Below are 209524 nucleotides of genomic sequence, written 5' to 3'. Positions count from 1 at the left end.
ACTAGGGTGGGAAATGCAGCAGCTACTGGTAAATTTCTAAATAAAATTAGATCCTAAAAAAAATATATTAATTGAATATTTATTTACTGTGTGTGTGAGTGCAGCGTGTGTGTATGAGTGCAGCGTGTGTGTATGAGTGCAGCGTGTGTGTATGAGTGCAGCGTGTGTATGAGTGCAGCGTGTGTGTATGAGTGCAACGTATGTGTATGAGTGCAACGTATGTGTGTGTGTGTGTGTGTGTGTGTGTAGTGTGTGTATGAATGCAGTGTGCGTGTGTATGAATGCAGTGTGCGTGTGTATGAATGCAGTGTGCGTGTGTATGAATGCAGTGTGCGTGTGTATGAATGCAGTGTGCGTGTGTATGAATGCAGTGTGTGTGTGAGTGCTGTGTGTGTGTGTGTGTGTGTGTGTGTGTGTGTGTGTGTGTGTGTGTGTGAGTGCAGTGGGCGTGTGTGTGTGTGTATGAGTGCAGTGTGTGTGTATGAATGCAGTGTGTGTGTGTGTATGTATGCAGTGTGTGTGTGTGTGTTGCGGTGGTGGGGGGTGGGCAATTTTATTATTTTACTTATTATAATTTTTTATTATTATTTTTATATTTTTTTTCATTATTATTTCTTCTTATTTTTTATTTAATTATTATTATTTAATTTATTTTTTCGTCCCCCCCTCCCTGCTTGCTAGCTGGCCAGGGAGGGGGGCTCTTACTCCCTGGTGGTCCAGTGTCATTGGTGGTTCAATGGGGGGGGAGAGGGGGGCTGCAGAGATTGTTACTTACCTTTCCTGCAGCTCCTGTCAGCTCTCTCCTCCTCCGCGCCGTCCGGTCAGCTCTTCTGTGAGCTCACACTGTAAGTCTCGCAAGAGCCGCGGCTCTCGCGAGACTTGCACTGGGAGCTGACCGAGGTGCTGAACGGACGGCGCGGAGGAGGAGAGAGCTGACAGGAGCTGCAGGAGAGGTAAGTAACGCTCTCTGCAGCCCCCACAGCCCCAGTCTGTATTATGGCAATGCAAATTGCCATAATACAGACTATTGACTCGAGTATAAGCAGAGTTGGGGTTTTTCAGCACAAAAAATGTGCTGAAAAACTCGGCTTATACTCGAGTATATACGGTATATATATATTACTGCATTAGTGAACACAAATATGAGTCTTTTAAAGCAGTAAAACGTATAATGCTGATATCGGTGAATGGGCAATTTATTTGTTAAAAATGCCATAAAAACAAATATGAACGCTAACTTTGGCCAGTGTTTGTGACTAAGTGGCTACTAAAAAAGACTGTACATAACCCATTTTGAAAACCCTGGGTGGTCTTTTTTCAAATTGTATGCCATGATGGGGTTAAATTTTACTCCTAGGCTGCCAAACGCTCTGAGGCAACATAGGCCCAGCAAACCAATCTGGCAAATTTCACTGTGTAAAAATGAAAATGGGGAAAGCCCTATATATAACCCGATAGTTTTCCAAAACCCCATAAAACCTTTACATGGGGGTATTGTACTTGTGGGACATCGCTGAAAACAAATGTGTAATTTATTGCAGTAAAAGCTAACAGTATTATGACATTCACCGTTAAAATGTCATGGAGAACTTGGAAACTATGAAATAGGTAAATTATAGTTGAATAGACTTATTGCACAAATTCCAGTTTTTTTAGTTGCATAGCTAAAAAGAGACATGCATTCAGTCTCTCACATTTGATTTTTGCTGTTGATACAAAAGTAGAGAAAAACCCAGTCGGAAGCACTTCCAATTCAACAAACAAGGACAAATTTCCTTCTTGACCCCAGAATGGCAGTCAAATATCTCCTTGGGTCAAGAAGCTATTGTCCCACTAAGTAAAATGTTATATTCCTGTAAATTATATTTTTGCAAGTACTGTAATTTATCCAATTGCTGTTTAAACATCTGTATAGACTCTGATAAAACCACCTCTTAAGGCATAGTATTCCATAGAATTATTATTCTTACTGTAAAAAACCCTTCCCTTTGCCTTGGACTAAAATCTCCTTCCTTCCAGTCTAAATGCATGACCTCAAACTAGAGATTTAAATTTGTTAACCTTTCTTCATAACTCAAATACCCCATTCCTTTTATCAATTTTGCAGCCCACCTCTGCACTTTTTCTAGTGCCATAATATCCTTTTTTTTTTTTTTTTTTTTTTTTTTTTTTTTTAGAACTAGTGCACAAAATTGCACAGCATATTCATGTGTTGTCTTACCAGTGATTTATTAAGAGGCAAAATTTGGGTTTTTATCCTGAGAATTAATGCCCCTATTTATATATGGCAATACTTTACTGGCCTTAGCAACTGCCAATTTACATTGCATATTGTTGCCTAGTTTGTCTAATAATTCCCAAATCCTTCTCATTTCTTGTTATCCCTAATTCACTACCATTTAGGGTGTAAGTTGCTTGTGCATTTTTTACCCCAAAAGTGCATAACATTGCATTTTTTCACATTAAATTTCATCTGCCATTTGAGTTCCCAGTCCCCCAATATATCTAAATCCCTCTGCAGCAAAGCAATATCCTGCTCACATTGTATACTTTAACAGTTTTATGTCCTCTTCAAACACTGAAACATGGCTTTTAATGCCTATTCCAAGATCATTTATAAATGTTAAATGGAATCGGTCCCAGAACAGAACCCTGAGGGACACCATTTACCACTTTTAAAATTTTACATTTGATGACAACTCCCTGTGCTGTATATTTAAGCCATTGTTCTATCCAAGAACAAGAATATTAATCTAGACCAATTTGTTATAGTTTGAACACTAACCTACTATGAAAACCGTATCAAATGCCATTGGAAAAATCCAAGTAGGTCACATCCACTGCAACACCCTGATCTATACTTCTACTTATTTCTTCGTAGAATGCAATTAGGGTATTTTGATATGAACTATGTTTCATAAAACCATGCTGATTATTGCTAAGAACATTGCTCCTGCCAATGAATTCCTGAATATTCTCTTAATAAGAAGTTCAGCTCACAGATCTATAACTTCCAGGCAAAGATTTTGAACCCTTTTTGAATATAGGAACCATATCTGCCTTCCTCCAGTCCTCCAGTACAATTCCTGAAACAAACTTGTACAATTTTCTCTGTCCTTAAGGGCTTAATATTTATTAGGCATCAGAGTAAAATAAATAAGTAAATCAATCACTGCAAGTGCCAAAGGAACAACAACTATGATGTAGCTGAAAATCTATGGAAAATTCTATAAACTCGGATGTAAGATCACAGTCCTAAAATACAAAGTCCAGCTAATAGTATCTAAATTCAAATATAACTAAGCAAACTTCTAAAGAAGGCAGTCTGAGATAGTGGTACTGCCTTCTTTAGACGTTTGCTTAGTTATATGTGAATTTAGATACTAGAAGCTGTAGATTGAAAGGAATATTTCCAAAATGAATTTGGGAAACTGTCCTGTAAATATAAATCCAAAATATGGATAGCTCTGGTATTGGAAACAATATACAATCTCAGATGAACAACACATGACATTACACTGTGTCATGATTTATTTAACAAAAATGAAGCCAAAATGGAGAAGCTGTGTGGAAAAACCAAGTACACCCTTACTGCTTTCATCAGACAGGTGCTTCTTCTCAAATGCCCTTGATTAATCAGCAAGTGTGAACACCTCAATAATTGTCGAAGCTTTAGCAGTTTGCTGCTCTGGAGCATTCATGTGTGTGTGAGAACACAATGTCAAGGTGGAAAGACAATAGCAATTATCCTAGCAATTGTTGCTGCCCTTAAAATGGGGCAGGGTTTTAACCCCTTAAGGACCAAACTTCTGGAATAAAAGGGAATCATGACATGTCACACATGTCATGTGTCCTTACGGGGTTAAGGATCAGACTGTTTTGGCCATGTTGTACGTGAAGGACCAGAGCTGTTTTAACACTTTTGTGGTGTTTGTGTTTAGCTGTAATTTTCCTCTCTTATTTACTGTTCCCATACAAATATATATTGGGTTTTTTTTCAGGACAAAAAAGGGGCTTTCTTTACATACCATTATTTCTATCATGTCATTTTTTTTTTTTTTAAATGTGGTTAAAAATTTGAAAAAAGTTTTGACTTTTACTTGAAAAATCTTTTACTCATCTACAAAAGCTAATGAAAAAAAACTGCTAAATAGATGCAAAATGTTGTCCTGAGTTTAAAAACCCCCTCGTGCTTTTTTTTTTTTTTTTTTTTTTTTGCAAGTTATAGGACTATAAGTACAAGTAGGATATTGCTGTTTCAAAATATACATTTTTAAAATTTATCAATAGTGACATTGTAACAACCCAGGGTATTCATCTAAGGATATTTTGACACTTACTATGCAGCCATTCTACCACCAATCTTTGCCAAACTTCGCATAGGTAAATTATTTTTTATCACATACATTGCAATTTAGGTATAAATTCACAGATCCTGTTATGTGTTGCTGCCAAAAAAAAAAAAAAAAACACCCATATGTGTTCAGCAACATCTCGTGACTAAAGTGATACCACCCATGCATAGGCTTGCCGAGTTGTTAGGGGGATAAAAGGCCACATTTGGCAGGAACACAGATCCATTTTTCAACTTGGAATTTTGACATGTAGTCAACCTGCGCCCTTGTTCTATTTGAGAATTTTTTTAAGCCAGCCAATGTATTTTACCCCCATCAAACCATATATTTTTAAAAAGGAAATAACCCAGGGTATTTCAAATGGTGGTATTTTAACACTCTTTATGCACTGAATATACCACCAGCCTTTGTCAAACTTTTGAGTAGTAATTTTCTTTGTCTTTTTTCACCCATATTATACTTGAGGCATGAATTAACCCCTTCAATACTACACGTTCTGATCAAAACAAAATAAACAAAAACTGGAATTTGCACTATATGTCTGTTCAACCTTAATTCACCTCTTTCATATTAAGTGCACCCACACTTATTACATATCATTTTGTTCAGAAGAAACAGGGCTTTAATTTCTCATGAACTATTCATACATGAAACATAACTTATTCTAAATAAATAAAAAAATAAAAAAATTGTAATTTCCGCCTGACATTTTAGCTGTAAATGTCATAATACTGTTCGCTTTTAATGCAATAAAATGCACATATTTGTATTCAGCAAAGTCTCATGAGTACAACAGTACTCCCCATTAACAGATTTTACGGTGTTTTGAAAAGTTACAGGGTCAAATATAGCACATTCCATTTTTCATTTTTTTCACATTAAAATTTGACAGATTAGTAATGTTACCATTGAGACAGTGTGGTAGCCCAGGAATGAGAATTACCCCCATGATGGAATACCATTTGCAAAAGTACACAACTCAAGGTATTGCAGGTCGGGTATGTCCAGTCATTTTTTTAGTAGCCACTTAGTCACAAACATCAAAGGCAACATTACCAAACTGGCAAATTTCAATGTTAAGAAGTGGTTCGGGGCGTGGTCTGACCGTCGATGAGACTAGACGTGTGTCTCTAGAGCTCCGTCCTACAGGCGCCTTAAGCATACAAAAGCGGCCTTTTTCTGCCTCATACGAGCCCTCCAGGGACTCCTTACGATGGAGAAGAGACTCCCTAAAAAACAGCCCAAGAGGAACACGGAGTCTGGAGGATCGGTTCTTGATCTCCTTACGGCTCAGCGGCATGGTCGGGCCGGGAGTCAAGATGGTGACGGGGGATCCCCACACACATCACCTGGTGCCGAAAAAGGTGCTCCTGCCGCTGATCAAGATGCAGTGCTCCTAAAACTTGCAGAAGTTAAGGCTTACCTAGTTGGGGAAATTGCAAAATCTACAGCTGTGTTACAAGCCGACATTAGCGCCTTGGGGGAGCGCACTGCCAAACTCGAGGACCGCATGGAAACTACCACACAGGCTCACGAGGTAGTCGACAGGGTGAACCGCATGACGACCCATGTTGTGGACACAGACCTCGCCTTGGAGGACCTAGCTAACCGGTCCCGGAGGAACAACATCCGCCTGAGGGTTTTACCTGAAGGGCCCGAAGAAGACCTGAAAGGGCTCCTGCTTTCCATTTTCAGGCCTCTCCTTCCGCACATCCCGGAGGAGCAATGGCACATGGAAAGAGCTCTTAGGGCGATGCGAACGCAACGTGCCGACACTAACACCCCGAGGGATGTAATAATCAACTTCCTCCATTTCAGCACAAAGGAGGCTTTGATGAAGAGGGGTCGGGAAGGACCGATCCGGCATGATGGAGCCATGATCTCCCTTTATCAAGATTTGGCCCCTTCAACACTGCAGCGGAGGAGGGACTGGCGGCCCATAACCAGAGCGCTGAGAGGAGCAGGCATCAAATACGCATGGGGCTTCCCCTTCAAGCTTCTGGTGTTCCGAGAAGGGAGAGCGCATGTCCTAACACCAGGTGGCGATCCAAAGCGTCTATTTCAGGGATCCAGCCGCCCCCGGACCTCCCGACAGCGGCGATGTATCCAGGGGACCTTCCACACCTGCGAGCTGAGTGGCGGGAAGTTGGATCGAGAAGTCGCCGCTAATACACAAGTGGTATCGTATGCTAACTATCCCTCAGGGGCCTAGTTTTTTGTGTGGGACATCAGGTTTTTTGTTTGGGTGGGGGGCATGGGTTAGGGGATCCATGTGCACAAGCTGCATGAAATATATACCCCTAACACTGCCATCCCCTTCAAATTGGTCGGGGATTTATGAGGCTCACCGGATAACTCTTGCCTCTCATATATGGGCGGGGGAAGGGGGGCGGAGGGGGACTGTTGCCTGGTTCAACGGTACTCCATTCCCTCTTTTTTTGTTTTTGGTTTCTTCCCCTTTTTGTTCACCCCCTTTTTTCTCGCCCAGCCTCTGAAGGCTTTTTTGGTGACAGCCCACGATCCGAGGAGAAATAGTTTTGTCTGGGGTTGTCCAGGTCTTGTGGTTGATCTCCATATCTAGACTGCCCTGATTACGATTTGTCGTCATTGGAGCCTCTGCAGATGCAGGGATAGCTCCTACCCCCCAGGTGATGACAACGAAGATGGTTGCGGGACATTGATGCTTCGGGACTTAATTAGAGAATGTATATGTAGATGTCCCAATGATGTTCCCAGGGTAAGGGCTCAATGGCACCCGGAGGGAGCTACTATGTTCCCCAACCCTCCCCAAAGTTGGAAATTACTATTGAGCAAGCGTTGGCCCAGCTAGTCTTTGACTTATGGGTCCTCCCCTTTCCTCCGAGGAGTTTCTCTAACAGTTTTGCAAGCCTTTTAATAGGAAAATATTTATATAAGTATATTTAAAAAAAAAAAAAAGGAAAAATTCAAAAAATAGAAACAGTTTTAATTGGGATCACATGGGATTTGGTAATTAGTTCATCGTAAATTATATTTTGTGCGATGTACTAAACCAATGTGTAGCTTCCAACAAGACACGACTAACGTGGCTTCACGGGGGACGGAATAGGGGTATACAGATACGGGACCTGAATATTACATTTTCTAGAATTCTACCCCAACTCGGTTAAACTATGGTCCGACCTATACCCCACGTTGTTTATGACCCATTTGACCTCTTTGTTTTCTTGAACGGGATAGGGGACACCGGCGGGGGGGTCACTACTACTTCTGAGGGTGGCGGGAGGGGGTCTGTTGCGTAGTGGTACCCCTCCCCCTGATACCGATGTGCCCTGCTGGGTGCGGTGCCGGGGGGAGGTCCAAGCCGTTACCATGGTAGAGTGCTTATTTGGCAATAATGTGGCTTTGGTGGGGAGGGGCTTGCGTGTTCGACCATTGGTGAGGGGGCGGGGGGAGTCTCGGGTCTCGGTCTCATGGTTTGCTTGTCCCTTTCCCAGATTGATTGATTAACTGGGGTGGCTGAAGGGTCTGACCGGGCTAACGAGCGGGGCCCTGAAGTGATACGAGCATAACATGGTTGTAACAAAGGGTTGTCTTTGCACTTTATTCTTATAAGTTATGTTATTTACAAGGGGGGGTTCCTAAGGTTGGGATTTCGTGTGTGTGATTCTGGATATGTGTACAGCCTTGAGTTCGAAACCGCCAAGTATAGCTAAGGAGGGACCAAACTTTGTGTTTTAAATGCCGTCATGATACATAATAATGTCATGTAAAAACAAGGGGTAGACTGTCGCTCTTAAAAACACTGTGAACAGATGGGAAGGGGACCTAGGTTAAATGAATATGTAAGTTAATTTCACCATTGTTTATTCCCTTTTATTTATCTTGATGAGGTTGGAAGGAGCTAGGGCGCAAGGAGGCATGAAGACTTAGAGTAGCATAGACTGGCGGACATAAGCGGTACGCTAGCGGTACAGAGGACCAAGGGAATACAGAACAGGGCCAAAGCCCGACTTGCAGGATGACCAGAGAGGGACAAGGGTACTTACCCTTCGGAGGACGATATAGGTCATTTACGACGGCTAACAACGAGATTTCGCCTTGGTCACATGTATAGACCCCCACCGACTTATCTAGACAAGTTGACGGCAAGGCCCCGACCCGGGAATTCCCGTGAATACTAGAAGTGAACAGGAGGAGGGATGGAGTTCCTATTGGTTCACAGAAACACCAATACAATAGGGGGCGAACCAGAGGCCAATTTATCCAATGAGAGGCGCCTAGGTTGTAGGAGCTCATAGACCCATTGTTCCTCCCAACGTTGATCGTGGCAGGGATGTGGGAACATGTTCCCCACATAACTCTGGCAACTGGTAAGAGCAGAGTAGTTCTACATCGGACTGTGTCCAGATGCTGTTCACCTTTTTTCTATCCTTTTCTTCTTTCCTCCTTCTTTTTGTCTTTTATCCTATTCTGGGGGACGGCGGGGGCTGGGGGATGGTGGAAGCCCAAGCCTGGGGACTTGAAAGGGTGCGACACGGATACGAAAATAGGTCTAGTATATATGGCGGGTGTGAACGCATCACGAGATGGAGATTAAGATCACCTCCTTGAACGTTAAGGGTCTTAACGCACCAAAGAAGCGCCGACTAATGTTTAAAGAACTGAAAAGGATGATATAGATTTTGTCCAGGAGACCCATTTGCCAAAACAAGCCCAGTTTCGGCTTAGAGACCACCTTTGCCGGCTCTTTTGAAGCCAGATCCCATCGCAAACGTAATGGGGTGGCGATACTTATTAGACGCAGCTGCCCAGAGGGGCGCTTTGTCCTCCTTTCGGGTACTCTGCACTCGAATATCGTACATCTGATAAACATTTACGCGCCAAATCAGCGAAAAACTATCGGCACTACCCCACGGTATGGTGTACATGGGGGGCGATTTTAACGCTGCCCCATGCCCGGCCGTTGACAGGAGCTCACGTGATGGAATACCTAGATCCCAGGGCAGGGGTTGTCAGGATAGACTCCTTAAAGACTTCATAGAAAAAACGGGGTTGATGGACATATGGCGGGCTCATCATCCGGGTGATAAAGAATACTCGTTTTACTCAGCTCCCCATGGGACATACTCGAGGATTGACCTTTTTTTGGCTAAAGCGTCAAGTACGTCTCGAATTGTGGGGTCGATGGTGGGCAATATATCGTGGTCGGATCATGTGGATGTGTCTATTACATTGGGCAACCTATGTGCAGCATCACCTTGGACGTGGAAACTAAACGCGTCCTTGTTACGGGACAAGGAGATACGAGAACAGATTCGGAAAGGGATCAATAATTATTTTGAGTTGAACACAACCCCAGAAGTTCTTGTGAGCACACTATGGGCGGCTCATAAAGTGGTCACGAGAGGGAATTTGATCAAACTCGCTACCAGGAGGAAGAAAATGAAACACCAGAAATTGGAGACCTTATTGGGACAATTGAGAACTCTCGAACAGAAACACCAAACAGTGCCGGATGAGAGAATATACAGGCAATTAGAAGCAGTGCGGAGAGACATCCATACACTTTTGCTGGATGACACGGCCAGATCTGTGGTTTTGTCAAAACGAACATACTATGAAAAGGCTAACAAGATGGACACTCTCCTTGCTAGGACACTCCGGCCCAGGCAGGAACGGACTCACATTACAGCCATTAGACATCCTGACGGTACGACGAAATCGACACCCACCGAGATAGCTAAGATATTCGAAGATTTCTATAAAAGATTATACAACCACACGCCGGGCAGAAGTCCCCATGGGGACCATGACGAGGCTCATATATTGCAATATTTGGACAATCTGGGGATGAATAAACTGAGCGGAGAAGCAGTGGGCGTTTTGGAGGCGGAAATTACTGAGGACGAAGTGGACAAAGCTATCTCGAGTTTGAAAGGTAACAGAGTGCCGGGACCGGATGGATTTGACGGCACATGTTACAAAACCTTTCGGGAGGAGCTTGCTCCTCATTTGGTGCGCCTTTTCGAACACCTCAGACAGGGAGGAAACTTGGACCCTGATATGTCTCTGGCTACCATCGTATTGCTGCCCAAACCAGGAAAGGATCCACTTCTTCCTGAAAATTACAGGCCCATTTCACTAATTAATCACGATCTGAAGATTTTGGCAAAGATACAAGCGGACAGACTTAACCCATTGTTGAACTCGCTCATCCATGCAGATCCAAGTAGGTTTTACCCCGGGTAGGCAATTGTTTGAAAATACCAGGAGGAATATTGATTTGATTTGGAAGCAAGTCATTGATTTGATTTAATTGCAAGCTATTTGTCGGCATCCGAACATTGGAGGAGTTAGGGTGGGTGATACAGAATTCACGGTATCGGCCTATGCGGATGATGTCCTCCTGACCGTTACGAACCCGATGGAATCGATGTCGGCACTACAGGAGGTAATAATGGAATATGGTGCTTTATCGGGATATAAAGCGAACATCCAGAAATCTAGCGCTCTTCCGGGCTGCCTCTCGGAGGCAGATACTGCTCAGATAAAGGAGACCTATCAAATCCGGATGGAAACAGACTCCATAAAGTACCTAGGGATTCATCTGACGGCTGACCTTGGGCGCCTATACCTTGAGAACTACACCCCGATGATTAGAGCCCTGATGGGAGACTTAAACAAGTGGACAATTCTGTGAAGATGAACATACTTCCACGTATACTATTCTTGTTTCAAGCGTTACCCATCTGTGTCACGAAGACTCAATTGATTCCTCTGCAACGATCGATGGGGGACTTTATTTGGCAAAATAAGAGGCATAGAATCTCCAGACGAGTACTATATAGACGTAGGGACAGGGGAGGGTTAGGCCTCCCGAACCTATATTTCTATTATCTCGCGGCTCAATTGACGCAGGTGGCCATGTGGCACTCCCTGCCGGAAGAGAGACGGTGGGTGGATATTGAGTCTATGATGGTGGGGGTTGATGTACCCCAGTTCACGATGTGGGTTCCCAAGGAACATAGACCTGCTATACGGATTACATGTCCTGCCATACTCAATTCACTCAGAATTTGGGACGTTTGTAACACCAAATATTGGCTAGCAGCATCACCCTCTCCTATGACTCCAATTCTTAGAAACAGAGAATTTCTCCCTGGCATGGCACCTAGAGAATTTAGTAATATAGAAAAGACCGGACTCCAACGGCTCTATCAACTATATCGGAATGGAGCGGTCATTCAATTTGCAGACATCCAACAAGGCTCCCACTTAACTCCTGCGGATTTTTTCCGATATATCCAGATCCGCGACTTTGCTAGAAGACCTCGCATTAAATCAGCAGCCTTGGGAAAAATGTCCTTTTATGAAAGGCTCTGTATGGATGGAGCAGCCCCTAAAGGTATGATCACGCTTTTATACGCTTATCTTAGTACAGAAAATGGAGAATATGTAAGTCTGACTTATACTGATCAATGTGAAACGGATCTCGGGGAAGTCTTAGAGGGAGTTGAGTGGCAGGAGATATGGGAGGCAAATGCCTCTGTTTCAATCTGTGTCACTCTTCAGGAGAAAGCATGGAAAACCATGCTTCGGTGGTATACCACGCCAGTTAAATTATATTGAATGCACAAATTGACCACTGACGACTGTTGGCGGGGCTGTGGATCCCGAGGCACATATATCCACATGTGGTGGGACTGCCCGAAGATAAGTAGCTTCTGGAGGTCCGTGGAGGGTCTTTTGAGACAGACATTCAACAGGCCTCTGGACATGGACCCATGGATATACCTGTTAAATAGATCTCTAGACGGATGGACTAGGAGAGAACAGTAATTAGTGCATAATTTAACATTGAGCGCACGACGTGCTATAGCGACGGCATGGCTCTCGCCAGAGGGCCCAGAATTCTTTGGGGTAATATCTAGGATTAGAGAATGCAGAATCATGGACGACTTGACTGCAAGAGTGAGAGGGACAACTGCGACATTTCAAAAACTTTGGGAACCATGGGACAACAGTTTAGTGGGCTCAAACAGGGAATGACAGGGCCTTTCATTGGGGTATATGTCCATATTTAGAGGGGATCCCTCCAGGGAGACATAGCTCCCACATCAATGTGGCGGGGTTTCCACGTCATCACTCTCTCCCCCCCCTCCGCTTTCCTTCCTATCCTTCTCTTCCTATTCCTCTCCATATCCTCTCTGCTCTCCTTTTTCCCCTTTGTTTCTTCTAATCTCTTCCTCATCTCTAGATTTTCTCGCTTTTTTGGTCTCACTTTAATTTGTGTTCTTTTTAATAGCCCTTCCCAGGGCTTCGCCTCGGAAAGTGTTTTTTCTTTTTATTTTTCATTTTCTCCTGACATGATTATACGGTTGGAGGAACAAGGTAGCTCAAACGCAAGTTTAATTCTTGAATAGATTGGGCTACTAGTATCTCCTAAATGTCTGTCCTTCACGATAAAATCCCTCAATGGACAGCAAGTACTGTTGGTATTATAATGTATAGGCATGTATTGTATTTTGTTGACATGTGTCATGTTTTTTGAAAATTGTATTTCCGCCTGAACCCTTGGCTCGCCCACGGGGAATGTACACTTGCTATGTTCTATTGAGTGAAAAATAAAGAATATTAAAAAATATAAAGAAGTGGTTCGCCAGGAAGGTAAGTATTCCAGAGGCTCCAGGGCGTCAAGCCGTTACGGCGTTCTATGCCGCTGCAACGGCGTTAAAGTCCATTAGAATGGGGGCGGCATAGAACGCCATAACGGTGTTAAGGGGTTAACAGATCCTGTTATGTGTCACTGCCAAACACCCCAATATGTGTTCAGCAACATCTCCTGAGTATGGTGATACCACCCAAGCATAGGCCTTTTGGGTTGTTAGGGGGCTAAAAGGCCACATTTGGCAGGCGCGCATATCCGTTAGTAGACAAAAGTAGACAACCCTGGGTATTTTAACACTTTTCATGCACTGAATTCTACCACCAGCCTTTGTCAAACATTGTACTTTATTCATTTATTAACAGATCCTGTTATGTATCACTTCCAAACACCCCAATATGTGTTCAGCAACATCTCCTGAGTACAGTGATACCACCCATGCATAGGTTTGCTGGGTTGTTTGGGGGCTAAAAGGCCACGATAGAGACTTATGCATGTCAGTTTTTCAACTTGATATATAGGTTTGCTTGGCCTATCTACAGTTTGGTGTATTTTTTCATCCCCAGTTAGTGTTGCCACCATGGAAGTATATATTATTATCAAGTAGACATTCCAGGACATTGTATATGGGGTGTTTTAACATCCTTCCCACAACCATTGTGCTAAAAAAAAAATCAGAGAACGTGCATGGTGATAATTTTTGAATTCTGCTTTTCGATTTTAGCCAGCAGGTTATGTTACTGCCAGAAAACACCTTTTTCTGCAAAGTCCTGTGAGTACACCTATGCCCCCCGTGCATTGGTTTCCCACGATTTTACAGTAACAAATTTTGAACTTGCCCATTTTGGCTGAATATAGTTTGCTTGGTATGCTAGGCACATGTTGAGTGTGGTGCATTTTTCCATCCCCCAAGTTGAATTTATGGTTTGAAAGTATATTTTGTATAAAGTGCACATCAAAGGTTTTGACTTATTTTCCCCAACCATTTTGCCCAAAAAATTGAGAGAAAGTGTTTGGTGGTAATTTTTTTATTCTGTTTTTTTTTTATAAACACACGTTGCTTTTAGATTTCTGCCAGAAAACGTTTTAACTTTTTGAACCAAATGTGCAGGTATCAAATACAACTTTAACAGCAATCTCGAAACCAACTCCTGCAAAAAGAATCTAACTGGAGATTTGGGGGAAGGAATATGACTAACTAAAATGTTCTGCTTGCAAAAGAAACAAAAAAAATAATAATTCAGGAACAAGTATTACAAAAAGGTATGTTCTGTGTGGTAGAGCTTAAAACATGTTCCTATACACCGTCCAGGTTTTGAAGGGCAATCGGCACAGTGAAAGGTGGTGTCTGTCCAGGCTTAAAATAAGACATGACTGCATCAGCTGATCAGCCAAATCTACACCCCCATGTGCCTGTTATAAGCCCTGATGCAAACAGGTTTGGTATGTACTCTACCTCGAACAGTGACATCTGACATGCTTTCATCATGGATGGTGGTTAGCATGTCCTTCCTGTCCTTAAATTTTATTGCAAGCACTTCAGCTTTGCGCAGAGCTTTACATTCACCTTTTTTTAATTTGACCTCTATGAGAAGTCTGGGGAAATATTTGGAATTTCTTCTCACAGTGCCGCAGGCCAGTGTCTGAGGCCAGTGTCTGCAAACCATAAAGCGTTTTAAATGAACGGACACTGCTATAAAAATTGTCCACATAAAGGTAGTATCCTTTTATTGAACAAGGGCATCAGTAGGTCCCAAACAATTTTCCCACTTGTCCCCAGAAAGTCAGGACAGCCAGGAGGGTCCAGTTGACCATCTTTCCCCTCATATACACGAAAGGCAAACGTATAACCACTTTCACTCTCGCACAGTTTGTACAATTTTACACCATACTTAGCGCGCTTTGAGGGGATGTAATCCTAATATCCTTTTGTATTTCATTAAGGATTCATCAATGGATACATTTTGTTGGGCAGTAAAAACTTGATGGTCTACCAATGGGCGTATTTTATGAAGCCTATCATATTGGGGGTGATCTCTGGGATGACAGAGGGTGTTGTCATTAAAATGCAAGTATCTCAGCATCAACTCATATCTTGTTAACAGATTGGGTTGGTGCTCCAGTAAGAGTGAATTGATGGCTTCTTTGTTATCCCCATGAGCATTGTAAAAGCCCAGAATTTTTAAAGTTCAGGGACATCTGTGGGATGCCAAGCATGCTCCCTGACTACATAGCTACCTGGATTGGTATAAAAAAATTGCGTAGCATATAAATTAGTCTGGGAAGCAATCTCCTCCCAGATGGTATCCCCTAAAAATAGCTCCATGTATTGCATTGGGGAGAAGTCATCCACATTGACATTAATGCCTGCATTGGCACTGAAAGGGGGTTTGGGGGAGGGGGGGTTGTTTTAGCGAACTGTGGAGGTGCCCAGTCCTGCTCCACATTCGGCATAGCAGGGAAATCACAGCTTCTTTTTGCAGCCGGCTCACACACAGATGACGTGTCACTAGACGTGTCGGAAAACTGACCAGTGTCGAAATCAGACGCAGTTTCAGTGGCGTCAGTCTGACGCCAAGAAGGCATATGCCTTCTCCAAGCTGTACATGCGCTGCATGTTTCACCAACACACTACCTGACACAAAACTAACAAATTACTAAAACACTTTTTTTTTTTTTATCGACTAAAACAGACTAAAATGTTATTTAGTGGCAATCCCTAAACTAACTCATGCAGAAAGAATCTAATGGAGATTTGGGGGAAGGAAACTGACTAAAATGTGACGCTTATTAAAAAAAAAAAAAACTAAAACACAGCTTTTTGACAAAAAAAAAAAAAACACCTTAAGGGCAAAAAATAAAATAAAAAATATAGACAGTACAAATGCACTGCTGTAAGAGGACTTGACATGGAAGGGGTTAAAAGGGATTTTATTTTTTTACTTTTTCACAAGTTCTGGAACTTCTAGCAACACTTTAACACACTGGCTACAAACTATCACGCACTGATTAGTCTCTCTCCCACACAAAAAGCTACAGAGGAGAGAGGGGCAGATTTACTGTCAAAGTGAGTGTTTGTAACACCCACTTTGACAACAGCCAATTGTGAGCGATTGTGGGTCGCTCACACAGCGTAATTGGCTGTTACTATATGCCTGGCACATAGTAACAGTGGGATTTTGGCGTAAGCGATCTGTTTGCTCCCGTCACCCGTTTTCCGTGATAATGGTTCAAGTCCATCACCGGTCCTCAAGGGGATGTTACCGATGACCGGTCCTGAACAGTCTTCGGTCTTAAAGGGTTAAGCCCATTTCCAAAAAACTTAAAGCCCATCATTTTACAGTTAGAAAGATTATTCAAAAGTGGTTCCTGGTTCATTCAAGATAGTTTCCAATCTTCCCACCCGGAAGTAGACATCCCTACAAATTCACTTCCAGGTTAGACCGTACAATGCTCGGAGAAATTGCAATAAATCCAATTCTCAGACTCTACAGGCCTCTCAGAATGTTATGTTATGTTCATGACAGTACAATTAGAAAACTGAACAAGTATGGTTTGTTTGGATGGCTTGCCTGGGGAAGCCACAAGACTTCTGGGACTATGTAATTTGGATAAACAAGACTAAAGTGGAGATGTTTTAACAATAACGCATAAATACTTTCTTCAAACTGTAAGCACAGTGATGGGTGGTGATCTGGGCATTATTTGCAGCCACAGGAGATGACCATGAACTCCTCTATATACCAAAGAATGCTTGAGTCATATCTGAGACCATGTGTCAGGCAGCTCAAGTTTGGCCGAATTTGAGTAACGCAAAATGACAATGATCCTAAGTACACAGCAAATCTACAAAAGAATGGCTGGCAGAGAAAATAATTAAGGGCTTGCAATGGCCCAGTCAAAGTCCAGACCTCAACCTGATTGAATTGCTGTAACAGGACCTTGTGTATAAACAAATGCCAGCAAATCTCAATGAATTGAGATTCAGACCTCTGTTCCTGTACGTCCAGTGGTCTGATCTCAATCATGTGTCTGTTAGTCCACCCATTGTACAGCGCCATGGAATTTGTTGGCGCTATATAAATAATAAAATAATAATAATAATAATAATTGAAGAAACATTGTAAAGAAGAGTGGGCAAAAATTCCTCTACAATGATTTGACTGATGGACTAATATCATACAGAAAATTATAACTTCAAGTTATTGCTGATAATGGTGGTTCTACAAGCTATTGAATCATAAGGTGCACTTAGTTTTTCACCCATTCTCCATTTTGACTTTATTTTTGTTAAATCATGACACAATGTAATGTCATATGCAGTTTTTCATCATCTGAATTGTATTTACCTAATTTTAAGACCTGCTAAGGAGCCAATGAGCATTATTTTGTTTTTATGTGTGGGGGTAACAATTTCTGTTGAAATCTGCACTTTTTGTAAAATAAAATAGAGACACTCTTTACACCTAAATCTCTTTAGCAAGCTAAATATATTATGGACTAAATATTGAAACTGTTGAGTTTCACTGCTCACTGTGACAAAACCTCTGAGGGTTATTCAATAAACGGACTGTTGTGTTGAATTACAATGGGATCACAGTTTTTTCCCTGTTCGCCATTTAGTCGACAAATTAAATAACTAATAACATACTTGACCACAAGATGGCAGCAGATTCCTGTATCCTGAGAATGTTCAAGTATATTATTGAAAGTTCTACATTTCTCCTAGAAAAAACAGTCCATGAACACAAAACGTTTAGCACTTCAGAAAGGTGTCTTACTCGCAAGATGTTCAAACTGAATCATTTATGTACTAGGGAGAGATTAGGAAAGCTAAATTGTTCAATTTTCTTACCTGACTTGCTACTCTGAGGATTAAATATGATGAACGTTTCTTTTGAACATTATTTGAAATGCAGTTATTAATCCAAATTCACATATTTCTAATTCAGTTGCAGAATCCATTAACTTTCTATCAAAACAAAACACTATCTTATGTATCAAGGAAAAATGGGTTTATAGAGGGGGCGGGGCCTGGCTGCCAAACTAAATGGCTGCATGCATAGTGAGCTCTGATCGAGAATCTGAGAAATCTCTACAATATTGACTCTTACTAGCCAAAAAACAGCAATCTATGTGCTGGATACAGCCTACAAGCAACCCTGCTATAATCCAAAACTTAGCCGACACATGCCAAGCAGTGGAACAAGCTGAAACAGTACGGGATCCCGTTCCACCCCTCCACCCCCTGCCGGCGGGGGTTATCCCGGCCCGATCACCCCAGCTACACTCACCGGTCACTGGTGGTCCCGTCGCCTGGCACGGGCTGCGACAGGAGGCTTGTCCCCACAGCCGACCTAAGATGGCAGGCACCGGGCCACCCACCATGCCACAAGGCCTGGCAGACTCAAATCTAACTAAGCTGGACAAAATCTTGGAAGAATTCTGGCGGAGACTTGAGGAAAGGCAGCAGAGGGCAAACATGCCGCACCACTCACCTCCTGCACCTCAAAGGTTCTTGCTGATCTATCTGAAGCAGAATGGTACCACACCCAGGCCACACCCAGGCGACGAAAGAGGAAACAAACCTGGCGGTCGACTCCTGGGGTTAAGCCTGCCCGCAGAGCCCCCCTGCTGAGACCCTCTTCCGATAGAAGACTTCAACACCCCCGCCAGGTTGCGTGCGGCCCAAGACTCCACTGCGAAGTGGCCCATTGAAGAGGCATCGGCTGACTCTCTAACCCTCCGTGACTGGTGCTCCCTGACTGTTGCCGGACCAAATACAACTGCCGACCACCCTTGCCACTCTTATGGACTCACTTCAGACCCGCAGCCAAGAGAGAGAGGCTGTGCCCGGCGGGGGGACATACTGTGCCTCACAACTGGGAACCAGGCTGACGTTTGCCTCTATTTTATTATTTGATTGTTATTATTCAGGTTGATGCCCAGTTAAAGTTAGCTCTGTCTCCTATGCCCCCACGGCCATCTACCAGTTTACTGCAGCCTTAACAAGATGCCAGTTTCCGTGGTTAACCCGATAAGCTAATCTATGACTCTCTACCCACAGACAGATAGAACCTATCACTTACACTGTCTAACAACCTGCTGCACTTATCACGCCTAAGTTTCTCCAATACTTTAGAAACGTTACCTATACATATTAAAAATATAAATAATGCAACTATCCTGACTGTTACATCATTGCTAGTAAAAACCAGTATAGCTACATAGGTGATGGTGTATTAAGCATTCTGTTATCGTTTGCATACTTATGAACAATCTTGACTCTCCTAATACCTTACCGCTAGCCCGACCATTCATTCCTTGCATAAAGTTTTTCTTGTTATAATTTACTATTACTAATAATGTTCAGGGCCCCTATATAAATCTATGGTATAAGCATGACCACTATATATACAAAAAATTGCATTTTTCTTGTATGCCATGACATTGGACACTTGTTTTGACTATGTTGGTTTATTTTGCTGTCGTGGCATCGCAGACCAGATTGTAATTCACTGAAGAATTTAAAAAAAAAAGGAAATAAAAAAATAAAATGGGTTTACAGAGTGCCAAAACGGATCAAATGATTTTAATATATGGATCTGTTTGAATGTGTGCATGAGTTGGTTAACATTGTAATATTTGTCTCTTCGTAAGCAACTTTTTGCACTACTAAGTGAAGAACAAAATGTATTACTTAACAGTAAACATAGAACGGGTTACATGCATCCTATGCATCAGGTATTACTTTTGTACTATATCATCTTTTGTGTTCTATTTCTTTTAGAGATTGACTGCAGATTTGTGTTTGGATCTTTGTGTAAAAAATATCTGGTGTGTGAGATCTGTTGGACTAGTTTGAAAGAAGGAACCAGTATCTAACGCACTTTAATTCCATAAGTTCACTCCCAAAAACCCTCATTCTCATTGCATGAGATCAGAGCTCATCACTCTGTCACTCATTGCATGATATCCCATAATTACAGTTGTGCAAGACTATTGTTTCTCTCTCTTGCGGTCATATGCAGTGTTCTTCAACTGGTTGTCAATCTGTCTCCTATTTGTTTTTAAAACATTTGTTTTTTTAATAGTTTGGTAATGGACGTGGTGAAGGCCAGTCACCAACACTGTTTGTGGTATATTTCTGTGTCACGCGCTTGCTTACAGCATATTTACCCTAGCAGTTGAAGATACAAGCATTAGAGCAGTGAGTCCTTTACCATGTGAGGGATTTGTTATGCGCGCAAAGGAAGGAGTAATGACGAGATACACACACAGACCTTTTATTGCAGTGCCATCCTATACCACTGATGGGTATAATAAGGGAAGATAGAAGAATTGGAATGAGAGGGACCTAAAGATTAAGGTGGAATAGAAATAAAGTTAGTGATTGAAATAAGTGGGAATGTTTTGGGGAACGGGGCAGAGAAGGATTTGCTTGATGATTTGGACTTTTGGAAGGAGGAAGAAATTGAGATGGCACAGTGATCAGTGGGAGAAATTGAGGTTGTATTATGGCTAGTCGGTCTGGCTTAGGGAAGAATTGAGTCTGGAGTGTGAACTGGGTGGAAATATTAGGGCAGTTGGAAGAAATACACTAGATGGGAAATATTACGAAAGAACTCAATAGTTAGTGCTAAAAAAGTATCATATGAATGGTACTAATGCAATGACTCTCCGGTGTGTTGTGATGGCAAACTCCATTCCCCCCACTCTAAGGATGTTGGATTGTCTAGGGAGAAAGCAGCTGAGCTTTTCACGTAGATTGAAGAAGCTGTGGTTTTATTTATATCATCACTCATCTTTTATCTATCCAGTAAGCAAGACAATGTCAGAAATGTGGTCAGTCAACAGTCTTTGTACATCTTATGTGTAACCCTTCAGAGGCATTGAACTTTTTAATAACCTTCTGCAATGTAAGCGGTGTGTACTGCTTGCCAGAGACTCCTACAGCTTCTAGACTGACCTCTTAGGATGTTTTTGTGCAGTTCTTTCAACAAAGAGATAAGGCTGCAATTCTGGCATGATTGGGATTTAATGGAGCACTATAGCATTAGGAATACAAACCTGTATTCCTAACTCTATATTATTTTCATCTAGATTTAGGACCCCTTGCGTGCTGCAGTTGGCCATCATTCCTCCGGCAACATGGCAACGCTTCTAACAGTCCAATCCGATACTCCACGTAGAGGAGCATTGGCAACTAGAAGCATTAGAGCGGCATCACTGCGCTCCTATTGGAGACTAGCTGTGAGAAGCAAGACTGACTCTGTTCTCACAGTGGAAGTACCTCTAGTGGCTGTAGAATAGACAGTCACTAAAAGGGGGAATATAACCCTTTAGCATTGCCGTATCTGCTAAACGATATGCTTTCCATTGCAGGGTTAAAACAAAGGACATCTGCACCCTGACCACTGCACTTAACATAATGTGGCCCTTTAAACCACATTTTGATTTTGAAACGTACAGTCTTTTTCGTATTGTTTTTCTGACCTATGAGCATCTCTAGAGCAATAATGTAAAATTGTTCTTGGGGACAACTGTTCATGTGGCACAATGGACAAAGTTGGTTTGTTTCTAAAATGTCCATATTTCTTACACACTTTCAGGTCTATTCTCTAAAGTAAGAACTTTTTGGGAATTCAAAGTGAATTTTGAATGTAATGCCAGAATAGCCAAACTGGAAGAATTCTCCAAGTTAGCTTCCAGTTCACCTAATTTGTCCTTAAATTTGGAATCCATTTTGAATTACAGACAAATCTTACTGAATTATCTTGTTTGTGTTTATCCTTTTCCAGTACCAACACCTGAGCAGCCTTGTCTAAAATCTCAAATGGGTTTTGAAAAAAATACTGTTTGTGAGGCAAGCTGAAGAACCTCAAAAAAATGACACTCATGGTGCTATCTGAGGGAACTCCTCAGCTTTTAGTTGCACCAATATGTTCCCTTTTTGCCTGATGTACCTGCTGATCATTGTAGGTACTACTGACATTTTCAGAGGACGTATAACTTTTTTTTTCTTTATCTCCCTATAACTGCTTGCTGTCATCGCTCTTTAATTCCCACGTAAATAACATCCTATGACTGGCTTCTTCATTTTGCTTGTAATCATTCTAAAAATATTATGTTTTGTGTTAAATGTCTATATGATCTCTGATACATTGTATAATAAAAGATAAACTGAAAAATTAAATGCTAATTCTGTACTTTTTACTTTATTGAAGAAAACCTCCTCTTCAACTAAAATATGGCTGACATATTCAGTCAATCTTTCCTTCTATAGCAGTGGTCTAAGTCTTGTCACTGTCGCCACTAAAGCATATCTTTTAAATCCTTAATTGATGTATTTACCTTGAGAACTGATTTGTCTGAAAGATCTTTAAATCCCATAAACCAATATACGAAAAAGTGCAGAAGAGCATGTGTCCATTTTGGTTTCCTTTTTATACAAAAGAAATTGAAAAAGAACCATTTGACAAAGTAAACCGTAACCACTAGTGACTTCTATTCACATATATGACCTCATTTAAATATTTTTATTGACAATGATTAAGTCATATGCATACACGTTCATACGTGCACATATAAAAATAAAAATAGTGCATGGAATTATAGGAAATATGTATGTTTTGTGAGTGTATATATTAAAAACAACCCTTTCTAATAACCCTATGTTTTTAGGGAATCTATCTGAGTGTGTAAGGTTTGAAGGCAAATGCCAGAATGCATTCTTGCATGTGAAGAATTTATGCATTACCAGAAACAACATTCTTACAAATATAGCATCTGTGCATTTTCAAGAGTTTATGATGTCATACTTACCGTTCATGTCAAAATAATCTTTTCAAAAAACACCAGTTATTTATAGTTTTGTAGTGACTCATTTTTTATACAACATCCTATTTCCACCATTCTCACATTTCTGTATCAGATGAAATGAAAATGTTTTTATTGCATCTGTACATGATTTTTTTTTTCCCCCATTTGGAAAACAAAATACAGTTTTGTTTGTTTTTTTACAAGCTAGACACACCATTTTTGTTTAGATTTTTTTTTTATTATATACATTTGCTGTATTTCTTGCATTTCAGATAAGCTGTTTCCACATCAGCAGATTGTGGAGTTTAGCCTTGTGTGAGATGTAGGCAGATGTAAAATAAAGGCATCTGCTCAATATTAAATATAAGCATAAAATAGAAGTTATAAGCATCCTACTGCACGGTAAGTGCAAGCATTTTAAGGACTGCAATTTTTGGGACATAAATATCCTCATTTAGGATTAAGAAATGAAAAACATAACAGATAACCTGTGTGGCACTAAAATATTATAATGCGACTGATATGTTGATTAGTGTAATGTGTTTTTCTCCGCTAGATAGCTAAATTAATCTGTTCCTATCTTAGTGTTTGTTGCGCACTTAATTTTCTAACAAAGAACTTTGGTACACACCATGTAATTTGAAAATTCGAATTTTAAGCTGTACAAATGTGAAAATCTCTATCTCAAACCCAACGTGATGAAATGCCTGGACAGCGGATTGTTGAGATTATCTTGTGTACAATTCATCTTTGTAAGGCAGGAAACCATATCTTTGGACTGTATTTATCAGATAAAGCACACAGTATGTCTTAACACTATACGCAAAGAGCCTTCATGTTTAATGTATCAGGAACACATGGGCAGCTTTTCCTGGAGAAGTTTCTGAATTACCTATTGTCCAATGTCCCCAGCAAGAACCTAAATGTAATTCACTGATTAACAAGGTACCGTGAAGGTGATTACTGATAAAGGAATGCATGTCTGATTTTCTCTACTGATCTTTCAACAATATGAGTGTGTCAGGGAAAAAATCCTTATGTATTGTGGCATCCAGCAAAGCATGCTGCCTTGCCAAGTGTCAGGGTTTAAAATGTGTTTTATACTGTCTCTGCTGTCTTTTGATTACATCACCTGAAAAACTTTCATGAGTGAAACTTCCAACTGCACAGACAGTTCTTGCCAGAGCTATCTTCAACCTCTGTAGACAAAAAGCAGTAATAATCGTATAGAAATGAATCAGAGGCGGCTCTAGACTTTATGAGGCCTTAGGCGAAACGCAAACATGAGGCCCCACTAACAAAAAAGTGTCACATATACACATTGATGCACTGTCTACCTGTGTATGTGCCTGAGAGTGTGTCTGACAGAGAGTATGCTTGTGTGTGCGAATGTATGTCTCTGTGAGCATGTTTGCGTTTTTGTCTGAGACCCTATGTGTATGGGGTAGCTGATGGTGAGAGGGAGCGGGGGGTGTGATGGTGAGAGGGAGCGGGGGGTGTGATGGTGAGAGGGAGCGGGGGGTGTGATGGTGAGAGGGAGCGGGGGGTGTGATGGTGAGAGGGAGCGGGGGGTGTGATGGTGAAAGGGAGCAGGGGTTGATGGTAATGTGAGAGGGAGCGGGGTTGATGGTAATGTGAGAGGGAGCGGGGGGTGATGGTAATGTGAGAGGGAGCGGGGGGTGATGGTAATGTGAGAGGGAGCGGGGGGTGATGGTAATGTGAGAGGGAGCGGGGGTGATGGTAATGTGAGAGGGAGCGGGGGGTGATGGTAATGTGAGAGGGAGCGGGGGGTGATGGTAATTTGAGAGTGAGAGGGGGTAATGTGAGAGTGAGAGGGGGTAATGTGAGAGTGAGAGGGGGTAACGTGAGAGTGAGAGTGAGAGGGGGTAACGTGAGAGTGAGAGGGGGTAACGTGAGAGTGAGAGGGGGTAACGTGAGAGTGAGAGGGGGGTAACGTGAGAGTGAGAGGGGGGTAACGTGAGAGTGAGAGGGGGTAACGTGAGAGTGAGAGGGGGTAACGTGAGAGTGAGAGGGGGTAACGTGAGAGTGAGAGGGGGTAACGTGAGAGTGAGAGGGGGGTAACGTGAGAGTGAGAGGGGGGTAACGTGAGAGTGAGAGGGGGGTAACGTGAGAGTGAGAGGGGGGTAACGTGAGAGTGAGAGGGGGGTAACGTGAGAGTGAGAGGGGGGTAACGTGAGAGTGAGAGGGGGGTAACGTGAGTGAGAGGGGGGTAACGTGAGAGTGAGAGGGGGGTAACGTGAGAGTGAGAGGGGGGTAACGTGAGAGTGAGAAGGGGGTAATGTGAGAAGGAGGGGGTGATGGTGAGTGGGGGGAGGCTGAGGGTGGTGACGGAGGGTTATGCTGAGGGTGGTGATGCTGAGGGTGGTGGGGGGTAATGCTGAGGGTGGTGAGGGGCGATGCTGAGGGTGGTGAGGGGTGATGGTGAGTGGGGGGAGGCTGAGGGTGGTGACGGAGGGTTATGCTGAGGGTGGTGATGCTGAGGGTGGTGGGGGGTAATGCTGAGGGTGGTGAGGGGCGATGCTGAGGGTGGTGAGGGGTGATGCTGAGGGTGGTGATGCTGAGGGTGGTGGGGGGTGATGCTGAGGTGGGTGGTGAAGCTGAGGGTGGTGAGGGGTAATGCTGAGGGTGGTGGGAGGTGAGGCTGAGGGTGGTGGGGGGTAATGGTGAGGGTGGTGGGGGTGAGGCTGAGGGGGGTGATGCTGAGGGGGGTGGTGGGTGGTGAAGCTGAGGGTGGTGAGGGGTGATGCTGAGGGTGGTGGGGGGTTATGGGGGATGGTGAGGCTGAGGGTGGTGGGGGGTGAGGCTGAGGATGAAGGGGTAATGGTGAGGGTGGGGAGGGGTGATGGTGGTGGGGGTGAAGCTGAGGGTGGTGGGGGGTGATGGTGACTGTGGTGGTGGGTGTAGCTGAGGGTGGTGGGGGTGATGGTGGGGAGGGGTGATGGTGAGGGTGGTGAGGGGTGATGGTGGTGGGGGGTGAAGCTGAGGGTGGTGGGGGGTGAGGCTGAGGGTGGTGGGGAGGGGTGGTGGTGAGGGGTGATGGTGGTGGGGGGTGAAGCTGAGGGTGGTGGGGGGTGAGGCTGAGGGTGGTGGGGGTGATGGTGGTGGTGAGGCTGAGGGTGGTGGGGGTGATGGTTGTGGGGGGTGAAGCTGAGGGTGGTGGGGGTCGATGGTGGTGGTGAGGGTGAGGCTGAGGGTGGTGGGGGGTGGTGGTGGGGGTGATGGTGGTGGTGAGGCTGAGGGTGGTGGGGGTGATGGTTGTGGGGGGTGAAGCTGAGGGTGGTGGGGGGTGATGGTGGTGGTGAGGGTGAGGCTGAGGGTGGTGGGGGGTGATGGTGGTAGTGGGGGTGAGGGTGGTGGTAGTGGGGGTGAGGGTGGTGGGGGGTGAAGCTGAGGGTGGTGGGGGGTGATGGTGGTGGGGGGTGAGGCTGAGGGTGGTGGGGGTGATGGTGGTGAGGCTGAGGGTGGTGGGGGTGATGGTTGTGGGGGGTGAAGCTGAGGGTGGTGGGGGGTGATGGTGGTGGTGAGGGTGAGGCTGAGGGTGGTGGGGGGTGATGGTGGTAGTGGGGGTGAGGGTGGTGGGGGTGATGGTGGGTGAGGCTGTGGGTGGTGGGGGGTGATGGTGGTGGTGAGGGTGAGGCTGAGGGTGGTGGGGGGTGATGGTGGTAGTGGGGGTGAGGGTGGTGGGGGTGATGGTGGGTGAGGCTGAGGGTGGTGAAGCTGGGGGTGAGCCTGAGGGTGGGGGGTGATGGGGAGGGAGAGCCTACCTTTCCCTGGTGGTCCAGTGGGCTCCCTGGTGGTCCGGTGGCCACTGCTCACGGTCTGCAGCTCCTCAGAGCTGCAGACCGTGTAATCTCGTGAGATTTCAGAGCGTTGCCGGGGTAACCCGCGGCAACGCTCTGATTGGCCAATTCTCGCGAGTCACATGGTCTGCAGCTCTGCACACTGCGGAGCTGCAGACCAGTGTCTGCGATGGTGGCCGGGCAGCCAGGAGGGGCCTCGCACCCGGCGGCATACCGGGCAAGCCGCCGGGCCCCCTCCTGGTGTCAGGTCCTCGGTCAGTGACCGAGGACCTGACACACTCTGCCAACAGGCGGTTTAGGCGGCCGCGAGGCCCCCGCCAGCGCGAGGCCTTAGGCGGCCGCCTAAACCGCCTAATTAGAGAGCCGCCTCTGAAATGAATCCACTGACCTGAGTGCTTTATTGTCAAATCAGCCTATTAGCATTATTTTTAAGGTTTGTGCCCCCTCTTATAATATGAATGATTCCACTTACTACTTCACTCTCACCTTTCAACACTGCTGCTTTCCCACACCATCACGATTCTCCAGTTTGTCTTTTTCTTTTTATATACATCACCTCTTTTAGATTGTAAGCTCATTTGAGTAGGCTCCTCAATAAGCTTGTTTCCCCTTAAATATGTAATGGTTGTTTTACTCCCCACATTCAAATTAAAAGCGCAGTAGAATTTGTTGGTTCTATATGAATTCCAATAATAATAAGCAGAAGCTTAGTCTGCCTACTTGTCATGAATTGCAATGGTTTATCCCCCTGAGCTTTATGTTGGAACCCCAGTCCCTGGGTGTGCTAGAACTTCATTTCTATTATTACAGAACGTCCATTTAGTTATGGTACGAACATATTTCCAATTACAATCTCTAAGCTGCAAGAATGCATTGTGTAAAAAAAAAAAAAAATGTTCATTTGTTCACGTTATCAAATGTATGTTTGTAGATCCTGTTTTCTTTTCCCACAGGAAGTTGGAAACAAACTTAAATACTTTTATGTATTGTAGAAACATCTGCATATAATTTGTTACAGCTAGACTATGGAGAAGTGCATTATAGAGGTTCCTCAGCTTTAATAATAGCACAATACATTCATGGCCCAAAGAGGTAAAATACAGATCATCACAGCTTTTTACTCCACCTGCAAAAGCTAAAACGTGTTGAGATGGCAAGAGGTAATGTAGGTAAGTACCAAAATATGTATTTAGTACACCATAATTGAGTTAAAACGTCAGTCTTACAAGATAACAAACTCAGTGGTTCTCCATTTCCATTGGAGTTTCTATTGTCAAATTATTCCATATACAATATTCTTGATTACGGTCTATCTGCACATTATTCTATGTCTTCTAAGTCTATTTCTGACATTCAGGGCTGCAATCAGGGGGTACAGCCAATGTGGCAGTACATGGCCCCAGGCACCCATATGCCTCTGCAGGCCGCGGCTGCCTTTATAGTGAAGAAGGGGGTCCAGCAATTGTGATCTACAGCTTTGAACTGCTCCTCTCTTCAACTCTTGCAAACCCTCACCCGTCAAAGCGTTGTGTGTTACCATGGGGGAAATAAATGAATAAAACCGTTTTTGCACACAGCATCCATTACACACACACAGTCTAGATACCGCATTCACTTTATACTGCATCTGTGTGGGAGGGAAGCGCCCCCCCCCCCCACTTCCCCAGGCCCAGACCTTTGCTGATTAAGGGGCCCCAAAATTCCCAAAGGCAGTCCTGCCGACATTTAAAAAAAAAAGTCAGCCTTGTCCCCAAAGCCATTTCAGTATTGATGTAGTAGTAAAGCTTTTGTACACATCTCATAGATGTTCATCCTCACTGATAAACATGATGATGCTCACATAGACACAGTTGTAATTTCTGGTTTGCTTTCATCAATAAAACACTTAATGTACAAACAAAAAAAATATAAAAAAAAATCTATCTAAAATGTAATTTTAGACACCCTTCCATTTGCTTGCTATGTTTTTCACACAGGTCACACACATCCTAAGGCCAACCCTTATCTACTAAACTTCATGTGGGTCATGACGATGAGTCATATTAACCATCTGCATGCATGCAAATTTAAATGAACCGTCCATTTCCGCGAAGTTCATCTGCAGTGATTTGCAAAAATTGCTGTAGCTATTTAAAATACTCCTTTTCTTTCAGAAGGCAGTTCTATGCTATTCTGTGCAATGGCTACTAAGATACTGAAGACCTGATTGATGGTCTTTATGAAACTAGGAGATGCATGGTAGAAAAATCTTTGCTGCTTTGGCATTGAATTGTGATGCCAATGTATCATAAAACATTCAGCTCCAGTGTGCTGACCTGTTGCTATGATAGGGGGAGTGTTAGTATCCTGAAAATATAGATGACGCCTGGCAAAAGGCTTTTAAAAGACAAAAATGGCTTGAATTTGATATGTGATATATACACTCTCATTTATTATAAAAAATAATTATGTGTATAGAATTAGTGCAGCTTAAATTGATACACAAAGCTGTATTCCTGGCACTATAACCCCTCTGTTCCCCCTGGTGAATAAAGGGTTAAGGGCAGCACAAAACCAGGATACACCACTGCTAAGTGCAATAGGGACACTGGTAATGTTGCAGCACTAAGTGCATTAGGGACACTGCACCCATTTTGATGAGCATAAGTCTCATTTTTGGACATTGTAGCAGTTAGGCGGTGCAAACTACCCCACAAATGCATACCTTTTGCAAAAGTAAACACCACTGGTTATGTATATGATGTGGTTTGAGTTTTATTGTACAGCCATTTCTGCACTGATTTCTTTCCGTTTAGTGGTTTATTTTGTAAACTTTGTGTGCTATTGTAAAGAGAAAAACAATCATTAAATTGTGCTCAGTTATATCTGCTGAATACAGTATGACCCCCTTTGCATACCCTTGTGCATAGCTAAGTGTTGGTCACCCTCTGTAGCTGGTTGGTGACTGTGCTAGCTGGGGCAATCCCTGGAAATGTCATTTCTAACAGGAAGTTTAGCCACCATAATTTAAAGGGCTGTATGCGGCCCAAATTTTCTGTGCTGCATACAGCACACCTGGCACTCTATGTCCCAGCTGCCATATGGGAGCCCCAGTTATTTTTTGATCCTGTGTCTTCCTGGTGCGACGCTGCTCACACCAAGTTGCAGCAATTGGGATTTAGATCCCTATTTAAAGGGCTGTAAAAATAATCCGGTAAAAATGCTCACATACACAATTGTATACCAGCAATTAGCAAGCAGCTGCCAAAATATCCAAGGATGAATTTCACTGATCTTGATTTAAATAATAGCAGCAGTTCTATACATATATCTAACCTTTGTCATTGATGGCTTACCTCTCTTTTTACTCTGAGCACATTTGATTCTACTTCAAGGATTATATATGGTAGCTAAAATTATTATATTGGTGGATCAAGCCCTTTACTTTTTATAATTGAAGGTACAGCATGGATTAATCTTATTGTAACTTATTTCAGATACCTGTAGGTAGGTAGCATGACACTAAAGAGGTGAAACCATGCTAATGAAAGCCATACTCTCCACTGACTACACTTTAACAGCTAAACTTCAGTTTGAGAATTCTAATACAACTTTAAAGTGGAGAACAACATTCATGTTTGTCGAGCACAACTATATAAAAGTGGTGACAATTTGTGACTGGCATCCCCAATGTCAAGATGAGAATTATCCATAGGTTCTGTTATGTCATGCTAGAAGTAAATATAGCACAGCAAACAAAATATCACATTAAATTTACATGGCCAAAATATGTACAGAAATATGTATATGTGTGTGTGTATATATATATGTATATACACACACACTACATCAGATGTAGCCAATGTTTTTGTTTTGTTATGTTTTTATTCAACACAGTTTAATTTTAGGGACTGGAATTACAATAGGATTTATATGGAATGCAGTTGTACACAAGCAATCCAAGTCTCATGGGCCACTGGTGATGTTAACCCTTTCCTTTCCCTTCTGGTGGGTAATTTGACTGTGGTGAAGAAACTTCACAAACTGGACATTTGGGCAATAAACTCCATGGTGCCAGTAACTGATGTCTTGGACCACTAGAGTGCTTTTGGCAGAACAGTACACTCATGGTGTAAGGTGGGAGGCTTAGTCATTAATAAATTACACCGTCATAGGAGTACTTAGCACATTGTATTAGGTAATTAGGGTGTGCACAAAATAAACTTAAAGGAGCACTATAGGGTCAGGAACACAAACATGTATTCCTGACCCTGTAGTGTTAAAATCACTATCTAGCCCCCTTTGCCTCCCTAAAGATAGTAAAATCTTACTTGTGTTTAAGTTGGAAGCTGCTGCCTCTGCCTGTGAACTTTCTCGGACATCATCAGAAGTGGTGGCCTGATCCAATCACAATGCTTCCCTGTAGGATTGGCTGAGACTGACAAGGAGGCAGATCAGGGGCAGAGCAAGCACAATTCAAATACAGCCCTGTCCAATCAGCATCTCTTCATAGAGATGCATTGATTCAATGAATCTCTATAAGGAAAGTTAATTGTCTGCATGCAGAGGGAGGAGGTACTGAATGTTTGGATGCATTTTAGATAGCCATGACCCAGGAAGGATCTCTAGCAGCCATATGTGGAGTGGCCAGTAAAGTTATCACTAGGCTGTAATGTAAACACTGCGTTTTCTATGAAAAGACAGTGTTTACAGCAAAAATCCTGAAGGTAATCATTCTACTCACCAGAACAAATTCAATAAGCTGTAGTTGTTCTGGTGACTATAGTGTCCCTTTAATATAAATGTTCATTTTTTCTTTTATGGTAATTAGGTATTCATAGAGAGAGACAAAAACACAAGCCAATCCAAACGCGTAAAAAAATCTACATTGAGACCTATATGTGGACCAGAGAAGGCAATTTGGCGCTTTGTTAGGGTATACCTGGGCACACCTGACACACTTTCTACGTGCATGTAAAGAGAGCAAAGTTAATTCTGTGCAGCACAAACACCCACATTTCCCCTGTCGAGGTAGGTCTTATAATTAGATATAAGGTAAGTAACCCTTTCAATTGAGTTTGCAGTTGTTAGAAAATGAACATAACCTTTCTCAATAAAACCATATATCACGTGTTTCAAAAGAATAAACGTTAACCCTAGCATAACTAAACCATACTAATACAACAATTCTGATATAGTGATCATGTGACAGCATAGTATATTCTGACAGTACCGCCTATTCTGTATCCCCTGTTAATATGTTCATTCTGAGGTTACAAAGGTGATAAAACCCACTTACGGAATTTAAAGGGTTATTTTAGTGAGTGCTGCTGGGAATCTGTGGCTTTTTTTACAAATGATGTTTCTTGCAACAAAATAACGTTTATTGCATATACAAGGAAGCACGTGACAGGGTGTATTTGGCTGCAGGGCTTTGGAGTGTATCGAGTTCATTTGATGTTCGTGCAAGCTCAGTATTATTGATGTCTATCACAATACAGCAGCAGCGTACCCCAATCCCTCTGCATTAAGTGTGCTTAGATGGCCAATGCTCCTGTGTGATACACTGATCGCTGACACAAGGCAGAATGGGGATATTTCCAGTTCACCTGTACAGGAAGAGGCTGTTCATTGACAGATTCTACACGTGTATCTGCCCTGTTTTCACACTGTGGAAGAGAACAACATATAATTATTTGGGTGAAGCAATGCTGATCGAGAAGAAACTTCCTAATTCCTAGTTACAGGCTTGTTCAAGCAGCACTCTCTGGTACAAGTGTGAAATCCATTCACTAGAAAGAGACAATCTTGGGAAGAAGTTCTCCCCAGTATCGGTTACACGCATTGTAACGAATATAGAATCCTGGAATCCCAGTTGCACATAAAGCCACGTTCTATGGAGCGGTGACAGAAGCAGGGGGAGCGGAGAGACATTCTTAGGATGATGGTGACTGATCTCGGCTGCAGTCTAATCCTACAGAATCTATTTATGTCAGTTCCGGATCTAAACTTAGATTCAGGCAACAGAACAGAGACTGAAGACACTTCACTTTCAGAGAGAGACCAGCACGAATTTTACATAAGGAAAACACTGCCATCCTCATCTATATACATTGGAGGTGAATTCAAAGGGTAAGGGTCGTGTGGAGGACCTTCAGCCACCTACAGGTAGAGCGAGGACGTCTACCTACTAATAGGAAAAGCAAAGACACATGAACCCAAGAGGGGAGAGTTGAAATTACATACAAAGGGTAACCCTGCCACATGAGAGATCTGTCCACTTATCAAGAGGGAAATAATGTTCAGCTCCATAGGAAAAAAACCCACCCACACTGGTAAGTTCCACAGAAAAGACCTCCACCCACACTAGAGTTTCCATCCACCCACATAGAGCCAAAGAAAAGACCCTCCACCCACCGAGATCCAGAGAAAAGACCATCCACCCACATAGAGCCAAAGAAAAGACCCTCCACCCACGACAAAAAATACCTTATATCCTCCCTGGATCTTAACTCTGTCTAGACCGAGGCATCTTGATGTTGAAAGAGATATACAGTAACTTACAAGAATAGATAAAAAATTTTCTTTGTGGTTGCAGGACAGTACTAGCCCAGATGAACTTCAGCAGGAAATAAGAAGCTACTTCACCTTGCCTCCTAGTGTGGATTTTCCAGAGAACGTGTCAGATGTCCTCTCCTAAGCCCTCCTTAGGGTTCTTCAGGAACTACTGACCTGATTCAGTATAATGGAAACCTTTCTAAAGCCTTCTGTCAGCATCTTATGAGTGAAGACAAGGAAGGACCAGTTCACTACATTCACCATCCAAGCACTCACAGGTGGGTGGTTCACTGAAGCCCCTCCTTCGTCCTCTGGGAGTAGTTAGGAGTGCACCTGACTGGTCCCATAGACGAGAAGCCCCCCTGGTCATTGTGAAGCTTGTAAGATATTCTAATGGCTCTGGTCTCCCCTGATGCAGTTATTTAATCGGACCCTCATTCAGACAGACATGAATCTTGGATTCTTCTTCATTCCTCGTCATCTCCTCTGGATCCTCTTAGGTAGGTTTATTCTCCCATTTACACTTGCTTAGGTGCCTTGGGGTTATAATGCTTGCCTTTCCATATACTAAATGTCATTTTCACTTTAAAATTTAGAATTAACCTGTTTAACTCAAATGACTGAAGAATTGAGTAATCCATGAAAAGCCTGTCTTTTAATATGTATTGCTAGTTAGTCCACTAAAGTATCACAGCATGCTATAATACTCCTATAGACAAACAGATATAAATAGGATATATCTGCCTGACTAATCAAGCTATAAAGTCACACAGCTTTGCACACTTTAGTTCCACTTGAGTTAATTAGTAGATCTATTTGTATTAATAGGATGTGCTACATACTTAATATGTCCAGCCAAGGGAGGCATAGTGAACACTTTTTAACATCTGGGTTTTTGAATGTCTTTATAATCAGTGAAATATTCTGTGTGATTACTCTTCAAATATGTTTTCTCAAAGTAATTCTTAAAGTCATGTAAAAGTGGCCTTTTACATGTTTTATTTTTATTGTTACAAAGTAGCATAGAGCGTAAGAAATAACAGTCCACTATATATTAAAACATTAAAAAGTAAATGAGGTATAAAGTAAATGGAAACAAGTGTCTAATAGAATAGTGATAAAGGACTTTGGAAAACATAAAAAAATAAAGATTGCTACAGGGACTATCTGGATTTTGTAAATTGATTATCACCTAAAGGTATACACGTGGCCAATTATAATGCTTCTAAATGATTGACCTAAGGTTTTACATTGTTTCTGTACATCAGCCACATCTTTTGTTCTACCTCTACAACAGATGGTTGTGGGTGAAAATATATGGAAGTTGATCTGAGATACCTTTCTTGTAACCTATTTTTAAATTCTATAGTATGACTTTGATGAGTTTTCCTTTGTTTTCAAGGAGCCCCAAAGATATACTGTAATCTATTGTCACTAATGCTTTATAGTATTCACAAACCTGGGTAATGCGTTGCACTCAATGCTATCACATTTTATGAACTACTTTATGATATACAAAGGGTTTACGTTAAAGAGGTTATGGGGCTTTTACTTGGATTTATTACTAGATGTTAAACTATGTTTCAGTGTTCCTAACAAAGTATTTATATAACGGTGGTTAGGAACCAGAGTTACAGGGTGTTTTTAAACTGTGAGGACATGTTCTCAATTATCACTTTTTATCTATGTTCAGAGGTGAGATCTGAATTTAACTTGGAACGGTTAAGCTACCTGTAAATCTCAGCTCCCTCATTATGTACAGAAAGAGACTAGAGAACATTTAAACAGAGACTTATAAAGTGGATATACTTTTATTCCTTGAATTACAGCATGACTGCATGATGCAGAACAGTGATTTACCTCTAAAGTGCCCCAAAACATCTGCAACAGAAACAGCACACCTTGATGGAGCCCTCAAGTTCACTGGCCAGATGGCTTAGCCTCCAAAACTTTAGAAACAATTTGATCACCTAGGGAAGGGGTATGCAACCTTTGGCACTCCAGATGCTGTGGACTACATCTCCCATAATGCTCATATTTCCACTATGTTCGCAAAGCATCACGGTAAAAGTAGTCCACAACATCTGCGGGGCCAAAGGTTGCCAACCCAGGGGTTGAAACTATGTGTCTTCTTTTTGTATTTCGATAATTGTTTCCAAAGCAAAGTATTATGTAGAAACTCTAATGAATGCCACTTGACTTTATTCACTTAACCAGAAATTAAGGAAAATTTAAAAAGGGAATTGCAAATTATAGCCCAAAATATTCACAAAAGGAAAAATTACTGTTGTTTTTTTTTTTTTTTTAAATCCACAATGCTTGTTTTTGTTTAAACTGTGCAATTCCCTTGTTTGTTCTACCTAATTCATTGTTTAGTAGATAAACCCCTGTTTTAAACCTGAGCGAAAATGAAGAGGTTAATAATCCAAAATGTAATGCTGGATTAAAACATCATACACCTTGTATAGAAAGTGTCACAGTCCTAAAGATCATTTAGTTAACAAAAAATGTAAATGTAAAAATATTAATTGTGCAAAGTGGTTGTTGTTTTTTTTTTTTTAGGAATTAACTATGTTATGTGTTGTAGAAAAACAATTGTCTCTTCTAACATCACAAATAATATGCATTATATAGACATTTGTAACTAATAGTTATTTCTAAATCTCTTCTTTTCCCGTTTGAAATCTTCACGTCTTTTTGATCTAATTGCTAATTATCTCTCAGAATCTTTCTATGCTGTGAATGCACTGTCCCTTCACTAGCCGTGCTTGGGTGAAAAGTCCTTTTCATGCCCATTTTCCGATCCTGAAAGTGGTAAATCTGCAACAAAAGATGAAATACTCTAGAAATTTAAAGAAAGTCCTAACGTTCACAGGCATTTTGCATGAGCCTTGTCTCAAGTCTTTGAGCTGATGTTATGGAGCGTAACCATTTAATTACCAAGGGGACTAGCAATTTATTGTGATGCCCATTCCACTGACAAGAGAATGAACGCAATGGGAATTTTAAGTTTACTGTTAATTACACATTTCTTTCCTTCTCATATAGACACCATAGTATTGACGTTTAGTAGCAAATTAGCTGAAAAGGGCCATTGACAGAGGGTATGATCTAATACCCCACATCACATACTTCTTTTAATATCACTCTTTCCAGTATTCTCTAGAACACACAATATTATACTATTTCTTTGGTAATGGATTCTTTCCCGTTTTTTTTGGTGTTTTTTTTTTAAAATCACAGAATATATGATCACCATCCCAAGAAGTAAGGTCTCTACAAACTAAAATTGTAGTCACTGTTCCCAGCCTTGTTCATTTCAGAGCTCCCATACCTTTTTTTTTTTTTTCCCATTTTCTTTAGTTTTTTGCACATATATGGCCTGTTTCTGTACCTGTTCACCTTAATTCCTTTTTTTTTTTTTTTAAATCATTTACCATATTGAGATTTTCACTTATTCCCAGCTTTGTATCTTGAGGATCTCTTTCCTCCTCCTTTGAGTTCCCAATTTATTCTTTTTTTTTTTTTTTTTCTCTCTCATGTGCTGTGTGTCTCCTGTCACAGTGGATAATATAATATATATATATATATATATATATATATATATATATATATATCATATTATACACAGGGGCAGGTTGAAGAGCCTATAACAGTGGCCTACTAGTTTGTACACACAAACATGTAGACTTCTACATCACACAGAAGAATACAATTCAGTTTAAAAGGAACCAAGCAATAAAACATTTAGTAAAATAAGCTATTCAAATGTCAGAGCATCCATATTTTATTGTGCATCAGTGTGGGAAGACCACTTTACAGGTGTCACGGAGTCAATCTCATTCTACTGGTGCTACTGGTGAAATAAAGTAGACGCATTGCACAATGTGCAGTGACCTGGATACTTTAATTCTGGTGTAAGAATTCTGCCCAAAACATGGATCCCCATATTCTCTCTAGAGTGCTGTCTCTCTCTCTCTCTCAGTAACTGCAAACACCTTCATGTTGCTACAAACTGCCCGCTAGCTCTGTATTTTTTTTTGTTATATATTTTTTTAGTTTTTTTGGCCCCTAGTCATGCACTGTGATTATAAATGCATGCTCTATGTTTCCTAAATTTTGTTCCGACACACATCTGTTAGCTTTAAGATACATGAAGCTGGTTCGTGGGCTGAAATTATGGCATGCAATGTTCTCTAACTTCAGTGACAGGTCCGTTACTGCAAAGTAATGACAACCTTGATAGCTCTTGAAGCTGTATTTTCTTAATGGTATTACTATTTTTAGGGTGGGAGGGTATAAAGCCTTACTTGAAAAAATTAAAAGGGCTCTTTTGGCACAAATGAACACTACATCTTAAAGGGACATTCTATAACAACCTTTGCTTAATTAAGCAGTTTTGGTGTATAGATCATGTCCCTGCAGTCTCACTGCTTAGTTCTATGCAATTTAGGGATTTAATCACTTTGTTTAAACAGCCGTAGTCACAACTGCCTTCATGTGACTTTCATAGCCTTCCTAAACATCCTATGAAAAAGAGCCTAGATATTTTAGGTTCCTGTAGTGCACATTCTGTTTAATGTAGAATTTCTTATCTCCTGCTGTGTTAATAGCCTCCTAGATGCTACAGGAACCTCCTATGTCTAATTAAAGTTTAATTTCTAAAGAAAATTAATGTCTGATTCAAATCAAACTAATTTTTCCATGTCAGTCACTGTCAGGAGAGATGGGTTAGGACTGTATAAACAGAAACAAAATTGATCTAACTTCCAAATGGCAGAGAATTGAGCAGTGAAACTGCATGGGCATGATCTTTATACACCAAAACTGCTTAACCCCGTGCCGGTGGGCAGCATAGTACGTCCCTGACGTCCTTATTACTTACCCATCGGTCACATGGCGCAATAGGTGTCTCTGTGTCTGCCTGCAAAAAAATAATATATCCTTACCTTTTGTGTCACATTATCACACTCCCTCAAGCATGTAAGCTCATTGGGCAGGGCCCTCAATCCCTCTGTTCCTGTGTGTCCAACCCGTCTGGTTACAAATACTTGTCAGTTAGTCCACCCATTGTACAGCGCTACGGAACTTGTTGGCGCTTTATAAATAATATATATATATTATCTCATGTATATATTATGTCATACTAAGTGTATTTTATATTAATATATACGTATAATAAGATAAAAATACACTTAGAATTAAATTACACACTTGTGTGTGTGTGTGTGTGTATATGTATTAAGGCAATTTGCCTGGATTTGTGGGAGGGGCTGGTTTGCTACCTCTAGCCTACTTAAGGCACTCCCCTTACCTTGCTCATTACCATTCGAGGTCAGAGTTGAATGAGGATCCACTTCCGGGTTCTCTCAGACGCCATCTTGGTTTTCTTACCCACAAATTTTTCTGCAGCAAGCTGTGTCCAGGAATCCTCTTGCAGGCCTTTTCCGTCCGTCCAGCTTCTTACCCGGGTCTTCGTCGGAGATCGCGTCCCAGGGACTCCTAAACCGTAAGTCAGACCTACCTGTCACGCCAGGATCGGTTCCCATGGCGCACGGTACAGCACGGGTCCTCGCTTTACGGTTTTCTCTGCACATTCGCATTTCAAAGCCTTTTTCGCGGCTTCAATTCTTACAAATTGTTCGGCTAAATTATGCGTATTAGAGAAGCGATCAATTCGTACAAACTGTTTTTCCCTTGCTTCATTTAAACGATTGTCATTTCGGTTTGTGTTTTCTGGTCGGCATTTATTCATAGTATATTCTATGCACGATTGCTGTTCGCATTACAATGCATACGGTTAAGCTATTCATGCTAACTTCTGTTTCCCTTCATACTAAGATTCGGTTATTCTGCTATGTATTCACATAGATCTTTTTCGTGAGTTACATTTCATCATTTCATGTATTTACATTTGGTTAAAAAGTTGCTTGGTAAATAGACAGACCATTTTAATGCTATTTTTAAGGTATCACTTATTACATCAAGGGTATGAAACCAGCTAACATTTCTGTATAGACCATTGGACTCCCACGCTTACTGGAGTTTTATTTTTTTTTTTTTCAATTATCAATTTCATTACAATTAAATCAGCCTACGTTGCAGGCCTCATTTCTTTGTTGTTAACCATGACACATAAGGATTTAATTCCTTTTCATGCATACTCTGGTTGAATCACACGTACTGATCCAACCAATCATACGTTTCCTGCACAGTAATATACATATATATATAACTTACATTTTATGTTCCCCTTACACACCATTATTATATAACACATATGTTGTTGGTACATAGGCCACGGCCTCCCTCAGATATCTTATTAAAGCCATGCCAACATTTCTGAGTAACACATATCTATTGCATAGTATCAACATTTTATTTGCAATCATACTTAAGCAAACCTTAAAACATTGCTGCTACAGGCTATAAGTCTGTTTTCTTTCCAACAATCCACACTCATCATACTACTTTCTTTTACCCATTTCAGGCTGTCAAGCTTATAAATATTTGCTCCACACAGGTTTTTCCTGTGAATTTGTCATACTACCAGGTACGTACACCTGCTCATATGGTATATCTACCATACATTTCATTTCATCCCCCTAGGTTAGAGTGCTGGCAATAGGGTCACAGGCATCCCAATAGGTATTTACCCCTTCTTGGCAATCGCCATCAGTTAGTGGTCCCACAAAGCCAACACCCCGCCTCAAATGTTTCAAAGGCAAACACCCATCGGGCCACACGTTAGCTAGCCGCCTCGCATGTTGCATAGAGAGGGCCTCACCTGTCACTCCCTTCCCCTGTTTTCTGTCTTACAGTCACCGAGAGGCCTAAAACTCCTGCCACTACGACGAGTGGCCTCAATAACCCCTCGCGCCAACGCATAGATAGAGCCTCTCAAGCCGCTTGGCAATTAGCAGGGCCTCATCTGTCACCAAACAAGTATAATGTTTTCGCCATCCGGCCTAGCTAGCCTGCCAGTACAATTTGATGGTTTCCTATACTAATTAATTGTTTTGTTTATAGTATGTCTCAGGAAGGGGTAGAGGATTTCTCCCTGCCTAGCACCCCGGCTAGAGCTGTCACTCCCACACAAGGAGGAGAGCTAGCCAGTCCAGCATCGATCAGATCCTGGACGATCCCACGTATAACCACGGAATTGAGGAGACGACAAATCCCCTACCCCGCTACAGCAAGGAAAGCAGAACTTTTCAAACTGCTACGCACATCTACAAATAACATGCCAGTCCAACCCAGGAGATATACATGCCATGTTATCCTCACTCATGGCGTCCATGAGCAAGGTCAACTCCAGGCTGGAGAAACTTGAGTCGGTCACCATGTCCCTTACTCTAGCAGGGCCACCCGCTGCTGCTTCACAAGCACCAACTGACTTGCCATTAGTTGCTCCAGCCATCACCCTGGATGACCAGGAAGTTAGCCCGGCTCATATGATACCTGAGCATATAAAAAGGGATATCCTGGAAGGTAAAGACGTCAACCTGGCTTTGTGGGAGGGGCTGGTTTGCTACCTCTAGCCTACTTAAGGCACTCCCCTTACCTTGCTCATTACCATTCGAGGTCAGAATTGAATGACCCTCCCACCACTCCACATTTAAACATTTATTTCCTTTCTATTTCTTTTCCTGGGTAGGCACTCTTCTTTCTCAGGCCTACCTCATCGTCGGTTCCGACACCACAACCGACTTGCTCTTTTATTATCCTACATTTATCTATGGTATTTCACACTGTACTATCATAAGCACCTAACACAAATATATAATAACTATATATATTGTGTATATATTTTATAAAATATAAATACAAATAATTAAACATTTTTTAAAAAAAATATAGATATAGATATTAAAATACACTTAGAATGAAAAAAAAATATATATATATGTGTATATATATCCACATAATTATATAAATAACATGATAAATATAAATGTAGACTTCAAATATATATATATATATATATATATATATATATATATATATTTAAATTCTACGTGCATATTTATGTAATATTCTTACGTAATCAAGTAATTTTATTTATTACAATTTGAGGGACCAGCCTGACAACCCAGTCTGAAAGTCCAGAAATTTTTATTTGCTAGCACTATATTTAACCCTGTAACATTCCAAGACACCGTAAAACCTGTACATGAGGGGTACTGGTTTACTCGGGAGACTTCGCTGAATACAAATATTAGTAAAACGTATCACAATGTCTATATAAATAACATATATAAATAACATAATAATGATAATAATACCCACCATGTACAGGTATTATAGTGTTTTTAAAAGTGACATGGTCAAATATAAGTCTTACATTTCTGTTTTTTCACATTGAAATTTGCCAGATTGGTATGTTGCCTTTGAGAGCGTATGGTAGCCCAAGAATGAGCATTATCCCCATAATGGCATACCATTTGCAAAAGAAGACAACCCAAAGTATTGCAATTGGGGTATGTTCAGTGTTTTTTAGTAGCCACTTAGTTATGGTACATAGATGTTGTCCCTTTAACTATTTAATATAAAACATTGCCATTTTTTAAACATGGCAAAGTTTGCATTGCCGCTCTAGGCCATCCCTCACGATTTTAGCCGTTGCGAAGCAAGAGTATTCATTTACCACTCCCACGTTCTCTATGACATCATTAGACACTGATTGGCTTACAGTCATCTGGGAGGAGGGTCAGCCCCTAGTGATGTGACTTGACTCCCAGATGTACACGATTGGTGGGGATCCAAAAATGGGAGGGCTCAAATCCCATATAAAATGGAGTATACTCCGGACACGTATTTGCTCTTGATAAAGGAGTGTTATACCGCCGAAACGCACGTCGACTTCTGGTGGGATACCTTGGTGCTATTTGGCTTCTAGTACTTTTGTCTGGCCGATGCTGTCCTTAGCTTGAGGGTAGCTAGTTTCTTACCTTCAAGCTGCCTCAAAGCAGCAGTGCCTAGTATGTTATATTGAGTGCTATTTAGCTGATTGAGCTTAGACTGCCTCGTAGCAGCAAGGGACGTTTAAACTATGGAGGGAGCCTCCATTTAAATCTACATAGTAGCTTGCCTGGGGACTTTTGCAAGGTCCACTTGGGATATACTAAGTATCTGGCTGACCTACTTTGTGCTGCTTTAGTGCCAAGTTAGGATCGTTGCAGTTTGATGTAGGACGCACTACTTAGCATATCTGCCCCCCTCTCCTCGTTCTATATAGGATTATCTGGTTGTAGCCTGTGTATCCTTATATAAAATATATTCTCCATCTATCCAATTTGTACACGCTGTGATAATTCATGTAATTTTAATACTTTATATTTTGCCTAAGGGATAGTGCTATCTCTAGGTCCAGTATACGAATGCCCTGGAATTAGTGGAATTACACACCCTCTCTCCATTCCCCCACATTCTTTCACACATGTTCTACTTTCTTTTTTATTTTATAGTAATTTGAAGGTCACTGTTCATACTTGCCAATAAAGTTATAATTTTTTTCGTTAATCTTTACCTTGAATGATTTATACTTAAGGTAATTCCAGTGGGGTTGGATCCTACCAATTTAATTTAGGATCATCCCCTTTCAGCATAAGAATGGGGGCATCTAACATTTAAAATTAAATTTTATATTTTATTTTAAATGTGTTCTTTTAGAAATGTGGACCTTTATATTTTTGGAATATTGCAAAGTAAGGGAGCACATTTCAGTTCTTGTTGACTGTTTTGATATGATGAAAGACTTGTCTCTTAGAAGCTGATCTGATAAAGGGCTATTCACAGACATTATATATCTGGTTTTCTAATTTTATGACTAATACGGTGGAAAAAGGTATGTTTTCTGAGTTAATGTGGTTTGACTGATGAAATTATTCAGCTTCAGCATCAGAGGTAAATCTAGAAGGCTGAAAAATCCACTAGGTGCATGATCCATACCACTCAAGTACTTTACTTCAACCTGTGTACACGGGGACTACATGAATAGGTCAAAGTAAGATTTACTCATTAGCATAGAGAATGGCAATACATATTTGTGTGTACCAGATACAATCATGTATCCTTTTATTAGAAGATTAATGCATTTGCTATCTCAAAAGATTACATCCCCTAAATATTATTCATGAAATGTAATAGATCATTTTAAAATGTGTAATATAGATAGATTATTGTACATTTATGCACAATACATAAAAAGAATGGAAGAAAAACTGGGAAATGAATAAAAAAAAAAAAAAAAACTGCATTACTCCTCTAGCCAAAGAGAGAGAACCAACAAGAATAAAAATAGATTTCATATTGAATATGTCACTGAAGTGGAAATCAATCAATAAATTGATTATTTTGTGTATTTGCCCCTGGCCAAATGAAAGAAACAGTGTGTGCACGCTCCCTGAAGTAATTCACACCAGACACAAGTTTCAAGTTAATGAAAAACTTGAGGAATGTTTATTAGAAGGGGGTGGCATGCCCCTTATAAAGCAAAATTACATAATCGACATTGTCAGAGATAACATTGATTTATACATCAATAATTGGTTAGGGGTTAAGTGGTTGATTTATTGCTCGTCCTACCGGGTGTGATGTCACTGGCATCTTGCGGATCTCCCCCAGATTCCAGCGCCATCTTGTTAGTGAGGGTGTTATTCGATGACTACGGGAAATTCCCTGGCCCTAGCGGCCATTTTAAGTAAATCATATAAAACGATAAATGCTGATTGAGAAATAAAGTAAATAGACATTTTACTAGTTTAAAGAAATAAGAATAATATTTCATTTCCACAACAGTCACCATCTCATAGGTGCGTTAACTGGAAAAAATTACATTTTATAAAATACAACAAATTACAAAATGAAGGCAATTTAGAAATGTGCTTGGATGTACCTTTTTCATATAGAAAGTGAAAGGACAATGATTGGGGTATAGCATCCAATAAAAAGCTCAAATTATCAATTTGCCCACTGATGTAGATAAATTGAATACTGGCAACATGCACAGATTGCCTACTGATACAAAGAGCATCATGCCAGACTGCAGATCTGGTCACTTACCAAATTCTGAAAACTTTGAGACTTGAAATCTTGAAAAGCAGTCTATATAATATGTGTCCTTTACCTGCCAAAATAAAAGAAAATCCACAAGATATTTTGAAAATTTAAAGCAAGTCAATTAATGTATTTTTTTGTTAATTGTTTAGCGACACTAGTTTTGTACAGATATTTGGCTTGAAACCGCCTCGGCCACATAGTAAAAAACTATCTTGAAAGGGATAAAACTAGGCTAGGCCAGCAGGAGCATGTATTCACAGAAGGAGGTAACACATTTCACAACAACATACATGCTTTTATTAGAAGTAGCATTTAATGGTTCCAAAGAAGATGAATGTGTATTGAGCAGAGAGGACATGTGAGAATGTATTTGGCGATGAGTGGCAGTGCAATGTTATTTATTGCTTTGTAGGAACATAATTTTGAAAGTGATCTTCAAGTAGACAGTGAGCCAGGGACTGGCTGATTTGAGAACGAGGGGATAAATTATTCTAGTTGATACACTAGGATGGTATGAATGAGTTAGAACATTCAGTTACTAAATTAGTTATTTTGATCTTATCTAAAGATTCTAGAATTATATCTATATAATACACTAGTACTTTGGCAGCTCATGCAATGTAACTAAATCCCCATTATTTTTACCTAAGTCAAAATAATATAATATAGGTTTTTCGTTGATGAAAGGGAAGAACAGTAACCACTGGACAATGTGTTTCTGGTGAACCTTGAGGTGGCTGATTGAAAGCCACTGATTTAGCCATTTCAAATCCGTAAAATACATTTTAGTAGTAATAGGAGACTAAGACTAAGGCGATCTGCTCACAGCAGAACCAAGTATACAGTCCAACAAATGGAGAGCTGGTCTTTGGGAAGAGACAGTAAGGCACAAAATGTGTCAAGGTAGAGGTCGGCAGCAAAGGAGACAGAATTAGGTGGAGATAAAGAGGTTCCCTGTTCAAAGAATGAATTCAAATTTGATTTACTGTTCGAAGTTCATGCAAAAGTAAAGTGGAGGAAATCTAGCTGGTTGCAGGACCTTCCCCCAAATCTCCTACAGCTGCTTAGACAGTTCGTTTAACATTTATATTGCTGGCTATTTAGACTGCAGGCTTTTTTCCTGCAATGTTGCAAACGTATTCTGGTAGATCTTTGCACATATATTTTTTGTGCACTCGATGTACTCTTTGTTCTAATTATAGAGTTTATTTAATTTTGTATTTAGAGATCTTCAGTTTGCTACATTTAATGTATCTCCCCCCTTTTGGTCATAGTTATTTGCTACTATTTATGGCAATTCTGCCACACACATACTTATAGCATTTCTTCTGACCATATTACTATTATTTTTGGACTAGTCGATTCTATCCTATTAGATCCTAATTTTATTACTTGTTTGTTTAGTATCTGTGTGTTTCTCCCCCAAGAGGGATTAATAAAGAGTTTTTCGTTTTTTGCTGTCTGCGCTCCACTTTTATATTTATTATTGCAGAGTAGCTTTTTTCACATAAGGATACAAGGTCTTTTTGGGAGGCAGATTGTCTTTAATCTGCAACCCATTAGTCCTATATTTTCTTTGTCCTAGATATAACTTGCAAAGCACAGATAGCTTTGAAGGAAACATGTATGTATAGAATTGATATGTTTTCCATGTTAATGATAACTTTACCTTGTAAACTGTTATCTATTTAACTGTTGTAAACTGGGTTAAATCCACAATCACTTCCTGCCTGTAATGCAAAAGAATATAGTATTCTTTTGTTATTCAATGATCGCATGAGTTAAATAAAATTCGGATGTTGGAACTGCGAACCCTAGGTTGGATCATCTCATTGACCATCCTTAGGTATTCATTTAGAGCCTATTTTCTTAGATTCTCCTCTCAATGACTATGGTTTAATGGTTATATTCTTCTATGTTGAATAGGTGTAAAGAAGAGTAATTCTGTTGGTATCCCACCACTTTATTTTCCTTTTCCTTTTTTTTTTTTTTATATTTTATTAAAGAGGAGATGGTTTGGACCATTGACTGGCCAACACTGTTAAGAACCAGCATATTTGATAATTTCCCTATTGCGAATTCTTCTTTGATCTAAAGTGAATGAACAATAATCACTTTTAAATAGTAATAATTTTTTTTGCCAATCTTTATTTTTAGATTTTCTGATTGTAATTATTTAACAATGACATTTGCTTAAAAACATATTATATGATATATTATACAAGAGAAGTCTAGCATTGTTTGGAGAAGACAATAATCAATCATATGAGGTCAAAGGGGTTGCATGAACAAAGTTAGGTACATCATGTATTCTCCGTTTGGCTACAGTCAGGAAAAAGATTCCTCCCTATTGGGACAATAACCCATAATGGGTGAGTGAGAGGACTTCTGACCACAGTGGCCATGAATGATTATAGTTGTCTCCAGTGCACTTATTGCCTCTGCGCTTGTTTCCCAGTATGCTCTGTGACGGAGCTCATGTACTCCGACAGCATACCTCTGCCCAATCCACTTCGTAGCCGCTTGCAGGGACCCTGGAACGCTTCTGTCCCAGTCTCTGCTGCTTGACTCTGTTCCTTCTGGAGCTCTTCCACCTGACCAGACTGCAGCTCTCCTTCCAGGCAGGTATCGTCCCCTCTGCCTATTCCACTGCAGTTCTTCTTTCAGGCAGGTATCATCCCCTCTGCATATTGCACTGCAGTTCTGCCTACAGTGATTATAGTTATTGTCTTTACGAAGGCAATTGCGGCTCTCAGCCTAGCTCTTTTGACTTAAGTAAAAAAACGTTATTTTACTTGGGACTAGCCCAGTGCCCGACAAATCCTAGGCACCAGATCTCCATGGCGACTAGAAATTTAGCCCTGGTGTCTGGGATTTGTCAGCCTTTTACCTTAAGTAGCCGGCTAGGCAAGCATTGGAGCCGGCCGGCTGCCCAACCGCTCAGGGAGCATTGGAGCCGGCCGCCCTGGGAGGTATGGAGGCGGCCGGCTCAGGAAGCTGTGTAGTCGGCCACCCGCGGGAGCATGGAGGCGGCCAGCTCAGCAAGCTGTGTAGTCGGCCGCCCGCGGGATGAGGAAGACAATAACCGGCACAAAATATCTCTCCTGCCTGCAGAATTTGTAATATGCAAATCTACTTGAATATGCAAGTTAACTAGCTTTGCTGTTCAGGTAGTGCATATTGCTGTTGCTACCAACAGAGGGCGCTACACAGGTTCCATAGCCACATCCACCTAGTTGGTAGCAATCCTCAGCAGTACAGGAGAGCAGGCAAAACATTTAACCATCTATACACACATAAACACCCTGCACCTATAATAGGCACAGGGTGACTGAGACATAGGAGCCATTTAGGAACCATTGTAAAGTGTCTTTCTGCTTCCAGTGATGGTGACTACCGTCACAAGCTCCTTTCCCATCTTTCATCCTTCCTCTCTTTCCCCTTTTCCGTATTCCTTCTGTTCTTTTTTTTAAATTTTATTTATTTATTTTATTCGGTCTTTATATTTCCCTTTTTCTCTCTTTTGCACCATACTTAAGTAAGTTTTACATTAAAATCATTAAATAAACAGTTAGCGGTCACAAGGTAAGCAAAGTTATACTAACCAGCTATCATGGCCTAGGAACGATTAACCACTACATTTATCTATTCTGCAATCTGTGGCCACCAATCGCTGGATCGGCCATTATGATTATCGCTCGGGTGAGCGCAGGCACTGGAGTGAGATCCGAGGTGGAATTAGAGATAGAAGGGGGGGAGGAAGAAGAGAAGGGGAAAAAAAGCCTCAATGCACATGTTTTTGTTTCTCTTTTGAAGCTGGCTAGACTAGTAGCCATGCAGACTTGCTTGTTGATTACACCCATTCGTATGACTTCCCAAAGCATGTACCCCCACCTGACCACCCACACCAACCTTCAAAGAGGCCTCATGTTTGCCACGCCCCAGGAGACATAGCCCCCAATCCACAACACTTTCAGTACCTCCCCAGGAGAGTTAAGGTCTCCATTGCTCGATAAATAAATAGTAATAGTTTTAAATAGTATTCGGATTATCTGTATTTTGTATGATCAGATAAACCGCAAAGCCCAATTTAAGTGCTCACTTACTAGTAGGGCTCCTGGTCCAGACAGTCTTCCTTAGAGTTACTTAAGACCTTTGCTGCCTTGCCAAGGCTTTCAACTCTGTACTCTCTGGAGACTATCTCCTGAGAAATACCTTAGCGGCACATATCACAGTCCTACCAAAAAAGGTATGGATCACACTCTTTGTGCGAGCTACAGGCCCATCTCTCTCTTGAATGTGGACTTGATGCTCTTTGCCAAAGTGCTTGCTGAGAGTATAAAACTTCTACCACTAGGATCAATCTAGTCCACTAGGATCAAAGCTAAAGATAATACCATGCAGTTATTTAACATAGTGTATTTTGCTAGACTTCAAAAGAGACAGTTGCTGTTTTTCTCCAAAAATACTGAAAAGGCATTTGACTGGGTGGACTGGTTGTTTATCTTCTGCGTGGACTGACCCTTCATTTTAATGCTTGGCCAGCTGGCCCAGGGAGCATAGAGGCAGCCAGATGACCCAAGGAGCATGGAGGCGCCGGATGGCCCAGGGAGAATGTAGACAGGCGTGTAAAGAAAATAGTATTCTTCTTGCAGCTCTTGCTCTGCATAGTGTGCCCTGCAGTGATGCCGGGTGCTGGAATATGATGTCACTCCGGCCCTGGAATCACTAAACAGTAAGGAGGCTGGGTGGACTTTAATTTAAAAAAATAATAATTTGTGAGTGTATGCGAAAGTGTTTGTGTATATGCGAAAGGTGTTGACTCCTCTATTTTCCCACACTGTGCCTGTCTCGCCATGGCTGGCCCTGCCCCCATGGGTGAGATAGATCTGTCTTATCCCAATCAAAAGGAGCTCTGGGCCTGCCCTCTCTACAGGTTGCTTCACCTATTTCATATAATTGACTGACATGAGTCCCAGCCAACCAGCCATCCCTTAAAACTGAATAAGTTGGACCGACATTGCAAGGGAAGCAGCTCCTAGGGTGGCAATCCGGTATCTGATGGCCAGAGCCACTCCTTATATTTAGTTTCCTGTTTGTTTCCACACCTTTCTTTCAACACAGTCTAATCCTCTCACCCCAGCCCTGCACAACCCAGCCTTTCAAGGGGGCTTTCTTATGGTGCACCTTGGTGGAACACCTTCATCAAGGTATTTCTGAGCTATACAAGTTGCTCGTGGCAAATGATCCTCTTCCATCACCAAGGTATATGTGCTGCTGGGAGGATGCACTGGGGTGCGTTTTCAGCTAGGAACAGTGGACACATTTTTTTTTATTCTGAACCTTCAGAGCACCATGTCCATCAAAATACAGGAGATAAAATACCACTTGGGGTGATATAGGACCCACAAGTTTTTACACACTTCATGTTCAGAAATCAGCCTAGGGGGCGGAGCCTGACCGCATGGCTGACTAGACGTGGGGGACGAGAGCTCCTGCTAAGCGAGCAGAATAACGGGCATAATCGACGGCTATCTAGCCCCAAGACTCACCGGAGTGCATTACCCACGTCGGGGGTGCGCTTCTGAACCGAGAGGTACTTCTTTGGAGCCCGTCGGGGCAGGGGGAGCGAGACGCCAGGTGCGGCCTACTGGAGCTGGGGAGAGGCGGCCGCTCTCTCCGGCACCGGACCCCCCACCCCACCGAATTTGCAGATCTGCCATTCCCCCCCCCCCCCCCGACCGATGGGGGTTATCTCGGTCCCCCATTAATCAGGCGGAACAAGCGGGCAGACGGGCTGCGCAGCCTGCAAAGGTGCTGTAAGGCTAAGGCACATTCAAGATGGCCACTCCACAGCGACCAAAGGGACAGAGCAAAGGCACCCAAGCAACCACCCACCCCCTGGAAGCCCTCGACAGACTCTGTCTGGGCCTCTGCTCGGCACTGAGCGAGGATTTCCCTACAGTCGAGCAGCGCGAGTGGTGGCCTTGTGGGTTCGCCCTGCAACCCGCCGAGGCCATTATGTGCTTCCACTTCAGGCCTTTAAAGCGACCATCCGACCACGCAGACACCAAAATCCGCTATGGCGGGAAACCAAACCAGGCTACCTGGGCGCACACACCCGCTCCCACCAACATAGGAGCCGGGTCACCAAGCAACCCCTAACCTACAGTGACTCACCTCAGCAAAGATCCTGGGATCAGCGTGACACAGCTCTTCTCTCCAAGGCAGTAGCTGAGCACCATGCCGTTGCACTGCGGCATGCCCAGAGGGACACCAGTCAAGCAACGTGGCACCTGCTCGGATCATGCCCGACTGGGGACCGACACCCGTCAAGGAGCGCCGCGCAGGGGTATGGACTGGACTGCCCACCGAAGCACACCAGTGGTGTCGGGTGAAGTACAGCAGCTGCCTGCGTTCCAGCTGCCGGCCTGGACACAAAGCAGGGTTCCTGGCGTTCTCACAGAGCCGCAGCCAGCTGGGCGCCCAGAAACACAAACGTTGACTGTATTCCATGCTTTAAACTAAACGTGTATAGCCCTACCTTCACTGTGTTGCCTTTAGACGTTCCCATCTGATATAGCTACGGCGCCAGAGGTTTTCCTATGCTTTGTTACTACACCACAGTTCTATGATGTATACCTACCATCCACCTTATGTCACATTAACATAATCCTGTGTTTCTACTGCTTTAAAATTACAGGCCTTCAGCCTTTATGTTGTTCACCCAGCGACACTATGCTCTTAAACGTGACCAGCCTACGTTATGCAGTCATCTGACGTGTACTAGTATATATTTTGAGGTTTTCCTTAAGCGCGCATACCATGCCAATATCGATCTCTAACTAGCTTGTTAATACGTCTTGTCACTCACGAATGCTTCATGTGAAAAATAGCTTCTGCCTAAAGCATTTATGACTATCAAGCGACAACTGTTTAAGCGACCAATGCTTAAGCGACAACTGTTTAAGCGACAACTGTTTAAGCGACAACTGTTTAAGCGTCATATGTTTAAGCGACTAATGTATAGGCGACACATGCTTAAGCGACAAATGTTTATGCGACAAATGTTAAAACGACAACTGTTTGAGCGACAAATGTTAAAACGACAAATGTTCAAGCGACAACTGTTCAAGCGACAACTGTTTAAGCGACAACTGTTTAAGCGACAACTGTTTAAGCGACAACTGTTTAAGCGACAACTGTTTAAGCGACAACTGTTTAAGCGACAACTGTTTAAGCGACAACTGTTTAAGCGACAACTGTTTAAGCGACAACTGTTTAAGCGTCATATGTTTAAGCGACTAATGTTTAGGCGACACATGCTTAAGCGACAAATGTTTATGCGACAAATGTTTATGCGACAAATGTTAAAACGACAACTGTTTGAGCGACAAATGTTAAAACGACAAATGTTCAAGCGACAACTGTTTAAGCGACAACTGTTTAAGCGACAACTGTTTAAGCGACAACTGTTTAACCCCTTAAGGACACATGACATGTGTGACATGTCATGATTCCCTTGTATTCCAGAAGTTTGGTCCTTAAGGGGTTAAGCGACAACTGTTTAAGCGACAACTGTTTAAGCGACAACTGTTTAAGCGACAACTGTTTAAGCGACAACTGTTTAAGCGACAACTGTTTAAGCGACAACTGTTTAAGCGACAACTGTTTAAGCGACAACTGTTTAAGCGACAACTGTTTAAGCGACAACTGTTTAAGCGACAACTGTTTAAGCGACAACTGTTTAAGCGACAACTGTTTAAGCGACAACTGTTTTAGCGACAACTGTTAAAGCGACAAATGTTAAAGCGACAAATGTTAAAGCGACAAACTAAACGACTGGAACACTCACTATTATTGACTAGCCTGGACCCAGCCTGATTCTGCTAATATTATTTTCTGTTTTGCTTACATGTCGACGTTAATCCATAACATCTAAAAAAGAGGTACGAAGACTAAGGAAATGTTAGCTACCATTGTTATCGAGCCCTAAACTGTATTTTAAACGCACATTTCCCTCTCTCTATTCTGTATCCCAATTACCATACCTCAATAAAATACAGATTGAAAAAAAAAAAAAAGAAATCAGCCTAATTCTTGTTGGTGCTGTGGGACAGAGGGGCATATCTGCTACATATCTGGTGGGAGTGTTTGGAGATGAGTGCCGTACTACTGGAGGAGCATCCATTCTACCTTATGCCACCTACTAGAGAGTCCTCCCACTTTCCACCCCTGCAGAAAATATAGTACATTCTACTAAACTGCTCATCTATAAAAAAAAAAAAAAAAAAAAAAAACGCTCTGCTCAACCACCACCTCTGGAGGAGCACTTCCCCTTCGATGTTCTAAATATGGGTTTGCTAAGGTTGCGGAAATTAGAACCATGGAGAAGATGATAGCCTCCCTTTACCAGCGACAAGAGCGTTATCGCTGGATTTCCTGGATTGGGAACATATGGGGAATGGGAGGACATGTTCTGGGACTGGAGAGGGGGTGGGTAGCCCCCTTCTCGATCCCTCTTAGTCTTTGCCTTTTCTGTCTTTTCTCCCTGCTTTTCTTCTATTTTCCCTGCTCTCTTCCATGTAGGGAGTTTGACCTTGACCCTATCCGGTTTTCTTTTGTTCCTTATTTATAGTTTCCTACCGAAACAATTCAGTCTTTGGATTAAGTCCAAGGCTTTCTCTGCTCTGCCCGAGCCACATTATCTTGCATCTTGAGACTAAAGAATGATGTGCACCGCTTGTTTGTTGTTACCATGAGCAGTTTTTGTAAAGTCTCCATTTTATTTCTAGAATTCCTACCACTTGCTTACCACATTTATCTTTTCTTTGCCTGCCCTGCATGGGATAATTTCTCCTGATGTGTTTTTGAATTGATCAAAACATCTTAAAAAAAGATTGACAAACAAAAATGAACTGCAAAAGTCAGTTTATATGTATACATGGCGTATTAAAAATCAAATCACTGGTATCTGTTGGGGGAAAAATATTATATAGTGTGCGAATTTCCATTTCACATTTGGATTTTGTCTTTTTCCCACTGGTGAAAGCAGCAATTTAATTAAAATGTGCACACTATAAATTGCACATTTTACATTTGCATTATTCTTTTGGGATGATCACACAAAGCACTTTCAAATGCATTCACTGAATACCATGTGGAATTCAGTGACTTTGCATTTGAAAAATAAAAAGCCATTAACAAGGTGTTTTAAACCCCGCATTGAATCAATTCCTGTTGAAAGATGAATCCACATTGATGTGACACCTAGAATGTATCATTCAGGAGACATGGATCTGCTATGATTGTCCCGTTGATATAGTAGATTGTATTTAACATGCTTATTGTTAAGGACAATTGGTGCTTACCAGAAAAATGCTAAAGAGTTTAAATGTTCACTTATACATTTTTATGCACCCAGACAAGCAGAGAAATGGTAAAATTAATTGAAGGGTTCAGAAGGCACTCACACTTTTCCACTCACCACAGACAGGTCAGAATTATAGACCTTCATATTTCAAGATTCTTCGAAGTTACGGCTGGCTGACACAAAGCTACAGAAGACCTCATTTCCCGATGTCCCCTAAGCCTCCTAATCAGGCATTCTGAATTTTTACGTGAATTCTCATTATTTATCTTATTATTTATGCCTGTTTCCTAACACACTGGAGGGTGTTCATCCTGTTTACTTTTAGATTGATCTGGCACTCTGTGTTCACGCAGGAGTGAACACTGAGGACTTTAGAAAAATGTTGAATTGGCTTGTAAAAATTAGCAGATTTAAAGACTTCTTTATAGCTTGGCTAGCTGTCCTTAATGTGATGGCATTTATCTTCTAATTATCTTGGTTTTTTGTTTTTTTTTTGAGAATGTGGCAGAGATACTTAAAGTGTGAAATCTTTATGATATATTCATACTGACTATATTGAAATTTCACTGAAATTCCAACCCAGTCAAAAGATATACTGACTCAAATTAGGGTTACTTTATCTCAGTATATTTCCTACGCCTGTCACTTCTAGACACTGGGTAAAGCTGCTGCCATCTAGAATTGTCAATCTCCCAGATGTCATCAGTGACGGCTGCAGAGATATTGGCGGTATATATGGAGGATCCTGCGGTCTTGCAGAATCCTTCACAGACCTTAATGCTGTACTCTTGCGCATACTGAAGCGCCAGGAGCAGAATATGGAAGCGCCCACAAGGGACAGGTTCAGGCAGGGCCGGATTTAGATGAAAAGAGGCCCTAGGCTATTCCACTTATGAGGCCCTTTTACCTCCCATTTTTAAGTTTGTAAATCACATGAGAGACAATAAAATACATCATTACTGTGATATATATATATATATATATATCAATATGTTAAATGAAACATGTTGTGATTGGTACTAACCTTTATAAAAAAATGTGGCACGCATAATAAATTTAAGAAAAGTCGAGATGTGGAGAGGGGTGGTGATTGTGGGAGGGGGGGTGATTGTGAGAGGGAGGGGGGTGATGAGGAGAGGGGGTGTGACTAAAAAAATTACCTTAAATCCCTGGTGGTCTAGTGGGGGCTGCCTGGTGGTCTTGTGGGGTGGGGTCCGCAGAGCTGAAGACCATGGATCTCGCGAGACCCAATCAGAGCGTTGTCGTGGTAACCTGCGGCAACGCTCTGATTGGGCAGTGCACGCGAGATCCATGGTCTGCAGCTCTGCAGATTGCGGATGGTAAATGTACAGAATATCGGTATCGGTAAGTTATCTGCAATCGGTCTGAAAGTTCACACATTATCTGTATCGGTATCGGCTCTAAAAAATCTATATCGGTCGATCCCTAATTTAAACAATAAAGTTTCTTATTAAAAAAAAAAAACAACAACAAAAAACTCTCCAATATTTTGCAAGGATAGGGAACTGCAAACAAGTGAGGACAGGGAGTCTATTATAGTAAGAATACAGATTCATATTCCTAATGCTAGAGTTCCTATCCAGGGTAAAAAAAAAAGTCTTTTTTGTTTTTTTAAATTTACATAGACTGCCAGACACCCCCCAATACGTGTAAACTAAATAACTCCTGTAAAAACTTTATCCAATTCCGCTAATGGCTTAAAATTTCAGATTAATTTTAAATTGCCAGCAAGTCATACTTTAGTAAATAACCCTGCAAGTATTTTTTTTAACAAGCCTTTATTCAATTTACTATTATCCATTCTTATACTATGTTTATATTTTTTGTGCAAAAAGTGCTTAATATTTGTCCTGATAAACAATAATTATGATTATTAAACATCAAAAATACTTTGCACCAAGAAGGTGGGTTCTGCTAAGGTTTTTCCCAAATGTTAATTTTTTTTGCCGATTTTGTTTTCCTGTGATGAAATTGCTTTCAGATTAGGCAACAGGTCCATTCATCTTATCTAGTGAATGAAATTGCTTTCAACTGTGTCCCTACCTGTCTCATAAATCTTTACTACTCAATTGTTGAGGGAACATGCCCAGCTAACATTAAAAAATAATGGGAAACATGCCATGAGTCAGAGTGGTAACCATAGGGCCAGCTCCCGACGACAGACCCAACAGGCACACGAAGGTCTGCTCAAACAAGGGAAGGTCACTAAGGGTAAGATGGGCCATGTACAACAGGAATACCACACCACAAAGGGTTCAGGTACTGTTAGCCAAACAGACCAAGACAAATGTTGATGCAAGTTCCGTATGTTACAAACACATGCAACATCGGGAACCATGCGACAGAACTTCCTGTACGGGAACATTGTGATGCCATGTAAAACAAGTATTTTTTTGGTGTTAACCCCTCCCTTCTTCCTTTCTGTACTCCAGAAGTTACTTGAAAACAATATAGAACAAATTAAAAAAAAAAAAAAAAAATTATGGGAAAGATCAGTATTGGCTTCATGAGTGCTAACCGCAGATGCTACAAACCTTGAGGGTTCAAAGCAAGTGTTTAAAGGGACACTATAGTCACCAGATCATTTAAAGCTTAATGTAGTTATTTTGTTGTCTGTATAGTATGTTCCTGCAGGCTTTTTAATGTAAACTTCTCTTGGCGGTCACTCAGACGGCCACTAGAGGTGCTTCCTGTTTCTGTGCTGCACACAGTGGACGCTGAACGTTCTCCATAGAGATGCATTAAATTTAATGCATCTCAATAAGGAGATACTAATTGTCATGGTGTTTTGTCATGCATGCGCAATAACCTCCAGCTCGTGTTAGAGACAAGGTAAGTAAAATTATATTTTCAAAGGGAGCCAATCAGTGATTTTACCACTAGATTGTCAGCAATACATGTCTGTCTTCCTGACACTGTACTGTTTCTTTAAATGTCCACGTTGTTTTCCTTATTTATCATATAAAACCTTGGTATAAACAGGGGTCAACGTAAGCCTTGAAAGTCCTTTATTCTGAGGATCCTATTAATAGTAACTGGGATTTTAGGAATATGGAAAGGAATTTAAAGCTTAAATTTCATATTTCGCCTGGGGCCTATGGAGTGAAAAGCTCAATGTTCTTTTGTGCTTTGCCTGGATGTCTGGGACTCTGGCTAAATTCGCACAAATATTCTGTGCTGTAAGCATAGGCTGATTTTACTCTATATGTGGCTGATAGTAACCACAAGCGTAATAGAGTTGTTTCTGTTTATTATATTTCTTTGAGACATTAGATTTTTTTAAGACTTGTATTACTGGGTCCAGATCAGTCTCTCAATTTTCGATATTGAAATTGTGTCTCTCACATCCAGTGGGAACTTTCTTTGCCTCTATATATCGGTTTCTGACATCTGCCTCTGTTAACACTGACCTCTTTAGCACTTAGGAGAAATCGTCCCACTTGTTTTATGTTTGTTTTTTTTCCTCCATGTTTAAATGTTTTTCTTCAGATCCTACATAGACATCTTTGTAATGAAAGGAGGTCACTCTGCACTTGTTTTGAATTATATTGTCAGGCTTGCTTAGTACTTTAATTATGTTTTCTTAAGCATGTTGTTTAATCTGATGTCACCTAGCTATATTTAAAACAAATGTGGTTTATTTTGCTGATGTGCTATTGTGATGACACCACAATAAAACATAGATTGAAAGACAAGAAATATAAATAAATCCTATTCCACAAGCTAGACTAATGAGGGTTTTGAATTTCCTTCTTTTGAGAAATATCCTGTAATAGTTAAAGTGATTAGAAGAGAGCACAATACCTTAGGTGGATGTGAATCCACAATGCTCCGGGCAAAGTCCTACCTGTGTTGCTCAATTTAGTATGCGTGACACACTTGGAAGGTATGGTATTTATAAACTAATTGCATACCTCCCAACATGTCAAACAGCCAAACATGAACAAACACTGGCACATCTGTGAAAGACAAGGTTGCTTTTTAGGTAGAAACGCCTCTAATGTAAGCATTGGGCTGGTGTAACTAGGTAAATGGATTGAAAGATATACTGACATGAATACTGCTTCTTCCTCATTCAGCACAGATTTTGTGAGCTTTCAAGCTTCTATTAATGAGTGAGTTCCCTGGAATCTGTATGTTGTATTAAAGGGACACTGTAGGCATCCAGACGACTTCAGCTAATTGAAGTGGTCTCGGTGCACTGTACCTTTTGCACTTAGTGCTGCAATATAAAACATTGCAGTTCCATAGAAACTGCAATATTTACATTGCAGCTCTAAGTCTACCCTCAGTGGCTGTCTACCAGACAGCCACTAGAGGGTTTCCTGAATTGACGCTGTAGGTCCTCATGCAGAGCGTGCTTTCCTATGGGGAGATCTAATGCGCTTGCGGCATTTGCTGCACATGCACATTAGACCCCTCTTGTCGCGGGACGGTGGAGGGGCGAAGTGTCGACCCAGCGCCGAGGGACATCGGTGCTGGGAAAAGGTAAGTAAATAAAGGTTTTTTTCCTGTACAGCTGTATTCCTGTCACTACAGTATCCCTTTAGTTGGCTCTAGCAACACTTTATGACGTAGCATGTTTAGGTGATTGCAGCCTTTCTGATATATATATATATATATATATATATATATCAATATCAAAATAGGACCTGCCAGACATGGGTTACCTTGATGTTGTGGCAGGCTTATATAATGCATAATTTACTATAACTAAACCCCAACTAAATAAGTCAGGTGTTATTAAAGAAACGTACATTTTGTGAGCGTTGCAGGTGGTGTTAAGTGAGTGAGTGCCACGCTGGATTCTGTATGCTTTTTATATATGTATTTTATAATACAAATTTATATATATTTAGTGGGGGTTTAGTTATAGTAAATTATGCATTATATAAGCCTATATCCAAATAGTTCTGGATTTCTTAGAATAGTACTTATTTGAGACTACAGTCCTACCCGCCCGGGTTTGCTCCATGGTGTCATGCTTCTTGGGACACCAGAGAAATGTCCCCATTAAAGTGGCACTGTCACCTCTGGGGACTTTGCCGAATTCGCGAAAACCCCCAATGGTGACATTGCCACCAGGGCCCTGGAGGGAGGGGTGGAGGAAATGGTGAGATTTATTTACCTGAACTTGTCCCTTGCAGACGCAGCCACCTTGTCCAGTCGGGTCCAGTGCCAGGAGCCTATGTCACTGCTGATCTCTTGCGAGAACACGTGATCCTCCATAGACAAAGCCAATTAATTCCCTGATGAAATCACTGGTGATGGCTGTTGGGATTGGCACTTTAGCACCGCCCAGAGTCCAAGAAAGGGAGAGGGTGACAGTGACGCTTTAAGTGTTGCACAAATTGAACTCCCAGCTCTCTGTGCATGGGCAGCACTGAGTGGCAATTTATTCCTCCATTCTGCATTCATATGTACATATGTATTTCTATTACGCCAGTATGCTGAGAACGTGGATTTTATGCACTATAGTGAGTAAACCTCACTATAATAATCCAAGAATTGCAACCGTTATATTAATTCCACTTGGCATCTGAATTCTTCCTTGTTACAGGAGTCTGCCTAGTTTGAGGAAAAATGCATTGACAGCTGGTTTGTTAACACGAGCTGAAGAATAAATGTTCAAAACTATAGGTATTCAAATGCTAGGTTACTAGCTTAGCTGTAAACTACACATTCTGTGAACAATTTGTGTGTTTGACATTCAAAGTATGGTATTCCATAATAACTGAATCTCTAGTTATTGACTATATCAAGATCAGCTTAACTCCTTCAATACCGAGCACTTTGTGTTTTTTAAAAAAAAATAGTAGCATAACATGTTTTTGAAACAAGGGATGTCAACACATATAATGAAACGGCGTGTGTACAGACTGCCTTTCAGACAAAGAGTTTACCTAGCCAACTTGGTTTATACTGATCTGCAGGAATTGTCCTCACAGTAAATATGCAGGGGGATAAAGTAAAATACACCCACTATGGGGCCTGGATCCTGAAACATAGGGGACTTTGTGCTTGGTGACCAGAAGCAACCAAAATGGCGGCTCTGATTGGGAAGGACACACTGGATCACATGCACAGCAAAGGTGGACTGCTCCACACAACCTCGGATGATTAAGCTAAAATACACCAGTGACTAAGAACAACATTAAGGCTCTCCTACTTAACATCCACACACTGTTTCAAGCCAACCTCTCTATGACATAGAAGGAGCTGCATTCTTTTTTGGGTGATCTGACATTTATGGCACACTTGCAGGCATTAAACAAGTAACTAGAGGCGTCTGGCAGATAAATATGTCCCTCTGCAGGCTGGCATCATTCCTTGAATATTAATGAGGAAGAGTGAGGCTTTATGGACTAAACTGCTTTCTGCAAAGTAAATGAAAGTAAAAACATTTGTACTCTATTTTGGAAGTGAAATGGTTAAGAGCCAAATTCTCAGGGAAGTCGATGAATGGTAGAGCTGTGACCTCTTAGGCAATTAGAGAATATACTTGGAATTTATTTTATAAATAACCCATGCCTTTCTGGTTATGTAGAAGAAACAGAAGTGTCTTTTTTTTTTTTTAGTTATTATTTTTAGCAATTCTGTATTGCTACATTTTTTTTCTAATTCCATATTATCCTACTTCAAATTTTATCTGACATTATTAACATAGTGAAAATAGATATCTTCATCTGACAAATTGATCCCATTTTTCATGACAATATTTTACAACAGTTACAGTTTGCAGCTACTTGCTTTCTAATTACTTGAACTCGTTATTTAGGACCCTCAATCGTTTACTGATTTTCTCATTAGTATAGTAAGGTTTGAGTTATCTCCAGCTCCTCACAACAATCTGTCCACTTTATCAACACAATGCCAAACCTGAGAATTTTGGAAACAACAAATTGTTTGGATGATGAAATCACATGGCATTATCTTGTCCCCCCCCCCATGAAGATGTATTTAAGGTTAGTAGGTTAAGGTGTAGACCAAGGATGTGAAACTCAAAGGCTAACATGGGCCAAATAAACAAGGTTTAAGTTCATGTGGGAGGCAAACTGATTCCAACCCTGAAGTTTCAGGAAGCCGCAAGTGTCGTTATGACGTAATGACGCTCGCAGAGATATCGTGGTTACTAGGAAACCAGCTAAATCATGAGACCAAGCCAACGTAGTAACTAGGTGATAAATCAACAAATATGAAAAAGTGAAAATGTAATCATGATAAAAACACCAGGCAGGAATGATATATATATATATATATATATATATATATATATATATAAACTATGCAATTTCTGGCACTCTTCCCAAATAATAATACATACCAGGTGCTTCTCTGTGCAAAATACTATAAACAAAGCAAGAAATGAGAGCACTCCATAGATTTGGTAAATCAAATTACTGTATTCAAATAGCACGCAAAAAAAATGCTATTTGAATACAGTAATTTGATTTACCAAATCCATGGAGTGCTCTCATTTCTTGCTTTGTTTATATATATATATATATATATATATATATATATATATATATATGATATCTTATTTAATTAAAGCATATTTATTTATTAGGCCATTTCAATCTCCATTAAATACTCTAATGAAGTCTAATAGAACCTGGATGGGGTCTTATTTTACTGTTAGGCGGTAGAGTGGTGGTGGTGATAACCAGCCCCCCCTCGGCACATTCACAATCTGCTGCACCCCTCTATTCTAAACTTCAGCACCCCCCTCTACTAAACCCAAGCACCCCTGTACAAAACCCCAACCCCCCTGTACAAAACCCCAACCCCTCTGTACAAAACCCCAACCTCCCTGTACAAAACTCCATTCCCTGTTTAAAAAACAAAAAACTTTTTGGCATCCAGACTCATACTTTACACCCCTTGTGTATCTGGTGTCCTGCGTCTATACCCCCTCTGGCGCCGTCCGCAGCCTGTGACACAGACGAAACTCATTGAAGGCGAAGCCTGTAGACGTCACATCAGGAAGTGAAACCCGCCTTCATTCGCTCCTGGACGGCCTCTGCACCACCTCCGCCTGCTTCATTTCATCTTTGCCCGCCTCCAGGTGACCAGAGCAATGTAAATCTTGGCTGGGCCGCAAAGATATTAATTGTGGGCCGCATGCAGCCTGCGACTTTGACATCCATGGTGTAGACAGCTCTGTGTTGAGTGAATAGATCAGCAGTTAACAGGGTGCAACTATTGACCATTTAGTAGAGATTTAGGTGCCTTTGAAGGCACATATTCAGGGCTTACCTACTAGACATAGTTTCTCTCAGGTCATTTTGTACATTGTAAAGTGTTGCTCTTTTATAAATAAAGATTTTTGCAATAGATGCCCCTGAAGGCTCGGATCATATTTGATTTTATCTTACCGCTGCTTTCTTTATGCACTCCTTAAATATTCACTCCAGGCAACAGTTATACCCGTGTCCTTAGGGTATTTACCCTTCTACCAAGAAACTTGTTTATCTTTACTCCTTGTGGATATTACCTATTTATTAGACTTTTCTGCATCATAATTTACCAGGATCCTGTGACAATTTAGGCAATATCCCCCCTTCTCTTGTTTATTTTTCCATTCAGCTTTACACATGATATTCAGTGGCTCAATAATAATTGTTGCAACATAGCTGTACACTCTTCTACTTCGTTGCGCTTTCCCATTGAGGGGTTTTGGTTAATATCGCTACTATTTGTTGCTACATTATATCACTTATCTAATATGGAGGCAATGGTATTTCTATACAGATTTTTATATTGATTTACTTTGGTGTTAATCACCATCCAGACATTCATAACACTATAATATAATTTAGGAGCACATTTTGTATTATTCTCCCGTCCCTTTTTCCCTTGTTTTAGGTTCACCTAATATCTTTTAATTATATATAATTACACTAGCGCTATTATCTGGACCAGGGCTTCCCAAACTTTTATGTGTCAAGACCCAATTTTGAAAACCATGTCAATCCGCTTTAGAGGCATTCAATTGGCACATCATGGCAATCCGCTTTAGAGGTGTACAATTGGCACACCAGGGCAATCAGCTTTAGATGCATACAATGGGCAGACCAAGGCAATCCGTTTTAGAGGGAAAAATTGGCACATCATGGCAACCTTTGTTGCATAAAATTGGCACAGCATTGCAATCAGCTTTAGAGGCATACAATTGGCAGGCCATGGCAATCCATTTTAAAAGCATACAATTGGCACACCATGGCAAACAGTCTTAGATTCATAAACTTGGCACATCATGGCAACTTTAGGTGCATAAAATTGGCACACCATGGCAATCAGCTTTAGATGCATACAATTGGCACACCATGGCAATCAGCTTTAAATGCATAAACTTGGCAGATTATTGCAATTAGCTTCAGAGGCATACAATTGGCACACCATGGCAAACAGTCTTAGATGCATACAATTGGCACACCATGGCAAATAGTCTTAGATGAATAAAATTGGCACATGATAGCTTTAGAGGCATCCAATTGGCACATGATGGGAATCCGCTTTAGAGAGATACAATTGCCACACCAGGGCAATCCGTTTGAGATGCATAAAATTGGCATATCATGGCAGTTTTAGAGGCATAATTCTGGGGTAAACGTGTCGGGGGGCAGGGTGAGAAGGGGTTAACGTGTCGGGGGCAGGGTGAGAAGGGGTTAACGTGTCGTGGGCAGGGTGAGAAGGGGTTAACGTGTCGGGGGCAGGGTGAGAAGGGGATACCGAGGGGGGCAGTGTGAGAAGGGGTTACAGTGTAGGGAGGGGGCAAGGTGAGAAGGGGTTACAGTCTGGGAAGGGGGGCAAGGTGATAAGGGGTTACAGTGTGGGGGAGGGGAGGGAGAGACAGGGTTACAGTGTGAGGAGGGGGCTAGGGAGAGAAGGGGTTACAGTGTGGGGAGGGGGGGAGGAAGAGAAGGGGTTACAGTGTGGGGAGGAGGGCAGGGAGAGAAGTGACATTAAGAGGAATGGGGGGACATTAAGGGGAATGGGGGACAGTAAGAGACAGGTAAGGGAGAGTGAAGATGAACACTAAGGGACAGGGGAGGAAGGGGAGAGTAACACTAAGGGACAGGGGAGGGAGGGAAGAGGAACACTAAGGGACAGGGGAGGGAGGGGAGAGGAACACTAAGGGACAGGGGAGGGAGGGGAGAGGAACACTAAGGGACAGGGGAGGGAGGGGAGAGGAACACTAAGGGACAGGGGAGGAAGGGGAGAGGAACACTAAGGGAAAGGGGAGGGAGGGAGGGAAGGAGGGAAGAGGAACAGTAAGGGAAAGGGGAGGGAGGGAAGAGGAACACTAAGGGACAGGGGAGGAAGGAGAGAGGAACACTAAGGGACATGGAGGGGAGAGTGGTATGGCACACAGTGGGGCCTGATTAAGGAGAAAGACACACAGATGGGCCTAGGGTGAGAGAGTCCACACAGGGGCTGGGGATGAAAGCACCACACAGAAGAGACTGTGAGTGGAAATAAAAAGGGGTTGGGGGTGAAAGAGACACAGATGGGCTGCTGAGGCCCTGCTCTCAGCTATTAGAAGGAACAGCTTTTCTTAGCTCTGCCACTCCTGAGCGGACATTCTCAACATCTTTACTCATATTGTCAAATATATAAGGGCCAGATTTGCTCTTTATATTGGTTTTACTCGCTGTCTTGCCCTATTTATCAGTTTTACTTTGTATCCCCCTCTCTAGAACAATCTGTCTCTATATCACTCTGTAGTATAGTCTCACCCTGTCTCTATGTATGTTAACAGTGTTTGTCCTACTCGATAGGTAAATCTCTCTGTCCGGTTCTATGAGTCAGTCTCTGGCTTATGTTGTATAACTGGCTTGCTCTCTCATTTTATATTTAAGTTTCCTGCCATGTTACACTCAGTTTGTGTCTGACATTATAAATAATTCCTTATGCTAAGGCATGTGATTTCTCTGCCTTGTTAGGAGCTCCGAAAATCCTTTCACTTCAAGTATGTAAGCATTTCATGCAATGCATTGTTTCGTTATGTGAATGTCTATTCAGTCTATGCCTGGAGTGTCCTCGTGCCTTTTTACCTGTATTTGGAAAGTTTAAAAAAGATCTGTACCCAGTCGCAGGTCTGCTGTGTCTCCTCCAGTGCTGAGGCTAATGTGGAAGGGGCGGCAGTGATGGATTGGCAGTGTCTGATGAGTTGACAACATCAGCTTATGTCACAAGTAAAGATTTAAAATGTACATTTACTAGCAAAAGGTGGCCAGTGATCTTCTGAAAGCGTCAGCTGAACCCCTTTGCTGCTTGAACTAATGCTTCCATATTAGTCTGAGGACATGCAGAGAGGCAGCAGGCTGGCAATTGGGTAAAATGGCACTAGGGGATGCCTGACACCATAACCACTTCATTAAAATGAAGTAGTTGCAGTGCCCTAATCTTCCTAATCGCTTTACTTCTTGACATTAACAAAGCATAGCCAGACTAGCAAATCAGCATCCATGATAGTTGCAAAGGAATCATCATGTTCAGACTCATGACCCAAGTTAATTATTAAGTGTCCATAAGAATACATATTAATATTATATACATATGATTTCCTGAGTGTGTTTATATTCTGAAGACTGTATGCATTAGTCCCATGTTTCAAACTCATGAATTGGCCAACTACTGAAAATTACTTTGGTCCCTTACATTCTCTCGCTAGGATATCTATCTTAAACTGTGCAGAAAATTGGTATATCAATCCACATAATTGTTCTACTTTTGCACTTTTCATCCATATATTCTCTCAGTGCACTCCAATCTCAACCAATTTGTTAAACCTTCCTGGACTATTGGAACTGGGGTTAAAGGCTTTTAAAGGAATGTGAAAGTGACACCCCTTGTATCACGGGTGAAATAAAAATGGGTGTTCTCTGCCAAAAGGACGGCAACCATAAAACATTAGTCGTCAGGCAGAACATGCACCGTGCACTGCTGAAGTGTTCTCTGCTCGGTCCTTGTACTCTCAGCACAGATCCCTCGTGTCCCCAATGTATGGGATACCAATGAACCAACTCAGGACAGTAGCCTGACATTGAGATGTTCCTACCAGATATGTCATATGTCACAGCTGGGTTGCAAGCAATCTATCAACTCGCAGTAAAAACACTGGACTCTACACTAGTCAAATGTAAACATTATTCCTCACTAACCAATATGGCCCTGTTGGTAAAACAAACCAAAATCCAAGCATCTACAAAAAAAAAAAAAAAAAAAAACATTTGCAATAGCCATTATTTGTCCACCAGGGCCAGACTGGGGATACAAAGCAGCCCTGGAAAATAAATCTATGCCAGCTCCATAGGTCATTGTGCTATGGAATGTGTATAATTAAATATATATATATATATATATATATATATATATATTTTTTTTTTTTTTTTTTTTTATTTATAAATTACTCAATTATCTGGGGTGGCAAGACATAGCCATACATATTATTGGTATATTTATTTTTCTAATTTAAAATATTAATTCTTTCAGGGTAATTAAATTAAGCAGTAAGCATACTCACAGACAGACACAGACAATCTCACTGACACAAGCTCATTGATACACATTGTAATGTACACATTGTTCCTGCAAAACGGCAAAGTTGACACTTGCAGGGTTAAAACAACAGGGCACGGCAACCAGAACACTTAAAGGGGGACACTGTAGTCTAGGAGTACTGTTGCAGTATTTATGAAATAGGGATGGGGGGATGCAAATTTTTGTTTTCCTGGCACTATAGTTTCCCTTTAATAGAGATAAAGTGGTATGGTGCCTATAGTGTGAGGCACACTATAAAAAACCTCTCACCACCCCAAATCTCCTCTTACCTACCATTTTCATTCCGGAGATAATTAACAAATATATTGGCTAATTAGTTGTGAAAATCATGAGAGGCCTTTAAATACCTCCTCCACTACTAAGCCACTTGTTGGTCAGTTCATATGTTCTTCACTAAAACCCTCAATTTTTCTATTTTCACTTCACTCATTTCTCTTGTCAGATTTTGGCACACATCAGCCGAATTTCTCATCACCTCAATTCTTCTCTTACCTACCATTTTTGTGCATTGTTACACGTGTGTGTGTGTGTATATATTAAAGTAACATATATTAAAGTTAGCGTTTGACTTAACAGGATTTTTATATATATATATATATATATATATATATATATATGAATCCTGTTCAGTCAAACGCTAACTTAAATATATGTTACTTTAATAGACTAGTAAAGCAAAGTTCTTGTTAAATATTTATTATTGCACCTGGTCTTCAGGAAATAATTGGAAAATAATACCTAGTGAAGGTCATCTCTCTCTCATTCACCTTTTGTAGCACACTATAATTCAATAACAACTGTACCTGGGTTTATTGAGGTGAATAAAAGTGGGATTGGAATTTAAAAAAAAAGCTATCACCAAATTCAGTGACAGCACAAGGAAACAAAGGCAGTGTGGAGACTGATCACATATGCAAAAATAATAGATACGGTTCCAAATGCTCTTATCCCTTGAGCCCCGGTTGGTGGAATCTCTGCAAGATTACATAGTTACATAGTTACATAGTTAGATAGCTGAAAAGAGACTTGCGTCCATCAAGTTCAGCCTTCCTCACATCTGTTTTTTGCTCTTGATCCAAAAGAAAAGAAAAAAACCCAGTTTGAAGCACAATTTTGCAACAAGCTAGGACAAAAAATTCCTTCTTGACCCCAGAATGGCAGTCAGATTTATCCTTGAATCAAGCAGTTATTACCCTACATTGAAAGATTATATCCTTGAATATTCTGTCTTTGCAAGTATGCATCTAGTAGCTGTTTGAACATCTGTATGGACTCTGATAAAACCACTTCTTCAGGCAGAGAATTCCACATCCTGATTGTTCTTACAGTAAAAAAACCTTTCCTTTGCCTTAGACGAAATCTTCTTTCTTCCAGTCTAAACGCATGGCCTCGTGTCCTATGTAAAGTCCGGTTTGTGAATAGATTTCCACACAATGGTTTGTATTGGCCCCGAATATATTTGTATAATGTTATCATATCCCCTCTCAGGCGACGTTTTTCTAAACTAAATAGGTTTAAATTTGTTAACCTTTCTTCATAGCTGATATGTTCCATTCCTTTTATTAATTTTGTAGCCCGCCTCTGCACTTTTTCTAGTGCCATGATATCCTTCTTTAGAACAGGTGCTTAAAATTGCACAGCATATTCAATATGTGGTCTTACCAGTGATTTATAGAGAGGCAAAATGATATTCTCGTCCCGAGAATGAATGCCCTTTTTCATGCATGACAATACCTTACTGGCCTTGGCCACTGCTGATTGACATTGCACATTGTTGCATAGTTTGTTGTCTATAACAATTCCCAAGTCCTTTTCGTGTGTTGTTATCCCTAATTCGCTTCCATTAAGGGTATACGTTGCTTGTGTATTCTTTACGCCGAAGTGCATAACTTTGCATTTTTCAACATTAAATTTCATCTGCCGTTTGAGTGCCCAGTCCCCCAGTCTATCTAAATCCTTCTGCAGCAAAGTAATATCTTGCTCACATTGTATTATTTTACAAAGTTTTGTGTCATCTGCAAACACTGAAACATGACTTTCAATGCTGTCTTCAAGATCATTTATAAAAATGTTAAATAGAAGGGGTCCCAGAACAGACCCCTGAGGGACACCACTTGCCACCTCTGTCCAGCTTGAAAATTTACCATTAACGACAACTCTTTGTATTCTGTTTTTAAGCCAATGTTCTACCCAAGAACAAGCATTTTCATCGAGACCGATTTCCTTGAGTTTGAACACTAATCTTTTGTGTGGAACTGTATCAAATGCCTTGGCAAAATCCAAATAGATCACATCCACTGCAACACCCTGATCTATACTTCTACTTACTTCTTCGTAGAACGCAATCAAGTTAGTTTGACATGACCTGTGCTTCATAAAACCGTGCTGATTTTTGCTGATAACCATATTCTTCTCAAGGAATTCTTGAATATTATCCCTTAATAACCTTTCAAATATTTTACCAGCCACAGAAGTTAAGCTCACAGGTCTATAATTTCCAGGCAAGGATTTTGAACCCTTTTTGAATATAGGAACCACATCTGCCTTCCTCCAATCCTCCGGAACACTTCCTGAAAGAAAAGAATCTTGAAAGATTAAAAACAGAGGTTCACTTATTTCTACACTTAGTTCCTTAAGTACACGTGGATGGATACCGTCAGGCCCTGGAGCTTTGTTTATATTAACTTTCTTTAGTTGCTGCAGCACATTGTCTTGAGTTAACCAATTACAATTATTCTGCAAGTTTTTAGTAGCAATCATTTGCACATCTATTGCCATGGGTTCTTCTTTAATATATACGGAGGAGAAATAGTTATTTAGAATTCCTGCCTTTTCTTGGTCTTCATTAACCAACACCCCCGTTTCAGTTTTAAGTGTATTTATGTACTTAAAAAATGCTTTGGGGTTGGTTTTGCTCTCTTTAGCTATCATTTTTTCATTTTGAAGTTTAGCAAGTTTAATTGCCTTTTTGCACGCATTATTTGCTTTCTTATATCTTTTATAAGATGCATCTGATTTGTCTGATTTAAATGCTTTAAATGCCCTTTTCTTATTTTTAATCTCTTGTTTTACTTCTCTACTAAGCCACATTGGTTTTAATTTGTTTCTTTTATACTTATTTCCCAATGGTACATACTGAGAAATGTACCTTTCTAATATTTGTTGGAAGATGATCCATTTATCCTCAGTGTTCTTTTCACTAAAGAGTTTATGCCAGTCAATATATTGTAAAGCTTCCCTTATCTTATTGAAATTGGCCTTTTTAAAATTATATGTTTTAGTATACCCCATGTGCTTTTGTTTTTTTGAGTTTATTTCAAAGGACACTATATTGTGATCACTATTTCCCAAGTGCTCACCTACTTGAATGTTGGTCAAAAGATCAACGTTGTTTGTTAAAACCAGGTCCAGACAAGCGTCCATTCTAGTTGGTGCTTGTACAAGTTGTGACATGAAGTTGTCATTTAACAAGTTTAAAAACCTAATTCCCTTTGCTGAGCTACTAGCCCCTATGTCCCAATTTATGTCTGGGTAATTAAAATCTCCAATAATTAAAGTGTTACCAAGATTTGCAGCTTTCTCAATTTGCTCAAACAGCTGTTGTTCCTCGTCAATATTAACATTAGGTGGTTTATAACATATCCCAACCAATAGTTGGTTTCCCTTCTTTTCCCCCAAGCAGATATTTACCCATAAAGCTTCCACATTTTCCTCATCGCATTCAATTTGCTTAAGATTTGGCTTTAAATCATGGTTGACATACAAACATACCCCACCACCCTTCTTGTTTTTCCTATCCTTCCTAAATAATGTGTACCCATTTAAGTTAACTGCCCAGTCATGTGTCTCATCCCACCATGTTTCAGTTATGCCTATTATATCATATTGTTTAGTGTATGCTAATGCCTCTAGTTCCCCCATTTTGTTATTTAGGCTCCTTGCATTAGTAAGCATACATTTAATATCATGCGTCTCTTGTTTATTTTGTGAATTACCAACATTACATAGCTTCTCTGTTCTGAGCTTGCCCCTCCCCCCGTCTCCACCCTCCTTATACTGTTCTAAAGCCCATCTCCTTTCTGTCCTATCTCCATTTTGTAGATTGCTATGACCCTCCCCCCCTACTACTAGTTTAAAATCTCCTCCAACCTTCTAGCCATCCTATCCCCCAGCACTGCAGACCCCCTTCCGTTTAGGTGCAATCCATCCCTACTATATAGGTTGTACCCAATCGCAAAGTCGGCCCAGTGCTCTAAAAACCCAAAACCCTCCTTCCTGCACCAAGACACCAAGATAAGCATCTCCCTTGCTGACCCCTCCCACGTACTGTTAATTTTCCACTACTTTAAATGCTGATTAAATGGAATAAAGTGATTTCTTTACTTGCCTGATCGAGTTTGGATGCTTGTTCTTTGCTCGGGATCCAGCTCCATAACTGCTCTAGACATATCTGTGATGATAGATTCTACTCTTGTATTAGGGCAGCAAGGTAACAATGCCTGTAAATGGAAAAAGAGTGTGTGGTGATGTGGTTCTGGTGCTCTAGACGGGCACCAGATCCTTCTTTTTTAAAGCAGCTCTGTAGTGGGGCAAATCTATTTTTTTTATTTTCACTAGTATGTGTCCCCACAACTATGTTAGGGATCCTGGTAGCAACGTATGAGCGCTGCTTTCATGTGTCTTTTCTCGAAGTCCCACACATGCCTACTGTCTCTTTTCCACCATGCAACGCTCAGGGAAGGACAGAGGATGGTTCATGAGATAAGAAAGGATGGACAGGTGAGTATTGTGGGAAAAGGATACCTGATGAATCTTGATGAAGGAAGTGGAGCTTGCCTTAAAGAGATACTCTAGGCATTAAAATAACTTTAGCGTAACCCCTTAAGGACCACATGACAGTCTATGCCGGCTCTAACGCCTAGTGACTGCATAGAACATGATGCATTAAAGTACCAGACGGGGTTATATCCCTTCTGGTACCAAGGAACCCCAGGTAAGTTTCGATACCTGAGGGCCAGCTCTGTCAGCTGAAGCCACAGTTCGTGAGTGCTGCACATAGCTCTTCAAATACCATGGCTGAGCAATCTCGCTCAGCTGCATTATTCAATTACTGCCACCTGCCTGCTGCCTTAAAAAATCAGGGACCCCAAGATCTCTTTTGATTTAGTTTCACCAGGCTGACAAACGAGCAATGTGCATCACTCAAAGAGCACATAGCTCTTTAATTGGATTTAAATACAGCGGATGAGCGGGATTGTGCTCAGCTGCAGTCATGCTCCTTAGCCCAGTGATCAGTGCTGGGCTTTCCCTGCACCTTTTCTGTATGCTGGAGATGCAGCATGTGTGAGCACTTGCTCTCATCCTGCAATCACACGGTGCAGAGGTCTCACTGTGCCATATAACTGATGTCGGGGATTTTCGAAGTTCCCATGTAATGTTTATCCTTTGTTTTTTCCGCAATGCTAGTAAATATGGAGTTTGTTATTTGTGTCATTAACAACTGAGAAATTTGATAAGAGGGAGTCTTGTTTAACTATCATAGAAATCTTGGAGCTTCCGGCGTGTAGAAAACAAGGTCTTCGTTTGCATGTCCCCACACCTAGTAAATTGTAAAGTTTCTTCAACAAATTCCATTCTCTATGGCTGTCCCAGCATGGCTTGGCAGAAGTGATGTCAACAGGATGCACTATGGGAAGAATGCAGGTTGCAGTGTCATGCTCTGGGCAATGTTATTCTGGGAAACCTTGCATTCATGTGGATGTTACTTTGACACATACCTGTCTTATTGGAGATTCTTGGCTGATATCAAGAAATCTAATGGCTAGTGTAGGACTCACCTTTTGAGGCTTGCTTTGACATGGCAGGTGAGCTTATATTCAAATGGCCTTTGTAATAAAACTAAAGCACCTCAATTTTGTTCAAATGTACGTAGGGATTTGGGCCAGAGTGTAGGTAACTCTCTCTTTGTTTTCCCCTCCCTAGAGATTGTTGCAGACCATGTACACCCCTCCATGGCAATGGTGTTCCATAATGGCAGTGGTCTCTTTCAGCAGGTTAATGCACCCTGCCACATGACAAAGACTTCAAAGTGTTTCCTTCGTCTTCAAATTCCCTAAATCACAATACAATTAATGGAGGCCCCAGAAATTGTAGATTGTGGCTTTGATTACACGTTGATAAGAGGATCTTTTTGTGTAGGAGCAGGTGTTGGATTTACAGTGATAGATGATGTGGATATCAGTAGGCAGCACTGCATGTGGACGCTGAATGTTCCTCATAGAGATGCATTTGGCTTGCCCCACCCAACCTCCTTGCCGATTTTAGCCAATCCAATGTTTTCCCTATGGGAAAGCATTGGATTGGCTAAAACCCGTCAATTATGATGTCATTAAGGAGGTGGGACAGGGGCGGGGCCAGGTCCGACGGACTTGCGCGGCACTGGATATAAGGTGAGTTTTAATTCTTTTTAAGGGGGCTGAGTGGGGCAAGCCATCTAAATGGTGGGTTTAACACTACAGGGTCAGGAATACATGTTTGTGTTCCTGACCCTATAGTGTTCCTTTAACACTTAATAGAGGGACAATGCAAGAGGACTCCAGATACTTTAACCAATTCAAGGAGAAGAAATGGTTATAGTGCCTACAGGATCCCTTTAAATTGATAAAAGGTCCCTGAGGTAGATATGAGTCGATCAATAGTGATTGAAGAGTGCCTAATGCAATAATTATTAAATAAACATGATTGAAGCGTTGTAAGCCTATAAATCATAGTTATCATAGTCACATCAGCACTAATTGTGTTTATTTCCCAAAGTGTTTATGTGATGTACTATCATTTGTTCTAAACTGGGCGCAGTGGATTGAACTCCAAACATAAGGAAAAATGTCAGCCAACTTAATCATAAAACAAAGTAAGCAGATACTATAGGGAACATTTCTAGAAACTATAAATATATTTCCTCAGTAATTATCTTATGAGCACGTGCATGTGTGTGTGTGTCTCAGATTGCCAGATTAACTGTGTGTGAGAGAGACTTTTGGCTAGGGTGTGAATGGCTGTGCATGTGAGGCTTGGGTGTGTGATAACCTCACTACAAATACATTTAGAAATTGCTATATTCTAGCATCGGAGAGAGCTTCAAACAGCCTCCAAAACTTCTCTCTCAGCTCTGCCATGAATGCATTGTTTTAGCGCTGAGGAAAGAGGGTTCTGGCCTGGTTGAGGCTCATTCCCATACCATATCTCCTTCATAGTAGAAATGTCCATTGACATCTTTTAACACCTACAAAAAGAATGCTGTGCTGAGGATACATTTGCAAATGTATAAATTCATGAATGATTGTGTGAGTGTTTTTGTCTGTATGTATATATGTGTTGGTGAATTATGAGATATGTTGGGCTCTGGTGGGACATATGAATTGTGGGCTGTATCTCATGGCTAGATAGCAGATGACTGCGGATATTTGGTTGGTAACTTGGTTTTCACTGGAACTCTCTAAAATTGTGGTCATGTACCTCAGCCTGCCTCCTAGAACACACATGGTCATCTTAAAGCTGTACTGGCATTAACAATATTTGAAATTGTTATTAGATGAATATCATATATTATGGCGAAACCGACCTCGCCACGTGTCCTTGGAGGGGGCTGCTTGCCCGCCTCTTGCCTTTAGATTATGGCCCCTGTTCTTTTTCCCTGCAGAAAGGCTGGTTTGTGCCTTTCTGCGGACTGTTAAAGCCATGCTACCCCAGATAGCTATGCCATGGAGCCCAGCCGTATACTGAAAGACTGTATGAAAGACTTTGGCTCCATGGCGATTAAACTGTATGTATGTGATCTGAGCGCCATCCAGTAATAATGTGCGCTCAGATCTAAGCTATCTGGGGATAGGTAGAATGTCTGTATTTTATGTAATAAATGTAACCTTGTGTATTTTATTGTATTTTTATGTCTTTTATTGTCCTTTGTCTGCCATGTGGCTAATGGAGTTTTGCCTCTGTCCTTGGAGATAATTGGATTACTTCTCAATTATCTTCAGGATAGAAGACTCTGTGGAACTGGTTTTGGGCAGAAAAGCCATGCTTCATTTGGTCACAAAGGACTTTGATCTATCTTTTGAACCAATGGACCAATTTGGATGATTTTGACATATGTTTGTATTTGGAGTATGCTGCTTATGAAAATGTATGTTTTATGTTTGTGACATGTATATTTTAGAAGTTATAAATATTGTGTAAAAACTGTATTCCTCTGCCTGTGATAATGAGATTACCCATTGTGTTCAGTATTCCTATCACAGGCAGAGGGGAGGATTTTGTGTGGGAGTGTCTGTGTGTATTGTACGGATTGATTGGTTGTTCTGTAATACCCTGTGGGCTGTACTGTGGTTGTGGATTGGGAATAAAAGAGACTGTATGTGCCAGGACAGTCAGATTCTGCTTAACCCTCAAAACAAAGTGTCGTCTCGTTATTGGGGGAATTGGATTGTATGCTGACTGCCAGGAGTGTAACCCTTTCGTATGGTTTTCCTGTTCAGATATTTCCAGGGTTCATGTGTTTTCGGGTCGGGAGATTGGTGCTTACAGTAGCTGCTTGTCTATCTGGAAAGGGATTATCGCCTAAACGGTTTTTAACCTCTGGTGAGCAAAACGGTCCGTTACAATTGGTGGCAAGCGACAGGATCATTCCCACAGCCCAGAAGGACAGCTACAAGGTAACACCATTCCCTAGATTTACAAATTGAGGGCAACGTTAGTACCCGTACAGCGACCCTATCTACAAAAGGAACCAACTTCAGCAGAGCAAGCATGGGTCTGACTACACTCAGGAGGAGTTTGACAGAGAGGTTAATGAGGTGCTGTCTGTCTATGGACCCAACCCCCCCGGAGAGAGCCGTGCAGCTCGCCAGGAAACTAGAAGGAGAGTACCTGCAATTCCTAGCAGATTTGGCCAAAAAGGAGTTACAGGGAGTTGAAGGTGTCGTCCTTCCTCCCCAGCGGCAGTGTGTATCCCAGGGAGCTGAAGGTGCCGTCCTTCCTCCCCACCGGCAGTGTGTACACCAGGCAGCAGAAGGTGCCGTCCTTCCTCCCCAGCGGCAGTGTGAGTCCCAGGGAGCTGAAGGTGCCGTCCTTCCTCCCCAGCGGCAGTGTGAGTCCCAGGGAGCTGAAGGTGTCGTCCTTCCTCCCCAGCGGCAGTGTGTATCCCAGGGAGCTGAAGGTGCCGTCCTTCCTCCCCACCGGCAGTGTGTACACCAGGCAGCAGAAGGTGCCGTCCTTCCTCCCCAGCGGCAGTGTGAGTCCCAGGGAGCTGAAGGTGCCGTCCTTCCTCCCCAGCGGCAGTGTGAGTCCCAGGGAGCTGAAGGTGCCGTACTTCCTCCCCAGCGGCAGTGTGTACCCCAGGGAGCAGAAGGTGCCGTCCTTCCTCCCCAGCGGCAGTGTGTACCCCAGGGAGCAGAAGGTGCCGTCCTTCCTCCCCAGCGGCAGTGTGTATCCCAGGGAGCTGAAGGTGGCGTCCTTCCTCCCCAGCGGCAGTGTGTACCCCAGGGAGCAGAAGGTGCAGTCTTCCTCCCCAGCGGCAGTGTGAGTCCCAGGGAGCCCAAGGTGTCGTCCTTCCTCCCCAGCGGCAGTGTGTATCCCAGGGAGCTGAAGGTGTCGTCCTTCCTCCCCAGCGGCAGTGTGTATCCCAGGGAGCTGAAGGTGCCGTCCTTCCTCCCCAGCGACAGTATTTATCCCAGGGAGCTGAACGTGCCGTCCTTCCTCCCCAGCGGCAGTGTGTACCCCATGGAGCAGAAGGTGCCGTCCTTCCTCCCCAGCGGCAGTGTGAGTCCCAGGGAGCCGAAGGTGTCGTCCTTCCTCCCCAGCGGCAGTGTGTATCCCAGGGAGTCGTAGGTGCCGTCCTTCCTCCCAGCGGCAGAGTGTCCTGCAGGATAGAAGACTCTGCGGAATTGGTTTTGGGCAGAAAAGCCATGCTTCATTTGGTCACAAAGAACTTCGATCTATCTTTTGAACCAATGGACCAATTTGGATGATTTTGACATATGTTTGTATTTGGAGTATGCTGCTTATGAAAATTTATGTTTTATGTTTGTGACATGTATATTTTAGAAGTTATAAATATTGTGTAAAAACGGTATTCCTCTGCCTGTGATAATGCGATTACCCATTGTGTTCAGTAATCATATCACAGGCAGAGGGGAGGATTTTGTGTGGGAGTGTCTGTGTGTATTGTACGGATTGATTGGTTGTTCTGTAATACCCTGTGGGCTGTACTGGGCTGTACTGGTTGTGGATTGGGAATAAAAGAGACTGTATGTGCCAGGACAGTCAGATTCTGCGTAACCCTCAAAACGAAGTGTCGTCTCGTTATTGGGGGAATTGGATTGTATGCTGACTGCCAGGAGTGTAACCCTTTCGTATGGTTTTCCTGTTCAGATATTTCCAGGGTTCATGTGTTTTCGGGTCGGGAGATTGGTGCTTACAGTAACTGCTTGTCTATCTGAAAGGGGATTATCGCCTAAACGGTTTTTAACCTCTGGTGAGCAAAACGGTCTGTTACATATATATTGCTATGTATTCTGCTTTTTACCACATTTTAGATGGCTTTCTCTGTCAGATTTTGATGTTCTTTCATTTATATTTGTATAAACACATATTATATATGTATTATTTCACTAATGCTGTATACGTGACTCAGAGTTAACTCTGTAGAACCATGTAAAATATATGCCCTTGTTTCTTCTCAATTTTTCAGATAATTTTCTTACATTCTTACATATAGACAATTTTATATTGCCAGTTATCTCAATATAACATATTATATAACATATAATAAATGTAAACAACTACATATTTGAAGCACTGAATTCCCTATTATAGATATCTCAACTGCAGGCAGATATTAAAAGCTTTCTAAGTCCTGCGGATTCATTGCAAAAAAAACTTTTTGAAATGGGAAAGTAGGGAGCACAGCCTACCTTACCATGTTTATATATTAGTTGAGTGAGTTCTGATAGTTTCAAAGTTACAGCAGCGAGAACAGTCCTAGAACTCTAAGTTCTAAAGGTAAATGAATGAATTAGCTGACACATTTGTCATGTTTCTGTGGTCATAGACCTTCTCTTGGAAGTTTGAGCCACGTTTGTTTCATATAACAAAAAAAGCCTCTTGATAGAACATTATGGATTGGTTACTGTTTTGGTCTTTTTGGATGAGATTATTCTTCTCCCTGTTTGATCTTTGTGGGCAGTTAGTTTGTTCATGAGTTTGGGTTAGCTTGTTATACTTTTGAACAAAAATAAAACCATAACTCATTAATCTTGATATCTGGCTGTTTATTTAAAAAAAAAATAAAAAAAAAAAATTTACATTTTTGATGATAATGTTCTCAGAGTGTATAATGAATTGTACTGCACATTCAAATTCATATCTATTTTTTATCATCCAGTAATTTAAAAAAAAAAAAATTCAAAACAGAACCAAAAGAAAAGAACGACAAAAAAAATACCCCAAGAAAACAAGGTATATGCATTAACTTTAATGAAACACATAAATATAGTCAGTAAAATATTGTGGAAACACCTAGAGAACATACAACATTGGCTGCGTGGGTGTAAAAAGCCAACCTCATAGAATAACAGATGTGCCTCCTGGAACCGTAAATATCAAAAATATTGCTTGTAGTTTGATGCATTTTCCAATCAAAAAAAATTATGTGAATAAGATCTATCCATTTGGATGCTTTCAAAATTATTTGTGTAAGATTTAACCTAAATAGACTTTGTCTTGATTGCAATATTGCCTTGAAAAAATATACATGTGGGTAGTTAGAACTATTCTCAGAAAAACACAGAAAAAAAAACATGTATATGAAAAGTTTATAAGTCACCATACAATTCGATTAAAAACTAAAATATTTACAATATGGAAACTCATGGAAACAAGGAATCCTTCCATTTATTATAAAACATATATGAGCATTATATATTTATGTAGAAAGTGTTTTACCAGTTAAAAACTAATTTAGAATTGGTTTAAAAGAAGAAAGCTGGCCAGAAAGATGGAAATTCTTGTCAGGGCCAAGTCAATGAAAAACTGCAATGGGGACAAAGATGAATAATTCTGTACATTAGCAGAGTATTCACATTCCCAACAGAAGCAAACTGCTCCTATGGACCCAAAGTCTGCTTTTAAATGTCTCATGCAGATATTTGTTTCATGTCCTCAAAAGCAGCCACACAGCAAAGTTGTAGATATATATACATTATACACACATACAAACAGTAAAAGAGTTATATAATTTAGATTTAACATAATATACATGTATTATACTTACTGGGTTATTCAGAGTTAACTGCTCCCACATTTTTGTAAATATTTTAATATATCTGTTCATGTGACAACACTGATGAAATGACACTCTGCTACAATGTAAAGTAGTAAGTATACAGCCTGCATAACAGTGTACATTTGCAGTCTCCTCAAAATAACTAAACACACAGCTAATAATGTCTAAACCGTTCTCAACAAAAGTGAGTACACCCCTAAGTGGAAATGTCCAAATTGGGTCCAATTAGCCATTTCCCTCCCCGGTGTCATGTGACTCGTTACAAGTGTTACAAGGTCTCAGGTGTGAATGGGGAGCAGGTGTGTTAAATTTGGTGTTATCGCTCTCACACTCTCTCATACTGGTCAATGAAAGTTCAACATGGCACCTCATGGCAAAGACTCTCTGTGCTCTACTTATAGATGGCCTAGGCTATAAGAAGATTGCCAAGACCCTGAAACTGAGCTGCAGCACAGTGGGAAAGACCATACAGCGGTTTCACAGGAGAGGTTCAAACCAGAACAGGCCTCGCCATGGTTGACCAAAGAAGTTGAGTGCACAAGCTCAGCATCATATCCAGAGTTTGTTTTTGTGAAATAGATGTATGATTGCTGCCAGCATTGCTGCAGAGGTTGAAGGGGTGGGGGGGTCAGCCTGTCAGTGCTCAGACCATACGCCGCACACTGCATCAAATTGGTCTGCATGGCTGTCATCCCAGAAGGAAGCCTCTTCTAAAGATGATGCACAAGAAAGCCCGCAAACCGTTTGCGGAAGACAAGCAGACTAAGGACATGGATTACTGGAACCATGTCCTGTGATTCGAAGAAACCAAGATAAACTTATTTGGTTAAGATGGTGTCAATCGTATGGTAGCAACCAGGTGAGAAGTACAAAGACGAGTGTGTCTTGCCTACAGTCAAGCATGGTGGTGGGAGTGTCATGGTCTGGGCCTGCATGAGTGCTACTAGCACTGGGGAGCTACAGTTCATTGAGGGAACCATGAATGTAAACATGTATTGTGACATACTGAAGCAGAGAATGATCCACTCCCTTCAGACACTGGGCCACAGGGCAGTATTCCAACATGATAACGACCCCAAACACACCTCCAAGATGACTACTGCCTTGCTAAAGAAGCTGAAGGTAAAGGTGATGGACTGGCCAAGCGTTTCTCCAGACTGAAACCCTATTGAGCATATGTGGGGCATCCTCAAATGGAAGGTGGGGGAGCGCAAGGTCTCTAACATCCACCAACTCTGTGATATCGTCATGGAGGAGTGGAAGAGGACTCCAGTGGCAACCTGTGAAGCTCTGGTGAACTCCATGCCCATGAGGCTTAAGGCAGTGCTGGAAAATAATGGTGGCCAGACAAAATAGTGACAATTTTGGCCCAATTTGGACATTTCCACTTAGGGGTGTACTCACTTTTGTTGCCAACGATTTAGACATTAATGGCTGTGTGTTTTTATTTTGAGGGGACAGCAAATTTACACTGTTGTACAGGCTGTACACTTACTACTTTGCATTGTAGCAGAGTGTAATTTCTTCAGTGTTGTCTCATGAAAATATATAATTAAATATATTCACAAAAATGTGAGGGATATACTCACTTTTGTGAGATACTGTGTGTATATATAATATAGACATTTCAAGATGAGGTGTGCACATGGGGAATTTGTAGAAATGAAAATTGTATTATGTAATTAATCCATAAGGACTATACTATAAAAAAAAAAAATACGTTTTCTACAAATCCCCCGTGTGCAACTGATCTTGAAATATATTTCTGAGCCTGTAGTGCTGCATCGAGGTACATAAGTTTGGAGAACTGTGTACTTGACTTTTGGATTATTATGTATATAATTTTCCATAGTTTTAAGCAGGGCCGGTGCAAGGGTTTTTGCCGCTTAAGGCAAAAGAAAGATTTGCCCCCCTCCCTCCCACCCACCCACCCACCCACCCCCCAGATACATCACAATGCCCTACCCATATGATCTGCCATATGAACGAATGCCAGTGCTGCACACAGTGTGTGTTTACATTTAAAAGCCGCAAGAATAAACTATAGACACCAGAACCACTTTATTAAGCTGCAGTGGTTCTGGGGACTATAGTGTCCCTTTAATGTGAGGTCAATTAGAGATTGGTGTCACTAATAATATACTAGATTGCCTACTTACAATCAGATGAGGATGGTGATGGGCTCTGGCTGCAGTCTGGCTCCAGTGGTCTGGTGTAGAATAGGATCTCTGGAAGCTGTTTGTAACTGTGACACAAAATTCAATGTTCTGGAAGAACGAGAAGCAGCTCTGTTTTTGGGGCCCCTTACACAGCTCAAGGTCTGGGCCCCAGGGCCTGACGGTGAGTATGCCCATAAGGCCCACCCATAAGTCCACCTACATGTTCCACCCATGAGTTCGCTCACAGGGAGTGGAGTGTGTAGGGGATGTGTTATGTGTTACTGTAGAGGATCTAATGTGTGTGCGTATGGAATGTAGTGTATAGGGATACGAGTTTGTGTAGGTGATGCAGTGTTTGTGTGTAGTGGAAACAGTGTTTTTTTGTGTAAGGGATAGAAAGCAGTGTGTGTTTGTGTACAAGGGATGTATTGTGTGTTTCTTGCTGTGTGTAAGGGATGCTTTGTGTGAATCTGTGTTTGTATGCATAAGGGATGCAAAGTGTGTTTCTGTGTATGTAAGGGATGCATTGTGTTTCTGTGTGTGTGTGCAAAGGATGCATTGTCTTTATGTGTAAGGGTTGCATTATGTGTGTGTGTGTGCGTGTAATGGATGCATTGTGTGTTTCTCTGTGTGTAAGGGTAGCATGTTGTGTTTCTGTGTGTATAGGGATGCATTGTGTGTGTGTGTGCGTAGTGTGAAAGAGCTCCCTGTCATGTCCCCTGTCCTATAGAGCTCTCCCTTCCATCCCTTAGAGATCTCCCCTGCCCCTTAGTGGTCTCTCCTCTACCACCCACCTCCCTTAATGGTCTCCTTTTCTCCCCGACTTTCCATTAGTGGTCTCTCGTCTCCCCCATAGTGGTCTCTGCTCTCCTCTGCCCCCCCTTTCCCTTAGCGGTCTCTCCTTCCCCCCCTTCCCCTAGTGGTCTCTCCACCACCCCCTCCCTCCTTTAGTGGTCTCTCCCTCCCCCACATTCTCCTCTTCTTCTCCCCCCGTGTTCTCCACTTCTTCCCCCCCTCCCTGTGTTCTCCTCTTCTTCTCCCTCCTCCATGTAATCTTCTCCCCTCCCCACCTGTAATTTTCTCTTCTTCTCCCCCCTTCCCTCCCTGTAATCTTCTCTTCTCTTCCCTCCCAGTAATCTTCTCCACTCCCCCCTCCCTCCCTGTAATCTTCTTTTCTCTTCCCTCCCAGTAATCTTCTCCACTCCCCCCTCCCTCCCTGTAATCTTCTCTTCTTCTCCCCCCTCCCTCCAATCTTCTCCACTCCCCCTCCCTCCCTGTAATCTTCTCCCCCTCCCTCCCTGTAATCTTCTACCCCCTCCCTCCCTCCAATCTGCTCTCCCCCTCCCTCCAATCTGCTCTCCCCCTCCCTCCAATCTTCTATCCCCCCTCCCTCCCAGTAATCTTCTACCCCCCTCCCTCACTGTAATCTTCTCCCCCCCTCCAATCTTCTCTCCCCTTCCCTCCAATCTTCTCTCAACCCCTCCCTCCAATCTTGTCTCCCCCTCCCTCCAATCTTCTATCCCCCCTCCCTCCAATCTTCTACCCCCCTCCCTCCCTGTAATCTTATCTTCTTCTCCCCCTTCCTCTAATCGTCTCCACTCCCCCCTCCCTCCCTTTAATCTTCCCCCCTCCAACCTTCTCTCCCCCCACCCTCACTGTAATCTTCTCCCCCCCCTCCAACCTTATCTCCCCCCTCCCTGTAATCTTTTCCCCCCTCCCTCCAATCTTCTCTCCCCCCTCCCGCCAACCTTCTCTCCCCCTCCCTCCAATCTTCTCTCCCCCCTCCCCCCCACCTTCCCTCCCCTCCCTCCAATCTTCTCCCCCCCTCCCTCCAACCTTCTCTCCCCCTCCCTCCAACCTTCTCTCCCCCTCCCTCCAACCTTCTCTCCCCCTCCCTCCAATCTTCTCTCCCCCCCCTCCCTCCAATCTTCTCTCCCCCTTCCCTCCAATCTTCTCTCCCCCTTCCCTCCAATCTTCTCTCCCCCCTCCCTCCAATCTTCTCTCCCCCCTCCCTCCAATCGTCTCTCCCCCTCCCTCCAATCTTCTCCCCCACCTCCTCCAACCTTCTCTCCCCCTCCCTCCAATCTTCTGCCCCCCTCCATGTAATCTTCTCCTCACCTCCCCTTCCCTGTAGCGTGGCCGAGCTCCTCTCCGGTCCGCGACCCGGCCGGACTGACAGGAAGTGCACACTCAGTGTGCACTTCCTGTGAGTCCGGCCGGGTCGCGGACAGGAGAGGAGCTCGGCCACGCTATAGAGAAGGGGAGGTGAGGCAGTGCGGCAGCCGCCTGAGCGCTCTCTATAGAGCGCTCAGGCGGCTGCAGTATTTAAAGGGCCGGCAACCTAGTTCGCCTTATAGGAAGCGCCGGCCCTGGTTTTAAGTTGCCTTGGGAGCTATTGTGGGTGTATATAGTGGGTGTCACTATGCTGTGGAAAAAATATATATACTTGCAATATTACTTGCCAAAAAAAAAGTGATATACAACTTTAAATTGGACATTCTCCCCCTTTGTGGTCTCTGCTCTCCTCTGCCTCCCCTTTCCCTTAGCGGTCTCTCCTTCCCCCCCTTCCCCTAGTGGTCTCTCCACCACCCCCTCCCTCCTTTAGTGGTCTCTCCCTCCCCCACATTCTCCTCTTCTTCTCCCCCCGTGTTCTCCACTTCTTCCCCCCCTCCCTGTGTTCTCCTCTTCTTCTCCCTCCTCCATATAATCTTCTCCCCTCCCCACCTGTAATTTTCTCTTCTTCTCCCCCCTTCCCTCCCTGTAATCTTCTCTTCCCTCCCCTCCCAGTGATCTTCTCCACTCCCCCCTCCCTCCCTGTAATCTTCTTTTCTCTTCCCTCCCAGTAATCTTCTCCACTCCCCCCTCCCTCCCTGTAATCTTCTCTTCTTCTCCCCCCTCCCTCCAATCTTCTCCACTCCCCCCTCCCTCCCTGTAATCTTCTACCCCCTCCCTCACTTTAATCTTCTCCCCCCTCCCTCCAATCTGCTCTCCCCCTCCCTCCAATCTTCTATCCCCCCTCCCTCCCAGTAATCTTCTACCCCCCTCCCTCACTGTAATCTTCTCCCCCTCCAATCTTCTCTCCCCCTCCCTCCAATCTTCTCTCCCCCCTCCCTCCAATCTTGTCTCCCCCTCCCTCCAATCTTCTATCCCCCCTCCCTCCCTGTAATCTTATCTTCTTCTCCCCCTTCCTCTAATCGTCTCCACTCCCCCCTCCCTCCCTGTAATCTTCCCCCCTCCAACCTTCTCTCCCCCCACCCTCACTGTAATCTTCTCCCCCCCCTCCAACCTTATCTCCCCCCTCCCTGTAATCTTTTCCCCCCTCCCTCCAATCTTCTCTCCCCCCTCCCGCCAACCTTCTCTCCCCCTCCCTCCAATCTTCTCTCCCCCTCCCTCTAATATTCTCCCCCCATCCAACCTTCTCTCCCCCCCACCTTCCCTCCCCTCCCTCCAATCTTCTCCCCCCCTCCCTCCAACCTTCTCTCCCCCTCCCTCCAACCTTCTCTCCCCCTCCCTCCAATCTTCTCTCCCCCCCCTCCCTCCAATCTTCTCTCCCCCTTCCCTCCAATCTTCTCTCCCCCCTCCCTCCAATCTTCTCTCCCCCCTCCCTCCAATCGTCTCTCCCCCTCCCTCCAATCTTCTCCCCCACCTCCTCCAACCTTCTCTCCCCCTCCCTCCAATCTTCTGCCCCCCCCCCCCTCCATGTAATCTTCTCCTCACCTCCCCTTCCCTGTAGCGTGGCCGAGCTCCTCTCCGGTCCGCGTCCCGGCCGGACTGACAGGAAGTGCACACTCAGTGTGCACTTCCTGTGAGTCCGGCCGGGTCGCGGACAGGAGAGGAGCTCGGCCACGCTATAGGGAAGGGGAGGTGAGGCAGTGCGGCAGCCGCCTGAGCGCTCTCTATAGAGCGCTCAGGCGGCTGCAGTATTTAAAGGGCCGGCAACCTAGTTCGCCTTATAGGAAGTGCCGGCCCTGGTTTTAAGTTGCCTTGGGAGCTATTGTGGGTGTATATAGTGGGTGTCACTATGCTGTGGAAAAAATATATATACTTGCAATATTACTTGCAAAAAAAAAAAAAGTGATATACAACTTTAAATTGGACATTCTCAGCACTTCATCTCAGAAACATCATCCTGCCTTCTGTCTAACTGATCTCAATGATAATACAAGCAACATGAAGGGACCTAAGCGCCATATATAAATAGAAAATATGTATGCAAACCATACTGCTTGTCTGCATGAATAATAATTTGGACATTAGATCGGTTTCATAGTTAATTTGGATATGTGCTTGTGAAACAAGTGCTCATATACATAGAAAATAGTGAGATATGCCACAAACATTGTTACTCCCTTATCTCCTCATATTTCATCCACCATGTTTGTGGTGACAGATGAGTCACAACTGGTAACTGCAGCTGGCTCTACTGGTCTGTTGTAGTGTGTTTATGTATTCTAACATTAGGTTTTCATTGTATGATTAAAATGGTTTGTAAATCATTAGCAATAAAAATAAAGGTCTGTACTGTATTAACACGTTAATAATATATATGAACACCCCTTTATTCATATACCAACACTACACAAAAACGTACACCTGCATTTAAAAGCCAACACTACATACAAACACATCCCTGCATTCAAACGACTCGGAGAATCTTTCCAGTGAGGCTATTTTGGCTTTAAATTTTAAATTCATGTTGAATTCAACAAAATTATCTCTTTAGTAAAGAACCCTGATACTCTTTCTAAGGTAAAACGTGAGGCTTAAAGCTGCTGACAGTGCTGGTTTTTAGTATCTTTCTTTTTTTTGTATGCAATGCATGTTTGATTTGAGCAGAATGCACAGTATTTAATAAGGTTTTAAAAGGGATCCATTGTCTTTTTAAGCTAAAGCTAATCTTTGCTGGGGATTTGGCATGCTTATGTATGAAGAGCAGTCTTCGTGGTTGGTAACTTAATACTGGCAATATTAATTTTCATAGAAATGATTGCTATTGGACTTACTAGAAGCAGTTCCTAATATTGTACGTGTGTGCTCATGTATGATGTGTAATTTGTCGGATCTAATCAGTTCATGTATCTTCAGATACTTTATCCCCTCCACCCCCCACCCCCGCTTAGGCACATAGCCCTGTAGCTTTAGTATGCTTATAGCATGATACCAAGAGATGTACAATTATGTTTTATTCGTGATATTTTTGCATAACATGCCAATTAAATGCAAAGTTAGAAAAGAGATACATAGGTGAGCATTTAATATTACATTACAACTCATTACATTACATTTGTGATGATGCCTATTAGCTCCAAGTATAGATAGTATATATAGACAGTTTCAAGATTTTCCTTGTTTTCCTTGAATATGTTTTTAGATTGATAAAAGACCAATGTAAATCATTTAAACACTGCTTGGAGCGCATCCTAATTAACATATTTGTGATGAAGGGTCTGCTTAACCTCTTATTCCTTTGCATTATCAGTTAATAATTTTCTGGCTATTGTTCCTTGTTCAACACAAAGATCTGTGGAAGCGATAACATTTTGACATCTCAGTGGGTTTTCATGCTTGTGATTCTGTGCTGGACTTAATATGCAGATACTGTTTCAAATATCTTCTCTTGTCGATGTTCTCATTGCAGAGGTACACACCTCTGGTGGCTGCCTTCTTGAGAGCCACTAGAGGCGCTTCAGCTGCAATACCTGAATTGGACTCGTTTTTTCAACCAAATCCTTCTCATAGAGAGAATTTGATTTGACAAGCAAGCCGTTTTTGCCGCATAGACACGCGTCTCGTCCCTAATGCTATTCTATGAGAAGTATTGTATTGGTCTAGAACAGGGGTAGGCAACCTACGGCACTAGTGCCATGCACGGCACTCGAGGTGTCTTCGCACGGCACTCAAGGCTGCTAGAGCCAAACAGGCTCTGTCCTATCAGGAGTCCCAGTTAAACTTCAGATATCTGCTAATACGAAAAGGTGGTGAAGGACAATCCTCAATTTATGCATTGCAGCACATAGAGTAAGTGATCTCAGATCACTTCCTCCCAGCACTTGTGAATGGGAATCAACACTGTAGCTGAGCAGCCTGCAGCTGCTGTTGCAGCTCCTATACTTGAGCTATACCTGGCCGGCCTGGTCCCCACTGGAACCTAGGGAAGGCACCCACACTGCTAGATATACACAGAAATGCAGAATAACCCTCCCCTCATACAAATAATACGAACAGCCCACACACAAACATACACACAATCCCCACAAACGCAACACCACTAACAATCCACATACATGCACACAACCCCGCATGCAGCCTCTCACATGCAATACCCCAAACAGCCCCCACACACTACCAAACACACAATGTGACATATCCATCCACACACAATTCCACAAGCAGCCCTCATACACAGCCCACATTCATATGTATCATACACGATACCATAAACTACTAATGAACATATACAATATAATACAACGCTCACAAATACAACGCTACTAGGCAATTACAGTAAAAATAACACAAGCAGCATACACACCTCAATTTAAAAAAATAGGATCGGCACGCTACGGGACACCACAATCCTATATCGGCACAGTGCTGCTAAAAGGTTGCCTACCCCTGGTCTAGAACGTGGAAGAGGTTAGGAGGCTTGCTGGTGAGGAATATAAGTAGCGCTGTCTCAGTGCTGGAAACAAGGTGAGTAAACTATAATTAGGTTAACTTTGTAAACATCAAAGAAGGGTAGACAGAGGTCACAGCAATAGAAGGGAATTTATAGTCCCAAAAGATTATTTTTGTAACTATAAATTCCAGTTAAGTCCTCCTCACACGACCATGAAAAAAAGATCATTGGCACAAACAATAAAAGTGAATAGGTCCAAAATTGAAATCGGAAGTGGTAGACTAGATTAGGACCAGACTGGGAAAATGTTTTGGCTCAAGCATTTTTTTTTTTTTATGTGACCCACTGAGAAGGGGTCGTGGCCAGAGGATGTGTGTTTTGTCATCACTAGTGGCAAGCACGCCCCCTCTCAAAGTGAGCTTGTTGGGTCAATGTTCTTCCAGGGCAGACCATGTGCAGAGCTCTGCCAAAGAGCTCTAGCATGAGAAAAAAGCACTGTATTTGTTCTGCACAGTGCAAGCATTTTTATTAACATGCTTGCACTGTGTTAGCTTATAACTTGTCTCTGGTGTCTCCATAATTGGGATACCAGGAGACAAAAGGGCCAGGAAAGAGTACTGTGCATGTGTTTAGAGCCTGCTTGTGGAATTGTGTGTGTGTAGAGTGAGCTGATTATGGTGTGATTTGTAAATAGGTCTGTTTCCGTCATGTTGTGTTTGTGGGGTAATGTGTGGCTAGGGGCTGTAGAGAGTGAAAGAGTGTGCATAGACTTGTCAGTAAAAGCAAAAAATTCAAGAAACCACTGTGGTACTCCGCAGATGTGGCCAAAATAGTAAAAAACAAAAAGTTAGCATTTAGTAATTATAAGAAAACCCAGAGTGAGGAAGACAGAATGACCTATAAGATTAGGCAGAAAGAAGCTAAGCAAGTTATAAGAGCTTCCAAATCACACACAGAAGAGAAAATAGCACAGTCAGTAAAAAAGGGGGACAAAACGTTTTTTAGATACATAAATGAGAAAAGAAAAGTAAAACAAGGATTAGTTAGATTAAACACAAAAGAAGAGGGGGGCGGGGCCTGACAGCCAAGATGGCCGGACGTACTCTTTGTGAGCTCCTGCACCAGCGGGCTAAACAAACACTAATCCTGACCGAAATATTAATGCCAGCGGCACAGAGTACCCAGAGAGCGACGCAGAATCACACCGGGAACAGAATGATATCTGTCCCGCACCGAAAATCGGTGAAATCGTCTGAACCGGCCATGCGGCCTAATCCAGAGTGGAGCCTGAGGCCTGGGGGAGGCGGCCGATCTCCCGGCACGGGACCCACTCACAAACGTGCAACCAACACGGCCCAGCTACCCCCCCCTCTGGACCGGCGGGGGATATCCCGGTCCTCGCTGGGGACGATTACCCCCAATACTCGACTCAGTCAAGCGACAAAACCAGCAGGCAACCAGGCCTCTCTGGGCCTAAGTAAGATGGCGGTCCGAACAAGACCCACGACGCAACGCACCCTCACAAAGCCGCCTGAACATGTCCAGGAATTTTTCCATCGGCTTTGCACCAACATATGGACACTACACTGCATCAGGGGCCGGCCATTCCAATTAATGGTGAAGGGGCTGGCAGCATGGATCCGTCCCGCCACGCGGCGCCGCCTGTGCAGATACTCACACCGCGCCCCTAGAGCAGCTCCCAGAAGGAGATTGTGCCGGAGAGTGGGTCGGCGGGAGGCAAAGGCAAGCTCCACAAGTGCCATCACCCACCCTCACACACAACTGAGCGAAACCGCCAAACGAACCCGACCCACTTACCACTCAGCAGCACTACCAACCTCCGAACGTCGCAGCCTGCAAGCCACGACATGCCCGGAGCTGTCTACAGCCCGCAACCGCACCAACCGCCGGAAAACCAACGCCTCAACCCTCATCTCAACCTGGGGCAAACCGCATGGCGAGAAACGGAGGGGTCGCTGCCTGCTCACGAACTCCTGGGACAGCTACTCCCAACATCACCATTTGACTGTACTAAGATCCAAAAGCCCACAACATCCTGCCACACCTCAGGTCCCCATCACGGATGACCGGATTAAAGGCAATATGATAAGTCACTGCACGGACTACCTGCTCCAGCACACCAGTGGCGTAGGGTGAAGGTTTGCAGTAGCCTCTCTCCCTGCCACCACTCCGGTCAGCAGAGCAGATCTAAATAAGTACTTCCTTGCTTATTATTTTATAGTCAACGGGCTCCAAAATATAGATTAAACTGCATACATTAGTTTGCTTTTTCCGCTGTCTAGAGACGACAGGAACTGTCTGTATATAACTGCTGGATCAGGCTCACTACACCCCTACATTTTGCATATTCCGAATCACAAGCGTCTGCATTATCTTGTTTACTTAAAAATGCTACATATAGGCAATCTTGAGCACATACCCACATATATCCTAGCCTCTCTGTTTAAATTGCCCACATAATGTTCACTTGTTTTAGCGAGAAATGTCTGTACAGCGCTTTAGTTAAGAGTAAGAGTAACCTGTTTCTGTTAAATATGTTAAGCCTTCGCTTTGCTTTACTTTAGTCCAGATAACTGGAATGATAGCCATAGAATTTAACCTCTACTAAACTGCACAGCTACAAATTTAGACCAAACAGGTCTAAGGGACCCATTGATTGCCACTGTATGACAATCTTGTTTGCAGGGGCGGGCTGGGCCGGGGGGCAGGGAGGCAATTGCCCCCCAGGCCGCCCTAAATAATTAGAAAAATGGCCACTGCAGGGCCGGTCCTGGGCGCTAGGAGGAGGGGTTGCCGCGCGGAGCAGGCTGATAGCCTGTCACAGAGAGCCTAGCAGGTGGCCAGCTGGCCACTTAAGGTGCCCCAGTAGCAAGGCAGAGTAGGCACCTGCTTGTCCCAGATGGCAGGTGCCTACTCTGCAGCAATATACCGGCCGGTGTTCACGGAGTAAGGAGGCATACGGCGGCGAGGGAGCTCTGCTGCTGATCTTCCTGCTCCCTCGCGCGCCCTCTCTGGTGATGCCGGAAGCCGGAATATGACGTCATTCCAGCCCCGCATCACTAAACTGCGCGAGGGAGCAGAGAGGAGCAGGAATATCATGGAGGAAGTCACTGGACCCCGGGGAAAGGACCCAGAGGATTCCTAAAGGTAGGAGCAACAAGAAATAAAATAAAGTGTGTGTCTTAAAGTAAGTGTGTGTGTGTGTGTCTGGAAGTGTGTGTGTGTCTGGAAGTGTGTGTGTGTCTGGAAGTGTGTGTGTGTCTGGAAGTGTGTGTGTGTCCGGAAGTGTGTGTGTGTCCGGAAGTGTGTGTGTGTCTGGAAGTGTGTGTGTGTGTGTCTGGAAGTGTGTGTGTGTGTGTCTGGAAGTGTGTGTGTGTCTGGAAGTGTGTGTGTGTCTGGAAGTGTGTGTGTGTGTCTGGAAGTGTGTGTGTGTGTCTGGAAGTGTGTGTGTGTGTCTGGAAGTGTGTGTGTGTGTGTGTGTGTGTCAGGAAGTGTGTGTGTGTGTCTGGAAGTGTGTGTGTGTGTGTCTGGAAGTGTGTGTGTGTGTGTCTGGAAGTGTGTGTGTGTGTGTCTGGAAGTGTGTGTGTGTGTGTCTGGAAGTGTGTGTGTGTCTGGAAGTGTGTGTGTGTCTGGAAGTGTGTGTGTGTGTGTGTGTCTTGAAGTGTGTGTGTGTGTGTCAGGAAGTGTGTGTGTGTGTGTGTCAGGAAATGTGTGTGTCAGGAAGTGTGTGTGTCTGGAAGTGTGTGTGTGTGTGTGTCTGGAAGTGTGTGTGTCTGGAAGTGTGTGTGTCTGGAAGTGTGTGTGTGTCTGGAAGTGTGTGTGTGTCTGGAAGTGTGTGTGTGTGTGTGTGTGTGTGTCTGGAAGTGTGTGTGTGTGTCTGGAAGTGTGTGTGTGTGTGTCTGGAAGTGTGTGTGTGTGTGTCTGGAAGTGTGTGTGTGTGTGTGTGTGTGTGTGTCTGGAAGTGTGTGTGTGTGTGTGTGTGTCTGGAAGTGTGTGTGTGTGTGTGTGTGTGTCTGGAAGTGTGTGTGTGTGTGTGGAAGTGTGTGTGTGTGTCTGGAAGTGTGTGTGTGTGTGTGTCTGGAAGTGTGTGTGTGTCTGGAAGTGTGTGTGTGTGTCTGGAAGTGTGTGTGTGTGTGTGTCTGGAAGTGTGTGTGTGTGTCTGGAAGTGTGTGTGTGTCTGGAAGTGTGTGTGTCTGGAAGTGTGTGTGTCTGGAAGTGTGTGTGTGTGTGTGTGTCTGGAAGTGTGTGAGTGTGTGTGTGTGTGTGGAAGTGTGTGTGTGTGTCTGGAAGTGTGTGTGTGTGTGTGTGTGTGTGTGTGTCTGGAAGTGTGTGTGTGTCTGGAAGTGTGTGTGTGTGTCTGGAAGTGTGTGTGTGTGTCAGGAAGTGTGTGTGTGTGTCATGAAGTGTGTGTGTGTGTCAGGGAGTGTGTGTGTGTCTGGAAGTGTGTGTGTGTGTCTGGAAGTGTGTGTGTGTGTCTGGAAGTGTGTGTGTGTGTGTGTGTGTCAGGAAGTGTGTGTGTGTGTGTGTCTGGAAGTGTGTGTGTGTCTGGAAGTGTGTGTGTGTGTGTCTGGAAGTGTGTGTGTGTCTGGAAGTGTGTGTGTGTCTTGAAGTGTGTGTGTGTCTTGAAGTGTGTGTGTGTGTGTGTGTGTGTGTGTGTCTGGAAGTGTGTGTGTGTCTGGAAGTGTGTGTGTGTCTGGAAGTGTGTGTGTGTCTGGAAGTGTGTGTGTGTCTGGAAGCATTGAAAGTCATGTTTCAGTGTTTGCAGATGACACAAAACTTTGTAAAATAATACAATGTGAGCAAGATATTACTTTGCTGCAGAAGGATTTAGATAAACTGGAGGACTGGGCACTCAAATGGCAGATGAAATTTAATGTTGAAAAATGCAAAGTTATGCACTTCGGCGTAAAGAATACACAAGCAACGTATACCCTTAATGGAAGGGAATTAGGGATAACAACACACCAAAAGGACTTGGGAATTGTTATAGACAACAAACTATGCAACAATGTGCAATGTCAATCAGCAGTGGCCAAGGCCAATAAGGTATTGTCATGCATGAAAAAGGGCATTCATTCTCGGGACGAGAATATCATTTTGCCTCTCTATAAATCACTGGTAAGACCACATATTGAATATGCTGTGCAATTTTGGGCACCTGTTTTAAAGAAGGATATCATGGCACTAGAAAAAGTGCAGAGGCGGGCTACAAAATTAATAAAAGGAATGGAACATATCAGCTATGAAGAAAGGTTAACAAATTTAAACCTATTTAGTTTAAAAAAATGTCGCCTGAGAGGGGATATGATAACATTATACAAATATATTCGGGGCCAATACAAACCATTGTGTGGAAATCTATTCACAAACCGGACTTTACATAGGACACGAGGCCATGCGTTTAGACTGGAAGAAAGAAGATTTCGTCTAAGGCAAAGGAAACAATCAGGATGTGGAATTCTCTGCCTGAAGAAGTGGTTTTATCAGAGTCCATACAGATGTTCAAACAGCTACTAGATGCATACTTGCAAAGACAGAATATTCAAGGATATAATCTTTCAATGTAGGATAATAACTGCTTGATTCAAGGATAAATCTGACTGCCATTCTGGGGTCAAGAAGGAATTTTTTGTCCTAGCTTGTTGCAAAATTGTGCTTCAAACTGGGTTTTTTTTTTTTTGCCTTTTGGATCAACAGCAAAAAACAGGTGTGAGGAAGGCTGAACTTGATGGACGCAAGTCTCTTTTCAGCTATCTAACTATGTAACTATGTAACTATGTAACTATGTAACTATGTAACTGTGTGTGTGTGGAAGTGTGTGTGTGGAAGTGTGTGTGTGTTTGTCTGTGTGTGTGTGTGTGTGTGTGTGTGTGTGTGTCTGTGTGTGTGTGTGTGGAAGTGTGTGTGTGTGTGTGTCTGGAAGTGTGTGTGTGTGTGGAAGTGTGTGTGTGTTTGTTTGTCTGTGTGTGTGTGTGTGTGTGTGTGTGTGTGTGTGTCTGGAAGTGTGTGTGTGTGTGTGTGTCTGGAAGTGTGTGTGTGTGTCTGGAAGTGTGTGTGTGTCTGGAAGTGTGTGTGTGTCTGGAAGTGTGTGTGTGTGTCTGGAAGTGTGTGTGTGTGTCTGGAAGTGTGTGTGTGTGTGTCTGGAAGTGTGTGTGTGTGTGTCTGGAAGTGTGTGTGTGTGTGTCTGGAAGTGTGTGTGTGTGTGTGTGTCTGGAAGTGTGTGTGTGTGTGTGTGTCTGGAAGTGTGTGTGTGTGTGTGTGTGTGTCTGGAAGTGTGTATGTGTGTGTGTGTGTGTGTCTGGAAGTGTGTGTGTGTGTGTGTGTGTGTGTGTGTGTGTCTGGAAGTGTGTGTGTGTGTGTGTGTGTGTGTGTGTGTGTCTGGAAGTGTGTGTGTCTGGAAGTGTGTGTGTGTCTGGAAGTGTGTGTGTGTCTGGAAGTGTGTGTGTGTCTGGAAGTGTGTGTGTGTCTGGAAGTGTGTGTGTGTCTGGAAGTGTGTGTGTGTCTGGAAGTGTGTGTGTGTCTGGAAGTGTGTGTGTGTCAGGAAGTGTGTGTGTGTGTCTTGAAGTGTGTGTGTGTGTGTGTGTGTGTGTGTGTGTGGAAGTGTGTGTGTGTGGAAGTGTGTGTGTGTGCGTGTCTGGAAGTGCGTGTCTGGAAGTGTGTGTGTGGAAGTGTGTGTGTGTGCGTGTCTGGAAGTGTGTGTATGTCTGGAAGTGTGTGTGTGTGTGTGTCTGGAAGTGTGTGTGTGTGTGTCTGGAAGTGTGTGTGTGTGTGTGTCTGGAAGTGTGTGTGTGTGTGTGTGTCTGGAAGTGTGTGTGTGTGTGTGTGTGTCTGGAAGTGTGTGTGTGTGTGTGTGTGTGTGTGTGTCTGGAAGTGTGTGTGTGTGTGTGTGTCTGGAAGTGTGTGTGTGTCTGGAAGTGTGTGTGTGTCTGGAAGTGTGTGTGTGTCTGGAAGTGTGTGTGTGTCTGGAAGTGTGTGTGTGTCAGGAAGTGTGTGTGTGTGTCAGGAAGTGTGTGTGTGTGTCAGGAAGTGTGTGTGTGTCTGGAAGTGTGTGTGTGTGTCTGGAAGTGTGTGTGTGTGTCTGGAAGTGTGTGTGTGTGTGTGTGTGTCAGGAAGTGTGTGTGTGTGTGTGTGTGTGTGTGTCTGGAAGTGTGTGTGTGTCTGGAAGTGTGTGTGTGTGTGTGTCTGGAAGTGTGTGTGTGTCTGGAAGTGTGTGTGTGTCTTGAAGTGTGTGTGTGTCTTGAAGTGTGTGTGTCTGGAAGTGTGTGTGTGTCTGGAAGTGTGTGTGTGTCTGGAAGTGTGTGTGTGTCTGGAAGTGTGTGTGTGTCTGGAAGCATTGAAAGTCATGTTTCAGTGTTTGCAGATGACACAAAACTTTGTAAAATAATACAATGTGAGCAAGATATTACTTTGCTGCAGAAGGATTTAGATAAACTGGAGGACTGGGCACTCAAATGGCAGATGAAATTTAATGTTGAAAAATGCAAAGTTATGCACTTCGGCGTAAAGAATACACAAGCAACGTATACCCTTAATGGAAGGGAATTAGGGATAACAACACACCAAAAGGACTTGGGAATTGTTATAGACAACAAACTATGCAACAATGTGCAATGTCAATCAGCAGTGGCCAAGGCCAATAAGGTATTGTCATGCATGAAAAAGGGCATTCATTCTCGGGACGAGAATATCATTTTGCCTCTCTATAAATCACTGGTAAGACCACATATTGAATATGCTGTGCAATTTTGGGCACCTGTTTTAAAGAAGGATATCATGGCACTAGAAAAAGTGCAGAGGCGGGCTACAAAATTAATAAAAGGAATGGAACATATCAGCTATGAAGAAAGGTTAACAAATTTAAACCTATTTAGTTTAAAAAAATGTCGCCTGAGAGGGGATATGATAACATTATACAAATATATTCGGGGCCAATACAAACCATTGTGTGGAAATCTATTCACAAACCGGACTTTACATAGGACACGAGGCCATGCGTTTAGACTGGAAGAAAGAAGATTTCGTCTAAGGCAAAGGAAACAATCAGGATGTGGAATTCTCTGCCTGAAGAAGTGGTTTTATCAGAGTCCATACAGATGTTCAAACAGCTACTAGATGCATACTTGCAAAGACAGAATATTCAAGGATATAATCTTTCAATGTAGGGTAATAACTGCTTGATTCAAGGATAAATCTGACTGCCATTCTGGGGTCAAGAAGGAATTTTTTGTCCTAGCTTGTTGCAAAATTGTGCTTCAAACTGGGTTTTTTTTTTTTGCCTTTTGGATCAACAGCAAAAAACAGGTGTGAGGAAGGCTGAACTTGATGGACGCAAGTCTCTTTTCAGCTATCTAACTATCTAACTATGTAACTATGTAACTATGTAACTATGTAACTATGTAACTGTGTGTGTGTGGAAGTGTGTGTGTGGAAGTGTGTGTGTGTTTGTCTGTGTGTGTGTGTGTGTGTGTGTGTGTCTGTGTGTGTGTGTGTGGAAGTGTGTGTGTGTGTGTGTCTGGAAGTGTGTGTGTGTGTGGAAGTGTGTGTGTGTTTGTTTGTCTGTGTGTGTGTGTGTGTGTGTGTCTGGAAGTGTGTGTGTGTGTCTGGAAGTGTGTGTGTGTCTGGAAGTGTGTGTGTGTCTGGAAGTGTGTGTGTGTCTGGAAGTGTGTGTGTGTCTGGAAGTGTGTGTGTGTCTGGAAGTGTGTGTGTGTGTCTGGAAGTGTGTGTGTGTGTGTCTGGAAGTGTGTGTGTGTGTGTGTGTGTCTGGAAGTGTGTGTGTGTGTGTGTGTCTGGAAGTGTGTGTGTGTGTGTGTGTGTCTGGAAGTGTGTGTGTGTGTGTGTCTGGAAGTGTGTGTGTGTGTGTGTGTGTGTGTCTGGAAGTGTGTGTGTGTCTGGAAGTGTGTGTGTGTGTCTGGAAGTGTGTGTGTGTGTCTGGAAGTGTGTGTGTCTGGAAGTGTGTGTGTGTCTGGAAGTGTGTGTGTGTCTGGAAGTGTGTGTGTGTCTGGAAGTGTGTGTGTGTCTGGAAGTGTGTGTGTGTCTGGAAGTGTGTGTGTGTCTGGAAGTGTGTGTGTGTCTGGAAGTGTGTGTGTGTCTGGAAGTGTGTGTGTGTGTGTGTGTGTCTTGAAGTGTGTGTGTGTGTCTGGAAGTGTGTGTGTGTGTGTGTGTGTGTGGAAGTGTGTGTGTGTGGAAGTGTGTGTGTGTGCGTGTCTGGAAGTGTGTGTATGTCTGGAAGTGTGTGTGTGTGTGTGTGTGTGTGTCTGGAAGTGTGTGTGTGTCTGGAAGTGTGTGTGTGTCTGGAAGTGTGTGTGTGTCTGGAAGTGTGTGTGTGTCTGGAAGTGTGTGTGTGTCTGGAAGTGTGTGTGTGTGTCAGGAAGTGTGTGTGTGTGTGTGTGGAAGAGTGTGTGTGTCTGGAAGTGTGTGTGTCTGTCAGGGCCGTCTTTCCGCATGGGGCCCTACCGCGCTGCCCAGCATATCCGGCCAACAGGGGAGATCCTTTGATCTCCCCTGCCGGCCAACGGAGAGGTGGCCTTGTTTTCTGGCCTTGTGCCGGTGAGAGAGATCTCAATTCAATCGGGGAGAGAGGCAGCTGCCTAGGACCCAGGGCTGCAGGAGAGGCCGACTTGTAAAGCAGATCGTTCCTCCCGCAAGCAGGCTGTGTGGAGCGTTGCAGAGCATTACCATTGCAATGCTCCACACAGCATTCTGCGCGCAGGAGGACAGGAGACAGCCTGCAGCCAGACAAGCTGCAGGCTGTACAGAATTCACAACTGGACCACCAGGGCTGGCTGTGTCCCAGCCTCTTTCACCAAAGGTAAGAAGAAGGGTGGGGGGGACATATAGATTTTAGTTAACGTATAGTAGTATTAAAAAAACAAAAAACATTTGCTACCTGCACCCCTCAAACACACACACAGCACCCAACACACATATAGCACTACACACACACGCAGCACCCCACTCACATAGCACTCCACACACACACGCAGCACCCCACTCACATAGCACTCCACACACACACACAGAACCCCACACTCACATAGCATTCCACACACACACAGCACCCCACACACACCGCACCCGTACACACAAACACATACACTGCACCCCTCACTGCAGTGTGTGTGTATTCAGCAGTCTGTGTGTGTGTTCAGCCGTCTGTGTATGTATTCAGCCGTCTGTGTATGTATTCAGCCGTCTGTGTGTATGTTTGTGTATGTTTGTATTCAGCGGACTGTGTATGTATTCAGCACTCTCTAGGTGTACTCAGCAGTCTGTGTGTGTGTGTGTGTCTATTCGTCAGTCTGTATGCGTGTATTCATCAGTCGTCGAGTGTATGCATTCAGCAGTCGGTGTGACTGCATTCAGCAGTCCGTGTGTATGTATTGAATGTATGCATTGCATTTGTTGGAGGTACTTCTAAATATAATCTTCGTTATATCTATAATTTACATTTGTATTCCTGTAAGTTGTGTAGGCAGGGCCCCAGTGCACTGCTTTGCCCGGGGGGCCCATAATGTTGTTAAGATGGCACTGGTGTCTGTCAGTGTGTGTGTGTGTGTGTCAGCAAGTGTGTCTGTCAAGTAAATTTCTGTCAGTGAATGTGTGTGTGTGTCTGCCTGTCAGTGTGTGTGTGTGTGTATGTGTCTGCCTGTCAGTGTGTGTTTGTCAGGGTGTGTGTGTGTATGTTATTGAGAGTGAGTGCCAGTGTGTCTGTCAGCAGGGCCAGCCTTTGAGGTATGCAAGCTGTAGGGTCATGTAGGGCGCAATAACAACAGAGGCGCCCGGTGGCCAACACAGCTCACAAGTTTTGGACACCAGCATATTTAATTTAAACGATTCCCTGGTGGTCCATTGGTGCGGTCAGATCATATCCCTTGTGGTTCTGGTGCTCAGTTAGTGAGTCAGAGCACAGGCTCAGAGATTCTCAGCCTGCGCACTAACAACATTGAAAGTCGGAGCCACGAAGGAGTGGGTATGGCAAAGAGCTACTAATAAGCATAATATCAATATCCGTTATAAAACCAGGAAAAGGTGGCCATGGATGGTGAGCTGATTCAGGGGTGCAATGGGCCACTTGACTGGACTTGCCCCCCAGGCCTGAGGCTGCCAGCCCTCCCCTGCTTGTTTGACAGTCTTTATGCATAACTTTACATGACTTTACTTAGCTCTCCTTTGTCTCAAGCGTTGAACACTCCTCTAAGCTACTGACCATAAAGCTGACCTCTCATACTGATAAAAAAAATGTGCAAGTTTACCTGTGTACCCCAATGTTATAAATGTCATAAATGAAAAGTGTGTGGAATGCCGTCGGGGTACCACATATACATTGTTATACCTTCATGCACTACAAAAATAAAGAATTTAAAAACAAAAGAAGAAAGGTATGTAGATGAGGATAAAGGTCTAGCTGACTGCCTCAATGAATATTTTGTTCGGTATTTACAGATGAAAATGAAGGAGAGGGAACTCAGTTAAGAAAAAGGATAAATGAGTCATTTATTACACGTGAGTTTACAGAGGAAGAGGTTCTATTTCAACTGTCAAAAGTAAAGACAAATAAGTCAATGGGACCTGATGGAATACACCCAAAGCTATTAAAAGAGCTTAGTGGTGTACTAGCAAAACCATTAACAGATTTATTTAACCAATCATTGTTAACAGGCGTAGTCCCAGAAGATTGGAAGTTAGCGAATGTTGTGCCCATTCACAAGAAAGGTAATAGGGAGGAGTCAGGCAACTATAGGCCAGTAAGCCTTACTTCAGTAGTGGGGAAAGTGATGGAAACCATGTTAAAGGATAGGATTGTTGAACTTCTAAAAACACATGGATTTCAAGATCAGAGACAACATGGGTTTACTTCAGGGAGATCATGCCAAACTAATCTTATTGATTTTTTTTGATTGGGTAACTAAAATTATAGATCAGGGTGGTGCAGTAGACATTGCTTACCTAGATTTCAGTAAGGCTTTTGACACTGTTGCACATAGAAGGCTTATCAATAAACTGCAATCTTTGAGTTTGGATTCCAATATTGTTGAATGGGTAAGGCAGTGGCTGAGTGACAGGCAACAGAGGGTTGTAGTCAATGGAGTATATTCGAAGCTTGGGCTTGTCACCAGTGGGGTACCTCAGGGATCTGTACTTGGACCCATTCTCTTTAATATTTTTATTAGTGATATTGCAGAAGGTCTTGATGGTAAGGTGTGTCTTTTTGCGGATGATACTAAGATATGTAACAGGGTTGATGTTCCAGGAGGGATAAGCCAAATGGCAAATGATTTAGGTAAACTAGAAAAATGGTCAGAGTTGTGGCAACTGACATTTAATGTGGATAAGTGCAAGATAATGCATCTTGGACGTAAAAACCCATGGGCAGAGTACAGAATATTTGATAGAGTCCTAACCTCAACATCTGAGGAAAGGGATTTAGGGGTAATTATTTCTGATGACTTAAAGGTAGGCAGACAATGTAAAAGGAGGAGACTATATTTAAAAGAAGAAAAACTACCACAACAAGAGGACATAGTCTTAAATTAGAGGGACAAAGGTTTAAAAATAATATCAGGAAGTATTACTTTACTGAGAGGGTAGTGGATGCATGGAATAGCCTTCCATCAGAAGTGGTAGAGGTTAACACAGTAAAGGAGTTTAAGCATGCGTGGGATAGGCATAAGGCTATCCTAACTATAAGATAAGGCCAGGGACTAATGAAAGTATTTAGAAAACTGGGCAGACTAGATGGGCCGAATGGTTCTTATCTGCCGTCACATTCTATGTTTCTATGTAACAGAGCAGCAGGAAATGCTAGCAGAATGCTTGGTTGTATAGGGAGAGGTATTAGCAGTAGAAAAAGGGAAGTGCTCATGCCATTGTACAGAACACTGGTAAGACCTCGTTTGGAGTACTGTACACAGTACTGGAGATATTGATACCTTAGAGAGAGTTCAAAGAAGGGCTACTAAACTGGTTCATGGATTGCAGGATAAAACTTACCAGGAAAGGTTAAAGGATCTTAACATGTATAGCTTGGAGGAAAGACGAGACAGGGGGGATATGATAGAAACATTTAAATACATAAAGGGAATCAACACAGTAAAGGAGGAGATTATATTTAAAAGAAGAAAAACTACCACAACAAGAGGACATAGTCTTAAATTAGAGGGACAAAGGTTTAAAAATAATATCAGGAAGTATTACTTTACTGAGAGGGTAGTGGATGCATGGAATAGCCTTCCAGCTGAAGTGGTAGCGGTTAACACAGTAAAGGAGTTTAAGCATGCGTGGGGTAGGCATAAGGCTATCCTAACTATAAGATAAGGCCAGGGACTAATGAAAGTATTTAGAAAACTGGGCAGACTAGATGGGCCGAATGGTTCTTATCTGCCGTCACATTCTTTGTTTCTATGTATAGGGAGCATAGTGTGTATAGAGATTGTAGAGTGTGTGTGTTTAGGGAATGTGGTATGTGTTTGTTTTTACAAGGAATCTAGTGTGTGCATAGGGGATCCAGAGTTTGTTTGTCAGCAATGTAGTGTGTGTGAAAGAGATTTAGTGTGTGTTTGAAGGACCCAGAGTGTGAATAGGAGATCTAGTGTGTGTTTTGTGTATAGAGGATTCAGAGTGTATATAGGGATTTAGTGTGTGTCTGGAATGTAATGTGTGTATGAGGGGTGCTGTGTGTGAGGGGTGGTGTTTGTGGTGCTGTGTGTGAGGGGTGCAGTATGCGAGGGTGCGGTTTGTGTGTGAGGGGGCGCTGTGTGTAAGGTTTCTGTATATGTGTGTGAGAGGAGTGCTGAGTGTGGGGGTGCTGTGTGTGAAGGTGATGTGTGTAAATATGTTTGGAGGTATTGTGTGCGTAGGGGAGATAGATTAATGTAAATATATATTTTTTATTTTAATTTAAAAAGGGGATTTAGAGTGTATATAAGAATCTAGTGTGTGCGTAGATGATCCAGAGTTGTGTAAGGGATCTAGTGTGTATCTGGAATGTAATGTGTGTAGGGATGCAGTGTGTATGAGGGGTACAGTTTGTTGGGGTGGGGTGGGGTGGGGTGGGATGCAGTGTGTGTGTGTAACGGGGGGGTGTGGGGGTGGTGTGGGTTGCAGTGTGTGTGTGTGTGTTTTAGGGGGTTGCTGTGTGTGTGAGGGTGCTGTGTTTTCATGTGGGGGCTGTGTGTGAGGGGTGCAGTGTGTGTGTGTGAGAGGGGTGCAGTTGTTGGTGTGAGAGAGCGGGTGCTGTCTGTGAGAGTTGCTGTGTGTGTTTGTGAGGGGTGCTGTGTGTGTGTATGTGAAGGGTGCTGTGTGTGTGTGTGTGAATATTTTTGGAAGTATTGTGTGTGGGGGGGATAGGTTAATGTAAATATATATTTTTTTAATTTTAATTTTAGAAAACTTAGTACCCCCCCCCCCTCCCTTCTTACCTTTTGCCTTGGAGGGGGTGCTTTGCTGCTTCCCCGGTGGTCCTAGTGGTGAGTGAATTCTAGCCTGCGGGCTAGAGTTCACTCTCGCGAGATTGGAGACTTTGCCATGGTAACCGCGGCAACACTCCGACCTCGCGAGAGGAACCCAGCGGAGCTGCAAGCCAGAGCTCCTCAGGTCCTCTTCTGTCTCCCGGCGGCCACCTTTCACTGCCTGAGGGCCGGTGAGGGAGATCTTTAATCTCCTCACCAGCCCATGAAGGCGCACAGCAGGGCCGTTGCTCGGATAGCGCCGGCTCTGCATTAGCCAACAGGGGAGTTCCCTTGATATCCCCTGTCGACCTCGGCCTATGGCCATCGCGGCACAATGGACATTTGCCGGACTAGATATTCAAGATAATTGTTAGAGGCTATTAGAGGATGGTGAGCTATTTATTAAGTAATAACATAACTAATATGTTTATAAATAATTGCACAGGCCAAGTACTTTTTTTTTTTTCTTTCTTTTTCTGTGTTAGACATCCTTTGGGTACTATGAGAGCATTGCATAGCCTAAATTATTAAAATAAAGAAAGTGTCATTTGTTTTCCTTTGCTCTCCCTTGGTTCTTTTCCCCACCAGACTCTCTATAACTTTTTAATTTTATCATTTGTTTTATTGTACCTTACTCTCCAGTTTAAAGTACATTGTTGCACCTTTGTGCTATATATTTTTCACCTAACTGTACTGAATGTGTACAATGTTATTTTCAAAGTATGATGTTGCAGTGCGTTACCGTGTACTTATATCCCTGAAAATTAAAAACTGCAAGGTGAAAAAAAAAACACAATTACAGAAAGTGTTTAAAGATGCAATAAGCTGCCAGTTGTTTAAAGATAATATTAACTAGTGAACTTGTGCCAAATTCAGTTTGGCTAAGTCAATACATATGGGGAGGGCGGAGGGTTGTGTAGTCCAAATCAGAAGAGCACACAAATGGGCCAATCCATGTACTGCAAAAAATAAATATATATATATATATCTTTGGGAGGCCGAAGATGAACTGCTAAGGGAATGCCTGAGTCTTCCACAGATCGAGGATGCAGAAAAAGAGGAGGTTCCTGGGCAAGACAAACTTCTCCATGGGGTGTACCACCGGCAGATAGTGGATGTGGCTCACATGATAAAATCCTACCAGTAGTTGGAAAAGGCAGGACTGAAAGACAGCACTGAGGCACTCATCCTTGCAGCACAGGAGCAGGCACTCAGCACCAGATCAGTAGAAGCTGGAGTCTACCACACCAGGTAAGATCCAGGGTGCAGACTGTGCAAAGAAGCCTCTGAGACAGTCCAGCACCTAGTAGCCGGATGCAAGATGTTAGCGGGAACAGCATACACGGAGAGACACAACCAAGTTGCTGGGATTGTGTACCGAAACATCTGCGCAGAATATGGATTGGGCCTGATTAAGTCCAGATGGGAGATACCACAAAGGGTAGTTGAGAAGGACAGGGCTTAGATCCTGTGGGACTTCAAGATCCAGACTGACAAGCAAGTGCTGGCCAACCAACCAGACATCATGGTGGTAGACAAGGAATGGAAGACTGCAGTCGTGGTGGATGTGGCAATACCCAGTGACTATAACATCAGGAAAAAGGAACATGAGAAGGTGGACAAATACCAAGGACTGAAAGAAGGATGTAGAAAGTGAAGGCAGTAGTAGTCCCAGTTGTGATAGGTGCACTCGGGGCTGTGACTCCCAAGTTGGGGGAGTGGCTTCAACAGATTCCAGGTGGGACATCTGAGGTCGCTTTCCAGAAGAGTGCAGTACTAGGAACAGATACTGCGCAGAACCCTCAAACTCCCAGGCCTCTAGTCGAGGACCCGAGAATGAGGAGTAAACATACTATCCAGGAGGGGTGAGAAAATCAATTTTATATATATATATATATATATATATATATATATATATATATATATATATATAAACTTAATAATATGGATATTATTTCCTGCCATTTTGTTCACAGATCAAGTCAGAGAGAGATTTTTTTTTTTTTTACTGCTTCTCATTTTTCCCCTCTATTGGTGACTTCTTAATTAATCTGTGAGGCTGGTCACTGAAACACATTATCTCCACAAGCTGATACCTCCACACACATTTACTCACATTGACCCCTCCTAATCCTTTCACACTCACCTTCTCTTGTACTGTCACACTCATCCTCCATCACTCTGTCAAACGTACCCCCTTCACCTTGCCACAGTCATGCTATCACATTTACGCCACAAATCCTGTCACACTCCTCTTCCCAACCATGCCACACTCACCCTGTCACACTCACCCCCTCCAACTTTATCGCACCAACCATGCCATCGTAACCCTATAACATTATTCTGATCTTGTCACACTCACCCCCTTGTTCTGCCACACTCATGCTGTCGCATTAAACCCCTTAATCCAGTCACACCCCCTCCTCCAACTATGCCATCCCAACCCTGTGACACTTGTCCCCCCTAATAATACCAAACTCACCCTGTCACATTAACCCCCCTAATCTTATCACACTTACCTCCCCTCACCCTGTCACACTCCCTCTTCCATGCCACACTCATCCCCAACCCTTTTGCACTTACTCCAAACCCTGCCACACTCACCCTGTTACATTAACCTCTGTAACCATGTCACTTTCACCTCTAATCCTGTCACACTTACACCCCCTCACCCTTTCAATCCCCACTCAATCCTTTCATACTCACTCCAAATCATGTAACTTCCATCCTTACTCCTGTCCCACTCAACCCAAACCAAAATATTTTTTCCCCAAATACATTCACGTAAGGACTTGTATATGTATACCTAACTGCAAGGCTACGCAACAACACCAGATACTTGTGTATAAATTGGTTTAATTGCCAATTACATTTGTTTATTGCAAATTAATTTAGTTTGCAAATTATGCCATAACTACAATCAGAGAGCTCACAATGCAGCGGCACAGTGACCCGCAACGATGCAATCCTCTGAACAGTACTGCAAGCCTTATACACACACAATGCAACCCCCATTTTTTCCACTATGGGTGTTAGTGCGGGCCTCATGTTTGTGAGGCCTCAGGCAAAACTCAAAGTCAAAAGATGCCACTAATTGTTACCATTATTATCATCTAGCCCTACAATTATATTGTTACCCCATGCCACTATGCATTTAACTAGAAGAATAGAGTGGGGTGAGATCATAAGGGGTATACTAGGTGTGTCCCATTTAGCCCCTATTTCGCTATTTAGATCTCAACCTACACTTTGTGTCAGCTTGAGTTATGACAGAGATCAAAAGATCAAAAAATGGCACACACTTATCATTACAGGAAAAAAAAATATTGGTTTTGTGCCATTTTTAATAATGTAATCTTTCTAGGGGACTACAAAGTAAGTTGAAAAGTGTTGTTATATTTTAACTTGTTGAATGCAAACAACTGTCTCTTGTGATTAAGTATTTAATAAACGTTTGCCTCTTATAAAAAAAAAACAAAAAACGGTTCCACACATAATGAGCTGGGTACGTGATAATGACATTGTATGGTATTACACATGACACTGCTGATTTTGTTTAATTGAACAATAATAAGCATCATTATATAGGCAGATCAATAGAAATGTATCAATATTTTTTGCAATTCAAATTAACTATCTCGCTATCATGCTGCTTGATTCATGCTATCATGCAGCTTGAATGATGGACATGTGATGTAAGTTACAATCACCGGGTTATTGCATATAACTCTGCAAGACATTGGTGTGCAGTGACCCAATTCATACTATTTCATTGTAAGTGACAGCTGTAAACACATCCATATTCAGACAGATGAGTCAAAACCTTGTACCAATATTTTCTTCAACACAAATTGCAGCATCTACCTTGTCATCATCTGTCACTATGTATGCACTTTGAAGCTTGGTAAAGTCATTTGCATGAGTCGACAAATGACAGATCTGACATATAAATAATACACGCACATATATACATGTAAGTATATACACACAGTATGTTATTAACAGTACTACAACAGTTGTATTAATAGAATGCTCTGATTATTAGTAATTGACTGAGTATAACTCCTTCTTGTCTTTCTCTTTTAAGTAGCAAACTGTATAGAAAATGCTAGAGTTTTAAAAATAAATCTTGAAAGTCAAGTTTTACGTATTATTAGTAGTTTTTCCTCTATATTTTTTTCCCCAGCAAGGTTGCTAAATTCCATCTTGTTTTCTCTTTCAGCCCCTCCATTGATGTCTGTTGCAGGCTGCGATGAAGCTATTTACACGAGTGTTATGAACGAGTTCTGTTTACAGCACTTCGAGTTAGAAATGGAGGTGCTGGGTAAAAGTTTGTGGTGTGACTGGGGAGACACAGCTGGGTAAGTAAAAGTGGTGTTACATTGTACATAGTATAATGACGACAAGAACCTAATTGGGACTGAAACTTTGCTCTGAGACAATACAGAGACAGAGTTTGTGTAATCGTTTGTCATCTCAGTGTTACAAGTTGATCAACCTTGTCTGGCACTGGGGTGAAGTTGTTCTTAGAGTATTACTACTTGATAGCATTAGTTCATAAGTTGATACATGGTGCCAGCACATAAGTAGCTTGAGCAGCACATTTTTGCCCATTATTGACTGATGCAAGGGTGTTCAACTTAGGATGTAGGAGAGCTATTAATAGAAGAATGAAACATATTTATCATCATTTTACATTTCATGAAGAGGCCAAACGCTGTTGATAAAGATGTATTGAGTCAATGCATCTCAATGTGGAGATGCCAATTGGCGCCCTACGTATGCGCAGTAGCCCTCCTATCCTTTCTTAGAGAGAGAAATTGGATTGGCCTAGATCATTGTCAGAGATGATCTCAGCCTGGGAGGAGCGTTGGCTGCACTGACACTATCGAGGTGATTAACTAAAGGCAAGTAAAAATACTTAATTTGACTTTTCAGGGGTGGGAGGGGGGCCTATAAATTTAAATACGGTAGAAAAACAGGTTTGTATTTTTAACATTAGATTGTTCCTTTAAAGCCTGAACTGAAACGTGCGCATGTTGCACAAGTCTGTCTTATATCTATGTCAGGAGTGGTATACCTAAACACAAGTGACTTCTTCATTAGCATAAAAATAGATAGAATCTGTATATTGACTAATCCCCTGTTACCATGTGAGGTAGCCTGAAAATCTGCATTTTTAATGGGACTTCAGATGCATCAGCAATACTAAGCAAACGTGCATCGATAGGTCATTTGTAGAACGGCCTTTTGCAAAAGTATTTTAGTATTAGACCATTATTGATGAAAATAGGCCTAACCCCATTCACGGTTAATCCCTTCACTATCAATCGGTTTGTTGTTGTTATTGGAGTCATCTGGGTGTCCTGGAAAGCTGTTTAAATGTATTTTTCGTTTCACTATGGAAAAATAGCACATTATGTGAAAGAAATAAAAACTAAACATTTTGGTTGGACAGAAAAACCTTTTATTTACCAAATAATGAAGTTGCTGATAGTAAAATAGTGTTGGAAATATATATATATAAAACACATGTGTGTAGTTAATGCAATGTTAAACAAAAATCTGCACACCAGTCAAGCCGTAAGACTTGCTTTTCCAACAGAAATCACACATTTGCAGTGATGTTACTATCGCAAAGGATTCTGGGTGGTCATATGCAAATTTGTTTAACAAAGAATCACATTTTTGCCTCATTCCATTTTAAACATGGATTCCTTTGAGTCTGTGTTTGCTGTATACAGCAGCTTTGAAACACAACTTTGGAAAAAAATGCAAAGCCAGTGAACCACTCATGGACAGCTGTTTCATTGTTTTTTTTTTAATTCTTTATTTTTCGTGTGCTTAATATTACATAACATAAAGACCTGTAGCGCCACAACAGCGAGCACAGGCATTCAATGGCAAACAATGTCATGGCAAGAAGGAACAGCACATTTTTTATAAGAGAAAATAAGAGTAGTAATACTAGTTGCTAGTGTATGTGTTCAGATTATTGCATGCTGTGGTCTAAGAGTTTAGACACATACTGAGCAATGGATTAGGTACATCTGAGGGTTCACAGGCTATATTCATCTTGGGTCATAGTTATAGACACTACATGCTAGTCTAACCATTCTCTGCTGTATAATGATCAACATTTATCCTATGTAAGATGACATGTCTATCTGAGTACATGCGTGAGCTAGGTGATTGGAGGCATGCCTATAAGTTGAGTGAGCTAGGTGATTGGAAGCATATATATGTTAAACAATATATTATACTGAAAAGATCAAGATATGAACACGCTGGTAATAAATGGTATTCTATGAGTATTACATCACCCTGGCTGATCTAGAGTTCTTGAGTTGGTTTATGCTCCAGGGGCCTTCGTCCTTGTTAGTGGTCGTGGGCTTGTGCTTGTGCTTAACCGATGCCCGATCTGCCGTGTCGGTGTGACCGGGTACGAGTGTCCGTAGGGATTCAGGCAATGCCGCTCCGGGGGTGTCTCTGTGTTCCTTGTAGGTGTCCCGGGGGCTGTCTCCCCAACCAGCCTAGAGTGCCTCCTCTGGACATCCGGAGGTGAGTGTCTGTTAGGGAGGATGTTTGGAGGCTGTTTAAGATGTCTGTGTGCTGGGGGGCCCTGCGGGATCTTCTTCTGGGCCGCTGTGCTACATGATGTGTGTAGGGTGGGTATGCGGTCAGCCCTGCTGTGGGAGTACCTTGTTCTGTTGCGGGGATGGCAGTCGCTGGCAGGGGTGGACAGTGTGCGATGTGAGCCAGTGCAGCAGCCATTATGAGTCTGGCTAGGCCTCCGCCGCTGCTTGCCCGTGACATGGCCCGTGGAGTGGGCGGGTGAACAATTGCTTGTGGGGCTGCGGTGCTTGGTATGGTGGGCTCCCTGGGCTCATTTCTGGAGGCCTTGTTGGTCGCTCCTTTCTCCGTGATGGAGCAGTCCCCTCTGCCGATCTCGGCGCACATGGCATCCGCCATCTTGGGTGACATATTCAGGCCCTCAAGCGGGATGGCCGTGTCTTTGGGCCCTGGGTGCATAGCCTCTGGGTGAGGACTGGGATCACCACCGCCGGTCCATGGGGGGGGGGGGACAGCGCCGGGTCCACCCAGGTCTCAGCCTCCGGTTCGGCACCATTAGGCAGGATAGAGGGGCAGCGGCCGTCCGCCCCTCTCACCGCCGGCTTAGGCCTCCACTTGGTCGTCGAGGGCCTCACCTCCTGGGGACTGTAGCTCCATGAGCCAGCCTCTCCCTGGTTCCGGTGTCTCCGTGGCATTGAATACCCGTCCTGTCGGTTTGTATTTATGTCGTTTACCATATTTTAGATGCTTAATTGTGGATGCTTAGCAGGAGCTGAACTTCTGTGCGACCGTCCAGCTCGGCAGTTAGGCCCCGCCCCCAGCTGTTTCATTTTTAATGCAAATCATCAGCATGAGGTTGGTTACTGGTTTGCTATTGAGGCTTGGTAGTGCTTGGAAATATATATATATATGTATATTGTATAATTACTATATATGTTGTCTTTTTGCCAGGATGTTGCCCATAACATATCACCCTTATTGCAGCCATGTTGCCCTTTTGGATACAAACTAATAATACACACACATTTATATAAATATACAGATATTTCAGACACACTCAGAGATACAACTGCCAGAAAGACAAACACGCATGGAGATTCAGTAACACACGTTCTCGGATACACAACGATAGACAATGTCAGAGACAAATATACACACTTACAGATACCAAAATACACTGACTGACACATACGCTGAAACTAACATACATGCATTCACACAGACACACTTGTTAAAGACTTCATCATGAGGTGGCTGGGCGGCTGGCACATCTCTCCCTTCAGCCCTCCCATTTAGCCACCCTCCTTTTGCTCTGTGTGAGGGAAGGTGACTCTCCCGCTTGCTCTGCCAGCAGCTGCTCCCCTGCTTGAGTCACACAGAGCGCAGAGGATGTGATGTCACACCCCCACACTACTGTGTGAAGTGAACATGAAGGAAATGAGCTGCTGGCCACTTTCCCCACCCATAAGGATAGGTCACACTTAAAGGACCACTCTAGTGCCAGGAAAACATACTCGTTTTCCTGGCACTAGAGTGCCCTGAGGGTGCCCCCACCCTCAGGGACCCACTCCCGCCGGGCTCTGGAAAGGGGTAAGGGGTTAAAACTTACCTTTTTCCAGCGGTGGGCGGAGAGCTCTCCTCCTCCGATCCTCCTCTTCTCCTCCCCGTCGGCTGAATGCGCACGCGCGGCAAGAGCTGCGCGCGCATTCAGCCGGTCACATAGGAAAGCATTCATAATGCTTTCCTATGGACGCTTGCGTGCTCTCACTGTGATTTTCACAGTGAGAATCACGCAAGCGCCTCTAGCAGCTGTCAGTGAGACAGCCACTAGAGGAAATAGGGGAAGGCTTAACCCATTCACAAACATAGCAGTTTCTCTGAAACTGCTATGTTTATGAAAAAATGGGTTAACCCTAAAAGGACCTGGCACCCAGACCACTTCATTAAGCTGAAGTGGTCTGGGTGCCTAGAGTGGTCCTTTAAACAGATGTCAGACTGCTGATCCTCCCCCTCTGCTTTCCATCCCCTTCGAATGCAGGAGCTGCTGGCAGAACACAGAGAGCTAAACACAGTAGGTTAGTCAGTCACTTTGTGTTCAGCTGTTTGACGTTCACAGTGTGGCTGCTTGTGTCACTGTGCTATGAATGTCTGGATATTGCAAAGGCATAATTTGCACACAAAAAAAGTGTTTGCAATAAAAAAATTTTATTTGCAATTATTAAATTTTGGTTTCAATGCACACTCTGGCAATTGTGTAAACATGAGTGCTGATGTGAAGGAGTTAACTATGAGCGTTTATTGACAGTCAAGTAGCAAAATATATGCAAAAATACTAGTTTTGAAAAATAAATCTACTAGACCAAGTTTTGCATACTGTTTTTTGGTCTAGATTTTTTTAACATTGTTGTCAAAGCACCTTTCTGCACCTTACTACTTCTTGTTCATGTAAGCTAAACTTGTTTAGTTGGATTACATGCTTGTTTCAACCAACTATTGTACGATCACTTGGAAAATGACTATGAAAACGTGTCCTGATTATCTAGTAAAAAGAAGTGTATAAGCAAATAAAACATCTGTAAATATACTAGTGTTCAAGTTGACCTTGTTACTGTCTGTTTTACAAATAAGTTTGTATAAGAGTAGAAAAAAATAAATGGAGAGGGGTTAAGAATGTCAAGAGGTTTAAAAATGTCAAGTATGAGTAAACAGCACACAGGAAATATTCCACATTTTACAACAATGTAATTATTTGTCTAATTATAGATCTAATTAAAATATCAATGGTTTCCAAAGACGAACATTTGGAGCCTGTGCTCATCAACAGCCAATAAGATGATGTAATTGTAAAACTAAATTTTTCACCGGACGTGCTGGGAAAACTCTTGAAATTGAGTAATTCTTTCTTCAGGATGGATAACCCTGCACTGTTTAAAGGGCCAGTTGCCAGCTTGTTACTGAATTTTTTGGGGGGGGTTAGTACAACCAATTAGACAAGCACAGTCCTTCAAAATTATCAAGGACTTTGACCATCTGTTTCCATCAAGCAATTGCTTGCAAGAGAAATTATACACACTAAATAAATTAAGGGAGATGACAGGAGAAGAGATGAGACAAAGAAGTTGACAACAAAAGTGAATGCTTTGATTCTCTGTTCTCTACAGGTAGTATTTAGGAGGTAAGAATTACAGCAAGTTGTATCATGTGAGTAAAGGGGGCAGAGTGATGGACAGTCGGATAGTGATTCTTGTGAGTATAGAGGGTCACTTTTTTTTTTTTTAATGATCGATGAAGAGAGAATCTGTTGGAATGTTGAAAATAATGCCATTAATTACTTTATGATTGGATGGTTTCCAAAAAAAAAGAGCAGCAGATCAGTAGAATCCCACAGCGGAAGAGACTCTGGAGATAATTCACAAAATGGGATTCAAGAAATTACTTAGTTGCACATTTTAAAATAAAAGAAATTGGAATAACTCTGTTTGGGTGGATGGAATGAGACAACGTGGGGTAGAAGAGGAGATATACTATGAAAACACAAGCCTGTGGAGTTAGCTAAGAGCAATCAGTCAATTGAGATACGAAATGAGAAAATGAAGGAGATGGAGATTGTCGGTATTAAAGAGTAACAATGGGTGAGGATGTCAATGGTTGAGGTAGACAATGTGAGGAGGTAGAGTGAGGCATTGTGGGGGAACACAGACAAATCACTGTCAGAGAGATATGAAAGGCATTTGGGTTATAGCTAGATATTGGGAAGAGGAGATGGAAAGGGAAATAAAAAATACGCACTTTGTGAAAGCTGGTTCCATAATTACATATTGTAATTAGATTTGTCACTCCAATCCTTCTATGTCTCACTGGGGGTTGACACAGTCAATTAACATGCACTTGGAATAATGCACTTTAAAGGAGAACAGATCAGGTAGGGTATTATTAAAGAAAACAAGATAAAAGATTTGCCTACACACAGGAAGCCTTGCTATAAGTTTGCCTGGAATTAGTACTGAACATGCCATCCCAGCATTGAGAGAATAGTATTAAATGAGTGCTCATTCTATGTAAACATTTCACATACCCTAAAGAAATAAAGTATCACATTATTATTACACATCCAAGAAAATAAACAGTGTCATCCCTCTATACAAAGCACATGTATCCTAATATTACAAAATGTCAAATTAAATTGGGCAGCTCATATATGTTATTCCATAGATCAATAAAACACCTGATATATTTAAATATATGAGATCTCACTCAGGTATATGCATCGGAAATTATGACAGAACACCACTCATACAAATGGGAATATGAGGCCAATTTACATAAATAACACAAAAGTCGCACTGCCGTACAGAAATATTAACACCATGGGGGGGGCATGGTCAGCGGCTGAGCGAACTGGACGTGTCCGGATAGAGCTCCGCCGGGACCACAGTGCCAACGGCTAACAAACACTAAGACACAAACTTAAAACTGTCTATATATGCTGGGGAACCGCGATGGATAAGAGAGCCCCGAAAAAACAGGCAAAAAAACCATCGGAGCAGGGCACAACAGTGACGGAGATGTTTGCAGCCACTCGTGCCATGCGGCAGAACGCACAGGATGGTGGACGGGATGGCCCTGGGACTCCACGCTCGCCAGCAAGCCCGGGGAGCAGTATTTCTGCTGGTGCCTCCGAGACCGACACCGGCCAAATCCTGGCCAAATTGGCTGAAGTCCGCACTTACCTGGCCACAGGTAAGATGATCAGGAACACGGAGGAGGTCAAGGCTGAGATGCATGCCTTGGGCGTGAGGATGGCGGTGCTGGAGCAGCGGGAGGAGTCCACGGTTGTGGCCCACAATGAAGCTGCTGCACAGATTAATCTCCTGACGTTCAGACTTCACACAGCCGAATCTGCAATAGAAGATCTGAGGAATAGATCACGGCGGAACAATATCCGCTTACGTGGGCTGCCGCAGCAGGAAGGAGAAGGTCCTCTCGCCGATGTTGTTTTGAGCATCTTTAAGCCGCTTCTCCCAGACGTACCGGATCATCTGTGGCATATCGAGTGGGCCCATCGGGCGCTCCGGGCCAGGCGGGCGGATGATAAGCAGCCACAGGACGTGATCATCAAATTTTTGTCTTACTTGACAAAGGAGGCCTTAATAAAGCATGGTAGGAATCGCCCGAACAGATACAAAGGGGTAGAGCTTACCTTATTCCAAGATCTAACCCCAACTACACTACAGAGGCAACGGGAGTGGCGCCCCATCACTAGCTCCTCCAGCATCATGCCATCAAATATTCTTGGGGTCACCCCTTTCGACTGATGGCTTTTAAAGGTGGACGCACCAAGATCTTGCATTATGATGGCGATCCAGTGGCCTTTACCTCGAGATCCAGATTCCAGAGGGACTGGTGGTGCAAACGTCTATGGTGGTCTTGGGTTCTCTCCCCGTGACTAGTTTACTGCAGGCGAGTGAAGCAGTCGGCTTAGAGGCTGATGATGTGGGCTGGATGTCGGCGGCCCCGGGCGGTGAGTTTCTCCGGGTGGGCCTTTGTTTGTTGGGTGGGCAGGTCTGGGCCCTTGGTCTCCGTCCCAGGAGTCCCTGATCTTTTTCTTATCGTTCCGACCACGATCCTCGGGGTCCCTTGCCGGGGAGCCCCGTTCATAAGACCGGCTCGCGGGTGGGAACATCCTGTGTTTAGGGCGTGTTAGGGTTTTTTCATCCTCATATTTCTCTACATTTATTGTTTTAGATAGTTTTGCATACCCCATTTTTTCTGTATGCTCTCTGGGGATGGGGAGCGGCAGTCCCATTGGGGGCTGGGTGCCGACGGGTCTCCCCAGTAGATTCTATCATCGGACACATTGGACCATGGCTGTTTAGGGCCAAAACGACTAATGCTTATGTTTACTGTTGGGTTTTTTGGGTCATGCCGGGCGGTGGTAGACTCATAATGCACCTAGATTGCTGGAAGGATTATATGATATAATATGCATCCCTCACCTGCATCCCCTCCATATAGGCACCCCATTGCTGAACCCCGACGGGGTGCCTATATAGAGGGGCTGCAGGCGAGACATGCCCACGGGGCGAGATAAGTATGTGGGCTGCAGGCGAGACATGCCCATCGAGGATCCTTGGGGACCCTGGGTCCCATACAAGGGATGGGTTCTGTATGATGATTGTCGCTGCGGGGCACGCAGGGTAGAGGGGGGGCGGCTCCTGGGGCTGGATGCTGTGGGCTTTATAAAGCATGGTCGTTTACACCTGGTCGACACTCATTGGTCTTCGAGAGGTTTAGACCGAGCCGGGGGTTGGAGGGTATGGGGTCTTCACACGGCCCTCGTTGGGCAGTTATTGCGCTCCTCCTGCTTGGACACTCTGCTCCTGGCTAGTGGGGCGTAGGGGGATGGATACAAGTGTCTTCGTGGGGGGCGGGGCATTCACACGGAGGGAAGAGGGTATTTGCGGGAGTTGCACGATGCCCCCCCCCCCTTGCGCACTGAAGCGGTTTACTAGATTTCAATGTACACTGTGTCTCAAACTGAGTTTAAGTTGGCACCCTAGTGGTGCGTTTCTTAGTTGGTCTATGTTCTGACCTCTCTGGGGCCTCTCTGGGGTCATGAGGTGGCAGGAACATACACTCCTTATAAGCCTGGCTACAGGTAAGACCAGGCAAAAATTTTTATATTGTTAGGTTTTCTCTCGTCTCTCCTCTACTTTTTTCTCACCCTACCCCATTCTTAACCCTTCCACCACACAATTCCCCTCGGGAAGGAGCAGGGTTGAAATTAGCCACATGGCGACAGGGACTTATACTCCAGCTCACTGATAGAATGGTAAGTGCGATATGCTATGTCTTATTTGAGACATCATGCCCCTGAAAGTGACTTCACTGAAGGGTCTTAACACTCCAACTAAACGTTGCCTCATGTTCAGGGAACTTAAGCGTTTAGACCCGGATATAGCCTTGTTGCAGCAGACACATATACTGGCGTCCGCAAAATTTGCTCTGAAAGACCATATTTACAGGACCGTCCATGAATCTAGGGCCTTAAACAAAAGGAATGGGGTAGCTGTGCTTATCCACCACAGGTGCCCGATCAGGGTAGGAGCGGTGAAAGTGGACCCCGGGGGTCTATATTCACATTCAGTACACATTCTTAACATATATGCACCGAACGATCCGTCTGCTGATTTTTGGAACAACATGGTGATCGTGGGAGGAGACCTCAACGCCACACCGTGTCAAGCTGTAGACAGGGGCCCAAGCGGCGGACTCCCGCGATCACATAGGAAGGGAGGTCAAGATAAATTGCTACGCGAGTTTATACGGAGTACAGGCCTAGTGAACATCTGGAGAGCACATCATCCAGACGACCGCGATTACACGTTTCACTCTGCACCCCACGACACCTATTCAAGGATCGACTTGTTCTTGGTGAACCTGCATACTGTACCCAAAGTGATGAACTCAACGGTTGGTTCTATCACGTGGTCTGACCACGCAGAGGTCACCTTGACTTTGGATAACTTATGCACGGCATCCCCGTGGTCTTTGAAACTGAACACTTCCTTACTTCGGGATCCAGCAGTGGTCGAGACCACTCGGGGAGAGTTGGCTGAGTATTTTGTTAGGAATGCAGAGCTCGGTCTCCGGCCTGCTATGGTCTGGGCAGCCCACAAGGTGGTTATTCAGGGGGTACTCATTCGCAAAGCTACCCTTAAAAGAGACGTAAAGCACAGCTACTGTCATCTCTCCTGGAAGCCCTGAGGAAAGCGGAAGAAAAACACAAATCCAACGCATCACCCAGCACATTGGCAGAAATAAAGTCCATGCGGGCGTCGGTACGTGAAACACTCTTAGACAAGATGGCTAGGTCAATAGTGTGGTCCAAGAGGACGTACTACGAAAAATCAAACAAAATGGATACGCTCCTAGCTAGATCCCTCCGCCCCAGACAAGGAAACATACATGTCACGAGAATAAAGGATGCTTCGGGTAAGTTCTATACAGACCCCACGGATATAGCTCAGGTATTCACGGATTACTACTCCAAACTTTACAATCACTCCGGTGGCGCCGCAAACGACCAACTAAGCGACGCGAATAAAACTCGCTCGTTTCTGTCCCTTCTGTCCCTTCCTACATTGCTGGGTGAGGAAATAGAAGCTCTAGGAGCGCCGATTTCAGCTGAAGAGATAGATGCCGCCATATCACTATTAAAAGGCAATAAAGCTCCAGGAACTTAAGGAACACGGCATTCCCCCCAGGGATGGAACCAAGGAATATTAGGGGCATAGAACACACGGGAGTTCAGCGGCTATGCCATCTATTTGAGGGCGACTCATTTATATCAATCGTGGAGTTAAGCGCCAGGGCCCCTTTACCAAACTCAGACTTTTTCCGATACCTCCAAATTCGGAACTATGCCCAAAACCCTGCGATTAAAAAGATTGCGCTAACCCCACTTACATTTTTCGAAAAGATATGCATTAAATAACAAATCCCGAGGGGCCTTATCACCATTATGTACGCACACTTAAGCACGCACATGTTAGAATGGGGCAGCTCACGTACACAGCCCAATGGGAGGCGGATCTAAATGAGGAGCTGGAGGGTATTGAATGGCAGGAGATCTGGGAGGCTGCTGTGACATCCTCTATATGTGTCTCCATGCAGGAACAGGCTTATAAGACTATGTTCAGGTGGTATGCTACCCCGGTAAAACTCTGTAGGATGAACAAAATTTCCACGGATGTTTGCTGGAGGGGATGCGGACAGAAGGGAACCTATATACACATGTGGTGGGAGTGTACGAAAGCGCAACAGTACTGGAAACAGGTCATGGACCTGCTGCGGGAAGTCTTAAATAGAGAGGTTAAGCCAGATCCCTGGGTGTTCCTTCTGGCCAGATCATTGGATAACTGTCCTAGAGTGGAGCAGGCTCTGATACACAAAATAAATTTGGCAGCACGGAGGGCCTTAGCTCAGGTATGGCTACAAAGTGAGACCCCCAGCTTAATATAGTGATACTAAAAATTCAAAATACATTTCTCATGGATAAATTAACAGCACAGGTCAGGGGTACCATAAAGAAATTTGAAAAAGTTTGGAGCCCATGGTTAGACAGCAGAGTGGGTGATTAAAGATAGGTGGGATGGGCTCATTCCCCCATATCCCCCTAGTACTTTCTTAACCTAAGGATATCAATGAAATTGCCCAGCTCAACTTAGTATGTCTTTGAGGACCCCAAGGGGAGACCTCGGGGTATAATCGACCTAATAGGTAAATTATTTAAAAATATGCTGCTACATGGCAACCAAAACGCCTGGACTAGCAATTACCAATTTAGGATTTCATTCCGTGACCCACTCCCCCCCTCCTCCCGTGATCCCCTCCCCCTATCCTCTTCCTAATAATTTCCTTCTTCCTTTTATTCCTTATATCTATCTCAAGACTCTTATTCCTCTACTTCTTTCTTTACTTTTTTTCTTGGATATTTCTCTGTTCTTCCCCACTTTGACTGACCTCTTAATGTCGATCATCCTATTTGCTAGAACCTCATCCATACTGTAATGACATATGGGTTGTGAACTGACTTGGCAATAGCAGAATGTCAATGCCATTTCGGTGGTAGTGGAGTTTAGATTGCAATGCCTCACTACTACAATATAGCCAGCGCATAGCATTGGTCGGCCGATTTAGGCATGTTGTATTGAAAAATGTTTGATTTGGTCGGTTGTACTTTACTTCATTTCCTTGTTTCGTTGTTTTACTGTAATTATTAAAAAAAATGGGTGAGTCACCATCGATGACTGTACCTTCAGTGAAAATCCACAATATCCTGCTGAACATGCTCATAAAGGGTCCATTATAGGACTACATATTTATCTACTTTATACTATTGTTGATGTATTCTTGATATGTTGCATACAATTGTTGTATTTTTGATTTTCTGTTATGGTGTCTTGACTTAAAAATAAATAAAGAATAAAAAAAAAAGAAATGTTAACACCATTTGGTGTAGAATCCTTTGAAACGGACTTGAGACAATGAAATTGCCTGGATAGCATCAAGAGACATAAACCTGCCACTGGTAATATAATCCAGCCCCATGTATGCAACATTCTAAAATTTCAGTAGTCAAATATTTAATAGGAATTGACAAAATCAACATAATTACAAAAGTGACTGCACTTATCTAAAAAAGAAGAAAAATCTGGAAGGTATTGTCAACAACCTCTCCTGTTCAATAAACCTGTGGGCTGTGGCATGCCAGATTACAATATCTCACCAGGTTAATTATGCTCTTTGTTGTGAGCTGAACTGTGAAATTTACTTTCAGAAAAATAATAGAGATATGTCAGGCTGAGATAGATAGGAGCTTCAGTCTAAATCGGCAATGTGATAATGAGCCTAATCCTTTGCCTACTTACTTGCCAAGTGGAGGATGCTTTAACACCAGAATCTATGAGCACAGAAAGAACGTCGCCCACATTGAAGGTGCTGATTATTTAACATAATAAAATATTAATCATATTTTTAATTGAACACTCAACATAATTTAATTAATTGTAGCAGCCTAGAGAACAGTTTTCTACGACAGGATCTCTCAGCTGATCAGCTAAAAGCGCACATCGATATTGCATAACTCTGGCTGGTTGAGTCTTGCAAGACAAAAAGGCACATATTCAAAGAGCATTTTGAAATACATTTTAAAATAAAATACATATACAAATGTAAAACTTTAGCATGTAAAGTTTTTTCAAAGTGATTTTATAGTGTTAGGAATAATCTGTATCCCTAACACTATAGAGCCCTCTGTTCCCCTTCTCCCTCGCGCCCCCTCCGGCAGCTAAAGGATTATTAAAACACCCCGTAGTCACTTTTTTGAAGTCCCTCTAGTAGCTGTCTGGTAGACCGCCACTAGAGGTGGAGTTAACCCCAGCAGGTAATTATTGCAGTTTAATAAAAACCACACTAATTACCATTGCAGGGTTAAGGGACCTGGAACACTGCACCTAGATCACTTCATTAAGCTGAAGTGGTCTGGATGTCTATAGTGTCCCTTTAAGTTGCCAGTATTTCCTTTCCCTCAACTCAAATAAATATATGATGAACCAGGCCAATTTTTTTTTTCTTACCTCCAACTAACAGCCTTTAAAGTTTGTATAAAACAACCAATTTGGCCGTAAGTGCTAACCAACAATTATATGTAGGATTCTAGCACCTAATCAGACTGCTTTTCATTTAGGAATAAACAGCAAGAGGAATTGCATATGTGAATAGACCCTCTCTGATGAAAGAACATGTTTACAAGAAATAAAGACAACTAATTGTGCTTTGCATATTGAAAGAAAGATAAATTATACACCATTTCCCTGTAGCACCAATTAAATAGAACGGGGAACAGGGGAACGTTTTTAGCAGTCTTTGCGCACTCAATGTTAATGGGAATGGGGTTAAAAGCGAAATGGTACATTTTTTTTTCCGGGCAATTACCGGCCATCTGAGTTTAGCTTCACTGAGCTAACCAAACCAGGAAGTAATGAGACCTGTTTTCTGTGTAAAAGTCAAAGGGGTGTAACAGGGTTCATTTATAAAAGTGCCCATTTCTATTGAAACCTGCACTTTCTGTAAAATGAATGGGGGGAAAGGAAAAACTATTTACATATAAAACCTTTCAGCAAGTTAAAGTGCATTAGGGGTCTGTAGTGAAACATATTTAACCCCTTAAGGACCAAACTTCTGGAATAAAAGGGAATCATGACATGTCACATATGTCGTGCGTCCTTAAGGGGTTAAAGGTTGCAGTATAGAATTTTTTAAAGAAACACTATAGGATGTCTCTCTCTTCCCTGCTATTGTAGGAAGCCTATTTGGATTAGTTTGGTTTTCCAGTTATCAAAATCTCTGAGCATTCAATGGTGCATTAAACTGCATAAAGAAATATTAATAAAAGCTCTGCTTTATGTGATTCATGAGGATGTGGTGTGAACATCAGACACTACTGATGTGTTCGGAATAATCTGTTACAGAATTATGACTCGCATGTTTGGTTCAGTGTATTGCTATTCTCCAAGGCAAGTAATGTCCCATGGGTTATATTGGGGTCATAGGAAACCAATGAACCTTCTGGGTAAATGATTCAGACGTCCGTGCCAAAAGAGAGTTGTGGTGCCTGTAGATTCTATTATCCGTGATAAATTGAACTCGGCTAATTGAATATCACTTCTCCCATTGAGGTTATTTTTGGCAATATAATCTAGTTCCTGGTCTCCACACTGCAACAGTAGAACTCTATAGCATCTCTGCTATACACTGCAAACATCATTAGTGTAAAAACACAAAGTATTCCAAAATCTGTACCGAGTTACCTAGGGCAGATCGCTGTTGACAGTATAAATTACTATTGTTATTACATTTATTTATAAAGATCCAACATTTTTTGCAGTGCTGTGCAACGGGTACATTAATAAAAGGCAAATTGTAAAAACAATACAATATATAACTAAAACAAATATAAACAATATTTAAAAAACAAAAAACATTTTGTTTGTTTTTTGGGGGGAGGGGGAGAGTTAACCGATAAATATCATAGAAGACGAAGTTTGAATTAAAAATTGTAATGCCAGAGAGTGTATGAAATAGTATATTTTTTTTGTATTCTTTATTTTTCTTTGTGCAGGGAGTAACAAAACGTTTGTCAATGCCACAACAGCATATTCAACAGATATAAACACAGTAGTTGTACATTTGTGGTATGAGAATATCGGCACATTTTTTAAGTGTTATGTTTTAAACAAGCTATGTGCAGTAGATTATGCATGCTTTAAGTAGTTAAGTTGTGAGATCGTAGCAGAGATTTCAACATAAGACAACAGTATGATTAGTTATACGTTGAGAGGCATCAATGTGAGGAACAGGTTTAATATACTAGGCGGTTAGCATTATACCCAGTTTATACATGTTGGGATTTACGTTGGGTAGGGTGCCCGTCAGGAGACGCTGTCTAGGCATTGGCAGACAGTGAGCGACCATATGCCAGAAAAACATATAAAGTTAAGCCGTGTTTCTATGGTGGGTACATATTTGATGCTATCAGCAAGATTACATTTTCTAAATAAACAGGACCTCGGTGGCAAGCTCCCCGTAACTGCATCCCTTCCACTCACAGATTACCTTTTATGCAGGAGATACCAAATCATAAAATAATATAAGATAACAATATAAATCAGAGGAAGTTGGCAGCGTTAGGGCCTATCTGGTGTGCTGTACCATTTGTAAAGGCTAATTACAGAGCCTGTTGGGTAATGTTTAAGATGTGAATCTGGGAGGAGCAAAAAAAAAATAAAGAGAGAAAACAAAATTCTAACTTAACACATGCTAGCTGGGGCCGCATCAGAAAGAGGAATAGCAATAAACATCCCTAAAAATATGGTACAGAAATGTAAGAGTCCTTAACTGAAGGGCAGGATGTCCTAAAGTCCCATGGTAGCCGTGTAACAATAACCCAGATGATGGTTGATTACTGAGAGGGGGGACCTGAGTCTTGGTTAACCCTCGCCAGTTTTGGGTAGGTCATAGCCTCATGATGTAGTCAGTGTCCAAAAGAGTTGGTTGCTATCTGGTGTAAAGTAAACATGTAGTAGACTTATTCGATTCGGCTTACTGATTAATTGCTTAAAGTAGTGCTTGGCTACGTGAGTACAAGTGTACTCGCTAATGTTAGATGGCCTCAGTCTGAAGTTCCTGACATAAGATTCTATATAGTAAAACATACTAGGGACTGGGTGCGTCTAGCCTGACAGTAATGTGCTCAACATAGCATTAAGGCACGAGTAGATTCAGATTAATGATAAGTGAGCGAGTGAGTTACAGGTGTGACCCCCTGAGATCCCCTGCATGTGCTAAAATTAAGAATCTAGAACAAAATAAAGGAAGAGTAATCAAAAATTATACTTGTAAGAGTCCAATAGCAGCATATGGAGATCATGTGGCATAGGGTACTTTGCCCGGCAGTGTGCCGCAGTCACTATAGAGTCAGCCTGTGACGAAACCAACCTCGCCACTGGGCATTGGAGAAGCCTGTTTGCCCGCCTCCTACCTGCTGACTATGGCCCCTTGAAAATTGGTACGTTTAGAGAACTATATTTGGGCATATTGTATTTTATTGTGCGACTACTGGCCATTTAAAATCATCTATGAACAGATTGGGACTTTTGGGACTACTGTCCCTTTAAGACTATGAAGCATATTTCAGTGTACTGCCTGTAATATTGTATATGTATTTATGTGTTAAGTTTAACCTGGGTGATTTGTATGCAGTATTCATCTGATTGTTCGGTAGAATCACTCCATTCATTATATTGAGTGAAACTACCGAACAACCAGACCACCCAGGAATAAGTGTGCCTCCAATTACAGTTTGCAACAATGTTGCAAACGGGTAATTGGCAATCCAGGTAATGTATTCTTTGTCCTCTGGGTGGCCGCCATTCGGGAAACAAACACGTGGCGGCGGCCATCTTAAACTACCGAACAGCGGTGTTTTGCCGTCGAGTGTCTGGAACTAAAATCGGACACTTGACTAGGCAAACACCGCTGAGACCTCCATACTTCCAGAAATTCGTATGGAAACTACCGAATGACCCGCCGTTCGGTAGAAAGAACCCCACAAACAAGGGAATTCATTCAAACCCTCTCCAGGCTCTATAACACAGGAAATTCGCCTGTTTTCATTCCCTTGTTTGTGACCGACCGCAGGGCCAAAATGCATGGAACTGTTTTCGGATACTTTACCCATGCGGTCGGTCAAATCTTTTGAACCCCATATCTCACGAACCGTTCATCCGAATAACTTGAATTTTGAATATGTTGTCCCCCTGAATAAGGGCTATCCAGCGATGCTGGATTTAAAGGTGTACCCCCTGGTTTTGGGGTACATCCAGAACTTGGTTAAAAATGTGTACTATATAATTGGGTTTACTGTTATCTGAGGGGAGGGGATGTGTGGGCTGAACCATGTATGTGATTGGTTGTTTTATGCCTCCCCCTGGGTGTGGCCTGTAAGTGTACAACTGTAATAAAAACCAGACTGGGTGTGCTAGCACCTCAGATCATCATGTACCTTCATGAAGTTTCGGCTCATGTTTGGGGGGATTGGAGAACTACACTCTGGGGATTGCTATAATCACTATACTCCCCAGGGTATTATCGCTGAGCTCTGCTAAGAGCTTGTTCCTGTTCCTGCTCTCTGGAATTCGGAGAGGTCCATCTACTGGAAGCTAGACCCTGGTCTTGGGTCCAGAGTGGGTAGCGTGGCGAGACCCCAACCAAGCTGCGGCCGTTCGTGGGAGTCTACAGTGGTTATGGTGTCTGGTGGAGTGCTTGGAGACCTCGGAAAGCACTAGGAGCATCCGTCAGCGGAGGGTACCCGGTCGGGGTGCCAGCGGTTCCGTTACACAGCCTATGCCCCGTCGGGGCTGAGTTCTTTCTCCCAGTGCTGTTCGTCTCATCTCCTGCCGCCCCACTGGTGAGCGGGAGCTCCGAGTCGCCATCTTTGTCCTCTGTGGAACGGAAATGTAAAGGTGTGAGGTTCCCGAGTGGCTATGTGGGGCGTTCGGCGGGCAGGGTGCAGACTCATATCAGTGTCTCTTCGGTCGGTGCATTCTCAGGATGTTGCTTTGTAGGCATGGGTGATCTGTCGCTGCTGTTGATGTGGGACCTCTGGGGTGCCGCTTTTTCAATATTGCTCTGTGTGCTGCACTAGTCCTGGGTGTATGCTGGAGCTTTGTTTGTAGGCGAGGCAGTTTGGGGCGTCTTGCTATGGGTGACTCTTTGACTTTGCTTACTGTGTGTAGGCTGCGCCCGTTCTTAATGTTGTGCCAGGCCCCCGCCATCGAAGTGAGTCGTCTCACTTGCCTGCTCGGCTTCGGGTAAGAGTGCCGTGGGTTCGCTGTGGGAGTCGTCCCACAGTGGGCACTGTGATGTGTTTTCTCTGTGGGGGTGCTTGTTCTGTGGGCCATGTGAGGGCCTCTAGTTTCTCCCAGAAGGAGTCGAATATATGGTCAAGTCGCAGCTTTGTAACTTTCCATACTTTGGCTATGGATGCGGCATGGGTGTCGTCAGCCATTTTGTAATCTGCCCTGCTCCCCTCTGGGCCTGATAAACAAATTACTTGGCTGTCGCTTATTGTGGGGATCGTGTGGGGTTGGCCCGGGATGACCCCCGCCGGGCCAGAGGGGGGGAACGTGGGTTGTGGGGCGAGATGTCATCTGTGCCTGGCGGCAGGAGAGCGTCCGTCTCTCCCGCGCCCGCCATGTTGGTAGGCCTCTCCCGGATGGTCGGTACATACCGGAGCGGGTGTCGTTTAGTGGGCATCGTCTTGTGTGTCCCGGTTCTCCCTTTCGCCAGGAGGCCTTTTGTTGCCGATTCAGTGACTTTTTAGGGTATTTTCCACGCTTTTAGAGCCCCAATGTGCTGTAGCCTTCGAGGTATGCATCCTCTCGGCTCAGCGGTCAGGCCACGCCCCCCATGAAATAGTATTTTTACTCTGATGTTATAATATGGTGATTAAACCCTTCCCTGTAAAAATATATGCTGACTTTCATTTTGCAAAGCAGTGTAAAATTAAATGTAGTCTGCTAAGCCATGTTTTATTTCTTCCAGTTCTGGTTTCCACTCTGCAGAGAGAGTATTTTTTCCGGCAGGCGTTATTCTGCTGTTCCTCTGCATCTTTGCAGAAGAACTGTAAATGATTCTTAGCTGAAGATAAGAAGTGATAACTTCCATGTCCTGGAAGACTGGAAGACTGGAGGAACTGGGTCAGCAGTTTTACACTTTCAATATCTGTTCTTGCAGTTCTGTACTTCTGTGCATTATTCTGTTCTTCTGCCTCTCTGCAAAAGAACTGCAAATCATTATTTCCTACTACACAGTATATCTGCCTTTGTGGGTAAAACTTAATTGCCGCCTTCTAGCAGTCATTAAGTAGGGAGGAGGAAGTGAGGATTCTCAGTTTAGCAAGCAAACCAATAACCTCTTCAACCTTGTACCCCATCACAAGTTCTGTAAAGGATGAATAAATTAGAAAATAAAACTGTAAATTGACATAATTGTTTTTAGAGTATGCCTGAACAAAAGCACAACAGTGGAAAATCAATTTGGTAAATTATACCGTATGGGGTTTTGCTAATTTTTTTAAAATTAGCTTTTTGTAGGTGTATTCACTAAACACCAAATTGTAGTGAATTGAAAACCAAATTAAAAATGTAGGCAAAAAAATACTGATTTGGAAAAATTACTCTACTCCTATTTAGTGGCTATTTTATCCTAAACTTTGCAGTTAGGTTTTCAATTCATTACATTCATTCTTTGTTGCGTATCACAGATAACAGTTCACTAAATTCTTTTTTTTTTATATATATATATATATATATATATATATATATATATATATATATATATAATTTTTATTTTTTATTTTTTTATACAGAAAATGGAAGTGAAATGAAAACATTTAATTGCAAAGTAAAATAGAAAAATATTTATTTATTTTTTTAATCTTTTGTTTGCAGCTTAATTAAGAAGCCTAATTAGTGAGGCAGATAAAGAGGAGCCACTGATAAACTGGCACTAGAGACTTTTCATGAATTTAAAAATATTAATTTATCACAAGACAAGAGGATGCTTATGGGTAAAGCAGATAAGGTGTTTGAAATAGAATTCCCAGAAACCTTTCTTTCAGTGAAATAGAAAATAGACAGAGAAAAAAGTGTTTGTGGGTAGTAATGGGCTTTCATTAATATTTATTCTCTAAACACTAAGTTAAAGTGACCTGAAAACGGAATTCAAGAATGTAGGCAGCAGTAGCATCATTTTGGTTTCTTATGCTGTATGAGTTTTTGTTCCTTTTTAAAATGAACTTTTTGTAGGTGTATTCACGAAACACCAGGTTGTAATAAATTTAAAACCAGTGGCAGCCTGTCTGCCTAGGAACTGGAATCTCATCACCAAGATTCCCTTTGCCTTGTGTGATTGTATCCCAGAGTTATTATAGCTCAATGCAGATGTTAATTATCGCTCTCTCACCCAAACACTAGCTGAGACTTAGTGAAGGGTGAAGAACTGCTTAATTTGGATAACTGACACACATATACCTGGGTCTTCAACAGGCGGTGCCCAGGAGAACAATGGCCTTGCAACATTCCAGGCGCCGCAGTGTCTGTACATGGACGGATAATTTAATAAGTGGCCAGACACAATGGCGTCCGTTAACATTAAAAAGTAAAAACTAGAGTTCCCCTGCTCACATCCCCAAACTAGTGCGATTCCCGGAAATCTCTCTTCTAAACACCCACTTGTCAAAAAAGCGCTGGATTTTAGGTGTCTAGCCCGAGTTAGCTGGCGGTGAAGTTTTTTACTGGGTAGCGACCATCCTTCAATCTGGCGCAGAGTTCCACAGCGCTGGGTAGAAATCCCAGTCACCTAAAATTATGGCGCTTTTAGTCGGTACATGGAGCTCCCTCAAGTCCTTGGTGTCAATCTAGAATAGAGCAATAGTGTAAAAATTATTGGTGCTTATTATAAAGTGCAAAAGATAAGCAATATGCAGGACTAAAGCTGTTATCAATAACCTCTGGCAGAGGACTCTGTATATCACACTCAAGCGTATATACCTGAGCCAGTACCATATACAGGCTTTTGAAAATGTTACTGTGATACCTTCTACTATTGTTATTTATCCGACTTTATACCAACTTTTGTCTGCTGTATTGCCCTATGAGATTGTTTGTTGTATCTTTGTAGCCACCATACAGTAATCTCTTAAAAGGGTATATTTTTATATGACACACGTCACGATTTGTGGTACACTGTCACAGACCAAATTATCCTTCGTGTCAATCGATGCTTTGCCACCTGCTCTGTCACCCATTCATAAAGTGCTCTGATAGATGCCTCTGGACCAAGAGCTCTCTCAACAAAGTTTACCGGACTGCGGCAACTCCACAATCCAATCAAGAGTTCCATAGAGTTTTTGGGCTGCTGCCAGTCCATCTTGAGAGGGGTAACTGTGGTGATTATAGTCCTTTTAGGAGGGAGGTGGCTGGGAGACATGTTCCAGTCGTAGGTGACCAGGAGGTCTGTAACATCAGATATAAAATGTAGGCACAAAAGTATTGATAAGGAAAAATGATCCTACTCCTATTCAGTAGCCATTTGGCTCTTTTATCCTAAACTTTGCAGTACGGTTTCAATTCACTACAAGTCACTGTTTAGTAAATAGACTTTTTTGCATATCACAGACCACAGTTCAGTAAATTCTGGGATTTTAAATTTAAAAAATATATAATAATTTATACAGAATATGGCACTTGATGATAACATATATTAATGCTGAGTAAAATGGATATTTATCTTTTGTTTGCATTGTAATTGAGAAGTCTAATTAGTGACGCAGATAAAGAGGAGCCACTGATAAACTGGCACTAGAGACGTTTCATGAATTTAAAAATATGAATTTATCATAAGACACAGTGATGTTTATGGGTAAAGCAGATAAGGTGTTTGAAATAGAGTGCTCACAAACTTTTGGTAAATTTTTTTGGGGGGGAGGGAGGGATTCCAACTGATAAATATCATAGAAGACGAAGTTTGAATTAAAAATTGTAATGCCAGAGAGTGTATGAAATAGTATTTTCACTCTGCTGTTATATGGTGATTAAACCCTTCCCTGTAAAATATATGCTGACTTTCATTTTGCAAATTTTATCTTCTTCCAGCTCTGGTTTTCATCCTGCAGATAGAGTAATTTTTTGGCAGGCATTATTATTCTGTTCCTCTGCATCTCTGCACAAGAACTGGAAATGATTCTTTCCTGCAGATGGGAAGTGACCCCTTCCACTTCCTGCCCAGCCTCATAGACATTGGAGGAACTGGGACAGCACTGAGTTTTACTTTTTCAATAACAGTTCTGTTCATTATTCTGTTCTCCTGCTTCTCTACAGAAGAACTCAGGGCCGCCATCAGGGGGTGACAACCATAACGGTTGTCACGGGCCCGGTCCCCACGTGTGGGGCCCATCGGGTGGCCCACACACTTAGGGCCACCCGATGGGCCCCCTCCATCAGGGGCCCGGTCAGCGCTATGGCCGTGGTATAGCGCAACCGGCCCCCTTTAAAAAAAAAAAAAGAAAAAAAGCAGCCACAAGTGCTGCTGGGAGGAAGTGGGAGGAGCACGCATGCGCGCCAGTGAAGAGGGAGCCGCGCCGACTCCCATCATCCCCAGCCACCCTCCTGCAAAGAAAAGGTAAGAAACAGGAGGGTGGCTGGAAAATGAGCTGTGTGTGTGTGTCTGTATGCATGTATGTGTCTGTATGTCTGTCTGTGTATGTATGTCTGTATGTCTATGTCTGTATATCTGCCTGTGTATGTATGTCTGTGTGTCTGTATGTGTATGTATGTATCTCTGTGTGTCTGTCTGTATGTGTATGTCTGTGTATGTATGTATGTATGCATGCATGTATATCTGTCTGTATGTCTGTGTGTGTATGTAATGTATGTATGCATGCATGTATATCTGTCTGTATGTCTGTGTATGTATGTATGTCTGTATGCATGCATGTATATCTGTCTGTATGTCTGTGTGTGTATGTCTGTCTGTATGTTTGTGTGTGTGTGTATGTATGTCTGTGTGTGTATGTATGTCTGTCTGTATGTCTGTATATGTATGTCTTTCTGTATGTCTGTCTATCTGTCTGCATGTCTGTCTGTATGTATGTCTATGTCTGTATGTGTATGTATGTATGTATGTCTGTCTGTATGCATGTATGTATGTCTATGTATGCATGTCTGTGTGTCTGTATGTCTATGTATGTCTGTATATCTGGATGCATGCATGTCTATGTATGTCTGTCTGTGTATGTATGTCTGTCTATGCATGCATGTATGTCTGTATGTCTGTCTGTATGTATATGTATGCATGTATGTATGTATATGTATGTGTCTGTGTGTATGTCTGTCTGTTTGACTGCATGTATGTATGTATGTATGTCTGTATGTCATTATATATGTATATCTGTATGTCTGTATGTCAGTATGAATGTATGTCTGCATATCATTATGAACGTGTGTATGGATGTCTATATGTATGTATGTCTGTCTGTATGTCTATGTCTGTATATCTGCCTGTGTCTGTCTGTATGTATGTGTATGTATGTATGTATGTATCTGTGTGTGTCTGTATGTGTATGTATATATGTGTATGTATGTATGTCTGTATGTATGCATGCATGTGTGTATGTATGTCTGTCTGTATATGTATGTATGTATGTCTATCTGTCTGTATGTATGCATGTATGTCTATGTATGTCTGTATGTATGTCTATGTCTGTATGTATGTCTGTATGCATGTATGTCTATGTATGTCTGTCTGTCTATGTCTGTATGTCTGTCTGTATGTATATGTATGTATGTCTGTCTGTCTGGATGCATGTCTATGTATGTCTGTATCTCTGTCTGTGTATGTATGTATGTCTGTGTGTCTGTCTATGTCTATGTATGTCTGTCTATATGAATGCATGTATGTCTATGTCTGTATGTCTGTATGTATGTCTCTGTCTGTATGTCTATGTATGTCTGTATGTATATGTCTGTATGTATGTCTGTATGCATGTATGTCTATGTATGTATGTATGTATGTGTCTGTGTGTGTGTATGTCTGTCTGTTTGACTGCATGCATGTATGTCTATGTATGTGTGTCTGTATGTATGTCTGTATGCATGTATGTATGTATATATCTATGTCTGTATGTCATCATATATGTATGTCTGTATGTCAGTATGAATGTATGTCTGCATATAATTATGAACGTGTGTATGGATGTCTGTATGCATGTATGTCTGTCAGTATGTCTATGTATGTTTGCCATTATGAATGTATGTCTGTGTATGTCTGTATGCCATGATGAATGTATGTGTGTATGGATGTCAGTGTCTGTATGTATGTATGTATGTGTGTGTGTATGTATGTATGTCGGTGTCTGTATGTATGTGTTTTTATGTCCTCATGCATGTGTGTCTGTATGTATGTTAGTATGTGTCTGTCTGTCACTATGTATGCCTGTGTGTATGTCTCAGTATGTGTGTGTTAGTATGTATGCGTGTATGTCTGTTTCAGTATGTGTGTCTGTTGGTATGTATCTGTGTCCATTTGTATCAGTGTGTGTATTCATGTGGGCGGTATTTGGAGGCGGACCCAGTGGGCGGTATTTGGAGGCGGGCCCCAGGGTGCCCAGACCCTGAGCTGAGTTAGGGGTACCAAAATTTCTGGTGGCGGCCCTGGAAGAACTACAAATTATTATTTCCTGCTATACACTATAGCTGCCTTTGTTGGTTAAACTTCATTGCCACATTCTAGCAGTCACTGAGTGGGAAGGAGGAAGTGAGGATTCTGAATTTAGCAAGTAATCCAATAATCTCTGCAACCTTTTTTCCCATCACAATGTCTGTAAAGAATAAATAAATAAATTAAAACTGTAAATTTACATAATTGTTATTTAAGGTATGCCTGAAAAAAAAAACACTGTTTTATTCTATGTTTATATTATATTAGTAGCTATGCACCTTATGCTTCAAACATGCTATGTTATTTTATTCCCTGCCTGTTATCTTAAAATTGTATGTGTGACTGTTTTCACTGGTGGACATTTGTTTTAACCAATATTCAAGTGTGTTAGCAGCTGTGTATACAAATAATTATCATTGATAGCATTTTTTCCTTCCCCTAATTTCAGCATTAAATCCGACCATAGTTTAGATAACAACAGTGAAAAATCAATTTGGTAAATTATGCTGTATCGGGTTTTGTTAATTGCTTAAATTAAGGTTTTTTTTGTAGGTGTTTTCACTAAACACCAAGTTGTAGTGAATTGAAAGCAAACCAAATTTAAAATTCAGACACTAAATTGCTGATTTGGAAAAATAATCCTAAATTTTGCAGTTAGGCTTTCCATTCACTACACATCACTTTTTAGTGAATAGACTTTGTTGCGTGCCACATACCAAAGTTCAGTATATTCTGGGAATATATATATATATATATATATATATATATATATATATATATATATATATATAATTTAAAATTTCTTTCATTTATAGAGAAAATGGTACTAGTTCACATTTTATTGCAGAATAAAATGAATAAATATTTAGCTTTTTTTATCTTTTGTTTGCAGTGTAATTAAGAAGCCTAATTAGTGATACAGATAAAGAGGAGCCACTGATAAACTGGCAATAGAGGCTTTTCATGAATTGAAAAATATAAATTTATCACGAGACCCAGGAATGTTTATAAATACCGGACTCAAAATATATCTACAAAAACAAATAGGGCAACGCAGCTAGTGCTCCAAATATAGTGATGTTCAAGGTTCAACTCACAAGTACTGTTGTAAATGTAGGCCCATCTGATATATTCCAACTCCAAATGTGTGGTATCTTTCAGATGCTCAGGGATATATGAGGAGAAAATAATGACAGAACTACAGGGCAACAATGTAGGACAATCATATAACTGCTTTAATGTATTACAATAGGTTAGTCTTCAAACTAAAAGAAATTGGTCTAGATGAATATTCTTGTTCTTGGGTAGAACATTGGCTTAAGGATAGAGTACAACGAGTTGTAATTAATGGTAAATTTTCAGGCTGGACAAAAGTGGTAAGTGGTGTCCCTCAGGGTTCTGTTTTGGGACCACTTCTATTTAACATATTTATAAATGATCTTGAAATAGGCATTGAAAGCCATGTATCAGTGTTTGCAGATGACACGAAACTTTGTAAAGTAATAAAATGTGAGCAGGATATTGCTTTGCTGCAGAGGGATTTGGATAGATTAGGAGTCTGGGCACTAAAATGGCAGATTAAATTTAACGTAGAGAAATGCAAAGTTATGCACTTCGGGGTTAAGAATGCACAAGCAACTTACACACTAAATGGTAGTAATTTAGGGATAACCACACACGAGAAGGATTTGGGAATTGTTATAGACAACAAATTAGGCAGCAATATGCAATGTCAATCTGCAGTTGCTAAAGCCAGTAAGGTTTTGTCATGTATAAATAGGGGCATAAATTCTCGGGATGAAAATATAATATTGCCTCTTTATAAATCGCTGGTAAGACCACACCTTGAATATGCTGTGCAATTTTGGGTGCCTGTTCTAAAGAAAGATATCATGGCACTAGAAAAAGTCCAGAGACGAGCTACAAAATTGATAAAAGGAATGGAGCATTTTAGTTATGAAGAAAGGTTAAAAAAAAATTAAATCTGTTTAGTTTGGAAAAACGGCGCCTGAGAGGGGATAACATTATACAAAAATATTCGGTGCCAGTACAAACCTTTATCTGGAAATCTATTCATAAACAGGGCTATACATAGGACACTGGGTCACATATTTAGGCTGGAAGAAAGGAGATTTCATTCAAGGCAAAGAAAAAATGTTATACAGTAAGAGCAATAAGGATATGGAATTCTCTGCCTGAAGAGGTGGTTTTGTCAGAGTCACTACAGATGTTTAAACTGCAATTGGATAAATACTTACAAAAACATAACATACAGGGATATAAATTCTTATTAGTGGGGTAATTGCTGCTTGATCCAAGGAGACATCTGACTGCTATTCAAGAAGGAATTCAAGAAGGAATTTCCTAGTTTGTGGCAAAATTGGAAGCGCTTCAGACTAGGTTTTTTGCCTTCTTTGGGATCAACAGCAACAACATATGTGAGGAAGGCTGAACTTGATGGACGCAAGTCTCTTTTCAGCTATGTAACTATGTAACTTACAGAATCAAAGTTATTACAAATGTCCATCAATTTAAGGGTCCTGATCCAAAGAGTAGAAAGTGCCATGGCAGGATGGCAATGTCCAATCCTCTCAGGATGGCAATAGGGTATACAGTGAAAACAAATATATGTAAAACAATTTACAGTAAAAGACAGATAAAGATAAACTGACACTAGAGACTTTTCAAGAGTTGAAAAATATTATTTTATCACAAGACAATATGTTTATGGGTAAAGCAGATAAGGTGTTTGAAATAGAATTCTCAGAAACATTTGTTAAATGTTTCAGTGAAATGGAAAATAGAAAGAGAAATAAAAAGTGTTTGTGGGTAGAAATGGGCTTTCTGTAATATTTATTCTCTAAACACTGAATTCAAGAATATAGGCAGCGCAATAGTAGCGGATTTGTAGTAAAAAAAAAACAACGAAAAGTCTCTTTGCTGCACGGGTTTTTGTTCCCTTTTTAAATGAACTTTTTTTAGGTGTATTCACTAAACACCAAGTTATAGTAAATTGAAAACCAAATTTAAAAATGTAGGTAAAACAATGCTGGTTTTGGAAAATGTTCCTTCTCCTATTCAGTAGTAGTTTGGCTCATTTATCCTAAACTTTGCAGTTAGGTTTTCAGTCCACTACACGTCACCTTTTAGAGAATGGATTTTGTTGCGTATCACAGAACTAGGTTCAGTAAATTCAGTATATATATATATATATATATATATAAAATACACAAACCAGTGCACTCGCTTATTAACTAAACAGTGATTTCAAATCCTACATAGTACTATTTAAAAACACCTCACCTAGGTAACAAATAATGGGGGTTTGGTTACATTATATGATCATACATATATATATATATATATATATATATTTATTGTTTTATTTCATTTATACAGAAAATGGCACTAGGTAATAACATGTTATGGCAGAGTATAATGGATAAATAGTTTGCTTTTCTTTATCCTTTGTTTGCAGTGTAAATAGGAAGTCTAATTAGTGAGACAGATAAATAGAAGAAATAGACTGGCACTAGAGAATTTTCATGAACTGAAAAATAATTTATCACGAGACACAGGGATGTTTATGGGTAAAGCAGATAAGGTGTTTGAAATAGAATTCTCAAAAACTTTCGTTAAATGTTTAATTAAAGGGACAATATACTCGTAAACAAATACAGCTTAATGTATTTGTTCTGGTAAGTATAGTCAGTCCCTGCATGCTTTTTGCAGTAAACAATATATTTTCAGAGAATAGACAGTGTTTACATTACAGCCTAGGGACACCTCCAGTCCTCAGATGGCTACAAGAGGTGCTTCCTGGGGCAGTGCTGCACAGTTAGAAGGTTCTGGGTGGCTAATGTCTAATGAGTGATACAACATGCAATTATTAGTGCTTAACCCCTTAAGGACACATGACATGTGTGACATGTCATGATTTCCTTTTATTCCAGAAGATCCCAGCATATCCCTTGGTGCTGGCTGAGTTGTGGCTCAGCATGCTGGAGGCAGACTTAGTGCTGCAATGTAAACAATGTTTTACATTGCAGCACTAAGTGCAGTAGGGACACTGTACCCACACCACTTCCATGAACTGAAGTGATCTGAGTGCCTAAAGTGCCCCTTTAACTAGCAAAACACATTTATCTTAGGACTACTTTAGTCTAAACTGTGCAAATTCTTAATCATTTTGCTGCAATTAGCTGTTTAATGATTTTACTCCTATATGTGTCTGCCTGTTTGAAATATATTGTAGAATCTTGTAGTACATTTTTTTTATTGGATATTACACAGTATGTATGCACAAAGAGCAAGGTTAAGACATAATAGCAAACTAGACAGAGTACCGGTTCTTTTACATAAACGATATACATCACATCCTACTCTGTTCTTAAAGGGACACTATAGTCACCTGAACAACTTGAGCTTAATGAAGCAGTTTTGGTGTATAGAACATGCCCCTGCAGCCTCACTGCTCAATCCTCTGCCATTTAGGAGTTAAATCCCTTTGTTTATGAACCCTAGTCACACCTCCCTGCATGTGACTTGCACAGCCTTCCATAAACACTTCCTGTAAAGAGAGCCCTGTTTAGGCTTTCTTTATTGCAAGTTCTGTTTAATTAAGATTTTCTTATCCCCTGCTATGTTAATAGCTAGCTAGACCCTGCAAGAGCCTCCTGTATGTGATTAAAGTTTAATTTAGAGATTAAGATACAATTATTTAAGGTAAATTACATCTGTTTGAAAGTGAAACCAGTTTTTTTTTTCATGCAGGCTCTGTCAATCATAGCCAGGGGAGGTGTGGCTAGGGCTGCATAAACAGAAACAATGTGATTTAACTCCTAAATGACAGTGAATTGAGCAGTGAAATTGCAGGGGAATGATCTATACACTAAAACCGCGTTATTTAGCGGTAATTTAGGTGACTATAGTGTTCCTTTAATATTCATTCTCCCAGGAAGGACAGATAGATCTTTTTTTTTTTTTTTCCTAGGATGTCACTTGTATATGTGGTTGCGTATTGTCTGAAAGTGATTCCTGGCAGTAAATAGACTTCATATGCTACAGACATGCTTTTTTTATTTTAATTAATTGCAGTGGTACCTTTGGGAAATCACCTTTCTCACATGATCACAGCAGATATAATGACAGATGCCATATATTGATTCCACAAAGAATTCAGAATTGATTTATTTACTAACTAATACTCGTTTTGAAGTAACAGCATAATTGCAACTCTTAGAATAATTCACTAAACACCAGATTGTTTGTCTGAATGGCCAAAATTCGGTGAAAATGGCTAAATTCCGGCTGGGATGGCAAAATGTATATATTGACTAGTGCCAATTCCCGTTGAAATCCATTCGATCTTATGGAATCTGTGTCATTCTATCAGAAGTGTTCGGTGTCAGATTTAAAAACAGTGCTTTTTGCATTTGTACACTACACAAACTATATGGTTTCAGAATGTGTATAAAGCACTAATGTTAAACTTGTTTATTTTTGTCCTAAAACTATGAAGAGTTGAACATGCAAACAATGTAGCATATTAAGAGGCCGAAACTTAGAGCACTTGGTGCTTAGAGCATCCCTTTAACAGCCCTAATGCCTGGTGGACAATCACAGGCAGAAGGGGGAGATGCCAGAGGAATATCACACAGCAATCCTCTTTTAGCTGCACTTAGCAGTGGTATTAGTTCCTTTAGTGTACTTTAAAAAAAATATAGCCCGATAGATTTCCGGATTCCAGTGTCGTTGGATAACTGCTTTTAATGTATAACATTTATACAATTCAGCACTGGGATGCTCAGAATTAAATTTTGCAATTTAGTATTTGTCCACCCATGTCAATTAGCAATGACTTACATTCACTTTTGCTCTTGGCCTCCTGGAGTTTGTCCATGTTTGACATATGCTAGCATTATATCGGAGAATGTTCCACTTGACATATTAAATTATTTTACCATTTGTGACCAAAGCATTCTGTTAGCTGCTTGGCATTTCTTTTAAAACTCAAATTATTAAAGTACTAATTATTTGACCGGATGTTACTAATAAAACAACATCTACCTGTTATGACTCAGTTTTGCTCCTTATATCAAAGTTGTGATTTAATTACTTTAAAAGTAAAATCTTTTTCATGTAATATTTTTGTAAATTTGTTGTTATGCATACATTTTATGATCTCTATCTATCTCTCTATCATTTCTAGTACACATATTACTAAATAAATAGTAGTAGCTTTAAATGAAAACAATAAAGTGAAGGTGAAGCGCTGAATATTAACAACCGTGATAATACGTGCTCTAATGCAAACATAAAAAAGTTGTACCTTAATAAATGTATAAAATTCAAATAGTGGTATATGGTACCTTAAAGATATAAACAAACATAACAGAACATAGTGTATACTGTAATATAGTTTGAATATGTTATATAAAAAAAGGGGAAATATGCCCACTCACACTTTTAGGAGCTAAGTATGTATAGCTCACTATAATCGCTTAAGAGGTCCGTAAAGGCGACCCTATCCCTTCTTTTATGGGTGTTCTTTATTGTCTTGTTTTCTGAAGCAGAAAAAAACACATATGGTGCAATATCGTAGGTCTCAGATATTCATATATATAAAAAGTCAAATGTGTACTTACAAACCCAGAGCCACCCACATCGGCTCTGGTCTAAAGGTGTATGTGGTTAAGGACCACAATCCTTCTTTGAAAAAAATAGCAGGAACAAATGCCAATAGTGATAAAAGGTATGTACCAATTTATTATAACATTAAAAAATTATATATATAAAATACCACTAACAAGGCATAAAATGTCCAATTAGTCAAAGACTGCTCCTCACAGGGTTCCCAGGACGCATTTCGCCGTACAGGCTTCTTCAACTTGTCGTGGCAAAAAGTCTTTGTATGCTCGTTGGGACAAGTTCCTGCTATAAGTACCCCTCCAGGGATACAATAATTCATTGCCGGCTTGTGAAATCGCGGGCATTCACCATGGAAACGGTGACGCCCAGCGTTTCAAGCCTCGCTTTTAATACGTTTCCGTATGTGTTCTTCACTTCCGGTCCTGTGTTCACATGCCGATACGTCATACGCATGCGTTCCAGCTGGCGGTTCGGTATATCCGGTTATCACGGTGACGGAAGTGATAACATAAAATTAAAAAACATAATCTTTCTATGTACTAGCTTCATTGATGATATATTTAATAAAGTAATTTCTCTATTACATTTAATTATTGTTCAAAGTACTTCATAACAGTATGTGACTTTTCATATTTTGAATCATATACTGTCCGTTTCTATAAGGCTATAGAATCACATGGTAAAAATACATCTATAGGAGAGAGATTATAATATTCATATTTGTTCTATATAAAAGGGAGAAAGATAAAACACCATAAAATTAAAAATGAATATATAAAAAATAAATAATAAAAATGATATTTTAAAAAATGACACATCTCAAAATCTGCATTAAGACCATAGGGGATTAAAGTATTCAATTTAAAAATCCACTCCATTTCATTTTTACTCATTTTTGTATCAAAATTTCCTCCTCTCCAATCCTTATCTAATGTTTTTATACCTAAAAACCTAGTATCTTTTGTTTCACAGTTATGATGAATTGTATAATGTGCAGAAACACTGTGATTTTCAAAACCCTTAGTTATATTTCGGCCATGTTCCTCTATTCGAATATGCAATGACCTTGTGGTTTTACCAATATATTGTAAACCACAAGGGCATATAATTAAATAAATTAGATTTTTTGAATGGCATGTTAAGAAGTCTTTAATTTGATGTTCTATTCCATCTTTGCTTGAAAAGCTACTGATATGTCTTTTCCTGTTTGAAGTTCTCCTACACGCCAAACAACACCCACAACCAAAGAAACCTTTCTCTGTGTTTAAAAATGTATTGGTTGTTTTCTTTTCTTTTATAAAACTTGTTGTGAGGGAGGTACGGAGATTGTTCACTCCTCTATGTACAAAATGGGGGTTTTCTGGGAGAAAAGTTTTCGCTACCGGATCTTGTAAAAGAATATGCCAAAATTTGGAAACTATTTTTCTGACTTTGTGATTATCTGTACTAAAATTGCATATAAAAGGGATTTCTTTAAACTCGTCTTCTTTTTTCTTCTTATATTCTAAAAGGCTATCTCTTTCTATTTCTTTAACTTCTTTTTTTGCACTTTCCAATTTGTGTTCCTCATATCCTTTGTCTAAAAAATCTTGTTTGATTCTATCTGATTGTCAAAAGTTGAAAGGTCGGTGCAATTTCGACGGATATGTAAAAATTGGCCTCTGGGGGCATTCTCAAGCCAAGGTGAAAAGTGGCAGCTTTCTCTTCCTATATAGCTGTACGCTTCCACTGTTTTAAAATAGTTTTTAGTTTTTATCTTATTTTCTTCTATATATATTTCTAAATCTAAGAATATAATATTTGACTTACTCCAATTATTTGTTAGTTTTATCCCCCATGTATTAGTGTTAAGATGTTCTAAAAATTTAATAAGATCTCTCTCTTCTCCCTCCCAAATGAAAAAGAATGTCGTCAATGTACCGGCCATAGGTGACCAAGTTCTGCCTCCAGCTATGTGGGCCATATACAAAAGAATTTTCCCAATGGGCCATAAATAAATTAGCATAGCTGGGGGCAAACTTGGTCCCCATGGCCTGGCCGTTCCATTTATCTGTAGAAAGAACTCCTCTCCATACCAAAATAAATTATTTTTAAGAATTATTTATATCCCTTCCAAAATATATTCTATTTTAATTTCTGTTAGATCTGAAAAATTATTTAAGAAATATTTGACTGCATCGCATCCATAATTGTGGGGGATATTGCTATAAAGTGCTGAAACATCACTGGTCACTAGAAAACAATTAGAATTCCAAGTACATTTATTTAAAACATTTAAAATCGTAATCGTGTCTTATATGAGGTAGTATTTTTCACCAAAGGTTGCAAATGGATGTCCACGTAGTGGGATAGTCTACTAGATATAGAATCTATCCCTGCTACTATGGGTCTAACCGGAGGATTTTGAATATCTTTATGAACCTTCGGGAGAAAGTAAAAAACTGGTATTTTTGGATTTTTGATATTGAGAAAATTTAATTCTTTTCCATTAAGTGAATTTAGAGTTCCATACCTTTTTGAGGTATTCATACCTTTATTAAAAATTTTTTTAAAAAAATTAATTCATATCATTACTAGGATTACAATTAAGTTTCTTATAGGTCTGTTCATCCATTAATATTCTTTCAGCTTCTTTACCATAAAATTCTTTAGACATTAAAACTATCCCTCCCCCTTGAACCTGATTATAAAATCAGCAGATAGTGTCTGTTTTTAAATCCTTAAGTGCTTTTCTTTCCTGTATAGTTAAATTGTGATTACAATTTTTTCTTTTCTAACTTTTTTATTTCTGTAATTACCATGGTTTCAAATGTTGTCATTTTTTCTGAAACCATTTGTTTAAAATAGAATTAAGATTTTTCTGGACACATGACATGTGTGACATGTCATGATTCCCTTTTATTCCAGAAGTTTGGTCCTTAAGGGGTTAAGTTTGGTGTGTCCAAGCTCTTCCTCTTGATTGTATTGGTGTTCTATGGGATTTTTTGCTAAATATTTTTTTAGACATATATTTATTTTAAATTTATTTAGATCTATATAGAACTCAAATTGATTTAAGGGTTTGTTAGGAGCAAACTTTAATCCTTTTGCCAAAATTTTTTTATGGTGTTCTGTTAAGGTCTTTTGACTCAAATTGAAAATACCCTTTAGAGAGGTTGAATTCTCTGCAATCTTTCTCGTCTTTCTTTCTTTGATGTATTTTCCTCCTCTTGTTCCTCTATACTTGAGTTCCTTCGTCTTTTGTAAGGTGTCATGCCTTCTAGGGTTTCTTCTTTTTTGTGTCTCCCTTTTCCTTTGCTCCTCCAAAAATCCTGATCTTCAAAACCGTGGAGATCTGTTACTCACTTTTAATGGTTCCTCTTTCTTATAGATAGTAGATCTCTGACATGGGTTTTTTCTTTGGTTTCTCTTCTAGTTCTAATTCCTTCTTTTGGTCTTGCCCCTTCGTACATGTGTCTCTTCTCATTTCTTTCTCTTAGTCTCTCATCATATACAGGTCTTCTTTCATTTCTTTCTCTTTGTACTTTATCCTGTGTGAATCTCCTTTCATTTATTTCTCTTTCATAGTACTCTCTGTTGTTCTGATATGTATTATTATTATATGTGTATCGGGTTCTGGATTTAAAATTATCCCAATTTCTTGAAGGGTATTGTTCATAATAATTTTTATGTTTGTAATTATAGGGTCTGTATTCTCTATATTTTAGATGGGTCTTGTCTTCCATATTATCTTTATAGTTATATGGAATTTTTTTATATTTCGGTGACTCTTTTAAGCCTTCCCTATTCTCCACTTCTTTATCCTGGTGGTTATATTTTGAGAATGTTCTCACTTGTTTTATCTTATAATCTTTAATATCTCTAAGGTATTTTCTTTTTTTCACATCAATTACTTCTCTTTTTAATGTATCTAAATTCTCTTTTATGTCTTGTGTCATATGGTCAAATTGTTCTTGATGTGGGTGGCTCTGGGTTTGTAAGTACACATTTGACTTTTTATATATGAATATCTGAGACCTACGATATTGCACCATATGTGTTTTTTTCTGCTTCAGAAAACAAGACAATAAAGAACACCCATCAAAGAAGGGATAGGGTCGCCTTTACGGACCTCTTAAGCGATTATAGTGAGCTATACATACTTAGCTCCTAAAAGTGTGAGTGGGCATATTTCCCCTTTTTTTATATAATATATTCAAACTATATTACAGTATACACTATGTTCTGTTCTGTTTGTTTATATCTTTAAGGTACCATATACCACTATTGGAATTTTATACATTTATTAAGGTACAACTTTTTATATGTTTGCACTAGAGCACGTATTATCACGGTTGTTAATATTCAGCGCTTCACCTTCACTTTATTATTCAAGTTTTTAAGATAAGAATTTGGTGACATAGCAGCTGCATTTCTTGTATTAAAGAACAGTGTCTTTGGATTTTATATTAGCGCTAGTACTTTTTACCGTTTTAAATTAAAACAAAGTAAAGTAAAAAAAAAAAATCACTACATTTTACCAAGCATTAAATTATGACCTATTGCAAAGTAATTTTTTTTCTTTTATTTTCTTTCCTTCCACAGGTTTTACACAGACGTCACAAACTGCACAGCTCTAGTGGCTGCAAAGTTGGGCTGTTTCTGGCCAAACCACCTGGTGGATCATTTATTCATAGGTATCCACAAAAAGTATTTCAGGAACTGTTCCGTGACAGGGCGGTTGCCAGCAGACCCTCCGTTCCCGATTCTCTGCTCTTTACTCTTCATCCCGCTCTTGATAACTCTTCTCATGACAGCTCTGGTTGTGTGGAGAAGCAAACGCAGTGAAGGCATTGTTTGAAAACGACAATTACTACCTACCACTTAGTACTCATTCTTGGTTCTTTGCTTGCTCCGAGATATGGGGGAGGGGGGAAAGAATATCTAACTTCTGCAGTCCAGATTCAAAGTTTTCAGATTATGGCCTAGAAGACCCATCAAAGCCTATCACTAAAGATACTGAATGAAGGTGGTCCTTCTGAATACTTCCTTCTAGGATTTTTTTTCTGAATGGCTGTGTTTCACAATGGATCTCAAGAATATATACTATGGAGATAGAACTTCCAGCACCAAGCACATCCAAAACCCAATGGCAAGGAAATAAGAGGCAAAAGAGACAGGGCTTGTGTTTTCAAACAAGTGTAGACGTGTATCATGCAGTAGAAAATAATTTAAAGGTTTCAGGTACCATAATCTTACCATGCCTAGGGACAAAGTGTACCGGATAGGAAGGCTGGAATTAAGATGCCATGGCATTAGATGTTAAATATGTGCTTAATACAAAAGACATTTAAAGAAGAAGCTCAATAAATGTGGAGGTCTCGCATCAGGTATTGATTGGTTATAACTCGGTTTCCAAGCTATTACAAGCAAGTAAAAAAAAAACCTACCCTTTAAATATAGAATGTTATAATAAGCAAATGGCCTACTGACAGTGGGACTGTGTGCACATAATTTATAAATGTAATTAGAGTATATTAAAATAAATAGCAATTTAAGTTCTAGGCCTGGCACGAAACAAAGATGTATAGTGTTAAAAGACACAGCAACAGCATAATGCAGAACTAGTTATCCGTGGCCAGAGGTTTTATTTAAAGAACTTCTTGCCGCCATAGTTACCGTAATAAGTACCAATCATGACCGCTCAGAGTGTGACCAGTACAACTGTGCAGAAAAGTGTATTTTTCCAGACAATAAAACTATGTAAGAACATGACAAATAGGGGCGAATGCTTAACTATCACGATAATCCATCTATACAGCCATTAGAACTGTAGAAAACAAATCTCTCTTTTTTAGGATGACAGTGTGACCTACTCTACAGTACACTATGTTTGACTTTCAAACTATTGGCTTTCTGTACTTTTTAGCAGAGTTTCTTTTCTTGTTTTCTTGTTTTTGCTGCTGCATAGATTGGGGGTGTATTTTTTCAAGGTTCTTTACTATATTCATTTTGTAATAATGTATAAATCTTTTTACAGTTTATCTTAAAGAAAAAATTCCCTCTGTATAATAAATGTCATTTATTTATATGTGTGGATAGAGATCTATTTTTTCAGTACGTTCACTAAAGCTGTTGTATTTTATGAAATATTACATAAATCAATTTAAGATTTGTTAATGCTTTTGAATGATACATTTTAGTCTCAATAGGTGCATTCATTCTGCTAGAACGTTATGCAATATATATATATCGAATACATATTTATTCCAGATTAGTGATTGGCGAGTGGATATAAACCTCTTCTGAACTTCCCTAGAAGGGGAAAAGTAAGTTTAAAGAACCATAACTATTACAACCAACTTTAGTATCAAAGTTGTTTGTAATTTAGTATATAAGGAAAGTCCTGGCACACTCCCAGATGAAGTAGCCAAACAAAACCTAAGATCATGGCCGGCCTTAGGGGTGTGCGAGCTGTGCGGCCGCACAGGGCGCCATTCAGCTAACACAGCTCGCACATGGCCATCCGGGATTATAAAAAAAAGAAATTGTTATTACGGGGGTGGGGCTCACCGTGCAGCAGGGCGGAGGCAGAGCTAAAATGACGGGGGACGAGACTAAAAGTGCCAGGTAACTGCTGCAGGGGAAGCAGGAAGGAGTCCCTGCTTCCCCAACAACCAGTCTCCAGGAGCTGCACTGCCTCTACTCCTCCATAATGAACAGAGGTAACTATATGTGATTGTCTGCCTGTGTGTGTGCGACTGCCTGTGTGTGTGTGTGTGTGTATGGCTGTCTACGTGTGTGTGTGTGTGTGTGTATGGATGGGTGGCTGTCTGCCTGTGTGTGGCTGTCTGCCTGTGTGTGTGTGTGTGTATGTGTGTGTGTATGGCTGTCTGCCTATGTGTGTGTGTGTGTGTGTTTGGCTGTCTGCCTCTGTGTGTGTGTGTGTGTGTGTTTGGCTGTCTTTGTGTGACTGCCTGCCTGTGTGTGTGTGTGTGTGGCTGTCTGCCTGTAATTGTGTGTTTCTGCCTGATCCTGTGTATGTGACGATCTGCCTGCGACTGTGTGCATGTGGTGGAGTTCACATTGTATATGTATAACTGTGTGCATCTGACAGTGGGACTGTGTGCACATAACTGCAAAAATATACACCTGCATTCACACATAGGCCTAAATGCATATTTTTATCTGAATTAAATACCCATCACACACAGCCAATAAACCCAGCACAAATATCACGTACAACCAATACACAAATCACACATAGTTAATCCACCCATTACAAATATCACACACAGCCAACACATAGCATGCATATCACACACAGTCATCACACCTATCACATACACAGACAACACAAACATTACATCATATTATAGTGGGATGTATTACAGTGGAGCTCTGGTATATAAAATGCACATTACTCTGTTTTATAATTAGGGAGCTCAGTGATACACTAATAGACATTACTTAGAGTTGTATTGTTGTATAGTGATGATCTTGTCACAGAGCTCCACATTACTGGGACTTTTATTGTTGTGGAGCAGTGCATTACTACACATTTATTTTTCAAAAGAGGTCAAGGTAAATAAGTATAATCCAGAGCTCCAAAGCAAAACCACTCACAGTATTATGTGACATACTTAGTCTGCTCCTCTAATGTATGGGGAAGCAGTCTGGCACATCTGGCCTGCACTTCTGTTGGCTGCAGACCATAAGTAGCTTTCTTCCTAGCTCGGGATAATCAGAGCACTGCTGCAGATTACCACAGGACACTGCAAGTCCCTGAGCTTGTGAGACAGTTATGCATGGTCTGTACCCAGTGGAGGGGCAGACCAGATTCAGATCAGCATGCCCTTTTCCCAACTAGGTAACAACAGGAAAGGAGGAATGAATATTTGTTTTTAAATCATTATTAATTTAATAAATCCCCTATACAATCACTACACTCCTATACACACATACTATACATGGACGAACCGGGGGGGGGGACACGCTGTGAAGATTTTTTGCACAGGGCGCCTAAAGGCCTAAGGCCTAAATTTAACTTTGGGGGGGGGGAGAGGGGCGGGGGGGCAGCACAAAACCTAAATACACCACTGAGAAGAGGTGGTGATAGGCACCTGATAGACCTGACATATGTTATCAAACCATGTGCATATGGTTTAACTATTAGCCCTGAACACTTATGGCACCATAACCCATACACCCCACTTGAAGTGTTACTTTAATCAAAGTAGCTTGGATGAGTTTAATTAAAAGCAGGTTTCTGGTTCCTGGAGTGGCTCTTGGTTCCTGGTTCTTGTTCCATTAATAGGTTTCTCAGGGTGTTTCAGTGGGTCCCCAATGGTTTTAAGATGCAGATCATTTTGATTCAGGTCCCAAGTAACATTTGCACTTTGATGACATGTTACATCACACCACATCATCACAATCTACTGGAAACCAGGTTTGATCGGAACTTGCTAAGACACAATCCCTGTAGCTACCCTATACCACAAGTCAACAGAGATAAGGCCTCTGTTAGTACGTATGCAGATAGGGATCTTATAGGTTAGAAAAAATAAAACATGTAAAGCAGTGGTTATAATAAAAAGGAGAGGAATGATGTCTATAAAACCATAGGGGAAGGAGGTGTTTTTCATTTCATAAGCACTAGTCCAGTCCATCTAAAGTATGCAATGAATTGTTAATGGCATGCTAATATCATCCTGCAATATAAGGGCACAATAATTAAAAACTCTTGATACTTAGGTATTTAACATCTTGCATCAGAACAGACAGTGATGTGTTCTGGGAAATCTGATGTATGAGAACAAGAAAATTAGATTAGACAGGAGCTCACTCATCTCTTCTAACGTTTGGTATAATCACGGTATACTACTGTGCTTGACTATATTGTAAACTGAAGTGACTGGTAGGATAGTCAGACACAATGTATTATATCATTCGCAAACTAGTAATGGTAAAAGAGTGGATGGAACATCCTGACTACCAAAGAGCAGTGCTGTAAGACCTTCTTTATAAGTACAGATGGTTAATTAAGGTTTTATCATTAAAGAAGAAACCACTAAATACGGATACTTTGTAAACAGGACGTTGTGAAGGATTTTCCATGTACTTGCCTGTGGGCCCCCAGTTAAACCCTCTCCCTGCTGTTTTAATGCCTGTATCCGTTCGGTTCAATATGTATAAAAGAAATGTATTCGTTTACCGAACAGAGACCACACACCCTGGGTAGCAATCAGCATTAGAGCACAGAGAAACCGCAACTTAACTGCTACTAGGTGGCCGCCATTCGACATAGGAACACGTGGCGAGAACAAAGGATGGTGGCTATCTTAGAACTCACGAACGCGGTCAGCGGGACTTATGCAGGGATTGCCTGGAACTAATTTCGGCACGGCAACCATGCGAACGCCCGGTCCCCATGGAAGTCCTGGACGTTCCCCTCCACGAATCAAACTGGCGTTCGGTAGATAGAATCTACCGAATGAGGGGAACATTCACATGTAACCAGCTGCACCATACGAACGGTGGTTTTCGTGTAGTTAGATGCGAACGGAGACCGGCTCTTGCTACTGATTCTATGGAACTCTAGATCGGATACCTCCACATGGCAAGCCGGTCAAACTTCCACACGATGCGACACGGAAACTACCGAACGGAAATTCATGAAATTTGGATATATGACCACCAGTATCCTCAGCTACCCAGGGATGTTGAAATTATGTTTGTATGTTGTATAAAAAGTACTTTTCTGAAATTGTTAAAAACTGTAAATGTTCTGGCCAGCAGATAATTGAGCTGTGTGTATTGTTAAAACTCAATTATCTAGCCTGGCCCAGAGGAGGAGTTTTATGTTGCATAAATTGTGAGTTCTGTGTGCCAGTAAATCAGTCTTGTTCCAGCATTAAGCTTTGGCTCATGTGTGGATTATTCAGCGATTCCAGGGATATTTCTACTCGTGGAGTATTGGGTGATTTTCTTTTATGGGAAGAAGGGAATACTTGACGGAGTAACGGATTGTACCGTCACAGACGTATCTTATATTATAGCTTTTTTATTGGTCCACAAGTTAAACTCTGCAATAAAGTTGCCTTTACTGTGTATGTTTGATTAGCCTTAACCTCTCATTATCCCATTTCTTTTTTTGTGTCTATATAAATAATGATAGCAGTAATGAACTTAATCTGACAGTAGGAGATAAGAATCCATATAAAATCAGAACACTGAGTTCTAAATGCAGAGTATTATGGCTTCAGGGTTTACAGGTCATTAACAAGTTTGATAAGGAAAATCTCTCCACTATTGATTAGGGAAACAGAAATTCAAAGTCAGGATCTGCAGCACTAAATGAAAAGTGAAATATATTTGATGTATTTGAGCTTCAGCTTAGATGAAGAGAAGACCAACCTGGGCAGGAGCCCTAAGTGGAGTTGTCAGTTCTCTCTCAAGACTAAAAATAAAAAATGATAGTTGTTGTATACAAAGTACTTTTCTGAAATTGTTAATAACTGTAAATGTTCTGGGCAGCAGATAATTGCGCTGTGTGTATTGTTAAAACTCAATTATCTAGCCTGGCCCAGAGGAGGAGTTTTATGTTGCATAGATTGTGAGTTTTGTGTGCCAGTAAATCAGTCTTGTTCCAGCATTAAGCTTTGGCTCATGTGTGGATTATTCGGCGATTCCAGGGATATTTCTACTCGTGGAGTATTGGGTGATTTTCTTTTATGGGAAGAAGGGAATACTTGACGGAGTAACGGATTGTACCGTCACAACTGGTTGGCAGCAGCGGGATTTTCCCTTCTACTTCCGTACACCAGGATTCCAAGCAGACACTGGGAACAGTGAATGGAAGGCTGATACACCCTGCTTAAAAGAAATACACTGAAAGAGCTACTGGAAGCTCGTGGAAGGATTGCTAGCAACAAAACCAAGCGGGTCATTATAGCAGAGTTAAAGGACCACTCTAGGCACCCAGACCACTTCAGCTTAATGAAGTGGTCTGGGTGCCAGGTCCAGCTAGGGTTAACCCATTTTTTTATAAACATAGCAGTTTCAGAGAAACTGCTATGTTTATAAATTGGTTAAGCCTTCCCCCTAATCCTCTAGTGGCTGTCTCATTGACAGCCGCTAGAGGCGCTTGCGTGATTCTCACTGTGAAAATCACAGTGAGAGCACGCAAGCGTCCATAGGAAAGCATTGTAAATGCTTTCCTATGCGACCGGCTGAATGCGCGCGCAGCTCTTGCCACGCGTGCGCATTCAGCCGACGGGGCGGAGAGGAGGAGGAGAGCTCCCCACCCAGCGCTGGAAAAAGGTAAGTTTTACCCCTTTTCCCCTTTCCAGAGCCGGGCAGGAGGGGGACCCTGAGGGTGGGGGCACCCTCAGGGCACTCTAGTGCCAGGAAAACAAGTATGTTTTCCTGGCACTAGAGTGGTCCTTTAATGGAGCTAGACCAAGAGAACTTGGTTGCAGCAATGCCAGCTGTACAAGAGATGGAGACACCAGTGAATCAGGAGGAGGAATCACCAGCCAACAAAGAAATGAGGGAGAAACTAGCATGGTTCGGTCCGAACCCAACGGCTGACGTTATTCTAAAAGTAATGAGTCTTTTAGCAGAGGAGGCTAAACAAAAAAGAGACGCAGAGCTGCAATTAAAGCTGGCAGCGGTCCAGCAGGCAGCAGCCCAATCCCCAAACAGTGAGTACAACACAGCGGATACAAAGAAAATTCCGTTCGGCGCTTTTAAAGCTTTTGACGAAAAAGACTGTGAGATTGATAACTATTTAGCGGATTTTGAGCGACAATGTCACCTACACCGGATAGCTAAGGAAGAATGGGTTTCAATATTGTCAGGAAAGCTGTCAGGCAAAGCCTCTGATGCTTTCCGGGCTGTACCAGAACAGGAGATCCATAGCTACGCCAGGGTTAAAGAAGCGCTCCTGGCCCGTTATGCAGTAACCCCAGAGTCCTACCGACAAAAGTTCAGGGACTCACGCAAAACCGCTAAAGATTCCTACGTGGAATGGGCATGCCAGTTATCCCTGTTGGCCTCGAACTGGATTAACAGTAGCCAGGCCTCTACCGCAGAGGAAATTTTGCAACTGATACTCCTGGAACAGTTTTACAACCATATCCAGGTGGATGTCAAAGATTGGGTGAGAGACCGCAGGCCCCTGTCTCTACCAGAGGCCGCCAAGTTGGCGGATGAGTATGCGGATACTCGCAAAACTAACCCAGTCGCACCACGGGTACAGCCTCCAAAACCTTCAGTACCATCACACCCACCAGCAGCCCGATACCAACCCTCTAACCGACCAGGGACTTCTAACCCTTGTTACCCACGACAGGATGTCAGTGAGCTACGTTGCTTCCGATGCCAACAACTGGGTCACATCCGACAGAATTGCCCCATGGACTACCACACCAGGTCAAATTGGTCTCGACCTGGGTACCAGCAGCCACCAGCAGCAGCCCATTGTGTAGATTCAACTTGGGATCCCAAGGAGCTGGGTCAGGAAGAACCATTGGGCACCCTTTACGAGGCCCTCATGGTGCAATCCACCGTCACGGACAATCGGAAACATCATTGCCAACTGGTCATGGTTAACGGCAAAACAGCACGGGGATTAAGAGACAGTGGCGCAACCATCACGCTAGTACAACGACATCTCATTAACGCATCGGAGAAGCCGGGGAAATCAATTGCTGTGAGAGTGGCAGGGGGGGGGGGCAGTGCATCGCATTCCTACCGCACAGGTACACCTGGACTGGGGTGCGGGAGCTGGCAATGTTCAAGTGGGCGTAATGAAAGACTTACCCTCTGAAGTCGTGTTGGGCAATGACATTGGGCCCCTGACTTCGGCGTTCGCCTCAACCCCCGCTCAGGAGGCCCACGCAGTAACCACCAGAGCACAAAGTTGCACTGCCGAGAGCCATCCGCTTCCTACTGAGACCCAGGTAAGCCAACCCGACCTACCCCTGACTATAGAACCCCTTCCCTGGGACACCCCATAAGACTTTGGGCGGGAGGTGACCGGAGACCCTTCCCTCAGAAAGTATCGAGAGAAGGCCAGGAGGGAAACGGGGGGGTTAGAGAAGGAACAGTTTATCTGGGAAAAAGGCCGCTTGTACAGACTCATCGAGACACGGGTTAACACACCTGGGCCTAAGCAAAAACACCAGCTGGTAGTTCCACGGAAATACCGGCGGAAGTTATTGAGGATTGGGCACGACGTTCCTCTGGCAGGACACTTGGGAATACGCAGGACGGGATATCGGGTAACCCAGAACTTTTTCTGGCCTGGGGTATCCGATGACGTCCGGGCGTATTGCCAGACGTGCAAGATATGTCAGCGCATAGGTAAGAAGGGAGACCACCCAAAGGCTAAACTGGTCTCCATGCCCATAATTGAAGAACCGTTCACGAGGGTAGCAGTGGAAATCATAGGACCCTTGGCCCAACCTAGCCGTTCCGGCAAACGTTATATCCTCACAGTGGTAGATTACGCCACCCGTTACCCCGAAGCGGCGGCCCTTTCTAACATACAGGCTGAGACGGTGGCAGATGCGCTAGTCAGGATATTCTCCCGAGTGGGCTTTCCCAAGGAAGTACTGTCCGACCAAGGTACACAGTTCACGGCCGAGGTAACCCAGCAGATATGGAAGTCTGTGGAGTTAAATCCCTGACTAGTTCCCCATACCACCCCCAAACTAATGGCCTGTGTGAACGCTTCAACGGGACTCTAAAGCAAATGTTGAAGTCGTTCACGGGGGCGTATAAGGATTGGGAGCGGTTCCTGTCACACCTTCTCTTTGCCTACCGAGAGGTGCCGCAGGAATCAACCGGATTCTCGCCCTTCGAACTCCTATATGGGAGGCGGGTGAGGGGGCCTTTAGATCTTATCAAGGACCACTGGGAGGGGCAGACAGAAATCGAGGGGACCCCAGTCGTACCTTATGTGCTGGAGCTGCGGGACCGCATGGAGGAACTAGCCCAGGCGGTGCAGGGAAACCTCCAGGCGGCCCAGAAGCTTCAGAAGGTATGGTATGACCGACGGGCTAGGCACCGGAGCTTTCAGATTGTTCAAACAGTCATGGTGCTAAGACCGGTCCGAACAGACAAGCTCCAGGCCGCCTGGCAGGGCCCCTATAAAGTTATAGGGCAGATATGCGACACCACATACACCATAGCTAGCTGCGAGGATGAGGATGTGAAACAAACCTTTCACATCAACATGCTTAAGGCCTACCAGGAACGGGCAGAGGAAGTGACCGCTATCTGTGCACCAGCAGGGGAAGACACAGAGACCCTACCTCTTCCCGACCTATTGGGCAGCAACGAAGGGAGGACCCAGATAGAGAAAGTCCAGCTAGGCGAACGACTGGGACCACAAGAGAGGGTTCAAGCTGTCCGCTTACTAGAAACCAAACAGGCCACATTCTCTCAGGAGCCTGGGTACACACTCCTAGCCGTCCACAAGGTGGAGACTCCAGGGCAAGCACCCCTGAGGCAGCCCCCTTACCGTATTCCGGAAGCAGTCCGAGAAGGGATGCGGAAGGAAATCGATGAGATGCTTCGGCTAGGGGTAATAGAACACTCAGAAAGTCCTTGGGCCTCACCGGTAGTCCTAGTACCAAAGAAGGACGGGACAACCCGCTTCTGCGTGGATTACCGGCGACTCAACGACAAGACAGTTTCTGACGCCTATCCAATGCCACGGATGGACGAATTACTTGACCGTATCTCTGCAGGGAAGTATCTGACCACAATTGACCTATGTAAGGGATATTGGCAGATCCCCCTAGCAGAAGATGCCATACCCAAGTCTGCCTTCATCACCCCGTTCGGCCTATACCAATTCCGAGTTATGCCATTCGGGATGAAGAACGCCCCGGCCACCTTCCAACGGACGGTGGACCAATTACTGGGAGGTCTCCAGGACTACGCATGCGCCTACCTGGATGACATCGCCATCCATAGCGATACCTGGGAAGCACACCTAGAACACGTAGGGGTAGTATTAGATAGGATAAGGGGGGCCGGGCTGACCCTGAAACCAGACAAATGTCATTTGGGTATGGCGGAGGTACAATATTTGGGCCACCGAGTAGGATGTGGTAAGCAACGGCCAGAGCCGGCTAAGATCGAGGCCGTTGCCAATTGGCCCAGTCCCCAAACCAAACCACAAGTCATGGCTTTCTTGGGCACAGCCGGCTATTACAGACGCTTTGTACCCGACTATAGTGCCCTAGCCAAACCCCTGACCGACCTGACCAAAAAGAAGTTACCCCGACAAGTCCTGTGGTCCCCGGAATGCGAGGTGGCTTTCCAAGCACTAAAGAATGCTCTCGTTAATGCTCCAGTGTTGGTTACCCCAGATCCTAACAAAATGTTTATTGTCCACACAGACGCTTCGATGTTTGGACTGGGGGCAGTACTAAGCCAGATCGGAGAGGATGGGGGGAAGCACCCGGTGGTATACCTGAGTCGGAAGCTGTTGCCAAGGGAGGTCAGTTATGCCACCATTGAAAATGAGTGTTTGGCCTTGGTATGGGCACTCAAAAAGCTCACACCCTATCTCTATGGCCGGGCCTTCACCCTCATCACGGATCACAATCCCCTAGTTTGGCTCAACCGGGTCTTAGGGGATAACGCCCGGTTGCTGCGCTGGAGCCTGGCATTACAGCCCTATGACTTTACTATTCATTATCGCCCAGGCAAGCAAAACGGGAATGCCGATGGACTCTCGCGCCAAACGGACTTGGCAACAGATTAGAAACTTTGGAAAGTCCCGTCAACCCTATTGGACCAGGAAAGGTCCAACCGAGTTGCCGGAGCAGGGAGAAAAAGGGGGGCCATTGTGAAGGATTTTCCATGTACTTGCCTGTGGGCCCTCAGTTAAACCCTCTCCCTGCTGTTTTAATGCCTGTATCCGTTCGGTTCAATATGTATAAAAGAAATTTATTCGTTTACCGAACAGAGACCACACACCCTGGGTAGCAATTAGCATTAGAACACAGAGAAACCGCAACTTAACTGCTACTAGGTGGCCGCCATTCGACATACGAACACGTGGCGAGAACAAAGGATGGCGGCCATCTTAGAACTCACGAACGCGGTCAGCGGGACTTATGCAGGGATTGCCTGGAACTAATTTCGGCACGGCAACCATCCGAACGCCCGGTCCCCATGGAAGTCCTGGATGAATACGTTCCTCTCCACGAATCAAACTGGCGTTCGGTAGATAGAATCTACCGAATGAGGGGAACATTCACATGTAACCAGCTGCACCATACGAACGGTGGTTTTCGTGTAGTTAGATGCGAACGGAGACCGGCTCTTGCTACTGATTCTATGGCACTCTAGATCGGATACGGAAACTACCGAACGGTTTGTGAAATTTGGATATATGACCACCAGTATCCTCAGCTACCCAGGGATGTTGAAATTATGTTTGTATGTTGTATAAAAAGTACTTTTCTGAAATTGTTAAAAACTGTAAATGTTCTGGCCAGCAGATAATTGAGCTGTGTGTATTGTTAAAACTCAATTATCTAGCCTGGCCCAGAGGAGGAGTTTTATGTTGCATAAATTGTGAGTTCTGTGTGCCAGTAAATCAGTCTTGTTCCAGCATTAAGCTTTGGCTCATGTGTGGATTATTCAGCGATTCCAGGGATATTTCTACTCGTGGAGTATTGGGTGATTTTCTTTTATGGGAAGAAGGGAATACTTGACGGAGTAACGGATTGTACCGTCACAGACGTATCTTATATTATAGCTTTTTTATTGGTCCACAAGTTAAACTCTGCAATAAAGTTGCCTTTACTGTGTATGTTTGATTAGCCTTAACCTCTCATTATCCCATTTCTTTTTTTGTGTCTATATAAATAATGATAGCAGTAATGAACTTAATCTGACAGTAGGAGATAAGAATCCATATAAAATCAGAACACTGAGTTCTAAATGCAGAGTATTATGGCTTCAGGGTTTACAGGTCATTAACAAGTTTGATAAGGAAAATCTCTCCACTATTGATTAGGGAAACAGAAATTCAAAGTCAGGATCTGCAGCACTAAATGAAAAGTGAAATATATTTGATGTATTTGAGCTTCAGCTTAGATGAAGAGAAGACCAACCTGGGCAGGAGCCCTAAGTGGAGTTGTCAGTTCTCTCTCAAGACTAAAAATAAAAAATGATAGTTGAAGACAGTTCCACACTTAATGCACCATATATGGAGTTAATTATGCAGTACAGTTTGGTGGTATTGCTGTGGGTATAGAGTTTTAATATGGTTGGTGCAGGTTTAACATACCTACTAGTAGTCTCCTGAATCCCAGCTAGGAAGACAGCATAAGTACTGTCAAGGCATAACCCTCATTAATTATCAACCATCAAAATAAATAACTGAATACCTCCAAAAAAAAACATATTCATGAAAAAGTAAAACTGAGAGAAAAACAAAATAGCTGCAATGTAACTATTAACATAATGTGTTTATTTTTGTTATTCAATCTCCCTCACGGTAATATCGTTGCAAGACGGTTATCTTCTTTTAGACATTGTTAGATCATTGGTCAATGAAGGTTAACCAGTCACAGTCACTAATGGTTCTCAAACTCAATGGGAGTAGGGTAATTAAGTACCCCAATATTTCTCTTATATAGTGATCAGGAAAATCCCCAGCAATCTTACTCAGAAGGCAGACATATCTCTGAACAGAAAGGGAAAAATAAAAACTATAAGGGGAAAAAGGTTAAAAGAATGTGTTAAAAAACAGCAAAAGGCTTGCAAAGTACAGGGAATTGTCTAAGGTGTGGCATTTTAGCCACTCTTGAATCAAGATGGTCATCTGAACCAAGTGATCAACTCACATGCAATCATCACTGCACTTAGGGGTCAGAAATTGAGGGACTTGTTAGTCCACAGCCATTATCAGACTCAACATCCTACTCTCACATGGCTACCTAAATCAATAAAAGGCACTTGCATGCGGCAGATGCAAAGCATGTAAACACATTAAAATGGATTCCAAAAGTATTTGGAACAGCTGGAAGATGGAACAGTATTTTGTGAAATCTCTCTTCAACCGTACAAGAATAGTTCATTTTCTTACTTCCAGACAGTTTAAGGCTACTTAAACTTCGACCATTGCTCTAATAATGTCTATAAGAAGATACCAGTCACACAACCTCATTCTTGCAACTATATTACTGTGAGGTAATCAAATAGTATACTCACACTAGCTTATTGTTAGATTATGAATGGTTACATTGTGACTATTATCTTAGTTTTACTTTTTCATTCCTTTGTTCTTGTGTTTATTCCTGTCTTTTTCACAGATATTCAGTTATTTGTTTTCATGGTTATTTTAATACAGAATGGTCAGGATGAATGCTTCTTTTACCTAAACTTTGTCACGAAGGGATTATAAACAAATCCATGTAGGTACCAATTTAGTATTGTATAACAAAGCAGAGTAAGTTTATAAAACAATGTAAATTGTTTGATTTTAGTTTGACGATTAAAAATCAAATCTGTTTGGCATTCAGGTGCAGTTTAAAATATTTATTAGACACAATGACAAATTGTAGTTTAATCGCCACATTTTTATTTAATGTAATTATTCTCTTAAACGTACGGTAACCCTAATTCTAAATAAATGATAAATGGAAAAATAACATGGCTAAAACACTTTTGTATGCACATTTTAAGGAAAATTAACTTGTAAAATAAATATTTTATTTTTAAAGTCAAATGTGTTCTTTTATCCTTTGACGTGATCATTTCCAATGTTAAGATCTATGAAAATTCAAAGTTCATAAGTAGCTCCAGTTGCTGTCATTCGACAGCCAAAAGAGGTAGGTTTTCATTAAAACGTAGGAACTATCATTTCTCATAATTGGCCAAGTATTATGAGTTAGACAAAAGGATCTATGTACCAAAGATACTACTATAAGTTGTACGATTTGTTACTTAGTGTCTTGTTTAAATTAAAGTGGCTATGGCCCCAAACCAAAATGATTATTCTATGAAGATTAAATCTTTATGAAATACTCTCATTGACTAAATATAATATTGTATCAAAATATACTTACACATATTTCCTATGCTTGACAAAAGGTAGAGTTCAGTTTTCTCATTTCCCACATCCATTACTAGTAAAAGCTGTAGGGAAAAAGTCATTATCTATGGAGGAACCCACAATTTAGCAGGATCCTCCGTAGACCTTACCGTTGTTGTCTCGCACATGCATGAGAGTACAACACTGATGTGGGTTCCTGGCACATGTCAGAAGCTGAAAAGGACCAGGAGGTATACCATGGCGGCAGTGAGGTTCAGCCGCTCAGGAACCACTTATAATAATAAAAAGAGACCAATTATAAACATGTATTCCTGACCCTGTAGTGTTAAAATCACCATCTAGCCCCCCCTTATCCCCTCATGCCTCCATAAATATAGCAAAATCTTACTGTATTCTTACTTTGTTCAAGCCTGAAGCTGTAGATCTGCATTCTGTTTTCCTCAGAGAAACAAGCTGTCTGCTGACACCATTAGAAGTGGTGGCCTGATTCAATCACAAGGAGGCAGATCAGAGGCAGAGCCAGCATGATTCAAACACAGCCCTGGCCAAACAACATCTCCTCATAGAGATGAATTGAATCAATTAATCTCTATGAGGAAAGTTCAGTGTCTGCATGCAGAGGGAGGAGACACTGAATGTTTGGATACATTTTAGGCAGCCATGACCCGGGAAGGAGCTCTAACAGCTATCCGAGGAATGGCCAGTGAAGTTATCACTAGGCTGTAATGTAAACACTGCACAGTGTTTACAGCAAAAAGTCTGAACGTAATGATTCTACTCACCAGAACAAATTCAATAAGCTGTAGTTGTTCTGGTGACATATGCAAGGGGTCTTCCACTCACACCAACAGGGGATCCTCTACACCAGGGAGCCCAAGTGCAGGAATGAGGGGTCGCTGTTCCTTTGTCTCCCAAATATGGAAAGCCCGCCACTCAGGCGAGGGGTTTCCTACACAGGACGACGGGGGGGGGGGGGGAGGGAATCTTCATCCCAGGAGCCTCTGTGCCTGGGAGCCAAAGCGTGGGAAGAGAGACCGTCCCTCTGTCTTCCAGGCACAGGAAAGCCTGCCAAACCAGCCAGTGCCCCCCACCAACCCCGAGCGACCTCACACTGGCACATTCTCCGGGCAATCTCCATTCGGAAGATATCTATGCTGAAACCTGCAAGGGAAGCGTCTCCTTTCGGGTTATGAATGCTCCCACTGTTTGGCATTCTTCTATACAAAATGGCGGACACCCAGGGGAGCACTGATTAATTACTTCCCTTGCGGTTTCACACTTATGTTGCCAGTGCGAACATTGCGGTTTCACACTTGTAGCGAGTGCAAACGTTCTAATTAATTGGTGGGAGCGTTCTAATGGGTACTGGGGTGGTCCTTGTTCGGGAGCTGAACGAGTCGGGAAGCAATCCACGAATGCTCCCCCTGGCTGGCGTTTGTCAGTACAAAATGGTGGCCACCCAGAAGAGCACTCATTAATTGCCTCCCTTGCAGTTTCACAACTACACTACAAGTGAGAACGTTCTACTTGCGTTCTAAATGGGATATTAGGGTGGTCTCGTTCGGGAGTCAAATGAGTTCCTTTCGTAGGGACTCTCCTAAATGGGTAGCGGGTACAAAAGATGGAGGGCAAGGGAAAAACACACAGTGTAAATATAAAGCACCCGGACAAGCAGTGGTTCCACCACACCCACTCTTCCCCTCACCACCCTACCCCAAGTTCATTATTACATTTATAGATAGTCTGTCACCCAAATTTTAGATAAGAGGCAGCGTGTACACCTGCTGTTTCTGCTTATCAGTACCCTCCTGCACTTTCTTAACCCCTAAGACTTAATATTTACCCTTCCTACTCCTGTTTTTGATATTCCAATTTTTTTTACATGTTTTTTATCCAAATTGGCTTTTTCCCAGTTTTTGTAATGTTTGTCTTCTCCTCCTCTTCATTTCCTCCTTCTCCCTCAGTATTAAAATCTCTCCTTACACCCACTTTCCTTATCCTCCCAACAACCTTTACATTTCCTGTTACTCTGTTACCCTCCCCCTTCTCTCAACTCATTTTTCCGCTCCCTCTCTCCTACCCACAATCGATCTCATCCTAGACCCCATACACATAAAACCCATTCACACGTCCTGTCCCTATTTCTCCTCCTTCTTCTAGCAGCTGGTGATGTCTCTCCCAACCCAGGGCCCTTTACCTCCTCTGCTCATACTAAGACAACCAGAAACCACACACACCTCATCACAATACCCTGCCCTTTACCCTCATTTGCCAACATTCAGTGTGCACTCTAGAATGCCGGCTCTGTCTGCAATCTGAAATCAACAGCCATACACAACCTTTTCATCTTAAACTCACACTCATAGGCGTGCGCAGCCTATTGCATTAGGGTGTGCACCCTCAAGCACAAGCACACGCGGCGTGTGTGTATATATATATATATATATATATATATATGTATATGTATGTATATATATATATACATATATACACACACACACAAAGCTGTGTGTGTGCTGTGTGAGGGTGCTGTTAGTGTGATGTGTGTGTGCTGGTAGTGTACTATGTGGGTGAGGGTGTTTGTGTGTGCGTGCTTGTGAGGGTGCTGTGAATGTACTGTGTGTCAGGGTGCTGTTTGTGTGTGTGTGCACTTGTGAGGGTGCTGTAAATGTACTGTGTGTCAGGGTGCTGTTTGTGTGTGAGGGTACTGGTAGTGTTTTGTGTGTGTGTGTTAGGGTCCTGTTTGTGTTTGTGAGGGTGCTGTGTGTGTGGGTGCTGTATGTGTGTGTGGGTGCTGTATGTGTGTGGGTGCTGTGTGTGTGGGTGCTGTATGTGTGTGGGTGCTGTGTGTCTGTCGGTGCTGTGTGTCTGTGGGTGCTGTATGTGTGTAGGTGCTGTATGTGTGTGGGTGCTGTGTATGTCTGTGGGTGCTGTGTATGTCTGTGGGTGCTGTGTATGTCTGTGGGTGTGCTGTGTATGTGTGTGGGTGTGCTGTGTATGTCTGTGGGTGTGCTGTGTATGTCTGTGGGTGCTGTGTATGTGTGTGGGTGCTGTGTATGTCTGTGGGTGCTGTGTGTGGGTGTGCTGTGTATGTCTGTGGGTGTGCTGTGTATGTGTGTGGGTGCTGTGTGTGGGTGCTGTGTATGTGTGTGTGTGTGCTGTGTATGTGTGTGTGTGTGTGTATGTGTGTGGGTGATTGTGGGGGGTGGAGGTGGGGGTACATTATTTAATATCCCCCCTCCCTTCTTACTTTATGTGGGGAGGGGGGATTCTTGTTCCTTGTCCCTGGTGGTCCAGTGGAGGTAGGGGCAGATCAGTTATCCCCCCTCCCTTGTTACCTTATGCCTGGGAGGGGGGATCCTGCTGCTGCTGCCATCCTTCCCTGGTGGTCCAGAGGAGAGTGAACTCTAGCCCCGCAGGGCTAGAGTTCACTCATGCGAGATCTGAGCGTGAGCCGGGGAGGGGAGGCTGAGAGCAGAGCCGGCGCTCGGATAGCGCCGGCTCTGCATGAGCCGGCAGGGGGGATCCTGAGATCTCCCCTGCCGGTCTCAATACATAGGCGTGCCGCGGGGATTAGGGTGTGCCCAGGCACACCCGGCACACCCCGTGCGCACGCCTATGCTCACACTACTAGCACTCACAGAGACCTGACTTTCCCCCTCTGATAGTGCTACTCTTGCCTGTTTATGTTTTGGTGGGCTACAATTCTCCCATACTCCCAGACCAAACAACTGTAAAGGAGGTGGTGTAGATATCCTTCTCTCCCTTCAATATACCTCCCTTCAATATACATGCAACTGTAACCCCGATTCTAAAAAAGCCCAACCTTGACCCTAACTCCCTGTTCAACTACCGCCCTATCTCGCTACTGCCTTTTGCATCCAAAATCCTTGAAAGACTTGTGTATGTGAAACTGACAGACTTCCTCAAGTCCAATTCTCTGCTCGACCCACTTCAGTCTGGCTTCCGCACTCAGCACGGAAACGGCTCTGACCAAAGTATCAAACGATCTACTTGCTGCAAAATCTTATTGTCACTACTCTATCCTAATTCTCCTTGACCTTTCCGCTGCTTTTCATACTGTTGATCATCACCAGCTTCTTCTCATCCTCTCCAAAACATTGCGCGCATCCGCCCCTACTTAACGCCACATGCGGCTAAGGTGCTGGTCCATGTCACTGTCCTCTCTCGCCTTGACTACTGCAATCCACTTCTCAGTGGTATTACATGCTTCCAACTTGCCCCATTGCAGTCTATAATGAATGCAGCGGCGAGACTCACCTTCCACGCCTCATCCCTCTGTCACTTACTGCATTGGCTTCCTGTAAGATATAGGGCTCAATATAAAATTCTGGTTCTTGCTTTCAAATCTCTACATAATGCTACTCCCACCTTTGTATCCTCCCTAATACACAAGTATGTCCAGTCTAGGCCCCTACGCTCTGCCGAAGACCTGCGTCTATCCTCTAGACTTCTCTAGGGCTGCACCGTTACTGTGGAACTCCCTTCCATTTTCCGTTAGATGCTCACCCAGTCTCAACTCCTTCAAAAAATCATTAAAAACTCACTTTTTCACAAAAGCATATCAATTAGACTGTTAATGGCTTAAACAAAAAACCCACACCGAATCTTCATTGAATACTATTTTACCAACCTACTTCCCTAATACTTCTCTTGCCTATTGTGTCACTTTACCCCACTCCCTCTAGCATGTAAGCTCATTGAGCAGGTACCTCAACCCCTCTATTTCTGTGCGTCAAACTTGTCCAGTTACAATTACATGCTTGTTAGTCCACCCATTGTAAAGCACTACAGAATATGTTGGCGCTATATAAATATTATAATAATAATAATATATATAGACTGTCACAATAACAGATTTGCTTAACTTTAGTACTGAAGGGGTTAACATTGTTGGTTCATGAGTGGCAAATAACGCTTACTGGCTGTTAAAATCTTTATTAAATGGACACTCTAGGGTGAATTTATTACTGAATAGATTTAAAAATTATCCACACAGCATGGATGACATTTTTAAAGTACCATATGATAAGCAGAATGACAAATTCAGATGACAGAGGCAGATAATTAGTAAAAAAACAAACCTCACTCTGAAAGTCAAAAATGATTACACTAAATTAATTAGATTTAAAACATGCCATCACATCATGCATAGAAATACATACAACAATTAGAAACATCAAACATGCAGCTGTAATATAATAAATTATACTTCAGTCAACCATCAATTCTATAAGCTAATACAGTTTGACATTCTGAGCAAAGTTAAAAATTGTTTTTCTTCATACAACACGCTCCTCAATTAGCAATACAGCAAATTATCTGACTGTTCCTGCGGTGCTGAACTTTTTAAAATCAAAAGAACATTAAATTCCATTGATACATTGTACTTGCAAAAATTCTATCCAATGTATATTGTAAAGAAAAAACTATTTCAAAAACTGGCCCATCCTATACCTGTCATTCAGTTCTTTAGATACAGACTGCATAGAGCTCTATGCCAAAGAAATAAATGGCAGAAGAGAGAAGGAGAAACCTCCTAGACATGGTTCTATTGCTTTCCATTGCAGCAAAAAACAAAACAACAAAAAAACAAGAAAGGACATGTCATGCAGTTGCTACCTCGTGAAAAATGCAATATCAATCACTCTATCTATTTTCATCAAGTCAATGTGCTGGCCATAAAGTCAAGTGTGTTGGCGTTATGGGCCCTGTCAATGTGCTGGCCATAAAGTCAAGTGTGTTGACGTTATGGGCCCTGTCAATGTGCTGGCAATACAGTCAAGTGTGTTGGCCTGGTTTGGGGAAGTGTCCCCCAAAAAAGCAAATAAAATCAAAGTGCAGGTGGGACAAAGGTAAGATCAGAGGTGGGTGTTACAAAAAAGTGCCAGTCCGAGCTGCTGACATGACAGTACTGAACTGGAGTTAAGATTAATTTCTAAAACAATTCATTTAATTTATATTTATGATTAATTATATGTTCTAGGCATGTGCATGGGCCAAAAAAAAATTGGTTTTGGTTCGGTTCGGTACTTATGAAATTCAGGACTTCGGCAATTCGGGACTTCGGAATTCGGAACATCTGTAGGGCTCCCTACGCCAACCCTAACTGAAACCTACCCTTAACCCTACCCCTGTCATCATTCTCGTAATTTTCCCTCCCTCTCTTGTTTTGCCACTTTTCAGAAATCCGAAGCACTTCAAGACTTCCGAAATTCGGCAATTCGGTTTGGTTCGGCACTTCTCCGAATTGCCATAAATTCATCAAAATTCACATTCGGAATGAAACAAATTGCACATTTCTAATATATTCCATGTCTATGGGAAGGATTTCAGTTAAAGAAAACCTGTCATGAAAGGTTCACCTTAAGAGGACACTATAGTCACCAGAGCAACTCCAGCTCATTTATTTGTTCTGGTGAGTATAATCATTCCCTTCAGGCTTTTTGCTGTTTTTCAGAGAAAATGCAGTGTTTACATTACAGCCTAGGGCAGTGATGGCGAACCTTTTTGAGCCCGAGTGCCCAAACCGCAATACATGCCAACTTTTTTTTCCTTAAAGTGCCAACACGGCAATTAAACCTCAATACTGAGGTTTAAGTTTAGAAAAAACAACTCGTACTGTTGTCCGAACTAATTAACAACTTTTGTTTTAAAAGAACACAACAGCAGAGAGTTCAATAATACAAATTTTAAATAATTATATAAATAGATAAAATTAAGCTTATATTTATCAGTATCTCCAACAAACATACACACAGAGACTGCTGAATACATACACACAGTCTGCTGAATACACACACACAAGACTGCTGAATACAGAGACTGCTGAATACACATACAGACAGACTGCTGAGTACACACAAACACTGCTGAATACACGCACACACACAGACTGCTGAATACACACACATACTGCATTGAGGTGTGTAGTTTAAGGGGCGCTGTGTGTGTGCTGTGTGTGGGGTGCTGTGTGTGTCTGAGGGTTTCTGTGTGTGCTGTTTGTGTGTGTATGAGGGGTGCTGTGTGTGTGAGGGGTGTGTATGAGGGGTGGTGTGTGTATGAGTGGTGGTGTGTGTGTGTGGGGGGGTGCTATGTGTATGAGTGGTGGTGTGTGTGTATGAGGGGTGGTGTGTGTGTGTGTGTGTGTGAGGGGTGGTGTGTGTGTGTGTGTGTGTGTGAGACAGGGGTGCTGTGCTGTGTGGGGGGTAGGGCTGCTGTGCAGGGGTAGGGGTGCTGTGGGGAGTAGGGGTTCTGTGTGTGTTGTGGGGGTGCTATGTAGGGGGTTAGGGCTGCAGGGTGTGGGGGGTGTGGAGGTAGGGGTGGGGAGCGATGCTGGGTGTAGGAGAGGGGAGGGAAGCTGGGTGTGGGGGAGGGGTGGGATGCTGGGTGTGGGGGAGGGGAGGGATGCTGGGGGATAGGGGTGCTGTGGTGGGGTGCTGTGTGGGGGGTCGGGGTGCTGTGGGGGGTAGGGGTACTGTGTGTGTGGGGTAGGGGTACTGTGCGGGGGGTAGGGGTACTGTGTGGGGGTAGGGGTACTGTGTGTGGGGGGTAGGAGTACTGCTGGGGGGGTAGGGGTACTGTGTGGGGGGTAGGGGTACTGTGTGTGTGGGGGTAGGGGTACTGCTGGGGGGTAGGGATACTGTGTGGGGGGTAGGGGTACTGTGTGGGGGGGTAGGGGTACTGCTGGGGGGTAGGGGTACTGTGTGGGGGTAGGGGTACTGTGTGTGTGGGGGCAGGGGTACTTGGTGGGGTGGGTAGGGGTACTGTGTGGGGGGTAGGGGTACTGTGTGTGGGGGGTAGGGGTACTGTGTGTGGGGGGTAGGGGTACTCTATGGGGGGGTAGAGGTGCTGTGTGGGGGGGTAGGGGTGCTGTGTGTGGGGGGTAGGGCTAAAGGTGTTTTAATAAAAAATAAAAAAAAGTATATTAAATCAGTCCCCCCCTTCCTCCTTCTTACCTCTAATGAAGGAAGGGGGGGACACAGCCATCCCTGGTGGTCCGGTGGTGGCAAGCAGTCTTCCGGGTCGGGAGGCAAGGAGAGGGATCTTTGCAGCAGCTCCCCTGTCCTCCCGCGCAATGCTGTGTGGAGCGTTGCCATGGTAATGCGCGGCAACGCTCCACACAGCTTGCTCGCGGGAGGACAGGGGAGCTGCATCACAGATCCCTCCCCTGGAATACAGAGAAAACAAATGTGTGAGTTATAGGCGCTTATTACTTTAATAATTCAGTGGTAGCAGCTTGTACACTTTGTGGGTGCTCCAAAAATCACCCACTATTTTGGGAAAGCAAGATAGAGACACACAGAGAGGATAGAGAGTGAGAAAAACCCTCTGCCACTCCGTGAGATTGTAGTGCAGCGCTATATAATAAAGTAGACTCACCCTATTTGGGTTAGTTGGGTAGTTCAGATGCCAATGAGCCTTTTTAGGGACAGGCTCTAAACTCTTCGGCAAGTATGTTTTAGGGTAACATACACCCCCCTCTTTGGATCTTCACTGAGGATGTGCTTCCAATATATATTTTGTAGAAAAAGGAGACACAAAGGGGTATACACTCTAAGTGAGATCTGTAAATGCAAAGCAAAGTTGTAAAAATTACAGACTGTGCTCACCTGGCTCAGAGCCTTCCAAACTGGCTCTGAGTATATGGGTAATGCGTCAAATATAGGGTGACAGCTCCCTTTGGAACCTGGACAACACTGAAGACTGGATCCACTTGTTTAGTAAAAAATGCACAGAAAGTGCTTGTTTTAATGAAGATAAAAATAATCACAATTAAAATTCAAATAAAAAGTGTGTAGATCCTCCGAATAGAGGATGGAGGATCTACACACTTTTTATTTGAATTTTAATTGTGATTATTTTTATCTTACAGATCCCTCCCCTGCCTCCCGACCCGGAAGCAGAGTAGGCGCCTGTCGTTTCGGGCAGGCAGGTGCCTACTCTGCATTATTGGCGAACCTATGGCCACGTGCCCACAGAAAGGGCCCGGCGTGCCACCTGTGGCACGCGTGCCTTAGGTTCGCCATCACTGGCCTAGGGGCACCTCCACTGGCCACCCCTCAGATGGATGCTAGAGTTGCTTTCTGGTGCTGCACAGTGTGACTGAAATTCAGTGTCTCCACCCCCTGCATGCAGATACTACACTTTCCTTATAGAGATGCATTGATTCAATGTATCTCTATGAGGAAATGCTGATTTTCCAGGGCTGCGTTGGGCTTGTGCTGGCTCTGCCCCTGATCGGCCTCCTTGACAAGCTCAGACATTTTAATGCTTCCCTATGGGAAAGTATTGTGATTGGCTCAGAACACCACTTCTCAACTAAGAAAGCAAATCAGGGGCAGAGCCAGCAGCAGCAGACTGGAATTAAGGTAAGATTTTACTATGTTTAGGGAGTGCAAGCGGTGGGGCCAGGGGTGGTTTTAACACTATAGGGTCAGGAATACATGTTTGTGTTCCTGACCTTATAATGTTCCTTTAAATTATTTATTTCTGCCATGAGCAGATATAGAATTTGAGAAAAATTATTTTGAGGTACTACTAGCTACTGCTTATAATCAGGGCCGGCGCCACCTGTAAGGCGACCTAGGCAGCCGCCTAGGGCGCAACTTACTAGGGGGCGCCGGATCCCTGTCCCCGGTGCGCCTCCTCATGCTGCGCCGCCTGAGCGCTTTAGCAAGCCCCAGGCGGCGCAGCACTGCTGTGTGAGGGCGGCCGGGTTTGAGTGACCGGCAGGAGGGAAGCGCAGAGCGCTCCCTCCTGCCAGTCTCCATGTAGCGTGGCCGGGCAGCGCGGAACGGGGACAGGAACCTTTGTTTCCTGTACCCGGCCGCCGGCGGAATGACAGGAAGTGCTCACTCAGTGAGCATTTCCTGTCATTCCGCCGGCGGCCGGGTACAGGAAACAATGGTTCCTGTCCCGCGTTCTGCGCCGCCCGGCCACGCTACATGGGCAGGAGGGGAGGGTAAGGACCACTAAGGGGGGGGGGGGTGTTAAGGACTACTAAGGGGGGGGTGTTAAGGACCACTAAGGGAGGGAGGGAGGGTTTAAGGACCACTAAGGGAGGGGGGGAGGGTATAAGGACCACTAAGGGAGGGGGGAGGGTATAAGGACCACTAAGGGAGGGGGGGTATAAGGACCACTAAGGGGGGGGGGGGTATAAGGACCACTAAGGGAGGGGGGGAGGGTATAAGGGCCACTAAGGGAGGGGGGGTATAAGGACCACTAAGGGAGGGGGGGTATAAGGACCACTAAGGGAGGGGGGGGTATAAGGACCACTAAGGGAGGGGGGTATAAGGACCTCTAGGGGAGGGGGGTATAAGGACCACTGGGGGAGGGTATAAGGACCACTAAGGGAGGGAGGGGGTATAAGGACCACTAAGGGAGGGGGGGAGGGTATAAGGACCACTAAGGGAGGGGGGAAGGGTATAAGGACCACTAAGGGAGGGGGGGAGGGTATAAGGACCACTAAGGGAGGGGGGTATAAGGACCACTAAGGGAGGGGGGTATAAGGACCACTAAGGGGGGGGGTATAAGGACCACTAAGGGAGGGGGGGTATAAGGACCACTAAGGGAGGGGGGGTATAAGGACCACTAAGGGAGGGGGGTATAAGGACCACTAAGGGAGGGTGGGTATAAGGACCACTAGGGGAGGGGGGGTATAAGGACCACTAGGGGAGGGGGGGTATAAGGACCACTAGGGGGGTATAAGGACCACTAGGGGAGGGGGGGTATAAGGACCACTAGGGGAGGGATGGGGGGGTATAAGGACCACTAGGGGAGGGATGGTTGGGATAAGGACCACTATGGGAGGGGGGGGGATAAGGAGCACTATGGGAGGAGGGGGATAAGGAGCACTATGGGAGGGGGGGGGATAAGGAGCACTATGGGAGGGGGGGATAAGGAGCACTATAGGAGGGAGGGGGGGGATAAGGACCCTATCCTACCCCACAAACCCTCTCTTTTACACTACACACATACACAATGCATCCCCCCCACACACACAGAAACAAACAATGCATTCCTACTCACACACAGACACACCCGAAACACACAATTCATCCCTTACGTTCTCTTACATAATTAATGCACCCCTTACAGACACACACTGCATCAATTACATACACAGAAACAAACCTTGCACCCCTTACACACACACACACACACACACAAACACCCAGAAACATACAATGCATTCCTTACAAGCAAAAACACACTACATCCCCTATAAACACACTACATCCCTTACACAAATTGCACACATAAAACATCCCCAACTCACGGATGGGCCATGTAGGTGGATTTATGGGTGGGCATTGTAGGCGTATGCCCCCTGGGGGCCCAGACCTTGAGCTGTGTAAGGGGCCCTAAAAAATGGAGCTGCTTCCTGTTCGTTAATTGTTGTGAGCACTGTTAAAAACAGTCTCTAGAGAGCCTCTTCTACACCAGACCTGTGGAGCCAGACTGAGCCCATCATCAGCCTCTTGTCCTCATCTGGTGGTAAGTAGGCAATCCAATATATTATTAGTGGCACTAATCTCTAATTTACCTCACATTAAATGGATACTATAGTCACCAGAAGCACTACAGCATAATGTAGTGGTTCTGGTGTCTATAGCCTGTGCCTGTAGGCTTTCTAATGTAAACACACTGTCTTTTCAGATAAGACACTTTGTGAAGACTGGCGTTGGCCCATATGGCAGAGCATATGGGCGGGGCATTGTGATGTCACATGGTGGGCTGGACATATGGGGGGGCGGCAAAATTTTTTTGCCTAGGGCGGCAAAAATCCTTGCACCGGCCCTGCTTATAATTGCCACTTTGGTGCTGTGAAAATGGTTTAAAGAATGTTTTATTATAGTGCCAGCTTGACATGGAATTAGTATTTGTACAGAAAACAGAAACACACTATGAAACAGAACATGGCATTACTACATCATGTGTCCTGAACATATTTTTGAAACAAACTTCGCTGAGAAGACATCAGATCTACTTGAGACTCTCCATCATCAACTTCCAATTCATAATGCTATGCGCTTTACCCCCAGATTAAAGGAGAATTGGTAACTTTAAAAATAACGATATTCATGAGTTAACGAAAGCAGAGCTACAGGCTATTTTTTAGCACTTTCTATTTCACCTCATCTTCCTTCATGATGTAGACTATTTTAAGCTGCTCTCCGTTCACACATATACAGCTATGATTGGTGTAGCCAAGTTTATACTTGAAATTCTGATTGTTATGTCACATCTCTGTATGAACAGTCAACGAAAGTGTACAGTTCAATAAACAACAGGCCGACCAATAATAACTCTGCTACAGTTACCTCATAAATACTAAAAATGTTTCGATTTCAAACTGAAGGTTTCTTTGTTAACAGTATGGCCTATATTGCTACTATTTTGCTACTATTTTGCTAGTAATTTATCTAACATAAAAAAATGTGTATGAGTTTACTTCAATTGTTATATAATTTGAATAAATTTGCCTTCGAGCTGTTTTATTCAGGGTTACAGATTGCAAATATAACTTGAATTTACTATGGTTTCCTTAACATATTGATGCTCACTCATGTTAAAAGCAGAGTTTCCAGACTGATTACATAGTCACGATGAAGCTAACTTTGAGAATATACACAGCTATAAAACTAAACAAAAGCAAACAAAAAAAAAACATATCGTCTTCTAGCGTAAGCTGTGGAAACATATTTCTAACACACATACGTGTCATGTAAGAATAGAAATTGTGGTCCAGAAATTGGTATGTAATTGACAGACACAACTTGTATGTATTCAGATACTCCTACACCAATCAGCTGTGCATTGATTGCATAGGGATTATGATTAAATTAATCATTAGAGACAGACTAGATGGGTTTTTACAGAATAAGCCAGAGACCAACAAATTACAGAAAATCTATCATCTTTAAGAAGAAGGAAAAGAGGGACAATTAACTGCTGATAAATGTGTAATTTTCTATCTATTAAGAAAACGTGCATTAAATAATTTGTGTGCTTATAGTTCAATGTTGAGCAATTGCATTGATACAATTTGTAGTGATTTATGAAATGGCTTAACCCCTTAAGGACCAAACTTCTGGAATAAAAGGGAATCATGACATGTCACACATGTCATGTGTCTTTAAGGGGTTAAAGGTTAGTAGAATATGTGGCAGCAATTTATTGTAGACTGTGCAGTCATCAAACATCAACAGAATAAACATATTGCAATATGAAAATGAAAGGGATACTATAGGCACCTAAACAGCTTTAGTTTAATGAAGCAGTTTTGTTGTATAGATCATGCCCCTGCAGTCTCCATACTCTATTTTCAGCCATTTGTTGTCACAGTGATTATACAGCTGTAGTCACACTTCCCTGCATGTGACCTACACAGTCTTCCAAATACTTCATGTAATGAGAGATCTAATGTTTAAACCTCCTTTATTGCACAGACTGTTTAATTTAGAATATCTTATCACCTACTCTTTTATTAGTCTGCTAGACCCTGCAATAGCCTGCTGTGTGTGATTAAAATTAAATTTAAATAACAGGAGAGAAATTTCACTTAAGATCTCATTGAAAATTAAACCATTTTTTTCAAGCAGGCTGTATCAGTTAAAGCCAGGGGAAGTGTGGCTAAGGACACATAAAAAGATTTTTAAAAAGTGAGTTAACTCCTAAATGGCAAATCATTGAGCTGTGAGACTGCATAGGGCATGATCCATACACAAAAACTGCTTCATTAAGCTAAAGTTGTTTTGATGCCTATAGTGTCCCTTTAAATTGTATAACTACAGGCTTCAATAGTATCACAGTGCATGCTGGTTCTGAGTTTTGACTTTAAATTGTACTTATGCCCTGATAATTATGAGCTGGGCATACTTAATTAATCTTTCTGTGCACTTAAATAAATAAAATATTGACTTAATGCAAGGTAATTATTACTAAATCTAAATATAAAAGGAGCAGACCAGACAATGCTGGCTTCTCATCTTTTTGTCCCCGGGGGGCCTGTTAAGATACACATGATGGCATTTTGGCATCAGAACCAAGAGCATTTGTTATGCTGTCATACATTTGATCAGTAAGGAAATATGTGAAGGTTTTAGGCAATTCTAGCTATCATGTCTTCCTGGAGGGTCTAATTCCATGGTTTTATGAATTAACATCCATGCCATTTAATTTCTTTGTGCAGTAGACATCGAGCATAATAAGCTTTTTTTGTAAACCCCTTAGCAAATATACTCACATTTTAGATGTCATTTTTGTCCCATTCAATACATATTTCTAGAAAAAAGTGCAGAATTTAAATTTTTTTCTTTACTTAACTCACCAAATGCTAATGACTCAAAAAATTTCAGTCAAAACATTAAACAAGTTGTGCGTGCTTTAAAGCAGGCGGAAAGATTTCTTAAGTAGTGGAAAATTAAAATGAAAATTCCTGTGTTAATTCTATGAAGTCTGTTCTGTAGTTTGAAATGAAGTCTCTGTAGAGTAACATAGGGTGTATAAGAAGGGTTTGTTTTAAAGGAACACTTTAGAGTCAAGAATATAAACATGTATTCCTGACACTGTAGTGCTAAAACCACAATCTAGCCCACCCTGGATCCCCCAGGCCTCCCTAACTATTATTAAATCTTACCTGTATTCAAGTCTGCAGCTGCTGCTGCCTCTGCCCGTGATATGCCTGCTGTCCGCTGACATATTTAGATGTGGTGGCCTGAGCCAATCACAATGCTTTCCCATAGGGTTGGCTGAGACGGTCAAGGAGGCAGACCAGGGGCAGTGCCAGCACAAGCCAAGCACAGCCCTGGTCAATCAACATCTCCTCATAGAGATGCATTGAAAGAGTGAACCTCTATGAGTAAAGTTCAGTGTCTCCATGTAGAGGGTAGAGACACTGAATGGCAGTACTGTAAACACTGCATTTTCTCTGAAAAGACAGTGTTTACTGCAAAAAAAGCCTAAAGGGCTCACCAAAACAAATACAATAAGCTGTAGTTGTTCTGGTGACTATAGTGTCCCTTTAAACTAAATAGCCCAAGATCTATTATTCTTTACCCATCACAATTTAAATACTACTATTCTTCAAAATGGTATATTGATCATTATATCCAATGTTTGTTATTATTTTATATTGTATTATTTTATTATTTATATAGCGCCAGCAAATTCTGTAGCGCTGTACAATGGGTGGACTAACAGACACGTAATTGTAACCAAACAAGTGGACGCATTGGAACAGAGGGATTAAGGGCTCTGTTGATATTTTATTATAATAATCCTTACAATGTGTATTGCAACTATGCATTGCTGTACATATTGTTAAATCCATGTGCAGGATTTACTAATTTGGGGACAGGGCGTGTGCAGTCTTACCAATAAATGAGATAAGCCAAATGGAAACAGACAGACAATCTCATATATTAACAGGCAGCATACTGAAGCGATGGGCCTTTCATTGCTCCATTTTTAGTGCATAATAAAGGAAGTAGGTCAAAAGAAAAATGCATTCTGTATCCATTTAAAATCAGTTGAATTCTGATTGGCTTCAAGTCCATTATTTTAGTGACCGAAGAGCAAGCACACAGAAGAGGATGGTACGTGCCAACTGCTATAAAAGACAGACTCCCTGAAGCATATATAATACATGTATATCCAGCTATTCAGCACATTTAAAGAGGTTCAACAATAGTACATACAATCAGGCATGTTACATAGCATGTACTATTGTTGAACTCCTTTAACCCCTTAAAGACCAAACTTCTGGAATAAAAGGGAATCATGACATGTCACACATGTCATGTGTCCTTAAGGGGTTAAATGTGCTGAACAGATAGATTTTACAAACTGTGGTACAATTCATAAAGGTCAGTTATGATTCTCATTCTCCAACTTATAGATATACACTGAGTAGCCACAATATTAATATCAATAACATTAATTACATTGTTACAATGGCATCTGTCAAGGGGTGGGATATATTATGCAGCAAGTAAACAGTCAGGAAAATGGACAAGCAAAGAGATCTGATTGGCTTTGACAAGGGCCAAATAGGGATGGCTAAGACGACTGGGTCAGAGCATCTCCAAAACAGCAAGTCTTGTGCCGTGTTCCCAGCATACTGTGGTTGGTAGCTACAAAAAGTGGTGCAAGGAAGGACAATCATGGTCATGGGTGCGCAAGGCACATTGATTCATGTAGAGAGCGAAAGCTAGCCCATCTGGTCAGGTCACACAGAAGAGCTACTATAGATCAAATTGCTGGGGACCTGAGTATGAGAACTGGGCCATGGAGCAGTGTCTGCGTAAAAGTGCATGTGTGCGTGTCTGCATGGGACAGAAAGGCTAAAGTTTTCATTAAAATAAAAACCAGTACACCTAATAATACAATTCCAGAGTTTCAGAGACAGGGCAGCAGTAATGGTGGCTGTTAGGGGGCAAACCCCCTACAACTTTGAGGGGATGTCCTTAACCTTCTTTGCAGATTTATCTTGAGGGAATCTAGCCTGGCGACGGTCACTCCGACCCCTTACCTCCCTCCTATGCACAGAGACCATCAGCTACCGGTGGAGCCAGTCGCGTTCACTGCAGATACCACGCGGAGACACCATCATCACCATACGGGACCTAACTGAAGCATCACACCACTTGCAAGCATTGGGCTTGCCACCGGACTCGCCTGACAAACCCTCATGGCTGGAATCCCGCGGCCACCTGTGACTTTGTACCCAGAGACAAGGCTTCAACCACTCGAGCAGAGACCGTGACCTGACTCAGCAAGGAACCTTAACGTACTACTTACCACTTGATTGTTCCCTGATGCTTATGCTCCATACCCAAGCCCTGTACGTATGCTTTGTTTAGTATACTTAAACTGACCCATAGAGATTCCTCCCTGACACCTCCTTACACACCTGCATCATAATACAGCAAACACTGTCTTACTGACACTGCAACCAGGGGTGCACTGGCAGTGACCCTAACTACAGTTGCAAGAAAAAGTATGTGAACCCTTTGGAATGATATGGATTTCTGCACAAATTGGTCATAAAATGTGATCTGATCATCATCTAAGTCACAACAATAGACAATCACAGTCTGCTTAAACTAATAACACACAAAGAATGGAATGTTGCCATGTTTGTATTGAACACACCATGTAAACATTCACAGTGCTGGTGGAAAAAGTATGTGAACCCCTAGACTAATGACATCTCCAAGAGCTAATTGCAGTGAGATGTCATCCAACTGGAGTCCAATCAATGAGATGAGATTGGAGGTGTCGGTTACAGCTGCCCTGCCCTATAAAAAATACACACTAGTTCTGGGTTTGCTTTTCACAAGAAGCATTGCCTGATGTGAATGATGCCTCGCACAAAAGAGCTCTCAGAAGACCTACGATTAAGAATTGTTGACTTGCATAAAGCTGGAAAGGGTTATAAAAGTATTTCCAAAAGCCTTGCTGTTCATCAGTCCACGGTAAGACAAATTGTCTATAAATGGAGAAAGTTCAGCACTGCGGCTACTCTCCCTAGGAGTGGCCGTCCTGTAAAGATGACTGCAAGAGCACAGCGCAGACTGCTCAATGAGGTGAAGAAGAATCCTAGAGTGTCAGCTAAAGACTTACAAAAGTCACTGGCAAATGCTAACATCCCTGTTAGCGAATCTACAATATGTAAAACACTAAACAAGAATGGATTTCATGGGAGGATACCACAGAGGAAGCCACTGCTGTCCAAACAAAACATTGCTGCATGTTTACAGTTTGCACAAGAGCACCTGGATGTTTCACAGCAGTACTGGCAAAATATTCTGTGGACAGATGAAACCAAAGTTGAGTTGTTTGGAAGAAACACACAACACTATGTGTGGTGAAAAAGAGGCACAGCACACCAACATCAAAACCTCATCCCAACTGTGAAGTATACTTGACATGTGGTGAAGGGATCACTTTGAAGTGTTGTAGCGATCATATAGTAAATATCTAAATATTTGAATATCCATTAATAGCTCTATATAAGTTCTTATAGAGTGTTTATATTCTAAGCGCTCCAGTATTGTGTATTTCATTCTGTCCAACTGTGAAGTATGGTGGTGGGGGCATCATGGTTTCAGGGCCGGACTGGCCCACCGGGATACCGGGAATTTTCCCGGTGGGCCGCGGCACCTGGGGGCTGCTCTGAGCAAGTATGTGCCACCGGGTGGCCGGTCCGGTGGCACACACTCTGAAGGGGCCGGTCGGCGGCCGCATTCCGCGCTGGAGCCGCCGGACCGGGTGGCAGCCTCGCCGGTCCGGCGGCACTCCTTTCACTAATGCAGACACGCTGGGGGCTGATGGAGGAGGGAGGAGCATGTCTCTGTACCATGCTCCCTCGTGGTTCCTGTGCTGGGAATTGTGGGAACCGCGAGGGAGCATGGTACAGAGACATGCTCCTCCCTCCTCCATCAGCCCCCAGCGTGTCTGCATTAGTGAAAGGAGTGCCGCCGGACCGGCGAGGCTGCCACCCGGTCCGGTGGCTCCAGCGCGGAATGCGGCCGTCCCCAGCCCCAGCCCCACTCAATCAGGTAAATGGGAGGGGAGGGGAAGGGAAGGGAAGGGAGGGGAGGGGAGGGGAAAGGAAGGGAGGGGAGGGGAAAGGAAGGGAGGGGAGGGGAGGGGGAAATAAAGAGACACAAGGGGGGGAATAAAGAGACACAAGGGTGGGATAAAGAGACACAAGGGGGGGATAAAGAGACACAAGGGGAAGGGGGAAATAAAGAGACACAAGGGGAGGGGGGAAATAAAGAGACACGGGGAGGGGGGAAATAAAGAGACACAAGGGGAGGGGGGAAATAAAGAGACACAAGGGGGGGAAATAAAGAGACACAAGGGGAGGGGGGAAATAAAGAGACACAAGGGGAGGGGGGAAATAAAGAGACACAAGGGGGGGAAATAAAGAGACACAAGGGGAGGGGGGAAATAAAGAGACACAAGGGGAGGGGGGAAATAAAGAGACACAAGGGGAGGGGGGGAAATAAAGAGACACAAGGGGAGGGGGGAAATAAAGAGATACAAGGGGAGGGGGCAAATAAAACAGAGGGGCACAGTGAAAGGATGGGGGAAAGAGACAGAGGGGGATAGAGAGATGGTGGAGGGAGGAAAAAGAGACAGGGGGAGAGAGAGACAGAGAGGAAGAGAGATGTGGGGGAGAGAGAGACAAAGGGAAAGGGTGGAGCCGGCAGGGGAGGGAGAAAGGACCCGGGAGGTCAGCCTGCAGCTCCTCTGCGTCCTTCTCGCACGAGCACAAAGCGTTGCCGCGGTTACCACGGCACTGCTCCGGCTCTCACGAAAGTGAACTCTAGCCCTGGAGCTATGGGCTAGAGTTCACTCTCACCACGAGTTCCTGGTGGTCGCAGTGTTGAGAGTGAACTCTAGCCCCATAGACACACTGCCCCCACACACACACCATACACATTCACACACTGCCCCCCATATACACACTGCCCCCCCACACACACACCATACACATTCACACACTGCCCCTCATACACACACTGCCCCCACACACACACACCATACACATTCACACATTGCCTCATACACACAGTGCCTCCATACACACTGCCCCCATGCACACACACACACATTCACAGCCCCCATACACACATTTCCCCACACACACTACGCATTCACACACTACACCCCCCCACACACATACACTGAACCTTTCACACACACTGCACCCCTCACACATTGTACCACTGCTCCTATACCCTACTACAGCCCCATATCCCAGCAAACCCCAGGTAAGTTGTCAAACTGTTCTTAAACGGTTTGACTACTTACTCTGTGAGGGGGTCCCGGTGTTCTATCTTTCTGCTATACCTGTCAGATTTCTGGACTTGCGACCAGGCTCCAGGTTCCAGTAGGTGAACCTCTTCCTTCTGTAGAGCAAAGCATGATCAGGAACAAGAGCTCTTACAAGAGCTCAGTAGCTAAGGGAGTATGAAGAGCATAGCAATCCCTGTAGTGATTATAGCTGTCCCCTACAAACATGAGTCAAGGCTACAAGTTAGAGGGACAAGTCATATATGTATTCTATATGTCTGCCATCTGGGTATTCAGGCACTCAATGTGCCTACATTGTTTAATAATTATATGGCTAGTTGTTGCTACTAACTGTCTAAATTTAGTTTAGGCCCAAACTTGGGCCTATAATGTGGTTAGCATTTATGGTACTGCCTGTTAATAATCTTATTTCACTGTCCATCACTACTTATATTGTTTAAGCTCTTTCTGGGCTCCTCACAGGCCTGGTCAAGTGTACTATAACATAATGTTGGTCATAAATATGTCTGTTCTATGGTTATATGGACATATTCACGGCCCTCATTTAAATGTTATTTTTACACTTCAAATCAAAAGATGCCACAAACTAGGTCCGCCACTTGGGTACAACCAATAACATACTACATTGCAACCAGTCTACTCAACATTCATTAAACCCCATTTAATTGTATCATTATGCACCTGTAACTTCTCATAAGGCCATCATTTGGCCACCCTGCATCTAGGTATAATTATGTTGGGCCCTCATTGGCCTTCACTATTATAGGAAAGTGAAGGGTGTGCTAAACAGTGTCAGAACAATATGTATACTTATCAATAGAATGGTAACTGCTGCATACATGCAGAGATTTTCTTTTTAAAAAGGCACAACTTTTCATGAAAAAAGGCACAATTTTTTTATTAAAAAAGGGACACAACTTTTCATGAAAAAAAGGGGCACAACTTTTCAAGGAAAAAAAAAAGTGAAATTATTATGTCCCCATCAGAGATGCAGGACATCACACATATAAATTTATATTAGGCCCTCACTTGGCCTTCCACAACATATGCTTCACCATACTGTACATATTTCCATTAAAGTTCCCATTGTGTCTTTAGGTTCCTCTCTATGATATTCCTTTCTCAAGCTAAACCACAGACTAGTTGCTCAAGATAGGTATGTTCCAACATACTTTCTATCAATACATTACATTTCTATTTCTCTACATTCCTTAGGGATAGATCAACTGGCTGTTAAGAGTATTGGTATGTGCCATATTATTATATATTGGTAATTCAGTCATGCAAGGCCTACACCCATCCTCATGCGGAGGTATTCGTCCAACAGCCCAACTCATAGCTAGAGCCTTGCTCCTACCTCTCTGGGTTTTAGATAGGGCCTCACATGTTACAGCCACTCCTTTGAGTATCTTCCTTTTCCCCGAGAGGCCAGCATTCCCGCCACATCGTTCGGTGGCCACAGTCCCACTGCCAATTCATAGCTAAACCCGCTCAGAGCCACTTGGCATTTAGAAGGGCCTCACCTTTCCCTCATTTAACAATTTTTTTGCCATTTGGCACTATGCAAGCCGTCAGTTGTTATACTATCCCCTACATGACTGTCACATTTACTCTACATGTTGATGTTGCACACCTCAAAACTAGTAATATATTTCAATCCAGGCTACCCAAGCCAAACCCTTCAGCCCACCTAGTCCATGCACTCCAGCCATAACCCAGGATACCCCAGCCAAAGTACCTGGTGATCTTGTACCATTCCACTTTTACCACCGAGCTCCGACAAAGGTGTGCCATTCCCTTCTTTGGTTTTGAAAACTGTGCTGTATAGACTCTGGTTTCTAGCTCTGGGCTCCCCTACCTTCAGTCGCCACCCGAGCTGGAAACACAGACAGCATGACAGGGATGTAGGCCATGATGGCTCCCATCTTTTCATCCTTATGAACAACTCTTGACACTAGTGACGTTTAGAATTTCCTGACTTTGGATGTCTTACCCTCCCTATGTAGTACTCTACGTCATGCTCCTTACTTCCATCCCCTCAGCGTTACACAGTTAGTTACTATCCAGCACGTTTCCTCGTCTAATGTTGTTATCTGTACAGTAAGTTCCCCTGTCCTTTGGAAGGGCATAGCTACAAGACTTGTCAGTAGTTCAAAGCTAGGGAACACAGATGGTACAATCTGACTATTACGCATTCATACTCGCCTTTTGTCACTAAGAGATGTCTCCCTTAATACTCACACTTGGCCTCCTCTAGTTGAGTTTCTAATTATAGATTTCACATTAGGTTTGCGAACAGGCATCATTTCACTTCGATCAGGTATTATGGTTTGTCATAACCTCCAATCTACTAGTTAAGACTCATTCAACGTCATTACTATAAGTGGCAGAATAAAGTATTGGATTCTTGCTGGGACCCTTCTGACAACCCCTTTATTTGCTGGTGCACCTACCATATTTGCCTATTCAATGGGAATCCTATTAATATCTGCTCAATTTTATTATCGGCTCCCTGTGCATTGGTCCGAGTGGCATTTGCACGATATTTAGTGAACTGAGCATTCTACTTTGCGTCTTACGTTTGGAGCGGAGAGATGCCCAAACTATTCAATATAGTTCCATAATCTCTCTCTAGTCTCCTCTTGTACGTCAGCACTGGCGTACATACTGCGGTCCCAGTATGTACGCCAATGTGGCCAGCCTCTTCTCCTGGGGGGCCCAGGAGTTGGCCACCTCAGGGCCCCCCGAGGCTGGCGGGCCACCTGAGGGCTGTCAACGGGCGGGCTGGCTGGCGCGCGCTCGAGGGAGCTGGATAGAGAGCACTCAGGGGCTCTCTCAAAGGCTGGGGGCTTCAATTTTAAAGAAACATGTGTGTGTGTTAGTGTTAGAGTGTGTGTGTGTTAGTGTGAGAGTGTGTGTATCAGTGTGTGTTACTGTGTGTGTCTGCTAGTGAGTGTCAGTGAGTGTGTTAGTTTTTGTGTGTGTGTTACTGTGTGTGTCTGTTATTGAGTGTATGTCTGCTATTGAGTGTGTCTGCTAGTGAGTGTCAGTGTGTGTGTGTTAGTTTGTGTGTCAGTGAGTGTGTGTGTGTGTTACTGAGTGTTAGTTTGTGTTTGTCTGTTAGTGAGTCTGTTTGGTGTCTGTTAGTGAGTGTGTGTTTGTCAGTGAGAGTGTATGTTTTGTAAATGAGTGTGTATGTGTGTCTGTCTGTCTGTCAGTGAGTGTGTATGTATGTCTGTAACTGAGTATGTCTCTGTCAGTAAATGTGTGTGTCTGTTAGCTAGTGTGTATGCGTCTGTTCGTGAGAGTGTGTGCGTGTGTTTAAAACCCCTTCAGCACTTACCTTTCTCCAGCGCCTGACTCCCTTGGCACTGGGGATCCTTCCGCCCCGATCCGCCTCTCAGCTCTGCATGCGCGGCAAGACCCGCGCGCATTCAAACCGCCCATAGGAAAGCATTACTTAATGCTTTCCTATGGACGGCCAGCGTCTTCTCAGTGAAACATAGCAGTGAAACATAGCAGTTTCTCTGAAACTCAGTGAAACATAGCAGTTTCTCTGAAACTGCTATGTTTTCAGCTGCAGGGTTAAAACTAGAGGGACCTGGCACCCAGACCACTTCATTGAGCTGAAGTGATCTGGGTGTCTATAGTTGTCCTTTAACCCCTTAAGGACCGAACTTCTGGAATAAAAGGGAATCATAACATTTCACACGTCATGTGTCCTTAAGGGGTTAAGTGTAAGTGTATCTGCATGCACTGGCGTACAGCCCTGTGACCAGGTGCCTGCCGCCACGTGTTGCGGTCCAGGCCCGTGACAAGTACGTGCGCAGGGGGGAGAGGGGGAGGGGGGACGGACGGATTAATGTTTAATAATAATGGAACCGAATGCCAAACCGAAGCAGATGTGTCTTCTCTATCTAGTACATTCTTTGGAACACTGCTGTCTCAATAAACCTTTGGCCCCTACACCAATTTTAATATCTGGAAATAGATAAGACTAGATTAAATTGCGGTTCAACCTCCCCGCAGTCTAAGTCCACCATATCAGGGTAAGGGAAAATCCTTTCTGGGCAACGATGCCTTTTTCCCATATGGATCTTCAGTCTCTCCTAGGTCCTCTGAACTTTTGCATTCACCTTACACAAGGGAGCTTATTCGTTTCCCATCCACTTAACCTGCTTCCAGGTTCACCTGTCAACAATAGCGCTGTCACATTCGACACCTGCTTGAGCAGTCCTGTTCATGTCGCTAAACTTTTTATCCCACCAGAACAAGGAAACCATGTTCACTACACCATTGTCCCTCATTCCTGGACTAATACAGTCGCCCACACTGGATTGCAGCTAGTTTCATAGTTAACTGGGTCCGTGACACATATCCCATAGTGACACGGAACCTACCCTCTTTTAGAAAATCAGTAGCATGGGAATTATTACTGGTCAGTCCCCCTTACGAACAGTAATAAGGTTGATTAGTTAGAGATCTGGCAGCATCACAGAAACTCTACTTTGTTCACATACCCATTCCAGGCTGTCACAACATAGCAAACGATAAGGTGACTCAATCACAATTTTTCATATTCTTTCCCATGGCGGCCAAACTAGATACCAAACCCCTATATTTCAGGATATAATTGCTGGCACATGCAACACTCTCTGTCAATGCCACCTGTTCATGCGCTGGGCTCTGGCCATTTTCAATAAACTCCCTTCCGCATATCAAATCATTAAACCATACTCATTGGATTCCATGGCGGCGTTCACAAATTTTTTGCCACCTCAACTTTTTACTAGCTCGCAACACTTAAAGTTACTCAAATACAACTGTTAACATTTTCAGGTCATTCTAGAAGAATACGCGCTGCTCCTACTACCTCTAGTAATATCCCAGTACATAGCATCTAATGGCTGGGACAGTAGAGTCATCTGCATATGCCATATATATCACTCAACCTGAGAGGGAATTGAGACATGCATTTAAGTTTTGGTTATGTAATGTTATGTAACACGTATTCAGTGTTAAACTGTTTTTAAACTTTTTGCCCTCTATTACAGGCCTACCCGAACGTCTATTCCAGGACATACCTGAGATATATATACTTGAGATATATATATATATATATATATATATTACTCAATCATCTGGGGTAGCAAGACATAGCCTTACATATTACATGCGACAATATATGGCACAATGACTTATGGGGCTGGCATAGATTTTTTTTTCCAGGGCTGCTTTGTATCCCCAGTGCGGCCCTGTAGACACCTAGTCCATAGGGAGCTTACTTGGTATGAAGAGCTGCCGTGCGTGGGGGCACCGAACTGTAAAGGGCCATCCTATACCTATACCAGCATTTACTAGTTGGAAGAATAGTGGACAGGCCGTTATTTAAACAACACTGGGAGAATTCACTGATGCCCAATAGGATAAGGTGCTGATGTTACATCATAAGAGCCTGTTTAGCTCCAAATATCAGGAAGGAAATGATAAACTCCTAACATAGTACCGAACACCAGCATCTTTACACAGGATATTTACCACAGCCCTACCCGTATGTTGGAGGTAAGAACGAAGAGGGGACAATGAGACATATCTGGTGGGATTGCAAACAAAAAGTACCATTCAGGCGTATGGTTAAAAAGACACTCTCACAGACATATCGGGTTCCCGACCAAGGAATTTGAATTATTTATTTGAATTTGAGAATGTGCTCTTGCATGTGACACCATTACCACTTTTGGAAATATCAAAAGTTGATTTTGCGGCACCTCCTTAATGCTGCAAAGATACTCGTGCCTTCTTTCTGGAAAAGCCCTGACATCCCCACAAAAGAACAACGGTTCTGTAGGACTGAGGCGATTAAGGCAGCTGAAGTTCTAATGGCCTCACTAACAGGAAAAGGTTTGAAACATGCTGCACAATGGTTCCCATGGTTTGATTACATAGCTAAGAGAGACAGACAGGCGGCAACAGACAAGGGGATATAAAAGATAACTGCCAGGGGGTATGGACCTTGCCTCTTCTCTAAACCTTCTTTCTTATATCCTTTATAACTTTCTTAAACTTTCTTTAAAAAAAAAAAACTAGGCATGTGCATGGGAAAAATCTTTGGTTCGGTTCGGCATTCCGAAATTTGGGACTTCCGCAATTTGGGACTTCGGCATTTCGGCACTTCTCTTGCAGCCGCTTAGTAGATAACTCCCTAATTCCCACGGTATTAGGGAGTTATCTACCAACAGGCTGAAAGACCTAAATTGGTCTTTCAGCCAAATTTACTAATACTAAGTAAAAATTACTTAGTATTAGTAAATTTTGCCCCTACTCGCTATACCGCGAGTAGGGGCATGTCTATTAAACAGTGAGCAGCCTGTGGCTGCTCACTGTTTAGGGCCTAGTATTTAGGGCCCCCACCCACCGCTCAGGGCTGAGCCTAATTGCAGTCTTATAGAGCCTTGCCCCGCCCCCCAGGAGCTCAGTCTGCGCGGAGCCCTCCATGGGTGAAGAAGGATTTTTTTTGCGTTCGTTTTTTTGTTTAGTTTTTTTAAGTGCGTCGGTTATTATGGATTGTTTATTTGGGGTTGAAAAAACCCTGGCTCCCACCCCTGAGCAGTGGGTGGGTGCCCTAAATACTAATAAGGGGAGGACCTAATGTCCTCCCCCCTGGCCTCCACCCCTGAGCCCCAGGAAGGAGAACATTAGGTCCCCCCTCCTTATTAGTATTTAGGGCCCCCACCCACCACTCAGGGGTGGGGGCCGGAGGGAGGACATTAGGTCCCCCCCTTATTCTAATTTAGGGCCCCCACCCACCACTCAGGGGTGGGGGCCAGGGGGGAGGACACTAGGTCCCCCCTTATTAGTATTTAGGGCCCCCACCCACCGCTCAGGGGTGGGGGCCAAGGGGAGGACATTAGCCCCCCCCTTATTCAAATTTAGGGCCCCCACCCACTGCTCACTGCTCAGACCAATTTAGGGAGGTACCCGGATGTCGGAAAGTACCTGAATGTCCGAATTGCCCGAAATCCATCCGAATTCACATTTGGACCGAAACAAATTGCACATGTCTAAAAAAAACTTCCTTTTACATTAACCAGTACATATATACTGGCATACACACTTTCCAGGTTAGTGATTCTTAGTCTGAAAACTAACTGAGAGAAGATAACTGCCGGGCGGGTGGGGCTTGCCTTTTCTCTAAACCTTCTTTGTTAAATGCTTTATAACCTTTTTATGAAAAAAAACTTCCTTTTACACTCACCAGTACATATATGCTAACACACACACTTTCCACCAGGATATGCAAACATTAATCTGAACACAAGCTATTCAAGAATCCAGACTAAGAAGGGGGAAAACTATTCTCAATAAAGATTTAAAAAAACAAAACAAAACAAGATATTGGTGAGGATGTGGATGCCTTATGAGTAGAAACATGCATCGGAGGAAACATAGGACATTTATTACTAGTAGGAATATGTTACAAGCCCCCAAACATTAATACTGATGGGCGAGAACAACTGCTATCTCAAATTAATAACGCTGTACATCTAGGTAATTGGTTAATTATTGGAGATTTTAATTATTCAGACATGATTGGGCCAGAGGGACTAGTAGCACTGTTAAGGGAAACAGGTTTCTGATCCTGATAAATAGCACTTTTATGTCTCAATTAGTAGAAGTGCCAACTAAAATAGATGCTTCTCTGGATCTTGTAATAACTAATAATGTCGACCTATTTTCAAACATTTATGTTTGGAAGCACTCGAGAAATAGTGTACAAAAATGCTTGGTTTTAAAAAGGCTAATTTCAACAGGATAAGTGCATCTTTATGACAAATCGACTGGCAGTAATTATTCAATAGCAAAAGCAGAGGACAAATGGAAGGTCTTTAAACAAATTCTGCAAAGTGCATTTCTCAATAACATATCTTTGGGAAAATAATACAAAAGAAGAAAATTAAAACCACTGTGGCTTGTTAGAAGGGCATTCAAAACATTTCAGTTAGAGGGGTTAACAGCATCCTATAACAAATATAAGAATGTGAGTAGGGCTAAACTAGAAAATGAAAAGAGCAGGACCAATCCTAAAAAGTTTTTTTAAGTACATTAATGAATACGTGTTAAGAGTCCAAGTGTTGGCCCATTGGAATCTGAGATGGGTCTGTTAATCAAGAAGGATCAGAACAAGGCAGACATTCTAAATATGTTTTTTCTTCAGTATATAGGGAAGAAGAATCAATGACTGAAGATTTGTAAATCCCTGTTACATGAGCCTTAAAGCAAACAGGTGATTGGTGAACTTAGGATAAAGTGCTATAACAATTGCATAGAGTTAAAGTATTCATAGCCCCAGGGCTAGATGGTATTCTCCTACAAGCACTTAGGGAGTTTAGTGTAGTAATATCCATACTACTGATTTTAATCTTTCAGGATTCTTTTTTTTTTTTAATTGCACTGGTGGAGTGGAGAAAAGCACATGTGGTGTCTTTCTTTTCTTTTTTTTTTTTTAAAGTTCAACCCGGAAACTACAGACCTGTGAGCTTATCATCTGTGGTTTGGAATGTATTTGAAAAGCTGGTAAGAATTATTTTTGAACAACAATATCATTAGCAGGAGTCAACATGGTTTTATGAAAAGGACTTGGGAACAATTATAGAAAACAAATTAGGCAACAGTATGCAATGCTGGTCTGTGATAGCAAAAGCTAGTAAGGTGCTTTGATATATAAAAATGGGGTATTGAGTCACATGATCAAAATATCATGTTATCTCAATGGTAAGAACCTACCTTAAATCTTTGGTGCAATTATAAAGAAACACATTATAAAGAAAGACTAAAAAAATTTGCCTTTGTTTTTTTTTTTTAGAAAAAAAAAAAAAGGCATATGATAACTCTGTACAAATATGCACAGAGTCAGTACCAGCTGTTATGTGCTAACCTATTCATTAGCAGGGATATCCAACAGAGAAGAGGTCATCCATTAAGACTGGAAGAAAGATTGTTTTCGTTTACAGCAAAGGAAAGGGTTCTTTACAGTAAAAACAATAACAATGTGGAATTCTCTACCAAAAGAGGTTGTGTTAGCAGATTCTATATATTTTTTTTTAAAAGATCTAAAAGCTTTTTTTACAAAACTTAAATATATAAAAAGGATATAATTAATTTGTATGTGAACAGGTTGTTAATCCAAGGAGAAATATATTTGCCATTATGGAGTCAAGAGGGATGTTTTCCCTTTTTGTAGAAATGGCTACAATTGTTTTTTTTTTGCATTCATTTGGATCAACAGCATAACATAATGGGTTTTAAGGTTGAACTTGATGGACTCTAGTATTTTCCAACCTAGACTACTATGTAACTATGTAATAGATTATGAAATAGTTGTCAACAAGTCTTGTGATCGATTAGTTGGTCAGTGGAAGATTAACTAACATCATATAAGGGTTGGAGGAGGTAGCTGCAAAGTTTGAAATCCCCACCGAGAAAATCCCTGTCATTGAAGACGACAGGGGTGCTAATATTATGGCTGCTGCAAACCTACTGAGGAGAAACAGGGGTAGTCTAGTATTCACTGCACTGGCCACACCTTATAGCTGGTGATCACTGCTGAATTAAAGAAAGAATACAGGGGGCAGAGCCTGACTGCCAAGCAGATCAGACGTGCTCAGCAAGAGCTCCTGTGTGTGGCATCAGATTTTGGGTAAATACCCCTGCTACTTATGTTTTTTCCCACTGCAACCTGCACTAATCGTTACCGGGGGACACTGCTGTACACGGTGGTACCTTACACAAGCATCCCCGACTCTGGGCAGTCCTGCTCGAGGCTTGCGGCCTACACAAGAGAGAGACGGCCACTCTCCTGGTGCTTTGGCTGACGCGGAGACTACTGATTATCGCCTCCCCCCTTCGGACCGGTAGGGGTTATTCTAGTCCTCACTGATCGGTTCCACTCTTCTTGCTGACCATAAGCAGCGGAAACTACTGGGAAATAGGCCGCTATCCTACCCTTCAAAATGGCAGACATGCTTTCTACTCCTAAGCTTCAAAAACAGCCTGAAGTACAAGCTGGATGTACGGCACTGGAGATTTTCGCCCGTTTCTGGGCACAACTCGAGGCCAGTATTGTGCAAAGATAAGAGAAGGTAAAAGGGCCCGTGAGCCACCTCCTGGCACAACTTCCTGTCAAGCTGTTAAGTTTCCTGTATTTCCTTAGTCTAGAGCCAAAGCATCACCCACAGAGGCAGAAGACCCAATGCCACATGTAGCGGACATCCATCCGCGGCTCTCGCCGCATTCCGATAGGGAAGGACTTGGACTCAGCCGTGAGCCCCCGAGTCCATGGTATACCGATGCAGACCCTCAACACAGCCGCAACTAGAGGGATTCCACACTTAACCCCCGACTTGGACTAACTCAGAGTCACTCCCGCAAGTTTCAGAGCCTAGGAGTTGGCTGATGCTGAACGTTTTACCCAGGATCCATGGCCTGTTACACACGGTCTGCCTACGGTATCCAGTGATTACCCATGGTGTCTTAATTATAGTTTAATTTTTGTTAGTAAGTAATGCTTACTTTGTGTCCTATGTCTTGCAGTAATTTACCAGAGGGTAGTCTTAACTGGGCTTTAAATATGTGCATGTCAACCCTATATTGAGCCTGCTACAATTAATCCTAGGCTTTATACTTACTTAATACCCCATAGCATATCAATAAGGCCTATCTCAGTCAGCCCAGTTCTGTTATAATGTGTGGGGCCTCCGTTGGTAACCTATCATGTAACCCTAGCTTGACGCACTGAAATCTCTTTTTTTTTTTTTTTTTTTTTAATTCTTTATTTTTCTGTGCATGAGTTAGTATAACAAGCTTTTATGCCATGCCCCAACAGCAGTAGCATGTTTCAACATATACAGAGTATAACAGTTGTGGCATATAACATAAATGCACATTTTTTGTATGTTGGTTATCAAGAGAAAACAAGCTTAGTATAAGTATTTTAGTATGCGTTTGTTGCAGTAGCGTCTAGCTGACATTTAGCTTAAATGCAGGTACATGGTTACAAGGATGAATGTAAGTTATTGAGCATTTACATACAAGCTTATTATGCTTATTATACCATGTCGAGATGGCCAAGCATTGTACATCACTTTGAGACATGGCTTGCTAAGGACTTGCATCGTTACAGGCTGTAATAATAGGCTAATGAAGACGTAGTTAAGTACAAGCTGTTATTACCTCTGGGAGACCGGGCCCTGTTGCAGGAATGATTGGGTCACTTTCACTAACCAAATTAAGCTAAAACAGTTTAAACTGAAAACAACGTAAAATGATGTGGCTGGCAGAGGCTTACTGGCTGAGTTGAGTTAAACTGAGGGCACAGCATTTGGTAGGTGTCTAACATATCACATCTGTATAATTTTATTTTAATAAAGACATCAGGCCACAGTTCTATTCTGTCAGGTGGCTGGCAAGAGTAAAAGGTTTATGGACAGAACTGCAGCTTTGCAGTGGGGGGCAAGATGATCACCTCAAGGCCCTTGCGGCCGAATTCTAGTTCGGTTGTTGAGGTCAGTTCATCAGTGGTGCTGGTTCTCGCCTGTGTAGTCCCCAAATTCTGCAGGTTTATTTCCGCGGGCCACATAGGCAAAACAACCGTGTGAGTCTCTGCTCCGCCAGTTTCCTCTGTGTGCTTCCCAATCTACCGCTGCATGCCGGCTGTCAGGTGTGTATCGCGGCGTTTTCGGCAGGGCTGTGCTGCTCTTTACGTTGGAGACCAGTTCTCTGCTCGGCTGAGAGCTAGGTTTTTGCTGGCTCATTGTGCCCTCTGCGCTTCGCCGGCTTCTGGCCTGCTGAGGTGCTGCAATGCTGTCAGGCTTGTACGTGGGTAAAGAATATCCCTTCCCTCTGCCATTAACGCACATGGCGTCCACCATTTTGGATGAGGTGCAGAGGTCGCCGATCTGGGTGGTTTCATTTCTGGGCTTTAATTGTGTTGTAGCGGTCGGTGTCCCAGGGCAAGGACCGGGTTCACCCCCCCGGTCCAGAGGGGGGGGAACAGGGCCGGTTCCGCTCTGCTCTGGGCCTGCAGGTCAGGCACTGTTAGGCGGGATAGTGGGGCAGCGGCCGTCCTCCCCACTCACCGCCGGAGTAGGCCCCATCTAGGGCATCACAGATTCCTCCTCCAGGGGACTGTAGCTCAAGGAGCCAGCCTCTCCCCAGATCCAGTGCCTCCTTTGGGCTGCCGGTCTTGCTGTCAGTCAGCTTTTAAGTCGAAATTTGTGGTTTTAGGGGCTGAAAGTTCAGAAAATTGCAGGAGCTGTTCATGCTTGTGACCGTCCAGCTCGGCGGTCCGGCCCCGCCCCCTTCTGAAATCTCTTTTATGTCTAACACTATATATATATATATATATATATATATATATATATATATATATATAATGTACACCATTTAACTCTATGTGCCCTACCTCACTGAAGCAACTAATTGTGCTTATCTTGCCTGTTAGCACCCGACAGGGCCGCCATCAGAAATTTTGGAGCCCCTAACACAGCTCAAGGTCTGGGCCCCCAGGTGCCTGCCTACAAGCCTGCCCCCAAATCCTGCCCACAGGACTCGCCTCCAAATCCACCCACAAGGTGGATTTGGATACAGGATGTGTGTTCTGTGGATGCAGTATGTGTAGTGGATGCAATGTGTGCATATTGTGTGTGTATGTGTACATATATATAATATATATATATACACACACACATACACATATACACACACACACACACAATTTGTGTTTGAATGTAAGCATGTTTTTGTATGGAGTATGAGTGTAAATGTTGGTGTTTGAATGCAGGTGGACATTTGTGTGTAGTGTATGCACTTCAACACATACACTGACACACATGCAAATACTCAGATACACACACTGACACACAGATACACACATATAAACCCACACAGACACACACATACAACAGATCCTCAAACATTGACACAGAATACAAACACACGCACTGACACAAAAGGACACAGATACACACGCGCACACACACATACTGAAACAGACATACACACATACAAACACATACATACACACATATACATAAATTAGGGATGCACCAAAATGAATATTCTGGGCCGAAAACCAAAACCGAAAATTCAAGATGCCCTTGGCCGAAAACCGAAACTGAAAATTACTTTTCCCCCCAAATGATTTTAAAATATTTTTTTTCTAATTGTATTAATATTAGACTTTTTATTACACAGTGAGGGGGGAGGGGGTGACTGGTGACAGAGTGACTGAGGGAGGGGATGGCCTGGTGCTGACAATTATGATGGGCCTAATTACAGAATCTTATCGACCAAAAATACTAAAACAATCATACCTCCCAAGCGTCATGTATCTGATGGAGATGGTGTTAGAGGGAATCTCAAAGGATACTCTATGCTAATCTCTCTCTAATGTATGCTTTCATCTTTCAAGTAAATCCATACCCCCTAACAGCAGTGTCCAGTGAAGCAGGAAGTCAATGGGTAGGGTAAAAGAGTGTGCCACTGGTGCAAATCACGTGACCAGACCTGCCAAAAGGGGTGAACATGCCCAAAAAGGGGGCATGTTTGTCCAAAGAATTGGAAGTCCAGCCTGGCATGAAGCTCCATCAGCCCCTATGTTAATCCAGCCTTGCTGGTGACAGTGAGGGGGTGACTGGTTTCAGAGTGAGGCAGGGAAGGACGGGGTGACTGGTGACAGTGACTGAGGGAGTGAGTTACTGGTGACAGTGACTGAGGGAGGGAATGACTTAAGGAGTTGGTCACTGGTGACAATGACTGAGGAAGGGGGTGACAGAGTGACTGATGGAGGGCGTGACTCGTGAAAATTACAGAGGGAGGGGTTGACAGAGTGATTGATGGAGGGGTTTGACTTGTGACAGTGACTGAGGGGGTGGTGACTGCTAAAAATCACTGAGGGAGGGGGTGACTGGTGACAGAGTGAGGGTGTTAGAAATACCATAGCTTCTATCTATCTCAATTACTAACAATGAAGGAGGTGCTCAGTTCCAGAAAGTTGCTGAATACAACAATGTGGATTTTAACATTTCCTTTTATTTCACAGCTATTACAAACACATCTTTGTTCAACATTGAGGAAAATGTAATTTCAATTAATTCTACAGGGCAGCGCTTTTCCTGTGGGGCCCACCCTCTATGTAGAGGTGATATGTGTCCAAGAAAAATTGTGGATTTAGCAATCCTAAAGCTAGCCCCTGCTTCCTCCCTCCTGGTCTAGAACGTGTGGGCCTCTGCGTAACATGGAAGATTCCATTCACAAAAAGGGGGTGTTTTTTTTTTTCTTGGATTTATAGCTGCAAACGGCTCTGTGGTTTTCTGTATTCCCCCCCCGTTGCCCCTGTTGGCTGCACACATTGCTGATAAAAGGGGCCACCCCGTGGGCGGATCTGAGAGCCGAGTCTCCTCACCCTGCTCCCCGCCAATACCTGAGACCCCCCTCCGCCGCTGGACTTGGTCAATCCTGGGATCCCAGGTAATGGCTATGAAGTGAATGGCACCCGTGCTAAGGAGTGACAGCGAATGGTTTCCCTCCCCCGTGGGATTCCCTTGGCAGGTACCGGCAGGAGGTCCTCCCTGTCCTCCATTCCCCGCCAGGGCCGGTCCCTGCGGGCAGCCCAGACTGGGGACGCCGGGCACAGCCGCTCACTGCCTGACACACATGGGTAGGCCACAGCCAGACCTAAAAAAGCACAGGAGCTTCCCCACCCAGGATCTGTGTCATGGGGGCTGTCACTGATGGCAGTGCTAGGGCTGTCAGTGGGGGCAGCGCTGGGTTGGGGGCTGTCATTGAGGCAGTGCTTGGTGGCTTCCAGTGAGGCAGAGCCGGGTTGGGGGTCTGTCAGTGAGGCAGTGCTGGGTTGGGGAGCAGTCAGTGAGGCAGTGCCAGGTTGGGGGGCTGTCAGTAAGGCAGTGCCGGATTGAGGGGCTGTCGATAGGAATTGTGCATCCCTGGTGTAATTTTCGGCATGTTTGACCCATTTTCGGCCCAAATGGCCATTGGCTGCCTCTTCCCTCCTCGTGGTCTCCACTCTGCTTCCTCCCTCCTGTGCAGAGTGAGCTGGGAGGAAATTACCCACTGTAACTTCCTCCCAGCAATAGTTGCAGCTGAAATTTTTAATGGGGCCTGGTCGCCCTATTACAGGGCCGCAGCGTTGTCCGGGCTCCTGAAGATATAGGGCCTGTCGGTTGGCCCTAAATGCTTGGGCCACAGGATGGGCCCTATCAGCATGCAGGCCCCAGTGTTGGTGCACCGACGGCTGTTCTGCTGCTACACGTGGGGCGTGGGCCGCTGGGCCAGTGACAACCCTGTCTAACTAAATACCGTACTAAAGTACCACAGTCTAACATTTGACCTACACTGACAAGATAGCACAGAGAGGAAATGTTACACTACTTTTTTTAATACTCTGTTTCGCCTGTCCTGTAATTATAAAAATGTGTATGTTTTTTTAATTGCCTTACAACATGTAATATGTGACTTTTTAATAGCCTGTCATCCACTGATGTGACATGACAAGCCTGTTTGTACTCCTATGCAGAGCAAAAACATGTTTTTTTTAAATAGATAGAGATTTCAAAAGCTGTTGGGGCAGCATGATGTCTTAATTAACATTGAAAAAAACAAAAACAAGCTACAGCAGCAAGCTGAAAGGGAAATAAATGGGAGCATCTAAGCATAAGCTTGTTGAGGACAAGATGGAAGAGTACATACTACATTATTAGCCAACTAATTGAGCACAGGTGGCCTGTAACTGAAACACTGCCTGACCTACCCATCACACAAAGGAACAAACACTATCTTGACCTAAAACCAGACCAGTGGAATCTGCTTGAACAGCTTTTTAATGCGTTAATGGGTTTATGAGTGGACAATGTAAAAAAACAAAAAAAAAAACATGTAGATTCCAACATAATTGCAACAAAAACATCTGTAAAATTAAAAAAACCTCAATATTGTAACGAGTCTCTAACAGCTGATTCTTGTATGCAACTTTAAGAAGATACGCCTAACTTCCCATCTTCCTACTTGTGTCCTTGGATTTTTGGCCCTGTCTGAAAGTTAGATTGTAATCTATAAAAAACAGAAAATGGAAGATAAACAACATCAAGAGAAAGCAAACCACCACCATGAGGCTAAACCCTTAGACTATTGGATGCTGGAACAGGCGCTATTGCTAGTTAATTACACTCATCCCTGAGACAAAGACCTTTCGCAGATCATAGATTCCTGCAAACTTGATTTTGTCTTCCAGGAGGCATAACCATCTAGCAAAGATAGTGGGTAGAATAGCACAGACTTGATGTTAGTCCTGAGAAACCAAGTCTTATGGCCTCCAGTAAAATCTAACAAAGGATTTAATGGGCGACCACCTGGCAGCTTTGAAACTAATAGGAAGGGGGGGAACCATTGCTTCAGCTTTTGTAGCTGAGGCACCCGTGATAGAGTGACCTTTAAACACAGAAACGTCAAGACCAGCCAAAGTCATAGCAGAAAGTATCCAACAAGTATTGTATTAACTTTGGCTGGACAAAAGGTTCTCTTTGATGTAATATATAAGTGGAGAATGTCAATACTGACAGAAGCAGATAGATCAAGGTTAGATTGTAACAAACTGACTAAATATAAGCCTGGTTAAGAAGGATCATAAATCAAATCCAACCCCATCCGACCTGGGTAAATTTGGGAGGTTTTTGTCTCCCTATAAGTATAATATGGAACTCTCCCGGGGTCCAGGACAGCCACAGTTCTGAAATATGGATTTGAATTGATTCAGTTCATCTAGCTGCCAATGCCAAAAACAAAAAAGAGACGCCAACTTAATAGCAGTCCATCTTAAACCAATCTTAGTATTATCCAAGAACTTAAGGAAATGTATTAAGTGTTAATAAGTAACAAGTAGATGTGTAGCGTGGAGTATATGGGCGGCAGACTGATAATTATTTTAATAATCTCAAACACATCTTGAGTAAGGTTAGGGATAAGAAAATTTAAAGCAGTCCCATAGGCCTTGATGGTACTGACTGCTAAACCAGATTAAGAGTAGGAAATTCTAAATATAAGTGAATGATGTCAGACCTATGAGAAATGGATTGAAAATAAACCTCCCATTCTTTGAATTCCTCAACCGTTTTTATATATCTTACCCTAGCGCTGCATCTAATGATGCACAGCACCTGGTCCAAAAAAAGGTCTGCAATCTACATCAGCTGTGGAAACTTGAGCAAAAGATCACTGGTTCCCTGAAAGCACTCCAAAGTTAAGACCAATGGGATCTTGGTTCCCTTTAGTGGCGTAGCTTCCACGGTCGCAGGGTTCGCAGCTGCGACTGGGCCCATCACTCCTTGGGGCCCGGCCGCAGCTGTGACCCCTGTGACTGTGGGCCAGCATCGTGGCTGACAGTAAGTGCTCAGTGAGAGAGCACTTTCTGTCAGACTGGGTATTGCTCGGCCACGCTACACACAGACATAAGGTACAGGGGAAGAGTGGGGACGGGGGATTGAGTGCTGGATGGGGGGAGTGAGGGGGCTTAATGAGGGCTGGAAGAATTGGTGAGAGAGGGCTGAATGGGGGCTGAAGGAGGCTAATAAGGTCTGGAAAAGGATGGGAGGAGTTAATGAGGACTGGAAGGAGGATGAGGGGGGTAAATGATGGCTGGATGGGGGGGGTGAGAGATAGAGTGAGGGCTGGCTGGTGAGGGGGGTAATGAGGGCTGGATGTGGAGTGAGGGGGAGTTAATGATGGCTGGATGGGTAGTGAGGGGGGTTAATGAGGGCTGGATGGGGAGTGAGGGGGGTTAATGAGGGCTGGATGGGGGGGTGAGAAATTGAGTCAATTGTTGCACTGGGGCCCGGTGGTTTCTAGTTACACCTCTGGTTCCCTTGACTAACTGATGGATAAAGGGATAACAGAATCTGGATGTCCAGATTGGGTAAACGAGTACTAAACTCTGCACTCTGTCTCTGCCGTTCTTTCATCTGGAGAGGGAAAAGTATAAGAGGCTGGAACATCTGTCCTCTGGAGAGACATTGCGTCCCTTTTTCCAAGCCCCCTTTTTCCTCCTTTGTCCAAATCCTGGAGAAAAACCTGGGAGTTTATGCAGAAGTCTGGGATCTGGGATCTACTTGTCCATGGCCAACATTGCTTTCTATCCATTGAAATAGACAAACTCTGGCAAGAAAGAGAATCTGCCAGTTTGTTTACCTCTCCAGGAACGTGTGCAAAAACCAGAACTTTGTCTGCTACGGCCAAGATAAAAGACAAAGAGCCTCCAAATAAAGCTATTAACTTCCCGATAATCTTTGCCAGATTTCTCAAAGACCAATTCTGCCCCCTGTGCCAACTAAAAATAGTTTCACAGGCATCACAACATAGTATATATTTATTGGAGATCAAAAGGACAAAAAAAGATACAACGTTTTGGCCTAAGGGCCTTAGTTATGAGGTCAGATGTACCAATAACTTGTCCAATTTGTGCTGAGGGATTGCTAGTGACATAGTCCTGTTGTTCAGTACAAAACCCAGAAAAAGATCACTCTGAGTGGAAACTGGCTATGATTTCTATAAATTCATTACAAATCCTAGGTCTTGTGAAAAGTAAGATAGTCTGACTGAAACCTAGAGAAAGGGAGGAATCTAGCACTGGATTCAAAGAAAAACAAAGTTACCTGCGCTCTCTCCTTAATCCCTATGTATATTTAGACAAATGGAGGTCATTTGGTTACTCCAATGGCCATTGGAGGGAATGCCCACCTGCCAACGTCAAGGCAGACCTCCCAGACCCCAGTGTAGGACCCGCTTAGGGGGGGAGGGGTCTGCCTTGACATTGGCAGGTAGGCATTCCCTCCAATGGCCATTGGAGTAACTAAATTACCTCCATTTGTCTAAATATACATAAGGATTAAGGAGAGAGCGCAGGTAACTTTTTTCCCTTTGGTTTTTACTATATATTGGGGCTGATGTGTACTGTGGTCATTGCTGCCGCCCAGGAGTGATGGGAGTGAGCACAGGACTTATCTTTTTGTATTTGCTAGCACTGGGTTCGCCTCTCTTCCAGTTGCAAACCTCTGGACTGTGATCCTTAAAAAAAATTGGTCTGCACAGACAGCTTGTGTAGCATGTCTGCAGGAGACACATTTTAGGACTAATCACCACCACCCCTATTACAAGCGACATATCCGCACCAATTCCATGCTACCTCCACTGCCAAATCCAAAGGTACTTCCATATTGATTAGTGCTAATGTATGCTTTGCACTGGTTACACAACTATCAATGACATCTTATACACTAGAGTCAATCTATACGCCACAAACACAAACCAACGTAACTTCCCACACAAGATATGAACCCCCAGATGGACACCACCATCCAGTGCCAGATTCCGACCCCTGAAACGCCAAAGCAAAGCTATACAAAAACTACTGATGATGCGTGGAGACTGGCACACGTCACTAAAAATCCTACTCCTTCTCACCGGTACACAATTCCTATTCCAGAATAGATGGTTTTCTCATGCTAGGGAGTTCTCATAATCAGATTAAGTGTGACATAGGCGATATCACTTGGTCCGACCACGCGCCCATCACCTTAGATTTAAAAGACTTATACGACTTTAAACAACATAGCCCATGGAGGTAAATACCTCTTTACTACATAACACACAATTCAGAGACTAACTGAATATGGCTCTCCAACACTACTTCGCAGACAACGTTACACCGGACACTCCCCATAGTACTTTATGGGTCGCACACAAACTGGTATTTCAAGGACTACTTATTCACCAAGCGTCATATATAAAGAAACTCCCACCACTACGTTGAGGGACAAAATTATGAATCTCACCAGGAAAATCCACCAAAAGCCTCTAGAATGCAAAATGTCCACCTTAAAAAACTGAAAGCCACAAACTACACGCAAGGTAACAAAGCAAGCAGACTCTTAGCCATGAGATTAAAAGAACAGACCAAACATAAAATAGCATACCTTTTTAAACCAAATGGGACAAAATGCATGATAGCTCAGGAGATCAGCAATGAATCTGCCAGATATTATGCAGACCTTTACAATCTTAAGAAACACAGAACTACCCACCAACCTTTAGAGGACAAAATCAACGCTTATCTAGACACAATCAACTTGCCACGCCTTACACAAACACAGCAGAAAACTCTTTCAAACTCTGTAGACGAGGAGGATGTTAGCGAAGTTATCAAAGCCTTACCATCTGGCAAATCACTTGGCCCTGGTGGATTAGATAACTCCTGTTACAAAACATTCCAATCTACACTAGATCTGCACTTAGTTAGGGCTTTCATGGAAGCAGTAAAATCAGAAACCCTAAGGAAAGAAATGTTAGTAGCACATATCGTAACTCAAAGCCCGCCAAGCCCCCCAAAATTTTAGACCAATCTCGCTCCTTACCACGGATGCAAAATTATTTGCCAAAATCTTTGCCAAAATTCTACCTTACATCATCCACAATGATCAAGTAAGCTTAATCGCCGGCAGACATGGTACTGACAATTCTCGCAAAGGTCTTAGATATAATCTCCAGCCTTAGAAAAAACAGTGAGGGAGGTTTGGTACCTTCCCTTAACGTGGAAAAGGCCTTCGACCACCTACACTGGAAATTCTAAGTGCAGGTTGTAAAATATTCTTCCCTTCTTAATTTCTTCTTTTCTTCAGTTGATTAATATATACGTCTATTGTATATATAGTCTTGGGTCAAAGGCTCGGCACATTAATATACATCTATATTAATGAAAAGTACTAATACGCAATCTGACTGACGGTTTCTTCAGGTTTATTCTTAGTTACCGATACATAATAAAACAACAAAGGTTGTTACAGGATAATGGACGTTCAACAGCAGATGTTAATTGCTGGACTCCTGAAGGGAGAGTTACATTGCTACATCGAGAGAGAGAGACAGAGAGACCTTGTGTCCCTTTGTTCAGTTACTATATAGACTTGGCCATACTGATGTCAGAGTTTACCTCTAGCCATATAAGGACAAGACACCCAATCTACATTCCAGACTTCTCAGACAAAGAAAGTCATGTGACTTATTGATACCATCTGTTACTTATGTCAATCCAGGCATCCATACATAATCAATAGAAACATAGAATATGCAATATTCTACATTCCCTCTGTTTATGGTTTGTCTTAAAACCATAACACAATGTCACTAACCTGTCCATTCATACATCACTCGTATCACATTCATTGAGCGTAGAACAAGATGTAGTCACAACCTTCTATTATATGAGAGTTTTCGGAAGGTCGAGTTTCTATCCCTCATACTGCTTATTTTACTTAAAACTCCCTCTGTTTCAGCTATGTATTGGTATCCATATCCATGTTACATCATAACTACTTGAACATAATATATACATATAACAATAATAAATTAATAAAATAAAATATTTACAAATGTTGATCCAATAAACAATGTAAAGCAATGAAAGAGATCAAAATGCTCTGGTACAGGGGGGGCGGGGCTTGACCTCCAACATGACCAGACGTGTATGCCTGTAGCTCCCCACGGTCTGGGCCTTTATTGCTCGAAAACTGCACATATCTCGGCAGAAAGAGACCCTAAACTACAAGCTGACACCCCAAACGCCGAGCATACCTTAAGGAGAAAAAATCGGAGAAGCTTGAAGGGCATAGCCCGTGTTAGTCTGGGGCCTACCGCATCTGGCGCGCTGACGGTGTGGAGACGCGGCTGATCTCCTACCAGAGGGCGTGCAACTCAGCACTAAACGCTCAGAGCCCCGTTACCCCCCCCCTTGGACCGGTGGGGGATATCCCGGTCCCTACTAGGGTAGCAAGCCTGCTCCTGGGAGATAAGCAGAAGAATCTTGAAGCCACGCGGCTCATCCAAGATGGCCGCTGCAACGACATCTCAGCACGATCAAACGATCCTATCAGACCAGAAATGGAGAGAAAGCTTCGATTCCAGATTTGAGGCAATATGCCAGGCCTTCTGGGATCGTCTCGCCAAGCGCCAACTCACACTATCCCCTCAAGTGCTGCAGACAGCCTGTGAGGCAGAATCCGGGAAATGGCGGCGGAGGGACAAGCACCTCTCACCCCCACACATGGCGGCAAAGCGGAGGGAACCACTGCAACCAAGCACGGCACACAGACGGCTCCAAGCACGCAAACGATGGGAGACAAAGCACAGCGTGGAAAAACCCATCTCACCAACTCATCCCCGCTTCCCTGGAGGAAGGCGAGTCAATGCTCATAAGCCGCTCTCTGGGATGGTACACTCCTGGCAACCACAGCCACAAGCACGAAGAACACCCAGAGGCAGTGGACGGATTAAGGAAATCAGCTACTTGTCTAACGGCGGGAGGCAGAAGCATACAGGCATCCGTGGCAGGCGACGACCTCACACACTGAAAAGAGGACTCATGTTTCCTACTGATAGCAGTCTGCCAATAACGGGCATCGGCTAAGCAGACCTAGGCACAGGTCCATCCATGGCAAAGTCTATCTTAGCTGTTTAAGACCGTTTGCCATAAGGTGTGCATTGATTCCTGTTTCAGAGCTAAAAGTCTTGATAAATTGAATATCAAAGTTTAGAACCCAAGCTTTGTAAACACAAGTACATATTTTTTGAGGGTTGTAATTGGCAATGGACTGTGTCTATATATTACGGTATGTTTGTTACCCAGTGATGGTGTAGATTCATTGCAATTATAAGAACAATATTGGCAGACCTACTTTCAATCAGCACGAGTGTGTATGCGTGCGTCTGTGTGTTCTCAAGTTAATGTAGCAAGCGTTATTTTCGTCTGCAATAATCCTGAAATGTGTTAGAATAGACGAGCTATGTAAAAGTTACAGTTTACATTATACTTAAAATGTTTAATTAGAGTAAACCGGGAACTGCGGGAGATGGCACATTTCTTATAAAAATAGCTGGGTTTTTCGCATTAAAATTTTCATTTCCCATATTATCTCTCCACAGTTCCTCACTATCATCCCAGTCAGTTTGGCTATAATATGCTAGCATTAACCGACACCTCACAATAAAAATAAAACCTTGAGGCATTAACAATCTGGAAATGTAATTAACTAAACGTATTGATGTATTAACCCTACGATGTAACTCATACCTGCATTTCCCTATCTTTGTTCTGTATCCCTCACGTATGCCTTACTAAAATAAAGAATTTAAAAAAAAAAATGCTCTGGTACAGTCATGCCTTTGTAGACGACAAAATCAAGATGATAACTGTCTAAATAATAACTGTGTATCAATATCATATTCCTAATACAGACACATATAACAAAATATTTTCATTCTCAATACCTGGTATTACTGAAGTACTAATACATGTATTATATGTATATCCCATCCACTTATATTTTCATGAATCAAATAGTTTCTAGTGAACTTAAAATCTTTAGGTCATTTGTATTCATGAATTACATTCCTATGCCATTAATACCACTAGTGATGATTGTATCAGTACTTTACAATCATAGTATTCAATTTGTATATTCAGTAGGCTCTCACTACTTGAAATATATCAACACTACTTATAAGTCTCATTCAAAGGATGTGTTGGTATCAACTAAAAAGTTCTATAATAATTCTTCAAATAATATGCATGGTGTTGACAATACTTATTGTTCTAGAAATTTTAAACCCAGAAATTTTTCTATTATAGATATGTTTTTGTTTACATAATTATAATTTGTACTAAAATTCCACCTTGTAGTAACAAACTTTTCATTCAACAGAAACACGGTTTAGTTTAAAAGAACTTGGAAAGAATAATTTAAATTCATTATCATCACTCTCCTCATTAGACCTTAATTGTGATGACTTATTAATGTAATACATCTTAACATAAAAGTTGGATCATCCTAAAATTACCTAAACATTTGTTCTGACCAATCCGTATTCCTTAGTACACTTCAACTGACTAAAATAAAATAAAATAAACTTGGGGTCATACTGCCCAGAAACTGTTATTCCTAGTCTGTGTCTAACAAACTCAGGGTAATCATAAAACAACTTATAACAACTTATTCATTGGATACCGTCATATCCAGAAACCGTTTCTCCCTAGTCCATACATTTATAGACTTAGGTAAAATATAATCGTGTACTATACTCTTAACTAAACTTCAATTCAATTCCTCTCGGATTTCTGAACTCTTATATCCAAGGCATTCTTAATGTATATAATTACTTAATATTAATCAATATAAAATATCCTTCCTTAGTTTTCTTCCTTATGTTACCATAGTTTGTTTTACTTCACCTCGATATAAACAAATTACTTATTCTTGTGAATTTATGAAATACTATTGAACTCAATCTTTGTAGAATTAAGTATACATGATCCTTATTTTATCAACTTCATATTTTATCTACCTCGGATACTTCTCATCCTATGTATAGGTCATAATGTATAGTTATTTTCATAATACTATCCTTTCGTATTTTTACTTTGTGTTACACATTTATAAATACTCTTTTGGCATTAATTCTCATAACTGTTAATTAACTTTTCATTGTCTGCTTTCTTCTTCGTTAATATTTAGGAATTGAATTGATATGTATGTTAGTGTTTATTTAATTATTTCTTTTTAAGTCTGAAAATCTTCTGTATCAAATTAACTCTGTAGAATCTTCCATCACAGTTTGTAGATCAGATGAAAAGTCTCTGTCCAACAGCTGATGTCCAGTTATCTGAAGGAATGTTTTCCTGATTTATTGCCACATGGATCTGTCACGCTTTACCTGATCAGTTATTTCTGTCTGTTTCGTTATTTCGTTATTTCTGTCTATTACTGTTACACCAGATATGAGTTGCACTAGTGTGACACTGTGCCCTGGCAGGCACTGAAACGCACACGTGTGAAGGAAACTGACTATTATATTACAGTAAAAAAAGTTATTTTTTTTTTAAATGCAAGCTATTGTGACACCAGATATGAGTGGTGGCACTGGGACCACCTTAAAAATATTGGATATCGCAAAAAATCATGATCACTATATACTTTCTCTACAAACCTCTTGTCACGATTCCAGGAACCCAACACGCTAACAGACACACACACAGAAAAGGTGCCGTACCAGACCTTAGAGTGGCCGGGCTAAGCACACACAGAATAGTCAGGAGACAAGCCGAGTCAGGGGAACCAGAAGACAGGATAACGATAAACAAGCCGAGGTCAAAGGGGTAGGAGAAAGTCACAAAGTCAGTTTAACAAGCCAGAGAGTACGTAACCAGAAATCACAAGTTCAGAATCAATACTATACAGCAAAGAGCACAACAGGGCAGCGAGGAACAGGAAAGGTAGGTATAAATACCCTAGGTTTAATTCTGATTGGATAACTTCCAATCAGAATTAACAATCACACGTGGGAGATATCTAAGCCTCCCACTGTGATTGTGGTACTGTTGCTTTAACGCCGGGTCACTCACGTGACCCCGGCGTTTGCATAAATTAACGACCTCCCAGCGTGCAGCGTTATACATGCTGCCGCTGGGAGGCGTGAAGGATGCGAGCGGCGAGCGGCGGAGAGGAGACGCCACTCGCCGACAGGTAGGAGGAGGGGAGACCGCGGGCGGCGATGGACTGAGGGTGAGTGCTGCAAGTTGCGAGCAGCCTCCCCTCCTAGCCGCCCGCGGACCCCTGACATAACCCCCCCCTCGAGGACCGCCCAACGGGCGGGAAGCCGAAGGCTTCAAAGGAAACCGCGCATGAAAGGAGCGGACCAAAGAGGGCGCATTCACGTCAGAGACAGAAACCCAGGACAGCTCCTCAGGGCCGTATCCCTTCCAGTCAAACAGATACTGCAAGCGACCCCGAGAAAAACGAGAATCAAGCAGGGCAGCCACTTTGTACACGTCACTAGAGACAGCGCGGAGGGAATCCGGACGCCTGAGAGGACCAGAGAATCGATTACAGAGCAGGGGCTTCAAAAGGGAGATGTGAAAAGTGTTAGGAATACGCATGGAAGGAGGTAAGGCCAGGGAGTAGGACACAGGATTGACCCTACGCAATACCTTGTAGGGGCCAAGGAACCTGGGCGTGAATTTCATCGAGGGGACCCTGAGGCCGAGATTCTTAGAGGACAACCAAACCCTATCACCCCGAACATAAGAAGGAGCAGCACCTCTACGACGATCATCAAATCTCTTCTGAGTAACAGCCACTCGAGAAAGAGTAGCATGGACCTGATCCCACATCTTCCGTAAGGAGGTTAGGTGCTCGTCCAAAGCGGGTATTCCCTTGTCGGAGAATACGCCGGGAAGGACAGAGGGTTGGAACCCATAAGCAACCAAAAAAGGACTTAAGCCAGTGGACGAATGAGTCACAGTGTTCCTGGCGAATTCAGCCCAGGGAAGGAGGTGAGACCAGTTGTCCTAGTGTGCATTCGTGAAGCAGCGTAAATACAACTCCACAGATTGATTCGCCCGTTCGGCAGCTCCATTGGATTGTGGATGATAGGAGGAGGTAAATGACAAGGAAATCCCCATCTCAGCACAAAAGCCCCTCCAAAACCGAGAGACAAATTGAGGACCCCTGTCGGATACGATATCCTGTGGTATACCATGCAAGCGGAAAACCTCGTTGGAAAACACCCGAGCCAACTGAACCGCAGAAGGTAGTTTTTTGAGTGGAATAAAGTGTCCCATCTTAGAGAACCTATCAGTCACAGTCAAAATTACACAGTCATTCCATCGGATGAAGGAAGATCCACAATAAAGTCCAGGGATAAGTGGGTCCATGGTTTCTTGGGTACGGATAGAGGCATCAGGAGGCCCGGGGGTTTAACAGTAGGGGACTTACACTGTGCACAAACACGACAAGCCTGCACATAATCCACTACGTCTTGCTTAAGTGAAGGCCACCAAAATTGTTGAAGGAGACCCTTGTATGTTTTGGTAACCCCTGGGTGACCAGCCGTTTTGGCGGTGTGAAATAAAACTAACAATTTCTTTCTATCTTTTTCTTTCACGTATAATCTATCAACAGGTGTCTCAGAGGGTGCTTGGGTTTGGTATGCCTTGATACCATCCAGGAAAAGGGACGAAATAACCAAACGGGTAGCGGCTATTATCTTAGACGTGGGTACAATGGGTTCAGGAGCGGGGGCAATAGACTCCAAAGGTTCGTATTGTCGGGAGATAGCATCAGCCTTGACATTACGGTACCCAGGCCTATATGTGATAATGAACTGAAAGCGTGAAAGAAATAAGGATCATCTGGCTTGACGAGAGGACAACCTTTTAGCATCAGCTATATAGGAGAGATTCTTATGATCAGTTATAACCAGGATTTCGTGTCTGGCTCCTTCTAATAAGTATCTCCACTCTTTAAAAGCCATCACAATAGCTAATAGTTCCCTGTTCCCGACGTCGTAATTCTTTTCCGAATCAATTTAGAAAAGTAACAACAGGGATGGAGGGGTTCGTTATAGGATAGTCTTTGTGATAATACAGCTCCCACACCTGATTCTGAAGTGTATACTTCCATTACAAAGGGAAGGATCGGGATGGTGTAGCACAGGGGCAGTGGCAAATGCCTTTTTGAGAGACTCAAAGGCTTTAATAGCTTCAGGAGTCCAAACCCTGGGGTGCAAACCTTTTTTAGTCAGTTTAGTGATAGGAGAAATGACTGATGAAAAGTTTTTAATAAACCTGCGATAATAATTGGCAAAGCCTATAAATCACTGTATTGCCTTAAGGCCTTGAGGAAGAGGCCAAGACAACATGGCTTCTAATTTTGAAGGATCCATGCTGAACCCCTGTTCAGAAATGATGTACCCTAGGAATTGTACTGATTTTTGGTCGAATAAACATTTCTCCAATTTACAATAAAGACCATTTTGTAGCAATCTCTTAAGTACCTTCCTCACATGGGCATGATGAGACTCCAGATCAGGAGAAAATACAAGTATATCATCGAGATAGACTACGGCACAGACGTGTAGTAAATCTCTAAGGACATCATTTATGAGGTCCTGAAAGACAGCAGGAGCATTACACAGTCCGAAAGGCATAACTAGATACTCATAATGCCCACTGCGAGTATTGAACGCTGTCTTCTATTCATCGTTTTCTTTTATACGAGCCAATTTATAAGCCCCCCTGAGGTCTAGTTTGGTAAAAAATCTAGAACCTTTGACACGGTCAAACAACTCAGTAATGAGAGGGATAGGATAAGCATTTTTGACTGTTATATTATTCAGGCCTCTATAGTCTATACATGGCCTTAAATCGCCCTCTTTCTTGGCAACAAAAAAGAAACCAGCACCAGCCGGAGAGGAGGACCTTCTGATAAAACCTTTACATAAGGATTCTTGTATGTACTCCTCCATGACCTGGTTTGCTTTCTCAGAAAGCGGGTAGACCTTGCCCCTAGGAGGCATCGTTCCAGGCAACAAGTTTATGGCACAATCATAATCCCGGTGTAGGGGTAGTCTATCAGCTTCCCTTTTTTCAAAGACCAATGCGAGGTCTGCATACACAGGAGGGACAGAAACAGAAAGTGGTTTAGCTGTAGGCACATTGAGTAAACAAACGGGACGTAAACGGACCATACAGTCTTGTTGACAGGATTCCCCCCTGGAGAGTATATCCAAACAACCCCAATCAAGTACCGGGTTATGCTTAACTAACCAGGGGAAGCCCAGTATGATGGAAGCTGTAGAGGAGTCAATTATTTGGAAGGTTATCCTTTCTTTGTGTAAGGCACCCACGGCCATAACCATTTCTTGGGTCTCATGGGTCACCAGAGGTTTCTCAAGTGGTCTACCATCTATGGCCTCAACGGCCAAGGGTGTGGCCTTTTGGATCAGATTCAAGGCTGCAGTTTTAGCAAAGTTCTCATCGATAAAGTTATCTGCAGCACCTGAATCGATCAAGGCTTTAGTTGTAACCGTGGTTTGATTGACCAAAAGAGTAACCGTAATGAATGGTCTGGAGATGGACACATGAGGGGAAAAAACCATAACACCCGAGGCCGACCCCTCTCTAGGCCTTAGGTGCTGTAGTTTCCCTGTAAACTAGGACAGTTACTTCGGAGATGCCCCCTCTTACAACAATAAAGGCACAAGCCCTCCCTTCTGCGGTACGTTCTTTCAGCTTCAGATAAGCCTACAGCACCTAATTGCATGGGTTCGGGAGGTGGTTGATTAGGGGGAGGTAATGCTAGTAGTGCAGTACTGGGTAAAGCAGGTAACCCCTGTGTATTCGTCCTTCTTTGACTACGCCTCTCTCTTATACGGTTGTCAATTAGAATGATATAATCTATTACATCATCCAGAAGAACAGGCAATTCCCTGGATGCTATTTCGTCTAATATGTAAGCGGCCAAACCCTCCTGAAAAGCTGTTACGAGAGAGTCGTTATTCCAAACCACTTCAGCTGCCAGAGTGCGGAATTCAATGGTATAATCCGCTACTGATCTACTGCCCTGTCGGATCCTAAGCAGAGCTTTGCCAGCAGAAGCAACCCGGCCGGGCTGATCAAACGTACGTTTGAAAGCTGTTAGAAAGTCTGCAAAGGACATTGGGGACATGTTCTCCCACATGGGGTTGGCCCATGCTAGAGCTTTCCCTGACAAATGGTTGATCAGAAAAGCAATTTTGGTTCTGTCAGTGGGGTAGGAGCGCGGATTCATCACCAAATGAATATCAATTTGGTTGAGGAAACCACGACACGATGCTGGATCACCGCTATAGCGCTGAGGTGGCGTCATGTGAACCACGTGAGCAGGAGCGGTTGCTGGATCAGGACTGGGTTCTGGCCCAGCAGCAACAACTTCTGGAACGGCAGGTTGCAAGTGGGCAGTACGAGCCAGTATGGTTTGTAAAGCCTGGGCAAACTGATCCATACGATGGTCTAAACCATCCATTCTAGCCTCCTGATAAACTAGGAGCTGTGGAATGTCAGCAGGTTCCATAATGGCCCTGTTGTAATGTCAACTCCTAGCCGCCCGGGGACCCCTGACACCTCTAAAACGAACCAAACTACTCATCCATCCGCTATACCACTTTATCCTACCTAGAACTAGTGCCCAGTTAAAATACTTGACTCTTACTTACCCACACTCAGTCATGCCACACACATTTCACCACTACTCTCACTGAATCCCTCTGACTATGGCTAAATTCATCTTCTACATCAGAACACTACTCCTAAGATTGGGTTGTATCCATGTCTCGGGTCTTTCATTTAGAATAGGGGCAGCTTCGGTGTCCTTCAACACTGACACTCCAGTGCATATCATTAAAAGATTGGGCAGATGGAAATCCTCAGTCTACAACCGATATATTCCTCATCCCGAGAAAGAAACGAGGAAAGCTTTTAAAAGTTTGGCTTTGTAAATTTGATGCAATAAGTGTGTTTTTCTTTAATACCTTTTCACCCTCTTTGCATGAACCCGATTTACATATATTACTAATATGTTTCTGAACATATATATTATATTATTCACTCACTCACTCTCTGGGCTGGCCTAAGACATCATGCTGCCTAGGTCCAACGATAAATGACTATGGGGGATAATGTATATTAAACATAGGTTACTGGCTATGGGGAGGATAATGTATAATAAACACAGGTTACTGGCTAAGGGAGGATAATGTATAATAAACACAGGTTACTGGCTATGGGCAGGATAATGTATAATAAACACAGGTTACTGGCTGTGGGAGGATAATGTATAATAAACACAGGTTACTGGCTATGGGGGGGATAATGTATAATAAGCACAGGTTACTGGCTATGGGAGGATAATGTATAATAAACACAGGTTACTGGCTATGGGAGGGATAATGTATAATAAACACAGGTTACTGGCTATGGAGGGATAATGTATGTAACGGACCGTTTCAGCAGACAAGGGGTTAAAATCCGTTTAGGCGATCTTCCCCTTTCAGATATAAAGGCAGCTACTGTAGAACACCAAACTCCCGAATTGAATACAAGTGAATGCACCAAACTCCCGAACTGCATACAAGGGAATAAGGTAGCACTCCAAACTCCCGAACCGGAACCTCACGAAAAGCTGCTAAGAGACGAACAGGAAAAGCTCCCAAGCGGCTTACACTCCTGGCAATCGGTCTCTAACAGCATACAGTGAATCCCCCCAAAGACGAGACAGAGCTCCGTGTTGAGGGTCAAGCAGTGGTCTGGTTTATTATAGGCTACCCGCCCAGTATGTATGCAAGTCTCCCACCTGGTGGACACTCCCCTAGGGGACCAGATGGAAGACTGTGACAAGGGACAGACATACACCAATTACAGACACACAGCAGTAAAACATCCCCACAATGCATCCTAATTCCCTCCCTCTATCCTGGAGATAATTGAGAAGTAATTCAATTATCTTCCAGGACAGAGGCAAGACCCCATTATACACGTGGGGACACAAAGACAGTAAACACTTTAAAATACATAAAGTCACCTTGTCTACATAAAACACAGACATTTCACATATCCCCAGATAGCTGGGATCTGAGCGCACAAAACTACCGAATAGCGCTCAGATCCTATTCACACAGTTCAATTGCCATGGAGCCAAAGTCTTTAACTACACGAATGGGCTCCATGGCATAGCTATCTGGGTTAACACATTCACATAAAATAACATACCGAATAGACATGTATTCGTTAAACTGTACGAACAGGAACCAAGCGGCGGACGGCTCAGCGGTGTTCGTACAAATAAGCGTTTTTAGTTCCATAGTTTAAGTGCCGAACACCGCTGGCCGTACGGGACTTTTAAAATGGCCGCCGCCACGTGTTCGGTAAACGAACAAAGACCACCCTGCATTCGTCAATTAAGCTGCGGTTAACCGCAACTTCAGGGAGGTAAATTGGCGGCACACTCCAGCTCCCAGGTGGTTGCTCCTTCGGCAGTTTGTTCGGTAGATAAAATCTACCGAACACCCCGGCAGAAAGGCACGAATAAGCCTTTCTGCAGGGAAAATAAAGTTTTTTAAAGTCTGGTCCATAGTCCAAAGGCAGCAGGTGGGCAACCAGGCTTCTCCAATGCAATGTGGCGAGATTGCTCATGTTACAATGTATAATAAACACAGGTTACTGGCTATGGGGAGGATAATGTATAATAAACACAGGTTACTGGCTATGGGGGGAGAATGTATAATAAACACAGGTTACTGGCTATGGGAGGGATAATGTATAATAAACACAGGTTACTGGCTATGGGGGGATAATGTATAATAAACACAAAAAAATAAAATAAATAAATAATAATAAAAAAAAATAAAAAAAATTAATGCAGCTTCAGAATTAATCTAAATCATATGCTGTCTAGGAGGTGGAGGGTCTGGGAGGGAGGGTCTGCTGCTGATTGGCTGGAATGTGTCTGCTGACTGTGAGGTACAGGGTCAAAGTTTACTCAATGATGGCGAACGCGAACACGCTATGTTCGCCAGGAACTATTCGCCTGAGAACCGTTCGGGACATCACTATTGCCAATCTCTGCCACGTGCTTGCTTGCAGAATTCACGTTGTAATTTGTGCTTTTTTCAGTTGCAGAAAATAGTCTTGTACAGTCTTTCTAGTTTGAAAACTTTATTTTTCTTACAAACACAGTTCTATTTCTGTGCAAATATTCTTAATCTATGTGACACAGTCTAGATTCTTTTTTCTCTTCAAGTTTGTTTTCCCAGTTCCAAAACCCAGCTTTGTAACTCGATTCTTCTCTCTCCACCCTGGAAGTGGGAACAAAACGTGAATAGAAGACTGGCTGGCTGGCCAATGTAAAATATTCTTCCCTTCTTCTTTTCTTCTTTTTCTTCAGTTGATTGATATATACGTCTTTTGTATATATATAGTCTTGGATCAAAGGCTCGGCACATTAATATACATCTATATTAATGAAAAGTACTAATACGCAATCTGACTGACGGTTTCTTCAGGTTTATTCTTAGTACTGATACATAATAAAATAACAAAGGATGTTACAGGATAATGGACGTTCAACAGCAGATGGTAATTGCTGGACTCCTGAAGGGAGAGTTACATCGCTACATCGAGAGAGAGAGACAGAGAGACCTCGTGTCCCTTTGTTCAGTTACTATATAGATGTGCCCATACTGACGTCAGAGTTTAACTCTAGGCATATAAGGACAAGACCCCCAATCTACATTCCAGGCTTCTCAGACAAA

At 42.6% G+C, this 209524-nt stretch overlaps 1 protein-coding gene across 5 annotated transcripts; it reads left to right on the top strand.

Annotated features, from left to right (window-relative positions):
- The first annotated feature begins 32208 nt into the window (after positions 1 to 32208).
- RAMP1 (receptor activity modifying protein 1) lies at positions 32209 to 143431 on the top strand. Of its 5 annotated transcripts, none has more exons than XM_063429982.1 (5): positions 32209 to 32959; positions 33223 to 33460; positions 53736 to 53846; positions 106016 to 106154; positions 141946 to 143431. In XM_063429982.1, the coding sequence occupies exons 4-5, from the start codon at positions 106027 to 106029 to the stop codon at positions 142199 to 142201; spliced, it is 384 nt and encodes a 127-aa protein (XP_063286052.1). In that variant the 5' UTR covers positions 32209 to 32959; positions 33223 to 33460; positions 53736 to 53846; positions 106016 to 106026; the 3' UTR covers positions 142202 to 143431. The 5 variants fall into 5 exon arrangements, with proteins under 5 accessions (XP_063286052.1, XP_063286050.1, XP_063286051.1 ...); XM_063429980.1 differs by lacking the exon at positions 53736 to 53846 and adding an exon at positions 33601 to 33682; XM_063429981.1 differs by having other exon boundaries at positions 33223 to 33682.
- The last annotated feature ends 66093 nt before the right edge of the window (positions 143432 to 209524 follow it).

Source organism: Pelobates fuscus, chromosome 8, assembly GCF_036172605.1.
Source record: "Pelobates fuscus isolate aPelFus1 chromosome 8, aPelFus1.pri, whole genome shotgun sequence".
Taxonomy (NCBI): domain Eukaryota; kingdom Metazoa; phylum Chordata; class Amphibia; order Anura; family Pelobatidae; genus Pelobates; species Pelobates fuscus.
The sequence above is the reverse complement of the archived record's forward strand: the minus strand, read 5'-3'. Positions and strand labels throughout refer to the sequence as shown.

What these genes read in the sequence shown, in the direction of transcription:
- RAMP1 (XM_063429979.1), top strand. Translation starts at nt 33,595, where the DNA reads ATGCAGTTATTTAATCGGACCCTCATTCAGACAGACATGAATCTTGGA. An exon ending in TCTCCTCTGGATCCTCTTAG is followed by an intron (nt 33,683 to 106,015) that starts GTAGGTTTATTC and finishes TTTCTCTTTCAG; the next exon opens with CCCCTCCATTGATGTCTGTT. An exon ending in GACTGGGGAGACACAGCTGG is followed by an intron (nt 106,155 to 141,945) that starts GTAAGTAAAAGT and finishes TTCCTTCCACAG; the next exon opens with GTTTTACACAGACGTCACAA.